We start from the raw sequence: 288358 nt of genomic DNA, 5'->3' as shown, positions 1-288358 counted from the left end.
AGCAATCCCACGAATGGGTTTACCTTTGCCCGTTACAGGAAGAATCCAGACAGTTTTTCCCAATAGATTCCTTTCATGCACCACAGGGACTTTATCTCCTTCTACTGTATGTAGAAGGTCTGACTGAGCAGGGCCAGCTCTATTGATAGAGCCCCTGGTGTTAACTAACCAGGTAGCTTGTGCCAGATGTTTATCCCAGTTTTTAAAGGTTCCACCCCCCATTGCTTTCAGGGTAGTTTTTAACAGCCCATTATACCGTTCAATTTTCCCAGAGGCTGGTGCATGATAGGGGATGTGATATACCCATTCAATGCCATGCTCTTTGGCCCAGTTGTCTATGAGACTGTTTTTGAAATGAGTCCCGTTGTCCGACTCAATTCTCTCTGGTGTGCCGTGTCGCCACAAGATTTGCTTTTCGAGGCCCAGAATAGTGTTCCGGGCAGTGGCATGGGGCACAGCGTATGTTTCCAACCATCCGGTGGTCGCCTCCACCATGGTAAGCACATAACGTTTACCCTGGCGGGTTTGAGGGAGTGTGATATAGTCAATTTGCCAGGCCTCCCCATATTTATATTTCAACCACCGCCCCCCATACCACAAAGGTTTTAACCGTTTGGCTTGCTTAATTGCGGCGCATGTTTCACAATCATGGATAACCTGTGCAATAGAGTCCATGGTTAAGTCCACCCCTCGGTCACGAGCCCATCTGTATGTTGCATCTCTTCCTTGATGACCTGAAGTGTCATGACCCCACCGAGCTAAAAATAGTTCACCTTTGTGTTCCCAGTCCAAATCTATTTGGAACACTTTAGCAGCTTGATCCGCTTGTTGGTTGTTTAGATGTTCCTCAGTTGCCCGACTTTTAGGTACGTGAGCATCTGCATGACGTACCTTCACGACTAGTTTCTCTAGCCGAGCAGCAATATCTTGCCACAATTCAGCAGCCCAAATAGGTTTCCCTTTGCACTGCCAGTTGCTTCGCTTCCACTGCTTTAACCACCCCCACAAGGCATTTGCTACCATCCATGAGTCAGTATAGAGATACAGTCTTGGCCACTTTTCTCGTTCAGCAATGTCTAAAGCCAGCTGGATGGCTTTTACCTCTGCGAATTGACTTGATTCACCTTGTCCTTCTGTGGCTTCTGTGACTCGTCGTATGGGACTCCATACAGCAGCTTTCCACTTCCGATGCTTTCCTACAAGATGGCAGGATCCATCGGTGAACAGGGCATACTGCTTCTCATCCTCTGGTAGTTCATTATATGGTGGGGCTTCTTCAGCACGTGTCACCTCCTTTTCTGGCGGCATTCCAAAGTCTTTGCCTTCTGGCCAGTCCATGATCACTTCTAAGATTCCTGGGCGATTAGAGTTTCCTATTCGAGCCCTCTGCGTAATTAATGCAATCCATTTACTCCATGTAGCATCAATTGCATGATGGGTAGTAGGAACCTTACCCTTGAACATCCAGCCTAGTACTGGTAATCGAGGTGCCAGGAGAAGTTGTGCTTCAGTACCAGTTAACTCTGAAGCAGCTCTAACTCCTTCATATGCTGCCAGTATCTCTTTTTCAGTTGGGGTGTAATTGGCCTCGGAACCCTTGTATCCTCGACTCCAAAATCCTAGGGGTCGACCTCGAGTCTCCCCTGGTACTTTCTGCCAGAGGCTCCAGGTAGGACCATTGTCCCCAGCTGAGGTGTAGAGCACATTTTTAACATCTTGTCCCGTACGGACTGGTCCAAGGGCTACTGCATGCACAATCTCTTGTTTAATCTGTTCAAAAGCCTGTCGTTGTTCAGGGCCCCACTGAAAATCATTCTTCTTTCTGGTCACTTGATAAAGAGGGCATACAATCTGGCTGTAATCTAGAATATACATTCTCCAGAAACCCACAACGCCTAAGAAGGCTTGTGTTTCCTTTTTGTTAGTTGGTGGGGACATGGCTGTTATTTTGTTGATCACCCCTATCGGGATCTGGCGACGCCCATCTTGCCATTTAATCCCTAAAAACTGGATCTCCCGGGCAGGTCCCTTGACCTTGCCCCTTTTTATGGCAAAACCAGCTTTCAGAAGAATTTGGATTATTTTCTCTCCTTTGTCAAAAACTTCTGCTGCTGTATCACCCCACACAATGATGTCATCAATGTATTGCAAATGTTCTGGAGCTCCACCCTTTTCTAGTGCAGTCTGGATCAGTCCATGGCAAATAGTAGGACTGTGTTTCCACCCCTGGGGCAGTCGATTCCAGGTGTACTGGATACCTCTCCAGGTAAAAGCAAACTCTGGCCTGCACTTTGGTGCCAAAGGAGTAGAGAAAAATGCATTAGCTATGTCTATGGTGGCATACCACTTGGCTGCCTTTGACTCCAGTTCGTATTGAAGTTCTAGCATGTCTGGCACAGCAGCACTCAGCGGTGGCGTAACTTCATTTAGGCCACGATAGTCCACAGTTAATCTCCATTCTCCATCAGGCTTTCGCACTGGCCATATAGGACTATTAAAGGGTGAGCGAGTCTTGCTAATCACTCCTTGATTTTCTAATTGTCTAATCAGTTTATGAATGGGGATCAGGGAGTCTCGATTGGTACGATATTGTCGTCGGTGCACCGTGGTAGTAGCAATTGGCACCTGTTGTTCTTCAACCTTCAGCAACCCCACAACAGAAGGATCCTCTGAGAGGCCAGGCAAGGTAGACAGCTGTTTAATGTCCTCAGTCTCTACAGCTGCTATACCAAAGGCCCATCTGTACCCTTTTGGGTCCTTAAAATACCCTCTCTTGAGGTAGTCTATGCCAAGGATGCACGGAGCATCTGGGCCAGTCACAATGGGGTGCTTTTTCCATTCATTTTTAGTTAGGCTCACTTCAGCCTCCAATACAGATAACACTTGAGATCCTCCTGTTACTCCTGAAATACTGATAGATTCTGCCCCTTTATGATCCGATGGCATTAGGGTGCACTGTGCACCAGTGTCTACCAAGGCGCGATACCTTTGTGGTTTTGATGTGCCAGGCCATCGAATCCACACAGTCCAATAAACTCGGTTGTCCCTCTCCTCCACCTGGCTGGAGGCAGGGCCCCCCTAATTAAGAAATGGATTCGTGCTGCTCACAGGGACTGGACCTTCATTTCTCCTATTCACACTTGGGAAAAAGTGATTTGAGGCCCATCTACCCTGGCTGGGGTCCTGCTCACTGGTAACTGGAGCAGCCATCCTTCTAGAAAAATTCTCTCTGGTGTTTCTTTTAGCTTGCAACTCACGTACTCGTGCCTGTAGGGTACTGGTAGGTTGTCCATGCCATCTGCTCATGTCCCATAACCACGCAGGGCAAACCACAGGATACCTCGTGATGTGTTCTGTTTCCTTTGAGCTGGTCCTTTAGGAGAGCGTTTGCTCCTAACAGCTGCAACGCGCGCCTGTGTAGGTAGAGAGTCAAGTTTATTCTCGATCCTGGACAGTTTGTCTGACAGTTGTTTAAATGAGTCCTTGTTCTCCTTAGTCAGTTTTTCCACAGCCGAGATGCGTGCCTGCAGTGGGGAAGAAATACTATCTTCATACTGTCGCATACAGTTAGCCATTTCGCCCACACTAGATCTTGCCATAGCATCTTCTCCCCATACTAATATTGACAATGTATGGGTATATGTTGGTGGAGCATTCTTCACAACCTTCCGGAACATGGATCAGTTGCATTCCACTTCATCAGGATCTACAGGATCTACAATGTCCCGTGGGTGTCTATAAATGATCTCTTGCACAGCTAGTTCTCTAAGGTAGTTAATACCTTTTTCTATAGTGGTCCATTTGCTTAGGTGGCTCATAACATCATCTTTATAGGGATACCTGCTCTTTACAGCTGACAAGAGTCGCCTCCAGAGACTGATAGTGTTTGACTTTCTTGCGAGCGCCTTATCAATACCACCATCTCTGGACAGGGATCCCAACTGTCTGGCTTCTCTGCCATCTAATTGCATGCTGTCTGCCCCATTATCCCAGCATCGGAGCAACCAGGTAATAATAGGTTCACCGTCATAACGGCTGAAATCTTTCCTTATATTTCTCAGGTCCTTCAGGGATAAAGAGTGGTAGGTTATCTCTATGTCCGAGTCCTCCTCTTGTGATAGTTCTGCTTTAGAAGGACCTTTCTTCTGTGATGGGTCTGCTTTAAAAGGACGATCGAGGAAACCCCCATCTGTGTTGGGCCCTAACTCTGCCTGAGAAGGGCCCTCACCTGGGTCATATGATGGCTCTTCCTTAGAAGGCTCTGAGTCATCATCCTTCACTTCACGAGCTGATTTCTTTTGGTATTTCTTCCTGGTTACAGGAGCAATTCGTACAGATTTGATAGATGCTGGGGTCTGAGTAGATGCAGTGGCTGTCGTGGGAGTGCTGAGAGTCTGAGTAGCTGCAGTGGCCATCTTGGGGGGTGTAGCAGCTGTGGTACAGGCTGCCGAGGCTTCAGTGGGTTTAGTGGCTGTAGTGGCAGTACACACTGTAGGATCTGAGGCGGCTGCATAACACCTACAACTGTCCCTGCACCGATATTTAATCTTATCCCACATCAGAAACACATTCAGGACAACCAAAAATAAAAACATGCCACCTAGACAGCACCATCCTAATTTCGCAAAATCTAGTGGAATCAGCTTGGCAGAAAAGGAGAAGGTACTATTTCCCAAAGTAAAACTGGAAGTGTAATCATTAACAGAATCAGCTAAAGGGCGCCTGGAGCGTGCAGATGAAGTTGCTGCTACTGATTCGCGATTAAAGCTGCCCATCATTGTGTCATAGAGATAAGAGATCGGAATATTAACTGCCCAGTTTATCACAGCATAAATCAGTATCAAACCCCATACCAAAACAATACATTTTGACCAGCGCCCACTGCTAAACTGCATGTAAACATTCATAAGAAGCAAGCAATAACACAGTGCCCACGGCAGGTAAGGCATTATTGCAATACTCAACTGTGAAAGAAACTCCATAAAAAGATGAGATAACACAGCATTCAAAAATGACATCACCATCTTCACTATCTGTTTTAACTTTCCAACCCCTTGTAAATCTCAAAGGAAGAAATCTGATATTCTCTCAGCTGAGCTCTCCAGGTCTCCTCCCACCAGAGCCAGGATTCAACTTATCAGAGCAACCTGCTGGAGCTTCTCTCGTGCCCCAAGTTGGGCGCCAATAAATCTGTCACAGTTTAAAGCTGGGCCAGCTATTAACCAGGTGGCAGATGCTCTCTGTTAACCCTCTCCCCCCCCACTAAGGGAAAGGGAAAAGGGAGAGAGACTTATGGGTTGAAAAGTTAAAACAGTTTTAATAAACTATAATAATGAAAAAGAGTATAATAACAATAATAATAGAAATAATCAAATATATACAAATATATACAAATATATACAAAGCCAAGACTGAGAGCTTGGAAATCCTCCTCAGGCAGAGTTGCTCCTCCAGCACAGGCAGAGGGGAAAATGCAGTACCTCCCCCCAGCATGGGCAGAGGGGAAAATGCAATAGCTCTCCCTGCCATCACACCTGCAGGCTTTTAACTGGAAAATTGGTAAAGCTGGTACCAATCAGTGGGAGACAGGAGGGCCCCTCCCTCCTGGGCCCCACCTCCAGGAGGCAGTGGGTTAGTGATAAATAGGAAAGTGAGAATGACGTGTGTGGGATGGAATACCTCGTTGGTCAATCTTGGGTCACCTGCCCTGTCTGCTCCCCCCTGCAGCTGCGACCCCCCTTTGGCTCTTCATTTGTAAGCAGTGAGGAATTTAGCAGTGACCTTGGTTTCTCTAAGACTAGTTGGCCTGGTTTGGGCCAAACCAGAACAGGTATGTAACATAGCATGAGACCTGCATGTGAGGGTAAGTCAGCTGCAAAGCAGCAAGCAAAGGTTCAGATGACAGGTGAGCTGTGCTAATTTACTATTGCTTGGAGTGTTGAGATAGAAAAGGCTCAGGAGAGACAGTGACACTCAAGGAAACAAGAAGAAGGAACTATGGAAAAAAGTTACTACAACGGATGTGTTTATCAAGGGACAGAAGTTTGAGAAGACTGTCAGTGGTCTTGAAAAATATTCCTGGATATGTGCCTTGCATTAAGCCCTTCCCAAGTCTGTGTGGTCCTGTTGAAAGCAATGTGCATGAATGAGTTGTTTTCTTTCCTGTTGCTAGCTGGTTTCAGTAAAGTCTACATAATGAATCAGCAGTTCTCAGCAGAGAGCGTGGCAGAATGCATAAATCAGGAGGAATGGCTATCCAGAGGCCATGGCACCGGTATCTATCAGATCGCCCTGTAAATGAGTCCAACACAACTCACCACTATACCACCAAGAGGAATCCAAGGTTGAATGAACCTCTTTACTTTGTCACTGTATTTTTTTGCAAATCCTGACATATGGATCATCATAAACTCTGTCAGGTTGAGATTTGTGACCTGGGTGGCTGGTTCTGGCTAGGGATGGGATGCAAACAGGGAAAAGCGAGGAAGTGTTGACTGGAACAGTACCAGGATGGTATAGCTTACAGACTCAGGAGGCTCTTTGCATTTCATGGACAAGTGGGAGTCCAGACCACTGCAGGATCCTCAAGTCTGAAAAGGGAATGCATGCTGTGCTTCTTAGCAGGCCAGGAATGGCTGTGTGGACTGAGGGACTGCTGTTCCTCAGGACAGGCTTTCATCTGTGGTTTCTACTTTGTGACTTTATCACTACTGAGGTTTAGATGGCTTTTGCTAGGTGTAGCAGCACTATTGTTTTGTGCAGGGTCCTTTCACATTAAAAGGAAAGAGCACTGTGTGCTGCTAGTCAAAAGTGGCTTTCTCATACATAAGAAAACAGCAAAACAAGAAAAAAACACGGGAGTATATTCCTGGGAGAGAGAGGAAGTGCAAACGCTTTGTATAAGCGTGTCCATATTTTCTCCCTTTTGGCAATACAAAAAAAGTTCTCAAAGAAAAACTGGCAGCTGAACTCTGTCAGCAAGAAAAGTGCTTATTCCCATAAAGGTGTAATGCTCAGAAAACATAAAGCCTGACAATTGCACAGACCACCCCTCCCACACCATTAGAGGTGTGTTGCTGTCGTGGTTTGGTCTCTGCTTCCAGCATATTTCCAGCTTCTCTACATACAGCTGATATTCATTCCCACTCATTAAGTGAAATTTGCTCTTGCTGTTGTGTGATTTTTCATGTTTGTTTGTGTTCACTGTAGGGCTGTGACCAATTGCATGTGTCTGAAGAGCTGCTATTGTTTATGAATAAGACACTGCATACAGTAAGCAAGGGCCAGTGGAAAGCGCAGCAATATGCAATACAGAAAATACTGGTTCATTCTTCTGCTGCTTGTTTCCAGGTTAAAAGATTTTGTTCTTCAGCATCCCACCTGTAAAAAAGGGTTATGAACTCATTAAGCTAGAGGAATATGGTACTGTTCTTTTTTTGTGTATCTCTTCCATATGCATGTTTGCTGCTGTAATGCATTGACTTGCTGAAGCATGTGCTAGATATATCTATTTCCCCACAGTTTTTCTACTCACATGACTCACCTGACACATAGCTATTTCCGGATATGTAGCCTGCTGAACATCACATGTATCACTGTTGAGCACATTAAGACTCAGGCTCATGGGCAGATCCCCCCAGTTTAGCAAGTAAGCAGAGCTGTGGTCTCTTTGTCCACACCCATAGCATGTAGTAAACACAAGGCATTGAATTTACTTAAGCTTGCACTGCAAGAGGGCTAAGTGAAAGTTGCGTTATTTTGCATTTGCTATGGGTTGAGAGCTTGTGTACAGACAGCCTCCATGGATCACCTGGTGCCTATTGATCTCATATACCTTGGTAATTTTGACCATGTCTGCACCCTCAGGCTCATGTGCATTCAGATTACAAAAAGTACATCCAAGACTATTTGGAGAGCCTCTCTGCAATATGATTTCATACTATCTAATGTTTATGCTACCCTGTTTTCCATATTCATAGAATCACAGAATCACAGAATGTTAGGGACTGGAAGGGACCTCGAAAGATCATCTAGTCCAATCCCCCTGCTGGAGCAGGATTACCTAGATCATGTCACACAGGAAAGCGTCCAGGCGGGTTTTGAATGTCTCCAGAGAAGGAGAATCCACAACCTCTCTGGGCAGCCTGTTCCAGTGCTCAGTTACCCTCACTGTAAAGAAGTTTTTCCTCATATTTATGTGGAACCTCCTGTGTTCCAGCTTGCACCCGTTGCCCCTTGTCCTGTCATATTAGCTCTGTCCTGCCCACTGTGGGACTAGCTAGCTCTTTCATGGGTTGGGAGATACCTGGTATGCAGAGAGGGGCAATTCCTGTTTTCTTTTCCTAAGTGTAAGAGCGCTTCATGCCTGTATGTCCTGTTGCTGAAAGCCTTTGATTCGCTATGGTATCTCTCTCCTCATCGTGTCACTGTCTGTGTATGTGTGTGAAGTGAGCAATTGCCTGCACAGATTACTAGCACTGCTCTCTTACTGCTGTCAATGCCTATGCAAACGCTGTCTTGAGTCTTGCTGTGATTCCAGAGAAAAGCTAGCTTGTACGTGCGTATCTTCTTCTGAAGACCCTTCTCTTTCTTCTTTCATGTAGTGGCTGCTGTATAGCAATTGCCTGAAGCAGATCCAAATTAAGACAAAACAATCCAGGATCTTGGTCTCTTTTTACCTCTCAAGGACTGAATGGGCTGAACCCCTTGGATTGCACATAAAGTCAAAACACAATTGCACGTAGAGTCAAAACACAGGGAAAGCTGGGGCTTGCTTTCTCTGTCTGATCCTCCACATGTCTCCTATGCCTCATTTCATCTCTTGTTACAGCGTGGCGTCTTCAAAATAGTGAATCAATATTTTCTGGCTTTCCCTCTCACAGTTCATTGCAAGATCTTAGTCAAACCATACCCTTCAAACAACACATGGATGGGCTCAGGATTGAATAGAACAGGCATCAATCCATTACAATATCATTTATTGTTGCTGCCCAGAGATTTGAGCTCTTCTTACCCCCTGCTATTTATAATCCTTTCATATTTGTCAAAAGAACTGTTTTATTCTGCTATTCTTTAACATCATCTGTATAACAGTACTCCTTGTAGTCTTCTGATACTTTCAACCATGCAGTTTAGGGCAGAATTCAGAGACTTTTCAGCTTTGTAGCCAGAATCATACCCTGAATGTGCCTAGTGCCTGTTAAGAGCTGGTACATTCAAAGATGCCAATGCACCTCACGTGGTGCAGGTTTAAGAGCTGGGGTAAGTTGCCCTGGACTTTGGCTGACTATCTCCCACTGTGTTCCTTGCAGGTAATTCTGCCTGAGTATACTTTTAGGTAACATCATGATACGGATATTTCCCTGCAAAAGCATCTAGGGACCAGCTACAGTAAACGTTGTGGGTTTATCTGTTTAAAAAACTGCAATTTACAACAAACAGCAGAAGTTCACTGGGAGAGGGAAGAGATAGCATGGAGTGGCAGAGGTGGACAGAGATACCGACAAGGACACATTGATACACAGTCAGTGATGGTAGCTCACATAGCTTGTCCTAGGTCCCTGGGCTCAGGTATGTTGCTGTAGCCAAGTACACACCTTGGACATATATCACTGCTGTTGCCCTGTTTGACACAGTCTAACTTCTCAAGTACCAAGCTACCAACTTAACCCCAGCCAGGTTTTGCAGCCCGTCCCTCTGCCTCTTGCCTACGTCTGGAGTTACTCTCTCTCTGCGTTCTCTTTCCTTGTAAGTGCAGGCAACACGGGTGCGTGGAGGCAGGCGATTGCACAGGCACATGAGCTCCACCATAACATGTGAGCAGGAAAAGACATGAGTGGCTGGGTGATGGTGATTAGTCCACCCCTCAACCATCTTCTGTTCCCACTTGGTCTGCCCTTCCTAAGCACCCTTTGGGTGGCTGCATCAGCATGGTTGGCAACTGGGAAAAAAACAGAAATAGAGAAAGCAACAAGCAGGGAAGCATTTGTTCAGCAGCAGCATGGCACTCTGAGGGTGGAGAAAGTCTGCCAGGGTGGTAGAGTGCAAAGATGTCTGAAATCACAGAGCAGGAAGGATCCTCTTGCTCACTGCTGCTTACGTTTGAGTGTAACTAACTGAGATGAAGGGTAGAGTGAAGGTTGCTTCAGCTCTGAGCAGATTTGGTACTTTGGCAAAGCTCTAGCTCAGGGTTGGTTTTTTTTTTCTTTTTTGACAATCACTCTTTATAAAGAACTGGTGTGTGGAGAGGCAGATAGAACAGAATCATAATTCTCCTACTCCCTGAGTCACCCCTCACAGTTTTAGCAGACACTGCAGTGAGTCAGTCTGCCTTCAGCCCTATTATGCTTTTTGAGTGCCCTAATATGATAAACAGGACATCAGTAATGATTATGCTATTAATAATCACCATTAACAGTATTTTTCACATTGTCAACACAGCTTAAGAGGTCACTGGAGGTTAATGAAAGAGCCTGGCTGGACCATTTGAAACAATCCCCCATGTAATTTTTCAGTGCAATTCCATGTGGGTAGCTGAGCATGTGATTTCAAGTCACCAAGAAGTTAAAGTAGTTCAAGCCACACTTTTTAGCACAATGGCAGAATTACTGAGTGAAGTTCTAGGGTCATTGTTCAAGTAGGTCAGAATAGATGATCTTACAGGCCTTTCCTGACATTAAAAAACTACTAATCTGTGAACAGTTCCTCTAGTCAGGTAGGAAGTAATCCACTGAGACCTTACAGAGCCATATGAATTCTTTAAGGTAATTTTAATTTAAAAGTTCTCTTTTTTGTTTTAACCAAGACAAAGCAAGCACACTCAACTCTGAAGCTGATTTGCTCAGTGAAAAAGCATTGCAGTTATACAGTCACCTATCCTGGGAAAAGTCAGCCCTCCTTAAGATGAAGACTTGTAAAGACTCATCTTCTTATGACCCTCTTCCATTTCAATTATAGTTTTCTCTTGTGAAAATACTGTTCTCAGGAAGATGGTATCCAGAGAACTGTCTGGTTGATTGGAAAGCATTCTCCACTGCTACTGACTACCAGGTTTTTGCATTTCTTCTTCTACCCATAGAATTATAGAATCATAGAATCACAGAATATCTCAAGTTGAAAGAGACTCATGAGGATCATCGAGTCCAACTCCCTGCTCCTCATGGGACTACCTAAAACAAAACCATATGACTAAGAGCATTGTCCAGATACTCCTTGAACTCTGACAGGCTTGGTTCCATGACCACTTCCCTGGGGAGCCTGTTCCAGTGACCAATCACCTTCTCAGTGAAGAAGCTTTTCCTGATGCCCAGTCTGAACTTCCCTGACACAGCTTCATTGCATTTCCTCGTGTCCTATTGCTGGCCACCAGAGAGAAGAAATCAGCACCTCCCCCTCTGCTGCCCTCCATGAGGAAGTTGTAGGCTGCAATGAGGTCACCCCTGAGCCTTCTCTTCTCCAAGCTGAGCAAACCAAGTGATGTCATCTGCTCTTTGTAAGTCTTGCCCTTGAGGCCTTTCACCATCTTGGTTGCCCTCCTCTGGACACACTCTAACAGTCTGGTGTCCCTCTTATATGGACACTACCAAAACTTCACACAGTACTCGAGGTGGGGCCGCACCAGTGCAGTGTAGAGTGGGACAATCACTTCCCTTGACCAGCCAGCTTGATACACCCCAGGACATAGTTGTTTCTTTTGGGGCTGCCAGGGCACACTGTTGACTCATATTCCACTTGCCTTCAACCCAAACCCCAGATCTCTTTGCACAGGGCTGCTCTTCAGCCTCTCATCCCCCAAGCTGTATGTATAACCAGGATTACCCTGTCCCAGATGGAGAATCCTATACTTGCTCCTGTTAAATTTCATACAGTTGGTGATTGCCCAGCTCTCTAGTCTATCCAGCTTTCTCTGTAAGGCCTCTCTATCCTCGAGGGAGTCCACAGTTCCTCCTAGTTTAGTATCATTGGCAAACATACTTAATATACATTTGATTCCTGCATCTAGATCATTTATAAGAACATTAAAGAGCACTGGCCCTGAAATCAAGCCCCGAGGGACCCCACTGGTGACTGGCCGCTAGCCTGATGTAACCCCATTTACTAAAACTCTTTGAGCCCGACCACTCAGCCAATTTCTCACCTCCAGCGTATTATGGACTTCTCTAGCTGTGTGCTGGACATTTTCTCCAGGAGGATACTGTGGGAGACAGTATAAAAAGCTTTGCTAAAATAAAAGAAAACATGCTACTGGCCTCCCTTGGTCAACTAGACGGGTGACCTTGTCATAAAAGGAAATTAAGTTTGTTAAGCAGGACTTTCCCCTTGTGAACCCATGCTGGCTGTGACCAATGACTGCATTGTCTCTCAAGTGTTTTTCAGTAACTCCCGAAATAACCTTCTCCAAAACTTTACCAGGCACTGAAGTGAGACTGACAGGCCTGTAATTACCAGAGTCTTCCTTCTTACCATCTTGAAAAATGGGACAACATTTGCCAGCTTCCAGTCGACTGGGACATCTCCAGACTCCCAAGACCATTGAAAAATAATAGAGAGAGGTCCTGCGATAACATTGGCCAGCTCTTTCAGTACCCAATGGGATGAATCCCCTTGGGCCATAGACTTATGTGCATCCAGCTGAAGCAGCAAATCTTGAACAAGTTCAGGGTTGGCTAGAATTTTATCATTCCCCCAGTCACAGTCTTCCAATAGAGGACTCTGTGTGTCCCAGGGCCCATCATCGGTGTTGAAGATAGAGACGAAGGTGGCATTTGTGAGGTGACCAACATCATCAAGTGAGGGACCAGTGTTATCTCTGATCCTCCTTTTGCTGTTAAAATATTTTTAAAAGCCCTTTTTGTTGTTCTTCATAGTGCTGACCAGCTTGAACTCTAATCAAGCTTTAGCCACACGAATTTTCTCCCTACAGTGGTGAACAATGTCTTTGTCACCCTCCCGTGTCACCTGTCCTTGTTTCCAATGTCCATACACTTTCCTTTTCTGCCTAAGTTCTAGAATAAGATCCCTGCTCAGCCAAGTCAGCCTTCTGCCCTGCGTGCTTCTGACACTTTGGAATTGCCTGCTCCTGCACTCTTAAGAGGTGGTTCTTAAAAAATGACCAGCATTCATGGACCCCAGTACCTTCAAAAGCAGATTCCCAGGGGACGGTACTAACTAGGTCCTTCACCAGCCCAAAGTCTGCTCTTCCCCATACAAGAAGATGTTATGTAATTCTTATTAATGACACTTATGAAGATAAGCAGCACACTGAATAAGGTAGCTAAGGAAAAAAAAAGCGTGGGGGGAGCCTTTTCTGATCACTTCATTTTTGTATCTAGGCTGAGAGTCTAGTAGCTCAGAACCAAGTCTTTCCTCAAAGTAAAGAACATAAATAAAGCAATTTTATTTTACCTCTTGTGTCATTACAGGCAAGTTTGAGCAGAGTGTACCAGTTGCCTGAGGCTACATTCCCAAGAATATCTAGGTCAAAGAGATTAGTCTGAGCAGAAGCGAAGCTAGCGATCTTTCTTGCTTTGCTTTGTAGTGATGTCCAAGATCTTAGTCCAGGTGCATGAGGTATTGGCATCTGACAGTCATGAAGTTCACCTCGTAGAAGCTACTGTGGTGTGGTATGAGAAATAATCTCTTGAACAGTGAGTGATAAGCCTTACTGGATGCTTCTCAGAAGTGAGACCAGGGAGCCTGACAAAAAGCAAAATGAAATGCTACAGTGGAGACTGAAAAGAGAAATATGGTTGTAGTCTAGCCTGAATCTTGATAAAGAAACGTTCAAGAATTTTTCAGTAGTAAAATGATGGCATTGCAGACTATTTTTTTTCTTATGTCTGAATTAGTTTGCTTGGGAGAAAGAAAGAGCCTTAACATTAGACATTAATTTGCATTAAGGTTGCTAACAATGGACTTGCCATGGCATGGTTTAGTGTTCAAAGCAAACTGCAAAGCAGATTGGTGTCTGTAATAAGGCACTGACAATCCCTATTAATAGGGGCCTTGCCTTTTTTGCATCAAGAAAGAGCATGGGCAGTGGAGACAAATTCATGAAGCAAAACACTCCCAAGCGCAGCTATATATGAATTGCCAATAATCCAGGCCTTAAGCAGTGTGATCTGAAGAAACCTTGACCTATTCAGTGTGACGCACTCATTAGGATGCAGCCTGAGAACAAAAGTATTGCAGAATGCTCAGCTATGATATCTTCCTGTTTGTCAAGAGCTAGTAAATATAAAAGCTACAACTGGGGGTAGGGAAAAGGGGAAAAAGAAGGGGTGATCCTCACAGCAACAGCAATTGCTTCACATGAGACACCACCAAAACAACAGTATTGGTTTTTTCAGGTGCAAGACCATGAGATTAATGACACAAGAACAGGCGCTCGAGGACAACAAAGGAAAAATACTGCTGCAGGGGCGCAGGTATACACTGTCCCACCAGCTTGTGTGAAAGAGTAGGGAGCTGTGAGTGGAAGGCAGGCCATAGGATTGCAGATGAAAGGCCTTCCAGACCAGTGAGGGTGTTGCCAAAGCTAGCAGTTTTCTAGTGCCTTGTCCCTTGCTGCACCAGCCTGGATACAGATGGAAGAATGAGCTGGTGTTAAGAAGCTGTAATTCAGGGGCTAAGAGCATGCCGGATGAGCCATCCCTTTATTGTATATATCCTCTGCTTTATAGGAGCTCTAGCTCAGCTGAAGTGCTCCCTGTGACAAGGGGAAGTAACCTGGCTTTGAGGATGCTCATTGTTACTGGAGGTGCTTGCGCCAGCTCAACCAGAGCTGAGGATGACACCTCCATCAAAACAAAGAAAAAGCATCTCTCCTGTCCTCCTAGGTACCTAGTGTGGCTTTATGCTATTAAAAATGCTCTGCCAGGGAAACAAAGTGGCTTTGTTCTGTTTGTCAGCAGCTCATGAAGAGTTTGAAGTGAAATGGCACACACCCCTCACACCCCTGCCCTTCACTTCCACTGTGTCCAGAGGAGCATGAGACCTGCGCTCCCAGAGCACAGCCAAAGCTTCAGGCACAGACTGCAACTTTCCTCAGCCTTTAACCAGATGGAGGTATTCTAACTGGGAATAAAAATGGACGAATTTTATTTGCTTAACTTTGGAAAACATTTTAAGAGCTACTGTAGTGAATTCCTACCCATTATCTGCATATCAATATTCATTACTTTTATTAAGGAAAACCAAGACATGCTATACTCATGTAGACGAAAGAAATCTGCAATGTTCTCTCTCCCCTTTCTCCCCTCCCCCACTCCTCAGGCATTTTCATTTTGAGATTATTCTTAATCCATATATACTTGAATTAGGAAAACGTATGGGTTTTTATTAGTTATAAAACTTTTGGGTTTTTTTTTTCCCTTACTGATTTTTTATAGATTTATGGATCTATAATCATTCACGTCACAGCCTGAGGGACATGAGGCTGGAACAGGATAATAGCCCTTAAATCCCCTTCTCTAAGCACTCAGATCTTCCCTGTCAGCAAGATTAAAACGGTCAACAGCAGTCTTCGTGTGTCTATATCCCACACGGAGCTTTCAGAACAACTGGAGTGGTGGCTGTCAGGGAGAAAAATGCAGAACTGCTGCTGTGCATGATACTACTGAGATAAAGAGGGAAGAAAACAGGATTGTCAGCCTCTGTAGTGTTGGAAAGGACTGGTGTTGATTCCTTGATCACGTGAATGCAAAGGGAGAAGAATAAGGAAAAATAGTATGTTGCAGTTTAACATGCGGCGACAGTTTCCTTTCCTAAGACATAAAGGCAGAGAGAGGGAAGCACCAAATGTCCTCTCGCAGCCTGACAAAGGGAAGGATAATGAAGGCATGCATGTAGACAAGCGGAGTGGCTTTTCTGCTACTGCTCCATTGAACTCCCAGCACCTACTGCTCCTGGGACCTGAGGGGAATTACAACTATTATGTGGACGATGAAGATGAGGAAGAAGATGAGAAAGAACAAGGAAAATGGCCAACCGGAGACACATTTGAGGGAGAAAACAGGCCCTCATCATCCATTCCTTGCTCCCCTGCCCTCTCCTCTGGAGCCCCAGCCACTGCTTCATCTGTGCTGAACATCAACGTTGGTGGCCAAAGCTACCGCCTCACCTACCAGGCAGTGGCCCTCTATCCCAAGACCCGCCTGGGCCGCCTGGCTACCTCCACTGACCGTCGCTGCCAGCTGGGCCTCTGTGATGACTACGCTGCCCAGGTAGATGAGTATTTCTTTGACCGGGACCCAGCTGTCTTCCAGCTGGTGTACAACTTTTATGCCTCAGGGGTGCTGCGTGTGCGGGATGAGCTGTGTCCCCGTAGCTTTCTGGAGGAGCTGAGCTACTGGGGAGTGCGGCTCAAATACACACCTCGCTGTTGCCGCATCTGCTTTGAGGAGCGCCGTGATGAGCTGAGCGAGCAGCTGAAGGTCCAGCGTGAGCTGCGCTCCCAGGCAGAGGGTCAGGAGAACGAGCAGCTCTTCCACCACATGCGCTACTATGGTGCCCAGCGGTGGCGCCTCTGGAATCTCATGGAGAAGCCCTTCTCCTCTGTCACCGCCAAGGTGATGGCCGTGGCCTCCAGCTTCTTTGTGCTCATCTCCGTGGTGGCCCTGGCGCTCAACACAGTGGAGGAGATGCATCAAGTAGACCGGAAGAACGGGGATACCCGGCCTGTCTTGGAGCACCTTGAGACCCTGTGCATCGCATTCTTCACACTGGAGTACCTGTTGCGCTTAGTCTCTACCCCAGACCTGCGCCGCTTTGCCAGCAGCGCCCTCAATGCAGTAGACCTCATTGCCATCCTGCCCCTCTATCTGCAAATGCTGCTCGAATGCTTTGCTGATGACGACCAGCCCCGAGGTCGAGGCTCTCCGCATGAGTACGATATCGAGAAGGTGGGGCGGGTGGGCAAGGTGGGACAAGTGCTTCGCATCATGCGTCTCATGCGCATCTTCCGCATCCTCAAGCTGGCCCGCCACTCCACAGGGCTGCGTGCCTTCGGCTTTACCTTGCGCCAGTGCTACCAGCAGGTGGGCTGCCTTTTGCTCTTCATTGCCATGGGCATCTTCGCCTTCTCTGCCATGGTCTACACAGTGGAGCATGATGTCTCCAGTACCAACTTTACCAGCATTCCCCATGCTTGGTGGTGGGCTGCCGTAAGTAAACACATCTCACCTTGCTGAGTAGCCAGAGATCCTCCCTCCCTTACCCTCCCCTTTCTTGCTAGTTGCTGACAGTCTTGAAAACAGCAGGTTCAGATCAGTGAACATCTGCTCTGAATTCTGAGCTTACGGGATATATGCACTCACTCACGCACACACACACATGCACTCATTCACCTCTTTTGTGGGCTTAAATCAAGTCTTAAATCAGGCAGATAGTGTTGAAATTCCCGTCTGAGCAAATGCAGACAGTACTTGCACTTTTAAAGAAGAAGCAGGCAAAGAGACAGGAAAGAAAAGTATTTCTATTTTTAATCCCATTGTCAGTGTTGCCAAAAAAAAAAAAGGCAAAAAAACAAAAGGCAAAAAAGAAGATTGCATCAGGCTAGCTGGTTGCAGGTAGACACAGGATTTTCATTTTTGTTTTTTTTGCAGATCTACTGTGACCCATCATACCACAAGATGATAAGACACAGTTTATTAACTATAGTCTGGTCACTTTAATTTGCAAAGCCAAAGCTGTCCCAGAGCTCTGGCCATTAAAAATACATTAGAACCAACAGCTGTTTTACGCAAGAGATTGCGTTCTGTTACTTAGGTGGCATGTCTAAGGTGCCTGTCTGCACACACACAAAACATTGGCAGTTATTATACTGTGACAGACTTGCAGAGGAATAAATACAAAAAAGAAGCAGAATGGCTCAAGGGGTTGATAATGGGATAAACTGCCTTCTACATCTAGGTCACTGGTTTAAATCCCACATCAGTTAGTACTGAGAGCTGGTTAATGTCACCTTGAATCTTTTTTTAGCAATCTCTGCCAGAAAGAGTGTGATTTTAGTCCCATCCCAAGCACTTGGAGTGAGGGTAACTGGTTGAGTTTCAGCTGACAAACCTCAGAAATTAAGGCAGAATGCCCTTGTTTCTAGAGACTGCCACTGTGTTAGTACTCGAAGGCATTTGGGCATGTCTCCTTGAGAGGTCTGAACTATCACTGACTTATACTATACTGTGTTATGTGGAGGGGCATTTTTGAGGCAGCATTTTCCGGACTGATGGGTTCACATCTTTCAGAGGCATGAAGATTTAGCTGGGAACACAGAGCTGTGAGAGTTTAAAGTTTTCTACCTTACTTAAATGCCTCCTGGCTCTGGCAATGTCCTGGCAGAACTGTTCCAGCATCCCAAACTCAGAATTCACCTCCAAAGGATGAGCAAGTATGACAGTTTCACAATTATCATTTTTACAGCAATGTGGTGGGGGGGGTGGGTTTATCAAGGGCATTTGGGAGAGGGGGAAGTTGATCCCTGCCTGTGCTGCTGCCTGCAGCATTTCAGAGCTGGAAAACAACAGCTCCGTTATGCTGCAGAAGACGTGCATATCTCTAGCGGCCTGGATCAAATCAGAGGGTAGCTAGACATTGCAGGTGCTGAGAGAAGGCAAAGGGCCCATGTCTTGCCTGTCCATAACTCTAAGGCTTGTTCTAGTTTGTCATCACATACATTTCATTCTGCAGCAGTTGATGCTGGCCTTCATAATCCACATTTATGGCAGGGCCCCAGGAGCACTCCTGACCCCTGGCTATGGGGCTGGCTATGTCCCAGTTGCTTCCCTGGGGAAGGAAGCCCATGCAAATGGAATGGAAAGGAGTCAGAAGATCTTCTCATGCTGGTTGATCAGCATAGGCATTGGATGCACCCAGCTGAGTATGCATCCCACAGGACAGCAACCCCAACCCATCCAAGGTCGCTTCTCCTGGCCAGCAACCCAGGGAGCCCATGGCCTGCGCTTCTGGTTCAGCAACAGCTGATGAGATGTGCTGGCTTCCCGTACATATGTTTGTAGTGATTCAGCACGTGGCAGAAAAACTGGCCCTACAGACACATGTAGACATTTATACGTGTACATGCCTATGTACCTGTGCTGAATATGCTTTAAGCTGGGTCATGGGAAGGAGGGAAATATAAGTGAACAAAGGAAGGAGTCCTTTATGTGACCTTCACAGGTTATCTTTAAGTGATATACAGAGGTTATGAAAAAATTAATGCTTTATACATTATTAGAATAAGGACATTAACCTTATATTTTGTTTTCTGAACATGCAGGCTATATGCAAAATCTTTAGGGCTTATTTCTACAAGCTGGTGACACCATAATCATTTAGATACTCCTAAGAAACCTATATGACTATAACTATGTGAAAAAGGCCTATTTAGCTGAGCAAGTGTCTCCAAAAGAGGAGCTGTAGCATGCACGTTGCAATTCCAAGACATAAAACTCTTTTTAAAGCCTATTCGTTCTTTAAGAGAGAAAATTAAGCTATATGGATCACTCAAATTTTATTAAAATCCAACAGGGTTCACAGTCTTACACACACTGGAGAAGAAGTATCCTCCCCAAACTATCACAGGCGATGTAGAAGATGTGGAACAGAACCTTATCACAGGATAATGGTTTTGTCCTGGCTGGTAGAGATAAACATCTTGCCTTCATCTCAGTATTTATTTTTGGAGATATTTATCCTGTATTATCATTCAAATCCAGTGACTTAATTTCCATTAAACCAAGTGACTAATCCTTTTTATTCCACAGGAAGCACCAGGTGCATCCTACAAATGTGCTTACCCAGTGCTGTCTCATGTACTCTAATGCTTTCTTCATTTGAAATAGCATTTTATTTAGCATGTTAGAGGGTGGCAGGCTGCACACCATGACCTTCCAAAGACTTACTTCAGTGCTAAAGCCACAAGGGCATTACAGTGAAAGTCCTACTGCCTGTGGTTTATTTCTGCCAAACTTTTAGATTATTGTTTCACAGAGACACACACTGTGTTGAGATACTGTGAAAAAAGTTAAATAAAATTCATTGGCTGAAAAAGATCCCTTGCACAGACTAGGAAATGCCCAATGGTAGAAGCCTGCAAGTTTTACGTGCCAGAGAAAAATAAGTTATATTTACTAAATGTAAAAATCATAAACAATCAAGATGTGTGCAGTGGAAGTATATAAATTAGGAGTTATTTTATGCTGTTTGGGAGTACATCATTCAAATGTAGCATCCCCAAAAGCAAACATCCATGAATTTTGGAGATTAAATTTTACAAAGAAAGTGTTGCAGTACTTGGTATAGTACTGGGTCCATATAAAATACAGTTTCTTCATACTTCCATAGGCTAAAAAGAGAAAATGCTGATGTCTGAGCAGAAAAAAAATCCGTGAAACTATGTAGACAATGTGATGGCAGAATGTACAGATCCATACAAAGCAGATATACTAAATACAATCACTCCCACAAAAAAAACATTTTCAAAAACCCCCAAACCATTCTTCAAAGGGGAATTCAGCAAAAATTTCTCACCTGTGTACCTGTGAGCTAAAACAAACAGGATTATTCCCTGCTGAAGGCACACATACACCTTACTGTTGTAAGCGCTGAGATACAACTGAGTAGAAAGATAAAGCAATTTAGCACTATAAATCTCTATGTTGTAAGCATACACTGCAAGCAAAAACTTCCAGGCAAAAGAGAAAGATCTTTTTTTTTCCACAGCTCCTTGTAGGTATGTAACCATTAAAAGGGATTTTATCTAGAAAATTCAAAGTCCTGAGTCACTTCTTCCTATAGTGCAAATGTTATAAAAATGTATTTCACAATTAGCTGAAGTTTTTCATGTGTTTTTCATTGGTTCCTAAAATATATATGACAAACAAAGGTAATACTCAAAATACAACCTACAGAATAAGTCCCAAAATACCGAGTTTTATAAGCACACTGGATTTAGACACAGGGCATCTGTGCCAAGAGACACGATGAGGGAGCAGGTCGGCAGTTATCACTGGATTTGCGCAGTCAGGGAACTATCTCTATCTGCTCACCGCAGCCGAGCAAACCCACCTTCTGGACAGGCTTCTGTGAAAATTACTTGGAAATTCCCCCTGCAGGACAAAGCTTTTAAAAATCCCCCTGAATGGTGTCAAACTGCACTGTTGTCTGTCTTTACTGCATGAGAACCATTTTTTTTAATTAGGGATTTTTGCATAAGATGGACAGCACAGAAAAAAAGGCAGCAGAGAGTATTTCAGATTTACAATGCAGAGTGCAAAACCGCTAACTTTAAAATTGTCCCTGATCCCTGAACATATCTGTTTCTATGTTTCTTCTCAGCTAATAAGCTGAATGTTGGTTTGCCTGTAGGTCAGCATCTCTACAGTGGGATATGGAGACATGTGTCCAGAAACTCACCTTGGCCGCCTATTTGCTTTCCTCTGCATTGCGTTTGGAATAATCCTGAATGGCATGCCCATCTCCATTCTCTACAACAAATTCTCAGACTATTACAGCAAGCTGAAGGCCTATGAGTACACGGCGCTCCAGAAAGAAAGGGGGAAGGTGGACTTCACACGGAGAGCCATGAAGAAAATATCTGAATGCTGTGCAGAAAGTGCAAGCCGCTCTTTGTCACAGTACTGATATAGTTTGTGCTTTGGATATTGGGAGGAAACAGATAAATCGAAGAAGGAAGAAAGGCAGATCAGCCAAGCTAATTTATGAAGATAAACTGAAAAGGCCAAAAGTAACAAAAGTAGATGATGAAATCTGTTTTGAAGGGAGTTGTTTTCAAAACAAAAAAGGCTCAGATTACAACAGAGGTGTGTTTTTTTTTTTTTGCTTTGCTAGGGTGTAAGCAGCACTTAGGTGCTCATCAACTATCTGGAATGACATTCTTCGGATTAACCACCCAGCAACTCTGAATTAGACCCACATGAAGATGTAACCCCCTGCTACTTACTAGACCCACAATAAAGCCCCACCATAATCAAACCAAAGGAAAACAAATTGCTGCCATTAAGGGTCAGCCACCTCACTGCTGTCAAGGCAGTCTCAAAAATGAAAGAAACAGAATACCCAATATACTGACTGCATTGTTGAAATTGGTTTTACACTAGCTTTCAAAACCAGGAAAACAGCCTAGAGCATTTTACCTGAATATTAGCAGCATCTATACTCCTTAAGATTTCAGCTTCTGTCTCCACTGTCAGATAGCTATGCTTCACTGTTCCAATTTTATTTTTCAAATGCAGTTCTGCAAATGATTCCCATTTTCATACCACCACCTCCATAATCATCTTTCATTACGCCAAGAACTAGTGAAGAAGTCTGGAGTCTTAGTTGATAAATATCATTCATTGATCAATTTTGAAAATATTTCCAAACCAAAACCTTCTTTAGGTATAGAATTAAGTGATAAACTAAATTTATTTTACAGCATTTAATGTATCTACTTATTGAATTGATAGAATGATAATAGGCCTGTCACAGGACATAAGTGTTAAAGCAGCATTTAAAAAAAATAAACAAATGAAACATGTAATGGATAATATCTCATAAAGACGTTTCATACAAAGGATCTTACCAGCACTTATCTCTAACCAATTTTAAAGATAAGTTAAAGTCAAGATACTTCGTCTAGTACATATAGCCATTAAGGACACAATTCTGACACCTTAGCTCAGCTCCTACCTTACTACCCAAGATTACTAAGCCTTCTTGCTGCACAGCTGGATGCAATTTCTCATGCATCAGAAACTCACCCCAAAATCTATGCAACAAATAACAACAACAACAATTAAATAGAATCAGAGTTTAATTTACTACTTCGCAGCATATCAGTATTCTTTTTCTGTAAGAGCAGTCATACCAGTTTAGAAATAGTAACCTGAATAACAAATCTGAAAGAATAGTCACTTTATCGATGCTCAGACACAAATAGCGTAAAAAAAAGGGTAACAAAAAGAAGCAATGGTAACAGTCACTGATATGACCCACGGCTGTCACTCAGCAGCATTCTTGCTGCAAAACAGCTTGATGGCAGAGATGTATCTTAAAATTCTTGAACTCTCACGTTGTGTCTGTGCTGCCCTGCTGAATGCAAATGGCTGCATTTAAGTCTCAGAGCCACACTGGAGACAATAGTGTGAAGCTCACTCTTGGGACAGCTGAGGGTGAAAAAGTTCATTAATTTTGCCACATCCATGCAAATTTTGTCAACCATAGGGACATTTCTCCTTTCAATGGTGAGAAGGTAATTAGTAACCAAGTTGTTCTGCTCTTTCTCTACCTCCAGACAAACATATCACAAGCCCATCTGTCATTTTGTTCTTTAGGAATGACAGTCAGCACATTGTGTGCTGATCAGCTCTGTTAAAAGCTAAACCATGTCTTTAAGGCACAGCTGAGCCCTGGGAGTTGAATGTGATAGATGTTTGCTGTTCTGGACTGCACACAATGCAGTAGGCACAATCCTGGCACTCACTGAGAAGAATAGCTGCTTTACTTTGGCTGTAGGGATGGTATGAATTTGCATGGCCCTTCTGCACAGCAACAACAGGGTGAGGAGCTTTCTGAAACCACAGGAAGCCTCTCTCTTAGACCCCTGCTGCAGTTCAGTGAGGTGGCAGGTTACAAGCATGCAAAAACACAATTGTGCTTTATTTCCAACATGCAGCTTGGGTTAGATCCATTAAAAGGACTTAAGTGTTGGTGATTACCCAAGTTTCCAAGATATGGGACACCCTAAATTAATTTCCTTGTCTGAAGAATCAGTACTTGCATGTACCATGCAGATGGGATGCAGGTGCTCAGCCTTGCATAGCAAGCTCAGCAGCTTCTTGCCACCTAGAGAAATGCAGAGCCTTAGCACTTTGCTAAGGCTGGACTTCCTCACAGCCTCAGACTTGACACAAATCACCAGCCTCATTTTCCACCCTACTTGCCTCACATGCAGGACCCATTCAAGTAGATGTTCTTCAAGACATGTAAAGGAATAGGCTTTCCACACAAAACATAATCAGGCGAAAAAGAACTGTTCTCTCTTTCAATCAGGAGGCAGAATTGAATGTCCTTGGTGACTGCTTTCTTATCTGTCCAGCAAGATTTTAATGCACAAGTCCCATGGTACTGCTCTGTTTCAGCTAGAGGTCTCTCCCACCCCTCTAGCTGAAGCTGTTACAGTTTGCACCAAGTAAATAATGACCCAGCAGGTGACAGTAAAAGAAAGACTGTACAGCTTGGTGTTTGCAGCACTTGGCTGGGTGAAAAGATGTGAGTCACAGGCCCTGCTTCAATAAAGAGCTATGAAAGTACCCCGATCAAGCAGTGAAATTTTCCCCCTCACTCACTCTCTCCTCTGGTCCAAGCAATCTTTGGTCGAAGGATTTAGTCTGGAAGGACTCCAGAGATAGTCCTCGCACACTGCAGCCATATAAAGGCAAAACTATTACTTAGAATACCCTACAGGCTAATGGCCACGGGCCAAACCACTTCCCGACATGAGGAGATCAATTTCTGTCCCCTCAGGAGAAGATGTTGTAACCAGTACCACCAGCTCCCATCTGGGTGCTCTAAACACCAAGGTAATCACACCTCAGGCAGCTCAGCTTACCTAGTGGCTGCCTCACTCTCTTCTTTCTCAATGCACTTTGCCATCCAGTCCCACCATCTTGCTGATGGCAGCTTTGATACCTTTTTGGTTCCTCTGTACACTGACTCAACACACCAATGTGACAGCTTAGGGGAGCAGGTTAGATTCTTGATTGGTTTGTGACCTAGCTTCATTTAGAGAGCTCTGACTAATGCTAGAGATGACACAAGATACATGGTAGAAGTGTGCAGTCAGAGGACAGACATCTGGCAACTGCCACATGCAGTATTAAGTTGAAGACTACACAAAGTTGCTGGTTTTCTGTTTTGTAATACCTTGCTTACCTGCCCTGCTGCATTCAGCAGGTGAATGGGTCCTTAGTGGAGTAAGGCATTTTCCAGCAAACTAGAAGTTAGTGTTTGGGTTATTTTTATTCAATAAAAGACTTCTTCTTTAGTGAGAATCCAGATTTTCTTCTCTGGGTTAGCTTATGCAGCTTTCTGCCTTGTGGCTTAACGAATCTCATTTTAGGGGTGACAAGCATAAGTCTGTGCATTTCAACAGTAAAGAGTATGCCTGAAGTTGAGATATCACTATACGAGCCAGACATTGCCCCAGCTGCCCAAAGCTCTGTTAGTACTAGCATTTTCTGTTGATGGCTAGTAGCAAGGTTCTCCCACAAGGTCCTCTCCCCCTGTGAGAGCCTGTCTGACGCTCATACCATACAAAGAGGACTCCAGCCAGCTCAGAGGAAGGAAGGAGTTCCTATTCCCACAGAACAAACTTCTGACAATCTGCAGAAGGCTGTGCAAACCTATTATCAGCTGGTTTTGAAATAGGATGCAGCATTTTTGCCATTTTTTTGTTGACACAATGGTTCCTTCTGAGAAGGACTCTCAGTTAATTTATTCTGCTACATCCACTAAGACTTTCAATGGCATGACCACTGTCCCTAGATTACTCAAATGAAACAGTCAAATGGTACGCCTGATGACATTCAAAAATAATGCAGGAGAGCCATGATTGTCTTGGTTACTTGAATGCCACAGGGCTTCAACAATAAAAAAAATTCAAAATAATCACATTAAGGGAAAATATGCTTAAACACAACAAAGATGGGCAATACCATCAAAGCTAAAGTAGATAGGGCTTGTTTTATGAGATATTTGGCAGAGCTAAGGTTTTGAGGAAACAGGGTGGAGGATTCTCAAATCACTGAGAAATTAGAAACCTCTCTGAATGTGGCCGTGCTAAAGTCTTCTATTTTAACTATTTGCAGATATTAATGAGCCCCAGAGGGAGAAGGAAAATATGTTCTACCATTATGTTTTCCTATAGACTTAGCAAACATGTTGTCTCTGGTAGAGAAAGAAACAGACAGTTTCTGGATGGCCTGGCTTTATTTTAGGACAACTAAGTGTGTTTCTTCTACTCATTTTATGCCTGTGAATTTAGGCCTGGAAAAGAGAAAACACAAAAAGAAGAAAAAGAAAAGAAAAAGAAAAAAGAAAAAAGAGGGAAGAGAGGGAAGAGAGGAAAGAGAGGAAAGAGAGGAAAGAGAGGAAAGAGAGGAAAGAGAGGAAAGAGAGGAAAGAGAGGAAAGAGAGGAAAGAGAGGAAAGAGAGGAAAGAGAGGAAAGAGAGGAAAAGATTAAAAAAAAAAAAGAGGTGGGGTGATAGAAATCTAAAGATTCTGTCCCTATATGAGACAGTGGAAAGAATTCCAATTAGAATATGCTTTTGCACAAATCCTTGTCTTAGAAGAACATCACTTTTTCAATGCAATTCAGCAGCTGTTTGCTTTTCTCATTCAGAAAGATAGCACTTAAAGGGGTAGCTACAGTAAGCCACAGATGAATAGGCATCTGGTGCTATTCCCAGGCTTCTAAGGCAAATAGTAATATTCAGTCCTTAAATATGTATAATTTTAAAGGTTATAAACTAGGTATACTTCAAAGTTTTTGGACAAAAATGACGACTATCTATAAGCCTAGGAAGGAAAAATCGTGTCCTTGCTTAAAAAATAGCTTCAACTGTTTAGAATGTTCTGGTTTCATGTTATGTAAAAATATTTGATTATTCTTATCTGCTATTTACAAAACCTTTATTAACTTCTTTATTCAGTAGTAGAGAAATTACATGGCATTTGACTGTAATCCAGCTCTTTATCTTGGATTGAAAAAGGGAAAGGTCAGAGGTACTAGCTTTTTATGTACTTAGGTAATTTAATGGAAATATGCTGAGAAAAATTAAAGCATTCTACAGGTAGCTCCTGAGATATAGATTATCAAGGTTTTCAAATAAAACTTGTCAGAGTCTAATTCTACACTATAAAATGACTCCGTACTGTCATTCTGAAGCACATTTGCTCCATTTATAAGCAAAAGCATTTCCCCCTTATTAATAACCAGATAAACAAGTACTAAAAATTTTGTCAGTCTTTTGCTACCACTAATAACTGTTCTTCAGTTATTGTACCCATGCAACACTGTTTCCTTCACTGGTTCTAGCAGAGGAAACTGCCTGAAAAGCACTTCCACTACCAGCTGGCAAAGAGAAGTAGAACCTGCTTTGGCTGCAGAGCTAACGTAGCTCTACATGGCTAAAACCAGCTAGCACTGTCACTGAAAATGTCTGTCTGCCAAGGAACTTTACAATACCCATATAAGAACAGCCTTGCTCAGTAGGATACTTACACTTCTTTTTTTTTCTTACTAAAACCAACGCGTGGTGGCGAAGAAATGGACTGCAGATGAATGCAAGAGCCCATCTCTGTCACAGAGAGGCTGGGCTCTGAGGTGAAGTCTTTGTGACCAAGCCCTAGTGTAAGCTGGATCTACACTGACATCAAAGGGATTCCATGCTCCTCAAGTCTGCTCCATCCAAGTCTTGAGGCTGATCTAACTTCCAAGTATCTTAACATCCAAATATTTCATTTGGGTAAAGAAAGAGAGGAAAAAAAACCAAACCCAACAAGTTCCAGAAATTCAGGAAAATTCAGGAAATCACACACAGGTTGCAACAGCATGCCCCACTGCAATGGGGGCCTGCAATGCCCTGTAAGAAAGGGCAAGGTAGCTGGGTCTCCTTGGAGAAAGTACTGTCCCTTAGATGGAAAATTGTTCACTGCTGCCGTCCAGAGGTTACAGGCTACCAGATTCCCTTTTTCCTTAAAAATATCTAGTGCCTGCTACCTGCTGTTAGCTAGCTCTGCTGCATATTTTTCAGGTACAGAGTGTACCAAAAGCCTGGAGTCCTGTCAGCAAGAGTGTCTACAATAACGTAGAATTTAATCTGTACTGCAAAATCTGTATTATCATCACTATGGATTAAATTATCTTCAATCTAATGCTGCATTAATTGCACTGGAGATTAATTTCCCCATTCCTTTTGTTTCTAAAATACAGCTCCAATGCCTAAAATGTTGCCCAAAACTCACTACAAAATAAAGAGAAGTGATTCTATGTAGATACAAATGATGACAAGATATGTTTAATACTCGGGCTGCATATTTTTAGAACAAAGTTTAAGCAAACAAAAATATCGTCACTTAACACCAGAAAATTAGTCAGGGAATGTGAAAGTTCAAGACAAAGTTACCTTAATTGTAGGTTGAATGGATTGTTTTAGACGAATAGGGTGTATTGTCCAGGCTTAAATTGCTTATGTTAAATCCTTACTGTCAGGATTTAGCATAAGCAATCAAAACACATCTCTCAACCAATTGCCGTTCCACTTCGAGGCACAGCAGGCTGAAAATAAATGCTGATTTTCTGGCTATATTTTTCCATGCAGTACAATGCATGCTCCTCTAAATCTCCATGCACTGAAGAGAGAATGGTGCCATTTTATAGACAAATTTGAAATACAAGTTTGATCATGCAGCTCAGCCAGCCTGAAAGATCGATTTCATTGCCTGCAAATGGAAGGTCGGCTCCTGGCTAATGTCAGACTTCTTGCTGCCTTCCCATGCAACACTGCTGCTTAGCTTGTGCCCTGGTGTTCAAGAGGGTTCCCCTTTGTTTAGTGAATCTTACCAGCTCACTAATAGAAATTAATTCAGCAACACCACACACAAATCTCTAACTGGTCTGTGAACTGAATCAGCTTAGTGAATAGCCTGAGAAATGCCAGAGCTGCTGTAAGGAGAGGGATGCAGCATCTTCTGTTCAGAGGCAAAAGCAAAATCACCACTGGCTCATGTTGCAGCAGGCAGGCTGCTGGATTCAAAATCACATTTATTACATCATCTGAGAGGCTGGAGGAGAAGAAAGAAAGACACTCAAGGTTTTCAGCACACTGGTCCTGCTTTACCTCTTTCCACAGGCCTCCACTACTCTTACACAGCTGTAATACCAGCATTACACTTGCATCATCCCACTGCAATTTGCTTTGGCATTGCTTTTCAAAGGCATCCTTCCTTTTGCAACGAGGTCTTTTCCCCCCATCCCTCCCCCTTCAGAATATGGTATAGCATGCGAGACCACTTCCTTACATGCCTGCCTTCTCCCTGTGTTTCCCTCTGCACAGACCATCACCTCCACTCTTCATTCAAATTCTACTACCAAATTCACCTTCTGAAGTCAGATCCACTCTCTGTGATAAAGCTCACGGTTACAGATGCAGATTCACTACGTTATTATTAACAAAATAATCTAAAAGTAAGTTTGGTGTAATGAAACTTACATTGATTATCTCATTTCATTTTCACACACACACACAAAAACTTTATACGGGAAACCAGTTAAAAGTAATAGTAACCAAAAAAAGCTTCCTAGGTATTGTGACCTGGTACAAGTTACATGTTAGACAGCAAGGCCTACACATTGCAGCGATCACAGTCTGAGCAGCATCACACTGCCTGAGAGCAGACAATGCATGCACAGATTTTCCACGTTTGTGCACCACACCAAGATTAAAGGACAAAGCATGACCAACAGCAGACACTTGAAATGCATCTGAAGCGGAAGAAAACATACAATTTGAGATGTACTGTTATGGTGCTTATTCCATTTGCTCTGTCAGTAACTCTGTTCATCTAAAGGGCTGGTTCCAGGGTGCACTTCGTTAACACCCAAGCAGCAAACCAAAGAGACAAATGCTCAGACAGTGCAAAGCTGAATCACCATCTGTGAAAGAAAAGGTCCTCCAACTTGGGCATGATGCTGTGTAAAACAACATTATGTTTGGCGTCTGTCACTGATGAGGACATTTTAAAGGGAAATCACTGGAGCTGCAATGGAGGCTGCTGAGCAGCACCGATTATGGAAGGCAGACCCCAGCAGCTCCCTCGTGCCTGGGCCTCGGCTAATAAAATACCATGAAATTTGACATGTAAAATTGCAAGTTCAACAATTCTAAATTCTTTTGAAGAGAAATCATACAGACATTTCTCAAACGTCTCCTTCTCTGGAGACATTCAAAACCCGCCTGGATGCGTTCCTGTGTGATATGATCTAGGTAATCCCGCTCCGGCAGGGGGATTGGACTAGATGATCTTTTGAGGTCCCTTCCAAGTCCTAACATTCTGTGATTCTTCTTCAAATTGGTACTGCCTGTTCTTTTCACTACCCACTATCAAAAGACTTAGAATTTGAAACAGGCTCTAAATATTTTACCTCTTCAGATAAACAGAGGAAAAACAGAAAAAAAATGCTTAAGTGGAAAACCTGGTGGCACCAATTTGTAAAACAGCCTCTGAAAGCATTTCAACCATAAGAATGATTTTGACTGCCCTGAAAACTGGTGCTATCACCACACCATGAAGATGACAATAGCAGGTGTTGTGGCACCTGATCTTCTTCATCTAACCACTCACTGGAAGCAGAAACTTTAACCAATGCAACATATTGAACCAATTCTCATATTCCCTTATCTTTTTTCCACAAAAAAAAGTTTTGTCAGTAATGGTTATTAATCAGTACATCTTTAAAATGAAAAGCCCTCTTATTTATCTTCGCTCCACAAGTATCTTGTTTGCATCTGTTTTACAAACAGAGAAAAATCTTTTGATGATTCTGAGTTCAATGCTTCTAGCACCTGTTCATATGCACCTGTATACCCAGAGCTCCTGTCAGCTCCCTCCCATATACTTTTTATGACTGTCCTACTATTCTAAGAAAAGATGTAATCCACGTAGACACACTCTAGTTAGCACAGACTGAGAAGTACAGCAATGACAGGCAGAAGCAGCTGTGCGGAAGAAAGGGCAAATTAATCTGTAAGATTTTTATATTTTGTAAAGCATAAGTGTACTTTTAAAACACATTCTGATTGAAAGAGCATAAAAATCCAACAATTAAAACCATCTTCCATGGCAGCAGATGACAAGATGACTAAACCCACTTCAATTAGTCTGGCCCTCGACAAAACTTTAAATACATGACTATTGCAAGAGAAAATCACAAAGATATATAATGTTAAATTGGGCATATGTAAGGAATTACTGCTGATAACTGAGTTTACCTGGCGTATTTTCCCGTTTTCCAGCCATTAGTGGCTTTCCCTTCCCTCAGTTCATCCCCCTAGTACAGCTTGCAAATGATACTCTACTTGCTACTCTGGATGCTACAGCAAAGTGGGTTAGGGCCCTTGCCTACACGTAAAAGAAAAAATCATATCAAGGAAAGCTTGCACTGCTGAAATTTGCAGTTACAGGGATTGGAGAAAAGGTGGAGAACACAGTACAATAAATTCATATTGCTTAAATACCATTCCTTCCCAGTAATGCCCGTTTCTCTTTACTAGACGGTTAGTACAGTGGTATCTACCATTAACAGATCTTGAAAAAGGTTACGTATCTTAAAAGTCCAGGGTCTCAAAGCAAGACACAGAAAACAAATCAAGGGTCTTTAAACAACAACAAAAAATTGTTAACAGTGAAAGAAAGTGCCACTTACAGAATGGACCATGTAAGGGAGCAACACAATACAACAGCTTTAAACCCCAAGCAGAAAACAGGGTAAAAGTGCTGGAAGAACAATATGGTTGGAGTAAATGAACTGCATTTTCACAAAGCAGCTGAGGAATGCTGTGCACAGCAGTGAGGCAAAAGGGATTCGTTTTGACAACGATCTTGAACTTGATAATGCAAACTGTTTAATGGACACTCCAGATTTCTTTCCAGGAAGTCAGAAGGAAATGTGCCTTTATTAATGCAATGAACACTTACATGAATCTGTTCTAAAGATGTAAGAAACAAAAAAACCTTACTTTTAATATTTGATTAGTACCATTTTTAACTTTTGTAGACGCACCGCAGGAACAGTGAGAACACTTACATACAAACCCTTAAGTGCCAAGTGGTGTACATATGTCGATATGGCCTTGTGTCCACTCTGACAAGTCTACAACCCAACTAGACAAGAGATGGACAGAAGAAAGAAAATCTCACAGCTTATGGGTCACAGTCTGCCTGCAATGTGTATATTGTCCCAAAACATTCTCCCTTTTTTTCCAGCTACTTCAGTCTTTCTGCATTTTCTGCTGACCTCACTTTGTCCTTGGTTCTGCACTCAGAAACAAACTCAAGAGTCACTGTGTGCATTTTCTGCTTTTGAAGAAGAGGTAAGTTGGTGGAGTCAGTGGAAAAGGGAAACACTGCTTGCGCTTGGTAGCTCCAGCTGTCAGCAGCAAAGGGGAAAGCTGGTCCTTTTGTACCTTAAATCAAGAAGTATTAAGTTGCAATAGTACCTATCTGTATACCCCTGTTTCCAAGGTAATGGGAAATACAGTATTACACACTAACATACACTATTACCAAGGTAATGGGTCCTCCAAGAACCAAAAATAAATAATCATCACCACCTTTTCTGTCCTAGAATGGCCTAGCATTCACAATGATTAACCATTGGCTGTTCACTCTCCAACTTCTGCTATGTAAAGTGAAAGAGAGAGGTGTTGGCTCTGGATGGCGAAAGGGACAGTCACTTCACCTCCAGACAACAGCTTTAAAACCAGACCCCCATAATTCCCGAAACAGCCTCTCTTCTGAGCAAGCGGCACAGACACACTTACTTGCTGCACGTGCATTTCCATTGTCTTCTTGGCAATAAAAATACTGCCAGCAATATTAAGATGCTGGCAATAATTTTAGCAGTTTGGATAATCTGAAGCAGGCAGAAGTCCTTGCCAAGCACATTTCAAACAAAAGAAAAAGGACACACTGAAAAAATACTTTTGCTTCGGAGTCTTTAACAATTTATTTCTCAGCCTTCACAGAGTCACAGAGAGACCCGCAGCAGACTGGGACAGGAATGGCACTGCATTTAACCAACTTCTTCAGTGGGAAAAATGAGTCCATTCTGTGAAGTTCCTTAAGCTACTGAAACAGTCTTTAGTAATCCCCCTAACCTCCTTTTCCTCTCCTTCCATTAGGCTATTTCAGAAATTGGTTTCAATTGACATTAAAGACATACCTTGACAGTAAAATTTATGTTCTATCCCTGGCAGGAAAATAGTGGCGTCTTTAGCATAATCTTAACTGATGTCTGCTTAATCAAGAGTGGCATTTCTCAAATTGTGGTAAGGAAAATTAGTAATTGCTACACAATTTAAAATAAATCATCGCTCCAAACTGCTACACAATTTAAAATAAATCATATACACAGTCTCAAAAATGCAAATAAACTGTCTAGTAGACATTCAGTTAACGCAACCAGAATTAAAGCACACAATCAAAGCATCAAATCAGATTCATGTAAGTAGACATTCTTACACAGCTTTTTGCTATTCATTTTATTAATATCTGTCTTCAGGTATGACTTCCTTTCACTGTCCCCCTTTAATTCTCTTGATTGGAAATATGTGTGTGCCCGTTGCTAAGCATTAGTTTATTCCCCTCAATAACCTGAAAATTGAGAAACGCTGTATCAGATTCTTTTCCCCCACTGTTTCACTCTACCATTCAGTCACAGATCTGTTGCATATTTTGTTCAGGTTGGATTTTTTGTCAGTAACTGAGACTTCTTTAGAAACAGTTCACTAAGGTTTAAATTCATTATCTGTTGCTAATTAAAATTATCTGTTTTATTGTCACAAAAGAAAATCCTGTTACAGAAACTAATGAGCTGTAACCTTCAGTAACTGAGAGGATGTGTTTACAAGCATGAACACTTACTGTCAGTGCCAATCAGGTCTAACTGAGATTAACCTTTAAGTATTTACTACTAGTCATAAGCCTAGGTGGAATTAGAGGGAAGCATAGTCAGCAAAGTATCAGTAGATCAACAGATACAAACAGAAACAATCAATGTTAGAAACACTTCTCCTAACTGTAACGTTCACGTACCGCTTAAATTAACCTACGTAAACTATGAATTACAATTGGGTTTATGATTTTTTTTTTAAAATTTGCCTATTCAGGTATCTTGTCATTTTTTTATACTAAAAAAATATTCCCCCTAGACAGGACCAGTGAGAAGCAAGGGATGACTTATTAAGATGAAACAATGTATTTCATTGCTTTGGATAAACTGTTTATACTTAAACATATACATCTAGAAAATGTATTCAACAATAGAGAACCAACGTATTTTACCTCATGCTAAGAATGCAAGTCTGAGCCTTAAACTGGGTAGTCTGATTTTCATGGGTGCTGAGCACTGCAAGTTCCTGACAGACTATAGAAGTAGCTGTGGACCATCATGACCTCTGACAATAAAGTCTGTACTTTAGGAGGTAGACTGATTTTAAGTACGTAAAATACAGAAACTTAAGGGGGTTTACTTAACAACTGGCAACCTCCAATTAGTTGCATTGCACTTTATGTCGAAGAAACTGTATCTTAGCAGAAGTAATGGCTAACTATCTGCTATTAAAAATGGAGCCACATCCTATCAGGCTTGATTTTTCTAGATCAGATTAGGGTACAGCAGAAATCAATAGGACACTTATTTGGTATCATGCAGAAGTAAATTCATGCCTTCCCTGTTACAAGCAAGACACCAAAAAAAACCCAAATCCCTCTGGTTTATTAGGGCTTAAAAGCCTGTATTTTTCAGAAGACTTAAGAAAAACAAAACCAGCCTGTGGTCCATTGAAATAATCAGCCTCTCCTTCAGGACCTTCTGCGAAAAAGTCAGAGACACTATTTTCGTTCTATTCTTGTTAGCTCCTGAAGGATGAGAGCCTCCATCACTCCTTCACAGGCTAAGAATGGGACTTGAGTTGTTTTTCTGCTTTGTTTTTTGAGGAAACCGGGAGGGAAGGGGATTAAGAACAAGTGTATTTGCCCAGTACACAAGAATATCTCCAGAACAGACGCTTCTGTTTCTATGTTAACTATGACAACATACACGCAAATTTTAACAAGACTCAAAACATTTTTGTGCAAGTTATCAGGAAAGATTTAACTTCTTGATTACATGTTCAGAAGTTTCCACTAGCTCTTCAATCTCCTTGAGATTTCAATTTCTGAGAACAACCATTTACCACACACAACAGAATGAGTACAACAGACAAACTGTTTTAGAAAGTATTTAATTTACAAATGCATACACTGCTTCTTAAAACTACCATGGTGGAAAATCTTACCAACTCTCAGTTGGCTGCATTGATGTAAATTGTCTTTTTAGCTTCGTTTACACTAGGAAGTCAATTTCTCGAGTAATGCTTCTATTCCTTTTACATTTCTATTCAGCTTCAGCTTTGGGACAAGCTTTTTCAGTCCTTTTCTCACTGTATTTGCCACCTTTTCATCAGCACTCCGGAGAAGGCTACAAGAAACAAGAAAAAAAAAAGGATGTCAAAGGTCAGCATGTAGATCACAGGAAGAGAAGTTGACCATGTAAGGAAACAATAACTATTTGGAAAGAATATAGCTCAGGGCAGATTCTATCACCTCCTGTTAGAAAAAGATGTAAAACTTTCCAAAAAGCATGAAACACCAAGTGAGAACAAAACAAACAGGATAAATCAGACTGGAAGGAACTGCAGATCCCTACTCAAAGCACGTTCAAACATTGGGTCAGAGCAGGCTGCTCAGGCTTCACCCAGTCCGGGCTTGAAATGACCCAATGCAGGAGACAGCCCAACCTCCCTGGGCCCCAGCCCCACCGCTGGCCTGACAACACCACTATTTTCAACTACTTTATTCCTAGATTTATTTCTATGACTATGACTAACAACTTCTAGCAGAAACTTCCGTTACACTTTTAGCTATGACAGTGCTATTTAATCAAGAAGCCTTCTTTAAAACTGAATTCAACACAGGTGAGGGTGATACTTTTTCAGCTTTTCTGTGAGTCGTACCCCTGATAACAGCAAGAAAGTGAAGAGTACTGACAAAGGATGTGCTGAACACGTCGGTACTTAACATGGAGAGATTCAGATGGTTCACCACTAGGGACAAAGAGCATACAAAGTATCAAGTCACTCTGGACCACATTTTATATATTTCTAAAAATTAATTTCATGTGTCAACACCTATAAATGTAAAGCTGCTTTCAAACTCTTCGTATCCCAGATATTTCAAGACACCGTATTTTTAATACAGAACATCTACATGGCTGATAATACATCCAAAAGACCAATATAGTTTGGTTTTTTTTTTTAATTATTATTCTAAAAGTTCTTCTAAGATCTGGCAAGCAGGCACCTATGTATTTTGTGGATATAAAATATAATTTTTACAGGAAATGACAAAGAAATCAGTAAGTCATGTGGTGAAGTATGCTTTTATCAATTTTCTACCCTGATGTAACACATCATTCACAAATTCAAAAATAGTGAGGAGAGGTCAGATGTAGAAACATAAACAGACCAGCAATTGTAACATTCAAGTACTTACAATGCTTTATTTACACTAAGATGGATTGTAATTTCTGCAAAGAGCCCTTTCATTACGTTAGGACTCTTCACACTTCTACTAGGTCAGAAGCATGCCCCAGGTTTTTTTATAAAGATCAAATTAAAAGCAAGTAGGGCAATGAAAGGAGAGGGTCCAGAGGATACCAGGTAACTAAGCAATCAAGCACATGCAATGAACTGCTCGTAACTGGTGAATAAGCTTAAATGACTAGGAAAGCCAAAAATCTTCAAATGGACTGACTGGGTACTTCTGCGTTTCAGATCTGCATGGTAGTGACAGACGGCTTCCGAAAGCCAACAAGAAAACAAAAATCAATCATAATTTCAGGGAGAACAGGTAGTTTCCAAAAATTACCTCTGTCTGAGGGATCTGAGCTCCTTCATGACAAAAGAAGTATCTGACTATTTTTTTTTAAATGTGAAGGTTTTTTTAAAACTCAACAATTATTTGCTGTAAAAAAATATTGAAGTTATTATTTATACCAGACTATATTAAATTTATCATTGCTGTATGATTTAGGTAACCTTTCAACTTCAATGCATGCAGTTAAACAAAGATGAGATTATTTACTACATGTTAGTGAGATAAGCAGGTGTCACATGAAATGGAACCAAAGCAGCTGGTCACATTCATGTGCTCTCAGCTGCCTGAACAAAAGGGTGTCATGCCTAAAGAGCCATCAAGAGAAGTTCAAACTACAAAGAATTCAGATTTAATTAAAATTAAAAAAAAAAAACCCTAAAACCAAAAGTCCAGCAAACAAACAAACACTCCTGCCCCATGCTTTTACCTCTCTCTCCTGTTGGGTGAGTTTCAGTATTGGTGAAAAATGTTTGACTGACAATCCGGAAGATAAGCTCCCCCCCTTGGTAACAAAGCACACTTGTTACCCTTGATGCCCCACCCTTTAGTGCCATGAGTAACAGCAGAGAGAGGGAAACTGACATTCCTCGCAGACATTTTCATAAAATACACCGCTCCTGTGCTGGCTTTTGCTAATAAGCAATTACTAGTTTCTGTTTTTTTCTATGTCTTCAAAACCTATTAAGAGACTGTTGTCACAGTGACAGCCAAAGAGCTATTAAAGTGTTATACATGGAAAAAATTCCACTAATTTACTTTGCAACTTCTTTTGGACAATCAAAATAGCTTAGTATATAACCCAGCAACACTGCATGTTAAATGAACCTCCTCAGCCTTGAGTTAGGGGAAGGACGTCCAAGCGTCAATATACTGTCAGTGAACAAGCCTTTATAACAAATCTCTACTGAATATCTGTTCACAGGATCAGATAACTTAAAGGCATTAGATGCATTTATTGAATTCTAAAGGCCTTTTATGAGAGACAAAGAAAAACTGTTATCGTTTTAGCAGGTGAACAATCTTAACAGCCAGATCCATATGACTATTATGACGTTGCATAAACTGGTTTTGTATCTGGATTGCAACTACTTCGCTACTACCAGTTCTCCTCACTAGTGCTTTGAATGATAATGACTAAACAAAGTTAGAATTAAACTCAGACTAACTAACAGAAGTCCCATTAGTGAAAACTGCTTTTGATTCACCTTGCAAAGAGCATGAACATCAAATTAGCCTTCCTTTAAAGTCATAAAGAGCAGAGATGGAAAGCAAACAGCATAGAGTCTAAAGTAACTTTAGGAGAGGGAGAAGTGGGGTGGAAAAAAGGGAGAAGAGGTTTTTATTTTTCAAAATCATGTTGTCTGTTTGAATTGTTTGCTGATTTTGGCTCAGTGCAAGTCTTTATGAGGACCCAGCAGTGCACTGCTGACGCAGAAAATCCAGACCACACACTTCAGGCTACAGACAAAACCCTGGCTTTCTATGACCTGACACTGACAGGTAGTTACAAAGTGAAAACAGCAATGATTAACACAGCTGTTTGCATTTGAGAAAACAAAAGGTTAATGTCAGTCCTGTTCCAGTGGGGTCTTTTCGATCTCAGTAGTTGCAGAGTTGACTCCTTCGAAGTTGTGAGCCAGTTAGCTCATCATAAGCCTTTGCATGGTCTATTCTTTTGTATGGTCTTTTCCAAACACTTCTACTTCAGTATGACACATACTTAGGCTCCATAATTAAGGCATTAAAACACAGCAGTTACAAAAAAAAACCCAAAACCCCCACAAGCAACCAAACTGGATTCTTGTATGCTTCTGCCAGTTACAGGTATTTCAGAGTTAATTATTTCAATGTAGCTATTTGTGGAGTGCTCTTCTGAGAATTCGGTGCTTATAAAACAAGACATGGTAGGCACAATTTTAAAAATAAATTTGATTTTCCATCTTAAGGTTTTCCAACATTGAGCTACTTCCTAGTACTGCAAAAGCCTGAGCTCAAGCAACAATCTATGGAAATACTGGTTTGAATTTTTCCAGTACCCTGTTTCCATGGCAGACTTACCAGTGGCATAACACACAGTACACATTGAGCAAAACATGGCATTTTGTTGGTAGAAATTTCAAGTGATGTTCTCTTAGCTGTTCAAGAAATTAACACTGGAACCTAATCAGAAACAGTTATGTGCTTTACGTACCAACAAAGAACAATGGCACCTCGATTTACTTCTGCCCAGGTCCTCATCTTCTCAATACCAACACGTTCCACCAATGTTCTTCCAAAGCAAACTGTAAAATTTGGGAAAAGGGTAGGGAGAAGAAAAAAATTAGTATCTTTATTCAAAGAACCCTGTTAAAAGTTCTCTGCAGTTGTGATTTAATCAAATAGGGTTTAGCCACTAAGTATTCACAAAGTTTTGCTCTCACAAAAGAACTGACTATTCAATGCAACAAATACCTTTATAGATGTTTGACTACTTCCAAGTAGTTAGACAATAACAACACTGTGTGACAGTTTACTAGTATAAAGCAGGCAAACTTGCTGTTTCTTTTTTAAAAGGGTATCAATGGCTATTCATGTCTTAAAGAAGGCATCCACTCCAAAGAATTTGGTAAGAACAACACCAACACATGAGATAATTATATGCAATATACTAATATATACACACCTCTGCTGAAAAATGCTACATTTTTAAGCATCTGACTCTACAACTGAAGAAACAGAATTTGCACAGATGAAGTTACTTAAAACTGCAGAGCTAATCCTTTATCAGTGCATGAAACCCACCAGGAACCTTGTTTCTTTCAGCTGTACTGATGCTGCAGGGCTCTTTCTTCAGTAGCTTTGAAAGCTTAAGTTGACTTGCATTACACTTCATTACACTAACAGCATATGCAAAAGAAAGAATGTGGGTTGACCTCAAGTCCCCAGCTGAATTTGAAGGACTGAACTTCAGGAAAACTGCTCTTACAACTTGTATGCTGAGCAAACTTATCAGTAAGCAACCCAAAAAAAGCCCCACCCAACCCCAACAAACTCCAACCTCCAAACAAACACTGAAGCTATTTTTCACTATCCCTTTAGATCAGAAATCCATCTGAAGAACAGGTCAGTTTTTGTTCAACATATTCCCTACCTGGTAACAATCTGGTTGTTTTTTAATGCTAATTCCATAAACTCAGAGCAACAATTCTGAATGGCATGCTCTTTGGTGGAAAATAAAGAAACCAAAGGGAACAGCTTGTTTTTAAAATGCGAACTGCACAATGTTAGCAGAAATAAATCCAGGTAACTATCACCATCTCAGTTAGGCTAGTCTCTGAAAGACACTCATATAAAACTTCCCCTTTGCACATTTTTAGTCATACACTTATTTAAAAGTAGCAAAACAGCCTCCTTTCAGAAACATTTAATAAAGCCCAACTAACTCTTGTTTAAAGGAAACAGTGGATACCTGAAAGTAGTAAAAAGAAAAATAAAAGTTTTCCAAGGTCTGATAATTCTACAAAGAAAAAAGCCGTCTACACACAGAGAAGTTCTCTCCAGATTATACTATGCCACCCCCACCTCCTTTCATTTTTTGAGGTTTTTGTATGAGAAAAAGTAATCTCTATTAGGATATGGTGATTCACACAACAAGATTTTACAGTTATGTAATAAAATAAGTTCAAAAGCTAAATTAAGATGAGAACATCTGTGACCAATCTCTGCCTTCTGGGATATGAAATAGTAAAGATGTCCTATTTTTGTGCATGAATTATTGTAGTGACAGATATATAGCACTACCCCAGCAGCACTAATGAACACAGTAAAGATTACAGTTTGGCTCACAAACACTAAATGAAACAAGTCTTCCCGTTACAAAGACTTTACTATTTCTATTATTATCTTTTAAATTGCTGCGTAATTTATCGAAGCTATTAAGACGTTTTAAGCACAGAAATTAACCCTGTCCCAAATACACGGTAAACCCCTGAAAAAAAAAAACAACTAGTACTTGCTTTGCAAAAAAAGCAAACATATCCTTGGCATTCTGTTCATGTAACAGCTCACAACACCAAAAGGCAGAAGCAATAATCTTAGAGGATATGTTAATTTTTCCATATATAAGCACATTGAAAGAAATAAATGCAGCAATCTTATTCTAGGTCAGGAAACTGATTACTCTGAAGTCATAATTTGATCAAATAAAGCTGAATTTCCAACATACCTTCTTTTCCACTCTCTCTCATTTTTTCGTCTTGCTCTATTAACCATTTCAAAACTAGATGGCCTGCAGGATGCTCTGCAATGTGAAGCTTTAAGGGGAAAAACCAAACCAAACCAAAACGAAATTATTTAATTATGATGTTTCAAAATGCAGTTACATTTCTGTCCATAAATATTCCTGCTTGATTTATCCACTCTGCCCTCAGACATCACATCACACCGATCCATTTAGTCATCACCTATGAAAATATCAACAAGTTTGATGCAAGCTATCCGAATACTTAAACTTATGGTTTTTACCACCTTCCCTGTAATATCTGACTTTCAGTAATATAAACCGTATCAACCAATGTTTCATCCACCTCTACAAGGACTTCATGCTTACTGAGCAGAATCTCTTGGTCTCGCTGCCTCTACAAGAACTTCCACACTTTTCACATTTTCACAGATGTGATAATTCACTACAGTATGGTCTACAGAAAATCACAAAAAACATTGAGTACTTTGTGTACAATTCTGTAAAATACGTACCTTAAAGAAGGGGAAAGACAGAGCAAATTCAGAACAACTATGAAAATCTGGACGGTATCTATCTTAAATACAGTGTACATAGTATTTTTCATTTTCTAGTCTACAGACACAGACTGAGCTTAACTTAACAAAACAGGGGAGGGGCACACTTTAAAGAAAAGGTATTACTGTAAAAACAAACAGCTATTACCTAAGATCTTTTCTTGCATGGAGATATGCATACCTGAAAGCTAAAAGACCCCATCACTCTCAGTGTAAACAGTCAAATTAACTATAAAAATTTACTAACTGCTTGATTGCATAGTGATAACATTAAAAGGGAGACTGTGTATCACGACTGTCAGCTACCTTCCCGCAAAGTCTTTAAAGCGGTTCTGAAGATTCAAGATCATTAATTACCTTGCTCTACAACTCAGATGAAATGCTAGCTCAAGCCTTCATCACTCCAGATGCAATAATAATAAACTATGAAAGGAAAATGTCAGAAAACAGAGACCACGTCTAATGTATGAGCGTTATCAGGGCAGTACGTTGACATCTTATGTAAAGGAAAAAGTGAGCAGACGTCATTTTAGTAACACAAAAAAAGCAAACACTCTGCAAGGTCTCAGCACTTTCTCCTCTGTTACATTACCTGTCCATCACAGCCACCTGGAACCAGCTCTTCTGCTGCTAAATTAGCAATTGCATCTAGTGCAGGCTGGATGTCACCAAGAGCTGTTCTTAAGATGTCAGCAACCAAGACAAAGGTAGCTTTGTCTATCACTACTTCTTGGGTATGTTCTTGCAAGTATTCTAGCAAAGGTGAGGAAACGGCTTCCAGGAGTTCACGGCAGCGGAGTTCAGGATTCTTCTTACTGATGAAAGAGACAGCACATCACTGTAGAAGACGTGCTCTATATGCACACCAAGCAACGAGAAATTCAGAACATACATGCTATTTGAGACAGCTATCAATTATTGGAAGACCAAAATAAAGCATTATTCTTCCCTCTGTTTCACATAAAACTAAACATATATTGCACACACATTTTAAGAACATATGGAGTGAGATAGTGTTAAAAGCTGACTGCCAGTAAACCTCAGAGTTTTTTGTTAACAATGGTAGTTTGACCTGTTTATTTTCTGTTCATTCTGTTATCTCAACTACTGAGATGTGTTTCTTAAACAGCTCACTAATAATCTAAAATTGCTCCTTCTCCAAAACCTGATAAGCATCAACGTCAATACCAGAGACTGAATTCAAATTAACGATTTGCATTTTTATTGCTCAATTTTGAGATACACTTTTATGCAACTCAAAACAACAATAAGGCATATTAAAAATTTTCTGCTACGCCAAATTTGATATATGAGTTTAAACAAAGAACACATCATAATTTTTGCCCTTTACAAAGGGGTAAACTGCAGATTACCAATACACTGCTCGTCACCAATTATCATATATGAGATTTAAACCAAAAATGCAAAAATAAGGACTATAGATTAACATATCTAATAATACTTATGTATTATTTAAATATATTTACATTACTTAGATATATTATGAAGAAAAGCTGAAATTAAATCAATCATGACAGAAAGTTGCATGAACTCTTCTGGACTCTAGGGAAAACAACTTAACCTTCATAGCTGAGTTACCTATAGGCATTTCCATCTCCCTGTTGCAGAAGTGTGATGATTTCTGGAACAAAATGTGCAGGGTCTCTCGGACTTAGCAAGTACAAGATGACCTTCTTTCCATATTTGTTGTTTATTATATTGGGCAAAGAAGCATTTATTTCCTGAAAAAGTAAATAAACAGCAACAAAACATTAATGAAACAATAGTTTTGAGCCATCACTAATTACTGATTACCTTTCAAATGCAAAGCTTAGAAAAGGAAAAAACTACATACTATGAATAAGATTCATATGCACTGCATAGTGCACACTTGTGCACTAACGTGGCTGAGGAAGAAATGCATTAAGATGCAGGGGAGTTTTCTTTCTTGTAGAAGCGTGCTGCTACATTCAGGTGGAAGCACCTATATTAGCCCATGTGTTTGCATTCAACTTTTGTCAGCTTCTCAACAAACACAGCATGCATTTTATGCAAGTTCCAAGTACCACCTGGATACTCTTGACCATTATGATAATCCATTGCTGGCAACTTTTAATATACATATAAAATTTATGATTATCAAAGCAAAGGAGGGCTGTAGACAACTCTGAGCACTTTCAGCATATTTTGCAGGCCATAGCCCTTAGAAACCCTTTTTTCTACCATTAAAATCCTTCCAGCAGCAGCTAGAAAAATATAGACAGAACAATTTAAACCAATGTTACCCTTTATTAATATGGGGCCTGGTTGGTTGTCTTTGAGGGGAAGGGAAACAGAGAAATCTGGTTGGAAGCTGGCAGGAAATGGTAAGACAACATTCTTATTTCAAAAACATTTTCCTTATATTCCTTAAGCTAAATTTTAGGATGGACAGAATGATGATTGGTATAACGTGTTTTAGAAGTCTAACTGCTCTTTGAAGATAATTTTAAGGGTTGGATTCTTTTATACAGTATGCTTCAAAAGTGCTTGATTTCCAGATGCTTCCACTTCATCCTCTGCTACTAGTTTTCATTCACAATCTGAAGAGCTGGTTTTGATCTTATCTGGTATTTTTTTCCTTTTTCTTGACATCCTTTCCCTGTTCCTGACCTCATATGAACCCAGATGGGCCAATTCTGTATGTGTGAAGGCCACTCCTCCTTATTCTCCTTTACTCTTCTGTCCATATTGATGCGGTAGGATGACCAAACAGTAAACACGCCATCTTTTATCTCAGAGGATGGAAAAACACAGATGATTCGGGAATTAAATGACACCTTGGAAGCTCAGCTAAAGCCAAACATAGCATCTGAACTAATAAACCCTCCAGAAAGCAGAGTGCTTGTAACAGTACAGGAATGTCTCACTCATCTCATACCAAGACAGCTCTGATCTGTCAGGGCTTATTTGCTTGGAACTTCCCCAGCAGTTGTTACATTGCAGACTGGATTCTGGAAACGAAACCCAGCTGTGATTACAGTTAATATACCCCAGAAACAAAAGCCATCTCCACACTGGGATGCTTTCATCTCTCCACACCCATCAAAGAGGCACAGACTTAGGGCCAAATCTCCATGCTAGGGTACAAAAACCCAATTCTCCCCTGTACAAAGTTGCTCAATGGAAGAACTGCTTATATTTTTTAAAGCAAGCCTCATCATAACCACTTTCTCCTCATATTCCTCCTCCTCCATTCCTACTCCAATGCAGAGTATTTGCCTCATCTTTACCTCCCTGCCACTGCCTCTCAACCCATCAGTCCTAAAAGCTATAGTATGAGTAACTACAACACATTACAACCTATACATCAACATTCACTACCCTGCTTGAATTAAAAGTAATTGTGCACTATGAAGTCTCTTTTATCAGTGTGAAAACATAACATCATGGTAATTTACAGATTAAAACATCTTAAGAGTGATAAAATTTGCATGTAAACGTAATCTTAAGTATAAACACTTAGTGAAACCCTATTAAATAATATTTGGAAGGAAGGAGCGGGAAATGCAGCATTCCAAAAGGAAGCAGATGCAGGCTAGATCATGCTATCCTTACTGTTCATTCTGCAATTCCATGTAGGTGAAGCAAAACAGCTAGAGTGCTTTCATGTTTCAGACATCTATCTGTATGCATTTTGGAAGCAAGACAAAAATATTACATGGATTTTATCCAGAATATTAACTGTCATTTAATTATCAACATATTAAGTAAAAATGTCAAGTTTTGAGAATTAAAGCGAGTTAATGGTTTCAGCATCCAACCAAAAGTCTCCAAGTATTTTTTCTTGTTTGAAGTCATGGTATACTATATTCAGGCCTGTTGCCATGTTCCTGAAAGTTTACTATAGTTTATCTTGAAGTATCACTTTCCAAGATGCTACTTCTGCAAAAGAAAGGAGCTAAATGTGCTAAACAACTTTATTTACAATAGTAAGTGTGCACAGTAAGGACATCCTAGGCATGGATATTCGTGACATTTTATGTTTGTCTGTAAAATGGATAAGGTGACATCGTCATTCTAAAGTTTTCCACCAGTTTAATCTCTTGAAATATCAGCAGAGCTCAAACTTCTATGACAAAGACATGGACTTTAAAGAGATCCCAGTCATCCATTAGCCAGAATGAACATGTACAAAAATGGTATTTTTCAGCAAGCACTGAAACTAGCTTAAAAACTAATTAAATAAATAACTAAAGAGAACATATGAAAGTGCACGATCATGATATGCAAATATAATGAAACAGAAAAGGTGAAAAGGAATTACATGGTTTGAAAAAATTGGATGGATTCCTACTCTCATTCTCCTATACACTGACAAACACAGTGACACTATTTAGTACACTATTTTAGGAAAAATTCAATTACTTACAGATATAATTAACTGTTTCATAAGTTTAGTATCATCAATGCAATCAAATGCGGCCAGCAAGATGAGATGAGAAAATTCACCCTGCAAAGATGAGACATCAGAAACCACATGCAGTCAAGTTCTAGGACTATACTAACTGACTTAAAACCAACATTTCTGCATTTGTCTCAAACACGACACAACATGAACCGCAAGCAAATTCTGTCTACTGTCATAGAATGAGAGAAGCCCAACATTTAGGCTCTCTCTGAAAGGTAGGCTTGTTAAGAGAAGCATGTTGTTTAAACAAAGGTAGATTAAGTTAATCTCCCATTATAAGTTTATATACTACTTCATCACATCCAAACTATTAACTTAATCCTATTGTTTAATCATAATTTGAAATCATAGGATTTGCCTTGCAGGAACACTACATACAGATTTTATTACTATGGTTGATTTGCTTAAAACTGAGATAAAGCACATACTGTATTTTTGGAGATCGTATCTCTGCAGTGAGCCATGCAGTCTTTACCGCACTGTTGGAGAGCAAGTCTCTAGCATACTCAAAAGCACACAACCCAATACACTTGTATGTCAGTGACACGCTATGTCAAAGTGAAGCCAGATGTTCAGTGCTCCAGTGTTTTAGGTATTACTTACCCACTGTCTCATATTTCTATATAATATACACTTTATAAAATATAACAACTCATTTAGTCTGGTACTAGAAAATTATGGAGAGAAACATTACTTAGACCAGTGACCTCCAAAGTGGGATGCACAAGACAATCCACTGTGGTGCAGGAATAAAATATTTTTGTGTACCATTAATAAATATATGAAAATAACCACTGGTTATCTTTATCTCATCCTTTTAAAATTTCTATTTCTGTGTTTTATAATGTATACTGGTACAGTAGTACATGTACATAATTTATACATAAATATACATATATTGGGGATGCATGCTCAGGGTTGTGTGATAAAAAAAGTTTGGAGACCACTGATTGAGACCACATCAACCATTAGTAAACAGAACAATGCAGCAACCATGAAGGGAAGATGTTTAAAAAAGCTTTTCTTCACAGTTGCAGTTTTGCCCAGCAAGATGAAATCTGGTTGCAACTGTTACTCTACTGGTGCTGCAGTCTCCAAACATACATGTTACTCAGAAAAAAACTAAATACTAAAAAATATCAGAAAAAATTAAATACTTCTTCCATTGTATGTCACTTCAGCATTAATTCATTTTGAGACTTCCTGACTTAAAAAGTTATTGAGCATCATATAAGAAATACGCATATTCAACTGGCCTTTCCAATGAAATCCCCAACACATCCTAAATTTTGTTCCTCTTCCGTATACACGTTGTTTTACTCCCAAACAAGGAGAATTAACCAACAAGCCATATGGCAATGCAATATAAAGTTGGGCTCAAAAAAAAAGATTGTAGAAAAAAAATTTAGGACTTATAATTAACTCAGCTACTTTTACAGAAGGATAGTAGTACATGTAGTGCCCACAATGAGGCTTCTCAGTATGTCTCTAAGTATTCCATAAAGTTCAATATATTTCATACTATCTAGTACATCACTATTTAAACCTAGTTTTATTAAGATCTCACAGTTGTTTCCAGTATGAAAGTGCATTCAAATTAGCCTCACAAATCACTTGTGTTTCAGAGACTATGAAATAAATGGTTAATGAACACTCACCGTTGCTATTTTTTCAATATATGTCTTCATAGTTTTCACAATTACTTTTCTGTCCTATCCAAAAGAAAACAAGAAACCAAATGAGCCTATAATGCCAGTGATTCTGAATAATCAAATTATTATTTACACCTTCAAAAAGACAACCTTCAATTTGTTTACTAAAGCAAAGGCTATTCATCAAAGCCTCACATTTGTACTATTAGTCAACACCTAGAAACAGTGTGAAGAGTTAAACCTGAACTGTGAGAAACTCAATCCCAGGGAGGTTCAGTGAAATATTTACATAAGTCCAGCCCACCAATGGGAGATGCCAAAAAGAGCAGATTGGAAAAAAAACCCAACAAAACAAACAAAACAAATCACCACGTCTGTTCACCTGTATCTTGTTCATTACTTACAGAACAAGAATGCACTTCAACTCTTCATTTGGAAAGAAACTTATTCAACAGGACCTGAAACTTTGAAGTATCAAGGACTCTAGCATGTTGCAAAACCCCTTTACTAGCAAGATTTTTTGGGCAGAAAGTTTCCTCAGACTTTGTACTTTTGGCTCTTGCAATCACTGCTCCGTCTTCTTTAGACCCATTACTACCTCTAGATCCTAGCAACTTCATAATTTTTTCTGCACTCTTTAACAAGCAGACTATTTTCATAAGTATTTTTTTTTAATACAGAAAAAGATAGGAGGCATTACAATATTTCCAAGAGATGATGGCATACTTTACACCAAAAGTATTTCAGGATACTGAATCAGCAGAAGAAACTAAAACATAGTTCCTATAACATTTTCTAAGTCTTAGCATTCCAAAGCCAAACATCGTTCCACACTATGGCTTCTTTACCGTCCTCTCCCTACTGCCAATTTCACCTGCATTAAGAAATCTATGGGATGAATGAATGGCCAATAATCTTAAAATGGAAAAGCTTTATATGCCATCTCCAAGAACTCTGCTAAAAATAAAATGAGATGCTTCCACTATAAAAGATCTAAGGAAAGCATCTGAATCATGAAAAACTCCTGCTTACATTTGCCAATAGGTAAAGTGGGGTCACTTTTTAACCTTGCTCTCAAATATTTAACTGCAACAAAATGTGCACTGGCAGAAGGAACCATGTGATCAATAATACCCACCGTCTCAGACTACACTGTTATTAAAGAAGACTGGGTAGACAGAAATCAAACAATACCTTGGGAGTACCATGCCATAAGCACTGCATCGCTACTCGGGCTCCATCATGAGTGTGCGCCAGGTAGATGACAGCCTCTCTGATAGCTTCTATCACTTCCTGGGGAAGAAACGGTGATAAAGCAAAAAGGTGAAAGAAAAGGCCTGAGAAATCTCAAGGCAGGTGGGTGAGGGCATGAAAGGATTTTTTGTCTGCCCACAACACTACAGAGAGCATCACTGGCTCTACAGAACCACTCTCATTGCCTTGACCTAGGAAAGACAGCCTCAAAAGGAGTTCAAAGGAGGCTGATGGACACAGGTTGAAGACAGGTGAAGTCAAGCAGGATACCAGCTTATACAATGTCACATCACGCAGATAGATTTAGGCCTAGTTTTTGCAAGAATGGCTGGGGTAAAAAACCTGGAATTTAATATAGACATAGTGATACAAGCCATATGCTTGGTTCAGGAGGAGGCAGAAGACAAAGTTTTGGCTGCTGACAGAAGGGCCCAATCTGATTGTATTTCGGTCAAGAGTTTTTTGGACAATTGCTAGAAGTGGTTAAGAAATGACACACTGGATAGCTGAACTACTGGAAGCGACGTCCACGGCTTTAATTATTCTCCAGCTATTGAGAAGGACCATTTATCACGGAAAGAGAAAACATCAAAGTCATTAGATTTTTTTTTTAAGTTCAAATATCACAAACACTATTGCTTTAGTGTGAAAGTTCACTGTGACTGTAAACGTCCATACAACACCACTCCCCAGTGATCTGGAATCACCAGATGTGTAAAACTCTATAAATGTAAGACGTGTATTTTAGCATAGTTACCTTACAGCACTTTCACAACAAGATCAAAAACATTCCACTGAAAGGCAAAAGAACACAAAAACCCAAACAAAACATACTTACGGATCTTTGTTTTGGAAGAGCGTAAGTGAAAAAGTCCAAAAATACTTTATGTACCAGTGAGTGCTTTATCACAGCCTCTCTGTATTTGGGAAGAGGAAAATAAGTAACAGTTTTAACATCAACTAGCAATACCTCATTTGTATTTAAAAAAAGAAAAAGTTAGGCAGTGTGGTGTGCAGAAAACACACAGTCATTCTGGATTAGATGTTTAGCATTTACAACATGTGGAAAATTCTACCAAAACTTACAAATTCTAAAACCTAGCAAAATATTTTCTCCTAAAGACCACTTGAGAAGCTTATTCAATTATACATTATGGAAGCACACTACACTGTGGGATTTCTAACTATTGTTTGACTGGGGCAGGGGACACTTTAGTTTACAGAAGTGGAGTTCAAAATTAAGATAAGATATTCATTATGACACTAGACAAAACCATAATTACTTATTATACAACACAGCAATGTTACAGCTTAAAAGAGTATTACTATCACTATCATATGAGCTTAAAAGAGTATCAATATCACTGTCTGTTTGTATGTCAGAAACAACTTGATTCATGCTAGATTGTCACACCTTAAATCAATTTTTGTCCTTACTTTTGTGCCATTGGTGTAAGAATCTGTTTCATCTCATCCAAGATGGCCTCCCTCTTTTCAGGATGAGTTTCTAACACTTTATCCAGTGTTGGGACAACTGGTGTCTGAAATGAATGCACAATTAGAGGTTTAATTGCTCCAAGTACTGGAGTTCATTGAAAATTATCATCTTTAGTCCCTTTTCAATCAAAATTCACAAACAATATCACAAACAAAATGAATTTTCTGTAAAACTAACAGTTTTTACAATTTTAAAAATAAAAATCTTATCTACTTTGTGTATGTCAAAAGCTGTATACTTAAGTTTCTACAAAATTAATATTCATCATTAGCAAACAAAAAGCTACTTCTATGGTCTGAATTGTTTTTGCCAATTATGGTCAGCTCTTCATGAGACTGTCAGATACAAGGTAAAATACACAAAATGGGCATTGTGTTAAGGGACTCTTGAGCTAAGCAGAAATCCTGCATGACAGTACGTGTACGTCAGGGGCAACACAGCAACAAGTCAATGATCTGAGAAGTTAACCAAGGCCCAGGAAATTCCAGTTCAAGAACAGCAGAGAGGAGGAATATATACTATATACCTTAAATACCGAAGTATTCTGTATATGGTATCTCATCTAAACAATTACACTGGTAACGCTTGCAAAAGAGTGTGTTGTTAGAAGAACAGTCTGACTAGACAGAAAATTAGAAGAAATGTATTTCTAACTGTCCCTGCTGGGGGGGCGGGAATGGGGAGGTGGAGAGTTTGAGGCAGTCTGTTGAGACTCAACACACTGTTGAGTCTCAGGTTTGCACCGCCGTATGCGCCGTACTTGATGCACTCATGCCAAGAATGCTAGAATGATGGAAGCTAACACTGCACTTGATTTCAGAGGCTCTTTTACTCCCAGCACAAATTACAGCCCACAAACACAGCAAACATGCCTCTCTACTACAGTGTTGCAAAATGCTTTACTAAAACTTACAATAACCTGTAAAGTAAAAATACTTTCAGTATAATACAGTTCAGAAATGAGCTGTTAATTTCTCAAACAATTTTAACAGAAATCTTGGGCAAAAGTGTGCTGTGTTGTACATTGAGATGCAAACGTCACTCTAACATAGCTAATAATTGTGTAAACAGTTTTGTACTTTACAGCAAATAAAACTATCTGTGCCTCTAATGGAAACCAACTTTCCAAGTCAGCAAGAATGAAGGAAAAATAGAAGTCGAAAGACAGGAGGCTGTACTTTTTAAAAGGTTCCCACTGCCTGGTGAGGATCTACATCTAAATGATTTCAAGAGAGTTTGGAGCAAAGTCCTACGGTCTCCATGGGAAAAGAAAACACAGCCAAAATGTAAGTCTAGATGGCATACTGTATATCAATACAGGCACATTCTGCCCACACTCAGGTGTCACGAGACATAAGGCAGCTCTAACACAAAAACCATCTACAGCATTAATAGGGAATTAAGCCTAAATCTTAATCTCAACAAGGATGACCACGCCAGGCTAGACACTATGACACTACAATAACTGCAACTATATGATACTAGACTGTCTTTGATGAGCCGAGCAAGCTCATACATGAACATACTATATTTTACATAGTTCAAACTGAAAAAACACAACAATTTTATCTAGAATATAAATGTGCAAGTAAACATGCTAAACTAGACTACATTTAGACAGCTGACAGAAAAAAATTTGATCAAAAGATATAGTAGGTAAGACAGGTAATGTATTACTAACACAGTATCTTATATGCTAAAACACCTTAGACTATAAAGTATTGAAATGTCACCTTGTAAACCTGGAAAGTGTTCCCATATAGTTCTTCTGTCAGCATATTCCTCTGCTCCAGAATGGCTTTGTCATTATATGCATATTCCACTACAGCAGATGCTTCGGCATGACGGAGCATTTTTTTCACATGGCCTCTAAAACTTTTTATTATTTCTGCAACTTGTGATTTTGTCCTGTTTCACAGGGGAAGACAGATAGCAAGAGTTAAAACTTAAGTGATAAGCTGACCTATCAATAGCTTTATTTTTGGAAGCACATTTAGGTGGTAGGTTTTAGCATAGACACCACGAAATAAATGCATCTGGATCAGCCTTATGGCATTTATGAAAATATGGCAAGAAAGTCAGGAATCTGGAGAAATCATAAGGCATTTTGGGGGAAAGAAAAGAAGCCAGCAGATAAATTCTACAGAATAAAGGATGCCTTCCTGAAACACTAAGCAGAGAAAATTTTTAAAACTCATTTTTTTGCATAAGACAAAGATCAACATTGAGCATATATTTGAGCTTTTTTTTTGGCATATGCTTTCCTCAAGGTGTATGGCTTTAGCTTTACTTTTTGCAAAAAGAAAACTGCTGTTAGCAACACCAGACACTGTCCTGTCTCGTCACTATGATAAAGATGTTTCTAGAGACATTTTTTTTATTCACGATTAATGCACTATAGATTAAGAACGGCATTCACACTGGAAATGAAACAAAGCAACACAGCTAAGCAAATTCACTTCATACTCACCCATACATAAGAAACTTCTTCACAATATTTCTGGAATATTTTGACTTGCTCAACTCTACTAGGCTATCTAAAGGAAGGGAAAAACATTCAGCTGGTTTGACTTTTCACTACATTAACTCTACAAAACAAGATGACAAATAAATAAGTTTTAAGAGCTCGCTAGGAATGATGCATCATTTCCTCAGAAAGTTAAAAATATTTAAGAGAAAATAATATGGCTTGTTTTAATGCATCCTAACAACAATACAGAAGCATACATATTGGTAAAATGTAAATGGAAAGAAAGTACCTTTCAATTCTTCAAATGTCTCTTGCCTTTGCTTCTCATTACCATACTGAATAAAGCACTGGATCACTCGAGTTGAATCATGTGCAAACGCCAGCTACAGGACAGAGATATTTCATTATCCTAAGCCATTCAAATGGCATTATGCACCAAATTTATTTTAATGCACTTGCTCTCTGATACAGTTTTATGCCACATGTAGCATTTAATGCCAATTATAAAAGTAGTTACCTGTTCATAACAAATTAAATTTTAAGGTTTTTTACTGCTTTATTAAGTACTCTGTTGAACAAAATATAGACAATATTTGCAGTTAAGGACATGCATCAATGTTTTAATCCTGAAAGAGAACCATGAAATGGTATCTGGCTTTCTCTCATGTTCTTTGTAATGTCAGAGTGAGCGTAACAATACAGTTCCACGTCGGCATGGAACACTAAGAATCACTTTAAAATCCAACATGTATTTCACTGCAAATTTACACATTTCAAAAATTAAGCAGAAAGACTGTTTAGTATAGTTAACTATCAAGACATTAACTTATCTAGAAGAAAGTTGCAAAGTAACAACTGTAATTAATCAAAACTCTGAGTGGTTGTTTTCAAACTTCAGTTAACACAGAATTTCACTGGACTAAAGCTGCTTGGCAACACAGACAGCCTTATAATAGCCAGCTGATAGAAGAAGTATCCCAGGACTACTGTCCTGAAATCCAAGTGCCAAATGCAGACTTTCAACCCAGTTTTTGCTCTTTTTTATTCACAGTTTAAAAAAAAAATCTCTGTAGTTTTTGGAAGAACAGGTTAGTACTGTATTATTAAAAGTTCACTTATATTTCACCATTCTTTAAAGAATCTTTTGTGAATTTGTGCACTATGGCATTAGTTTTTCTTACATTTTTAATTTTTCCATGAAGAAGCTTCTGTAGTTCATTCATTAGCTTTTCTCGCTTCTCCTTATCACATTTCTTCCTACAAGCAAAAGAAAGTAAAACAATCTTAACTGAGGAAGCAGCTTTTTTGTAGTAGGATTCACTTACATCCATAAATTAATAAGCAAGGCAGTACAAAATAAAATTAAGTTAGCTCTTGCTCATCCAAATTTACATTGTCATGCATTAAACCTGTAGATAGACATACTTAAGCAATTTCAGTTCCTAGGAACCAAACCAGATTTCCACACTTTAAAATTATTCTTTTCTGAGTAACAATATTATTAAAAAGATGATGAACTCAAATCTGCAGCCAGAGTTGTTTACAGATCCAAAGATCTGTAAGCATCTTACAGCCAAAACTGCAAAGCACAGACATTTAACTCCTCCTTCTGATGTGGGGCCCCAGTTCTAGAACTACACTTGCCCAGAGAAAGTATACAAATCTTCACAAAAAACTCATGCAGTGATCCCTCTGCAAGATGAGGCTGAATCAGTACATGATCTTGTGCTTCAGGATTCAAAAAACAAGACAACTCTCTAAGCATTTACTGACACATTTTAGCCTAAAATAACAGTGAGCTCAATCCAGACATTTCTAGCACCATGGGTTGCTACACTCTGCTTGCACTATCTACAGAATTGTATGTAATGTTACCATTCACCCATGAGTTTCACTGTGGAAATAGAGTTTCATATAATTAAAAGAGGAGAAGGAGAGTGCTCTTGCAAAATTATGACTAAAAGCCAACTGAATGAAAGAAAAAAATATCATTATTACCTTCTCACACTTTCCCATATTTGCTTTGATTTTACAATTATGTCATAGTTACTTTTATCATTAAGTTGTCTGGCTTGCTTTAACTCCTTCCTTTTCTTTTTGAAGTCATTCCACTTCAGCTTCTTAGAATCTGACCCTGAAGACAAAAATAAATACATTTTCTAGAGTCAATAAAAGGTATAGACTGTGGCAGGTCTGTGACTTGAATTGCTAACAATTCAGGAGCTTTGCATGCAGTTACCCAATTAGCTAATATGAAAGTGTAAATATTTAATAAATATGCTAAGCTGGTAACTTCGACTTCTACAATACTGTAAGAACAAGGCAAACAATGATTTTTCCTCAAAGCTCTGTCAAACCTCTTAATAGCTTGAAAACTGACTCAAAATGCACCTAGCAGCCTATGACTGCCCCAGCTAATTATCCCTTCTTACCTTTTCCCTCTCTCAAAAGAGGAGCCCTAACTCAAAGATACACATCTGAAATCTCAGAGAAAGGAAAAAAATTAAAGCCTTTTTACATGCTTAATCTTTTTATTCAGTCAAATTCCTTAAGCATGAGATTTACTATACAACAGCTATACACTGCCACACAAAAAACTCAGTTAAGATAACTTAATACAAAGTGCCACAAACAAATTATGGAAAAACTTCAAGTATTTGATTTTGGTTTTATTCATACCTTGACAAAAACCATCATCTTATATTACATGGTTTCACAGAAGCAAATCATGCTAACTATTACTTCTATATGGAACATTAAAGACTCAGCTTTAAATTTTTATACCTTAAAGCACCGCTTGTTGGTATTTAGCAGCATGCACTTACCCATCCAAAAACATGCTCTCTGTTCACAAAGCATAATATCAATTTTTTTCTCTCTCTCCTAAAGTAATAGTGACAAGTAAAAAAAGCAACGGTTTGCTTTGAGATTAGCACCATTGTGCAGTACACAGCAGCTTTCAGTTATTCTTATAAACAACATTTAAAGGTTTGTTTGTGGTTGCGTTTTGTTTTTTTTTAATGAAGCTTGATACGAACATTCTTTTGCTATCAATTTTTCAGACATCTAATGCACATTCCGTGTGAAGCCATTCTGCAAACATGCAACAACAGCAACAATAAAATACTCAACACCTTCTGCTGTCCTTCAAACAACTAACTTTTTTCTCCAGAACTTCAGAATCCCACATGTAAGATTCCATTTCTCATTTTACAATCCTGTTTAATTGTTGCAGTACAGCTTTGCTTCACAGCAAAGGAACAACATGAAGTTCTCGTGCACCAGAAACAAAGTTAAAAAGAAATCCATTTAAACAGTGATAAAACCAGACATTTATTTAGCCTCTCTGTATAAACACAAAAATAAGCTGTAAAATGTAAAAAGCAGTGATAACACTATGTCCTCTTTTTCTTTTTTTTTTCATTTTAGAAAAGAGGTGTCTAGATGATTTGTACCACAGAAAAAAACAATATAAAGGATAATCAACTTTGTTTCATGAATTTTTGTGTTTCAAATTTTATACCCAGTACTTTCAGAACAGAGGATTAAATTTCTAAAACGGTCTATAAAAAACTCTGTATTTTCCAAATTTGTGTGAAAACAACGAGTTTCAATCTAGCCACTTAATACTGTCATTAAAATAATCATAGCTTTATGATGGCATAAAAATTATTTAAATTTCCTACTGCATCTTTACTTCTGACTTCCAAGAAAATTCGTAACTGTTCATTCTCATGAGTTTGGGCTCAAGTTTAGTTTGGTGAAGCATATTTTTCCACAGCAAAGATTAAACATGAAGTAAACTTGGAGTCATTCAGCCAATCTGGAAAGGTGGTAACAAGGCAGGGGCAAAGAGGAAGACCTAGATGAACAGTATCTTTCCCAAAACCTAGTTTCCATTGATATACAGGCTTAAAAATCCGCTCACCTCCCTCTTCACCATCCTGGAGCTTCCTCTTCTTTGCAAGCTTCTCCAATTGCTGTTTATTCTTGAATTGTTTGACACTAGCTCTTCCAGGTCTTAACTGGCCTTTCACAAATTTATTGGAAATGGCTTTAGGCTTTCCCTCCTCATCTCCTTTGTCAAGAAGTTTCTTTGGTGGACCTGAATCTATTAACCAACGAAATAGAAACTGTTATCCTAGAGCTAGTGTTTCTTCAAAATAACAAATTATTACCGTAACAAGAATTAAGCTACTTTGTAATAACAATTATATACAACACAGTAATTCTTACATGCTTCTCAAAGCCAGTGTTTTCACCACAGTCCCTGGTGTCCCAGTATGCCCCAAGGAAGTTTTGCCCAGGTATTATTTTCTGGGCAGCAGTATAATGGCCCAGACATAAAAATCATTATTCTACATTAAGAATTTCACCATCCCTGACATCAAAGTCATCAATCCCCAAATTATCTCTTCACAGTTTATGATCAGAGCTTTTTTGACTTATCTGTTTTAAGCAGAAGACAGTAAACACTGAAATGTATCTTCTCAATCCTAACCTACAGCACTTCACACACCCTAGCTTCAACTCTCAAACAAACTTTTTCTTAATGTGGGAAAGCGAAGTCTAGAATCAGAAAGTTATCAACTTCAAATTTTTAATTAAAAGAGTATTTTAGGTCAATCAAAGAGAGCTGAAAGGTTTGCAATGCAATCCATTTAAAACATTTCAGTTTTATTTTTTCCAGGTTATTTGATCACACAGTCAGTATAGTTTTGAGTGCAAGACAGATCAGTGAATGACTGAGGTTGGAAGGGACCTCTGGGGGTCATCTGGTCCAACCTCCCTGTGCAAAACCATGTTCAGGTGGCTTTTGACTATTTCCAAGGTGGGAGACTCCATCATCTCCTGGGGCAACCTGCGCCAGTGCTTGGTCACCGTCATAGCAAAGAAGTCTTCCCTGATGTTCACAGGGAACCTCCTGTGTTTCAGTTTGTGCCCACTGCCTCTGGTCCTGTCACTGGGGACCACCGACAAGAGCCTGGCTCTGTATTTGCACCCTCCCTTCATGTATTTGTAAACATTGGCAAGATACCCCTGCGGGTTCTCTTCTCCTGGCTGAACCGTCCCAGCTCTCTCAGCCTTTCCTCATAGGGGAGATGCTCCAGTCCCTTCACCATCTTACTAGCCCTTTGCTGGGCTCTTTCTAGTATGTCCATGTCTCTCATGTACTGGGGAGCCCAGAAATGGACATAGCACTGCAGGTGTGTGCTCACCAGTGCTGAGGGCAAGGATCACTGCCCCTGACCTGCTGCCAGCGCACCTCCTATCGCAGCGCAGGAAACCATTCGCCATGTTTGCCACAAGGGCACACTCCTGGCTCATGTGCAACTTTGTGATCACCAGGAGCCCCAGAGCCTTCTCTGCAAAGCTGCTTTCCTCCAGCGTGTACCAGTGCATGGAGCTGTACCTCTCAGGTGCAGGACTTTGCAATTCTCCTTGTTGAACTTCATGAAGTTTCTGTCAGCACACTTATCCAGTCTGTCAAGGTACTTCTGGAGGGCAGCATGACCCTCTGGTGCATCAGCCACTCCTCTCAGTTCTGTGTCATCGGTAAACTTGCTGCTGATGTACTCTGCTCCATCATCCAGATCATCAAGGAAGCAGCTGAACAGGACTACAGCTAGTATTGACTCCTGGGGTACACTGCTAGTTATGGGCCCCCAACTAGACTTTGTGCCACTGATTATCACTCTCTGCACCCAGCCATTCAGTTAGTTTTCAATTCACCTCACTGTCTCCTCATTCAGTCCATGCTTCATCAGCACCTCTGCAAGGATCATACAGGAGACACTATCAAAACCCTTACTGTAGTCCATGTAGACAACATCCACAGCTCTTCACTCAGCTACCATGCTAGTAATTCCATGACGTTAAGTTTACCAAAATAAAAAATGAAGTTAGAGCATGCCTGTGCACAACAATAATCACTCAGCCAAGACTTCTATTAATGAGCCTTTGCCTTCTTACTATTACCTTGTTTAAATTTTCTTTTCCCGGGTGGCACTTTTCCACGAGGTGCTTTTCCACTCTTCCCCACGAACTTCTTTTTACCCTTGGCTTCCATTCTGGGAACACTGCAAACGGAGCAAAAGACAGCGTTACTGGACCAGACCACCGTGGCCCCCTTGCTAACGGTGTGAGGGAAGGCTAGCCTCCGCTTCCCTGAACACGGCTCAACACGCGTGACGGAGTCAAACCCTTCTCAGCGGCGGTCACCCGTCCCTAGGTGGGCGGCGCGGGCCCAGAAAAGGTCGCCCGCAGACCGGTCAGCACGGAGGCTCAGCTAGGCAAGACCGCGGTTGACAGGGCCCGGGCGGCCGAGGCCTCGGCCCCGCTCCCCAGGGAACCCCAGAGCAGGCCCATTGACAGCATCGGGAGGACGCAGCACGCCGCCGACCCGCAGCCGGGCGCGGGAGCCGCGAGGTAGGGGTGGTCCGCGAGAAACCGCGCCGCCGCCCGCAACCCCCACCGCGCACAGCCGGCCCCGCCGCTCGCCTCACACGTGCCGCCCCGGCCGCGTTTTGCGTCCCTCTCCCGCGGGCGCGGCTCCCCATTGGCCCGCCTGGCCGCTACCACGCGACAGTGCCGAAGCCGCGTGCCGTAAAGCGCGGCGCGGAAGCGGAAGGGCGTCACGCTTTTCTCTTCGCGTCCCGTCTCAGGCCCTTGGCGGCGGGTGCTGTGGCGCCGCGAAGTCTCCTCCGTCCACCTCGGGATTCGCCGTAGCAGTTTCCGTCTGTGTGGACTCACCCAAGAGCCTTGGAAAGGGCGGGCCGCTGTGAGGAAAGGCCCCGTCCCGTTCCCCGTGCTCCTGTCTTTGCCCGCTGGCGCCCCGCCGCCGGCCCTGCTCAGGCAGCAGGCCTGCCGCCATCTGCTCGAGCGCGGCGTGCCCACTGCCAGGCAGAAATAAAATCCTGGCTTAAAAATAAGGTAATGTAGCACGGTACAGATTAAGTAGCGATGATGGTGGAGAACACCAGGTGGAGCTGTTGCTTCAGAACGGTGCGGGTGTGGCCAGTCGCGACAAAAGTTTTGTCAGTGTCAAAAGTTTTTTCATGTTCGGGTGTTCAGTAAAGTAATGGCTTCCGAATGGAAAGGGGATCCGTATTCATAAATGTGGTAATTATTACACTTGCGTGATTACAGTAGCTATGGCAGGAAGTCGCAGCATAGTAGATGCTTCTGTAATATCACCCATAGTATATTTGACTAAAGAAGTGATGTAGAGATAAATTATTCGGTGGAGTAAAGCTTTTTCTTCAGTGCAGCTGGTGATAGTACTATTTTTCTTTCATTTGTCTCTTGGGAAGCATTTGGAAGTGACTTGCAAAATAGAACAGGCATTGGCAGGATTATGGTGTTAGTCTTCCCACTCCTTGAAATGTTAACATCATGCCTGTCAAAATTACATGAAAATTGTGTGTTTTAAACGGGGCAGGGGAGAAAGGGTGTGTATTTTGAAGCTTGGCTTAAGTCAAGGGGTATAATATCACAAGTTTCCATGTTCCCACAGCCCAAATGCTTTGCTTCAGTGTTTGGAACAACCTCTGTAGATCTTGAGGTAAGTCTATTCTCCACTCTAATTACATTTTCAATTTTTTCGGTGGTTTCTTTTCAAGAATTAAGACCATGATCAATTAAGACATTAGAAAATATATTGCTGTGTTCAGCTTGGTTGCTATAATACAAACATCTCACAGAGAATAAACCAATGAAATTTTCGAATATCAGCCAGAGATTTCAAGTCAACCAGCTTACAGGTTCAAGCGTCTATCTTTCATAAAAAGTAATTCAGGGTTCCTTAAAGATCTTCAGGTACCTTAAAACAGGCTGTAATTGTAGAAGATAGTTCTTGATGTAATTGCATCTCCAGGATATTCCCAAGTGTGTTCAGAGTCATGTATAAGCACAGATATTTTAATGTCTATTTTTTAATGTCTGTTTGATCTTTCTTCTGGACGCTGTTTTGATTCCATGAAGATAAAAATTATTAAAGAAACCAAAATATAAAAATTCAGAAAAGTGAGTTTGTAATTTGTGAACAAGATATGTAATGTTGAAATTCAGTATTACTGGTCTGTCTCTCTAGTGAAAGCCTCATCTCAAGATTCAGATTTACATTCAGATTCTTCTAAAATTGTGTCTTACATAATTGTACATTACTCCTTAGCATGAGGTTTCCAGCTTGGTACCCCAAGCATGTTTTTTGCATGCCCTTGAAAATGTCGTTCTGACAATGGATTGTTTGAACAAAATGAAGGATCATGCTCTTTGGACAGCAAAAAAGAACAGTAAGAATTCCAAGAGCAAGAAGCATGTTTCACTGAATAGTCATTGGCTGGATAAGATCATCACAAAGTGTCTACCACCTCTTCTTCTTTCACACAGTGCATACACATCCATTCTGATTTGTCTGTGCAATAAATATGCCATAGTAGTACTAGAAGCAGTGCTACCATACTTGCAGTTATGGCCAGTCCCTGATGTGGCACTTTTCTGGCACTGGCTTCCAGCTCAAGGAGACCTATGGTGAATTCAGTAGTGCTGAATGCCATACCATTTTATTTCTTAGCAGACTTTGAAGAAATAAGATCTGTGGTAAATATAACAGGAATTTTTAAAATGTCATGTCTCACATTTTACATAAAGATTCACAGAAGTGTGACAATACATCTGCTTATCTGTCCAAGCCAAAACAGGAATCCTGTGTCGCATCTGGAGTAAATAATTCAACAAAATTTTTAAAAACCAAAAACAAACAAACAAACAAAAAACCCACACAAAAACAGCTGGTTTTTATTCATGCATTTGTTAATAGCACATTTATCTGACCATTTTCACATCTAAAATATATTTCGGCTCTGTAACACAATAGATCTGGACTGTGTATTAAGGCAATTGTAGTGAAGACTGCAACAATGGAGTGCTATCTGCTGCCTTCGTCAGGACTGCTCTGCTCACTTCATGGAGCCTTGTTCAACAAGACATCTGAAGGTGCAAAGCTGTAAGAAAAATGGAGTGTAACCACAGCCGTAACCTGACTATTCCTACTACCAAGGCAGCAGGAGAATAACAACCACAGGAGTCAGGTAAACCTGCATCATTTCATTTTCATTTGTGAATGGTACTGAAAGTACTCTCTCAGCTTCTGAAGACAGCTATATGCACTGTGTCTAAGACTTGTTTTATAGCTTATATATTTGTGGAGAAGCAGACAGTTCTGCAGTCCTTGTAAATGGATTGAGCACCATGCCTTTCAGCTGGTGATCCTCTCTGGAGGCAGCCCCACTCTTCTACAGCCTTTCAATTCATTATCTCCCTCTACACTTCCTACAGAATAGAAAACTTAATTTTTTAATCTTTCTTGTCATCACAATGCAGACCTCTGACCTACAGACACAGCCAAAAACATCTGTGTCTCTGCTGCTCCAGTTGCAGTGTGCCAGAGACCTCTGTATTACGTTTGAGGCACTGCAGGAAAGATGGTCATTAAGTTAGTCAGCAACACGGGCTATACTTTACTCTGACTATATCCAACCCTTTCGTAATGCAAAAAAAAAAAAATCCTTTTTTTTTTTTTTTACCTTAGCTGATGTGTAGGCATAACTGAATTTTTCTTCTCAAAAGGATCCCCAAAGATCCAGATCTAAAGACAGCCTGGAACTGGTCGCTCCCGAGTGATGAGCAATGGAGAAGCCAGTTACTCCCGCTGTCATGCTGGAGTTGGAAAGGGTGGTGACAGCAGGTAATGTTTTTCTGAGTGACCATCCGTTTCCTGGACTACACCATAGCCAAGGAGGCAGCAGAGCCACAGGTATTTCACTGCACCCCACTGTATACTCTCTATTTTGCTTTTGCCTATAGCTGCCTGCAAGCTTCTTGCATCATGACTTTGCACTGAATTCTAACTCACTCAGAAAGTTAAATGTTTGTTAAAAGTCAGCTGAGTTGTAAGAGCTTGTGAGATGCAGTTTTAAAGAAACGGTGACTTCTCAGTAGCAATTCCAGCATGTTGGTCTGGGATATCTGGTTACATTGAGAACCACAAACTAATTTGCAGGTATGTTGTTTCATTTCCTCACTTAGACTGTGTGAGAGAGGACTCAACTTCTGGTCATTTTCCAAAGTATAGAGACCTGGTAGAAGTGATAGAGTGAAAGTAATTTAGCTACCTATTCAGAAAAAGAGAGGCCAGGCTTCCTGTGCATCTTGATATTGCTCACTTGCTGTTGTTTCTAGTTAAATATACGTGCTAAGAGTTTCATCCACATGACAAGTGAATTATATTTCTCTTTTTCTAAAGTAGGCTCAAAACACTCAGCTGCAGAGTCATTTGTTCTTTTTTCTCAGGTTACTATTTCGAGGGCAGATGGAGTGTGGCAAAGAACACGATTCTTAATGTGCGTGTCCTGGCATCAGTGCTCCTGGGAGAATTTCTGAGATCCTCTGAAATGGAGCATTATAGTTGAATGTTGTGAGTGAAGGCTGGCCTTTTTCGCTTGTGCCCTTTAATCTACAGGTTTGCCACACCAAGCCCTGCATTCCTAACAGATCTTGGAAGGCACTATTCACTTTGAAATTCCACCTGAATTCTAGCAAAACTGGATCCATGTTCTCGCTCTCAGTGTGCACTTACCAATTATCTCATATATTAGCAAAGGAAAACTTGTTCTGTTGGGATTTTGGGTGGTGGTGATTTACTTTAAAGAAAGTACCATGTTCAGTTCTGTGCTATTTCTTGAACTCAAGCATGTTTCTTGTTCTTTGGTACCATGCTCTTTTATTAGTGCTTATATGAGTGTTACTGGATTAATGTACATTTGAGGATCTCTGTCATGTTAGCTGTGGCACCTCAGCATAGAAAACCACCCATAAAACTAAAAACAAGTTTCTGCTTCCCCTTCCACCACTGAAGAGGTGTTAGTTAGTGAAGAAGTGTTAGACTAAAGATTGCTTGGGATTTCTTCACAGATACTCAGAAATGTTTGTTGTAGACCAAATTCAAATGAAAGGCAGTGATTTGAAGTGAACACTGAACACTGGCTGTTGTTCAGAGGCCATTAAACATAAGATTTATTATCGTAAGTTCCAGTGCTATTGAGTTGTGCTCTGTTCCCAGTAGTTTTGAATCATGATCCACTGGATATCTAACTACTGACTGACCACTTAGCTAAGGGACATCTAAAGCCTCCTGTAAATGAGGCTGAATTCCCAGCAAAATCAGACTGAAGTCTCAGTTCAGTGCTGCAAATTAGGCTGAAGTCCCAGTTGAATGTGGCAAGATGACATGCCTGACAACTGGCCAGCCTGGGAAGGGGCAGCCACTTCAAGAAAGACATTTTTATACTTCCAACTCCTTTGGTTTTCTTCACATTAGTTTCTTTTTCTTCTGTAAATATGTGCATCTGAATATCACTAAAATCAGCTCAGGTCAGATCTGGTGAGCTGAACCTGAACAGTTAATATCAGGTATTTGATACCCTCTTGGGTGCTTCCAGCAAGAAATTAATTTTTCTGCCTGCAGTCTCCTGTTCAACTGCTGTCCTCCATTGTACTGACTCTTCAGCTGCATCTTGACAGTGTATCTTTTCCCAGTTTTAGTTCTCAACTTGGAACAGTGCAGAGTTGTAAATACATGTGTTATTTATTCAAGAAGAGTGAAAACCTGTATACCACATGCCAAGGCTTAAGGAAGAATAAAACGCATACTGTCTGGAGACTTGTCCAACCTCTAAATGCCTTTTTTTCCACTCTCTTTTTTTCATCTTGAGAAAAAAGCACAACTCATAGAAACTTAGCTGAGCAAATTAACACCAATTCCATTGTGTTTCACTGCACTTAGATCCATCAAGATTGCTTTTGGATGTCATAGTTGTAATGAGTATTACAAAGAATGCTATCACAAAGTTTTCTGTGGGTCTAGTGCACACAATGTACAGTAAATCAATACTTCTCTTAGCAACCACTATAGTAGTAGTAACATTGAATTCCTATACTATTCCTAAGGACAGTATATTCTAATCATCAGTTCAGATGAGAGAACTCGTATAGATAGACATTCAAAATTAAAGTCATTACTACTGAAAATGCAAATTATTATGAATTGCTATGTATATATGACTGCTTACAAAACTTTAAATGCATCTCTCTGGGGTAAAGGTAAAAGAAAATAACCATATGCAATTGTTGAAAAATAAGCTGATAAAAGCATTTCTTACTGCTCTAATTTCTTGAAGATGAACCTTCTAAATGACCATGGATCCAATAAAGCATGAAAATTTATAGCTCTTTAATACGATATTCAGTGTCTTTCCTATTGTGCTTTTTGAGTCTATGGGATGCAAGACAATATGTCGTTTTTCAACAGGATTAATATAGTCCCTTTAACTATAAATGAGGAAATGTTGTATTTCATAATGTGGTCAAATCTGTTCAAGTCTTACATTGTAAAACTACATCATCACTGTTTGCTCCAGCATCCCCTCAGTTCTGCTTTAGTTTTCCTACATTCTCTAGCATTCGTTAATGTTGCCTTTGTAAAAAAATCAAAACAAAACACCAGCATTGGTATCAACAGTGTTTTCATTGACATGTTGTTTCAAAAATACTTTACAAATATATTTTCATGTTTATACCCAGAAAGTCTTGTAAGGTGAAAACAGTACATTGTAGTCCTTGAAGGTAGGCTCCCGTATCCTATATTCAAAATCACCAATGTTTCAAAGCAGAAAAGAAGAAAATGTTAAATGATAAGGAAATTAAGACAGTCATAGGACCTTATTTCAAACTGCAAATGATACAGTATCCAGTGTCGATCTTCTCTTCAGTTTTAGCATACAATCTGGAATAAAGTGAATTCCTGAAGTAGAGAGAAATACAAGTACCAGTCCTGGATCATCTGAATCACTGCAAAGTAGCAATCACTGTGAAATATTCTTTGTACTTTTTAGTGTGTAAGGAAACAATCTTTTCTATACATATTGAAGGTGCAATTATTAGATACATACACCTTTTGCTCTGGAATTAAATACAGATGCAAAACCTGATACTGCTGTCTGCTGCTGGGTTTTTTCCTCCCCTTTATTTACTTTCTTCCTTAAAAAGAATTGAAGTTGCCCCATGAAATTCACAATGTAAGTTTTTTTCCTATGGAAGATAGAAGTCTTTGATACACAGATACTTTTTAGAAGAGGTTTGAGACTGAAACTTGAGATACACACAGACATGCAGGTCAACAGGAGACATTACAAATCTATAAGCTGAATTCAGATTCAGATTTCGTATACTCCTTTCATAATTGCTAAGGAAAACCTGCCAAACTCTAGAAAACTCTGAACTACAGCTGCTTAGTATTTGGATTTAGACATTTCTGGATTTGTTTCCTTCTCTCATATAAACATAAAACCACCAACCACTGTACAGATTAAATTTAGGAAGAATAGATACCCAACCATCAGACATTGCATCAGAAATCTCATTACACTGCTTATACAGGTTATAATTATTATTTCTGTTATCATTCTGAGGCAGCAACTATTTTTAAATATATATTTGTGTAACAAAACAGTCTTAATTTGCAAACTACATTTTTATACTAGAAGTCTCACCTGTTGTATTAACTGCTACTGGAAATAACAAGGCAATCATTTTTTGACACTAACTTCAATGGTTTAATGGCCTCAGCCATGAAGTTATGTTACTTTTACGAATTTCACAATTTTCGGGACACCTTTCCATAATCTTATAAACTATCTTTAAATAGCTGCAAATGGCTGTTGACTTGAACTACAGCTGTTTCTTCACTGCTCCCAGCAGAGGTCCTTAGCTGGTCTTTTGATCAAATGCAGCATGTAACTTCCCAAGAGAATGGTCAGCTTTCGTGGGGCTTTTCATCCAAACCAGCCTTCCAATGGTGTGTGGAAGGCTAAAGACTGATTATAACTTGCTAGAGGTGTCACTGCAGTTATGTTTTTGGTAGTAAAATGACGTGTACATTTCTGATTTGACTCCAGCTCATTATTTCAGCCTAAGGCATATACTTTGAATGACAGAAACACATTCTATAAAAGTCACTGTGCTCTTTATGGATAACAATGTCTGGAGAGAGATCTCATTAAAATCTGTACTATAACTATAGTCTTCTTCATTTGCTTGGTACACAAGCCAAAAATACCTCTTTATATAGCTTGGACTATCAATACTACTCCCAGAGCTACAGAAAAAGTGAACGTCACACATATCCTAGCATACAGTTTTATATCACGCTATGCTGGGAGTAATTTACAAATGCGTCCTGTTACACTTCTATAAGCACAGAGAAATCTCAGAACATTTACAAAGTATATGCAAGATGACTTTAGATTCATGTCTCAAAATGAACCAAATTAATGAGTCCATTGAGATAAAATTGAAGTATTTAACACACTGCTCTGGAAGAGTTCAAGGCCAGGTTGGATGGGGCTTTGAGCAACCTGGTCTAGTGGAAAGGTGTCCCTGCCCATGGCAGGAGGGTTGGAACTAGGTGATCTTTCAAGTCCCTTCCAACCCAAACCATTCTATGATTCTGTGATTCTATGATTAACACCAAACATTGAAATATCTGGAAATAAGTGCTGAATGTTTAAAGCATGGACACTACATACTGCATAAAGATCTTTTCATGTGACACATATATAAACATGAGGTAGGTTTTGTTCAATAACCTAGAATATTGGTAAGAATATTTAAAAAAAAAAAAAGACCAGTGAACCAATGTGAGCTTACTGTAAAACAGAAATAAAAACAAACACAGAGAAATAGTTCCTGTTCTATACCAAATGAACTTTCTGGAATAAAATTGAGTCTGCTGCAATTCAAGGCTGTAAATGCTGTAAATGTGAGCACAAGCTAAATTTCAATTAAAAAAAAAGGGATGGAACCACAATATTCCCTTCTCATGTGACTTGCATACAATTACACATATGTATAGTTACAAATTGATTTTACACTAACACCAGCAGGCCTACTAAGAACTGAACTGATTTCAGTCTCACTGGTTACTCAGCTTGGTAAGAATCTCACGTCTGTTTTCAGATGCCATATTACAATATATTCTAGGCATACCTAAAAATGGATGAAAGAATAAAATAATTAAAATATACAATTCTTTGATAGCTTACAGCACTAGCTGAACTAAAGCAAACTTACATTATAATATAGTTTTTATTATACTCTGGAGTAAAAACTATTGACAGCTTTTTGATATTTAAGAAGGACTTTTATGAAATTAAAAGTGGTGTAAGCCCAACACTCAGCCAGTGTATGTCAGATAAGTCTCATTGGAACCAGGGTAGGAAATCAGTCCTCTGCGCTGGATTTAACAAATGCAGCGTGATTTCAAATATAAATTGTAAGTCTTTTCATCTAGATCTGCAGCTGTGCAAGCAAGTGTAAAATGCTACCAAATCCACTGTAGCTTTTTTTACAAAGGCAAAGGCTTTCTTTTGCTCTTATGTATAGCAGCTGAGGTCATTGCCTTCACAGAAATGAAAGGCTTCCCAGTCCAGTCTTTTATTTTTACCTTATGCTATAGAATTAGTATGGAGTTGTTTTAAATAAGCGAACAATGTTCAGAATTGCCCCTTCCCTACTATCCATCACTGTGGTACAGAGATAAGTATTTGTATCAGGGACACTATGAAGCAGTGATGTAGAAGAGAGCTAGGCTGTACGTGTTGGCATAAGGTCCCACTCTGCACAGTAATCTGCATGTCCTAGTTTAAAGTCTGGATTGTATTTTAATTTTTAAAAACCTTATGAATGCTTTGAAGGTTACCTCATGTTTATAAACAAGCTTTTTATTTTGGGAAGTCGTCTTTGCCTTTGTTTTTTCAACACTTTCAGAGTTCTCGTAATTGCTATGGGAGGGCAGGGACAGAATGGAGAAGGATCAATAAACAAAAAAAAAACTAATGGAGCCTGACAGGTGAAGCCTGTTAAGTAACGTTAGTGTGTTGTGACAGGATTTCACAACCAAGCACTCTAAGAATTAATGTATAGAAGAACAGCAGTCTAAATTATTGAACTCAACATGGTTAATTGGCTAGCAACCATGAAATCACTCAGTAACACTTTTACATTCAATTTTCAAACTAGAATACCGCTTCATATAGCTTAAAGTACTTCTACATGTAACACACAACTTGACCATTTTCCTCCCTGCTTTCTTGCAAATGAGCAATAGAATTCTGAAAGTGATTTCTATATTTTACGTATGTTAAAAACTCTTTAACAAAAGCTTCTTTTGCTTCCAGATGAGTAGACTTCTATCATATGAAAAGTCACTCACACGTACGCAATGGGTGCTGAGAGTAAGTACGGAGATTTTTAGAAGACCAATAAACTTACTTGTAATCATCCTCACAAAAAGCTTTTAGATTTGAAAACAGTATTAGCCAAACCACAGGTCAAATCTGAGGAAATTAATCTTTTCCAGTGCATGATTTTATTTATAGTTTTTGAAAGTCTTCCATGAACAGTCTTTTTTATTACAAAGGCATTTTTACAAATTTAATCAAAAGGGCCCCACTCAAAAGCCAAAATGACTGATGTGGCACCATTTGATGTACAGATGAAAATTAATTAATTTTCATCAGACACAATGGATATTTTGTTTTATAGGATTACTGTGGAATTGTCATATAGGTCTGAGTCAAAAAAATAGGAAACAGCAAACACATAATAAACGAGGGAAGCATTTTCCATGTGTACCTCTGGAAAAAATCAATTCTATCAGCTATATTTTCCTATTTTTATGCCAAATACAGCGTAAGAATGAAAACAGAACACAGCCAGCCTGTTTTTCTCAAAAATGTTTTTTTTCTTGTGGAAGAATTGATGGCTCCTTAGTCCTGCTTGTTTTGATCTGTAATTGACAGCTTTTCCAAAAATATGGTGCTGTAGCAATGCCTAATTAAGGTCCCTGCTCAGCTGTGAAGGATTGCAGCATGTAAATTTTTTTCCTTCCCTCATGTTTAATACCGAAAGGAGAGGTCCTTCATATCAAATAGTAATATCAATTTATGTACTTAGCTGAGTGCATCTTGGCATATTGCTGATTCCTTGAGTCACAATGATGTACATCACAAAACAGGAAACAGCAAAAGATTTTAAGTATACATTAGTTCAAGTAAGTAATGTCTACTATTTTGTCACAGCAAGAAATCATTACAGATCTTAAATAAAGCTCTTTTCTTTTGCTCTTTGTCACACAGCCTAAATAGAATATCAGCTTATATAAGTAACTACTGCTAATACAAAACAATGATGCCCTCATACCCGTTGGAATAAACTGTAAGAGGTCAGAAACTTGTTCTTCCACAGTTAGTGTGCTTTGCTTCCTGTCATACAAGATGTTACGACTCTACAAAGGTGTATTTTAGTCAAAAGCATTTCTTACCTAAAAAATGGATTCTTTAAATCAAGAATGTTACCAGATTTAAATCCTGTCTGGTCCACCATAGCCACAATCTGAATATCATAACTTTGTCTGCATCAGAAAGAGAAGTATGAAAAACAGGTAATGGAACTAAAACAACTATAACATCTTGTGTGAAAAATTACCAGTGTAGTTGCTGTCTGAATAATAACCACTTTGTATAACAAGCAAAGGAAATTTATTTGCAGTGGTATCAGTGCAAGGACATGATTATTTAATCATCTCTAAAGAAATAAAATTTACAAGATGCTTAAGTGATTTTAAGAGTTTGCATCTGAAAAACATCATAATTTTGCACTGATAGTATTCAATAGTGAAAGGTCAGTATTCAACAGTCAAAAGGTCTTTTTTCCCCTCTCTGACAGGAATACTATAAATTTCAACGTTAGCAAGTACAATCAGAGTATTATTTTGTGATCGAAAATATCAAAAATTACCAGAACGAGGTGTGGAAAATGACTGGACATGACCTGAGAAAACTGCTGTGTGATAGCAGAGTGGAAAGCTGACAAAAACTGCAAGTAGCACTGTGGGGGAAGGCAGGATGTGACAGGTGGTTAAGGAGAAGGTATGTGAGACGGAACATCAAGGGTAACTGGAGTGGAACATGGAGACCTTTTGGTAAGCAGAGTCTCACAAGGTCAACAGTGCCTATGTAACTATATCAGTGATACCATATAAATTGGTAATGGTACCAGAAATAACAAACGTGCGTACGAGTATCCAAAATCAGCTTGTGACTTTTGGATACCTCTAACAAGAACAACCACACTACAAAATCTGCTTGGGAAGCTTTTACACTTACTGCTTATTGGCAACAAATAAGACTTTCCCTGAGAGAGTTTCCCCCTCTTTAGCAAAGAGGGGCGTCTGAAGAAGGCAGCGCACTTGATACCAGTGAGTGAGAGGTTCTGTCGGTGCAGTAGACAACCAAAGAGTTACTCTAAAACAAACGAGAAAAACTACATAGACTTTCTGTCTTGTCTTCTCCTTTTGGAAATAATTGTAGGTTGTTAGACCTTTATGTATGTGAGGCCTCAACTGCTTATAATAAACTTTAAACTGCCTTAAAGTAAACTGGAAGAGTGATTGTACCCTACATTGGGAAATCAACACATTATGCCTCATTTCCTTTCTTTATCTATACTGTGCCTGTCACCATCAGGTCTGTGTGTTTAAAGCTAATTATGGAGATTCAAAAGAGACTCTTCAGGCTCCTGTTTTCATTCCACACTGCCAGGACAGAGAATACAAATTCCTCTCTCCTCTTACCACTCACAATTTCAATGCGAAATGAAGGTTTGTCCTGCATGTGGCAATGTGATTCTTCACAATGGTAGTTTCATGCTTAACACTCCTCAGGAAGGTCCTATGCCTGGTTTTGACTTGCAAGAGATATTTCAGTAATATATTGAAAGGAGCTGTAGGTGCAAAGAAAGGCATAACACAGGTAATAAAGCGAGCCCGATCCACTGAGATTTCAAATGCTAAGGCAAAGACCTTCCAGAGTTGTAGAAACATGAAAGAGCTGCCAATTAAGCAATTGCCCACTCCAAAATGGAGGCCTTCTCAGCGGAGGATTTCAGTCAGTTCCTACAGGTTTGCAATGTTCTCTAGTGTTTTAACTGATGTGGAGTTTCTGGTTCCTTTTTTAAGATTAAAAATTTTACTATCAGCTGTTAAAGTAAATACAAATGCATGTATGTCCATTTTCTTTTAATGGGTATACTATTCTGAATTCTTTACAGTCCTCATTTCAAAGGCTAATGAAAGGCATTTATCAACACAAATAAAGAGCAGTGCATTTTACAATTCATTGAAAAAAATCACTTAATCTAAAACTAGATCAGTTTAACTGGGAAAGCAACAAAACTTATCTAAGAGGTAAATACAAATAGCTGAAATCTATGTATTGACTACCTGATCAAGTTTATCTAATTTTCACCTACTCACTATACAAGGTGAATGTCCTCATTTTGAAATAAATCCCTGGTGCTTCAGTGAAAAGTCTACCCATGACTAGTGAAATTTTCTCCATTTTCATTTTGTCAGGAACTTGCAACCTGCTCTCCTTTTTGCCCACAAACAAGACCAGCCCAAATGGGAAAATTCATCTTATGTTCAAATACTGCTGCTTTACTCACAATGTAAAACAGAAAGTTATATAATATTACAAAGAATCAGTATTGTGTGGAAGAGTGCATTTTGACCCTCAACAGTTCCTGGATGTGGCTTCCACAGGCAATGTGCACCCCAATCAATGGGAAGCAAAATCACCACCATCTGGTCATACTGCTAGGACTAGGTTATCACATTTCTTGTTACCACTAGAAGGCATAATTTCTTTAATATGAGGAATTACATTACAAACAAAGTCAGCACCAGATAAAGGTCTAATTCCTGCACACTTTGTATGAAAAACATGATTTTTTTCCCCTGTAGTTAATATTTCATAGGAAGAAGGAAAAAGTACTTACAGTGATCCTACAAATGCCACATCAAACCAGAAGGCCAGGCCATGGATTAGTCCAGACTGCATCATTTGGAAAACAAAAGGGATTTCCACTCTGCAGAAGCAAAAACAATATGCTGCCAAAGTAATTTTGAAAAAGTACTGCAAATTACACCAGAAACCTACCTTGTATTAATTTATGTATTTCCATTCTTATTCATCAGTTTATGTCTTAATTTTCCATATATTTAAAAGGATATGCTCTTTTTCTCTGTATCAATAGAATTAACCAGAAGCACTGATTCAGGTGTTAGTTTTTTGTGTGCCTTATTCGATAGCAGAATCAAATATGCCACTACATAAGTGTTACTGCGTAATTTGTGGCAACACTCCAGACTGTTATAAATACAGGGGTTCAGTCTTCCCTGTGGAAAACTTCCTATTCCCAGTGAAGGACTTGGATTTAGTTTACTATTTTGAACAGAAAAATGTTCCACTACAAATTTGACAAAGAGAACTACTACTGGAACCAGAAGGAAAAATTGAGCTGCTTGAGCAAGACCTGTAATATTTTCCCTTCCAAAAGAATTATTACTGGCTATGTAGTTGAACCCAAATCTCATCCACTTTTGCAGAAACATACCATAAAATTAGCATTCCGGTATGAACATGTTAGTTCTGAGAATCACTGAAGGAAGTCAATGCTAGCCAGCTGAAACTGGAAAGCAATTCTCCAGCTGTTTCCCCCCTCTTAGAGCAATTCTTCTCTCTCACTAGACTGTGTCATTTATGCAATTAGTTGTGAGTCTGAACCAGGGTTGAGAGTTTCAAAGAAGTCTGTGATATTTTCCCCTTATGACAGTGTCTTGCAAGGACTTGAGGTACTCCCTCAAGTTCTCCCATATAGTACATTTTATTTCACAGAGGTACTGAGAAGGAGGCTTCTCTGCTGTCATTCTGGGACACAATGGATGCAGGTTGGTTTATAAATGACTTTCCAACTAGAGATTTGAAGGAGCTCTGGAGGGAAGAGGTACAGCTGACTCCTGTTGTTAGACTGGAAAATGTTTAAAAAAAAGAGATACATGGGAATTCAGAAAGGCAACTTGTGATGACACCATTTGACAAGGTCTTTTAGGATGTCTACACAGAAAAACAAAAATTGCCCTGTAACTAGATTTAAATGTGTCCCAACATATAATGCTAAAAAGTAAACACTGTCCTCCAGAGCCCATTTTATCCATTTCAGTAGGAAAATTTTGTGAACCGATCTCTGGTGTTTCACAGGCTCATGGACAGGCTTCTCTGTTCATACTAGACAAATCGTCAGGCAAATGAATGCTCCGGTCCATTATAAGTGGTGTACTAATCATTCTGGCATGCCACTTTCCCTCCACCACGTCCACTACCAAAGCTTCCTCTGTCTCTGAGCCACAATGATCAACAGCTCAGTTACAAAAATGAAAGATTAAGTGTAGGTTGTTGGCGTCTGCTGACCTATGCAAATCTTCCTCAGCAGCTTCCATGAAGTTAACGGTGTACTTCACTGTGTGGGCCATCAAAATTCTCACATCAAAAGTATCCTATGGTGGGGGAGAAAGAGTTGCAATTGTTATCATTCTGTCTTGTCAGTGTATAAACTTGTTTCCTGTTTAAAAAAAATGGGGAAAAGGACAAAAATCAACCTTCACCCCAATAAACTTATTTTAAATGTTTTAAATTTTTTTAGCATCCCTTAGAATACTGTTAGATTTTGCAATATTATCAGGATTTAGTATATTTGATAGCTCACATACCTATCAAAGACTGTTTTATTCAACCTAGAAACAATAAAATTTGTCCAGAAATTGATCACTTGTAAAAAAAAAATGGTGGGTTTATTTGTCTGGTTTATTTGGGGTATGTTTGTTTTTTTTTTAAACTACACACATTTTCATGTGCTCTTCTGTACTTCATAATTGAGTAAGCTGACCTAAGACAGTATGGAAATACTTGAAAATTAAATTATGAAGTACAGGAAGCAAAATTACTTCATACAGATCACCCTCTAGAAAAAAGTTAAGAGTAGTCAGTCAGCAAATGAAAATTTTTCCCTTCATTTTTCTTTTGTTAGCCACATGTACTAATCCTAATCAATCACTATTCACAAGCTCTTGCATAAGTAAAGCAAACTCTTAATGTAAAGGCTTGTATCACATCCCCCCCCAGTGAATTCATCTAAGAACTACAGAGTAAGGGGAAGCCAAGGAGATATGTGATTTTTTTAAAAGAAATAACGATTTAATGTGGCTTTTATTGGTCAATGCATTTCTCATCTTCATGGGAGGAAGAATCTCAGCTGAGAAATCAAAGCCAAACATGTACTTCATACAGGATGCAAGCATGTGCCGCAGTCCTACAGACTACTTCATTCTCCAACTCAAAGCCAAAGAGCCAGCACTGAGAATGACCGTGCTACAGTCACGGGCTACGGAGCCATGCGCTCAAGTCCTGACTTCACCACTGGCTCATTGTAGTCAAGATTTTAAAATCTGGCTCCTATATTTGGGTTCTTGATTTGTAGAGGTGGTAAGTTTAGCACCCAGCTGCCCAAGGTGTTAGGTCTTCATTCCTCACTTTCCAGACAGCTAATGTGCAAAGTAAAAGAGGTGTGGTACTGCATAACTACTTGAGGTGGTGTTATCACTTCAGATGTCTTCTGATCTGTCTTTATAAGCTAACAGTTAATTACTGAGAGTTATTCAGGAATTTAGATGTTTACATTCTCTACACCGAGTTTAAATCATAAGCAAACCACTATGCTTAGTCAGAGCTCCTCCTGAACAGACCACTGTCAGCCGGGCCCAGTATCACTTTTTGCATCTGTTAAGAAATGTTTAGTATCCCATTCATATGCTGAGAGGTTTTCATTTCATATGGCTGAAATTTATGAAGACAAATGAGAGTTTTCTCTTGTCCATTTCAAGTACTAAAAGCAGTCGAGTGCAGAAGGTCACATCAGTAGTCTTGATGGTCTTTCCAGATTTCTGGACATGTTTTAGGGTCTCCATGCGACAGCAGCTACACTGCTATCACTACCTAAACTAGTTAGCCTAAAGCTAGACAAGATTTGTCACAGTCAAATTTCTGAGAGTGAACCTTTTCATTGCACCTACACTGAAGCATTATACTGGGGTGGGGGGTGGGGGATTCTTTAGGCTTTTTCCCCAGAGAGGTGAGAAGAATTTCTCCCGCATTCTTTCTAACTAGATACCACCTAGACTTTTACTAAAATGAAAGAAGGAGAACGGCAGGTGCTAGATCCAAGTTACCAATAAAATAAGGATATTTACCTATTAAAAAAAAAGGCTGTTTCATAATACAGAACACTGTTTGCTTGGCTGCTTTCTCTTTTCCTTTTATTTGTGGATCAGACATGGGAAGGGAAAAATCAAGGTCAAGTCACTTGTTTAAGAGACTGGAAACACTGAGGGAAGCTAGTTGCCTGTTAGGAAGACAGTTGTTCACATGCTGTGGCTTCCTAATGTGTGCATATCTCTACACATCTGTTATTTGTAGCAAAATCAGGAATATTACATATTAATTATTAATTAATTATTAATTATTATTATTACATATAGTTAACCTTTAACAGCAGCTCTGTTTAAACTCGCAGATTTAGTTCCTGGCTCTCTACTCAACATCCACAGAGCTCTGTTAAACAAGGAGGCTACTGTACCTGTAGGATTTTGTGGAGGGGATGAGACAGGGAGAGGGAAAACCACAAAAAATAACCCCCAGACATACAAACCTACCACAATAGGTTGTTGGAAATACTCATCCACAGCTGCACTGTGCAGACTGGACAGGTTGACCCCATAAAAGCATTCTTGGTACCTAGAAACAGTAACACATTAACTGTTTAGGGAAAAATGTTTTTTCTGGGTTCCAGCTAGACCCGGGCACAATAACTGTAAATGGCATGTGGCTAAGTACCTCTTTCTCTTTCTTTCTCTTTCTTTCTCTTTCTCTTTCTCTTTCTTTCTCTTTCTCTTTCTCTTTCTCTCTTTCTTTCTCTTTCTCTTTCTTTCTCTTTCTCTTTCTCTTTCTCTTTCTCTTTCTCTTTCTCTTTCTCTTCTTTCTTCTTTCTCTTTCTCTTTCTTTCTCTTTCTCTTTCTCTCTTTCTCTTTCTCTTTCTCTTTCTCTTTCTCTTTCTCTTTCTCTTTCTCTTTCTCTTTCTCTTTCTCTTTCTCTTTTTCTCTTTCTCTTTCTCCTGTCTGCCAAGAGGCCAAATTGCAGCCCTCCTTAGCTTACTTTACCTTCATCACAGACATCCTATACAGCACTGAGGTGACATAATCCCTTCAAATGGACATATGGAGATATTTCACACTATGCTTCTGAGAGAATCCACACAGCAAGTAGAGAATAGGGAGAAGGGCTGAGGCACTCTTAAGCCATTTTTCTAATCTTCAGCTATGCCAGAATTGAGGGTGGACCTCGTATACGTCAAAATAGTGATGAGGATACCTGTGTTACAGGTCTGTTCCTTTTTATTGACATTAAAGAGGAAAATAAAGGTCATCCTATACTAACTGAATAGGGAAAAAAAATAGTATTTTTATCTTACCAATTTATGCAAATGTGCATTTAATGTATATTCAGACTATTTCCAGTATGAAATTTGAAATGAAAATATACGCTTCCGGTAATCTTCTATAACATAAACAAAATGGGATAGAAAGGGCAAACGGCAAGGAAGCTCACCTCCTTGTGAAGGAAGAGTCATCTAGATACAAAACCATGGTCAAGCCTTCCACGTTGTCCTGGTTTGGCCTAAACCAGGCCAATTTTCCTTTCAGTGATTTTTACTTTCAGCTAAGTCTCTTCTAAGTAACTGCACTTTCTGAAGCTAACTGCATGTTTTGCAGACAGTGTCTGCTTCCAGGACTGATAACGCTCAAAGTTTGTAGTTATTGCTGAGGCACCGGTAGGGATGTTATGCAGAAAGGCTCTTGCTGTACTTAGTCTTAGAGAAACCAAGGTCACTGCTAAATTCCTCACTGCTTATGAGTGAAGAGCCGAAGGGCGGTCGCACCTGCAGGGAGGAGCGGACAGGGCAGGTGACCCAAAATTGACCCAACGAAGGTATTCCATGCCGTCGACATCATTCTTGGTATAAAGCAGGGGGATCACGAGGGTCTCGCTCTCTTTCTGCTATGGCCGGTGTCCGAAGAGGACTCCGTCTGTTTTCCTGCTGCCCCCGATCCCGATCCGTGCATCCCTGAATCCAGCTCTCGACCGTCGCTAGGCCCAGCCTGGGCCTTCCCGGAGCCTGCCCTGCAGTGCCGGTGGTGACGTGGCTGACTTCAGGGGACCTCAATCTTGTTTTTGTATATATTTGTATATATTTGTATATATTTGATTATTCCAATATTATTATTATACTCTTTTTCATTATTATAGTTTATTAAAACTGTTTCAACTTTCCAACCCGGAAGTCTCTCTCCCTTTTCCCTTTCCCTTTCCCTTCAGGGACAGGGTGGGGAGGAGGGTTAACACAGAGCGTCTGCCACAGGTTTAATAGCCAGCCCAGCTTTAAACCGTGACACAAGTCTTCAGAAGCACTTAAAAAGGGAAACTTGAAATGTTTATCCTCATTGTTACAATATCATACAACTCCTAAACTATCATAAGTTTTTTTCAAAGTGGATGAGTTAGCCTAAAGCAATCTGGCAATATCGCTTAAATACTGATAAATTCTGCATTATTAGTTCTGTGCTAATGGCATAAAAGGAAGATGCCCAGATGACTGTATGCCTTAAAGATATCTGAGAAGATATTTTTAAGGAAAGAACTCAAATAAGCACAACAGAGGAAATCAGCTGACGCCAGTAACTGCAAGTGATCTTTTACCCTTTTCCATATGTTTGCTGTACGTATAATTGAGTTGCTTATTTATCACTGATGAGAAACACAGACAAAATACACACTATTTTTAACCACTTGCTGTATATTTATGCTTTGTATCTTTCTATCTTTGCAAGGTTTTCACCAATAAAGAGAGCAGTCTGCTCTTCTATGGTAGACTATATGTTATCACACTTTTAGGAACGATTACTGGCAAATAGAAATTAATATGCAACTCTGAAGCACAACAGTAAGCCAATCTATAGGCCTGAAGAAAAACAAAACATACTTACACAGTCTCATAATTGTTATTACTGTACAGATCCAAGACAATAATTCTAAGCGTATAAGAAACATGTAGCCTTTCCATTATACAGTAAACAGGCTATGCTAACTGCTGCATGTAATGTTAGCAAATGATTTTTGCATAGGATTTTGAAGGTTTTTTAAAGTCCTGGTGCCTTTACCAGATGAAAGCTCAAATCGCAAATATAGATATTTCTTTCAGTCTTTTGTTGTACTATCGTCCAACTGGTTCTAAAACCATATCCAATCTGTAAGACACAGGATATAGATTTAACTAAATAAGAAAGGATTTATTACACACAAAACACATCTTCTGTTACAAGTAACAAAGCTGGACAATGAATGAAAGCTGTTTCTTCAGGCCTGGAATTTGAAGCTTAATAAATCACAGGCTGTCACCAACTAGCTCCTGATGGTTTCCTTCAAATGTCCAAGAAAGCCCTGAGAAAGTGTCTGAAATAGGACTTTTATAGCTCTGGATCTATCAGGATATCCAGACCTTTTAATAGTAAGAACATGAATGTCCTAGAGTGGTGCAGAAGCAGAACTACTGCACTCTTAGTCAGAATATTTTGATCCCACATTTGGTTGAAGACATTAGAAGCACTAATTCGCTGTTCTTTAGAGCACTCAATAACCTCAGGAATATTTAATCCTCTTGCACAATCAATGTCCTGGGCATACAACCATACAAAACTACAACTATGTGGACTGATAGGAGGACTGATATTATAACCCTCTGCTAAGGGGACATCTCAAGACAGCAGTAAATTTTATTGTAAGCACACAAACTGTTTTGTCTAGGAATATGTCAAACAGAACCTGATATACAAGGAGTATCATCAAGGGTAATTGTGTGACATTTCTGTGGTTAGTTTGGTTGAAACATTCTCATAAAAAATTAAAAGGAGGTAATAAAAAGATCTGTCAAAAATGGGAGACATCCTTTTGCAAAGATGGGTGGAAGAAAGACTGCAGTATGCTGTGATTTAGATGCCATTCTGATTGCTATCATAATTACAAAGTACTGCTACAGTCTGTGATAATAATGTCAATGACAAAAACATTATTGGTGCAAAGAGAAATTAGTTATTGAAGCAGACTTGAAAAATCTGTTTTTCCCCTTTGTGCAATTCTCTGAAAGCCTTGCAGTGGCTGACAGATAATTCAGCTTATTAAATGTACGCATGTAGAATATCTGTAATAAAATCACGCCAGCTAGATATAGGTGAAATTCTCTTTTCTTTTCTTTTTTTTTTTAGAATGCAGATGGTGTAGTTGTGTTAACAAACTATAAGAAACTAATCTAGCTGGACTACTCAGTCCCAACTGTACAATTCTTAAACAACAAAAGGCAGCATTTTTTTTCACACCACCAATAACATTACCATATACATCAGTGTATGGTATGGAGATACACAATATATGGAGATACACACACATACACTGCATCTACCCCACAGGTATTCCATAGAGGTCTTACATTTATTACAAATGAAGATGAAGTATCCCAAGCAGTCTGAAATGAAATGCTTTCATATTGGCAGTAACATCCAGTCCTGTATAGACCTGGAAAAAAAAGCTATATTTCTGCTTCAAATTACTACGTATCTATTTTCTTTATTAAGTGATGAAGAATCTACATTGTGGTACAACATTGTGCTTCAGTCTTGTAATTTATAGTCTCATATATATGTTTGACATGTCATGCATATAAGCAAAAATAACAGGCACAGCTGAGATGCGAAAACTTATCAGAAGTTATTTCTACCTTCTTTTTTCAGTCTCTTAACATAGAAAAATGCTGTTGCAGTTTTTGTGATTGTAAACATACAATGCAAATATTTCATAACTGGCTGAACCTACACAGTGAGACAAAAGAACACAAACTGTCTGTATAAAGTAACATTGCCAGCAAAGGATTCAGCATGTAAATCACTCAAATTTCTCTCACTCCTTACTATAGAAATACTAAGATTTTGTCATAGCTTTACTTCAGAGACAGACAGAAGAAAACTTACAAGTATGAGCAGTTATACTGTACCCTGGGCATGGAAGAACACTTTGTCTTTAATCTAAGAAACCAACAAATAGGTTTGATGAAGACCACTTAATGTTCACATTCCACATTGCAAGCTGAAAGAACAGTTGAAGACTGCATCTATAACCTTCCAGAAGACTTAAAAATAAGTTAACCCTGGACTTCCACAGTACCTTTTATTCAAAACCTTTAAATAATACTCTATAAATGGCTAATTTATAAATTAACTGATCTGTAACATATGAAGGACTGCAGCTCTTTAAAAATAAACCTGCCTTTTGCTGAAATGGAATAATCTGAATTCCTCCTCATTAGAATATCACTGTAAATGTTACCTCCTATACAGAGCACAGCAACAGCTCAGCAGTGGATAGTAGCAGTAGGACACTCCAAAGCAAAAGGAGTACAACTTCTAGTTAAAGCTGCATGAAAAACTTAGGTGGACAGAAAGTAACTACCAAACTGGAAATTGTTCAGAATATGGGAATTAGTATTTATTCTCTGTGAAGACTGCCAAGGAATCTTTCCTGTGCTCATGCACCTGGGTCTTCAGGCAATACAATGACCACCATCCGCAGCATACTACGCTTTGGTGTAGCAAAGGAAACACTAGCACCTGATTCACTTTCAACTCTTTTTCTCGCAATAAGTGTGCCATGGAGCCAATTTCTCTTTCAAAAAGAGACCCAGTCAGCTCTAGCACTTCCTGAGACATCCTTCAGACTTGCAAAATAAACAGTACAACTGTAGGCCAGAGCAGAGGTGAACATGGAAAACATAAAAGCATGCTCTTCCAATGTTGACAGTTTATGCTGAATCAAAGAACTGACTTAATTTTTAACCTCTACTGAATCTTTGATAAAAATAAAACAACAACAATAATCATTACCAAAAATTGGCTCTGGAGAAGTGTTCCATATACAGCTGCTCATCAGAAAAAGGAGCCAAATGAATATCACTGTATGTTGGGAACATCATTCCTGGTAAACAAAAGACGATATAAAGTAGAAAGGCAAGTGTTCAAGAAGCGTTTGGACTCTTAAATACATGGTTTAATGTTAAGGTTGCCCTGTGTGGAGTAATGAATTGGACTCGATGATCCTTGTGAGTCCCTTCCAACTCAGCATATTCTGTGATTCTATAGTCCCACAGACATCTCTACAGGAATGTCTTCACTAGTGAGAAACCACCAGTTCAGAAGCAGAAACTGTCATACATTTCAGATATCTTAACATTTAGTTTCATTAACATATGGGTTACTGAAGTTGTGCTAAAGCAGTTAGTAAAAAACCCAACCCAGAACAACTTAAAAGAACAGACCAGAATACTTCATAAAGTCCTAATAATTTTATGGTCCTATAACAAATATTTGAATTATTTAGCTTCCTTCAAATGAAGTGAAATGCTAGCTATTAAATACCTTCTCAACACTCTCCAGTGGAATTACAGCACCTTCTTTGTTTATAGCTAACCTAATAATATAACACCTGTGTGAAAGATTTGCATTAAAGGTCAGACTTGATCTTGAATTAAACTGCTGGGTATGGTTTTGGTCAAATTTGGAAGAACTGCTGTTAATGAATGAAATCATTGCATGCACTTCACTCTTAAGACTTTTATCCAGGAAACTCATTGCACTTCAGCATAAATACTGAAAATTTTACAAATACAAAAATGCACATTACACCTTTTTTTTTTAACAGATGTCGAAGTTGAGAAACAGAATTTTATTTGCATGAAGTGGCAAATCAGTGACGGAAGAAGGAATGTAATCCTGATCTACTCATTTGCACAGATGCATTTTCATTAGGATCTCACACTCTAATGGCTTGGGAAACCAGAGGAATTACCTTCCATTATTTTCTGTGGACAGTGCATTAGACTGCCTAGCAGCTTAAATGAAAGCCCTGGTATTCTATTGTGCATGTGTCAATGGAAGCAGGAAACAAAGCCTGGTCATTATGAGGAGAGGCTGAGGGAGCTGGGTCTCTTTAGCTTGGAGAAGAGGAGACTGAGGGGTGACCTCATTCATGTTTATAAATATGTAAAGGGCAAGTGTCATGAGGATGGAGCCATGTGTTTAAGAAAAGACTGGACGTGGCACTTAGTGCCATGGTCTAGTTGACATGGTGGTATCAGGGCAATGGTTGGATCCGATGATCCCAGAGGTCTCTTCCAACCTGATTGATTCTGTGATTCTGTGATTTTGAACCACACTTGAGCATACTTCTTCACCCTTTTTTAATCTGGTATAAAACACAATGCATAGTTGAAGGGGAGGACGGGTAAAGGAGGGGAGGGAAAAGGAAACAGTTTTCCTTTTGTAAGTACGTCATGTAGGAAGAATCCACAGGAATTTAAATAAAGAACAACACCCACTCACAAAATAGACATGCTTTTTAAAACTGGCTGTGGGGAGAATTTGCAGAAAATTTGGGACAGAAAGTTTCCAAACCTAACTGGTATTAAATATTAGCAACTTACTCAAAATATCCCCATTTCAGCTCATTTCTTAGACAATCATTAAGTTTAATAATCCCCACGTAAGGCGATTCATCCCCACTGTACAAGTGAGCATCAGAAAGTTAGGCACACATCTTTAAAAGCATTCCCTCATTTAAAACCAAAAATGAGCTGCCTACTGATCAGTTTTCAGGAGCTCCCCTCTGAAACTGGGCCCCAAGAATCTAAACAGGAGACTTAAGATCAGTGGCTGACTTGAAAAATACTACCCAAATGTGCTTTGCAAGTTTGAAACAACTCAACAGCAGTCATTAGCTCCCTGCACTGAAGCACAGATTCAGCCCATGCTTCAGAAACTTACACACTGCAGTAATTTTACTTGAGAAAGGCCTCTTTTAAAGAAGTCTTTTAAAGAGAGACTTCATAGTTCATTTTCAGCAGTTTATGTAGAAAGATTTATCATTCAGCAATCGGATGCTCAGATTTGCCTCTCAAAGAAGATTCCCGTGAGGCCCTGGAACTTACAGATTCCCTTCAAAACTCTTCCAAACACAGACGGGATGAAATACAGACCACTGAACACTGTGAATCTCTCACGTGTCACTCAAAAGGCAACATCCAAGTATCAGAATAAGGTATTTGGGAGAAGTCCAATGAAAGGATGTCAAAACAATCTGAACTTCACAGTTTTCCCAAAGACAATACATTAGAGTTTTTCCGGAAAAATAAAGGTCATCCTATATGACTGTTCTGCTGTCATCTACGTTCCACTGTCTGGCAGTTGAGGCTAGTGTGCCATCATCTATTGTGATATATTGCAACAGAGATGCAATCGTAGTGTGTGTAGCAGCAGGTTAAGATTAAAACACAAGCAGAACTCAGCAGTGCAACAGGAGCATACTCAAAAGCTATTTCCACTGTGAAACAGCAAGAAGTCACAGCATGGTACAATAGCAATGGTGGCTGCATCATTATGTTAATTCCCCTGGGCCCCCTAATGTTGGTGGTAGAGCTAGAATGAGGGTATAAAACCAGATAATCCTGGACTACCAATTCAAGGTTTTTTTTCTTCTTTCAGAAGCTTTTTATCTTCCCTTCTCTGTGCAGGGGGTAACTGTGGTGACACACTCACCATTTGACTTCAACCATTTTTTGGAATGGAGGTAACTTTCCAACATCCTTTCATTGAACAGCATATAACCCATCGGTTCAGAAATTACCACATCAACACTCTCAGGCAGGGAGATCTCCTCAATTTTTCCAGACATAACTGTGATCTTGTCTGAAAGGTTGTTGCTTCTCACCAACAGCTGGAGGAAAAACAAAAGCACACAGAAAGTGTTGTCTCCTTTGATTAGCAGAATTTATATCAGAGATCTTTAATTAGCATTAAACCCCCTATAGTGTAAACCCACCACCTCAGTCTGTTAATCAGAATAAAATAGAAAGGTAACATATTCTTCCTTGCTACACTAAAATTTCTAAAGACTGGGGCTCACTGGAGCAAACTCAAAGAAATGCATTGTGTGGAATCAGCAAGTGACAGTACAAGTACTGTTGTCCTGTAAGAGATAACTGTAATCAATATCTACAAGAAAAAATATCTACCAGGAAAAGGTGGATATTTTAATTCAATACACAAGATTAGAGAGAAAGGGTCTTCATAATTCTCCAAATTTTTAAAAATACTTCTCTTGAGTGAATCACATAGTCAGGAAAGGATGAAGAAACTCAAGAGCTGAAAAGTTTGCAGTGAGTAATTTCTAAGCATAAATGGAGCATAGCACTATATACACATAAATGCATTCAAATGGGCCAGTACTTAGAGCCAGGATCCTGGAGATTTATCCACGTCTATGTGCAGAGTGGACCTCAGAGCAAAGCATTAATGAACAGAAGAAATGGACCTAAAATTTTATGTTCGATACAGCAAGTTATTAAAGAAAAGAACAACACAAAGATCAGCATCCTAGTTAGCTGTACTGTACTCAGACATACAGGGAACTATCTAAACCTCATATGTTTAAGTAATAAGTAGAATCTGGGTTCTTCTGACACAAACTTATAAAGAAGCAATTATTTCACACTAATCTGAGGTGTCTGCTGGGAGAGTTTATAAAATTCCTTTGCAACAGCACAGTAGGAGATTTGTATTGAAGTCCAGAGATACCAGGAAAAACAAGTATACACAATCCAGTAAATAATAGAAAACACTCCCTCACAGATGTACTTCCACTGGTATAATTGTATCATCAATAGAAGTGCACAATTACTTCAGCAAACTTTTTCCAAAACAGACTGGGCCTTAGGTAACAATGATGAAATTTATGACTCATTCTAACTGGAGAAAGAGAGGCCAATGTTGTTATTAGCCAATTCACTGAAATGTGAATATGCTGAAGCAGTTAGTAAAAAATCCAACCCAGAACAACTTAAAGAACAGAGCAGAATACTTCATAAAGTTCTAATAATTTTATGGTCCTATATCAAATATTTGAATTATTTAGCTTCCTTCAAATGAAATGAAATACTAGCTATTAAATACTGTCCTGGCTTCATTGGGATTTGGTTTCAGTTTGTGGCCAGCCATGGTGATCAAGGCCCTCAGCAGTTAAATCCAGGGCAGCTGACACTGGCTGGCCCACAGGTGTATTCTGTATCATTGACATCAAGTTCACTATAAAAGGGAGGGCTTGCTAGGGGGAGGGGAGGTTCTTTTATGCTTTCCTCTCTTCTCTCCTCCCTCTTCCTCCAGGAATAGTAGTGGTTGGGGATGAGGAGTGCTCTGTAGATAAGTATAATTTTTTGTGTTTGGTGTTGTCATTGATATCGGTTTCTTTATTTTATTAAATCTGTTTAACTTGAAACCCAAGAGTCTCCCTCCTTTTCCCAATTTCCTTCCTCAGTTGGGGAAGGGACATTGGGTGAGAGAAAAAACTATTTATTGTTTAGCCCTGGGTGTGGGCTAAATGAAGATAAATAACTTCTCAACACTCTCCAGTGGAATTACAGCACCTTCTTTGCTTATAGCTAACCTAATAAATATAACATCTGTGCAAAGGATTCGCATTAAAGCTTGTATGAGTGATACAATTAATGATTTTCAGCCACAACCTGTCAATGTAAGCTATATGCTAATATGATAATAAAACTACTAAAGAAAACAAAAATTGTTGTGCACTAACATGCTGTAAATAAGGTAAATAACATTGCTGCTGCTTTTACTGACAAGTGTTTGTATCCATTTCTAAGAACAGGTTGACAGAATTTGTTTTAAAAGTTCTTTAGACCAGAGACTATGTGAGCAGACACATGATGTGATTTCATTTTGGAAATGAAATTACCATTTTGCTCACAGGTGAATTCTGAATCTAAAAATAACTAACTGTCAAATAACAGCTCAGCAGCTGCATGGATGTACAAAGGCAAGAAGCCTAAATCATTTCAGACCCTCACAGATTGCAACAGATAACTCGTATAGTTGGCTAGAGGGCAGCAGAATATTACAATAGATCTATCACATGCAGTGGAGATGCTTATATTATGAAAATTTTTACCCTTACTGGAAATAGTAGCATGTAGACGAATAGAAAAGGTTTTTCATTGCTATTCTGTATCATTATTACCACACAACTTAAAAAAAAAAAAATCATCAATGTTTATTTGCTTTCCTACTTTTAGATACAGCAAAAACTTCAAAGAAACACTGTCAGTACTAATCTTCTCCTCTAGAGTGTAGCTATGACTTGGGAAAGCCAAAGTTCCCCTTGCTTTTGGCCTTCTGAAGCTTAACACAGATAGAAACTGCATTTTTTAAAGGAATTTAGCTGATATCAGGTTTTGGCCACAGAGTCTCAGCGAACAGAAACCTCTGCTAATTCACACAAGATACTTCTCAGTGTCCCATCAATACGCTCTGACAGTGGTCTGAAGAATTGAGGCAATTCTGCACCTGCCAAAATCTCAGTCTGTGTACTGAGATTGTCAAGAAGCCTATGAATGCCAGTTTAAGCAAGTTATTTTTACTTGCATATCTAAGACAGACTAGTTTAAGATGTTGATTTATTTCACTGAGAAGATCACTTGTCTTTTGGCAGCTATTTTTTTGGTCATTTTTACAGCTGTTTAATTAGAGTTAATTAACAGTTCATATCTAGCTGGATTGGTGGCAATGAAAAGCTAGTTCTGGAAGTTTTAAACATTTAACTTTTTTAAAGTTATTTTTTAAACACAAAGGAGATTTTCCTGCAACTGAAATTTACCATGTATTGATGAACTCCGTTTAGTGGCTCATTATCATGTGAACAGATGCAAAAATCAATTAATTGCCATCAAATATTGGAGAGCTACAGTCTCTGACAAATTTCATGCATCTCTTCTGTACAAGAGGAAGATTCTACAGAAGCAATAGAAATAATTTACAACAGATACAGAACACCAGTGTTTTATATCAAATGCACATGAAATACTGTTAACTTCTACTTCCCAGGCAATATTAGTCCATACCTGAGATTTAAAAATAAATAAATAAATAAATCTCTTTGAGGAGGCTATAAACTAACAGCTATAAACTAACTCTTTGTCCCAGCTACCTCCATCTTGTTTGAACTGACTTTATTTTTGTCAGGATTATTAAGTTAATTCACCCTCTGCAGCACCTTCATGAACTGAAGGTTTTAAACATAGAAAGTTATTTCAGCTATCACTAATATTATTTTGCTGCTCAGGCAGGAATATTGGCCGGGACGTTTAAAAGATATGCCTGAAACAAACTACTTTGTCATCTCTTATACTGAAAGCCCCAACTCACACCTTCATCTTGACAGCTTGCTCTTTTTACTAATCTAAATTGAAGCTTCTTTTTTTAAATATTAGCAATTTTTGTGACTTTCAAAAGAAGTCTTATTGGCAAATGAAGAACAAGCAGCTAAAGGTGATGGTAGCAGAGCTTTCTGATTCAGTGCCTTTGGGATTAATAGCAAACCTGTGGCAAAAGGAGAGGTGGTATATCTGAATGGGTATGTTGACAATGTTTTCATCTCCCACACAGTATTTCATAAATTCCTGCAATCACCAAACTATGGTCAGCACAATATGTTTGAACAAAAGGAGTGAAATAGTTTCAATATTTCATAGCTTTAGAGAAGGAAAAAAAAATCCAGGGGGAAAATATTTCACCCAGTATCTTATAATTTTGTCAATGACTGAAAGGAGTGTGTTGTTTTCAACAGCCACATTCTCTCATGATTCTCCTGTATTTCAGAAGACTTTGAAAGCAGGTCAAGATTACAGTGATGGAGAAAGAATAAAATTGATACCTTAAAACAAAATACAAACAGTTAAATCTGCATCTGGTACATGCTTCAAATGAGTTGCATCAGTCTGCCATCAAATGTATCCATGGTGGTATTCTGGCTGTTTTTTCCTTTACCTTTTTTTCATGCAGCATTCATGAAAATTAAATGCTCAAAAGTCTTTGGTAAAATAGTAAGGGTTTGTTTGACACAAAAAAACAGATCAAAACTGATCTCTGTAATACATACAGGTAAGCAGAAACTTCTCACACACATTTCTCCCCATGAAAGGTGCAGTTTTACATCCAGACACAGCAGTCTCTCACCCAATGAAACAGAGACACCAAAGAGGCCCAACTGTTCCATAAGCCTCATAATTGATGTCATGGATCATACAAAGTTATGAATAATTCAAGCCTTTTCCATATGACTTCCCCCCGAAATATCATGAAACACTATAAAATATCATAAAATGCTTTACATTTTGACACCAGGATCCACCGCTAATGAAAATCAAGAGTCTGTCTTCTCTGGAGACCAAACAAAACTCTGCAAAATTCCTCATGGAACAAAAACAAAACTCTGAAAACAAAAAAAATCTACTCCCAAAGTTAGCAAACAGACCAAAATATTTCACATAGATTTAAAAGATATTCTGTGCAAGCACTGTTATATGAACCCTGCCAAAAGAGTAAATAGCATGACAGCATCCTTAATATTGAAATACAGATAGTTCAATGGCTTTCTATCTAATTGTGCAACTACATACTTTTTAGAGATGCTTAAGTACTATGTGTTTGAAAGTTCTGCTGTAATTAAACTTATTAACATACTGAATGCTGGGGGATACAGAGAAAACAGAGTAACTTCTTCCCACTACATAGAAGATTCAGAGGACTCATGTAGGTGAAAACATATATGTCTTAACAACATGTCATTGTGCAACACTTCAAAAAACCCACATAGAAATAGAAAGTTAATTTGACAATTGCTCAAAGGTCTGTCCAACTTGACCTTGAGCACTTCCAAGAATGGGGCAGCCACAACTTCTCTGGGCAATCTTTTCCTGTGTATCACCACCCTAATCACAAAAACGTTCTTCCTTATGTCCAATCTAAACCTACCCTCTTTCATTTTAAAACCGTTGCTCTTTGTCCTGTCACTACAGGCTCTGATAAAAAGTCTCTCTCTTCTAAGCCCCCTTTAAGTATTGAAAGGCCACAATAAGGTCTCCCTGGAGCATTCTCTTCTCCCAGCTGAACAACCCCAACTCTCTCAGCCTTTCCTCATAGGAGAGGTGTTCCAGCTCTCTGACCATTTTTGTGGCCCTCCTCTGGACCTGCTACAACAAGTCCATGTCTCTCCTGTGCTGGGGACCCCAGAGCTGGATGCAGTACTCCAGGTGGGGTCTCACCATAGTGGAGTAGAGGGATAGAATCACCTCCCTCAACCTGCTGGTCACGCTTCGTTGTATACAGCTCAGGATACAGTTGGCTTTCTGGGCTGCAAGGACACATTGTCCAATTTTTCATACACCAGTATCCTCCAGTCCTTCTCCACAGGGCTGTTCTCAAGCACTTCATCCTCCAGTCTGTACTGATATTGAGGATTGCCCCAACCCTGGTGCAGGACCTTGCACTTGGCCTTGTTGAACCTCATGAGGTTCACATGGGCCCACTTCTCAATCTTGTCCAGGTCCCTCTGAATGGCATCTTGTCCCTCAGGCATGTCAGCTGCACCACTCAGCTTGGCGTCATCTGCAAACTTGCTGAGGGTGCATTCGATCCCACTATGTCACTGATGAAGATACTGAACTGCACTGGTCCCAGTACAGACCCTTGAGGGACATCACTCATTACTGGTTTCTATTTGGACGTTGAGCCATTGACTGTAACTCTTCAGACACGGCCACCCAGCTAATCCCCAGCTCTAACAATCCATCCATCAGACCCATATCTCTCAAATTTAGAGGTACGAATGTTGCAAGAAAGCTTGCTTTCTGGGCTGGAGAAATCTACTTGTAAAGCTCTGTAGTTCCATTATGTTGTTTCTGATGACTGTTTCACCAGATTCTCAGCTGTGTTTTTTTGAAGTGACTACCTAGCATTTACACGTCTGTATTCAGCTTAACAGCTGAAATCCACAACCCATCTTCCCTGAGAGAGAAACTGATATGCTCTCAGGTTTTTACACAGCTGCCTCTTGCAATGGCAACATATTGAAAATGTTTTGCTTTCCTTTTTTTCATAGAATCATAGTATAGTTTGGGTTGGAAGGGACCTTTAAAGGTCATCTAGTCCAACCCCCCTGCAATAGCAGGGACATCTTCAACTAGATCAGGTTGCTCAAAGCCCCATCCAGCCTGACCTTGAATGTTTCCAGGGATGGGACATCTACCACCTCTCTGGGCAAAGTGTGCCAGTGTTTCACCACCCTCACCATAAAAAAAAAGTCTTCCTTATATCTAGTCTGAATCTACCCTCCTTTAGTTTTTAGTGTGCATTTTCACCATACCATATAAACCCCACCACACAGCATCTGACATACCAGATGAGACAGCAGACAACTTACCACATAATTAAATACAGTTAAAGTCTTTTCATCTAAATAACAGAAAACACAAACAGGTGCAGTTTATTTGTTTATTGCACAGAAGATAGTAAGGTGCACACAGTATCACCTACACACGACATAGCAAATCACTGCAAACATTATGGTTCTTCAGACAGAATCTTTGCAAGAATGCCCCTAATGCATGTCAAATGCTTTTCTAAATTCCTGTATGCGTCTTGCAGGCAAACTGAGTACATAAGCACCTTCACAGGAGTCATAACACAGTGCACTCAAGGTTAATTGTCTTTCATTGAATTAATTCCCTCATGTTTGGCTATTGCAACAGATTAAACAGCAGTCTTACATGTAACAACTCACTATTCATGTCCTATATCCTGACAGACAGACAAGCATTTCACCAGAAGTAATTATTTTTACTTTTAATGATCCCACCACTAGCTGACATCCACAATACAATCACATTTTCCTTGTGCACAGTAGCTCTTTCTGTTTATCCAAGTGCTCTACATATTTGTTTTTTCCAGTCTGTTAACATTTATGTTTCCTCTTCGTCCTAGATAAGTTGCTTAGAATCACATTTCCTGTTTAGACAAACAACTACCAGCACCAGTCTGGCCTCATTTCTTCTGCTCCCCACCATTTTTTTGGCAAAGGATTTACTGCAATAGTGAAATTAACAGTTTGAGATTGCTTTAATCTCACATCTCGTGCACACACCACTGAAGAGCACTGGCTATCATTCACTCTACACAATTTCCTCCCTATTACAAACTGGTTTGTTAGGCAAGATGTTTCAGATTTCTTTCTTTACCATGGACTGCACGTGGCAGGAGCCAGCTGCCAGCAGTTGTATATCCAAAACATGGAGTCACAGAACGGAAGAAAAACTGGTGCAGAGTCATGATAAAGGTTCACAGGGTTTATCTCTCTGTTGAAGTTTTTGAAACAGGAAAAAAAGATAGTAGGTAAGCCTTGGATACACAAATGCCAGGCAGAAACTGTTGTCTGTGTTAGTGAAAAACCAATATCCAATAGGTAGACCAGACTGACACGAAAGTAAATAAAAGGTGACAATAATATTCATAATTCCTTTGAATTATTGAATTAATTAATTAATTAATTGAATTATAGTTATGAATTATTCCCTATTCTTTTCAGTGTAGGGAAACAGCAAAGTACTGGAGCGGGGAATAAATATTACAGTCCTTGGACTGTAATAATGAGTTGCATTTTAAAATTACATATATTACAAATTAATCTTGTGTTGTCATTTTCAGTTTAAATGACAATAAAACTTGTCCAATGTAAACCTGTATGAACTTCACTGGAATTATGTCAGACATACAGACAACCATAACAAAGAGGCTCAGGTCTGTCTAGCTTTTCTGAACAGCTTAATGAGGCCATGGAACAAAACAGAAATGCAAGCATACTGCAAACCAATGAAAAGAACTACTACACGGACACAGTGACACACACATGAGAGAATTTCCAGCAAATATCTAAAATAAATGAGTGACTAAGCAACAGCCAGTATGTTTCCTAATACAGCAGCTGCTATGAATTTTCCCTCCAACACACTTTTCAGATATTCTACTGCTGCACATCTGTACACAGTACACAGTTTTCAACACTGTCAATTAGACATCTGATTTCTGACAACTGCACTGTAGTGCTAAATTTTTCATACTCTTTCAAAATAAACCTCCAACCATAAACAGGAATCTACTGTAAACCCAACAAAACTCTCAGTAAAAAGTATTACAGCACTAATTTGCATTGTTCAAATTTAATTTCCCTTCAGTCAGTAGTTCATTGTATTGGTTTCAAGTGTTTTGTATTAAAATAGAAAAAAATAAAAAAGTGAACAAGACTCTCTAATCTCACATTCAACATTATCACACATATCTGAAGCGGATGAAAAATACAACAAATCCATACAGAAATGAGAGAAGAAATGGATGGAAAGTAATGCTCTTCTCATAATCCAGGTACTTGATAAACCATACTAATGAAATCCCACTGTGGAATATTAAGAGATGACAAATAGTATACCTAAGGCTAAGTATGTTTATACTGAATAAACTTAAATTCTTAAAACATATTATGCCTTAATAGATCAGATGATCCACAATACAGTTCATGAGTGAACAAGTTTTCACAAGAAGTTATGACTATAGAAGTCTATTATACTTCTTATGAAAACCAAGTCCCATCTAGGGAAGTAGAAGGAGAAGGAAACAACCAAAAATCTACGAATTATCAAACTGAGACTCCGACATTTTAGCCAGTATTCCCCAGTATCTACAGCTGCTTAAGGTTCTTTACTTCTCTTTATCAATCATAGTTTTTTAAGCAGCTTAGCATTTCACCCACCTCAGGAGAAAAGCAATTAAATTTCTAAAACCAATGGATTAGTTCTATTTCTCTACCAATAAATTGCTCACATTTACATTGCATCCAAAAATATTTGTATTTGATACACTACAGATGTAGCACATGCAGTTTCACAGCTAGTGATTATGCTTACTTCTGACTGAAGTAAAGTTCAAACCTGTAACCGAAAGGTTAAAAAACCCATATATATTATACTCACTACTACACATTATACTACTACTAGGAAAAGCAAGTTCTTTTGCTCTTTTTATTATGCTTTCATAAATAAAACTTCTGTCTATCATGAAACAAATATATTGTACAAAATTGTATCTGTTTACAAAATCCTGTGTGAAATAACAACCACCTTCCACACTTCCCTCTGAGAGATACCTTCCATATAGTAACATTTTTAATGCTTTTGATAGGTCTGACAGAACAACAGACATCAGAAAAAAATACCCTTTAATTATGAAGCATCTTTCTAATTATTCAAATTATAATAAGAAAATAGAAATGTTCTTTCAGTACATATATGCTAAGTTAGGCTAGTACATCCTCGCCAATTCCAAAAGTAACATACACATAATAAAAAAGCATTTGTCAATAGCAACACAAATAATGTAGAAGTAGAAAATGATTGCACGAAACAACACTTTTCCTCAATATGTAAGTTAATGCAAAATGTATATGGGGAGACTATGGAGTCCTGTATTTAAGCTGGAGTGAAAAATACAAAGAATTTATACATGAATAACTAATTCTATCTGGAGAGAAATAAAAACGTCTACTACCCACATTTTCTTCTTGAAGACCTAAACAGATTATCTCAATTTCCAATAGCAATGCATTTCCTTCACAGTGTTACAGCTGACATTTGGTGTTTGCCAGCATTCACCAGGAGCAAGTCTGGATTGCTGCATCAGGAGGAACTTCTACTGAACCGCTGCATGCTCATTGTGTGGACTTAAGAGAAACTATGGACTCCTGACGTGGCTTATTAACATTTGTATTCTAGATCAGTACAGCAAAAAAAAAAATATAAGATCTAGATACTGCAAAGTTTTTCTAGGTATGGATGAAAAATCCTCCACTTCACCACTTTTCACCCTCTTCCATATTAAAATTATTTTTAAAACTCAGCTAGAGGTGATCAGTGTTGACAAAAGTGAAAACAATAATGCTCACACTTCTCTCCACACATTCTGATGCTCATGTAAATAAGCAGAGACTGTGAGAAAAAACATGGAGATTTTTGCTGTTGCTGCTATTTAGGATTAGCACTTTTCAGGAAGTGAACTTATCCTAAGGCATTTAGTTACCAATACCACTTTGAGTGCTTAAATTTTTTTAATCATATTAGAATGCTTAGTAAAAACAATGCCTGAAAAATATCTTCTAAAACTAAGTGCATTGTTTGGACATGTCCTTTTTAAAGTCTAAGAACAGTTTTGCAAGAAGGCTGAAAGACCTAACTGATCACACTTAGCAGGAAACTAACTGAACTACCTGATCACACAGATGTCCAAGAGTCTTCGGAAAAAAACACCCAAACAGATGTCCAAGAGTCTTCGGAAAAAAACACCCAAATGTTTTTGCACAGAACTCGTGAAAACAACATCTGGTTTAATTTTTTTTCCCTTCTGAAAGTAAAAAGTTTAATCACAGTTATGATGGTTCACTGTTTTTCACAGAAACAACAATCATGTGGTTTGCTTATTTGACACATTAGAACATTTAGAACACCTTCAAAAATTACCTTCCAAAAAGTGTTGCCCATTAGAGACCTGACCTCTTAGAAAAATCACACTGAAGCCTTCAGCATTAGCCTTGTTGAGGCACAATTCTAGATCTCTTAACATTTTTACTCTACACCATTCTAACACTTGGCTCAGGTGAAAAACACTTACCTCCGCATATTTTGCCATTGAACTGGCTTCAACTGCATAGACTTTTCTAGCTCCAGACTGCACTGCAAAAAATGAAAGGATTCCTGATCCACAGCCAACATCTAGGACCACCTTGAAAACAAAAGGCAGACAAAAGAAACAAAATAATCAAAAAAGTCACTTCCTGACACCTCTTTTAAGTAACTTAATTTTCATGGGTGTACCCCGCATTTAGTTAGACTGGCATTATGCAAAAATACTACTAATTTCACTTGAAAACGTGAAAAGGCTTGTTAATGAAGAGTTTTCATGCCCTTAATCTTCATTTTAGCAGCAACAGCATATTTTTAAAAGACTGTGGATCATTTTCATGTGTAAATACATGGTTATGGTTTGGACGAAATAGATCTTTTGTAATGAAGCTTCTTTAGGAGAAAAAATAGAAAAACAAGCAGTCTACATACACTGGGGAGGGAGGGAAGACATGACAACAATAATTCTTTGAAGGACTACACAACTGTGTCTTTCTGAATGAAAAATCACTCTGTGATGTGGAAATACCTTGGATAAAACCAAACTATGTATCTTTGTTCAAATATTGGTTCTGCTTGCTGATGTTAAGACCTTTAATTAGACTGCTTGATGTGGTGTCTCTCAAAGGCCTGCAGTTAAACATAAATCCCAAAGCCTCATTTTCTCCATCCGTCAGGTGGCTCACTTGTTGCAAGCCAAAATGTTGACTGAAATGTTTCAAATGGTAAAAATTTTTGTTTCAATGTATAGTGTAATACAAAGCCAGTGACTGCTGCAATGGTCCAGACAAGCCTCTAGTTCCTAGCTTTGGTCTGTTGTACAGCTCACTCGACACTGCTGCAGAGGCATAAGAACACAGAAAAAGAGGCTAACTGCCAGAGAAATGGTTAAGACAATGTGACTGATGTGATCTTTGATGCAAAGCCCACTTTTATACTGCCCAATAGAATTAGGCTAATACCAGTACCTTGCTTCCCCAAAATTTTAACACCAGCTTTGAGAAAAATCGCACAGAACAGCTCACCGTTCCGGTTCCTCCCATGGGTTTCTGCTTGATTGAAAACAAGGAGTGACAGTTTTCCTGTCCCTGTGGCTGAAATTCTCATTAAATTTTGATCCAAGATATGAAATTCACAAGCCCGTTAGGTGATTTAAGCCACTTGGAAATGGAACCTCCTAAGATTTCAAAGCACTTCAACCATGAAACTGAGCTACACCCCTGATCCAATCTCAAGAGTCAAGAGCAAAGAAGCTTAAATATAACACAGATTCAGAGTAATACTGTAGCTTAGTATACCACCAGCTACACCTGTTCTTTATTGCTTCTCTGCCCCAACTTCCCATATGATGCACATTGCTTACCATCTTTTGAAAACACAAAAAGAAAATTTTGTGTATTCAAACAGAACAGTTTTGACAGAAGAAGAATAATGTCTTAGAATGAAGGGCATGTTCCACTCCCCAACTCTACGTGACATTTAGATTACGTATTAAAGAATGCAGTCTAACACACATGGCTTGAATCTGTTGCAGATAATATGAATCTACGTTACAGAAGTACTCCACTGCAAAATAAATTAACGTCGTTTCTGATATTGCACATAGTCTGAAGCCAGAACCTTGCCTTTAACAATTTTCTTTCCTAGTGCAAGATTTTAGCACAGATGACAGGCTGTTACAGATCCAGTTTTGTTTCTCTGCTTTGGCAGGTGTTAGAATATGCTCCTATGCCCAGAAGAACCAGCTCTTCAGAACAGAAGGTGAAAGTCAGTATAGGTTATGTAAGTGGGGAGAGAGACAATGACACGTCAAGGCCAATTTCATTGAAACATAGGTCTGACAGAAGGTTTGGTAGGCTATTTCTCAATACCCAATGGGACCACAAATACAATAATGCTTTCTCTCTGTATATGTGGAAAGTATAAGGAAGAGTCAACTGCTCCAGTTCAACATAAAAAAATCTAGTGGAGAAGTATGGCTTTTTGCACCAGACCTAATTCTGATGCCATTTCTTACACTGTACCTATGCCTACCTCAGCAGGTGGTACAGCTGTATTGGAACATCTTTTTTCTGGATGATTTACTAACTCTAGTCTGATTTTCTTCTAGCTTAGTCCAGTTCAGTTTCATCCAAAATTAATGCAGCTTGCTTACTCTGAGACCACTCCACAATATGAACTGAAGCAGCCTGAGTGGGCATGGTAGAAATTCACTTCAGAAGCTCACTCCTGACCCACATTAAAACTTTAATGAAGACACAAATGAGTACAGCAAACTGAAGCAGCTGACACAGAGGTAGCATTTGTCCAGTAATTAGTGAAGCAAGTGGAAAAGGGGCTCAGAAATCACAGTGTGGGAATTGCTGGAGGCTGCACAAGGCATAGGCATGCCCTGTAAAACTTGCTAGATCAACAGCCCTTGGCACACCAGAGACCTCGATCCAGGACAGAACTTGTAAGGGAGGATGTTGCTGTGTGGGTCCTGGGCTGCATGGAATGGCTGATGACTCTCCCTGAGGCTGGGATCGATTGGGACCTGTGGGGGAGGTGGGCTCTAGCTGGGGAAAGCCACCAGGTATGAAGCAATGGGTGGAGAGGAGCAGTCTGTGAACCATCTGGGAGGCTGAACAGGAGACAGTCGGGATCTTCACGGACACTTTTTAGAGGTGAAAGCCCTGAGCATCAACACCTGGCTGTGCAGCTGGTATTACAAACAGAAATTCAGCTTTTGTGAGCTCAGTAGCTTCTTGAGGATTGAAGACTGCTGGGGAGAGACAGGACCATCTAAAAAAGCGGGGCAAGAGTATCTTTGCCATCAGTTTTCCAACCTAACAAGGAGGGCTGAAAAACTAGGTACATATTGTTGGAGGTCATCATAGCCTGAAGAGAAGTGAAGGCATGAGGGGAAGTGTTCAGGAGACAGCACAATGGAGGGTCCCCAGAATGACAGGGGAGCCATCTGAGATGCATGTACACAAGCAGACATAGCATGGGAAACAAACATGAGGGATCTGAAGTCCATGAACAGATGCACAGCTTTCATCTCATAGGGATTACAGAGACATGGTGGGATAGCTTGTACAGCTAATGCTGCCATGGATGGCTACAGGCTGTCAGAAAGGATAGGCTGGGAAGGTCAGGAGAAGGGACTCTATCCAAAGAATGACTCAAGTGCATGGAGCTTTCTGAACAGGCAATGAGCTAGCTGAGTGCTTATGGGTAGGGATGAGAAGGCACAGGGTAAGGATACAGATATTATTGAGGTAGGCATCTGTTATAGACCACTTGATCAAGAAGAGGAGGGAAACTGCCTTCTGGAGGAAGCCTCATGATCATAGGCCCTATTACTTATCAGGAAATTCAACCACCCCAATTCCTACTGGAAGGGTGGTATGGTGGGGCACAACCAACCCAGGGGATTTCTGGAGTGCCTTGATAATTTCCTGATAGTAGCGATCAATAAGCTGAGCAGGGGAGTGTTTTACTGAATCTGCTGCTAACAAACATTCCCAGCCTCTAGTGAGGGGATGACTGCTAGAAAGCAGCTTTGTAAAAAAAAAAAGAGACCTAAGGGTCCTCCTGCTGGACCACAGGCTGAATCAGTCCTTGCAGCCAAGAAGGCCAACTGCATATTGGGCTGTATCAGCAAGAATGCAACCAGCAGAGGCCAGGGAAAGGCCATTTTTAAGATGACGTTTGGGGAACTCTGTCCAGTTTTGATCTCCCCAGCACAAGACAGACACTGTCCTACAAGACAGCAAGTCCCATGGAAGTCTACCAAGATAATTAGGGGGCTGGAAGACATGACATATGAAGAGAGGCTTGAGAGAAATCGGTTTGTCTAGTTTTAACACGAGGAGTCAGACTAACGGGAGAGTTTACTGCTGTCTGCCTAATGGGACTTCAGAGAAAACTGAGACAGACTCTTGAAGGCGACACACAGTGACAGAACAAGAGGCAACAGACACAAGTCATTACACAAGACATTCCAACAGATATAGTAAAACTTTTTCAACATGAGGGTTGTCAGACACTGGAACAGGTTGCCTACAGAGTCTGTGGCATTCTCCATCCTTGGATCCATCCAAAATGTAACTGGACAGACCTTAAACAACCTAGTCTAGTTGGTCCTGCTTTCAGTAGAGGTTTGGACTAGAGATGTCCAGAGGTTCCTTCTGACCTAAAATACTTTAATCCAATGAACTTGCAATAGCACACCTTGCTCACCAAGTGGCATTGCTGATATCACTGGCATCCCCTAAAGAAAACTTTGCTCCCTCTAGATAGGAAAAGCATCCTAACAGAGCTGTAAGAGCAGTCTATAAGACAAAGTGCTGTGAAATAACAATATATGGTACTAGTATGCTTCTTTCTGAAAGCAGAATTTTAAAATAAATAACAGACAGATAGTTGGGTGATGAAGATGTCATGCATATTGAGAGGAAAGGTGGTAGACTATATATGCTTCAGTATTTATTTTGAAATGTGAATGCAGCTACTTCAGCAATTATCAGAAATCAGAGTCAGGAATAACCTATACACTACTCTCCTGACCACAGTTCAGTACTGTTCCTGCTTTCACCTACACAGATAAATAGCTTTCCTAATGTGAATTTAATGCAAATTACTCACATGTGAATACATGCTTGTATGCTTGAGTACTTGCACAATTAGAGTCCTGAAAAAGCACTTTTGAATAAAAGGCGTGGGAGGCAGAGGTCAAACAAGGAAGAGCAACAACTGGGCAAACAGATAAAACTAAAGGCAAAAATGTCATATATATACAATGACATTTATCATTCAAAATTACTATATATCAGCAAGAGTATATAAAGAATTTTTTTTTTTAGCATGTGCCTTTGACTGCACAATGTGAATGTTTAATTTGTGTGATCCTTTATCCAGGATCATTGGAGATATTCTAATCCTAATTCCTTTTCTTTTAAGTAAACTATTCATAAATAGACTACAAATGAAAAAAATCAAAAGGCTCAGAACCTAAGACTTACTTTCAAAAGAAGTAGAAATGTGTCAGCCTTTACTCAGTTTGAAATAGCATTATACACTGCTACTGTAAAATTTAGTTATTAGCCTTTTTTTTTTAGTATAACCAATTAAAACACTTTGAACTCCCCCTTTTGGCTCTATAACAGTCCAAAATTTAAGATAAAGTTTTACTAAAAAAATAGTGAAAGCTGTAAGGCAACTCCTTCTAAGAGTAAATATAAAAGAGTATATGCAGGTAAGAATTACCATATTAAAGTTAAGAATCCAGCCTCAGGTTTATTAGATTCTGAATGAGTTCTCCCTATTCTTTTAATCATCAATAGACATAAATGGTCATTCCAATCACTACTCCCAGTTTGTTCTAAAGTAGCTTACCTCTGACAGACAGTGTTTGAATTTATCACCAAGAACCCTCTCAAAGGGTCCAGAATTAATTTTGTCTGCACAACTCAGATAACCTGTTGCACTTTCTCATACAGATATTTTTTCAAAAACAAACAAAGCCTAGAATAAGAAAAAAATATACTTTATCACCAGATATCCCTTTACTATAGGCAAAAAACGTTTGTATAGTAAATCACTACAGAATTTAGGGAAGGAAGCAGCAAAGGTAAAGAAATATATTGGAGGGATGCAGAGTAGGTAGAAAACAATAAGACAAATAGCAATTGAATAAAACTTTTTTCAGTAATGGAGGTATTAAAATAATTATGTCTTTTTTGCCTTTTTTAATCTCCTCACTGCCATCATTAAATGTTTCTGCCTGCCTTACATTTTCTGGATGTAGGAGAAATATAGTTGCCACATTTCCAACAGATCAAGTCTCAGCACAATGGGTTTCTGAGGTTTTCACGGGAAAGCTTTTTGCCACAAAGTAGGTAGTTCGTTTTTTTCAGCTACATTTATTCTGAAAATTGCTATATCTCAACAGAATCAGGAAAAAGAGAGATCATTTTCTAGGTGGGTGGCCAACAATACCCAGGCTAAAATAGTCTTCCTATTAGGTATGCTGAATAGAAGCCAAGGTCCTTCCAACAGTTGGGAAAATAAATCAACCAAGAGCAAAAGCAAGCAAGCTGTACTACTGCACAGCAGCAAGATTTCCTACAGAGGCAAAGAGTATGCAAAACCTGAATTTCTTACTGCAGGCACAAAAATTGAATAGAAATGTTACCTACAGAGAAAAAATCTGCCTTTTGCATTATTACACAGGAGCATTGTATTTGGGAAGAAGCCAATGGCAAATACAATCCTCTCTCTGCTGTTTCTTTCACCATATATTCAAGTAACATATTTCAGTACAAAATTTAATCCATTAATGGTACAGTAGCTCCACTTACCCAGCTGGTATCATCCAATACCACATGCTTTGGGATTTGATTCTGGTGCAGATAGCAAACTGGAGCAGCCCTGTGCATAGTGCTAGTTTACTAATCTTATTGAATTAAATAGAGGAGGAGGATTGTCTCAGGCCTGAAAGAAATTACACAGACTGAAACCTATTTGTTTCATTTCTATAAAGGTTTGTTTCATTTCTATAAAAGTAAATAGTTAAGTGTAGTTTTTAAAGAAGCACAGTTTACCTAAGTTGCATGGCAAAGAAAAATTATCAGCTGCACTTGAATGTATTACTAAACTTAATTAATAGTTAAAACATAATGATCTTAAAACAATTCAGATAAATTTCACACTTACAGCTCTCCTCCTTTTGGCCATAAATATGCTACACATTTAAAGGGAAATGCTTTGTTCAGTACTTGCTTATATGTTGTTAAAGACTCTTTCCTGTGATGTAGTAAAGACATTTGTGCTTGTGTAAGTTGAAGTCAGAGGCTCCTTTTCAAAGAAAGTGCACACAGAAAGATGAGAGAAAGGAAGGGAAAAGGAGAGAAGACAAAAATGACAAGAAGGTAAAAAAAGTAATAATTGCAGTTTCATTTTTTTCCATCATTTTTGTTTGCAGTCTGCTGCCAAAACATCATAAACAGAGCACATATGGTCTCAGATGACATTCTGAGACCTAGCAAACGTTCCTGGCTAGGCTGTTAGGCTGCTGCTTACAAACTGCCTATTTGCTTACAGAAGGTCACATGTAGTCCAATATTTTTTGCTGCTTTTTATTATTTTATTAAAAGAGGTAAGCAGTGTCATAGCAAGATACTATGATGACACAACGTCCAGTGATTAAAGAGCAGAGAGAGCTAGCGAAGGTAGGCCACTGGACAATGCACAGATAAATTAAACTCAGCACTGATTAATATAACTTTGTGGAAAATATGAACTGTTCACGTACTATCCAAGTTCTAAATGAATCATCATCATCAACAACAACAACAACAAAGAGCCTAGGGACCATTATGAATTGTTTGGTGAAGATCAGTGCTCAATGGACAGATGCAGTCCCAGGAAAAATAGTCAAGATTTATGAGAAGTACAGTAAAGAATAACTAGGAAGTCAGAATTCTGCAATATAAATCAATTGTATGGCATTGTCTACACTACTATGCATAACTCCTGCCAATCCTTCTCAAAACAGGAGCTGCAGAATTAATGGTGACACTGAGAAAGAGGGCAAGAATGGTAACAGGGCATGTGCAATTTCTTCATACAGAAAAAGACAGAGAGGACTGAGAACACTGACCTCAGAAGTAAGAGATCGTAAGAAGAGACAACAAAAATTGACACAATGGAGGAATGATATAAAGAAAATTAGAACTTCAATCCTCCTTTGCCTCACAACATAAGAGCAAAATGACAGAATTAGAAAGCTGGTAAATTAAAAATCTTGCTAAAGGAGACACTTTTCTGCACAACATGTGATTATATTATGGAATTTATGGCTATATTAAGGATGGAATCAGAGAAGAGTGTGCATCCTGGAGAGGGTCAGGAAGTCTCTAGTTAGTGTGACTAATTGCAACAGAAAAAAAAAGTTAAAAAAAATTGTAAAATATACTAGTCCTATGCTTTGCATTTCAAGGAGCCAAAAAAACTGAAATTAGAAAACGACTTAATCTGTGGTTGGGAGGCAGATGATCCTACATCTCACCAGTGTAAGTTTTCTGTCTATTGCTGAAGTATCTGGTTTGGACAATGTGAGAGGCAGAGGACTAGGTAAACAAGTAATAATCATTGTTACATTCATTACAGTAGTCTTCAAGATCTAGATACATATTTTAGAGATGAGTTTGGCAGCTGAAGTTGAAAGTTCCTGCATTGTTTCCAAATCTTTGCCTTGTACAAATGGAGTCACAGCAGCCACTTATGTGCTTGCTGTTTGTAATGACTGTGGGGTGCAAAAAACATTCAGTGTAGACCTCCATGAAAGAGACATAAACTAGAATACCTTTGCGGGTATTTGCAAGAGACTATATGGCACAATAGCAAATATACAGTCAACAGTTAAGATAAGGAAACTAATATTGTATATGAGTTCCAAGATGCCAAATAGGAATGGTAACAGCCAAAAATGTCAAGAAACATATACGCATAGGTTCCCAGATTGTCCACAGAAAACAGCAGAGGAATTCGTAGCTCATGTTTGGATCCACATTTGGTGCCATTCATCCTGAGGATGTACCATCACCATCATGCATTGTCATTCATGTTCTTGACAATAACATTAATACCATAAAGCACACATGAATTAGTATATTCATGCACAAAATCCCAGGTGAGAAAAGGCTCCAGTCTGATCAGTGTTGTTCTACAGGGCAAGCTGAAGTTCAGAGCCTAAGCCACATACTGGAACATTTAAGAGACTTAAGAGAGTTTACCTTGTCTGTAAAATCCATGTGGTTCTGTAGGATAGCTCTGTGATAAGTGGCCGTCCTCATAAAATCCTGCATCATATTCTGTTGTTGAGACAGACAGCCATAAAACTAAAAGGAAAGGAGGAGAGGAAAAACAGAAAAAAGATAAAGGTCATCTTACTTAAATTACCACGGTCCTGACCACTCTGAATAAATCTAAGCTATCTTTCTAACTGACCTGGTGACTAAGGTCAAGCAAACAACAGTAACAGATTTCACAAACTGGCACTGAAGTTTCATTACCTGAAAATACTGAGCAGCAGATGCTTCATCTGTTCGCTGACTGAACACAGAGTTTTCCATCTTTTGGCTACAGCATCTCTTCAATGCATTTGAAAGTGTGTTGTATTCTGGAAAAGAAAAATAGAAAAGACGCAAACATAGCAAAAAACCCCCAAGGATAGTAAATTAAGATAAACATCCAATGGCAAGAACACGTTCAGTCACACTTGAGAGGAATGCTTCATTTGGCTTATGGTGCTCATAAATACACAGTAAACAGTTTCAAATTCCATTAAACAGACAAGAACTGTTGCAAATATCTGGCCAGCATCAAAAGATTTTAATAAGCACCTGGCTGGATGCACGCAACAGTGTTGTCAAGGATTTTCCATTCAGGTTAGCTAACTCCTGCAAATATCTGTGATCTAACAGAGGAGTGGCTGAACGTAAGCCTCAACCTACTATTTCAGGTTAATCTACACTAACGCAAGCTCCACACAGAGGACCACCTAGGGTTATTCTGAAAGGCATGAATTTGAGTGAAGAGGTTTACAACCTAGAATAAAACACTCAAATTTAATTGGCCTAAAAAGCCAGGCTGAGGACCATGTATCTTACCTTAGAAGCAGTCTAGCTAAAAATCTCAGAGTTATAGCCCTTTGGCTTCTGTGGACAAGATCACTTCCGATATTAGGTAAGTAACAGGAAAAATCATGTGGACCTAAAAACCAAATAACCAGTTCACACAAGGGCTTTTGTCTTCATCTTTTAAGATCAAACCAACCCCCCCAAGCATAAAGTAATTCCTTGATGTTCAAAAGAAAGGCACATGCCAGTAAGTGGAGAAAGTAACTAGAAAAGGCACCGTACGGAAAGATTGTCGGGGGGAAGCACAGATGACAATAAAATCAGGGATGGAAGTCTTGCATCTTCTGTTCATACAAAGCCAAGAGAAGACAGAGAAATAATAGAATAGAATCATAAAATGGTTTGGGTTAGAAGGGACCTTAAAGATCATCTAGTTCCAACCCCCCTGACACAGGCAGGGACACCTTCCACTAGACCATTCAACCTGGCCCCATTCAACCTGGCCTTGAACACTTCCAGGGAGGGGACATCAGACCACACCACATTCATAATTTGCTAAACCAGAGAGACAGGAAACTCCTACAACAGTTCACAAATTTTCAAATACAAATAGCAATTGCCTGAAGCATGTAACTGTGCACTGGAAAGTACATGCTAAGTGCTCTAATCATTTGGAGATAATTCAATACTTTGAATGGCCTTTGAAACAAGGGGTCTGAAGATAACAGAAACAGATAATTGATAAACTCCTCAATACAGTAACCAAGGAGAATTTCCCTCATCATTTCAGGAAATTTTGAAATCCTCAAAACAGTGATTTGGTTGCACTGATCCTTTTCCACTGCAGAAAGCTGGCATATTCCAAAGGGAAGAGATGTAAAAGATAGCAAGTGACTTTCCCTTTAGCTTTGGAAATTAGGACAAGCTCAATGTCAGGCTGTTTGGGAATGAAAACAAAGGCCCTTGTTTACACAACCCAACATAAGGACAGTTGCTGGGAAGTTATCTTTAATGGGCCAAAAAAGTATTTTTGAGTAGGGTCTTGAGAGAGAGATCCTGAGTAGAAAATTTTAAATTCTTGGGAAAAGTGTATAATAAAGACAGCACAGAATTCAGCAAAAGCATCACAAATTGCTATTACAGTTATCTAACCTTTCCAGTCTTTATACGGCTAGAAATCATTAAAACTGGAGAACTGGATGGAAAAAGCTCCATCTTTGGGGCAGTCATATATTGTTTCACCTTAAGAATTTCACACCAAAAATGTGACACATGGGCCATACTTCCTCAGAGAAGTCCAAATCAGTTGAGGGCACAGCCCCTTGAACCTCTGGGCTACCCCACATAACTAAGTCCACTTGTAAGCGTCCAGAATTCAAGCCATTTCTCTCAGTGGAAATTATGAGCAGTCCAATGTAAGCAATGAAATAATTTTGTTGAAAGTCTGGAACTATAGCTCTAAGAAGCATCACAGCATTAGTTTGCTGTGAACGTACAGGTCGTTTAACCTGACTCTAGCAGAAGACTGTAAGGGTGGTAGAAATTGTAAAACACAAGTCACCAGCTTATTCAAATGCACTTCACCTGCTCAGGAAATCTGCTAGAGAGCTGATCTGTTGCCACTCTGTGGAATATTTTCATGTAATTTCCACGTGGGAGAAAGTCTCACTTTGTTACTTCTGGCTTGTCAGCTCCAGTGCGAAGAAGATTCCACATTCAACATTTGAATTTGGGGTGATATGGGGCTCTCAAAATAATTTAATTGTTCCAGAAGTAATTGTAAATTACCATGAAAATGTACAAATGCCATCAACATGCCTTTTTCACTCCCCCACAGGGGATGATGGTCAGAATGAACCAGTAAGCGATTGGATCATGACAATGAAGAGTGGCCCAAATTACAGACAATGTTTATTTTCTGCTGGAAGATGTAGAAATCAGCTTAAAACATATCAGTCCCTCCGTTCTTTCTCTGCATGAAGAGACAACACCAGAAAAAAGTCTGACACTGGACAGTGGAGACTTTTTTCCAGGCAATCACCCATTGTCTTAAGATTCTCCCATTTTTTTTGTCTATCTGAAGGTAAAAGAAGATGCTACAGATTCAGTGACATGCTTGGCTCCTTTCTTTTCTAGTCACCCTTCACACATTATTTTCATACCTCTGCAGAGACTTTTTGGTAGCTCAGAATATCTTTCGTGTTTTTGGCATCCAGGAATGAGAATGGATTTCACAACCACAACACTGTAAGAAAAACGGGAAAAACTTGCCTAGAGAGGTTATGTCGTAGAAGTTTTTATCCTTCAAAGTTTTCAAAACATAACTATACAAAGCTCTGAGCAACCTGGGGCTGAACCTGCTTTGCAAAGGAGGCTTGATCAGATGACCACATGAGTTCTCTTCCAATTGAATTATTCTTTGATTCTACGAAAAAAAGTATGATTTCCTTCTGATACAGTACTTCTTTATATACAAATAAGATGTTTGTTGCTGAAGCTCCCCAGAGTGCCAGCAAATTACAAAACTAGTACTCACTGAGTTAAAGGGTACATGAAAATATAAAGAAAGAACGAACAAGAGGTTGATTGAGTTCCTCCACAATCTTTCATAATGGACCTCAGATGCCCTTAAAGTTTTCATAAGAGTACCTGCAAGACCACAAGAGGCTCTGGCAGACCATAGGAGAAAAGTGTCTCATTTCATTCATCAACCTCAAGAAAAATACAGAATTAAAATCTTTTCTATTCGATGACAGTAAAGATTCAGCAATAAAAACAGGAACAGCATTAGATCTAATACATCTCAATGTTTTCACAAACTTTAAATCCCAACTCCACATTCAACACATTCATCAGTGGCTAACACTGTGAGAAAAAACATCAAAGCATAAAAACAGAAATACAGATTTCTATATATATTGTCCTGTTGTTCGATGGGAAGTGAAAAATACACTCTAGTGAAAAAAGCAACAGCAACCAAGAGCACTGGTTTACAACTTATCCATGAAAACTTAATGATTCCACCTTTGAGAAATCCTCATAGCCTTGTCCGATCCTACACTGACGGAATAAATATACTGCGAAAAGTCCCCTTACAGCATGAATTTGCTCCTCTTTTCTTTTTCTCATCTGTTCAGTGGATGTTAGCTTATCCTCAACATTTATAAATAAAATATTCACCAAAAATCTTTTAGTTGCTTCTACTTACTGTTTGAGGGAAATTATATCTGAATAACTACAAACTAAAGATCAGGTTGTAAGGAAGGAATTACTGTTGCAGATGTGAATTTGGGATTTTGCTTTTCTTTTGAATGCAAACAGTCAAAGGATTCTAAAGCGAAATCTCTTAGGGAATGCAAATTGCCTAGAAACTATTCATAACAATTGCTACCAGTTTCAAATATTGTCTGAGAGTTCAGATACACATTCATTTATGTGACAGGGCAAAGTGCCAAATAATAAATCTTTAGCATCTAACATAGAAAAATTGAATTATTATGAAGACTCTGCACATGACACAGACACAAGAAATAAATTCAAGAGTAAGACATGTTGAAGCTTTAAGAAATTCTCCCAAATAAGGACACGCAACTATAGTGAAGAGAAACAGGTTTGTCTTTCTTTAGCATGGACAAGGAACACCATGTTTCTTCCTTTTGTAGACTGTCCTAGAAGAAAGAGTTTATCTCAAGTCCTTTTTCTTTATCCAGAAAGTCTATTTTCTATATCCAACAACAATTTACTATACCCTGTCTTCTCTCCATTTGCTTCTGCATGCAAATAAACTAAGCTGTTTTCTTTCTATATTTTCTGTAAAGGAACTTTTCTTCTTATTAGCCAATACCTCATCCTGCTTGTGATATGAAATATGGCTTTATCTGCATATTGATCAAGGTCCTTAAAATTAATTTTGATCTTCCTAAGAATTTGGGAACTTAATCTGTCATATGTAGAAATATATCCAGAACTGATCTTGGCTTTTATGAAAACCGGATTTTCTTCTTTATTTAAAGTAACGGGACCAGAAAAGGATCTACACCAAAACCAGTTTGGCTCACTGACAGGCTAGAATACTAGTGAGTCACGTACTTTGGAACTCTTTATTTTGCAACCAGGAGTCAACCATACAGAATTGAAAGTCAGTAAAATATTTTTTCAAGAACAGCCAATGAATATTTTTTGTTAATCCTCAGCTCTATATTCTTCATTGAGGTTCTAGCACTGTATGTATCTTTTCCTTTGATGCTGTAAGGAATTTATTTTCTCATCTCAGGGAACAATCAGGTAGGCTCTTCAGATCTTCTATAATCTTTTCAAAAGCAAACTCAAGTATAATGTTTTTTTACTGAAGGGTGTTGCCTAGTAATCTGAGTGTAGTGTTTCAAATGTCACCCCTTCAAGAGTTTTCTATCCAGTCCTGAGAGATTCCTTCTATTACCTTGAACAAGTCACGAAGGCTTTCTGCCCGTTTGTTCATCTATAAAGAAAAAGGTCCTGCTTGCTTACAAAATTTTCTGGGTTATCAGGGGTTATACTTAAACAAAAATTAATCTATTCTGTAAAATCCAAAATTAATGTGCTTGGGTGGGGGAGGGAGAGCACAAGTGCTTCTTGAAGAGGTGCTTCTTTACACTATGCACAGCCATCTTCTTTCACCCTCAAAACTCTTTCTTTTGCTTTATTCTCTGCAAAAAACTGCAAATTGGGAAGATGGCCGTGACTCTCCTTGAATGGTTTTGGCTGTCTTCAGAGAAATAACTTACAGTTTTCACTGACTGAAAAACTGACTTGTGCCCCCACCGCCCCAATCACTTAAATCAATCTAAAGTTTTCCACTAGCAGGTTGAAAAAAACTCAAAACTTTAAGAGTTATAGACATGTTCCAAGAGTGGCAAATTAATGAATCAAGGCTTTAAAATGTAACTATAACAGTGTATTTACTCTTTTCCATGCATTGTAAGACCTCCAATAACTACTCCAACAAGAATGACCTGATGTTCTTGAGGACAGAGGTAGGCAGACATATTTATTGCCTTTTCATCTATACCTTTTCAGTACCTCAAAACCCTGCCCAACTCAAAACTCCCCAAAAAAACACAGGTGTTTCTCTTTCAAGGAGCCTCATCTGGATGTTGTTCAGAAATTAATGAAAAATATTGGAATGAAGACCACTATGAGTATGCAGCCTAATCTAGTTTATATTAGCTAATCCGGACACTAGTTTATTTCCAGAACAGTGGAATAGGCTGCAAAAGTTGCCCAAGTGCTGGGTGCAGCTAAAGGACCTGCAATCACTGCAGCAAGTACAACACAGCACTTACTTAAATCTGTGCAATTTACTTTCTGAAATAAACTGTTTTTAAAACACGTGTATTTTTAACTGGATCAAAAATCCTCTTTAAACTCTTCTATGTGAACTGAAGCTTGTATTCTATGGTCCATAACACAGAAAAAAATTAAATCCAGCAAGTCAAAGTGTCTCTGTTTTAAAAGTAAAAAAGAAACTTGGAAAATGATTTAAATTAATTAGGCACTCTTGCCTATGTGCAAGCTCTTACTTCACAACTAAATTTCCTTTCAGCAACGGTTATGCTTCCTAACATTTATTGTACATCATGTGATAAAAACATTCATGCAGGCAGCTACCAGGAAACAGCAAAAAAAGCCTAGTTCATATTCTAGTGTACTCCGAAATAAACACTTCTTTGGAGCAAAACTTATCTTACAGAATGAACTATTAGCTTTCAGAAGAAAAGTGTCAGTTTCTCCTTTTTTCTTAGCCATTGAGAAGGCAAGGAAAACTCCCACTCCTGTGGGCTGAAGTGCTTTCACAATGACCTTGTTAAGGAAATTAAAAAAAAAAATTCACCCACAAATAATTTCAAATAACATAAAAAATGTAACTCTCAGACATTTTCTTTGAAAGCCAAGCTTGTTAGCATTTTTATTTCTCATTTCCCACCCTTTTTTTTTCCCAATTAAAATCTGAAAACAGAAATCCATTTGGAAACTTTTACCTTGACCGAAAGCTGTATCTTGCTGAAAAACTGAGGCATTTGGCTGTAAAGTTTTGACTACCTACGCATCTCAGCTAATTAACATTTGCTGTTGGACATTAAACCCATGCTAATCAATTACACAGTTTGATAACTTGTCAGAGATATTCTGCAGATATTACTGCACTGATAGCCTAAAAACTGAACTGTGTAGAAAGTGAATAAAGGTCAGCTAAAACTGATTCCTATGATCAAAGATAACAGGAACATCCTTCCAAAGAGCCCTGCTTCTGGAGTCTCTTTTGCACTACTCCCTTCCCAACAAGGAGAGCAGAAGCCCCAGGCCCCGGTAGCACTTCCCGCAAGCACATTTATATTCCATTCCTGGTAAATTGTCACTCAAATGTTTGTACTCTGCATAAGCAGAATGGCTGTACTGATTTCTCTTTACAAAATGCTTATTCTCACAGCAGGAGACACACAAACACAAGCTACTAACAGTGCACCTCACCCATCTGTTCAAAACAGATGGAGTCTCTCACTACTGCAAAGGGGAAGAGGATGGAGAAGGAACAAAAAAAAAAAAAAAGGCTCTAGGAATAAACCTGGATGGTTGTTGGGGGAGAAAGGGAAAAAAACTCAAACAAACATACACAGAATAAGGGAAAGAAAACTCAAAATGGAATAAACCCCACAAATTCCACACAGCAGCAATCCAAAACAATGCTACTTGCAATACATCATTAAATAAATATATTTTACCAACAACTGTTAGATTTTCTGATCTAAGGGTTAGCATAACAGTCATGGAGAAGCACTACTCCCACATTATTTGCATTATCTGCTGCAGGCTACTATTAAAATGCAGTACCTACATGAAGCAGTAAATTTGCCCTATAACTGATGAGAGGCGTACAGTCATAACTTTAATCACATTTGAAAAAATTAATGGAAGTAAGTCCATAACTTATCACAAGACTACAACAAATTATCAGACAGATCAGCCTGTCTCCTGTTAACAAGTGGGACACAGTTTTCCATTTGGAACAACTGAATTGCAACATACCCAAATAACATAATGCCTACTTTGCAAAAAAGTGAAACATGCAGTAAAATATAGTAAGCTCATCAAGGCTAGATTACTATCCAAGATGTCTGAGGTTGGAGTATTATTTCCAAATGCGGAAGAAAATCTTCTTGCTTCTATTCAGTTGCAAGTATTAAGACTTCAGAAATTCACAGTGACACCTATTACAAGTACCCTAGTAAAATTCCAACAGCATTCACCACACAGTCTCAAAAGAAAAAGCTCCCAGAAATCCTTGGGTTTACACTAGTTTCACAATATTTATCCAAAATATTTTTCTCTTTATGTTCTACCTTTCAACCAATTATACAGCTTTTCATTGCCATAAACACAGCAGATCAGACTAATGGGATTCTGTTCATTTTAACAACTCATTTACTAATATATCAAGCTGCAGATCATTTTGTTGTGAACAATACTGAATATTAAATCACAATTTGCAGACTAGGTCACTTACCACCATGCTACTTTGTAAGTGAATTTCTGCAGCCTTCTTTCAAACTTTTTTAATGAGTCTGGATTTGTGCAATGGGAATTATTTTGTCCCAAACACACTAGTGGGTGAATCACTTCAAGTGTCAGCATAGAAGAACTAGATGCACTTAGAAATTCAGTCAGTAAGCACTTCATCAGCACACAGGGGACTCAATCAGTTGTGCCTTTTTACAGGAAACATGACTGATGGTCTCGTGTCATTCCACATCAGGAACTCGATGCCACATGTTCCAAATCTCATTATTAAGTTTCCTAAGTCATACTTTCCCCAAGGCAAAAACCTCTCTGTTTTTAGCACCAGTAATATATGCTTTCTTTGGTAACCAGGAAGCAAAATACTTTATCACCTCCAAGCTAAACATCCTAACTAAAATCAATTTTCTTCTACTAGAACATTCTACCCATTAGTAAGTGATTCACACTGATATAAAACAAAAATGAAGCCAAGCTGATAAAACAGTCGGTTATCATCAAGAAGAATATTAATGGACTACCTTTAATTTCAAGCTGCAACCACACTACAAAGCAATGTGAACTAGCAGATACGAAAGTTTCGCCCACTGTGTCAATCTCACACTAAAAACGTTACCAAAAGAATAGTCATAATTTGTAAAAATGACAGTATAAAGTATCTAAATATAAATGTTTCCCTTTCTTTAGAACAGCCATTAGAGTTGTATTAGACAACAGAGAGAGAAATGGGTTTTTAAGTTGTCAAATTTACATAAAGGTTGTACAAATTATTGTGATATTGCAGAACTTTTGAAGTTAAACTATACTTTGGGAACTATTAAACTAAGAAGTAATAGAACCTTTTTTTTATTCTTCCTCAAAGAATGGATGATTTTTATGTAAACAAGCTTCCTCTGAATACAAATTACACTTCAATGAAGGAAGATTATTTGGCTCAGTACCATATAATTGGATGAAATGGAAATATTGAGACAGATATGGTTGATGCAGGCGGTTCACTTGTGTCTTCTAGTTTTAAATAGCCAAAATGCTGAAAGTCTTCATACATAAAAAGTCCAGCAGCGCTTAGCAAGAGCTTCTTGTGAGCTGGTGGCCACAGATGTGCCTCACATGAAAGCACTATCCGGTAGCACTGAATTAGTGGCTATTAATTTTCAAAATACTGCCAATATTTTCTAAAACATACCTTGCCTCACTGGAATGAAGTACTGTCTATCCACCCACCCATGCTCAATCTCTTCCACTCTTACCAGAACACAAGACATTAGAACTAAATGAATTTTTAAACACTCTGAATGGTTGGACAAATTCCTAATACAAGCATGTTGCCACCTTCAACACAGAACTGCCACTGCAATATTGTAATTTACAGGCAGGCAGATGTGGCAGTACTCAGATCTAGCAGACAGGAGTAAAAAGTCTAGAAATTTAAAATCTTTCATATGGTAATTTTTTTCTAAAACTGTGGGGAAATAATGCTAAATTACTCGCCTCTAGAAGAAAAGAAAAAAAATTATCAGGACATATCTGGAAAGCCAAACACTAATACTAATTAGCAAGAAAACAGCCCAGAATAATTCCAGTAATTCCAATGAAAATACCAGAATGTTATGAGTTACTCAAGAACCGGGGAGAAGTGAATCATGTTTTTCCAATCCCCTTTATTTCATCCTCCCAGGAATCAGAATCAATCAATACTTTAAAAAACAAGTGCTAAAATAATTCCCACAGAAATGTTCAAGGAAAGCCTGGAGAAAGAAAAAGTACTGAAAATAGTGTCATAAGTGATTAGGTCTCGAGCTTCCCTTTAGATCCTACCACCCTGAACACACTCAGTGAGTCAGCTCAAAACACCACAAAACTTGTCAATGGCTGCCTCTAACTGGTTCGAGAACGCAATGGCATAGAAAACCACAGAGTGAGACAATGGCAAACCCAGAGGTTTGAACAGCGAGACTAGCTGATACAGACAAGGCAGAAGACATGGTGGGTTGCAGCCTTCTCTGTTAAAGATTTGCAAGCAGACCAGCAGTCTCCAAAATCACATCATCGATATTTGCTCTTGCACACCACAGTCCCCAGCTGCAAATACAACCTGGAGGATTAGTATCAGGCACTTAATTCCACTGAAGTTGAACAAGTCAAAGAGATTGCTGCATACTCCCAAAGTCCACCCAGTGTTTGGAACAGCCACATAAAGGAATTACCTCAAAGGAAATCACCTACAAAGCTGAGAGCCACTTTGTGGCAGTAGAGTAATTTAGAAACTGGAGTATGACACAGAACCAAGGTTTCTGCCCCAGAGGTGAGAAGTTAGGGATTACAATTGTGCACATAGTATGGCTTAAAAGGTCAAAACCTTTCTGTTTTTTTAAGCCATTCCAGTAGTAGAACCTCCTACCACTCTTTTGAGACTAGCAAATGCTGGACTTCATGATCATTGTGAATTGCAAAGGTGCATTTACAGTCAACACATTGAATAAGTTCTCTCAACAAGTTGCATCTCATTGTTTACGCAATAAAACTCTGCAAGAGTTTCAAGCTGCAAGATAAGGACATTTGTGAATTTAACTGCTTTCAAAATTAACTCAAATAAAACAAGATTCAGGCAACCAAACTCTTATTTTTTTTTCTTTTCTGAAAAACAGAATCACTACTTTAGACCGAAACTAGCAAGCAACCACAGAGTCATTTGGTCCTTTACTTCACAGAACTTATTATTTGACAAAAAGTCTTAGATTTAAACTGCTGAACAGCTCCCTTGCAACCTGTGGGTCTTAAAGCATATTGATTAGTTGTCCCCACTTACAGTGGTTTCATTTGCATGACTGAGTGATCTCAGTACACACTAACTGGAATCCTTCTGGATGAAATTAAACCAAATATGCACTCCAGGAATAAACTTCAACAATGGTCATTTAGTCTATGTGTCCAGACTAGATCTAGTTCAAAGTAAACATACCTCCATTCTTGCCTCCTTCCCAAATGAGTATAATTTGCATACCAGGGCCCCAGCACCAACTGTTCTGTTCTACAAATTTGTTCCTTCTGGACTGTGTGACTTGCTAATGGAATCATAGCTCATTAGATCCATATGCCACTACATGAAATAATAATTTTGGGAAAAAGAATCAGCGTAAGACATACCATCTTCCTTTGCTTGAATTATACCGCAGTAACTGCATGTACATATACACATATAAAATTCAATGTATGCCTTTAATATATTTCACACATATATCTCTCTCTCTACAGACACACACACTCATATGGCTCCAGCTCAGTTCTGTATGTGGAGATCCACAAGTACTATATGCTATAAATAACTGAAAACTGTAAATAACACTTTTTTTTCCCACTTGTATTGTGCTTCTATGTAAGTGGCACAGCTATTAGAGCTCGCAGACAACTTTCAAGGTGAGTTGTGCCAGTAAAACAACATCTACAGACACCAATTATTGGCATGTCCAATGCCTGGACGCACTGTGAATGTGGCTGGAGACCACGGTTATGAGGTTTGAAAGATAATAAAGGAACACGCATTCTACCACAATCCCAAAAGAACAATTCATCCTATGCTCATGAACTAATTCTGTGCTAAATTAAGCAGGCCATTTCCACCAAGGAGTAGAGAGACACACACCAAGTCTGCCACAGATGAGTTACAGACTGGTTGGTTGGTCTGTTACAGATAAATGATCTTTGTTTTTGAAAGAAAAGCCTGTAGGCTACTAACTTTCATTTTTATTGCCTACCTGATCCTACTCAGATGTTCAACATATGTTCAGCAGCAAATAAAAGATGCGGTCTATGATTTATGACTGTCTAAATGCTGGAACCAGAACAGCAATTCTCTGTGTGGGCAGAGGCAGAATTTCCCTTTCCCCCCATTCCTCACTCCTCATCTTCCTCTACCTTCCTAAAAGACAGAGAACTTAAAAAACCTAAGACTTTTATAGCGCATTTTCATAACTAAGACTTTTAACATATGAAAAAGGAGTTTTCAGTCCATTTTTTAATAACAGCATTATTTTTATTTATTATAAACACATTGTATTATTATATACATTTGCAAATACATAAAACTGAGAGTAACACCTACACTTGTACACAGCAAACAACAAAAGGTTAGCTTCTGCTCTATAGCCTTGACTTCTTTGTAAAAACACATAACTTTCTCAAGACTAGGTGGTATTTGAGACACTCAATATGTAGAAGAAGGTACCAGCAAGCTACTCCTATGGCATGGGGAAATAATATCCTACAAGTAACTTTCAGCTTAACGCAGCAACCAACACATTCCATTTGATATCAACAGGCTTGTCATATAATCTGAACAGACTTTATTTTGACCAATCCATTATATTCCTGTCATTTTATCAATGAGTTGTTGCATGAACTAACACGCCATTTCTATTTATTGTCCCTTGAGTTTTAAAGATGGAAAAAATATAGGAAACACTCAATTTTGTCATGTTAACAAGCAATCAGAAGTAATAAACTGAGAGACTTTTCTATACTGTTCTTATCTATTTCACAATATGTAGCTATATAAATAAACTAAACACAAATCACCAAAGAATATAGCTAAAGAGAGGACTGAATTTATCACTTATCTTCAAGGCACTCCTCTCAGGAAAAATACCAAACTGTACAGAAATTAGCTGGATTTTTTTCAAATATTTGTTTGTAAAGGTGGGGAAAAGCACTAAGAGAAACTTCTTTTGCCTTGGGATCCCAAACTACCAGTGCCTTTTGGAATCAGAACCTTCCTAGGTAGACAAGACATAGTAGAGACTGCAGACCAGAGAGTACCGAAAAACTTGCCTGACTCCTTGATTATTAGTTATTAATTATCTCAGCAGTGAGCTAATAAATCGCTAAACAACCTAATCTCAATTATCGCTTTAATTATGATGTGGGTCTCTGTAAGAGACAGTATTGTATTGCAGTCTCAAGAGAAATAATGGAAGCACAATACTGAATTGTAACATTCAGATACATAGATTAAAAAAACAACAGACACAGCTATTCTTAGCTTACATTCATATTGTTTTAGTAAGGTAAGAGGTTGAAAATGTGAATAGTTTTTCTTGATGGATACAGATGAAAGGCTGTAACCAGGCAGGACTTCAAAGGCCACCAAGATTTGGTACCCAACTGAAAAAATCAGGCTAGTCTAAAAACTCTATTTTCTAGTAGAGTGGGACTCAAGAGTTCATATATTGTGTCTACATGACACAGGACTAGAAACTTATTACACAAACAAACCCTTCAACATCCAAATTCTCAGCCCTTGATGCTTTGAAACATGTATGTGTCTTTAAATAAGCTGCCAAAAATAAAATCTAATTGCTCTGTGCCTCAATTTCCATGCAATATAAAATGGAAATAACTATAATGGCCTCCTGGAAATCATCAGGCCGACCAATGCAGGCTGCTATATAGGAACTTGTTACTGCTAAAGAGGAAGCTGTATGTTACCTATAGTTACACAATTTCAAAATGAGTTGTGGCCATGCTGCACACTACTCAGAATAAATAAGCAGCCTTCTGAATTTCCTTGCACAAAAACTAAGAATGCTTTTCCAAAAGCCAGTATAAGGACATGAGGATAGTACATATTAAAAAGTCTGAGCTGCTGAAGTATAAAAATACAGATCTCAACATTCTACTAAAATACAGTCATGTTTCTACAACAAAGTGAGTTTCTTTTTCAGCATCACTACACACAAAATATCCATCCTAAGAACTGCACGTGTATGTTGAACTACCTCAATTAACTATACAGACAAAAAGATCTGCAAGGCAATTTCTGAATGGGAAGCAACAAGTGGCAGATTGCCCACACAAAGCATTACATTTATCAGTTATTAGAGTTTATGAAGTTGTCATATGAATGTATTATCTGCATTTGCTTTCTTCAGAAAATTAACCTCAGTTATTTTGCAAAAATGTTATGTCCATTATGTGAATGACCCATACTCCACAAAAGGCAGCTGGAGTCGGTTAGAGGCAAATGACATTGCACAAATCATCATAACAAAATGTAATATTTAAATAGACAACATGAAACAGAGTTAGAAGACAACATACTTTAAAGCGAACTTTACCAATACAGTAGCCTGGCAGGAAGGAGAAGACACTCACAAATGCAAGATGTACTTACCAGCTTGTGACTTGAACTGGAGCAAGGCACTGTTGTATCCCAGCGTAATTAACACAGACTGTTTTCCCACGCGACAGTATTCAGTGTCTCTGTTAACCACGCATTTTAACACACAGACTCCATCAGCTGAAGGGAAAAAAATACTTTATAAAACTTTCAGCAGTTAAAAACAAAATCATATAAACAACTAGATGTTTCTTTTGATTAACAATATACATAAGCATGTATTGGAAGTATACAACTTGGCGAAAATATACTTTCTCTAACATGTTTCTTAAGCCAATTTTCCAGTGACCTACAGCTTGCATCCCACTTATGAGCCGTAGTTTCTTGAAGTTGCCCTGCCTTCAGAAGAAAGAAAGAGAGCTGCCTAAATTAATTTTTACCTGGATCCTCACAAAGTCTAAATTAACTTTTTTTTCTGCTTCTTTCGCTTCTGTAGTCCTATGTGGTGATGTCCTGATAACCTCTTGAGATGCTGCTCTGGCAAATGAAATGCCAGGGTAAAAAGTCAGGGATCAATTACATTGACTAAACAAGGACAAGTAAACTAGCTTTTTTCAGTAAACACAGAGTACATACCCACTATGTATGATGACTATCAATAAACCTACCATGTGAGAAAAAATAATGCAATTTTTCAGACAATGAAGAACACGTAAGTACTTCAGAGCTAGGAACAGGAGCAGCAGAGGGCAAGTGTGTGTACTGTGCTCCTTGGGGAGGCGGATCCAATATCAGAGGCTTAAGTGGTGCAGTACATCAGTACATGCTGTCTCACTATTATCAGCCTCGCATCTGTCAGGAGGCAACTGTGTGAGCACATCAAGCAAGACGCACATTATCACTTTCAGAAACCTGAAAGGGAACTTCATGCAAATGGCAGCTATGGACATGGGCTACAAGAGGTAAAGCTTTTAAATTATGGGGGGTTTGAGTTATATACTTAGTCATTCAAGCAGCAAAGCTCCAGGACTTAATGTCCCTGAACCATTCTTTCATGCATTTTAGTCCAATTTGCTGACAACAAGTGTTTATTATGCTTCTCCCATGCACATTTGATCCGTCTGGAGATAAATGATAAAACAAAACAAAAAAACCCCACCAGAACTAGAAAAAGTAAAAGGTTTAAGGCAAAACAGAAATAAAAAGAGAACTAAAGCAGAAGTTCACAAATTGGCAGTAACACAGAGAAGTGATACACTGCAATATACTAAAAAATGTGCAAGAAAAAAACTGAAGGAAAGCCAGAATGAAGGGGAAGAAAATACACATCTTGAAAAGCAAAAGACATAATAAATAAATCATTATTAAAAGCTCAGTAGAAAGCTAATTATACACTTCTGAGCTATGTTATTCTGCTAGCAACATTTGAAGGACCAGAGTGAGAAGGCATATATAGACACACACCATGCATCCAGGGCATTTTTTTTAAGCCGTACACTTCACAGCATCTGCTGCGAAGAGAAGTGAACAGAACAGAGAGAAAGATGATGTTCCACAGGCCAAGCAAAGTTTGATCAGGTAAAAAAAATTGTCAAGAAAGGGGATAGGTCCCACCTGGACTGGCACACTTTTACATGTGCACGCTCATTTGTGTTTGTAGCCTCTTCCATTATTTAGGCTTGTGAACAAACTGAAGGCAGACAACTGGGCTTGCTACAATCTGTCACCATTGCCTCTTTAATGGAAGGCACACTCAGCCTTCTATTCCCAGGGCTGAAAAGACCAAGCGCCTCTGCTGTGTACTCTTTTTGTACACCATGTGCTGCAGTTCCCTAACTATCTGAGCTTACTACAGTTCGTCAAAGCATTTCATAGATTTCACATGTTTATTGCCAAAAAAGCAAAAACATGAATAATGAATCTCTCTATCCAGCCATGAAGGGCTGGTATTTGGAAAGCCAAAGTTCAGCTAGACTTGAAACTAGCAAGGGATGTCAAGGATAACAGAAAGAGCTTCTGCTACTATATTATCTTTAAAAACAAAACCCTAACAACCGTTTTCTAAGAGAGCTGAGGGTAAGCCAAAAGATTGCAATTCATAAACAAAGATGAAATTCATAAACTACAATATGCATGGTTTATACCTAGGACAGTGGTACAGTGGCCCAAAATATAAGGCAGTAACACTCTATTCTTCAGTACAGCTCCTCAAAATAAGACCCCAGACCATGAATACCATGTCCCAGGATATATTTTATTTTACTTACAACACAAACCGGCTAATAGAGGAGAGTCCCAAGGACATTTCCTTTACCCTTGTTCAGCATTAAAAGTCAGCATTAAAAAAAAATTTAAATAAAATAAATAAAAATTTAAATAACTATTCTCTACTAAGCCTATGGGAACAGGCCACAAACAGCACCTTCTCTGTTGGTGAGAGAAATTAGTTCCATTCTGAAAGTCTTTATGTTTATTCAACATGTGAAAGATTTTACTAGAGGTTACTACAAGGACTCTCTTTTCGCTTCTTCCTACTATGCTGTCATGCATATAGATACAACCTTACAACTGAAATGGATTTATGAGAAATGTGTCATGAATGTATATAATCTCAAAATCTGTGGAATCATACAGGTTGTCTTAGCAGGGTTTAAGAAAGAATTTTAAAAAATTAAATGGAAAAGCAAAAACTGCTTTGCCTTCAGAAACAAAAAAACCCCACCCTTGGTACTTGTTGCCTTTTTTTTTTTTAAAAAAAAAAAGGTCCTCATAATAACTAATATTCAAACAACAGATAATAAATCCATCACAGCTTTTGCACCTTTGACTACCTAGTGTTCAAGGGCACAGATGTTTCTGAACAATTCCTCTCAAGGAAAATCAAGGTTTTCAAGTCTAAAGAACAAGCAGGCACGTCTTCTATGTCACGGTCTACTGCATACAGAACACTACAAAAAGCTTTTTAAAAAAAAACAAGAATAGCTGCCCAGAAGAAAAACAAGCATATGGCTAACATTTCATCTGATAGATACTAATAGTAAAGAGAAAATTTGTCTAAGCAAAACAGACTTAGTGAACATAGACTGAAGTGACTCCATCAAAATTTAAACACCACGAACCTAAATGACTGAAGTTTGCAAGAAATCCATTCACAAACAAGAATACAAGAGGGTGAAAGGTCAGCCGTATCTTGAGGGGCAGAGAGGAGGGCATAGAAATTGTATTCTTTCACTTAAATTTATTGACCAATGGGTACTCTGTTTAACCAATAACCAAGGAAAAGGTTTTAAATACTACAAAACTCGGATAGCGTGATGTGGCATTTTTCAAAGAATACAGCAGCATTTACTTAAATAGATTCACATCTGGCTTTCCTAGCCAGCCCCTATTCCAGTACCATTTCTGGAGACCCATGGTTTATGCAGCTGTGCTGCTCAGCAATCCCATCTCTCCTCATTTTTGAACTCTTCAGCAGATTAAAATCAAAGTTGGCCAACATGCCAAAACCATGGTGTTCCTGCAATTTGCATAAAAAGGGTGGTCAAGTAAAACATGAGAGGCCCAGTGTGCCATTCTTGCTGAAGGAAATGATGAGACATGCTTAATAGCAACATTTTCTTCTGAGCTCCTGCACGAGTCAACTCCAGTCAACTGCTGCTGGTGGTACATGAGCAGGAGATGGAGGATTCATAATCATGCATAGCAGTGGAGTAACTTCAAGCAATCATAGAAAGGGTTGGGACAGAGAGAAGGAGGAAGCTCTGAAGTGACGGTGGGAAAGGATGAGGAAGATGCTAGGATAGATGCGAACAAAGTAAAGCAGCTGAAGGAAAACCAGGCTTCGTTAGTTCTGCCGTTCATGGAATAATTTGTTTTATTTAGAGATGCCATCCAAGAGAGCGTCTCAACAGGCTTTATAATAATGCGTGAACTAAGTCTCATAGTGTTCCTCTGCATTCATTACATCAGGTGATGTTGTGCCATGAAGACAGCCTGAAATCTTCCTGCTCCCCCCTCGAAATTCTGCAACAGGACAAAGAATAGACCTAAATCACAACTAACAAATCAAAACTTCATTGCAAGAGAAAGGTATTTACATGATATCTACTTCAGTTTACTTTAAGATCACTTGCTTTACTGATTCTGAGTTTATATGTTCAGGACCCTAAATTTTCTCAAATAATGGCAAAAGAGTCTCCTGCAGAAAGCCACAAAGCCATATGCTTAAAGCCATGCAGCATGAGTCCTGCACACAGTGAGAGCTTCTTTCTCACCCACAAAACACTTTTGGAAAACAAATGCACTTACTGTAAGTTGCTTAAAAAAATGTACGGCCAAGAAATAAACTTATTACCCCCCAAAAAAGTGCTAGTTTGCTCAGAATCTAATATAGGAAACACAACAGATGCAGTGGCTGTCCATATTGCATAACCTGTTAGGCATTAGGAAAACATATTCTGAATCATTCAACCTACCCTCTTCTGGATAAAAGTACTTGCCTCCAGAGCATGTCATTACCACTACCAAAGCAGTCAATCATCACATTTAGAAGTTTATTCACACAGAGGGTGATTAGTGTACAGTAATTACAGGGCACCCTTACCAGAAACTTATGCTGACATACAACTACCTTCCTGTTATCCGGTCTTACTTCCATTTTATTTTCAGTGTAAATTGATGACTATAACTAGGCTTGTACAGCCAGTTATCAGCTACTCTGAACAGTAAATACACCATTCCAAAGTACCATAAAATCACAGAATGGTTTGGGTTGGAAGGGACCTTTAAAAATCATCTAGCTTCAACTCCCAGGCTGTGGGCAGCAATATTATTCCACTAGACCAGGTTGCTCAAAGCCCCATCCAACCTGGCCTTGGAACACTCCCAGGGAGGGGGCAGTCACAACTTGTCTCACCACCCTCACAGTAAAGAATTTCTTCCTAGTATCTAATCTAAATCTGCCCTCTTTCAGTTTAAAAAAACCATTACCCCTCATCCTGTCACTACATACCATTACAGAAAGCCCCTCTCCCACTTTCCTGTAGGCCCCCTTCAGGTACTGGAAAGCTGCTATAAGGTCTCCCCAGAGCCTTCTCTTCTCCAGGCTGAACAAGCCCAGCTCTCTCAGCCTGCCCTTATAGAAGAAGTGTTCCATTCCTCCGACCATTTTTGTGGTCCTCCTCTAGACCCACTCTAACAGATCTATGTCTTTCTGTGCTGTACTTTAACATGGAGCTGCTGTGTACTTACGGTAGCCTATTCCCCTTGGAGGTGTCATGGGAAGGGCTCACTGAAATGTTCTAACAAGTGTTCATTACAACTTGTGAAGGCTATTTTATCATTTGAAAGGGTGGTCCTTCACTTAAAAATTACCTTTTTTTTTTTTTACTGTGAGCTGTAATTCAGGAACTATCATGTAGCAAACATTTTGTCAAAAAGTTACTTAAAATATTATTTTTCCAGATCAAATTTTGGGATAAACGTTCACATTTTTCTCAAATGCAGCAATGGAGTGTAACTAGATAGGGACAGTCCAATCCCGCCTAATAAGTGACTGTGTTGTGGAAAGACTACAATCGTATTGGTCTAAAGTTCAAATCTAAGCATATCTCAAAGTAGGTACAAAAATATGTGTAGTTTTAACACTGACTAATCTTGAAGTACTACTCACAGCAGTATTAGGCAAAAAAAAATTAAGGATTACTCCAATTTTAGGTGCATGTTAAGAGAACGGAATATGGCACTCAGAAATTTTGACTTCTAGCTGTTACTTAAATATTCCTACATATCCACATTTACACTGACTGAGCTAATGGCCATTTTAGAATCAACTCAACGAACAGTTCATTCCGTCTGTCACTCATCGTGTCTTCTGCCATGTATCAGTTGCCAGTTACAATTAATATGTCATGGTTAAGCCCTAAGTATAGTGAAAACAATTGCCTGCTAACATGGAGTATTCTACATTATCACTGGAGCTCCTGTGGACATTCCCCACATATTTTCTGACCTGTAGGCAACAGAGGGCAAACACCCAGATGCTGGCATCTTTCCTCCTGACGGCATGTAAACTATATAGTACAACAGCATCAGTAAAAATGTATTTGCCATGTACAGATCTGTACAGATCTTTCTTCACCTTGACAGACAGGCAGCATAATGCTGTGTTATTTCAGAACAACAAAAGACAGAAAAGCACCAGACTCTGTACTTTGGTATCAGGACTCAAGGCAATAAAGATGGCAGCTGATGTCATACCCTGCAGAAACATTTGAAAGGCAAGGGAAATACTTTTTTTTTCCCTCAGTTAAAATGGAAAAAGAAAATAATACACTTCAAACTCAGTACACGCAATCAATACCACTTCATTTTGTTGCTTTTGCATTGCACTGAATATGACAGCTCACTGCATGGCTGCAACAGTCAACAACTACAGAAGACTTTAATAGGACTGATAGGTTGTTATTGCATTGAGGTGGACAAGGACATACTGATAGCACTGCTTTTCTACTTGGAGATGCCAGAGATTCTCTGTGATAACCTCCATTTCCTCAGCCGGACTTTTAAAATAATTTCATATCCATTTTGTGTGGAGCATGTCCTCAAGGTTTATGCACCACTGAAAAAATGAGGCCTACTTTCCCCACGGGCCCTATGTTCACTCTCTCATTTCAGGATACTCTTAGGACTGTGTGAACACTGCCTTGCAGATTGGCTAGCTGCAAGAGCCCAGGTGCCAGAACGACAAGTTTTCCCTCTTGACTCTTTCCACTTCGTTTACAGAAAGAGAAAACAGTCTAGCAGGGCAAAACGTGTAAGAACTTTTCATTACGTCAGATTTTGATTACAAGAATTTCCTTCATTTCAGTGGCATCCTCCCCTTCCCGGGCATCTCTCTTCTTATCAGCCTAGACTTTACGGTGGAAAACAAATGCGAGGCACCTAGATTTCCAAGCAAGCTCAACAGTGATATGGTAAATCAGAAACAGACAGCATTATTGTATCATCTTTTCTCACAAAAGTGTACAAAGCTCCTTCTCTCCTCTACATGGAAAGAAACTCCTTTTCTTTGTGTGATTTACGGCATTTACTGTATAAGCTTTGAAATACTATACTTGATTAAAAGCTTAAAAGTTTAAAAAGTTATTAGGTTCACATCAGGAAAAAAACCCCACACTACGGATTTCCTTTTTCTTAGACTACTATTATTTCAATGGCAAAAATCCTTCAAGACTCAGACATACGCTTGTTTAAACGAAATTACAACAGCTGAAACAATGTTCCATACAACATATAACTAATTTATTGAATTTATGAAACATAGCAAGCAAATGCAATAAAGGCTCGGGATGTAATGTGCAATATAAACATCCCCCAGTAACAGTTAACTGAAGCTGGTACACTCACACAGCAAAAGACATCTTCCCAAGACACTGACTCAAGTCTGGAAGTTATCTACAGGCAACACAGTCTTGAGTTAATATGTAACCTGACCTTTGAAGACATAGCTCGTTTTTACCGTGCACCTGTCAGGGTGCTGGTCTGTCAACCTCAAAACAGAGTTCTGCCTTTATCTGTAGTCATGCAGCTTAATGAATAAAACATGTAATCACAAGCAGATCGAGTCACCAACTGCAAGCGGTGTAAAAAGAATACTGTGGTAAAGAACAGTTAGTGCCGATTTTAAAACAGTATTCCTATTTATTTGGTCAGCCTCAAGAAGATTAAGTGTCATGTTGCAATAACAACAAGAGACTGGAACAACTTACCTCTTCTAATTACTGGTGTAACTGACACATACAAGTTTCAAAAGCATAACTCAAGTTTATAAAAAAAACCTTGAGACAGGAGGACAAGTTGGTATTTACAATCATGACCTCTAATATTTTTCTGATACACAAACCACCTCATCTGAACACCCACCTCTGCCTGTAATCTCACTAGTGATACTTCCTCTAAGTATTAACTGGCACCATTTAAAGCCTCATACATGACTAAAACTGGCACCCAGAAGGTGTAAAAATCTCTGTGACAGATTCACAATGGTGACAATTTAGGACAACTGCCCTCTTGGTATCCTGTCTGTCTTGGATGTAGTTTGTAAGGCTGTCAGACCCCAAGCAAATATTCTGAAATAACCACCTTGGGAGTGTGATTTGATGTACAGAACAGGAGATATACTTTAATCATACTACAGCAACCTTTAGAGAAATCAGATACTTTAAAAAAAAAATTTATTTAGATAGATATTAAACTAGAAGTGTTGTGAGTCTGAGAAATTTATTTCTCAATTATACATTAGTATCTCTAAAAGTATTACAGAGTCTCTTTTCTACTATAAACAGGCACAGTTTAATTAACTTCAAATCAGAGAGTATTAATCTCAGACTACTGTGGTAAGTCACTGCAGTTTAGAGACACTGCAGCAATAAAGCACTGGGCTTTGAAGTAAGATAGGATACAAAGAATACAATGGCAGTGTATGAGCTACTTCCTTGTACTTTTAGAGGACTTAGAGTAAGAAAATCAAGAACAGCATTTCATAATACCTCATACTGTTAGTCGTAAACTGATTCACACTGCTGGTGTCTACTCAGCTTGACATTTAATGAGTCAGTGCATCTCCTTCTTTATACAAAAACACCTTGGAGAGGAAGGGCCTGGTGTAAAGTTACCACATTTGCAGAAACAGAAGGCCACACTTGTATTCTCACTTTGCAACTCCTTTTCTTTTCTAATTACAGTATATATTTGCTTTTACCTTATTGTCCACACATTTCTGAGAGCATCATTACATTTCAACTATAGTTTTACATAAATAAGACTTAAAAAGAATAAGCTGCCATAAAACTATCAGGGAAAAGTTGTGATGATACATGACTTTTAACCATTTGTATCTAAACTATAACAAAAAAAATACTGAAAAGCACAATATCCTCTGCATTGAAAAGCCCAATATATTCAGCAGCAGTGTTTTTTTATAAAGAATTGGTGAGTGCAGCACAGCACAAAATGCCAGCAGCAATTAATCTGTATCACTTTGAGATACAAGCTTCTTTCATTTTGCACTGAGTACTAAACACACATGTTAAATCTAATGTCTAAATACTTAGCAGCTAATGCAAAGCACCATCAAATGTAAATTTAAAAAATAAAGTTTGTTTCCTGAAAACATAAACTTTTAATAATGAGAAAGAAAAGGAGGAGAGCAGTAAATTAAGAATCTCTTATCCATGGATATCTAAAGAAACTAGCCTTCTAAGTGACACTTTTAAAATAGGAAAATTAAGAAATTTGTAGTCACTGACCAATACATATATAAGATTTGTTACATTTTAATCAACAAGTCAGGTGTATTTTATCTTTTCAAGCAGTGGTGAGAAGGAGCAGGGAAGAAAGAATCAAAAGATGCAGACAAATCTTCAGTCATCACTAATCTTTACCACCTTACCTCAGTACCCTATAGTTAGCCACTCAGTCTGTAATTTTCAGCCATCTCCTGCTGCTGCTTCCAAAACAGCAGAAATATCTTATTTTATTAATTCATTATATTTTAATTATACCTGATATATTTGGAGTAGTTTTCCCACTTCAGGAATGCTTTTTTTTTTGCTTCACAGAAGTTTTTAACATATTTGCAAAACATTTAACCAGACAACATTCTTACTTCCTTTCTACTCAGAAATGCACAGCCACTGTGTGTGGTAGAGTGACAAACTATTAAACCCAGAACATAGTAACTAATAATAAAGATTGAAGAATTCTAGATTCAGACAAAAAAAAATGGAATGTCTTTCCTTTAACTATACCCTGCATATGTTTGCACGTTATCACTCTGTCTGAACCAACACTGCCTTGCACTTGTTTTATATCGTGCTACTTCGGAAATCAAATAAGCAGACCTGCCTTTAGGAAAACTAAGTTCCTAATACAGCATTTCTGCTACAGTTTTGGAAGCCACTGTAGGGTCCAGGGCATATTTGGAACATTCCATATGTGTGACAGTGTGAAATGAATGGAAAGCCTCTCCCTAGAGCACACTCCTTAGATGCCAGAAGAACCTGGCATACAAGTAGCTGGCACTGAAATGATCAGGCCATCACGACCTCAGTGCAGACGGTTTGCTTTCCACATGTCTATTATTAAACAGTTGCAATTTGTTTTCTTGATAAAAAGTACCTGATCCTACAAACACATGCAGATGTAATGCCACCCATGCTACTTCCAGGAATGTTGCCAACTGAAGTCAATGGCAATAAATCATAGAGGCAAAATTACTAGTACATATTTTTGCAGGATAAGGATTTGTGCCTGACTCACTCAAAATTATACAGCTAAACATAAATGGATACAAGATTTGCAAGTTACACTTTCAGATGCAGAGACCTTAATTAATTTATAGATAGCATGTAAGATTATTGAAAAGAGAAAATAATTTATGTTTTGATTTACTTACCTCCAGATTGAAATATGTTTACACACAGCTTGCGTTTCCCCTGCAGATTAAATAAATTAAAATTCACCACAGAAAATTCAAGATAGAACAGGAAAAGATCATAAAACGGACAGAGCTAGAAATGGGACTCTTACTATGTTAACACAAACATGTGCAAGTCCTGTGAGAGTAGGATTATGACACTACTACTATAAAGAAATCCTTCCATGTATTAAAAAACTAATTCAGTCATCTGTAGTACACAGAACTAAATAGTAGTGGCTTTTGGGGTACAAGAAACAGAAGTCCATTGCACTAAATACATTGCTGAGTACAACTCCTGCCAGCTACGAACACATCTGTGATCCTAGTTTTCAGTTGCCATTACCGTACATTTATCCCTTTAATTGGCTTTGGCTGGAGAAAAGGGACAGACAGGAGCTGATCCAGGCTCCTCTGAAGTCATTAAGAACCTTTCCACTAATATCAGCGGCCTTTAAATAAAACTCTCTTGGCATCTATCCACTCATTTTCTCTGTGCGTGCAAGTTAGGTAATTCAGCAAAATAATCCCACGCCCCTACAAACCTGAAAAACCTCCCTTCTCTCCCTCAAAACAACCCAAGAAAAGTAAACCTAGTTCAGAGGGCAGTACTTTCTCCTCCTTCAATTAAAAACATACAATAAACTCAATCTAAATATTTACTGTGGCACTCACTGGCTGATTCCTAGATTTAAAAACTTTCTGGTAGCGTCCTCTTCCTTTGTGATCTAAAAACCAAAGATGATGATTCTTCTTTCTTCTCTAATTCATCTCTATGCTCTAGTTAGGCTGAGAACTCCTTAAGAAACAACCGCTTTTATTAACAGTAGCTGGGCGGCACTGCAAAACATTTAAAAGCAAATACGTACAAGCTTAAGCAGGTATTTTCATTGATGTATGTTGCCTATGTAGAAAGTGAGGGGAAAAAAAAAAGAAAAAGCATATAAAAATGGAAAATCATGCATTGTTTTCCATTATACCAATTTCCATCCACAGTATCTCTTCTTGACATAAGTGCTGGATGTTCAAAGTCCTAATTTAGTTCAGATCAAGCTGCAGCAGAAGTAACAAAATCCAAAAGTATCTTTATTCAGCAAAGCATTTAATGTTTCTGGTTCATTTAGGATTCTTAATTTATTGCTGTGAAAAGAAAATGTCCAGAAGTTTCATTTTACTGGCACACATTTAGGATTGAGAATTTTTACACTCTTTCTTCAAGGCCCTTATTCAAAGTTTAAGTTCAGAAAGAGATGAAGTCATCTTATAAACTCACTCAAGAAGTCTTTAAACCTTTGCAAATCAGCCAAGGAAAATTGGCTGAAATTCTTCCTAGAAAGCTATACTACCAGTAACAGTACAAGGGCCAACAAACTTCACCTTAAAACTCCAAATTAATTAGTACAAGAGAAGGAACTGGTTCAGAGGACAAACACAGGGAAAGGATGATAAGCCCAGGCAAACCATAGAACGGTTTGGGTTGCAAGGGACCTTTAAAGGTCATCTAGTCCAAATCCCTGCAATGAGCAGGGGCATCTTCAACTAGATCGGGTTGCTCACAGCCCCATCCAATCTGAGCTTGAATGTTTCCAGGAATGGGGCATTCACAACCTCTCCGGCAACCTGTGCCAGTGTTTCACCACCCTCATCATAAAAAATATCTTCCTTCTATTTACCCTCTTTTAGTTTAAAACCATTACCTCTTGTCCTATCGCTACAGGGCCTACTAAAAAGTTTGTCCCCATCTTTCTTATGAGTCCCCTTTAAGTATTGAAAGGCTGCAATAAGGTCTCTCTGGAGCCTTCTCTTCTCCAGGGTGAACAACCCCAACTCTCTCAGCCTTTTCTCATAGGAGAGATGTTCCAGCTCTCTGACCATTTTTGTGGCCCTCCTCTGGACCCGCTCCAACAGATCCATGTCTTTCTTGTGCTGGGGACCCCAGAGCTGGATGCGGTACTCCAGGTGGGGTGTCACCAGAGTGGAGCAGAGGGACAGAATCACCTCCCTCAGCCTGCTGGCCACGCTTTGTTTTATGCAGCTCAGGATACAGTTGGCTTTCTGGGCTGCAAGCGCACATTGCCGGCTCACGTCCAGCTTTTCATCCACCAGTACCCTCAAGTCCTTCTCAATCCCTTCATCGCCCAGCTGGTATTGGTATCGGGGGTTGCCCCAACCCAGGTACAGGACCTTGCCCTTGCCTTGTTGAACCTCATGAGGATCACATGGGCCCACTTCTCAAGCTTGTCCTGGTCCCTCTGAATGGCATCCCATCCCTCAGGCATGTCAACCGCACTGCTCAGCTTGGAGTCATCTGCAAACTTGCTGAGGGTGCATTCGATCCCACTGTCTATGTCATTGATAAAGATATTAAACAGTACTCATCCCAGACAGAACCCTGAGAGACACCCCTCATCACTGGTCTCCATCCGGACATTGAGCCATTGACCACTACCCTCTGGATGCGACCATCCAACCAATTCCTTATCCACTGAATGGTCCATCCATCAAATCCCTATCTCTCCAGTTTAGAGGAAAGGATGTTGTGGGGGACCGTGTCAAAGGCCTCACAGAAGTCCATATAGATGACGTCTGTAGCTCTTCCCTTGTCCACTGATGTAGTCACTCCATCATAGAAGGCCACTAGGTTGATCAGGCAAGACTTGCCCTTGCTGAAGCCATGCTGGCTGTCTCAAATCGCCTCCCTGTCCTCGATGTGCCTTAGCATAGCTTACAGGAGGATCTGTTCCATGATCTTCCCAGGCACAGAGGTGAGGCTGACAGGTTGGTTGTCCCCAGGATCCTCCTTTCTACCTTTTTACAAAATGGGTGCAATGTTTCCCTTTTTCCAGTCACTGAGGACTTCACCTGACTGCCATGACTTTTCAAATATCAAGGACAGTGGCTTGGCAACTACATCAGCCAATTCCCTTGGGACTCTGGGATGCATCTTGCCAGGTCCCATAGACTTAGGTATGTTCAGGTTCATCAGGTGGTCTCGAACTTGATCTTCTCTTACAGTGGGAGGGACTTTGCTCCCCCAGTCCCTGCCTTGCAATCCATCCACTCGAGAGGTGTCGGAAGAGAGGCTGCTAGTGAAAACTGAGGCAAAAAAGGTGTTGAGTACCTCTGCCTTCTCTTCGTCTGTTGTTACCAGTTTGCCAGTCTTGCTCATCGTGGCGGGTACATGTTCTTTGACCTTCCTTTTCTAGCTGACATACCTGTAGAAGCCCGTCTTATTATTCTTTGCCTCCCTTGCCAAGTTCAGCTTCAGCCGTGCCTCGGCCTTCCTGACCCCATCCCTACACAACAGGGCAGCATTCCTACACGCTTCCCAGGATACTTGTCGCTGCTTCCACTGCCTGTGCATTTCCTTCTTGCCCTTTAGTTTGACCAGCAGGTCTCGACTCAGCCATGCCAGTCTCTTGCCCTGTCTGATTTCTTACACCTGGGGATCAAGAGGTCTTGCACTCTATGGAAAGCATCCTTAAAGATCTCCCCGCTCCGTTCTGTTCGCTTGTCCCTGAGGGCACTTTCCCAGGGGGTCCCATTGACTAGCTCCTTGAACAGCTGGAATTTTGCTTTCCTGAAGTTCAGGGTCCTGACTTTACTCTTTGCCTGATGCTTCCAATACCAGCAACCAGCCACTATAAAGCTATTTCAATCCATCTATAGATGGTTTCATCACAGTTTCCAAGCACCTCACAACTTTAAAATATTTAGGTTTACCATACAGCTGATGGGTCAAGAAGTGGTATCACCGCATTTTACAGAAAAATTAGTGGTATTATTGATACAGACACTTTATGGGAAAACACATAACTGAAACCAGGTCTCTCAAATCTCGTACTTGCATCCATAGCCAGAGCACCACATTTGTTACTCACTACATGCAATGCAACGGTACAATACAAGAGCACACGGTACAATATAAGAGCACAGGGAGAGTTAGATAAGATACAAGAAAGCAGAAGCAAAACCAACCAACCAACCAACCCCCTAAACCACCACCACCACAAACCAACCAAGCTATCCAGTATACACTGTCGTCTCTTTCAGGCTAGCTATTGAACTTCCTGAATCAGTCTTTAATTTATTCTCTCTCTATCATAGAATCATAGAATGGTTTGGGTTGGAAGGGACCTTAAAGATCATCTAGTTCCAACCCCCCTGCCACAGGCAGGGACACCTTTCCACTAGACCAGGTTACTCCCTCACTCACTCTAAACTATGAGGTACAGCCAATAACCCTTTCCTAAAGAGATACTGGAGATTTTGTTTTTCCTGGTAACCTCAGGTAAAACAAATTAATGAGTGAAGAGCTGATATAATATGCGCTTCTACAGAACTTGCACTTTAATGCAGAAAGACATGGATGGTGCAGCTCCTAGCTGCCAGGTTCCTGCTCTCAGCTTCAATAGCTCTAAACTTGTTTCATATTAAAAGCAACCATGACCAAGCACAATGTGCTATCTGCTTCCATAAGGTACGGGGGAGACAGATGTGTTTTTTTCTTTGGAAGCTTAAATACTGTCTGTGTTCATATCCTTGATACTTGTAATGGACAAAAAAGTACAGTAATACATCAACAGAAGGAATCAAACAAGATTTCAAGGACTTTACACCATCTTTTTACAAGTATTCAAGGAAGCTTCCTTTAATTGCCTAAAGAGCTGTCAGAAGAAGTGCAGAAAAAAATACTTCAGAGAAACAGTAGCTAATGGTCTTCCAGAGCAACTAAACAAGAACATAACAGAATTAAAGCAGAGCTGCTGTGGCTAGGAGAAACCTCCAGACACAGCCAAATTTTGAAGCCTTCAATTAGAACTTCACTGGCCTCAGTTAAGATCACCACCTGTTTACACAGCCATTTTCACAGGAAAGGGAATCCAAAAGGTCTCCCAGCCCTGGAGAAGCCACCACAGTGCTACTTTTGCATCTTATGACACTTGGCCATGTGCTCTTAAGCTTCCTTTGATCAAAGCAGGTTGAAGCTCTGGATTTTCTCTTGGTCTCCTGGGAACACTTCCTGGAAACCAATTTTCTATTTTCTTCCCAGAAGTTCGCACTATTTACACCATAACTTTTGCAATTCTGTTATGATCAATCCACAAACCAGCTATAAATTAAATCTTTAATATCCTGTCCTCCCAAAGCAATGCACTATGTCAGTCAACAGGGTTTCTTCTTCTGTTCAACACCCTCAAAAATATTTTGACCCAAGGCCAGAGTTCTCTCAGCAGCAGCAGGCTACCTTTCAAGAGTAGTTTTGCAGACTACTTTTTCATTTCCAAAGCAGTGGTGAAGAACTGTCACAGAAAATCAGCAGGACCAGGTGATCATCTATCTTATTGACAACACCTTCGCTCCACAAGAAGCATCAGTCTCCAGCTCTCCTTGGGTTCACAGCTCACCAGAAACCACTGTCTCCCTGATGGACACTTCTCTCAAACGGTTGTAGCTTCAGCTCAGCACTGGTCCCACTGCACAGCACTCAGAAGTATACTCACCTGCTGCCTTTAGCACCTGTACTTTAGAAAGTCCAGTGTTTCTTCCCACTCTACATATATTAATACTGCATTGTGGAGACTCTTGCTTTCTCCTGTCCCACAGCTGAAACAGATCCATTGCCTGATAAAGCATAATCCTTCATTCTTCCTTGTTTTAACAACCTGTATTTATTTGTCAGTTTCTGCATATCTCAGGATCATAACCAGTTGTTCCAGAGAAATTCTACTGCTTCAGGCTCCCTTCTGGGGAACAGACTGGCTGTATTGATATCCCTTGACTTTAGACACTGTATTGTCCCAATGTGCATCCACATGAAAGGGAAACATTAAGGCTTGAGCTGGTGGAATTCTTACTGACGCTGCCAGTAAGGAGTGTGAACTCCAGCAGCCGATCAACAACCGCAGAACCCACTCACACGTTTGACTTTCAAATCACTCTGAGTACCAGCAATATACTATATACTATACACTACGCTATGCAATGTAGCCTACATTCTTACTTAGCTCTATACTCAATCACCATCATTACATTCCAGACAATAACAGAAGAGGTTCAGACAAATACAGCAGTGATAGGTGAAGTATTAAAACTACAGATAAACTGAATGCTGTAACAAGGGTAAGATGCAGTCCTGATGGACAGTCTAATCACAGATCTGCAGTCAGAGTAATTTTTGACCAGTTTGACCAGGGTTATTTTGTCACTTTAAAATACACACAAAAAGTGCATGCTTCATTCTCCACGAAAATATTTTCTGACAAATATTCCCTTACCAGTGATGAAAGCAGATGGTATGCTACACTAGAACTGGAGGGTTTTTTTTTTGTTCTGGTGTTTTGTTTTTTTTTAAAACAATCGGAAAAGAAACAGCAACCCCCCCCCCCTTCAAGATGTGTTCAAAGAATCACAATAACTACAATCCAATACACAGCTTTGGGAGATGTATTCAGGCAGAAAGTTTGAAAAGAAAGTAATTTTCATCACTTCAATGTGAAGTATGGAGGAAAAAAAAAAAAAGAAGTCAACACTTCAAATTATGCCAATTGCTTTTATTGCTGAAATAACCTGTATCTCACCACCACAAACAAAAGGCCCCACAGCATGATCAATTCTATTCAAGCCTGTAAGAAAACAGTTTTTGTTTTCACAGAAAAATTGTCCATCCTAGGTGAGACAACATTAATAATAGTAAGATCATTTAAATGAGCAGATACTAATGCTAGAAAAACACATTACATTGGCAGTCCTAATAACGGGGTATGTCATCTAGCTGTTTGCAGACTTTTTCTCTCACCTAATACACAAAGTATTCAAGCATCAAGTTACTGAACTCCCAAATACCACTAAAAAAGATGTGTTATGCATAGGGTCTCATAGGGCACAGCTTGAACATCTTCACACGAAAAGAAAAAGATGAAAGAAGACAGCCTGCACCTCAAAACAGGTTTGCAAAGTTCCCCTCTTTTAGCAACAACAATATACTGATGCCGGCTGATGCACCCTTATTCATAAATTATCAAAGTCTGCAGTAAACTACACTGCAGCATTGTTGAGCATTAAAAAAAAAACAAACCCCTCTATATCTTCAAAGTTTTCAGTTGTGTCCCATGTGAGCCCTTCCAATAAAAAAACCCCAAACTGATAACTTTGAATTTCACTCTGCTTCCAGTAGGTCTTTCATTCACATGCATGCACGAATGAGTGCGTATGAAATAAAAGTCTGAGAGAACGGTAACTACAGACCAGTCTTCAAATTAATACCATGCTAGACAGAAACATGTCTCAGCTGTGATTAGTGGTCAGGTTTTGTCACTCATGCATTCTTAAATGACATGTTAAATGACTGACAGCAGAAGCAAATATCCAGTATCAACTGGCATATAAATAGATTTATTTACACTGCTGACTGAAAACCAAACATGACTGTAATCCACTTACTCCAGCAATCCTTTCAGAAGTTACTGAGATCACTTTTGAAAAAATCAAAGCCACAAGAGGTATTGTGTGTCTAGACCTGCTCAGGACTGGTCTTATTCACTCACCTCACTGAGAGCATTTCTAGTTAGTTTCTATACATACAGCAATTTCAGTTTTTTCCTAGTCTTCCTGCCACCCAGATTCAATAAGTTTGTTTTAAAATGTCAACTCTGCTACTAGCCTGTAAAGACATAAATCCGAAAGAATGATTGCTTTCAAGGAAGTCAGTAAAGCGTGTGCATGCAGACATCACCTGTGCATCTTAAGGCAGCCTATCTACAAGTAGCAGAGCCAGAGAGAATTCCTTCATGGCTAAGCGCTGCCCTTCTGGACCAGTTTTGATCTTCCCAGCTGCACAGTGTATCCCAAGACACTGCTGTGCTCCACTGCCCTCTCAGCACAGCTGCCCAACTGGCAGCAGCGGAAGAAAAACTAGCGTAGTTCTGTTGATACAGAGTGGCTTCTTTACCTCCTTGCCTTTCCGGTTTTGTTATTTTGTCTCTTCCATTTGGCTCCATTGGAAGAATTCAAGACCTTGTCCTTCAGATAGGGGGAAAAGACCTCTTCTGACCATCGACGGCTAAAGTTACAAACTCAACAACGCTCAAGAGCAGAGAGGAAAACCAGCCCTGACATGCCAGTTTGAACCTTTCCGTGACAAAGCAATTCCTTATTGCCGAGAGGCAGTTTGCTACCGTCAGTCTTGTACCAGCAGCAGGGAAAGCTGTACACGGGGCAGCGATTTGCAGGGCCGCGCAGACGAGCCCAGTTCCCGCTAGCTGCGTGCGTGACACTCGCCTGGAGTTCAGCCTCGCTCCTCACCATCGTTTCATTCCCACGTCCACCACACAGCCCGGCAAGCCCCAGAAAAGCACCTAGAGCAGCCGCCTGCTCCAGGAGCTAAACTGACCCCGACAGGGCCAGGGCTGCTGCTGCCGAGCCCCCCGCCCGATCCACACCGGAGAGACGCGGCCCCGCCGGCACCAGCTCGCACCGCGGCGGCGCCACAGCCCGGCCGCTAACGGCCCGGTACGCGCCGTCCGGCCGCCACCGGCAGCTGGCCGCGAGGGCGCGGGGAGCGCCGAAGGAAAGCGGCGGCAGCCCCCCCGCACCGCGCCGGAGTTACTTTCGGCGCTGACGGCCCGGCGCGCCACGGGGCCGCTTCCCACCCCGAGCCGCCAACGAGAAGTGCCCGGCCTCCTCCAGGGCCAGCGGTTCCCGGCAGAGGGGGAAAGCGGAGGCCTCCCTGGGCGGCGAAGTCGACGTCCCCCCCGCGCGGAGAAAGCCGAGGGGGGCGGTCGGCAGCGGCGCGGCGGCGCTCGGTACTTAACCGTCTGTTACAGTCACGTCCGCGTCCTCCTCTCCCGGCAGCACCTCCAGCTGCAGGGCTTTCTGGCTGGGGCTGGCGAGCTGCAGCCCCGCCGGCAGCTCCTCTCTGGCGAGGAGCAGCTTCACGCTGCACCGCAGCAGCTGCTGTGTCTGCGGAGACGGAGCGGCCATGATCCCACCGCCCCCCTCTGCAACTGAGCGGCTACCGCCCGACGCGTCGCGCTCCGGCGCGGTTGCTGCCGCCCCCGCCTCCTCCTGCCAGCCCGGAGGAAGGCGGATGCGGCGGAGGGAGACGTGCTGAGGGGCTTCGCTGACAGACCACTGCCACGGCTCAGACGCCTCCCGCGGCATCTGCACCGCAGCCTCACCCCCGCCTCCACAGAGCTCCTCCGCCACTCAACTGCGCCGAGCACGGTCGGGCGGCGGCGGCGCCGCCGGGCAGCGACACCTCCCGGCCGCAGCGACGCCTCCCTGGCTGCGGCAGCGGCCGTGGCGCAGCCCCGCTGCCGGGCTGGGAAGGCACAGGGGCACGCGTGGCGTGGGAGCGGTGGCGCCGTGACACCGTGACACACTCCCTGCTGCCGCCTGGCCCCTGCTCACCGCCCGCGGCGGCTGGCGGAGAGGCCCGGGGCGCTGACGCGGCTGGTGGGGAAGGGCCGTGCGCCTGTGTTTGCGTGCAGCTCTCGTGTTGGCGTCGGGACTAGAAGTTTGTAGCAGAGATTTAAGGAGAAGGTTCACTAAACCCCAGATAATTTGGCTTTTCCCTCCCTGGTGTTTCCCCCTTTGTTTTATTTTCTAAAAGCATAAGGGTGTAACTGTAATATTCAGCAGTACGCATCGCTATTTTGCTATAAAAGTTTTCCCTGGTGGTTTTAGTTAGTTGTTTTTTGTTGGGGTTAGTTTGTTTTTTTTTGCAGTCCCCCCCCCCCCCCCCCCCCCCCACCCCGTAAAAGGAAAAAAAACCCACAAAACAACACGCCGGTTACTTTTGTTTGTATGCCTCTGCATCAAAGAGACACTGTGAAGGTTAATTAATATTTGAGAAGTGCTCTGAGTTTCAAAGTACTGTATAAACAGACCTCAGCTCATTGAGCTTCCAGACGTTATTGCAGTATGTATGTCAGTAATGCTCTCTGGACTCAAATGGTGACGTGGGCTATCCTGTCTAGCTGGCTGGAAAGGAAGCGAAAGTACCCAACCCAACTGTGTTAAAAGGACTGTCTTGTACAAAGAGATGATCTCTCAGCTACACTGAGACTTGTTCCTCTGAGCCACTCAAGCCACAAAATGTACTGAAGTGGCACGCAGATTGCTGGAGCTGTGTTTGCACTACTGACCAGGACAACTTGTCTATAAAGACAACACAATTCTGTCACTGCAATAGCACAGTTCTCTGCCTGGATTTCATTACCCCTTCTGAGAACAAAAATGAGGTATCACCTCTTGATTCTCCTGTGAAGGAATTTGATTTACCCCTATATGAAGGAGGAATAAGGCAGTCTGCCATGTGCCATCACATGTTTGTGCATAGCTTACTGCACACAGTAAGTGCTTTGGCACTCAGCTGGATTGCTTATACCCAAAGCTAACTCCACAGCCACTTAACTAACCTCTAGGCCAAAGAATGGGGATTTCTGGGCTGTTAAATTCATCACTGCAGTGAAAGGCTGAAGAAATACAAGTAAGGCAAGACTGCGTTTGTTGAGCCCAGAAGAAAATATCTGTAGGTAGCTGAAATGTAGGGCAAATGCCAGTCTTAAGAGTTGTAGCAGTCCAGTGTCACACAGATAGATTCTGCCTCTCCTAGATGTGAGAGCCTGATGACACACCAGTAATAAAATGGAGCAACAGGCAGGTTGTTGCTGTTGTTCACAATGCTCTGAAAAAGAAGGTGGCAAGGGTAGTTTGGAGGGGTAATTTTTTTTCACAGAAGAGTATCTTTTTTATACCAGTATCTTTACTGGATTACTACCTCACCTCAGTAGAGGTGTGCCATTGACCACCTCAGCAGCATTACTACTTCCCACACCCATGAGGGGTAAACAGTGTCCCACAGAAGAGGCCTGTTATTGCTGCATTTACCACCTTGCTTTCAACTTGCAGCCTTGCTTCCTTTTTAGCTTCAGGCACTACCACTAAACCACTGAATAGCCACATGGCTGTGGCTCCAGTACAGTAGTTTTTGGCTGCAACAGTGAGTGCGTTGTAGCAAGGTTGCTCCCTGAACCAAATACATGTCCTTTTTTTGGGGGGGGGAGGGGTAGGGGGGCATGTGAGAAGACATCTGAGATAATTTCTGCTTTACAGCCCTTTGCCAAACATATACATGGCAAATATATTTTCTGAAGGCATAAAGTAATTTCAATTATCAAGCCCAACAACAGGACAATGTATCTGAAAAAAGCCCTGTATTCCTAAAAGTTTGAGTGATAACAGCTAGTGTGAGCTGGGACTACAGAAGACAGGGAATTTTGATTATTCCTTTTAGCCTTTAATGCACATCTTGAATTGTTATGCGAATCAGCAAAGAACAAACTTTCAACTATGTTCTGCTTTTGTACTTTCTAATCACTTTCCTATCCAGATTTCCATCAATCTCTTTAAACTATGACATTATTCAAGAATCTGAGGAAATAACTTAAAGGGTTATAGCTCAAACCATGTACTCCTATATCGCTCATGTGGTGAATTCCACCAAAATTTGACTGGGAACACTAGCCAAGATGTTGCTTGGCTGAAACTGCTCCCTCACTGTGAATGCTTTATTGTGTAGAATGCACCATTTTTGTTTCAAAGTTAATCCGTGGAAGTAATAGGAAAACAATTTTTAATCCAGTTTTGTCTTTCATTGGCTATCAACAAAGGCCACAATATCAGCAGGTATGAAATTTATGCTACCAACTAGTTCTTCACTAACAGTAAAAACACTAAGTTTTCAGTATCTCTTGCTAAAGCATGTATTTTATACTTAGAAATCTGAACCAAACATAAGTCTTGTGGTGTGACAATATATTCTATTAAATATTATTGTTAAGCTTCTCCTTTGACATTGAAGGTGAGGAACAGATGAGGGTGAAGGTGAGGAGTGGCTGACACACTGGAAGGCTGTGCTGCCATTCGGAGAGACCTAGACAGGCTGGAGAGTTGGGCGGGGAGAAATTTAATGAAATATAACAAGGGCAAGTGTAGAGTCCTTCACCTGGGCAAGAACAACCCATGTATGAGTACAAGTTGGGGACACACCTGTTGGAGAGCAGCGTAGGGGAAAGGGACCTGGGGGTCCTAGTGGACAGCAGGATGACCATGAGCTAGCAATGTGCCCTTGTGTCCAAGAAGGCCAATGGCATCCTGGGGTGTATTAGAAGGGGTGTGCTTAGTAGGTCAAGAGAGGTTCTCCTCCCCCTCTGCTCTGCCCTGGTGAGGCCGCATCTGGAATATTGTGTCCAGTTCTGGGCCCCTCAGTTCAAGAAGGACAGGGAACTGCTAGAGAGAGTCCAGCGCAGAGCCACAAAGATGATGAAGGGAGTGGAACATCTCCCTTATGAGGAGAGGCTGAGGGAGCTGGGTCTCTTTAGCTTGGAGAAGAGGAGACTGAGGGCTCCTCATTAATGGTTATAAATTAATTAACCTCATTAATGGTTATAAATATGTAAAGGGCAAGTGTCATGAGGATGGAGCCAGGCTCTTCTCAGTGACATCCATTGACAGGACAAGGGGCAACGGGTGCAAGCTGGAACACAGGAGGTTCCACATAAATATGAGGAAAAACTTCTTTACGGTGAGGGTAACTGAACACTGGAACAGGCTGCCCAGAGAGGTTGTGGAGTCTCCTTCTCTGGAGACATTCAAAACCCGCCTGGACACATTCCCGTGTGATGTGATCTAGGTAATCCTGCTCTGGCAGGGGGATTGGACTAGATGATCTTTCAAGGTCCCTTCCAATCCCTAACGTTCTGTGATTCTGTGTGATCAACCAGCATTCATTCCACAGGCATACCCTGTCCATTTGCCAGCTACATGAATTGTGATTACAAAAACCACCTCAGAATGCGACAAGTGCTGTAACACAGAACTAGGTTTGAATTTCACGGTCTTTTCCAGTTGGACTGCTGTGTCTGCAAAACCTCATTTCTTTTAAAGAGCAACTGCACTTACGATCCTCCTTAGTGGGTTTAAAGGCAGAGGATCTGGTGGTGTTGAATGAGAAAAGTTCTTTCTCTTCCAGACATTGAAATAAGCTTTGTCTATAATGGATTAGCTACTTGACCACTTTTTTTTATTTTTTAAAAAAGAAAAGTCCACCCAAACTTTCAGGAATTTTAAATCAATTAAATTTACTTTAATAGGAAAAGTATAAAAAAGCTTAACTGTGGTACATTATTCAGCATAGCTATAGTTAGATATTTTGGCAAGTTTGTCAGCAGAAACGTCCTATAACAAGACATTTTCTTGTCTACCTGTAAAACAGATGGTGTAGTAGAAGCATGAATTTGATTTGGATTTGCCAAAATAAGTGGATGGAGGAAAAGTGTACAGATAGGAGATGATGTTTTCCAAAGACAAATAAATGGACCCTCTACCAGAAGTCCACAGAAGGGAATGATACATTTTATGTGGTGATGATTAACAATATTTATGGATAAAGCATTTTTGTAGATCACACAGACAGCCAAAGTAACTTCAGAACTATTCAGCGTTTCCTTCCTGTGGAAAAAATGCACCTTTGAAAGCTTTGAGGAGAAGTATGGTCCCAAAAGCTATTGTGTGTCACATCTGTGACCATAATACTCACACACTCTCAAAGTCCTTTCAGAGAAGTCTGCCTTGACCCCATAGCAAGGAGACAGCTGTGCCTAACAAATGTGAGAGAAAGCGTCATGCAGCTCTGTCTGAGCTCTAAAACAAGCAGCGTTTGGGGACAGCTCTTTCATGCAGAGATGAGATCCACGAGCTACGTGGGAGCATTATTCCAACAGTTGAGCAACACCAAAGTGACAGCTTTTCTACTTGCTATGTCATGCTATCAACCTGAAATGGCTGATATCATGCTGGTCACTGGTGGATCTCAGACAGAAGTCTTTCTTCTGTGACCCTGAAGCCAGTGAAAAGATCCATCAAGAGCCTGGGGAGCATGCCATGCTACTTTAGCTCCAAGCCTCCCTTTGTTTGGAGAAGGTGGGCTTTCCAGGCGAGGGCTGTCCCATTTCCTTGCTATGTTACTTACTGCACCATGTGATTTTGGCTGTTTGGCTTTCTTGGGTGAAACTGGAGGAAGAACGGGAGTCTAAACTTTTCTTAGGCAGCAGAAACAGTTGAAAACCAGGGAAATAAAAGGATAAAGTGATTGCTACTTTTCTGAGCAAAAGTCACCTTGTCACTCATGTGGGCCAGTAAATTCAATGCCTGTGTTGCAACTACTAACAAAAGCTGCTTTATACACAATTCTTTGTGACCCTAACTTCAGTCAATGTGGTGTTACAGCAGCTTCTTCAGCTGTTTCTGCAGTCTTTCAGTACTGGTGGCAGATAATACAACCTCAAATTACAGCTTCTGAAAAGGACCAGTTCATGAACCAGTCTTCTAAAGGGCATACTAAAGGGTATTCAGATACTCCTGTTCACAATACTACTACCGGTAGCTCTCTTAAACTGGGCTTTAACAACTCAAGTATTTTAAATATGCTTCTGCCAGTAATACTTCGTGAATGAAAACAAAGAATCTGAGCACTCTTGTGCATTCAGGAAGTTGTCAGGGCTTTTTAACCAACAAATGTCTCCAGCAGTGGAGACATTAGTACAGACCACTTTTAGCAGCAGTTTGAGCAAAGGTGGCTAAACCACAACTGTGTCAGGACACCATTTGTGTGGCTCCATTGCAGGGAAAGGTAATACCCAGCTGCAAAGAGAGAACCGGTTGAGGCAGCAAATTTTTTATACCATTTCCAGCTATATCTCCAAAAGTATATCTGATTAACTACTAGTTACTAAATAAGTACTGACCTACTATGTCTGTTCTAAACTCTGATAATGAAAGCAGCACCAGATTTTGTGCACAGTGTGCCAGTGGAAAATGTCTGTATGCAGAGTGATGCTTACTAGAATAGTTCTGCTTATAAAATTGCTTAGAATAAACTGTCAGCAGCAGCACACTGTGGTCAATGAGGGGTTGTTTTGTTTTTTGAAAAGTCCTGCTGGTTAGGTTAATTCAGGTATTGGGGAAGAACATATACAATGGGATTTAGCAAAGTTTGGAATGAGATCAGCAGAATCAAATCAGAATAAAACTCGCTCTAGTATACTGTTAACAGTGCCAAAAATTAACATTCAGGGTCAGGTTGAATGAGCCTCTGAGCAACCTGAACTAATTGAAGGTGTCCCTGCTCACTGAAGGGGGGTTGGACTAGATGACCTTCAAAGGTCCCTTCCAACCCAAACTATTCTGTGATTCTGTGATTCTATGAAAAATGGATCAAGATTTCTTCCTTGCCTTGGTCAGATACCTTTGTGGAAAAAAAACTGGCTTATATTTCAGGTGGCTTCTGGCATAGTCCTTGACTGATGCACACTGGATTCCTATAGGCTGTGCAACATTTTACATAACTGAAGTGAATGCTTTAGATAAGTCAAATGTATTTAAAATAACTTGATATAGAATGTATCTTACTTATTTGATATCATTAACATTGTGCAGAAATGACCTTACAGAAGTAATAAAAATAAGCTTCACTTATAACCCGTCTTAACGCTCGTGTTTTCTTACAGTACCCAATATTTCCGAATTTCTCCTATATTTCAGCTATCCAGACCTCATGCTTTGAGGTCTGGATCATAGTACTTTGGGATGCTGAACTAACCTGCCACTGGTTAACTAATTAAACCACTTTAATTAACATCAACAGCAGCAGAGGTTGAATTCTGCAGGGTCCTCCTGGTAACACTGTCAGTGGAAAAGAACTGAGTAATGTAGCCTGTTGGCTCTATCAACTGTTAGTTGGTGTGAGATCCTGCTAAAGGGAGATTCCCCTCTACAGATTGTTTTCTTGTGCATGTATGCTGGAGCAAGACCTGTTTAGTCTCAGCAAGGGACCAGCTAGGAAATGAAGCCTTAGTCTTGATTAGCAAACCAATTAGGAGTATTCTGTAAACATAGGTGTGCCTGGTCACTGGTGTGGAAAATTTATAGTCTTGTTTGGTAGGATGCATTGCAGGACCAGTATTGTATTCTGCTAAGCTTTTGGTCTTTATTTGAAATTAAAGGATAGGCAATGACTGGACCATAACTTTGAGCTGAACTTCCTGAGAAAAATAAGCTTTAGGATGCAGTTTTTCTATCTTTACCACATTTTTTGCGTGAAATAGCTGTTTTAATCTTGGTATCCAATAGTCATTTTGATATTCTAGCATTTATTACTTGCTGGGTGCTCCCCAGTTAAAACAACATTCTGCATTTCTTTATATGAAAGAGTGCCCGCAACACGTACTAGAGACCTATAAGATATATGACCCAAAAAGATTAGGCCTTTGTCTATGTTTTGTGAAACTGCCAAAACATCCAATGCATTAGCATACTGCAGAATATTTAGAGCAAAATTTGCAGAAGTAGGTTCTGCTGGCAATGAGCTGACACCACTAATTCCTGGAGGCCAAAGTCTGCATGTCCCCTCACTGATAGCTGTTAACTAGCTAAATCTGTAATGGTAAATTATTGTTAATATTGAAATTAATAAGTATATTACTATCTGTATTTACTGGGAACATGACAGCTACTTAATTGAATTGACACTTCAAAATATTAGTTTCTTTTGCAGTCTGAGACACAGTTGTTACTTAGTTCTGTTGCTACTAAATAAAAAATTGAGGTCATATTTAAAAGGCATAAGTTGAAATAATTTTTCTCTCAAAATCAATAGTACCACAATCCAAAATATATAGCTATATAGAAACTGAAGCAATTCAGATATGTTTGTAACAAGAAAACAAATTTATTGATTTTAAAAGACAAGACACAATTTTGTTTTGAAAAACACAAGAAAGCTAGCCTGAGTTCAAGTCTGAAATATTCAGAAAAATCCTACTGTCTTTAGTATGTTCCAGTCATTTTTTTAAACAACACACTAAAAGTTAATATATATTTTTATAATTATAAAAGTTCCCCAGTTATTGTACAGTACACAATACAAATTGCCCACAAACTATTATTTAGCTCCTGCCAGTTTTGAGAGGACATGATATACTAAAAGATTTAGCATTTCTCACAAAAATCACATCAGGAAATACATATTTACAAAATCAAATACATTATACAAAAAAACCATCACGTTATTCTGTAAAGATGTCTTCTTTAAATAATTAAAAAGTATATTCAACTGTAGTCCAAAAACTGGAAAAGAACATTACATTATCTCGCACATACAAGCTACAAAAAGTTGCTTACCTCATTTACATAATATATTCAGTCAACTGGAAAATAAAAGTTTGAACATGTCCTAGTGTTATGATGTTTCTGTGCTGTGGGACTGAATAATGTAATCTGCCACTTACTAAGTGAAATTTAAATGATGGCACTTAAAAAAAATACAGTATAAAATAAACGCAACAAAGGAAGTTTCCTAGAAGGTAAGAAAGCCCTGAGTGATGATAAAATTACTGATTGGTAGCTCTAGAATTAACCTAATTAAAGTTTACCACCTCAGGCACAATTTTCCAAGTTTTTGAAAGGCACTCAAAGTTTCTTTAACAGCCTCATTGGTTATTAACTGTAAATCCAAATTTTCAGTGAAGATGAGTGAAGATGGGCAACTTGCTTTGGTACAAAGTGATATTTTCCTAGGATATTTTAAATTGCTTAATTGTGTTACTTTAAGATGGGTATTTAATGTTTAAATACAAGGCAATCACTTTAATATTGTATTGAAGGAATTGAAGGAAACTTTACTTGGGGAACCCTTTAAGTATTTTTTGTGTAAAAAGCTCTTGCTGGTATCAGTGAGTCAAAAAGAATTGAACTGAGTTCCTGGTAAATACCAATCCATGCGCGGTTGTTCCTCCGAAGTCTAAATTCCTCTGACAAAGACATTTATTATTTCAGAGTAAAATTCATCCAGAACTGAAAACTCCTGTAAGGTGTTTGCACCATAATCAAGAAAGTGCTTAAGAACATACAAAGAACATTTTCCTGATTTAAATTTAAATGAGGCTCATTTGATGCTCATAGGCTTGTTCTGGGCCTTCTTTTTTTACCATGAATTTCAGCCTTAACAAGCAACCTACAAGAAAAATTCTTACCAAATATTTAACTACTCAGGGCTTCCAATCCCAAAATGCTAATTTATTTTTTTCAACAGGAAAAGGAAAAAAAAATCAGAGTAAAACAAGTTAAAATGATCATTTTCAAACTAAGGCATATTTTACTTCAAACAAACACTAGGCAGTCACTTTGTAAGTGGCTTTTACTATTTCTTAGTTAAACTGATAAATTAAACTCAGGTCTACTGGCACATAAAATCACTAGCAGCAATGATCAAGGCATGCAAACTCAGAAGCATTTACAGTAAATTATGAATAAAAAAAGTTGTTAAATTAAAACCCTTTGAGTATTGCATTTATGTAATTAATTATGCATGAATTTGCATTAACTGTCTAAAAATGTTTACAACTTACTTGCACTATACTACTGACGCAATTCCATCAAATAACTTAAAATGAGAACTTTTTTTGCCCTCAGCTTGACTTAAATAAGTACAGCTGCACTTAGTGTTTTCTGACTGACTGATATTGCAAGAAATCAGTAGAAAATGTATTGTACTCTCACTTAGTAAGGTGGCATTTCTATCTGTAAATTCAAAGAATCTCTACTTGCTACTACACTTGCTCCCTTGTTCTTGTAAGCAGTATTTATAAGAACAAAGGGGCTTTTTAAAATGGCAAAAGGCTTGTGCAATTTCTAGGTTTCTTTTAAAATTCTGACATTCAGTAAGGGCCATCCAAACTGTACCCCTGTAGATGAAGATGAATAAAATACCTTCATCTTTTAGCTAGTCATTATTGCAGTGACTGAGTTTTAGAAGGAATATCAATATAATCATGCACTTTTATTCTTGTTTATCAAAAACACTGCCAAAAATTTCAATGAAAACATACCAAATATTCTGCAAAATTTATTCTTCTTCACTAAGCCTTCTTTTAATCTTAAAGATTCTCTTTTATAGTACCAGAGTATTCCAATACTAACCTACCTCAAGAGATATTCAAAATAGTCTGAATATATTTCTAAACCTTTGTCTTCTGAAGGCATCTTAAAGTAGACAGCAACTTCTTATCTGTAGAAACATCTTTGATTTTCTTTATACATTTATGCAATTATGAAAATAAGGGAGCTGAAGTACTGTTTTCTATTAGACAGTACACATGAATGGCAGTGAATATTTTACCTACAACTATTGATCCTCCTATAACAAAAGCATTCCCATATAGTATGCAAGTATTTACTTTAGAAATAATTTTAAAAAATTCTACAACACTATCAGCTATTTCAAAGTATATGCTCAATGGCCTAATTAAAGTATCTAAAAAGTTCTGTTCCCATCATGTTACTTACAATGCTCAAAGGGTTAATGCAAGGCATTATATCAAATTAATTTTCTAATATTAGAACTAAGCACTGTGTGTTCATGCTTCTATTCCGGTTTTTATTGTTTGTTTGTCTTAAATCACCAAACAAATTAGCAGAGATACTAGAATTCCATTTATTGATTTGTTTTAAACCATATACAAAGAGGATGTCCTGTTAGAGAGACAAGGGCCCAATTTTCAGAAATTCATACTGCTCTCTCACATGAATGTTTTAAACTCTGAAATTATTGTTGTATTACTAATCTATTTTTCATCAGCACTTTTATGGCTATTAATGGTTGTTTCTATTTTGTAAAAATATTCTGAACTCAATTGGATTGCAGTGCATCTCTAATGCAAATTTTTTTCTAAACAGTGCAGATGTCAGCTAGTGAGAATGACAAAGATATCAGAATATTTCTCCTAAGGAAAACAAGGTGAACAAAAGAAGTGTTAAATTAAATTTATATAGACCTACACATTCCTGAATGACAGAACATTATCTATTTTCTTATTTTTGAACTAAAGGCAGTAATGCTGTAAATTATCATTTTACAGGTAAATCATTTAAAATCTATTTTCCAAATTTTTATGGAACTTTTTTAAAACGAAAGTGCTTAGAGCATGCTACAGTACAAGATCAAAACATAGAAATAATAACTGAAAACAGGAAAAAAAAGCTTTAAAAGTGATTTACCATGAGAAAGATGAAACTGTACCAACAAATTTTAATAAATATAAAACTTTTGAAAATTGGGCCCTGTGTTTTGAAAAGGTAGTTCAACAATACCCATTCCCCCATGCTGTTTACTGTGTTATTTGTGCTCGGGGGAAAAGCCTCTAAAATAATTATTTTGGATTCCATGTCAAGATTAGATAAAACACATCAACCATATCAACTCTCCTAATGTCTACCCTGTGGATACATGCTACACCTCTCCAGAGTACTAACACTAGACTTCAGAGCTGGTATGGCAATGCAACCACATGCTACACATTATAGAATATGGACTGAGGTATTTGTATCTCTGTAGTTTAATGATTACTAAAACACAATTCTTAAATAGCAAGTGTGTGCAAAATGTTTTATCTAAGTGTTTGATTAAAATTTCCATAAATGTAAAAACAAAACAGGAGACCCCTAACCTGTAAGTATACAACGCAGCTTACAGTAACATAGATTATCTAAAAAAAATCTGGTAAAATCTTTAGAATTTAAGCATAGGAATACAGACTCCATTCAATTTTCTGAACCTGGGATAGTTCCAATTTGTCTTGATAACTCATTGTTTTTAGAAGCTATGAAATACATTCCATTTTTGTATTCAGATTTTTGTTGGGTTTTGTTTTGCACTTTGTGAACAGTGATCAGCTAAGTGGGGTGGGGAGCTAAATAATGAAAGATACTCAGGTCCCACCTCTTTTAGCAATCTAGATTAACTATTACAATCGTACTCTTTCTCAGCAACAACAAATCCAACATTAATCCAAGAAGGGACAATAATAAGAAACCATTATAGGTCCGTCAACACAAAAACTGAAACAAGTACAGTATTAAAAAAAGCTGAAAATGAAAAAAAAATGTTGAATTATTTCACTTTATTTTACTTGTAAACATCTTATAATGCACAATGAAGGGGAGTAAATATTTATCACAGCTTAGTTTTAGCATTTTTGGTGAAGGGTACAGATGTGCTGATTTCCAAGGAAAAATCAGGGCACACTGAGCGATATATGTGAGAACAAAATCTATAATGAGATTCAGTGCATTTATTAGTTTAGAAATAATGAATATAGACCTCACTTTCACTTTTTACTGAGGCAAAAGCCATCCACTGACCTTAGTAGGAATTCTGCTTACATAGAATGAGGAGGATGGGTTCACCTCCCAATTCTGAAAAGGAATTAAAATTTAATTTTGTACATCAATAATATTAGGACATTTTAGTTGATGTGCAACTGTATTTGGAGCATATGTAAACTCTAGCAACAAACTTGTTTGCTGTAAATATGCTGTTTATTTTACATGCTCTTCTCCCATTTGGTATATATGACTTTAAAGTCATTTTCAGACACACTAGATAAACCAAAATAAAAGAAGCCCTAATTTTCTTAACACAGTCTTTTCTGTAAAGTTGATCTTTTTGTGCTCTCCTTTATTTTTTGGGGGTTTTTTTGCTTATTTAATTCCACTGTTTTAGTGTAGCAAATTCATGTGTCTGCATAATGAAAGAATGTTTCATGTTTAAGAAGAAAAATTTGAGTTGTTTAACATCAACTAATATGGTCTCTATGAACTGTCATTATTTAACTGTTAAAATGTAATATCTGGTTGATACCCCACAAAATATAGAAATTGAAAACATGCACTGAATTATGTACCTGCTCATTTATTTCTTTTTATTTTTTAAAATTAAAAGTAGGCAAGGGTTTAGAAAATATATAATCATGCTTGGGACTATAGTGAATCTATTTTGACATTTGAAGTTGGTATTAAAGCTAGTTTTGAGTTCCAAATTCCCAAGCAAATTTTATTTGTAATAAAGTGAAATCCAGCTAGAAATGAGAAAAAATAGGTTTATTGTCATTCTAAGAGGGATATTAAAATCATTTAATAATAAAAAATCCTTTTATTCTTTTGAAGGCTGTGTAACCTGTCCTTACTTCTGAGGGAATTTGGAAATGACAGGCACACCTTGTTGAATTAATTTAAGAGTTAAGATTAACAAAAAGTACTAAGTCTTAGCTTCAGTTCTGTTTAAGGCACCATGTAATAGCCGAGGTACAATGATCCCTGATGTACATTCTTAAATGGCAATGGTCCGTCTAGCCACCTATTCAAATTCTACACAATTGGGAGTAAGTACAAGTGAGGTGTGCCAGTTACACTGCCTTATCTAATTTTTGTAAAAATTTAAATCCACTTTAACAACAAGGAAATATTTTTGAAAGGAAAATGATGCAGCTTGCTACATTCCTTGCATTCTATAAATCATCTTTTCTAAGAACAGCAGATTGAACCACTAGTAGGAAAAGAGCTGGAATAGAAGAAAGTCATCCAAATGGAATGTTTTCCTGTATGTCCAGTTCAGCATAAGTAGCATGTACACTTAAAATTAACAATAATCAAGTAACTTCTTTTTTAGCTTCAGTTTCTAACAACTACAGTACTACTCAACAGCCAAAAGCAGCTGTTCAGTGGCCCAACATATAGAATCAGTAGTCTTCAAAACAGAGGAACTGGTATGCAAATAATATCTGGAACTGTTGATTTTAAAGGAAGCTTGCATTGTTTACATGATGGTCAGATAATTAGGTATGTTTATGATGTTACCACCTTGTGTTACAATTCTGTCATTTAAACTCGCTTCTTTCTCACAGAAAGAAACTAGATCTTCCCAACCCTCCAGCATTATTACAAAAAATCCCCTTGAATGCTCACAATTTTATCAAAATAGTGTCTTCGAGTTGTCCAATGAAAAGCACCTTTTATAACAAATTTGATACATCTGCTGTCAAATAAGTATGCCCCCAGTGTAAATCAAAGAAAATAGTTCTTTTGATATTTCACAGAAGTGCATCTAATTAAAAACCTATGTATATGTCATCATCATAATAACTAATAATTAACATTAAAATATTTTTTTAAAACTATGAAAAAATTTAAATTATTATAAGAGGACAAAAACATTAACATTAAGCTTTGCAAAAATCTTCCTTGCATTTGATACTAAGAAAACTCTTCATATTGAGCGGTCAATGTAAAATGATTCTGTTTACAAAAAGAATCTCTTTTTTTTTTAAACAGATCTGGCAAAATACATACACCCATTCCATTTAACAACTCCAATAAAATAATGCTCAGCACAGCTAAAATTTGACAACAGTCAACCTTCAGACTTCTTATGTTTATTTTTTTTTCATAGTAAGCCAAAAGGGCTAATCTAATGGGGTGTGTGTCGGAGGGGCAGGTTTCATATTAGACTGCAGTATATGTATTTCCAGTAGCACTGCATTGTCTGATAGTCTGAGTAGTTGCAACAATGTGCTCATTATGAATGGGGTTCAGGAGGTTCTGCTGTACTCCACTCTCAAGCCCTGGCTGCATGCAGCCCACCTGGAATGCCTGGTTTAGCTCTGTTTTCTGTCTCTTGGCTTGTGGCTCACCATTTTCATCCAGCTCTTCATCTATTTCACTCTCAGCTTCGCTGCCCTCATCTGCACAAACAAACCACCATGAAACTAGCAAGAAGGGAAAAACTTCTAATTCAAGGGCCCTTATTTTGCAAATAACAGTTGAAATACAAAAATACAGGGAAGACTAGCAATCTGATAAAGCACAAAGTGAAAATTTTAGATTTTAATGGAAGAAGTCAATTATTATCTGAAATAGGTAAACAGACTCTCAGCTTTGATCACTTGAGTTACACACTGCGGACACAGCATGTGGAAAAAACAGTTGCAATCTCAAAAACAATCTCCAACAAACAATGTTAACTTCATATTGCAAAATGCCTCTCATCTCTAAGACACAATGAACAAGAGTTGTTACTCTTAGTTACAGATAGGAAAACTGAGGTGAATTCACGGTGGCTTGACCCCAAATTTTAACATACATTCTTATACTCACTAGTTGAATGATCTGGGGTCAAGTCACCCCAAATCACTCAATTAATCAGTTTAAGAGTGTATGTCAAAATATGTCATGAAGAGGTTATAAGGAACTAATTTCTTTCTGTCCTCTTGACTGACAAGCTATCTAACAACTAATTCCATGCAATTCTGCCTTCTTCACTTAGCAAAACATTTACTACAGATAAAGATACATAAGCATACTCTTGTCTTTCTTCCCACAGCTGTTACCTTCCTCTATCCCATCAGATACAACTAAATTCTGTGTAAAAATTGGAATATTTCTTGTGTCAATAATAAACATCTTTAAAATATATTCTTATTTTAAAACAAACCTACGCTATTCTAGTCACTATTATATGCTGCATATTACATAGATAGCTTATGATATCCATATAATGTATTAATGTATCCATATAACATATACATGCATTTAAAGCATGATATAGCTCTAAATTCTGTTTTACTCTTAAAACATAAGGACTTATGTTGCTCAAAGAGACACATTAACTCTATACAGAATTATACACTGGACAGATTAAAATGCTTACCTTTATCCATATTTCCAGGGGACACAGCATTTATATCACCAAACTGCAAAATAAACAATAAAAAAAATGGCCACAGTCTTAAGCAAACAGGAACTTAAGAGTATCTGTGGTGGAGCAGATCTGTGCTCCACTGGTTTGAGGCTAGCATTCAAATGCATGATTGTGGCTGCAGCCACATCCATAGTACAGCAATTCATTTTCCATTCCATCCTAGTCTTGTGCTTATTAAGACAATTATCACTAAGTAAACCCTCAAAAATTAAAATGGGGAAGTACAAACTTTTATAAGATTACTACATCAGGGCCTTTGCTGCTTGAAGTGAGCTATTTCTGTGTTGTACAAAGCCATAAATTATGATGGATATCCATTCTGAACTGCCAATATTTTAACAAAAAGCTCTTTTTAAAATTTCTGGAATAAAAATGAAGGTGTGTCACAGTGTTGCAAATCTACCTGTAACATAAATGAAAGGCACTGCTGAGAAAGGGTTTACAATCTGGTAACTGATTTACTTACATCAAAAAAAGACCTTTTCAAAAGAGTTGCTCACAAGCTCGATGTACAACCTTCCTCCCTTTCCTTCCCTGAATCCTCTAAGTTTCTCTTAAATAAGAATTGGCAGAGCAAAATGCCATCAATGAATCTCAAATGAAAGGAGTACATTATTTAGATAACTACATATTTAACCATAAATTATGATACCAGTCTTTTTCAGAAGAATTTTGCCAATACCTGTGCCCAAAGGTGGGAGAAGGGAAAGGGAAAAAAATGAGAATGTTTTTCTCAGCTGCAAGTCCAGTTTATACTGTCTTTCAGTTTTCTGTGTTCTTTCAGTGTTTTTCAGTCCAAAGAAGGGCAATGAAGCTGGTGAAGGGTCTAGAACACAAGTCTTATGAGGAGTGGCTGAGGGAACTAGTGTTGTTTAGTCTGGAGAAAAGGAGGCTGAGGGGAGACCTTACTGCTCTCTACAACTACCTGAAAGGAGGTTGTAGCGAGGTGGGTGTTGGTCTCTTCTCCCAGGTAACAAGTGATAGGATGAGAGGAAACAGCCTCAAGTTGCGCCAGGAGAGGTTTAGATTGGATATCAGGAAAAATTTCTTCATTGAAAGGGTTATCAAGCAGTGGAAGAGGCTGCCCAGGGAAGTGGTTGAGTCACCATCCCTGGAGGGATTTAAAAGATGAGTAGATGTGGTGCTTAGGGATATGGTTTAGTGGTGGACTTGGTAGTGTTAGATTTACAGTTGGACTCAATGATCTTAAAGGTCCTTTCCAACCAAAATGATTCTGTGATTCTATGATTCTATTCAGTCACAGTCATTGAATACACAGGAACATAAAAAGACACGTATTTAATGAGTATTTACTACTTCTATTCTGCCCCTCTCACCTCCAAAAGTTTTGGGTTACTTACTTCCTCATAGTATCTCCAGCTTCAGTCTACATAAACTTTTTAGAAGACCCTACACTACATTTATGTCTAACATATACAATGTCTGTTAAGAAGACAAGAATGTAGTAACTGTACACTTGTGTAGTACCTTACTGCACATATAATGCAGAGATTAAGCAAATATACTATTGGTGCGTCACTAAGCAGAAACGTTGTTATTCTGAAACATGTCACGGCACATGATATAAAATCATTTGACAAATAAAGCCGAGACATTTCCAATTTCTCTTGAAAGTATAGCATCTATTTATAGTATTTAATGAGCCTATCAACATATCTTGAGAGAAGAACGATACCTGATGCCAAATAAACTCGCAAAATGACTTGCAATTTATCAGTAACATAGAATATGATACAGTGACTTCCAAGTGTAAAAATGTTACAAATATGTCCCATTAACTCTGTAGCATATTTTCAAATATATCCATTTTCCAGCACTTTTGAAGTGCAATTCTTTGATGACAATTAATGCATTCCTTGTCATCACACGCAAAAGACAAGGTTAGATGAACTACTGGAAAAAAGAGGGATGAAAGAAACTTTGCTTTGTAGGTGCCATAGATGAGTATAAAAAACTGGTTAAGAATTGAGACTCTTGTTCTGTTTTTTTTTTAAATGAACAATCTTGGAAACACACATATGAAAATCAACTGTGTAGCAAACCTCTATGTATGTCTGCACTGGTTTTATTACATGCATGTGAACAGTACTGTACAAGCCAAAATTCTGCATGTAAGCCATCCTTCTCAAGCCAATGGGGGTACTCAGCTCACTTCTCTTAACATCTGTGTAGGAATTCAAAACGTGTGCAAATATATGTAAATAAATCCATGTAAGCAACACTTTCCTATTACTCTGTTCTTTTTTTATTTTCACATAAAATATTCAGTTCTCAAAAACTGGAAAAAGGTTGTACATTGATCAACATTTTTCAAACTGTGCACATGAATGTGTATGCAGATTTGTAAAAGAGCAAGCTCATCTGGAAATAACTGTTTGTTAGAATTCAATGTGATTTTAGTACTCTGACAATCAACCAACGAAACAAGTTTGAAACTGTTGTATGTATTTGTAACCCAATCTACTGTTACATTGCAGAACATCCTACAGCTCCACATAAATGTTTAAAAAATTTGCAGACACATACCAGAATTCATCACTAAATCTATCAGTCTAGTCTCTTACTTATTTTCTTACCTCTCCCATAACTGCAATAGGTGTCTCTCCTGTTGCCTGAGCAACGCGATGTTCTACTAAGTAAAACATGTATTCATCGTAAAGCAAGCGGATCAGATGAAAAGAGCCAAAGCTAGCAGCACTGCGCAAGGTTAAATCTCGAATCACCATTGAGCTATTCAAAAATAGAAAAATATATATATTTATGTATTATATGTCATAGTCATTTTAACACTTATCTATGTAGACATTTCACTTCAAAACCAATATTCTCAAAAGTAACGTTATCCACAAATGTCTGATTTATGGTGCCTAGAGAAAGAGATGTCCAGGAAAGGCAATCATTTGCTTCTCTCCTTTCTTTAAAGGTATTGTTGGACACCACATTATGTAAGAAATAACCTGGTTGTTTTGTTTTCAGTTTTTCTTGGTTTTGATATATGCATAACTACCAATATTGAGCATGTGTAAGACCTAACTTGAAAGAAAACTTTGTTGAAAACATAAACAACTAAAATGGTATGAAAACTACTTGGTTTTAAAGTAATGCTTAAATAAGTCTGTTGTCCACTTGCCCAGTACAGAGGTTTTAATTGCCATGATTTTAAAACTTTGAAACTTAAAGTTACAAAAAGATAGGCTTGTGTGTACATATTATATTGACAAATTCTGATATCTTCAGCAAATCATTGCTACAGTTATTTGCAAAGAAAGAGGTTTACTCTGATAACTGTTTCAATAAGCAGCTAACATGGAATGCTTGTCTTAATGTTCTTTTTACACAGTAAAAACAAGTTTTGTCTTCCTTATCTAATAAACATAGATATCACAGTGGTTTAATAAACAATATTAAAAATAGCAGCTTAAGAATTGTGTAGTTATTAATCTCAAAGAATTTCATACTGCGTTTCTAACTCAGGACAAAATTCCACCTGCATTTATTTGCACATAGCCTTTAAAACAAGAAACAAGGATCACTTAAGTTCCTGCTGATTTGCAAGTAGCCCTGAGTTCAAGGTTAACAACAACAATTTTCTGCAAAAAACCCCACATATTTTTCACAACTTAGCGAGCCACTGTTTGATATTACATCTGTCAACGTTACTACAGTGAACAATTCAGCAAATAATAGAATAGTTAGAGCGTTTTAGAAGTCTATTAAATACTACCTGTAGAAAGACCATTTTAACAGAAATTGCCGTGCTGCTTTAGGAAAGCTGGGTCTTCCTTCATATGGTTTCAATGCTTGCATCATTACATTATCAAGCCAGGCAGCCCACTGCTCCAGAGTGCTCTGCTGTTGAAGAGTCATCTTGAAATCTGTTTCTAGTCTCTGAACCATGTTGTCATCACACTGGCACACCCAGGAAGCCTGTTCCTGTTACAGCATATGGCAACTGGTTACAGCATATGGTGAAAATAGGAAAGAGACTATGAAAGTACAACAGATTAATATGTGGCTAAGAGACTGGTGCCGTAGGTGGGATTTTGGGTTTGTTGACCATGGGGCAGCTTTCATGGCACCGGGCCTGCTTATGCTGGATGGGGAACCGCTGAGTCAGAAGGGGAAAAGGGTTATGGCCCAGAAGTTGGCAGGGCTGGTTAAAAGGTCTTCAAACTAGGTTCGATGGGGGAGGGGGATAAGGCCAGGGCAGCCACAAATAAACCTAGGGGTGACAGGCCTGCGTCAGGGGCAAGGCTGCTGGCCCAGCTGAAGTGTGTTTACACCAATGCACACAGTATGGGCAACTAACAGGAAGAGCTAGAAGCCACTGCACAGCAGGAAGGTTATGATGTGGTTGCCATCACAGAAACGTGGTGGGATGACTCTCATGACTGGAGTGCAACTATGGATGGCTATAAGCTCTTTAAGAGGGACAGGCGAAGCAGGAGAGGCGGTGGGGTAGCGCTATATGTTAGGGAGTGCTTGGACTGTGTTGAAATTGAGGAAGATGGTGAGGATGACAAGGTTGAATGTTTATGGGTGAAGATCAGGGGGAAGGTCGGCAGGACGGACATTACTGTGGGAGTCTGTTATAGACCACCCAACCAGAATGAGCAGGTGTTTTACAAGCGGCTGTCAGAAGCCGCCCGGTCGCTGGCCCTTGTACTCGTGGGCGAATTCAACTTGCCGGATGTCTGCTGGAAATACAACATGGCAGAGAGGAAGCAATCTAGGAGGTTCCTAGAATGTGTGGAAGACAACTTCCTCATGCAAGTGGTAAATGAGCCCACTAGAGGAGGGGCCCTGCTTGACCTGTTGTTTGTGAACAGAGAAGGACTAGTGGGAGATGTGAGGGTCGGTGGCCGTCTTGGGAATAGCGACCACGAAATGTTAGGGTTTTCGATAGTGGGGGAAGTAAGGAGGGGCAAGAGCAGAACTTCTGCCTTAGATTTCCGGCGGGCTGACTTTAGCCTGTTTAAGAGGCTGGTAGACAGAGTCCGTTGGGAGTCGGTCCTGGAGGGCAAAGGAGTCCAGGAAGGCTGGACATGCTTCAAAAGGGAATTGCTAAATATTCAGGAGCAGGCTGTCCCAGTCTGTAGGAAGGCAAGCCGTCGGGTAAAAAGACCGGCCTGGTTTAACAGAGAACTTAGGCTAGAACTTAAGGAAAAAAAGAGAGCCTACTTGCTCTGGAAGAAGGGTCGGGTAACTTGGGAGGTCTATAGGGACGTGGCCAGGTCGTGTAGGGAGAAGATTAGAAGGGCCAAAGCTCAATTAGAGCTCGATTTGGCTGCTACAGTCAAAGACAACAAAAAAAGCTTTTACAAATACATTAACAGCAAAAGGAGGGTCAAGGAGAGCCTCCACCACTTGCTGAATGAGGAGGGTAGTGTAGTGTCAGGGGATGAGGAAAAGGCAGAGGTGCTCAATGCCTTCTTTGCCTTGGTCTTTAATGTCAAGATCGGTTGTCCTCAGGAGACTCGGCCCCCAGAGCCTGAGTTAGGGACGGGGGGGCTGTGTGAACCTCCCATGATCCAGGAGGAGACGGTTAGTGACCTGCTGTGCCAGTTGGACACCCACAAGGCTATGGGCCCGGATGGGATTCACCCCAGAGTAATGAAGGAACTGACAAATGAACTTGCCAAACCACTCTCGATTATCTACTGGCAGTCCTGGTTAACTGGAGAAGTTCCAGCTGACTGGAAATTAGCAAACGTAACGCCCATCTACAAGAAGGGTCGGAAGGACGATCCAGGGAACTACAGGCCTGTCAGCCTGACCTCAGTGACAGGCAAGGTGATGGAACAGATCATCCTGAGTGCCATTACACGGCACATGCAGGACAATCGGGGCATCGGGGCCAGCCAACATGGGTTCATGAAAGGCAGGTCCTGCTCAACCAACCTGGTCTCCTTCTATGACAAAGTGACCCGCTTAGTAGATGAGGGCAGGGCTGTGGATGTAATCTATCTACACTTCAGTAAGGCATTCGACACTGTCTCCCACAGCATCCTCCTGGACAAACTGGCTGCCCGGGGCTTGGATGGGTGGACTCTTAAATGGGTTAAAAACTGGCTGGATGGCCGAGCCCAGAGAGTGGTGGTGAATGGGGCAAAGTCCAGGTGGCGGACAGTCACTAGCGGTGTTCCCCAGGGCTCAGTTCTGGGGCCGGTGCTGTTCCATATCTTTATAGATGATCTAGACGTAGGGATTGAGTGCACCCTCAGTAAATTTGCAGATGACACCAATCTGGGTGGGAGTGTCGATCTGCTGGAGGGTAGGAAGGCCCTACAGAGGGATCTGGACAGGTTAGATAGATGGGCCGAGACCAATGGCATGAGGTTCAACAAGAACAAGTGCCGGGTCTTACACTTCGGCCACAACAACCCCATGCAGCTCTACAGGCTGGGGGAAGAGTGGTTAGAAAGCGGCCCGGTGGAAAGAGACCTGGGGGTGCTGATCGACAGCCGGCTAAACATGAGCCAGCAGTGTGCCCAGGTGGCCAAGAAGGCCAATGGCATCCTGGCCTCTATTAGGAATAGTGTAGCCGGCCGGTCTAGGGAAGTGATCGTCCCTCTGTACTCGGCACTGGTGGGGCCGCCCCTTGAATACTGTGTCCAGTTCAGGGCCCCGCACTTCAAGAAAGATGTTGAGGTGTTGGAGCGAGTCCAGTGGAGGGCGACCAAGCTGGTGAAGGGTCTGGAGGGTCTGACCTCCGAGGAACGGCTGAGGGAGCTGGGGTTGTTTAGCCTGGAGAAGAGGAGGCTCTGAGGTGACCTTAGTGCAGTCTACAACTACCTGAAGGGAGGTTGTAGTGAAGTGGGAGTTGGCCTCTTCTCCCGGGCAACTAGCGATAGGACAAGAGGACAGCCTCAAGCTTCGCCAGGGGAGGTTCAGGTTGGACATTAGGAAGAATTTCTTTTCAGAAAGGGTCATTAGACATTGGAATGGGCTGCCCAGGGAGGTGGTGGAGTCGCCATCTCTGGATGTGTTTAAGAAAAGACTGGACATGGCACTTAGTGCCATGGTCTAGTTGACAGGGTGGTGTCAGGGCAACGGTTGGACTCGATGATCCCTGAGGTCTCTTCCAACCTGGTTGATTCTGCAATTCTGTGATTCTGTGAACTCTTGAATTGACAATATATAAGCCAAAGCACAGAATGTAATTCTTTCTCAAGGATTAAGCAATTCAATGGATGAAAAGGACAAAACCCACTTACTAGACAAACTAAGAAGCGGTTTTTATTTTTATGTCTATCATAATTTTGTTGAAAGCAAATGAGTGTGAAAAGCATAACATATAAGAGCAAATAAAGAAATGAGAACAAACAATGGAAATGACACAAGTTTTCCACATTCATTTTCAAAAAAGGCTTCTACCTTCCTCATTCATCATTTTTCTTATGAAATATTTGGGATTTGTCAATTTTTTCTGAGACTACAGGCAGGGCAAGCAGGAAGAACAGTTAAATGGGGGGCTAAAGTAATAAAAGAAGTAGCAAGAAATCAAGTGCAAGGTTCCTTTCATTCTGAAGAAGTTAAGCTTAAAGATAATTTCTGTTATATCATCTTATAAAAGGAAGTTTTGTATGTAAACAAGGATTTTTTTTGTTTGCTGACTGTAGGCAGTAACAGATTACACTTTACTTAAAGTACAACATAAACTGTATGCAAACAGAGAAACATACTCTGCATACAATAATAAGCAATTTAGTCAGTGTTATCAAGTTTAAATAAGGCTAGCTGGTCAATTCAGAAACTGAGACAGAAATGAAGACTCACTAACTGCAGGCCATGTCCTTAAACTCTAGCTATCATGTACCAAGTTAACACCTCAACATTCACAGACTCTGCATCCATGTTAACCTATTACAATACTGAATATACTGTATCTTTGGTCAAGTACTCTTGACTTTTGTTAAGATTATTAACAACTCGTTCACAAGTTAAAGAGACAAATATAGAAGCTACCATTTCACTTTGCTGGGCAAAAGGAAAAAACTACTTTTCCTCAGAGGAGCAAAAGCATGTGGAGAAATTAAGCTTAGTGAAAATACAAACTTACATTCTATAGCTAACTGGAAACTAGTTCTAATCTGTACTGATACAATCAATTACTCAGGATGATACCAGACGGTTTAGTAAAAGTAGGCCCCAAAGTAGGCCCTAAAATGCCTACTTTGTGTAACCTTTAAACAGAACCAATTTTCCTTTCCGTAATTTCCCTTCCAGCTAAAATAACTGCACTTTCTGAAACTAACTGCATGTTTTGCAGACAGTGTCTGCTTCTAGGACTGATAACGCTTGAACTGTCTTATCTAGATAACGCTTATCTAGATATCTATAACGATATCTATCACTGACTCTTGCTTGTGCTTATTCTTAGAGGAACCAAGGTCCCAGTTCAATTCCTCACTAATTACAAAGAAGGGCCAAAGATAAACAAGACTGCGAACAACATCTTTGTAGTGTCTTAAATGACTCAATTCACAGCTCTGGTGCCGGGAGAAGAGAGAAATCCTGTGAGAACCAGAACAGGATCTTTTCCTTGGAGACACCTGCACGTGTCAACAGGAAGGCATCAACCATGCTTGCACAGAAGCGGGGTCATACAGCAGCCAGCATCACTATGGGGGGATTATGGCCACCCGAGACCCTTTCCCCAATTTAGTACGCATGTGCAAAGACATTTCAGAATTTATTAGCATATGCATAAGGTTTCTTGGAATAGGAGGGCTTTTCTATATTCATTTTTCTATAACGTATATAATGAGTGTGCTTCTGTCTCTCAGTGGACATGTTAGGTGGAGCAATCCCCCATGTCCCTCAGCCAAATAAAGTAATGTCTGATTGTTAATGCTAAACCCAGCATTAAGGAGTTTTATTCCCAATTTCGGTGACAAGGAGATCTTGTAAATTTAAGCATAGGCACTTAGATAAAGTATGCTAATGGTATTGGTTTTGAACTAATGAAACAGTATCTAGTAAAAGCAATGTGGTGCATTTAATAGCTTTTAGAGACATTCAGAAGCTATGCTACTATCTGAGATCTAATTCTACAGTATCATTTATACTATTGCTAAGACATCATTCATGGTACCCATTCTACAAATGTATTTGCTCTACATTTGCATAGAAGTTGGAAGAATATGTGCACTTCAAGACAGTAAATGGAAACAGATAATGGTTCTGAGCATTTACTTTCCTAAAGTGTAAGCTGTCACATTTGGACTGAATCACTGCCTATACGAATCAGCAAAATGTTCTCACTTCACTTTCTTGCCAGAATAACGACAGCCAACAACAAAGTTCAAAATCATAGAGGAAATACCAGTTTTTTTGTTTAAAAAAAAAGCCTGTTATTTAAAGCTAAATTTTACCTGAACATTGGCAAAATCAACACGGTTAAGATCACTGAGCATCTGGTTGATTTGAGAAGTATTTTGAAGTACAGCACGAGCTGCTTGAGCCAGGTGATTAAGAGATGTGTATCTTCGCAGAGTCTGGGCAAAGGCACTTACAGCGGCAACCTATGAAGAAATTAATTTATTTTAAAATATTGTACTCTATCTGTAGGTTAATTCTACAGATTGAGTCTTTACTTTCATTTTAATATTCTATATTAATGAGCCCTCATATGTGAATTATGTCCATGTAGTAAATCAAATAATGTTTTCCTTATAATTTTTTGACAAAACTAAATTATTTCCTCTCCCATTATTTGATGCAAAACATGAAATTTAGCAGCAAAGTTAAAATGCTACTGCTTTTAGATGCTACTGCCCACTTGGTTTGCCATTGCAAAAATAACATTGCAACAGTTTTGCCTACCTTGGTTTGTATCATCCTCTGTGGAATATTGTTCATGGCATTTGAAAGCCAACCTTCAAGGCTTTTTGCAAAATTGCGAATGGCTTGGGTCAAGGCACCTGTGCATTAAAGAATAAAAACAGAATGAAAAGAAAGCAATGTACCTGTCTTGAAATGTTTTTCATCTCCAGTACTTACTTGATGTTCAGGTCCACTGCTTTTACTTACTGAAAGACAAATCCAGTCTAGGTTCAAAATGCCTTGTTCAGATACAGATTATGCAATAATGGTTTTAGTTTTGGTTTAATAAGCAGTTCTGAATTCCTCACCTAAGAATCTTTCAAGAAGTTTGTAACCAACAGTATTGTTTTGGGCACTCCTATAACATCAGTAATTACAGCAGGTATTGTGATAGAAATTTCCATCACGAACTTTCAGCTTTCCATTTCATCTAAGCACTGCTTTTAAAGAGCAAAGGTCTGGAAAAAACTCCAGTTATTGGAATACTGCAGTTTCCTCAAATAAGCCATGTCATGGTGCTGCTTACTTCAATCTTAAAGAACAAAATCCAACATGCAGTGCTTAAGGATATCATCAATAAGCAAGATATAGGAGTGTGTTTCACTGACAGAAAGTGAGATTATTCAAATAGCTGTGGAATCTGTGTGCATTTTTTTTTTCTTTACTATAGCACCCACAGAACTGCTGAGTGGCTGCCAGAGATTTAGGCAGAAATTGAAGAAGCGCTTACAGCAATATGTACTACTCAAAATACAAGTTTTAATTTTTCAAAGGAGGAGGACAGGAAGTATTTTCCCAAGGAACTGTGCCTGGAAAAAAGAAAATCATATCTCCTGAGAAGTAGAAACCTCGCCTTCCTATACCTATCACTTGCTCATTGACATAATAGGATCCACTCAAATGGCTGCAGAAAAGAGGAGACAAAACAAAAAATCTACATGTGTCTAAAGACTAGTAGAGGATGAATCCAACTACAGAAGTGAAGAGGAAAAAACTAGAAAGAGGAAATCGTATTTATTTTCAAACTATTTTAGCTACATGTGAGAAGAAACAATCCAAATAAAGATTGACTGGATTCTGTTTATACGGCTGAATACTCTCGTAGAGTAAGAAATTAACATGGATAGAATTTCTCTTTGAGACATGCTCTTTTACTGTTTGCATTACTGATGATCTCTTTTTTAACACAGCTTTCTACTAGCAAAGTAAATTTACTAAAAAAAAAAAATGTATTCTTCATGACATGTTTTTCACGTCTTCAAATTTGCAGTGATAAGCAGTAGAATCCATATGAGTAATTTATGTAACTGACCACACACTTGGATGCTTAGCTGAACACAATTTGATCTTACAAAGTATCTGTATTAGCTGAGCACAATTTGATCTTACAAAGTATCTGTATTAGCTGAACACTCTATGGTAACAGGTTTTTTTCCTCCCTTGAGGTTTCCACATGAAGAACAAGCTTTTTTCTTCAATCCTGTCAATCACCTAGCTCACTTGTGCTGCTCTGCAAATTATTTCTGTGCACTTATTAATTAACTGTGTATTCACTCACATTTTCTTACCTATACAACAAGAAAATGGAAAGTGGAAGGAATAATGTAAATACTGTATGAATGACACTTAAGACATTTAAGGAAAATATTACTGCTTTTTCACTTCTAATTTGCTTATTACTCTTTTTCACCCAACCATATATTACAAAATTATTTGCATCACTGTAATGCTGATGTCCTTTAAAAATAAATATGGAAAAGCAGCTCAGGCCTTAACAAAGGCCTTTAACTAGGAAGAAAGAGGAGCAAATGAAAGGAATTCTAAGTTCTGAAGAAATAAAATAGCTAAAGTAGATAATCAGGCATCAGTATCGTATAGAACAACCACGAATTTCTAATGAGCTTTGGAGAGATCATATTAAATACAGAATTTTTCTGATACTCCATCCTTAAGTACACATCTAGCCACTACCAAAACCGTAAGTACATATATCCTCAAAGCCTTCTTTTAAGTTCATCAGGCTAACATAGAAAAACAAGAAAACCCTTTCAAAGAAAGACATGACGAGTATGGTGCAAAGTAAATGGCCTGAGTCAGTTAAATGTTACTAGACACATACTAGATGATGTTGTAACGGCAGTCACTGATAGAAAATTTGATTTGGGTAAGCACCTAAAAAGCTTGAGTTCTCAGCTGAAAACCCTCTGACGTGCAAATCTCATAAAAACAAGGCTTTACACTCTTTCCAGTACTTTCAATTTTTGTCTGCCTGGAATTGTGTAATACAGTTCTCCATCTATGATAGAAACTAACTCACAGGCAAGTTTGTTACTGGGCATTCTGTCACTTGTGAAGGTGCAAAAAAGTCCATTCTAAAACATAATAGCTCTGGTCTATTGCCAAAGACATTAGATAATTATGGTCTTTATTGCTGACTCAAATGGACAGATTTCACTTTTCTTACGAAAAGGAATTTTGCCGTTTTATACACAGCAATTCTTCATTCATTCTGTGGGTACTAAACATTTCAGCTGGCAAATTTAACACAGAGGTTAAAAATAAAACGTTTTTTTCCACAATGGTAATTTTTTTTTCTACTCCAGTAATATGTATCACACAGTTGAGTAGCACAGCAAGACGTTTCTAAAAGAAAAACACTGAAAATCCAGACATGAAAAAAGATACACCTTAAAAAATCATATGCTTACTTCAAGCACTTTCCAAATTAATATTTTTTCCTATTTAAAGCAGCTGCTGTTGATATCTTTCCATTTATTCAGAAAAAAAAATCATAAACATGCCTTTGATGAAGCATTTACAGTTCCCTTTCCTCTACAGAGTCCAAACTTTCCTATAAACTGCTATTTTCCCACAGAAGATTATGAATTTGTCTACTTCACATAGCTCCATTATTGTCATAGTCAACCATTAAGCACAACCTTAAGCCTTCCTTTTGGTCTCTTGTAATGGCTGGATATATTTCAATTCAAAAGCAGGAGTTAAAACACTAATAATATTTTAAATATTTAACAGTGAAGAGAGAATTTGGATGGAACATCATTACAGGAAAGCTGACTAGAAAAAGCCATTTAGTTAGCTGGTCCTAAAGATAAAATAAGAAAATACATTAGCTGTCTTCCAAAGGTAGCTCAGTGGATGGTCTTCTGAGCAGAAAACCACTGGACTGTTCACAAAATAGAGGCAGAATTCTCTTAGGATGAATTTGTCCTGGGATCAGATGATGTGTTTGCATCAAGAAGTCTGATAGTCAAAAAAAAAGAAAGCTGTACTCCTTGTAATGGTTGAATGGCCGGACAGTTACTGACTCTTTCATGCAGGATGTATAAAAGAAAGAACAGTAGACAGGAATAATGAACTGGACTAAAAATTTCTGAGTTAATTTTTCGTTGCCTCAACAGTCATTAAAATTGATTTCAGCAGCCACTGATAAGGAACAAAGACTAATTGTCCAAAAATGGAATCACAAAGATAATACACTTTTTTTTTTCAGACTAATCAAAGATTAATATGTAGTGTTTAAACTAAAGACTACTGAATTTAGTGGAACGACTGACTGACTGGCATAAGTGCACATTGGCTCAGGGCCACAGGACTTATGAATAAGTCTATCAGGGAGTCTAGAGCCAGGGTAAAAGGAAAACATTTTTATCTGAAAATAAAACAGACAGAGAAAGAAGTACCTTTAATATGAAAATATATCTTGAAAACTACATCTTCCGACTGCACTAAAATATTCATTTACTTCTAAAATACAAGGCATACATCAACTCTCAGCACAACTTCCTACACAACAAAATTAAGGATAAATGATATGCACTACCTTTCTAACTTTGAAATTTATTCCTAAAGCTGCTCCGTGAGGCACAAGAACACCACCACCACCATATACATATGCATGCATAAAAATTCTTATAAAATGTTTCAGGTGTTCAACTTACTAGGAATAGGTCTAAGGACATCAGGAATGAGAATCTCCACCAAAGCCTGGTACATGACATGGTCACAGTTACACATCCATTTCAGAATAGACTCATTCTTGCACAGAGTAATCAGCTTTGCTTTTGGAAGTCGACTTTCTATTTCACTCAGATTGCTGGTGTGAAAAAATGTAGCAAGCGAATAAATGATAATGTATTTACACCAGGTAAAAACCTATAATGAGTGTTAAAATGTATTATTTTATAAAGATGTAATAGATGTCTCAACTACACCCAAGAGAACTTCTTTAATTAATTAATTAAGTCTTTAATTAATTTATTTCTTTAATTAATGACTTGGATGAGGGAATAGAGTGCACTGTCAGCAAGTTTGCTGATGACACAAAACTGGGAGGAGTGGCTGACACACCGGAAGGCTGCGCAGCCATTCAGAGACACCTAGACAGGCTGGAGAGTTGGGCGGGGAGAAACTTAATGAAATATAACAAGGGCAAGTGTAGAGTCCTGCATTTGGGCAAGAACAACCCCATGTATGAGCACAAGTTGGGGGCAGACCTGTTGGAGAGCAGTGTAGGGGAAAGGGACCTGGGGGTCCTAGTGGACAGCAGGATGACCATGAGCCAGCAGTGTGCCCTTGTGTCCAAGAAGGCCAGTGGCATCCTGGGGTGTATTAGAAGGGGTGTGGTTAGCAGGTCAAGAGAGGTTCTCCTCCCCCTCTACTCTGCCCTGCTGAGGCCGCATCTGGAATATTGTGTCCAGTTCTGGGCACCTCAGTTCAAGAAGGACAGGGAACTGCTAGAGAGAGTCCAGCGCAGAGCCACAAAGATGATGAAGGGAGTGGAACATCTCCCTTATGAGGAGAGGCTGAGGGAGCTGGGTCTCTTTAGCTTAGAGAAGAGGAGACTGAGGGGTGACCTCATTAATGGTTATAAATATGTAAAGGGCAAGTGTCATGAGGATGGAGCCAGGCTCTTCTCAGTGACATCCCTTGACAGGACAAGGGGCAATGGGTGCAAGCTGGAGCACAGGAGGTTCCGCATAAACATGAGGAAAAACTTCTTTACGGTGAGGGTGACCGAACACTGGAACAGGCTGCCCCGAGAGGTTGTGGAGTCTCCTTCTCTGGAGACATTCAAAACCCGCCTGGACGCGTTCCTGTGTGATATGGTCTAGGTAATCCTGCTCTGGCAGGGGGATTGGACTAGATGATCTTTCGAGGTCCCTTCCAATCCCTAACATTCTGTGATTCTGTGATTCTTTACACATTGCGTCACATGGAAATGGATTTTAAAAATGCCTCCATAACTCTGCTACAGCCCATAAATTATGCAGAGGTATGAATGATCCTTTTGGCTTAAAAGAATTCAATAGAATACTGGGAAAATACACCTTTACTGTAGTTATCCAAGCAAAGAAAAAAATGGATGACAATAGTTTCAAGACTGCACTTTGGTATACACTCAGCCTATACTAAAATGTCAGACAACATAAATTTAATTTGAAAAATTACCATGTAAAAAAAATTATTACTCTGCGGGTAAAACCAGTAAGTTTTTTTTTTATTTGACACTTGTATTATATTATCATGAGAAGCAGTAAGCAAAGAGAAACATTTACTGACCTTGGTTCAGTAATAGTAGTGCCATCAGGTGGAGCAGAGGGAGAATAGCGCCAGAAAGTTTGCCACAATTTTTCTATCAGGCTGAACTGAAGATTCACAACCACATCCAGTATTGCCTGAGAAAATAAAACACAAGTATAGATTGTCTTCTACCCAGCATCCCCCCACTCCCAACTCCAGCTAGATCTATAGCTTTTTTCCTTCATCATGTAGTGGAAGAAAGGCAAACTGTACATTTCTCAAGTTATAAATAATATCTGTTTTAATATCTTTGATATCCATAAATGATCCAGCACTATAAACTGGTGTGCACAGACTTGAGTAAGCCCAAGTGCACATGCACGGAAGCCTGCAGAAACGAGCTTGGCCTGTGTAAACAGATCAGAGGAATTCACCCAAAGAAAATATTTAATGATACTGCAAACACAAAGGAAGCCTGCCATTTTATTCATTTTCATAATTCAGTATAGGCTTGAAAGCACCTTCAAAAATAATTTTAAAAGACATTGTTCAGTATCAAATGTGGCTTAAACATCTTGATGTTTCTTTAAAATGAGAAAAAAGTTACTACTGTAATGTAAAAAAAAATTATGATTTAATCTGATTTACATTTCCTATTGACTAAACCAAAGATCTGCATGTACAATCTGAAGTCTAGGTTCTCTAACATTCTGAAAATATACACATAACTATATTTCATTCTCAGCATCTATTATGTATTATTTTTTTCCCCTGTAAAGGGGACCCTGCAGAAAAACCTTTTTACTAATGTCCTTTCCAATGAAATAAGCAAAGTATCCTGGGGGAAAGTCAGATACCACTAACACAGCTGAAGTATATTTGGCATTACCTTCACTAGAAGTCATGAACTTGAAAAAATTAACGGTTTATAGAAAATACCTCACAGTGCTCTCGATAAAGACTCTGCAGTGATTTGATGTCCTCAAAGGTAGTACCATCTGGTAGAGAAGATATTTCAACTTCTCCAAACTCTGGAAGTACTCGAGATGCATCTGTTCCCATGACAACATAATGAAAGAGGGCTATTATGAACAGTGCCAGTTACAGCATGATTAAGAAAAAAATTAAGGATGATACAAAGAAATAAATTCCAAAAGGTCATAATGTTGAAAGAGAAGAGTCTTTCATACCTGTTGTATGTTAAATTGTAAACAAATTCAGCCAGCATTTTAATCAAAAAGAAATACAAAATTATTCTTGAAGACATTAAAAAGATGTCATGTACATACTACACCTATATAGAAAAGCTAACACATGTTTTACAGGATCAAGGAAAATATCTATGTCAGTGTATGAAAGATTAATCCTTGGATACTTTTTTTCTTGTTCAACTGAAGAGTTTCTACGCAGCCAGTATGATGGGGCTTAGTAGACTCAATATACATTTTTATTTGAAATTTACTAGACTTCCAAGTAGAGCTAATATATGCTTTTACTATTTGTTGTAAACATTTCCAAGAGACAAGCTGATGTAAGAGAAAAATGCTGGACTGAAAGGTACCTGGAAAAGAAGATCCAAAACATTTTAACGCTACCCTTATGTTCGCAATGATTTCAATAACAGTGAAATTAGGTCAAAGGATTTGGTGCTCGAAAATCCCAACCAAACAAGCTATGCCTTCTGCAATAACACAGCCAAAGAGTCTTTCTGCATAAACAAATGACTAAATTACCATTTGTTTCCATTACTGGGAATACGTGCTTCTCTGGATGAATGAATGAATCCACAACTTGAATGAATGAATCCACAACTTGGACATTTTTAAACATGAACTTTGGGGTGCTAGTTGAAACTATTTGGCTCTTTCCACTTATAATACTAGAGCACTCTTTCAAAACAGCCTACTGGATGGCTAACCTGCCACAATAATGCAGCGCCACCGCCCCTCCTTTTATAAAATAAAATGCACTGTAACGCACATGCAGGGAACAACTTTCACCGCAGAAATTTCAATATGCATTTCTAATACACCTTTGCACCGCAACTGCATTGTGATTTATATAATATTAAATGTCACACAAATACAGGATTTGCATATTTTTTCCTTTTATATTTACATGATGCACATTAAATATTACATAAAGCTCACAACACAGAACATGTAATTTAAGTGCCTTTTTGTTCTGTTGTAAGAATTTTAAAGAGGGCATGATAACTTTAGAAGCAATGTGTGTGACCTGATATTCACGGTGATAATGAAGTTCATCTTAATTATACAGCAGTACACAACTTGCTTTCATACCTAAAAACTGTTGATGATGTTGACTTTGGGCAATTACAGTTTGTTCAACAGATGTGCCTGTCTGTTGACCACTTCCTGTGAAGCCATCTGCAACTCCATCTACTTTCTGCATAGGCTTATACCTACAAATACATCAAGCACAAAATTATTCTTTCTGTTCACTTCTTCGTAAATAAGATCATACAATCTATGTTCGCTCCGATTTCTTCATCTCAAAATAAATATTTGAGAGAAAGTAACAAAAGAATTTGCACATTTTTATTTATTTTGTAAATAATAGAAGAAACAATTACTAAGGGAAGCTAGAGCATTAACAATGCATTACAGTATTCAAAAAGGTGATATTACAGCACCACTACCAATTTCTTGTGGAATATAGCTTAGGAACATCATACCATAAGACCAGCTAATTTACACCAAAAGGAATCAAATCTTTCCCTTTCCAAATAGCTTGACTTCCCAGTAATTATGTAATTCAAAAATAATGTTTCATTACGTTAAGAAAAAACAACACTACTGTCTGAGGATAGTGAAAGATTTTTCAAATCCAACAGACTTCTCTCGTAAGTGTAGGAGGCCTGAGAAAGCTACTTGGAAACCTAAACTCTTCACTAGTCAATTCTCAGAATCTTTTATAAAGTACAGAAAGGACAAATATAAAAATAAGAGTGCTGGTTTGGATGGTCAAGTGTCTTGACAATCAGTCTGACAGGCTTTATTTAATTATTTCCATTATTATTATTATTATTATACTCTTTTTCATTATTATAGTGTATTAAAAACTGTCTTAACTTTCCAATCCATAAGTCTCTCTCCCTTTTCTCTTTTCCTTCTCCTTCTGGGGAGTGGAGAGGGTTATTAGAGAGTGTCTGCCATCGGTTTAATAGCCACCCCAGCTTTAAACTACAAAAATGTTCTGGAACCATCACACTTGGCTTTAAAAATGCCTGTTTCTATTAGAAAATTTTGCAGTTTTTTGGTTTAGATAAGTACGAATAAGTAAGTCACAGTGCCTCATAAGTTTCCATTTTCAATGAAAATATCCTATATTTTGTTGGATAAATATCTTCACTCTGAAAATTTCTATATCCTGGTCAGTATTGCTAGTATGCTCGATGGTAGGCAAAGCAGAGACAATACACGTTTTTCACAGTGCAATTGTCAAAATCTGGCTAGTTAGTCCTTGATATCTGCATTTTATTAGGATGCTGGGATTTTGGAAAGACAGAAAATATTTTACTGAGATCTGTGCACCCTGAACTAAGGGAAGGAGAAAGATCCTCAGAACTACTTCGTATGAATAGTACACCAGCAGGACTATGCGAACAAGGCTTCTATTTCTAGGGTACCTAACTGGACGTCGCAAGATTTGAAAGACATCAGCCTGTCTTTTGTCTTAAAAGACAAGAAGGTAAGTAATGCAATTCCCTGAGCAAAGAGATAAAGCTTCATCTAGGAAGGTATATTGGGACAGCCACTTTTAAGGATTTAATAACAAAGCCATTGTTATTATTAAGATCTAATAACATGGTGGCCTTTTCTGCAGTCAGTATTGCAGAAAGCTGACAGGGGCTTCCACTTCTTTTCCTATCCTAAAATTTTCTGTTCAAGATAGTTTTTCTATGCATATTCACACATTCTTTCACCATCAGCATAGACCACAGGTCACTGTGCCACTGCTTTCAAATACTTCTGAGCTTTCACGTGATCCTCAGGCACAACAGATCTGAGGCAAAATACTTAAATCAACTTACAGGCAAACTATAATGGTCACATTAATTCTTCACAGCGAGAGGAAATAAACACCAAACTCAACTGAATCATAAGCTCTCTTGTAAGCAGTTTATATGCAAAATTATACAGTAATGAAAACAAACAGCAAAATTTGAAATTCAAGCTCCTACTGGTTTTCTTCAGCTTGTGGGATAAGAACTCAAGATAGTTAAGAAAAGTCTGTTCATGTCATATCTCACTTTATTATTATTACTTTTTGCAAATTTATGACAATTTCTAGATAAATATACTTTCGTGTTGACTGATACCTAATTTCAGTAACGTCAACTGGATATCTAGCAAACTTATTTTGCACAGCAGAGCAGCTGAACAAAAGATGCATTAGAATTTCAACTTCTCCATGTAAGGAAAAGTAAGGCTTTACGAACTACAAATATTATTAAGTACTCATGTTCATTTCACACTTTACCTTTGTTTCTGCTGCATGGGCTGCTGTCTCATAGCCATGTATTGCATGTCCTCTTGTAGTCGATTAAGAGGAGAGTCTGGCTTGACACGAATCCCATAGTAATGATATTTGGAGTTCCCCCTTTATGAAAGAGCAAGAATTAAATGAACAGTTACACTAGTTTTATGCATCTACATTACATTTACTTTACAATTTACACAGACTGGAAAATAATACCCACAAATCAGACCTAACTCTGCTTTCATACCTGTTTTACATGGGTATTATTTTACCACCTTTGGGAAATTAATTCACTCTCTTAAACAAATATTACCCAGCATTTTAACTTGTAATCCACTTGAGTAAGAAAAATAAAATGCAAATAAATACAACTTATCTAGTTATGGAGAAACACAATGCTTAGTGATTTCTAAACAAGCAGCTACATTTTATTTGTACTGATAAAAATCTGCAGAGTATTTATCAAAATGTAAAGACATAAACAGTCAAAAACAGGAGAAGTCAAAGTATAACATCTGGAAAAGCATGAAACTTTAACACGAAGAGACAGAACTGACAGAAAAGCACTGTAATATTTAAATATATTTTATTTATTTTTTGACTAGCAGACAAGTTTCTTGCTCATAATTATTACTTGTATTTTCTACTATAGTTCAGGATTTCATTAACACAAACCTAGTTCCAAGTCTTCTGGTCCGTAATCCCATGAAGATTGATCGTATGAGTTTTCCAAAGGAGGCAGCATTGACTGGATCCAACTTGTGTTCCTGACAATGTCGTAAGTAATGGTTGTAAAGGGTACTTCTTGGAAGGCTCACCCCTTCTGCAGTTTCATAGTTGTCTAAAAGCCATTGAAGCTATATCACATACAAAACAGAAAAAAAAAATCATTACTACTTTATTAAAAATAATCTTAGCCATTCAACATTAACTTATGACAGTTTTGAAACCACTCTTCAGGTCTATTAAAAAATGACTTCCTTCTTCAGTGATTCCTTAAATACTAACTATACCATAGTGCTTTAGGGTTTTCAAAATTACCAGGAAATAGCAGAACTCATTGCACTTGTGACCTCAGGTAAGTGTCCACTTCTTAAAAAATTTTTGATTCAGTACCACACACACACCAATACTTGATAAAGTATCTATGCTTTGGAGACAAACTGTTAGTAATGCAAAGAAATAAAGTAATCATAAATGTAATTCACATAAATTGCAGAAAAAAAATGCCTTGGACTAACAATAGTTAGCTAATGTATTTGTAAACCTGGAATATTATATTGTTTTTCTTTGCCTAATGTTAAAAAACATCATGACACTTAACTGAATAGGATATTTTTTATGCTCAGATACATTAAAAAAGAAAGCTATTGCATATAAGTCAAAGAGCAACCTAGACAGTGTTGGAAATAACTGGTACATCTATAAAGCATTAGGGGTACAATCCCTTTCAGTTGTAGCCTGTTTGCCTTTGACTTCCAGGAGGAACAGAATGAGACTCTTGGAAAAATATTAATTTTTTCATGTAATTGTGGTAGATGATTTTAGATACATGCAAGAAATGACTTTTTGTGTAACATTATTGGACTTTCCAAGTAGTGCACACTCATTAAACACCTCTAGCTGTCATTAATACACAAAAAAGTAAAAAGGTCAATTTAATACTCCTAGATTTAACATTATAGGAGAATGACAAAATAGATCAAAAATAATATAGGTTGAGGATGCATTTTACTTCCACTGTTTTAGTGTTTTGATATGCTAACATTTTCCTTATCTTTCCCCAGGACTTGCCACGGTTTCAGTTCCCTGAAATTTTCCTTCAGATATAGCTTGAATGATTTACAAATTTCATTTTCTGTTTGAATTCTATTTCTCTGTTCTCCTAAGTATTTATACCAAAAGTACAGTATGAATATTCAAGATTGCTAGGATCAGTGATCTTACCAAAACTCTGGATTTAATTTGATTGTCCAGTGAAAATGCAAATTGAGGACTTTGTCTCTTCAAGACTTGCTACAAGATTTTACTCTGATAAGCTAGATATTCACACAAATGTGTAATAATTTTCAATTTAGTCGAGCAAAACAGTAATATAGTATAACCAAATAGTATAACCAAAACACAAATTATTAAGCAACAATAAGATATACATGGTCTATGTGTTACTTATTCCTTTGCAGAAATATTTTCTGTTACAGCAGTGCACAAATTCTGTTCCATCAATGTTCAGTGTAATTTATCACGCAAAGAACATGAATATTTTAGTGTGCAACAGCCATGAAATGTTTGTCTTGACCTTCTCTTTATCAAAAGCTGTTATGTACTGAAGTACAGATAATAACAAATATATTGAATTTATACCTATGTTTTAGTCACAGTGAGAAATTCACCAATACAAATGCAAAAACATTACTACAAAATTTACTCCAGACCATTCAAACACCATTTCCATATTTGCTTTTTATTGAAAACATGCCCATAACTTTTCTGTGTTTCTTAAACACAAGCTCTAGAAAAATATACAGAAGATGTAAATGCTTCCAAGACATAAAATTTTTAGCTCAGTTTGCAGGTAATTTTGCATTTCAAATAGACAAAATGAAAAAGTACAATTCATCATCTTTATGTTGGTTATCGTATCATTATTTTAAAAAAATCTTAATATTCACAAGTGCTTCCAAATTGATCACCTGTCATATTGAAATAAAGCTGAAGAAAAAGTATTATCGTAAACTTTAACTTTTATCTGAATGTATCAAACTTATTTCACTAATGACCTGACATAAGCCTGTCTGGGCTTAGAAACACAGGTAATCATATCTTTCAACTGTTGCATTTTATCTACATTTAAAATCTATTATTACATCTATATTTATATTATATACATTTATATAATATTGGTCATATATTATTCAACCTATCATTTAATGAGAAAAGATACGGAATGTGAAGTATTTCTGTTTTCGCCAAAGGGAACAACTTTGTCAATCCCAAAAGACTGAAAACCAAAAAATAATGATTTTTCCAATTAAATTTTGTATGTAGCATTAAAGATATTTTCCTCCAGATGGCTTCTAACTTACTATGAATCACTTTAAGTGCACTTCATTAATGATATGACTTTCTAACAGATGTTGTTTCAACCATAACTTGCATTACTCAACAGCAAAAAAAACAAATCAAAAGATAAGTGCCATATAAGAATTTTTGCTCCTGGGTGGAGTTACTTAGTAGCAAAGGCTTGAAGTCATTACTTGCTAGATTATAGCCTGGAAGAAAAAGTGCAGTTAATATATGATTTTAAAAGGAAAATTATCTCCAAGCATTATAAAACTATTGTAAACAACTTTAAAATATCTTTTTTCTACCAAAATGAAATATAATTCTAAAACTGAGCTGTTCAGGTTTGAATCTTGCCTTTTTAATTTGTACCACAGATCATACTGTATGGGTAAGATGGGTAAAGGTATCAAATATTTACAGAGTCAGACCTGTTAAACTGACTGTGACTCCAATTAAGCTGCAATCTTTATAAAACATTCCACTATCAATTAATTAAATAAGTCAATCTCATGCAGAAATAGATCAGGAAAGAAAACAGAGGAGAAATTACAAAGTCCTTAAAATGAGTATACATTAATTCAGAGGAAAAAAAAAAATCCTAGAAAACCTCAAAAAGGAATCACAGGGTGACAATCCCAATCCCAAAACTAGTATTTTTCCATAAATTAATATATCATCTGCAAAATGAAAGTTAATTATTAAACCCAATTATTTTAACAAATGCCAAACCAAACCATTGTAAGTTGAAATCAAGAACAGTTTAAAGAGACAAACACTAAACGTGTACTTAAACTTCCTCCATACTGTCCTTACTTGAGTTTAAAGACAATAAGCATTGCTTTAAAAATAGGCAAAACATCCAGTAAGTTTGATCTAGATTGTTAACTTTTTCCAAAATTACCAAGGCTAGGAAAGATTAATTGCCACAAAAATATGTACAGGGATCTTTTTTTTTTTCCCACAGAGCCAAAGATATATCCCTGTCAGAATTATTCTGAAAAAGCCTTCACAGTCAAGAAAGAAATATCATGATAAGACTTAACTGTTGGACATGAATCTCATTATTAGGAACATGTTGTGAACAGCGCATTGCACCAGGAATGAGCAGAACATAGTTTACTGGGGCACAGCAGCTTATCTTGTAATTCTTCTTGTTTTACACCAAGATTCTGGATTTCATAATAGGATTAAAGACAAATTATCAACAGTTGAAGTTTTCCAAGTCTTAACACCAAATTTCTGACTCTTTGCCAAAAAAAGTTATGGTCCCTTTAAAAATGATATTTAAATAATAATTTTGATATTATCTGTCTAACACTATCTATTATTATTTAAATAATACTTTTGATGCTGTCTTGTCTTCAAAACAATTATTTTGTAAACATCCAAGGTGGAATCTAAAAGTCCTTCTGTATAACATTTTGTATAACTTTTTGTAATACAATTTTCCTCTTTCAATTTTGGCATTTTCTAAAGAAAAAAAAAGTTTGCTTAAACTGTCCAGAAAACAATTCTAGTTTTGACTTTCACATATCCAGACCCTTACAGAAAAAATTCAAAACCCAACCCCAAACCTGCTAAAACATACATTTTAAATTTGATTTCTGAGGGGCAGCCTCTACCACCATATTCTTGCATAAAAACCACAAACCAAATTGAAATTTCTTCTGTAAAAGAATAAAGGAATTTGAATTGATATAATTAGTAAAGCTGAGAAGGAAAAAGAAGTAAAAGGAATACAAAACAATCAACATGGCAAAAATACAAAATACAAAACCACAAATATCAACAGAAAAAAAAAAAACCCAACATTTCAAGAAAGACTAGCAACTAACAGAAACCTATTTATATACATTTAAAATTAACTTTGGGCCTTTTTCCTTTATTTTAAAGTTAAATATAATGGATTTATCACTATATTTGGAGATCACGTTTTTACCCAAATATCTTTTAGCTTCATACATGGCAAGTTCATAACTGTAAGATTTGCAGAGTAAGAACAAAGCATAAGGCAGTTGAATAAGACATCTTTGTGTACTTCAAATTAAGATAATGCTTTCATTTTTTTCCCAGGTCATCATAAGGATCTTTAGCATTCTTAAGTAAGTAATTCCATAATAAATTCTCTATTCAGAATAAATGAAGAAACACCTAAAAATAATCTAAAGATATTATTTAGGCATGCTGTTTGTTTCTTCTCTTCCTCTTCACGTGCCCTGAAATTAACATAGGGTACACAGACTTGCTTTGTAGACAACTTTATTTAAAATGTCAAAATCCAGCTAATTAAGAATTATTTGACCTTTATCTTAACAATTACACTATGATCCGCAAAACAGTCAAATGTGATAACTTGTCTTAACACAGGCGTAGAGCATAGGAAACAGGTAACACTCTGCAATATACCATAAAGACATTTCATCTGACAAAATAGAGCCATGGGAGATGTAGTAGAAGATCACAAGCAACTAAGATGAGAAGATTAAGAGCAAAAAGTAGTAATAAAATAAACCAAACATTTAGAGGCAGGCTAAGCATGCAGAACAAGCAAAAGGGAGTGTATGTGAAGAAGAGACAACTTACATGACTGTTGAGGAGAGAGCTTCTGTGAGTGGACAGACCATCAGACTTTTGCAGTGTCTCAATCGCCATTTCAATCTGATAATAGATGTCATTAAAAAAAGGACTCAAGACGAGATAGTAAAAAAGCCTGATCAGAGAAGTCTTGACAGATTGCTTACAGATCAATAGAAATGCCTGCTTTATTCCTGGCTAGGGCATATGTTCTACTAAAAGGCCTCATTCCAGGGTCCCAGTGAACACAAACCTCCCCAATGAGGTCAGAAAGGCATTTTGCTTGCATATATACTGCAGGATTGCAGCCTCAAAGTCCATTTTACCTTCCAACCTGCTCAGGAAATTAAATGAGTAGATTTACTGGTGAGCTGCACTGAAACAAAAATAACCCAGATTGAACAAAAATGTCATTAATAAAATAAAAAAATAAACAAATCCCTAAAGAGAATTTTAAGAAAGGCCTCCATATGTTGTCCCTCCAACTATATCAGAAAGAGACGTGCACAGCTTGCAATAAGACTTGAATTAGAAACAAAACTTTAGCTCTCTGGAATCACAGAATCAAATCCCACACCCAAATAATTTCACAGGTTTTCCACCATTAGCTTCACTGGGACAGGATATCACCCTTACTGCCGACAGCACCTTTTGAATATACCCAGCTGTCAAAGTAAATGGGAAGTCAGGTGTTCTACAGACTGCAGGATCCAGCCCTTGGAAAAGCAGATTTGTTCACAATAATTTTGCCTTTTAAAAGGAAAGGAAAACACATCACTACTAAAATACAAAGTAGTATTTCTTCAAATGCAAACATACAAATACTCTCACATACATTCCCATTCTTTTCTTTTTTAATATCAATGGATATTTTGATCAGTTCCATAACAACAGCATTAAAGAAAAAAATTAGAACCTAACTGTAATTTAACTGGGGAGCTAGAAGAGCAAAAAAACCAATGAAAATGACAGAGACAACGTGATGCACAGTAAGAAAAGGCATACAATTAATTAGCTACATTAAATGGCCAAAATGAAAGCAATGGAAACCACCTATTATACTTTTAAAAACACTTATCATTCTCTGTGTATGCATTTTTAAATGAGCCTTCTCTATCCTACTTCAAATATCACAGTACTATCCATAATTTTAGTGGCATAATTTCTTAATATTGGCTGAATTCACTCTCTGTATAGCAGAAACTTTAAAATACCACAGCTGATATTTGAATTTACTGTACATATAAAATTAGTTTCTCCCTTTTTTACAGGGCAACTGACAAGTATTTTATTGTAATAATTGTGAGGAATCAAGTCTTGTTTCTCTTACAACTATTTAATATTAGCTATGCAAGCTTTTTTATAAAAAGTACATTATTAATACTATGCAATTACTATGTAAGAAAACATACTCTTACATGGCAATAATTTTTTTTTTTAATATTCTGATTTCTTCTTCCTTCAGTGGAAAATACTATGAGATCAAAGTTTTCAATCACACAGGAAAGATCAAATTTTAAAAGCATGCTGCATGATAAAAACTACAAGCTTAAAACATCATCATAGTAAAGTCAACTTACTATATACTGTAGCCATAGAATTTCCCTTCTTAACATAATACTACAACCAAACCATGAAGACCCTACACACATTTAAATCCTAATTCTGCATCTTAGGTTAGTTGTTCCACAATGCATAGTCCACAGCAGTACTATAGCACTGAAATTACACCTCCTGCTGCTCATTCCCACTATGCACTACTCTCATTTTGTTGCTGCAACTCGTGGCCTTGTTTGTTCAGAGAAGCAACCTGTTAAAAAGTAGGAGTAATTGCACTTAAAAAGAGAAGTGGTGTTATAGATGACACTCATTCCTCGCTGTCATATTGCTTCCATGCCTTTTGGTGCTATGCAATGAGCCAAACAAAGAAACTGTTTCTTTTTTGTAATTTGGGGAATTTTTGATGTGGAGTTTCTTTTAGAAGTAGATTTCACCAGTATGGCCATTAAAGACAATGAATCTGTGTTCACTTTTACTGCATAACATAAGCCAAGCATTGTCAGTCACCACTAAAATATGTTAATTACTTCACCAAGCTCAGAAAAATATGTGATCTATATTTAAAATGAGTATTCATCGTAGTCTACTAGGGCAAGCTTCTCAAGAGAAATTGTTCTCTCTACTAATTATTTTGTTCATTATTTCTAGTCTAAATTTTGATAAAACGAACTTTCAGCTTTATCTGACAGATACATATCTCTTTAATGACAGAAACCTTCTTCCTATGTAGGCTATACAACCACTTCTTAACTATTTTTGAGCATAAAATATGTTTAATTTGAAGACAGATTTTCTAGACACAAATCATTCATCTTGCCCTTTCGGAAAATTTCTAGCTACTTCCTCTATTGGTGTTGTTCAGGGCTCAACTCTAGGGCCAGTTCCGTTCAAAATTTTTATCACTGATCTGGATGCAGGAGTTTAATGCACCATTAGCAAGTTTGCTAATGATACCAAACTGGGAGGTGCTGTTGACTCTCTTGAGGGATGAGAAGCCTTACATGGGGATTTGGATAGATTGGAGCATTGGGCAACCATCAGTGGCATGAAAAGTGACAAGTCGAAATGCCAGATTCTGCACCTGGGACAGAGTAACACCAGGCACATGTATAAATTGGGAGAGGAGTGGCTGAAGTGCAGCCCTGCAGAAAGGGATCTGGGGGTGCTGGTTGACAGGAGGCTCAATAGGAGTCAGCAATGTGCCCTGGCAGCCAAGGGGGCAAACGGCTTCCTGGGGTGTATCAACACAGAAGAACCAGCCGGTCAAGAGAGGGGATTATCCAGCTGTATTCAGCATTGGTGTGGCCTCACCGAGAGTACTGCGTGCAGTTCTGGGCCTCACAGTTTAAGAAAGATGTTCAGGTCCTTGAATGTGTCTAGAGGAGGGAAACAAAGCTGGTGAAAGGGCTGGAAGGCATGTCCTGTGAGGAGCAGCTGGGGACTTTGGGCTTGTCTAGTTTGGAGACAATGAGGCTGAGGGGCAACCTCATTGCTCTCTACTGCTTCCTGAGGAGCGGAGGTGGAGAGGGAGGTGCTGATGTCTTCTCTCTGGGATCCAGTGACAGGACACATGGGAATGGTTCAAAACTGCGCCAGGGGAGGTTTACAGACTGGACATGAGGAAACATTTCTTTACAGAGAGGGTGGTCAAACCCTGGAACAGGCTTCCTAGAGAGGTGGTCAATGCCCCAAGCCTGTCAGTGTTTAAGAGGCATTTGGACAATGCCCTTAGTAACATGCTTTTTGGTCAGCCCTGAAGTGGTCACGCAGTTGGGCTAGATGATCGCTGTAGGTCCCTTGGTCCTTTCCAACTGAAATATTCTATTTTATTCTATTCTCTTATTACAAGCTTTTGGGTTTTCAAGATGATATATGTGACACAGAGTACTGTGTATACAGGGAGTAACAGCTACCTAAGTAAAAAGTTTTTTATGTGAAGGATCTATTCCTTCAAGCTTTAAAGTTCTAAGTTTTGGCCAGGGACTTTTATTTAGGTTCTAGAAAAACTGAACATAACTTCATCTCTATTCAAAACAGCATTTAAGCACATGCACAGATTAATTACACATGTAATGCAGTGGGTTTCATTATGATATTTTGTGGAAAGAATATGAAAATAGTTTGAATGTTTAAAATTATATTCTGCATAAATACAGATGAAGACTGATACCCTTGCATTTTTAGCAATAAGTAGTGAGACATTCCAGGCACAACTAACTACATATACATCTGAAATGCTAAATTACAACAAGAATTACACATTCATTTATTTGAATATGTGACCAGTCATACCTTTCTCCTTTTCTTCTCTTAACAGTATTTACTAAAACATTCTAACTGGTAACTGAAATGTACGCTATCACTCCCACTGCAACTCCCAATTAAAGCCTGTTAAATGTTACATTACTGGTAGGAATGATAATCAGTTTGTATAGTAAAATAAACACGGGTGGACACTAAATTAGAGCATGACAGCTATGAAAACTATGATTGCAGACTTCTTCAATTTACTTTATTTACCAAATAAAATACTGCTTTATACTGTGACACAGTTGTTAATGATTGAGGGTTATTTCCTCAGGGTTAAAAAATTCAACAGTTTGATCTCAGTATATGCATCCAGAATCCTACAGTGTTCAGTCTTTATATGATCTGGAATGGAATCTGATTTGGAAGTTATTAACTGTTCTTGCTAGTTTATGTCTTAGTGTTCATTAACATGTTACTAGATAACAAAATACGCATAATAGTCTCAGATGTGTATAACAAAGGCATAGCAAATACCTATCCCAAACCCACTTTGAAAACAACTGCCTTCCTCCTAGGAAGCAGAAATAAATAGTACTTTTTCATGATTCAACTATTTAACTAATTAACATGAAGCATTTATAGTAAGTTGTTCTGAGGAGGTCAGGACATAAAGAAAACAACCCACAGAAGTTTAAGCCCTGAGGTTTTGTGATTAATCTGGACATCCTACAATTTATTTTCTTTATCTGTTTGCATCTGCAAACCACTCTCCACCAGCAGCAAAGCAGGAAACTTTAGGTGTACCTTAAAATTCAATACACTTGCATCATGTTCAAAAAAGATAGCTCCTGTCTCTGCCTCCACAGGCACCTCCCATTCACAATGCCTTTTATCCACTTCCAAAGGTTTGCCCTTTTAGACTTTAAAGGAAGTGAAATTCATCACATGCTCCATTATGAAGGAATTACTAATTCATCATATGCGTACAAAAAAGATTAATTTGGTACAGCTAGCTAAGTCCTGGGTACTTGTGACAATTGTGCCTACCTATATGTGAACACACATCATGAACTAACCTGAAGCTACAGGATAAATGGACTCAGGGCTTTTGAAAAAGTGACACTTCTACTCTTTTAGGATGCCACAAATATGCATTATTTACAGTAGCTTTCAATTCTGTTTCAGGACAGATTATTCATGTATGTCGTACTGTTTTCTGAAACTTATGCCAGAGGGTCATGTTAGGCAGCCAAGCTTGTCCAGCAAAGAAAAGCTTGAAAATGAAAATGACCTGAGAGAACTCAGGTCTAGCCTTTATAGCTGGAAGAACTAAATTTAAAAGATTTGCATTCCTCACCATAGACAAAGCTTTAGCAGCACCTGTAAATAGGTTCTATGAAATTTTGCTCAAGAGAATGAAACAGTTCTATGAAGATAAAAAGAAAGATACTTTTTAAAATGTGTTGGAATGAAAGAAATGTAAATAGGCAGAAAGAGAAGAACACAAAAAGTTGTAAAATGTGAGGTATTTTACATATGCTGACCCGAAATGAATGCTGCTAAACCTTAAAAACTTAGAAAAAAAGCTTTTTTTCCCCTTAAAATTGATTAATTTGTAAATATAACATCCAAGTTGAATATACATAACAAATAGTGGCAAATGCACACTTCCAGTAGTCTGCATGTACATAACACATGCATAAACTGACTAATGATTGTAATACGTTCTCTAGTGATTACAAAAGAATATATGGAGTCAACATAGCAGGTAAAAAGCACATCTAACATCCACAGGCTGGAAAAATAAAAAACGTTTGGAGTTTAGGTCAGATTACTTTCTCCTTCCCAAATTTGCAAATGAAACATTGCTGCCCATGTTTATCTTCCTTACTGGCAGTTCTCAAACATATGGTCAAACTGACCAATTCACCGTCTCTCCCATGGATCATCCAGTTATTTGTATACCTCATCCCATTATATACATCTTCAAACAGATTCTAACCCTTTTTTCTTTGTAGTCGTTTTCCCCATATTTGGTACAAACACTTAAAGGAAAACAAAAAAAAAAAAAAAATCCCTTGTCAAGCTGATTATAAGGACTTCTAGAACATAACATTCCACCTAACACTGGCAACACATCAGAATTACTCATACCAGAAAATCAGAATTGAAAACATTTACAGCCAGACAACCTTAGAGAGAGGTAGAGTGGCCATTTTAGAACAAATTGTATTTAATCAGAAACAAAAAAAATCTAGTCCTTCAGAAAGGTGATACCTCCATGCCACTGATAATCAGACTGTTATGAGAATATCAGTGGCTTAGGCGTTTTCAAATAAAAGGAATTAACAGAAATTCTTCTCACAGATTCAAAGATACCTATTTTTAATATCTTATGATAAAAAAACGCCATTGTGTTTCTTACAATATTTTTAATCAGTAATTGGAATACTACATTGGAATAAACTGAGCTTCCAACAACAGTACATCTCGATTTTAGGGGGGCAGAGACACATGTTATTTTGGCACATTGCCAGACTGAAACCTCTGGAAGAGAGAGGGAGAAGCCATGATGCTCCACAGCTCTGAAGGAGAAACTAAAGCAGGAGGAAAAGTCTTGGAAGCAGATGTTTATAAAGGCACAAGATCCACAAATCCTCTAAACTTCACACCCCTCCAGTTAATTTGTACCACATAAATGGTTTTTTAGCAGCAGTAGTGACTACCATTCTTATGACTCATTTAAAAGAAGAAAAAATTATTATCTGCCTTCTTGTATCTGGAAATGGGTGCATTTTTTCACAAAAGATGTCACTGTACTCAGTTGAAGAAGTCATTAAGTAAATGTCTTGCCAGTATAAGAGGTCAGACCAAATGATCTAATAATCATGTGTAACATAAAAATCTGTGCATCTTTGATTTGATCAGAAATGGTTTGGTTTATGCTAAGATGGATCCAGCAAAATAAAAATTACCAGAGAATTTGAAGAATGGAGGAGGAAGAAGTTCCTCTACCAAGAAAAAGATTTATGAATATAATCTCATCTCAAACTATTTTCAAAATGGAAACTCCTCCACCTTTAATGGACCATTTAAACATTTGTTACTTCTTGTTCTTAAAATAATTATAATACTTCCACTAAAATTATATTATCAGGATATGATATTTATACTTGGCCTTCTTACTTGTTCTTCTTGTTGTTCTGCCTCCATTAATTATGGCATATTTTGGGTAGGTACCATCCTTCCTTTAAAGTTAAGAGCAAATTTTGCACACTGTGCTTCCTACCAGAAATAATAATTTGTGGTGATGCATTATATCCATATTAATTTTGCTTTTATTTTCATGCACATTTAGATTTTCACTGAAATGGGATAAATTTCTGCAATAGCATGAGTGGAGATCTCTTATGGTGGGTGATGACTGATGAATGACAACTGTAACTGCAGGTCAGTCGTAAAGCTTGTTAGAAAACAAGACTGATAGGAGCCTCTCACTGGCTGTCAAGCATAACAACACATTTATTACTAGAAACTGTATGAATTTTTTAACCTTGTGATATTATGAAATATGATTAGATCATCCTATTTTTTCACAAGAACTGTCCTTAGACATTTACATATAGGAAAAAAACCTGGAAGGTGATTTAGATTTCATTATTAACATGGCAATCCAATTTTCTAGTTAGTCTCTTAAATATAGCTGCCCCTTCTTTAGTGATAGCTGCCAATAAACCAAACAGATGGCTCTTTCAAACAGATTTCAACATGCAAATTCACTTCAAATAGATATCCAGCTAGGGTAAATCACTTCTTGTTCAATGAAATCACTATTTATTCTTTACCAATCCACGTATATTCACATGAAAATGGTCATTTTGGAAAGCTGTTTATCTACCCAATATCTTATATAGAAGGTCTTATAATCTGAATGCCCTTCTGTTTTAGTGAAAAAAATCCTTTTTAGTAGGTAGAGAAGTAGTTTAGTAGGCCAGCAAAGGATAAAATTAGAAGAAGTAATGAAATCAGTGGAAATGAAATGAGTAAAGAAAATGCTAGCAAAGGTTCTTCATGCATACTAACATAAACTACTACTGTATATATGCTGTAATAGTTTCGATAGTGCACAATTCTTAGTATTTTGGCTATAAAACCACTGCTATTGCCTGCTACAGCCTAAGCAGGACAGCTTTCTTGTATGAATGACAGAAATTAAAATTAATTAAAATATTACAAACAAAATATTAGCCCTTTATTAAACCCAAAGCAGAACTCAGAATTACATTAAACCATAAAGACAATAAAGTGAAGATAGACTTAAAGTAAAAAGCCTCTGAGTCTCTTTTATTGAATTCTGCATAAAGTAAATAGCATACCTGGTGAAAAGTAAATTAGATTTTTAAGTTTCATTTATCTAATACACAGTTAATAAAATGGATTAATTTTATACGTTTGACTTTTAACATGAAACTTTTGTTTGTTTCTTTCTTTTAACTTAAGCTAGGTGCATCAGAAATAGATAACATGAATAATACTATTAATTTGCTTGTTACAGATGGTAATGATCTGATCAAGTGAGAGTGAATAACAACAAAATAAATGAAGTTATCAGTTGAAAAGAGTAAACAGAACTAGTACCTCTATGGCAAAAGTAAAGAGAGCTCGTCCTGCTCCGGCAGGGAGATTGGACTAGATGATCTTTCGAGGTCCCTTCCAATCCCTAACATTCTGTGATTCTGTGACTATGTGTTGGTAAGCAAATTCTTATTCATTTCTATATCCTTTGACTCCTTATGAAAATTCTCCAAACTAATTCAAAATTTGGAAATATTTTCTGAGTATACTAGCAAACCAGCTATAAAATACATGTTATTTTGATGATTTCAATACATTCTCTATACAGGAATGAAAAAAGTTATGATGGTAAAGATCAAATGAGGATCACAAGTGACACAAGCTCTACCTATCTAAGGTGCAAATGAAATATTACATTGCTCTATTTTGCACAGTTTAATTATGCCCTCTTGTAAAATTAAAACAGACTTGGTGCTTTAAAATTACAGTTTAAGCTGAACCTTTTGTGTTTCAATTGACTCTTGAATATTTCAGCTGAACCATACAACCAACAGCCTAAAATTACAAAATCTAAAATCATGTTGTGTCTCACTTCCTTAGCAAGAAATGTACTTCTAATATATTTTAATGTCTATACTATACAAAATAAACAGCACCTTAAAAAAGAGGAAAATATTTTAATGTTAAAAATGCAATTTAATAATTGTAATTTAATTAGCATTATTTTTTTCTATTCTTAAAGGCAAGTTGATGCAGCAGTATCAGAGTTACTTGGAGCAACAAAACCAGGCTGTTTTATTGACACATGAAGCAAGAGAAAGATGTTGCTGAACGTATGAACCTTAGATTTTGTTAAATGTGGCAAATTTTACTTCTAATTTTGGAAAAAAAAATCAAATCAGTTTTTAATTTGCAAAATATAGCATGGTGTTTTGTATCATTCAAATAATTCTAGGATATCCAACTTCAAAGTAAGTGTAACTACTCTTCATTTGTGTTTACTGGATGCATTTAACGCTCACTTGATTCCACATTCAGTTACGCAACTTAATTCTGTTGTTAGTGAATAAAACAAAACTTACACGACACACTAAACACAAAAATGCATTTGTTCTTATTTGATTAGGGAAAAAACTAGCATGACATCTAAAAGAGCCAATATTTGTATTCAACTGTAGAACAATTTATAACAACTAAGAAAACACAGGAATATCATTGCCATTTAAGTATTTTAATTAAACGAATCTGAAATACGAATTCTGCTTTTTTCAGAAACACTGTTTTTCTATTAGTCATGTAAAATATAGGCAAATGTTAATCTACACTCTTTTTTCTTTTGTAACTCAAATATAAAATTCTCTGTTGCTAGCTGAAAGCTCCCACTATGTTACTGATATTTATGACTCTCTACAATTTTTTTTCTCAGAAAATAATACTACACAGTTTTTGGATTAAATAATAATTTTTTACATTGTACAAAAATTTTGTATTTATGCATACCAACCACCGTAAGAATCAGAATAAGAGATTTTATCAGATCATCTAAATTATCCAATGCTATTGTAAACATTCATCATAATTCCAAATAAAGTATTAATTTTTACTCATTACATTGGTTCCTAAAAATAAAGTCCCCCTAATTTCACTGCCCTTTTGAGTACTGCTGAATATGTATTATTAATGATGCTTTATCCCCTTTACTATATTTTTCAACTCTTCCTACTCTATGTTTCACAATTCTCTTCCCCATTACTTCCAGATCTCCACATCCAGACCAGAATACGCAGAAGAATTAGGTAAAAGTATTCATTAGGACTATGCAGCAATGCTAGACTAGCTATAAACCCTTTTTCCTAATTGAAGTATGGGCTGATTGAGTAAACTCTTAAGGGAAACCTCTGTGTTTATGTTTAAGTGTCCACAATATTATCTATCACAGTTGTAACAGAATGCATCTTCCCATAGCATTGTAAGACACTTCCACAACAAGCTTTTAATCTGGAACAGACTTTGGAGACATACAATAGGTAAGTAAGAACAAAGTGTTAAAACCTAGTATCTCAGTATTCTGAACAATTGGAAATATTTTGAAATAAGCTACCAAACCTACACTAATATTGAGCAAAGAAACCAAATAAATGCAGGGAAGTTACAGATAGGTAGGTATCTGTACATTATTTAACATTTACATGTGACACAGTTATACTCAACAACATCGTGGTTTTCTTGTTTTCAGAAAAAATACAAAATGTTAAAGGAGGCTGTTTTCATTCCCAACCTAACAAATATTCAGCTTAGACAAACTATTATGTGAGCATTCCCAAAGCATTCACTGATATTACTTGAGTGCAAAAATTTAACCTATGAAATGTAAATATTTGCAAGCTGACAAGGGAAAGGTCTGCCTTCATGTTCAAGTTTTCACGGTATTCTTACTATTCTATCTTACTTTATATATATTTATTACTTATTTTACAAGTACTATTCTGACAACATAATACTGCTATACATTCTGTCACAAAATCCGTGTCTGTCTGCAAGAACATCTGAATGACTAAGAAACTAGTCTCAAAGATTTTGCATCAGTCTGAAATACTTACTGTTGCTGGGGAGGCCCGTGTTGTATGAGTCACTGAATGACCAGAATTTTCCATTGAATTGCCAATCAGATACGTCCCTCCTGAGCTGCTAATGAGTTGTCCTCCTGTGACACCCATCTGAATCCCTCCAGTGCCCACCATGCTATGAGATGAGACCACTGTTGTCACCTGTGCAGAACTTCCTTGAGTATCAAAATAATTTCCCCCAGTGTTTTGGCTGTACATCTGGGTTTCTGTGTAAGGATAAGTTGTTGACCGGCTTCAAGAAAAGAAAACAAAAGGAAAAGAAATTACTTGTATTCTTCATTTAGCTGAGGGAAATGTTATAATTCGAGAAATGTAAGTACAATAGCTCTAACCAAATTAAATAAGATTGGCAAACAATCCCTGACTCCTCAGAGAATAACATTTAATCAAGTCAAAGCACTAAATAACTAACTCAGTGACAATGTTAAACCAAGTATCCACCAAATCTTACAGAAAAATTTGTCAGTCTTACCTGAAGAGGAGAAGGGAAGTGTGACAAAAACTGAGGAGACAGGCAGAATAAGCTCATCCAATTATTAATATATTGCAAAGCAATTTATATAGCTCCATCTGTTTTAACTTGTTTTCAATTTGACAATAAAATTTTGAATTTTAGTCAGATGTTATACATTTTGCATACTGTGCATGTTGCAAAATTGCAAACAATTTATATAAATGTCAGCCAAGAGAGTCCAATGTTCAAGAATCCTGTTATGTAAAAGCACTCCTAGCTCTTTTCTTCAACAGCTGCACGTAAAGATCATCTAGGGACTAACCTCAGTGTAACTAAAGTCTTCTGGCTCTTTATGAGAACACCTTGGTGATATTCTGTGGCTTGAGATACAAGGTAGTCAACAGAATCTAATAGTTCCTCCTATCGAAACACTGTGAAATTCAGCGTTTACTAGAACGTAGCATTAGAAAGTTCATCAGAGTTACTAATAAGTTGGAAATCCAAGCAGTTAGGCTGCAGAATCCTAGCTTACAGAAGGCTGTGCAAACTAGATGATGTTTACCCTTAAAGCAAGTCACAGAAAGTCAGAAACTGAGTTAATTCAATTTAGATTAAGCAAGCCCAGAACATGCATCCAATGTTGAGATCCCACACTGGAAATTAAGGAGACCAGCATTAATTGGACTAGGATTCAAGGTACAATAGTTTAAGACATCACCTATTATGCTTTAGTATTTACACACATTTTATAGTGATTTGCAAAATATAATGCTAGAAATAAAACACATGGACTTGTGGCATAAAGTTGTTAATAAAACTACATTTTTTGGCACATGAAAACAGAAAATAACTATTTTCTAAGTTCAGTAAGCCCCAGTATTACCATGCAAATTAAGTGTAATGTCTTGCGCTATATTACAGACACTAATATGTTACTGAGCTTAACTTTTAGAGACAGTTTTGTCTTTTCAAAGAAAGGAGACAAATAAAAACAATGGCACAGAGAGAGTAAACCTTGTTGCTGTCCTCTCTTAGTTTTCAGTGTGCACATGCACACATGGGAAACCATTTATTCCCAGCTGCACCTATCTATGTAAATGTCAAGCATCTGATCTATTGACTACTATAAATCAATGTTCCTGCCATCCCATTATGTCTCAGTAACTTACATAGGCTGATCATGGCCTCAAATTTTCTTTGAGCAAGTAGCTGATAGGACAGACTTACCTTTCCCATATTTATATTTGTCTAGGAAACATCACCTACAGACTTATGCTGGTTTTATTCATGTCTTAGAAACGTCTGCCTTGTTAAAAGATTTTTTTAATCACTTTGTGTTTGAGTAAAAAAAACCTAACAGATATATTTCCTTTTCCAGGAACTGAGAAATGCAGTGTCTTTAAATAAAAATTCTCAAATCAGGTTAGAAGTCCAGACAACTTAAGTCAAGTGCAGTTTGTGTTTGTTTTAAATAGGTTTTAATTTGAAATGATATTCCAGTAACTTCTGTGTCTTGCAAAATAAGTAATTAACTACTGAATTCTTATCACTACCTGTAGGCACCGACTTGGAAAATTCAAGTCTTGGGTAAAATGCATATATATCTATTTTTTTACTTGAAGATGTCTACCTTTTATACTGTAACTTGAAATACCAGCACCCCTTCACAGTGGCTGTACAAGAACAGCATCTTAATTCAAACAAGCAAACCATTCAGTGTCAATTTTTTAATTTTTCTGTAATTCTAATTCAAATAAACGAGTAATATGATAATTATTGCCTTACTCATCAAGTAATAACTCCAGAATTACTCTTGTGGGTTTTTGTACAGATTACCTACGTAGCTTAGCAGGCAGGCATGTAAGTATATTTTCACTATCATTTCTGTAATGGAAGTTAGCCTTTTATGGTACTTAATTAACTAAGGTATTATTTCCTGGGATATAAATATGATAAACACTAGATTAAAATAAATATTTCAAGATACACTGTTACTTATATGCAGAGTACCTAATGCTCATGATAATGCTATGGTATTGCAATATGGTAGAAGAAAGTCTTTCACACCAGAACAATACCCTCAAACTCCTTTAAGATTTTAGTATAATCCTGTGGCCCTAAAGCTGATAGTGAGCTTTAAAGAAGCTAGAAAGAAACGAATCCTTCATTGAACACTGAGAGAAGGCCATATCACAGCCAATGCACTGCTGCAGCCTCTGAAGCAATGGGAAGAAGGGGATGTGCCATATACCCTAACACGGACACAACAGAACATGACACAGAAGTCGAATGATAATGGAGAGGGCTAAATCATCTGTATCACCCTGTATCATACAACCTCCTGCCTCCTCACAAAGAAGTCTGCTCCTGTAATCAGAATATTGATTCAGGGCTTTTCAATAACAGATCAAATCCCAATGAAGCAATAACCTTCTTCCACAAAAGCCTCCTCAATTGATCTAAAGACAGAGATGGAAAAACTGATAAGACAATAAGTCATCGTTTCCTTTCCCCAATCCCACTTTATCAAAAGAAACTGCTAAAACCAAAGATCAAAACCTACACTACGGAATGGCAATTAATGCATCTATAACCAGAGAACAAAAATTCAAACTAAGCAATTTCCTCTGTAATAGTGAATAGTTGACCTGCTTTATGCATATACATTTTCTCTATATGGACAACTTAAAATATATCAGCCAGAAAAAGCTTTATAAAATTTACCTAAGTATTGCATTATTCCATATAAAGAAATTCTTATTTGTCACATTCAAAAATTAAAGTAAATATGTTACTGACGGGCATTCATTATCAATAAAAAAGAATTGAGATCTTCAACACTCAATCCAAGAACTTTTTCCACACAGAAATACAGTAATAAAAGCACACACAATGCACAACTACAGGAAAACCCTGTAAACCAGGGAACGAAGTAAAAGAAAACAGAGGAGAAATCTTGTAAATTCTATTCTCAGGACCTGTAAATTAGAGAGATATAAGAAACTTAGCTACAGACCTCTAAAAATTCTGATGAAGTACTGCAGACCTATAGTCCAAGAAATATGGTATTTCCTCTGTTAGGAACATGTCACAGGGTTTCACAGAATCACAGAACATTAGGGATTGGAAGGGACCTCGAAAGATCATCTAGTCCAATCCCCCTGCCAGAGCAGGATTACCAACATCATATCACAGAGGAACGCATCCAGGCGGGTTTTGAATGTCTCCAGAGAAGGAGACTCCACAACCTCTCGGGGCAGCCTGTTCCAGTGTTCGGTCACCCTCACCGTAAAGAAGTTTTTCCTCATATTTATGCGGAACCTCCTGTGTTCCAGCTTGCACCCTTTGCCCCTTGTCCTGTCAATGGATGTCACTGAGAAGAATCACAGAATCAATCAGGTTGGAAGAGACCTCTGGGTTCATCGGGTCCAACCATTGCCCTGACACCACCATGTCAAGTAGACTATGGCACTAAGTGCCATGTCCAGTCTTTTCTTAAACACATGGCTCCATCCTCATGACACTTGCCCTTTACATATTTATAAACATGAATGAGGTCACCCCTCTTCTCCAGGCTAAAGAGACCCAGCTCCCTCAGCCTCTCCTCAGAAGGGAGATGTTCCACTCCCTTCATCATCTTCGTGGCTCTGCGCTGGACTCTCTCTAGCAGTTCCCTGTCCTTCTTGAACTGAGGGGCCCAGAACTGGACACAATATTCCACATGCGGCCTCACCAGGGCAGAGTAGAGGGGGAGGAGAACCTCTCTTGACCTGCTAACCACACCCCTTCTAATACACCCCAGGATGCCATTGGCCTTCTTGGACACAAGGGCACATTGCTGGCTCATGGTCATCCTGCTGTCCACTAGGACTCCCAGGTCCCTTTCCCCTACGCTGCTCTCCAACAGGTCTGCCCCCAACTTATACTCATACATGGGGTTGTTCTTGCCCAGATGCAGGACTCTACACTTGCCCTTGTTATATTTCATTAAATTTCTCCCCGCCCAACTCTCCAGCCTGTCCAGGTCTCTCTGAATGGCTGCGCAGCCTTCCGGTGTGTCAGCCACTCCTCCCAGTTTTGTGTCATCAGCGAACTTGCTGACAGTGCACTCTATTCCCTCATCCAAGTCATTAATGAATATATTGAATAGAACTGGTCCCAGTACCGACCCTTGAGGGACTCCACTAGATACAGGCCTCCAACTAGACTCTGTCCCATTGACCACCACTCGCTGGCTTCTTTCCTTCAGCCAGTTCACAATCCACCTCATTACCTGATCATCCAGACCACACTTTCTCAGTTTAGCTGCGAGGATGCTGTGGGAGACCGTGTCAAAAGCTTTACTGAAATCAAGATAGACCACATCCACTGCTTTACCATCATCTATCCACTGGGTTATATCCTCATAAAAGGCTATCAAGTTGGCTAAGCATGACTTCCCCTTGGTGAAGCCATGTTGAGTGCCCCTAATGATCCTCCTATCCTTGATGTGCCTAGAGACAGCACCAAGGACAAGTTGTTCCATTACCTTTCCAGGGATGGAGGTGAGGCTGACTGGTCCATAGTTACCCAGGTCCTCCTTCTTGCCCTTTTTGAAGACTGGAGTGACATTTGCTTTCCTCCAGTCCTCAGGCACCTCTCCTGTTCCCTACGACTTAGCAAAGATGACGGAGAGTGGCCTAGCAATGACTTCCGCCAGCTCCCTCAGCACCCGCAGATGCATCCCATCAGGGCCCATGGATTTATGGACGTCCATATTGCTTAATTGGTCCCTGACCCAGACCTCATCAACCAAGACAAACTCCTCCTCTATCCTTACTTCCTCTGGGGCCTCAGGGGTGCGGGGCTCCTCAGGACAGCCTCCAGCAGTATAGACAGAGGCAAAGAAGGCATTCAGTAACTCCACCTTCTTTTTATCCTCTGTCTCCAGGGCCCCCACCTCATTCATCAGTGGGCCTACATTGCCTCTAGTGTTGGTTTTACCTGCAATGTATTTGAAGAAGCCCTTTCTGTTGTCCTTGACCTCTCTTGCAAGGTTTAATTCCAAGGAGGCCTTAGCTTTCCTAGTTGCTTCCCTACATCCTCTGACAACAGACTTCCTCCCAAGTGGCCAGCCCCTCCTTCCATGATCTGTACACTCTCTTCTTCTACTTGAGTTTGCCCAGCAGTTCCCTGTTTAACCATGCAGGTCTCCTGGTACCCTTTCTTGACTTCCTACCTGTTGGGATGCTCTAATCTTGAGCTCGGAAGAAGCAGTCCTTGAATGCTAACCAACTATCTTGGGCCCCCTTACCTTCTAGTACCCTGTCCCATGGGATTTCCCCTAGCAATTGCTTGAAAAGGCCAAAGTTGGCCCTACTGAAGTCCAGGGTTGTGATTCTGCTAGCTATTCTGTTCCTGCCACATGAGATCCTGAACTCCACCATCTCATGGTCACTACAACCAAGGCTGCCCTCAACCTTCACCGCTTCAACCAGACTCTCCTTGTTAGTGAAGATAAGATCCAGCAACTCTCCTCTCCTAATTGGCTCATCCACCATTTGCTTCAGAAAGTTATCATCAATGCACTGGAGAAATCTCCTGGACTGAGGATGGCTGGCTGAGTAGGCTTTCCAGCAAATATCAGGGTAGTTGATGTCCTTCAGATTTAGTTTGTACTAAATCTGCAAGACCTCAAGTCTTCGGCTTGTCAGGCTTCCTTTGTCTAGACTTGCCTGGGCTAGCCTAGAGCTTTGTTCTAGCTTAGCTGTAACAGTAAGTGTCGAACAATCAGGCAAATACTATTTAATCTGTTTCCATTTTAGCTTAGCTTTCTACGATTGTGTGGTACAAAATCTATTGTTAAAATGCTGATGCATTGCCCTAACTAACAGACAGCAATATCAAATAGCTATTCTGTGTAGAATAAACAATCCATGACCCCAGATTAAAAATGTAACAAAGAGGATCATGAGCGTGGGATGACAGTATTCAAGAAGTATCCAGCAAATGTAAAACACACCATATATAGTAAATTCAGATGTAATATGGAAATTGAAACCAATGAAGAATGAATAAGGTGTAGACTGTGCTAGAAAACATACTAAAAATAGCTGCAAGTGGACCCAGTGTGAGTAGAGAGCCGCACCATCCATCATACTTCTCCAGGCACAACACCTGTGATGGTGGTAACCTGCTGTAACTCTTTCTCAGATGGAAGCCATTGACCTTAGTATGCAGAGGGGTAGTAAAAGGGTAAGCATAATGCCAGAGGAAAAGGGATGGATACTAGGAAGTACTAGGAAGATAACAAATTTCACTGTATTGATAATAATTCTTTGATTTGACAGTTAAGATTTCAATTAGAGTAACAGTAAATTCTTGGTTTTGCATACAAGGTGCATTGTGCTCACACAAACTATGCAAATTGTAGTACAACAAATTGGTAAAGAATGTAGTTTGGATGTAACAGCAATGGCAACTCTTGGACAATTCCAGCAATTAAAACGCTCTTTGCCACACCAGAATTATCAGCTAAATGGCTACATTTGATTAACACATTACAATTTATATAAGAAGAAAGTTCACGTTTAGTATAGGGGACTCACTTGACTTCTTAATATAGGTGCAGCCATAATATTCTTTATCTATTCTAAAATGCCAGGTAAGCCTGTACGTGTCATTGCAACAAGAATGCATTTTCGTTTCAGGATAGAGTGACATGCTTGACAAGCAAAATCGTTATTAACCAGACACAAATGTAGATAACGTAATTCAAATATTCTCATATTATACTATGTACGTGACAAGTTGTAGGTTATACCCCCTGTATTATCATTATGCCTCCAATTATAATAAAACCAAATAACTTTTAAGGGTAGGCAAATCATAATATAAAATGCGTGGGAAGAATTGTACTATAAGAAAACAACAGTTATACTTGACAAAGACTGTGAAACTTGACAAACTTCTTTCCTTTAGAATTAAAAGAATCATGTAGGTCGTCCCTCATATATATTCTTACTGCAGCATTTGTTGCTATCATAGATGGACTTAAATCAATGCTAGTTTGCAAGTGCTTTATTTTGAAAAGAATAATTCTTCTGCCAGACATGCAATAACCTTTATTCCAGAGATGCCTGTACACTGAATTAATGCCTTCATCCTAACTATGGGCTGAAGACTTCTTATTCCATTGCTAGAGCAGTACTGTCACCTGACAGATTATGGAAGCATCCTATATCTGATTTTGAGTTAGAATTTAGAATTTGATTTAGCATGGTCATAAAAGAAATCAAACATATAATCATAGGACAATAACCCAGAAGACAAACCAGTGATCACTCTACACAATTGCATCATTTACAAACCTAATCCTATTTTCTGAAAGTGAAACAGACCATTTCTGGAGTGGGAGTAACTGGACAAACTGTCTGTAACACACCTGTGAATCTGTCAGGATCCACAAGGCTCATCTTTCACAGATTTCAGTGTGAAGAATAGAAAAAGATGAACTGCAATCTGAACACTTGTCTAAATATTTTAGCACAAGAAAGGCTGGTCTCTGTGTTTTCTGTCACAGCAGAATGCAATACAGTCTATGCCAGCTTTTTTTAGGGATATGGTAAGCTTTTTGTTCACTTCCAAAAATTCTAAAATGTCACCCTCACATTGATATGACTTTGAACAAGCTAATCTAGTGGCAAAACAAGAAGAGGAGAAACAAATATATATTTTTTTAAACCATAGAACTTAGGTAATGATAAAAATAGCAAATAGAGAAACAATTCCTTAATCTCTGATGGAAGCTAGCCATCTGCAACCTAGAGCCCTGTTCTCCTTCACCTATCAAATAAACAGCATTGTAACATGTAATACATATATTCAATAACTTTAATTTACATAAATTACATTCTTCCATTCTTAATCTGGAGTGTAAAAGTATACAGGAAAATGTGTTTCACAATATATAGACTTTAAAAATTCTGAGTAGAAACACAGGCTGGTCCCATTCTCCATGAATGAAACCATAATCTTTAGAAAGGTAAGTGTTCCTAAAGGTATTGAACAACAAACTGGCTGTTCACAATGTTGTTCACAACAACATGGGTAAATTCTTCTTCTACAGGAGGGAAAGACAATCTGGATTAGGCTCACCTGCTAAGGAGAGCCTTCTTACTGTGTTAAGGAAGGCTTTTATCCCTGACAAAGGGATTCAGATATAGAAACACAATAAAATCATGGAAACCTGAAGATTAGCACTAAGCAGTCAGTAACATCTGGTTCTGTTTTTTCCAAGGACTGTAAGCAGTCATGTAGTACACATCTCATACACTGCTGAAAGTGCATGTACCAACAGCTCACATAAGAACTTACACGTTATAAATGAAAAGAGAAACTTGAATAATAGCCTATTTAAGAATGACTTCTTTTGGAGGCTAACAGTGGACTATCGTGGTCACAATGAAGTCATGCTGCCACTGAGTGCTGCTGTACAGGACATGCTAGAAGGCAGCCAAGTGGTATGCTACAATTGATATCCCTAACACATTCTTCTCCATCCCTTTGGCAGCAGAACGCAGGCCACATTTTGCTTTTACTTGGAGTGGCATCCAGTATGCCTACAATCAACTGCCCCAGGGGTGGAAACACAGCCCTAATATTTGCCATGCTCCCTTTTTTTTTGCTGTACATGTTAAAGACCAGTTTTGGCCTTTGCAGTTACAAAAATCAAGTAATGAATACTCCGAACAGGAATAAAGGGGCCCTGCCTCTGGCCACGTGGAGAAAACAGACAAATGGGTTTACTGGTCTGTGTAGGTTCGATGGTCTGGCACATCAGCCCCATAGGAGATAGCTCATTACATAGCCCTTGGGCCGGTCTGAAGAGGACAAGATGAGAAAAAATATGCTTTACACCACAGCCAGGAACCATAGTCCTATGTTGGGGGCCAAAAAGGACTGTTGTGGTTTAACTCCAGCCAGCAACTAAGCCCCACACAGCTGCTTGCTCACTCCCCGCCCTGGCAGGATTGGCGGAGGAAGAATCAGAAGGGTAAAAGTGAGAAAACTCGTGGGTTGAGATAAAGACAGTTTAATAGGTAAAGCTGCGCATGCCAGCAAAGCAAAACAATGCATTCATTCACTCCTTCCCAGTGGCAGGCAGATGTTCAGCCATCTCCAGGAAAGCAGGGCTCCATCACGTGTAACAGTTACTTGGGAAGACAAACACCATCACTTCGAACGTTTCCCCCCTTCCTTCTTCTTCCCCCAGGTTTATATGCTGAGCATGATGTCATATGGTCTGGGATATCCCTTTGGTCAGTTGGGGTCAGCTGTCCCAGCTGTGTCCCCTCCCAGCTTCTTGTGCACCCCCAGCCTTCTCGCTGGTGGGGAGGTGTGAGAAGCAGAAAAGGCCTTGACTCTGTGTAAGCACTGCTCAGCAATAACAAAAACATCCCTGTGTTATCAACACTGTTCGCAGCACAAGTCCAAAACACAGCCCCATACTAGGTACTGTGAAGAAAGGTAACACTATCCCAGCCAAAACCAGTAGAATAGGGAATTCTAATGCATATTTAAGATACCGTCTTTAGGATTTACAAGTAGAAGAAAACATAAAAGACAGTATGTGAAAACTGAATTAAGCGAAATGTGCTATTAGAGATGACCAAAGAATGCTGCCAGTGTTAACATCAGAAGTCTCTGATCCAAATAATATTGCTCTTCTGAATCACTTTTGGATTACCATCAACAAATAAGTACCTGCAGACAATAAGGAAGCTTTCTAAATTGTATTTCTTCCTAAAACCAGTAACACAGCAAAAATGGCAAAAGGTAGGTAAATTTAAAAAAGAGGTAGAGAAGCTCCTTCCCAAGCAACACAATTCTACTTTGATGTTAGAGCCAGCTTCAAAGCTAGTGCTGCTCCAAGTCAGGGATTAGACTATGTAACTGCCATATGTCCCATCAAACCTAGATTATTCTTTCTATATTTCTAAACTTGTGTATCGGAGAAAGGAACTTGATGATGGAAAAGCATGTTCAGGGAAGCAGGAAATGCACAATAATGTGCAGAAAAAAAGGCTAAAGAAGCAGCAAAAGGAGACAATGTTACTCTCCTTCCTCTGCCTCTCCTCATTCCTTTGGAAAAAAATACTCATTTTATTAAACAGAGGAATGAAATTACATTACTACTTTCTTTAAATAATAACTACAGCTGCTGCACCTTTGTATGCATTTGCCACTAGGATTGCAGCCAGGAAGACAGAAGGCCCTGCCTTCTGTCCTGAGCACAGAACTTACTCATAAACTGAAAGGTGCTTTTTCAAACAACACTATGCTGTATATGTAACTTCATGTAAGTCCAACTAAAACGATCACAAGAATTCTATTTACACAAATATTCTGCATTAATAAAAACAAACAGTGTGAATTCAGCTTTTCATCCAAAAAACTATTTTGACAATAAAAGAGTTTTGATCGAATAATTTTTCTTTCCTACTTAAAATACACTAGTTGGTAGAATCTAACCAAAAATAATTTAACTTCACATTTTAATAAACATTCAAATTCAGATCATCTGCCAACTTACATAGCTCCATTAGTGTAGACTGTGTCACTTCCCTCCACATACTGAACCTGGGCTGGGTAGACATGCTGTACCTGTTGCACAGTCTGCACTTGCTGTACCTGAAAACAAGAACACCAGAAATTTGGGATATTGTAAAGAAGGACCGATACTTCAGTGTACCTAATGGCTTCTAAACAATATGGGCTGTCTCTATTCTCATAATTACTAAAGGTAAGTCACACCAATACCAAATAAAGTTACTGTTCTTACACATTTGTGCTGTACGTCTGGTAAATGGAGCCCTAACACTGAAGATGCTTGCTCCTGGAGCATACATACCTTTAGTGCCGAAGACAGACCTCGCTAGAAAGCATAATAAGGATGAAATGAAGTGTAACTATGCTTTACACCAAGCTGAAGGATTACATTTACTACAAAAGAAAGTATCATTTAGCCACATGTATGCCTTTTATTATTCCATTTCAGTCCTGAATACTACAAGCCTTAAAATCACAGCTCAAATGTGTTGCAGTTAAATTTAGAAATAAAGGTTCACATTAAGATGGTTTAGCTCTTGTTTAACTGGAGTTAAACTACAGTGACACAAACTTTTTTCCCAATAATGCTTTGAAACAATGTACAATGATGGATCAAAACTCCTAATCTGAGTAACCCCTTTCCTAGAATATCATCAGCTATAACAATCTCTGACAAACCTGGTTTTACATCAATGAGCTAAACAACAAAAGGCAGTAAGGCATTGGTTATCTTCACGTATATTGCTGAGATGGCATGCCTGTTTTGTAAAAGCACACACAGTCACAAATCAATTCCTTTGATTCATATACTACATAGGGAAGCTCCATCGTATGCAAATTTCCTCTCCAGTCTTAACTTTTTGTCTTCTGCCACAGTAAACATTAAGAATCCAATATTTTACACCTGCCATCATTTAGTGAAGTCATATTTTGGTTCAAGAGCAGTCCAGAATCTAAAAGATGCGAAAGGACTTAGAGACTTCACAGACTGGCACAATTTTACCCAAGGAACTGAATCAAGAAAGCAACAATGCACATATTCAGTAAACAGATTTAACACAAACTACTTCTAAGTGGCTGTTTTTTTTCTCAGATATTTTGTTATGAGGCAACTTCTGCCTGATCCCGTTCGTCCTAATGTTACAAATATTTGAAATTAAAAGAAATTCAATTTAATCACAATAAGTTTATGTTCTGTATTAGAGTTTGTAAAGCTAGTTATAGGACTGTTAAGTTTGAAACAGGTAACCATAGGCACTGTTAGGTTTGAAGTAGGTAACCATAGAAACCCCACTAGATAAGTTGCTGTACTTCTTGTTAGAGACCGTCATGAACACTAGTTGAATACAATGGAGTTACTGGATGAACAAGTTGCGACATGTTAGAGACCAACTAGAACTGATCTTGAGACTTGATTGAGAGCCAAGGTACTATCACGCCTGCGCAAGAAGGAAAGGTAAAAAGTGCACAGCGAGGAAGACATATGGCCTTCATCGCGGAGACCCCGGCCCACAACCACCAGAAGAAACTGCGCGTGCTCAATCGGGAGGAGTTATAGGTGGAGACTATAGAAATGATTTCCTGGAACTCATTATAATAAAGACCACCTTTTCGGGGAAAGTTATGAATATGTATAGGCGTCCTTGGATACGTGATGAATATGTAATATTTTACTATATAAATATGAGGTGAATTATCGAGGGGGGAGCGCACGGCTTTGGAGGGGCTACCCCCCGTGCTGCCCAGTGCTGCAATAAAGATGTGCCTGCTTCTTAATGCTACATTGGTGTTAAGAGGTTTTATTCCCGATTTCGCTGACACTTAAGGATTGCAAACACCATAATTCCAGATGAATTTGGGTTTTGTGCAACTGACGGATCATGTCCAAGAACTCTTTGAGAACACCCTAGTTTAATACCTGCAGCTCTGCTGTACTTTAAAGAGTTCTGTAAAGAAGCACATTTTTCCTAGTCTTTTATAGCATTGACTCAAACTGCAAAAGAAAAATCTAGATTTTCACAGAAATCTTCCCTTAGGTTTACATTAAAACCTGAATTCCAAAAAAACCATAACACCCAAGGTTTGAATGCAGCTAATACTAGCATGATAGAAAATCAGATGTTTCTGTCCATTAACAGCAATGAGACACAACATGATTTTTAAAATACCTGTTAAAATCCAAAGTTTTCTTATTTCCCACATAAATCATTACATAAATTGACAAAGAGACCTGAAATACAATTTCTCCACTTCAAAAAATATACTTTAAAGATGTTTTCTAATTATTAAGTAAAGTACAGCTGTGTACATTTCCTCTCTTAATAATATTTAGTTATTTAACAGAAAGATTCAGTTCTAAAAGTCAACACAAAAAACTCTGATCCAAATTATGCATGCTACTAGGCTTTAGAACAAATTTTTGAAATAAAAAACATAAATAGCTGTATTGTGCAAATATCTTCTCAAAGAATTAAACTACTTCTACTTCCATCACCTTTGAATTCATAACTTAAATTAATTCAAATAATAATTTCAATTAATGGGCTTGATCCAAATCCAGTATAAGAAACTTATGCCTATAAGCTTGCTATTAATTAGTACCTCTCAATATTCAAATTTGCCAATCTGTGACAAAACCATCTACTCATGCAATAACTGGTTAAAATGTTTATGTGCTTTACTGTGAAACATGTATGCAACATATTATAATAGCTTTTAAGTTTAACTCTAAACGTATTTCTTCCTCTTGGATGACTCAAGTTCTACAACCTTTAATCAATGGGAGAAGGAGAGTCATTGTTGATCAGTCTATTACAGAGCACCAAACTGATCTACTTAACTATTCAGTGAGAAAATGTCTTGAATGCAGGCTTTCTTCTTAAAACCAGTAATTTGTCACCTGCCATGTAATGGATGTGGTCCATTTTCTGTCCCAGTAGTACAGCTGGGGAAGCACTGTGGAAATGATGCTGTTGTCAGTAAGAATTCCATGTTCATGTCCAACCTCTCCCAAAATTCACTTCGTTCCCTATTCAGACACACTGGATATGGCTTACTCCCTATTAAAAAACCCCACACTATTTTTCTATTAATAAAGGAAATGTGATTTTCTCCCTGCAACCTGTATACTGATAAAATGGAACTCAACAGTACATACAAACACAACATTAAAAAATTCCTATCAGTAAATGCAGGTCATGTTCCCATTCTATAAAAGGTATTGTATTCTCCCATTATGCTTGGATACAACCTGCTACCATTTCAAAAACAACACATTCAGCACAGTACAAGAAGTTTACCATACAACTGAGAGGGTAGTGCAGGGACAAAGTGGTATAGAGTGTATCAAAGCTCAGTGTCTATTGGACAGGAAACTGAAAAATTCCAAATTGTGCTTATTTTCTGATTTGGAACAACAACAACAAAAAATTAATTTACCAGAAACAAAAATATTAAAAAATGTTAAAATTAAAATTTTCATAAATTTCAAATTTTCACTAACTTTTACATAAATTCTTTATTAGCCTAATATGCAGTACTACGAGAAATGTCATCACTGTTTACGCAAACAAAGTAACTTATTTTTTAAATCAACATTTAAGAATGGATACACTACAGTGCTATTAAAACATCTTACCTACTTTTGTAGATCAAAATGTTTTTCCTTTAAATTTTAACAATTAAGTTCAATACAAAAGGGCCACTGGAATTAGGTTACTTTTTTCCTGAACCAGTAATAAAAATAGCAGTTTATTAAAAAAGTTTCTTTGCTTTAGCTTCTCTGCAGCTCAGTACTGCTATGGTTAAATTGATTATGGTGCCAAAGGAAGCTTTAGTCACTACATTGTATTGCAATGTACATAACAACCTTAAAGTAGAGAAAGTTAGAGGCAAATATTTTCCTGTCAAGCAATAAGTAAGTGGCCTCTAGGATGGCCTTGTATATGAAAATTCTTCCATGCTGAAAATCTTTGTTATATGATATCTCCAGTAATATTTTTATTTCCTATTTAGTTCATTTTGGGAAAAATGTTTGCATGAGAATTAAATCTAGTGTCTCTGGATTTTCCTTTTAACCTTCAATGACAGGAAGAAATAAAATGCATATATCTATTCTCTACGAGCACAAAATTATTTGAGAAGAAGCTGGTTATAAGGTAACAAAACACCACCAAAAAATATTAACATTTTTGTGTGAAATTGTAAAAAAAAAAAGAATTTCATTTTTCTCTTCTGTTTTATTATTTTCCTTGCACCTTTTATTAAGCTGTAAAGGAATTGTATCAGCTATGTTCTTTAGCTTTTGGGACAGAGCAGAAATTGGAGACCATAGAGAGGATATTCAACAAAAATCCTAAATGGCCTTCTTGTACTAAAAAAATACTCCAAGAATTAAATAATTTGGGCTGAAAATAGAAAACACAGTGAAATATTTATTAAAAGGTGACAGTACGCAAGTTCAAAAATTGTATGTTCTGGGGTGGACTGGTGAGCTAGTCACGGTAATTGTTGTTATTGTCTGGCTGGAAAAGAGAAAATTAACTAACTTGTAGAGGAAATAATTAGTTAACTAGGGTCAGACAGAATATCTTTCATTCTTGCTTCAGTGATTCTAGCCTGAAATAAATAACTGGAACAGGATTAGAAGTAAGCAGCTGAAATGTTCCAGAAAAAAAGGCGAAGGAAAACTTATTTCAATACACGTGTGTAATTATAATTACTTGTTGAAGGGGGGGAAAAAATAGAAAATAAATTACATTCTTAATTATACTACCTCAGAGGAACAAATGAGGGAGTAAGTGATATTGTATCTATGAGAGTTTGTCAACAAAAATAAAGTGCATGAAAGCATACTGAAATGCAGAAATTACACTGACACATGAAAACAAAATTTAAGAGAGAATTTTGATTTCCAGTAAGAAGCACTTATGTTCAAAATACTACTAAGCAAAGAACAGAGCAATAGGGAAAAACATAGAAGGATTTTAAACTCCATTTTAAAAAGAACATATAATTATCCACAGTGCCTACGCAAACAACTTGGATATGCATCGTTTTCTGTTCTCAGAGATAAAACAATAATTTTTGTACCTTCATTAGTCTGGATTACTTTTGGCAAGCAAAATATAAATAGCACATGCTTTAATATTCTAAGCACATTCATATTTATATAATGGCTAATGTCAGTTCATGATTATGTTTTTCATATGCTAAACATGATTTTGCATTAAGAGCAATTTTGATTAGTAGAAGTCTGCATCTCCAGTTAATGATACAATGCTTTATGAATGTGATGGCCATCGTGTATGGTGAATACGAAGAAATGCTTTGCTCAACTTCTGATGCATGGATATACTTTTATAATAGATTATATGACTACTTTTAGTTTTATTTCTCCAATCCTTCCAGATTTCATGGCATAAACTACAAAGTGAGGTTAATTTTGAATCCTTAGAAGCTCACCACACTGTGCTAAAGAGTACCTGTTGCAAAAGCAGTGATACATGAGTGAAAAATCCTCCTATCTGAGGAAACAAAAGACTAAGAAAATTCCACAGGCTATTAAAACGGAATTTAATTACACTCCCACCTTTTTGATCTTATTCTTGTTGCTTTTTGCTTACATGTGTAGATGTCTGTCCCCTTACCCCTTACCCCCTCTATCCCATTGCAATAGTGACAGCTGCTGTGCTGCATGAAACCAGCTGTCACCAGTGCCGCTTGTACCAGAGAGGAAGCCCAGGTTTTCATTAATGGTACATTTTTTTTGCTGTTTTTGGAGCATCACAGCAGACTTTCACGAGCTCCATATTTATAATAGCTATATGCAAATTAGCTATTCATTTTAGCTGAAAATAACAAAAGTTACTCTTTCGTTGTTTGCTCAAAAGACAGGATGCTTCAGTACAAACACGATCCTATCCTTAGAGTTCAATCAATTCAATGATAAGAACTACAGTGTAGAGGTTTGGTTAAGTGAGAAGGGGCACGATCTTGTGCCACTGAGCAGTCTGAGCAACCCAGGCTTTGAGCAACGGTTAAGCCCAGAGCTAGCGACCTTGGACTCCCCTTGAGCGGTGCAGGGCAGGGGGACTCCGCGGCGCCTGCTTCAGCGAGGGGGCGGTCACGGCTCTGAGTATGTAAATCTATAGACCAATCACAAGTGTGATCGGGACGCGTGATTAGCATGTACTCAGCTTACAGCCGATATATGCGCTGCGTGCTTTGCGAATAAACGGAGAACTTCCATACTCACATTGAGATTGTGTCGTTACTCTGGACCGTCGCCCAACACCTGCGAGCCGCCCCCCTGTTTTCCCCTACTTCAACTGGTAGCAGAGGATGGTTCCCTTCGGCGTGCTCTTTCCGAGACTGCGGTAAGCAGCGATCAGGAGGTGTTGGGAAAAGGACGGCTGGGAGTGGTGCTGCTCGGGTCAAATAAGGCAGAGCAGACACTGGAAGAGTTGGCCACTCAGCTCCCAGAGTAAAGGTGCTGCTCAGGTCAAAGAAGGCAGAGCAGACACTGGTTGGTGCTGCTGGGGTCAAAGAAGGCAGAGCAGACACTGGAAAAAAGGGCAGCCATGGAGATAGAGGCTGCAGCCGCGTTACTCGCAAGTATCCTCTCTAAGAGAGGGAGCGAGACAGCGGAGAAACAGCTAATTAAGCTGATAAAGTTGGGCCAGCACTGGGGACATTTTAAAGACACAGCGCTTGTATTTTCCGCGGAGGAATGGAGAGAAATGGGAGACACTATGGGGGAAAAGACTGTTGAGAGGGACTCCGAGGAAAAAGAAATTAAGGAGGTGCGTGGACTCTGGCAAAACGTGATAGAGACTTTAAAAACTATGAGGGCAGAAAGAGAGGTCGCCCGCGCGGCTGCTCAGATGCGGGCGGCACCAGAGTCCACCCCCCCCCCCCCGCCCCGCTAAAAAGGAAAAAACTTCTGGGGCTCTGGCTCGTTTCTTTGGGTTACCAGCAGTTAAGGGCATGTCGGCGCCGATACAACCGTCTGTAGCCGAAGCCCGTCGGTGGTAGAGGCGGCGGCCTCTCAGGAGCAATGGCGCAGCAAGAATTTAAAGAAGGAAGTTACAAACAAAGAGAAACGTGGCTCTCGGAGAGTCACGCGGCAAAGGAAGCGGAAACCGGAAGAGGAGGATGAGAAGGAGGAGTGGTCAGCTCCTCCCGACCCTGCCCAGCTGGTGGGAGGAGAGGGGGGCCGGCCCCTCCCCTCGGCACCGCCGGCGTACCCGCCCCTTCCTCCTTCGCCCTGTCTGTCAAGATCGACGTCATCTACCCCACCTGACCGTGGGAACCCGGAAACCAACCCCACCGGCCTTTTACAGCAGGTCTTGCGGGAATTAAAGGATTTAAAGGTACAGCGACCACAGCCAAGAGCATTCGCTCCTGGATTACAAAAAAGAGACAACTCCAGGGATGCTCCGCTTCCACCTGCACCTAGGGCACCGAGGTGGAGTGGGGTGATTCGTGATGCCATATTAGAAGGACACTGGAGTGCTGTTGAGGATCTAGGTGGAGTGGGAGCTTTTCCAGTGCTACAACAGAATGGAGTAGCTACTTGAGAACCACATGATTGGAAAATTCTTCAACAAGCAAAAGCTGCAGTTACACAGTATGGAGTAAAATCAGACGCTACGAGGAATAGTCTCCTGGATTTTTTCTGCTGATCTCTTATGCCTGCATGACTCCCGGAATCTAATGAAACTGTTGCTGACACCTACTCAATTCCTTTTGTGGGGTTCAGAATGGGCACAACGAGCAGTCAATGAAGCTGCGCGAAGAATGAACAATCCAAATGATCCTTTACATGGAATTACTATGGACATTCTCACAGGACAAGGAGCTTATTCTACGGTGCAAGCACAGTTACAGTTACCGGCATTAGTCCTACAAAAATCTGCACAGCTTGCATTTGAAGCATTCCAAGCCTTGCCTGGCTCCGCGATCCCGTCATCCGGATCGGTGGTTCAAGGAGCTACGGAGAAATATGAGAACTTTATTAATAGACTATGGGAAGCCGTAATGAATCATCCTGATCTTGACGATGATAACAGGCAGCAGATGTTAAAGATTTTGGCTTTTGATAACGCGAACAAACAAACTAAACAGTTGCTCGCTAGCTTACCTAAAGGTGCAGGAGTGGAGGAAATGGTGAAGTGAGTCGAACGTGCTGATGTGCAGAGAGCTAGCAATACCGTTGCTGCTGCCGTACAAAGTGCCGTTAAGGGAGTGGTTCAACCTTTGGCAGCGCTGGTACAACAAAGAGGGACACGACGACCAACACCAGCGGGACAATCCTTTCAAGGAAATTGCTATCGATGTGGAGAGAATGGACATGCCAGAAAAGATTGCCGAGCTGCTGTCTGGTGTGATACCTGCCAGAAGAATAGTCATACAACTAAGGCGTGTCAGGGAAACTTCCAAAGGAGCGCGGAGAGGGGCCGCATGAGGAGACAAGTCAACCCATCATACGAACCAAAGGCTTTTTACAACAACGCCAACCAGCAACCCGAGGAAGCCTGGGGTTAGACGTGGAAATCACAGTAGATGTCACCTTGCGGAGTCAAGAAGTACAGAAGGTCCCTACTAATGTGCAGGGTCCGCTAAGCGGGGATTTCGATCCCATGGGAGGACTTTTGTTAGGACGATCTTCTGCCGGTATAAAAGGACTTGTAATACTTCCAGGAGTCATAGATGCAGACTATACCGGGATTGTATATATTATGATGTATACACTTAATCCACCTATGTTTGTACCAAAAGGTAGTCGAATTGGACAAATAATCCCCCTTTCTGCCTATCAACAAGGTACTAATACGACTACCTACCGTGGAGATCATGATTTGGCTCCACAGGACCAGCGGTATGTTTTACCACGAGAATGGATGACAGACCAAATATGTCAATCACAATGTCTCAGAACAACACTTGTATAAAGGTACAGGCCTTGCTGGATACAGGTGCCGACGTCACCATTGTCAGTCGACGCGTCTGGCCAAGGAATTGGACACTAGAAACACCTGATTCACATATTGCTGGCGTTGGCGGGAATTCTGTGACAGCTGTTAGTCATCACCCTGTGACCTTACACTTTCCAGAGGGACAGCGTGTAACTTTGAAAGTTTATGTCTTGTCCTTACCTGGGGTTTTGGAAGCACTCATAGGGTGAGATGTCTTGAGTCAGATTGGTGCGGTTCTTACAACCACCCATTTTTGATAATGGCCGCTGGAGAGCAGTCGCCCAGTCCACCTTTGACTTGGTTATCAGATGAGCCTGTGTGGGTTGACCAGTGGCCTATGACTGAAGAGCGACTGCAGATTACTAAGGGACTAGTAGAGGAACAGTTAAAAGCAGGACATATCAAACCCTCAGTTAGTCCTTGGAATACACCCATTTTTGTCATCCCTAAGAAAAGTGGAAAGTGGAGATTATTACATGATTTACGGAAAATTAATGAGCAAATGCAAGCAATGGGAGCATTGCAACCAGGTATTCCGTCACCTAACATGTTACCAGCAGGATGGCATATATTGATTGTAGACTTGAAGGACTGTTTTTTCACCATATCTTTACATCCTCAGGACACCATGAGGTTTGCCTTTTCTGTTCCTGTTATCAACAAAGCGGAACCAGCTCAGCGGTATGAATGGGTAGTTCTACCACAGGGCATGAAAAATTCACCTACGTGATGTCAGCTCTATGTAGCATGGGCGCTGAAACCATTGCGCCAGCTATGGTCACAGACTATCATCTATCATTATATGGATGATATTTTGTTATGCCAGGCCGATCCTTTTTCAGAAGAACGTCTGCACAAACTAACAACAACGTTGGCGGAGAAAGGTCTCGTGATTGCACCAGAAAAGATTCAACGAACTGATCCCTGGAAATACTTAGGATGGACAATTTCGGCTGCTCAAATCCGACCTCAAAAGGTGGAGCTACATACAGATTTGAAAAACCTGAAGGATGTACAAACACTTCTTGGAGATATTCAGTGGGTCCGTAACTGTGTCGGTATCTCGAATACCGAGATTGCCCCCCTCACTGAACTGCTGCGACGATCACACCCTGCTGACTCCATACAGCTGTCTGAGACTCAACAAAGCGCGTTGCGGTCAATCATCGTCAAATTACAAACTGCATGGTCATCGCGACGCATTCGTGAACTACCTGTGTCTCTGCTTGTAATTAACAGTGAAAATATGGTTTGTGGTGTCATTTGTCAGTGGCAAAACAAAAAGGGGGAACTCCCCCAGGGCTACAACCAATGCCGCTACAAATGCCACGATAAAGATGAAGATTTTTGGGTGTTGGAATGGGTATTCCTTAGTGTACAACCGAAGACAAGCATACAGACTAGACCAGAAGCCATAGGGGAACTAGTGAAAAAGGGTAGATCTAGGATTATAGAATTAACAGGACTGGATCCAGACGATATTAGTATTCCTGTTAATGCTGCAGACCTAGAATGGTGGTTCCGCAATTCTCGACCCATTCAGGAGGCGTTTTTGGGGTACGAAGGAAGAGTCCATTCACAGCAACCGAAAGGCAAATTATGGCAGATATTACAGAAAAATCAATGGACAGAAAAATCTAAAGTACAGAAAACACCAATAGTGGAAGGGTTAACAGTCTATACAGATGCGGGAAAGAAACAGCACAAAGCGGTGTGCGTGTGGCAGGAAAAGGGATTGGGTACACCACATGCTGTATGGTCAGACCGATGATACCTTACAGACTCTGGAACTATCTGCTGTAGGCTGGGCCTTGACAAATTGGCTGGATGGGGCTATAAATATAGTCACAGATTCTATGTACGTAGCAGGTGTCATCCCACGCTTGGAGGAGGCATTGCTCCGAGACACACAAAATCCCCGCCTTGGGCAGTTATTCTTGCAATTACGGTCTATTATGCGACAATGCAGTGCGCCTTGTTGCATAATACATGTGCGGAGTCATCAATGGGATCTTGGTTTGGGGAAGGGCAATCAGGTGGCAGACTCCCTGGTTAGTCCTGCTTGCCATATTCCTCCTTTAGACAAATTTCAACAAGCCAGACAAAGCCATGAGCATTTCCATCAAAATGCAAAAGGAATACAGAGACAATTTGGAATAACAGAAAATGAAGCAAAATCTATTGTTCAAGCATGTCCGAGGTGTGGGGCTCAGGGACCAGGCATTGGTATTGGTGTAAACCCGAAGGGTTTGGCAGCACTTGAGCTATGGCAGATGGATGTAACACATATTCCAGAGTTTGGGAGACAAAAATATGTACATGTCACCATAGACACCTTTTCGAAGTTAATCTGGGCATCCGCGATGTCCGGAGAAAAGGCGCAACAGGTTTGTAAACATTTGTTGGCGTGTTTTGCCCTTATGGGGGTGCCAGAACAGATCAAAACAGATAATGGACCAGCATACACCAGCCAAAAGTTTCGTGTATTTTTGACACGCTGAGGAGTGAAACATGTTACTGGTATACCACACTCCCCGACAGGTCAAGGGATCATCGAACGTACCCATAGAACCTTAAAGGAATATCTGAGGAGACAGAAGGAAGTAGATACTGATCCAACATCGCGGTTGCATAAAGTGTTGTTTACTCTGAATTTTCTGTGTTTGACAGGGGACCGAGAAGAACCATCGGTTGTAGTACATCACCAGCAGTTGAAATTTAATAATAACACCATTATACCTCAGTTACAGGTGATTTATCGGGAACCTGCTACAGGGGAGTGGAAAGGACCAGTGCCAGTGATCCTTAGTGGACGGGGATATATGTGTGTGGCCACCGACCAGGGACCACTTTGGGTGCCGAGCCGATCAGTAAAACCACACCTCCCTGAGAAATCGGAGGGGCGAGGAAAAGCAACAGATGTAAATGACTGCCCATGAATGAGCCAATTATTGGTGACGGGGCATGTCACGTTTGATGAGGAGTGTGAGGATGAGGTAGAACTATGGTCAAAAACTGAGACAATCTTCGCATCTATCTTTGCCCCCGGGGTTGCTTCGGCACATGCTATCTCGCAGATGCAAAGGTTGGCCTGCCGGAGTGGAAAAAGGGTCAATAAAACATCCCGGGTATTAGAAGCTTTACCAAATGATGTAGATAGTGTTAGGCATGCAACTTTGCAAAATAGAGCTGCTATAGATTTTTTGCTTATGCACGGACATGGGTGCCAAGACTTTGATGGGATGTGTTGTATGGATTTAAACGATTCTTCTCAGTCTATTCATAAGCAGGTCCAGGATTTGATAAAATCCACAAACCGGTTACGTGAACACCATGGATTCCTGGATGACTGGCTTGGAGACCTGGGAATTGGCGGATGGGTGATGGAACTGGCACAAATGGTTCTCACGGGAGTTTTTGTGATTGCAGTTATCTTGTTAGTGTTACCATGTTTATTTTCTTGCCTGCAGAAAGCTTTAATGAAACTTGCAAATCAGGCCTGGCTTGCTCACAAACAAGAAGGGGGAATTGTAGAGGTTCGGTTAAGTGAGAAGGGGCACGATCTTGTGCCACTGAGCAGTCTGAGCAACCCAGGCTTTGAGCAACGGTTAAGCCCAGAGCTAGCGACCTTGGACTCCCCTTGAGCGGTGCAGGGCAGGAGGCTCCGCGGCGCCTGCTTCAGCGAGGGGGCGGTCACGGCTCTGAGTATGTAAATCTATAGACCAATCACAAGTGTGATCGGGACGCGTGATTAGCATGTACTCAGCTTACAGCCGATATATGCGCTGCATGCTTTGCGAATAAACGGAGAACTTCCATACTCACATTGAGATTGTGTCGTTACTCTGGACCGTCGCCCAATACCTGCGAGCGCGCCCCCGTTTTCCCCTCCTTCACTACAGTACTATAAAAAATCCTATATGCCACTAACTGGTTACCAATCTTCAATCCCTCACACTGATCAGCACTTCACATGGATAAAATTCAGTATGTATTTGACCATTGTATGTATATCCTATTTGCTTAAAACAAGCAACAAGGAATAACAAAGAACAAATCACAGAAACTACATCTATTAAGCAAATGTCATCATGAAAGAACATAAAAATCAGACAAATTATCTAGATCACATTTCATAGAGAAAAAGTCTTGCACTTCACAAACCTTACAAAAGAGTTAACCAGACAAAATCTCCTGCAAAAGTTAGCTAAGTTCAAGCATCATGGAAGCTTCTATTAAAATCTAACACAGTATTCAAAAGCCTCTATCCTAATCAACATTCAAGTAAAGAGAGAGAGAGCTATTTAACAGTCCAAACTCGGGAGAAAATATTTCAAACAATTCTTGATTCACTAGTGGTAAATTATGAGCAGATACACAAAGACAAGCATTTAAATAAAATTTTATAAGTCCAAATCTAATGCTTTTCTGAATAATTTTTTTTAAACACAAGCTTACATCCTAAAAGATACATGAAGATATAAGCAGAAATTAGTAATGGAACTATGAGGCGTTATAAATTGAGTCTGTACATCAGAAAAAAAAGGTTAATGAAATGTATGAGACTGTGGAACACATACACAAAAATGCACCACCTGGAATTTTAGAACTAAACTTACCAAATGCTGAAGAATTTAATTTAGGGAAAAGCGCTCCACTGGCACAGGAACAAATTACACTATTTAATAAACTATGTCCAGTTCTCATATTATCGATTCTGAAACTGTGAAGTCAGTTTTTGATGAAAAACAACATCAGATGTCACCCAGAGTACCTGTCACATGGACAGCTAATTTCTCTGTATTCCAGACAAGTCTTGGACAGCTGTCACGCCTTTCACATTCAGTCCCTGTTTTCTACCTCCATACTTTTCCTTTTTCGCTCCCCGTTTTCTTCAGCCACCACTCCTTCCAAAGCTTGTGTGTGCTGCATAGGTGAGTGACCGTCTCATGTAACAGAGGTGTGCACTGTGCTGTCTGCTACAAAGGTCTTCTTACTTCCCTGGCAAATGCACATCATGAATTACCTACTGTCATACCACAAATACTTTCATGACATTGTGCAAAGATCTGCAGGGAGTCAAGGCTAGAGATGCAAAGGACAATGCTTTTCATTTTTACATTTGTATTGCACTTACTTGGACATCCAAATGAAAGGAGAAATTATATGGCCAATAATATCAGAAACATATTCATTATTATTTAAAGTAAAAAATGTAAACATTCAGTTACATAGAGTAAATTTCTATGAGCTATTACATGAATTCCATAATAACCTACAGTTAGAATCAGGTATGTGTATTGCTGGTGCTTGTCAGATGCTCTAGGTAAGGAAGAGATCCTGAAAACAGCTTGCCTTTCTCTAGCTATTTTCATTCCAGCAAAATAAAATCGATAAAAGCAAAGCAAAAGAGATCATTTAGCAGCCTTGTACAAAAACAAGTTGTTCACTACATTGTGAAGAACTATCCTTCCCGATTTTTTTTTTTGATCTTCCAAAAAACTAACAGCCACCTACCTGTTGCTGAACTGGTACTTGCTGTACTACCTGTGTGGGCACTGCTGCCTGGCCAGCCACAGATGTCTGTAAAGTCACCGTCGAACCTGTGTCCGACCCAGTCTCTGATGTCTGCATCGTGATCTCTGAATAAAATTAAGACGTAAAATTAAAAGGTTAGTGCATTAGGATTTTTTATTTTGTCTCTTATATGAACACACTAATTTGTTGCTTATCTCTATTTAGATCTTAAAATTAGCTAATACCAATCTTGGTATGAGCCAAAAGGTTTTTCCCCTACTAGCATATGAGTTAGTACAAATGGGTTTTTATCTTACTTATATTCAAAATATCTTTTATTTACATGTGCAAAAACATATATCACTTCTCTGAGTTTTGTCACTTTAGGAGTAACTCAGAAAAATCAGCAGCAAATCTTCTCTCAGCTTGTAAATAACTGGTCATCATTCAAAACTGTTTTTTCTCTCTGGCTTACGGAAATACACTAAAAATTCTGATAGAATACAGAAATCATCTGAGAATCAAGGAAAATGATTTACAAAGAAAACTTATCAGAAAGACAACCGAGGATGACTTATGCCTTCATAGGAAACATAGACTGGGAACTATGGCATTTCTCAATTTTCACATCAGAAATGACAATACAATTGACAGGGTGACAAACCAAAATTAATTCAAAATCAGACATTAGGGGTTCTTTTGTTTTAATTTCTTTTAAGCAGTGGATGACTAACCGGTGAAGATAACCACCAGATGAGGCAGCTTCTTCTTCACCTGATATCTTCAAAACAGAAGACTGTATGCTTCTGTGAAGAACTACAGTAAACAAATACAAATTATTAGTCTGCAAAGCAAATGTTCTGTGATCTAAAAATTTTACTGCCCTTAAACTCTATTGATATATATCAGCTACAGAATACTTTGGCAACCTGAGGCCCAATGTCACTAGAAATGAGTAGCATTATCATGCACAATAAAAGAGGTTTATATGAAAAAAATCTACAAATACTTAGAATGCCCTGTCCAGGTGATTTTTAGTTTAACTGAACAGACCCAGATGGCTGACAGAAAGGAAACTAGGCTTCAATCCCCCCCACCCCCAAACAACCTCCCCCCCCAAAAAAGCCTACAACGTTTTTTGAGACAAAACCATAATAAAAAATGCATCTATTCAGGGGCATACCAATGTATAGCCGGAGGAATTCATTACTGTACCAAAAAAACCCTCAGAGCCTCTCAGAAAATTCAATGTTCTCCTTGCTTGACAACTGAACCAGCTGCAACAACAGACCTTCCTTTCAAGGCTGGGTTCCACAGCACTTTAAGCTGATTTAAAGGTGTGTTTCTGCAGTCCCTCCCTCCAACTACCTCTGACTTACTCAGCATTCAAATGTAGTCAGTGCAAAGCAGGAAACAGGTACATAAATTTGGGATGGGGGCAGGGGATAGGGGCAGGACCTTGCCACCTGGGATCATGTTGGTTTAAACTCCATGGAACCATGCCTATGGCACCTGACAGATTTAACTGCTTCTTCTGAAATATTCAGAAAGACTGATGAATTGTTGATCAACCTGATCTGAGATTAATCAATAGACTCTCAAGAGTTATCATGTTGACTAAACCCTCTACTACTTTCCAGCACGCCTGACAAAAATCAGGATACAAAATGAAAAGAAAAAAGGAATAGAACTTCACAGATGACTACTGAAATGTTAAAAATCCTAACAATGAAAATGGACGTCCACAGGATAAACAAAGAGGAGTTGGAAGCCACCATGCTGCTGGAAAGCTACGACCTAGTTGCCACTACGGAAAGTTGGTGGGATGAATCCCATGACTGGAGTGTGACTATCGATGGCTACAGGCTGTTCAGAAGGTACAGGCGAAGAAGGAGGGGGAGAGGGGTTGCCCTCTACATCAAGAAACGGAGAGAGTGCGAAGAGCTGTCTCTGAAGCATAGCCACGAGCAGGCTAAAATCTTATGGGTAAGAACTAGAGACCACGGCAACAAAGGGAATCTTATGGCTGGTGTTTAGTACAGGCTGCCTGATCAAGGGGAGCATAGTGACAAAGCCTTCTTACTCCAGCTACAGGAGGCACTGTGATCGCAGGCTCTTGTCCTGCTGGGGGACTTCAACCACCCCAACATCAGCTGGAAAAGTAGCACAGTGAGCTGCAGGCAATCCAGGAGGCTCCTGGAGTGCATTGAGGATAACTTCTTAAGCCAGGTAACAGACAGTCCTACCAGAGGGGATGCGATGCTGGACCAGATAACCACCAACGCAAGTGAGCTAATTGGTGACATCACAATTGGAGGCAGCCTGGGCTGCAGTGATCATGCACTGGTGGAGTTCACACTCCTGAGGGATATGGGTCAGGCAAAGAGTAAAGTCAGGACCCTGAACTTCAGGAAAGCAAAATTCCAGCTGTTCAAGGAGCTAGTCAATGGGACCCCCTGGGAAAGTGCCCTCAGGGACAAGCGAACAGAACGGAGCTGGGAGATCTTTAAGGATGCTTTCCATAGAGTGCAAGAGCTCTCGATCCCCAGGTGTAAGAAACCTGGAGAGGAAGGCAAGAGACTGGCATGGATGACTCAAGACCTGCTGGTCAAACTAAAGGGCAAGAAGGAAATGCACAGGCAGTGGAAGCAGCGACAAGTATCCTGGGAAGAGTATACGGACGCTGCCACATTGTGCAGGGATGGGGTCAGGAAGGCCAAGGCACAGCTGGAGCTGAACTTGGCAAGGGCGGCAAAGAATAATAAGACTGGCTTCTACAGGTATGTCAGCCAGAAAAGGAAGGTCAAAGAACATGTACCCACCATGATGAGCAGGACTGGCAAACTGGTAACAACAGACGAAGAGAAGGCTGAGGTACTCAACAACTTTTTTGCCTCAGTTTTTACCAGCAGCCTCTATTCCCACATCTCTCGAGTGGATGGACCACAAGGCAGGGACAGGGGGAGCAAAGTCCCTCCCCCTGTAAGAGAATCACAGAATCAGCTAGGTTGGAAGAGACCTCTGGGATCATCAAGTCCAACCTTTGACCTAACACCACCGTGTCAACTAGACCATGGCACTAAGTGCCTCATCTAGTCTTTTCTTAAACACCTCCAGGGATGGTGACTCCACCACCTCCCTGGGTAGACCATTCCAATGCCTAATAACCCTTTCTGTGAGGAAATTTTTCCTAATGTCTAATCTGAACCTCCCCTGGTGCAGCTTGAGGCTATGCCCTCTAGTCATGTTGCTAGTTGCCTGGGAGAAAAGGCCAACCCCCGCCTCACTACAATCTCCTTTCAGGTAGTTGTAGAGAACGACAAGGTCTCCTCTCAGCCTCCTTTTCTCCAGGCTAAACAATCCCAGTTCCCTCAGCCGCTCATCATAGGACTTGTGCTCTAGACCCTTCATCAGCTTTGCTGCCCTCCTCTGGACTTGCTTCAGCACCTCAATGTCTTTCTTGAAGTGAGGGGCCCAGAACTGGACACAGTACTCAAGGTGCAGCCTCCCCAGTGCCAAGTACAGGGGGACGATCACTTCCCTAGTCCTACTGGCCAAACTATTCCTGATACACGTCAGGATGCTGCTGGCCTTCTTGGCCAGCTGGGCACACTGCTGGCTCATGTTCAGCCAGCTGTCCACCAATACCCCCAGGTCCTTTTCCACTAGCCCGCTTTCCAACCACTCTTCCCCCAGCCTGTAGCACTGTATGGGGTTGTTGTGGCCAAAGCGTAGGACCTGGCACTTGGCCTTGTTGAACTTCATGCCGTTGGTCTCAGCTGATCTATCTCACCTGTCCAGATCCCTCTGCATCTCTGAAGATCAGGTCTGAGACCACCTGATGAACTGAACATACCTAAGTCTATGGGACCCGGTGAGATGCATCCCAGAGTCCCGAGGGAATTGGCTGATGTGATTGCCAAGCCACTGTCCTTGATATTTGAAAAGTCATGGCAGTCAGGTGAAGTCCCCAGTGACTAGAAAAAGGGAAACATTGCACCCATTTTGTAAAAAGGTAGAAAGGAGGATCCTGGGGACAACCAACCTGTCAGCCTCACCTCTGTGCCTGGGAAGATCATCGAACAGATCCTCCTATAAGCTATGCTAAGGCACACCGAGGACAGGGAGGTGATTTGAGACAGCCAGCATAGCTTCACCAAGGGCAGGGCTTGCCTGATCAACATAGTGGCCTTCTACAATGGAATGACTACATCAGTGGACAAGGGAAGAGCTACAGACGTCATCTATATGGACTTCTGTAAGGCCTTTGACACGGTCCCCCACAACATCCTTCCCTCTAAACTGGAGAGATAGGGATTTGATGGATGGACCATTTAGTGGATAAAAAATTGGTTGGACGGCCACATCCAGACGGTAGTGGTCAATGGCTCAATGTCCGGATGGAGACCAGTGATGAGGGGTGTCTCTCAGGGGTCTGTCTGGGACAAGTACTGTTTTAATATCTTTATCAATGACATAGACAGTGGGATCGAATGCACCCTCAGCAAGTTTGCAGACAACAGCAAGCTGAGCAGTGCGGTTGACATGCCTCAGGGATGGGATGCCATTCAGAGGGATCTGGACAAGATTAAGAAGTGGGCCCATGTGAACCTCATGAGGTTCAACAAGGCCAAGTGCAAGTTCCTGCACTTGGGTTGGGACAACCCCTGGTATCAATACTTGCTGGGGGATGAAGGGATTGCGAGCATCCCTGCAGAGAAGGACTTGGGTGTACTGGTGGATGAAAAGCTGGACATAAATCGGTAATACGCACTTTCATCCCAGAAAGCCAATCATGTCCTGGGCTGCATCAAAAGCGTGGCCAGCAGGTCAAGGGAGGTGATTCTGCCCCTTTACCCGGCTCTGGTGAAACCCTACCTGGAGTACTGCGTCCAGCTCTGGAGTCCTCAGTAGAGGAAAGACATGGACCTGTTGGAGGGGGTCCAGAGGAGGGCCACAAAAATGATCAGAGGAATGGAACACCTCTCCTATGAAGAAAGGCGGAGAGAGTTGGGGTGGTTCAGCCTGGAGAAGAGAAGGCTCCAGGGAGACCTTATTGTGGCCTTTCAATACCTAAAGGGGGCTTATAAGAAAGATGGGGACAAACTTTTTAGTAGGACCTGTAGCGATAGGACAAGGGGTAATGGTTTTAAACTAAAAGAGCGTAGATTCAGACTAGATAGAAGGAAGACGTTTTTTTACAATGAGGGTGGTGAAACACTAGAATAGGTTGCCCAGAGAGATGGTAGATGCCCCATCCCTGGAAACACTGCAAGGTCAGGTTGAGCGGGGCTCTGAGCAACCTGATATAATTGAAGATGTCCCTGCTCATTGCAGGGAGGTTGCATTAGATGACTTTTAAAGGTCCCTTCCAACCCCAACTGTTCTATGCTTTTGTCATTATGTAGACATATTAACAAGTCATTGTGCCATATAAGACATCGTTAAGTGCACTAGACGAAACTCATCCACAATGTAGACGTATGAGATTAAATAAACTGAGTCAGAATTTAGAAAACTATTTTTTGCAAGCAGAGGCAAAAAAGTTACTTCTGCTTTTATATACATAAGCCTAAACATATGTACGGAAATAATAACCATAGCAGTGATTATTATACCTTTTGAAGAGAGTCACAGCACAGCACAACAGAATGCCAATTACTTTCTGGAGTTTCCAAAACATAGCAAATAAGATAGACAATGGCAACATTCCTAATGGAATACTAATAAGTTGAGTATTTTAGTTTTATACTTAAGCATTGTAACTATTTTCTAAATTTGAGCAATTCATGTTTTACTCAGTCCTTGTGCAGCATGACATTACTGCTAACAAAAAAGAACCTAAGCTGTAAAAAGATCAACATTGTAAAAGGAAGAAATGCAATGAAATTGGTTTTTAAGGGAAACTATGAACTTCAAACTACATTTAACTGACTTGTAAATGATCTTTCACTTATTTCAATAATCGCAGAGATTTTAATTAATAAATATTCTTCCTATTTGGAAAGCAAAGCCAACTATTTAACAAAGGCTAATTTCTTTATATTGAAATTATTTAGAAAACAATCTCTTTTTGTAACTGCTACTTTACACAATCATACCTAAAAGTCATTGAGCAATGTTTTATGCATAAATATTGAAAAATATTTATTATGTCTAGTGCAGACAGAGTGCTGTGTGGTCAAAACAACAGTTCTGCTAATTAAGAATTGAAAATTTTTCAAAAGCATCAGAAAAATCATACGGATATGTCTACTCAGAGATATACCTTCACCTTAACTCAGTAATCACCTGTATTTTTTTTCTCAGCCCACTACCTTTGACTTGGAAAATTCCTTCAAAATTGAAGTTAAAAAGAGCCAGCTTGTCGAGCAAGCCTGCACTCGCTCTTATATGTAGCCCAGACAAAAACATTGGCAAGCTGGCAGAATAGTGGAAATCAAAAGCTAAATACTGAGTAACTTCCTAAACCACATCTCTGCTACAAAAGCACTTCCAGTCAGTTTTAGAGCACAATTAAACAGGTCAGTTTAAGCCAATTCCAACAAATGATCATTTAAGATACTGCAGCTCCAATAGGAAACAAAAGTGAACACTTGAAACTAATTAAAAGGCATTATTTTATACCAGCCCTTAGCTTTACTTGACTATATGTTGGTTTTGCGGTTACAGTGTACAAACATGTCAATCACTGCAAGGGAGGAGGAATGCTACTACAGTCAAATACAGTTTTGACTGGTGAGAGACTGTTCCGTATTGCCATATATCTGTTAATTGCTATGTCACATCTCAGTCAGTACTTTATCATTACAGCTGCAATTCAAGATGCTCAAGAAACCAGAGCTAGGTACTCTCATCTAAGTGAGGAACATAATGTTTTCATTTCCTTGCAGCAGTTGTCATGGATTGAGCCTGGCTGACATTAGCATTAGCCCTTTAGGGAAAAGGAGCAGCTTCATTATAAGAACAGAGGATACTTTGGTGGTAAACCAGCTGTCAGTCACTGCAGAGAAGCTTTGAGATGGGCAGACTGCAAATGCCAGTGCCAGGTGACAGTCTGCTGTCAGGTGGTCAGGGATGCTGAGCTGGGATAGTTGAGAATGGGGTATTCTCTGCCCAGCCCTGGAAGTGATGATGTCCAGAGACATATCAGGACACAGGAGAGAGAACCCAGGGTTAGGTGGGAGAGAACCCCCAAAGAAAACTGGAGAGACCCCAGAGGACCCCATGGCCCAGCCTAGGACTACCCACTGTAGAGCTGCACTGCTACACTGACCTACCAAATTTCAGGCTGTCACCCCATCCACAGGATGGGGAAGCCGTGTAATTTGTAAACTGCACGTATATTTTTGATTAAAGTGTTTTGGTGACTAAGTCCATTTTATCTCCACACTGTCAATTTGGTGACAGCCCTATATTTAAGCACACAATCTGATGTGCTTCTCTCAAAACTGTAACACACTGTTATTAATAATCTGATAGGTTAACTTGTTGCTCTATAGACTGATTTATCAGTAGGTAAACTGCAATAGCTAAAGCATGGTTGTGGAATATAAATTTTGCCATCAGTTTTGCCTAATCAGAAATAAAACTAATGACTTAATATCAATTTATTCAAAAGTGTTCAGGTAGCTTCTATTATTCGGCTCTAAGTCTCTATCCTAAATGAAATTCTTTACTATAGCTCACTACACAGTATGGATTTTTCCTTGTAGATGCCATACAATATGTTTGACAGTCAACCTTTATCACCTTCCTATTCACCGCAAGTTTTTCTAGCACCATGTTAGTGAGGTAGGTGATGTAATTCTTTTCCATTGCACCAATACTGAGCAGCTACACGAACACTTTTTTATAATCTAAACGAAGTCTCTCCATGTTTCACTGATACTGCATGTAAGTAAAGGAACTGCATCTTACAGCATAAAAAAGTCATCCTTGCCTAATGGGACTATCAGGTGTATCACAAGCCACAGATGAATGTTTGACAAAGATACTTTTTATTCTGGCTAATTAAGCAGTTGGACACACCCACCTGTTAATGGTTTTGCTTTGTATAGCCAGTGCTTGTTGCATCATGTGAATGTACGCTAAACAGGCCACATTCTGAAAGAAAAATCATTAACCTCTCCAAGTGGGAAAAATTTATTGCCCAAGCCCAGCTGCTGAATATGACAAGATTAGTATTTCTTCAGTCCAACGGACAAAACTCAGGCAAAGCTGCTATGCTGAAAATCACCCCTTTCCTCTATATTCTGTGCAATTTCATGTTGTCTGTTAAGTTCCCTAAAGATTTTTTAATACACTCAAATTCTCAGTTGGAATCCTTCTGTTTCCTAGACTTGAAACATCAAGACTGAATGGTTTAAGAGTCTAATTCGATCAATTATATATCAACTGAGATTGTTAAAATGTGTCAAATTAATGATTACTGTTTATTTTGTTCCTGGACTACCTCACCTTGAACTAATTTAGTTTAAGCTACTGGAGTTTGCAAAGTTTTGTTCAGCTACATATGCTTTATTGTCTAGATTAAATAATGTAGCAAGCTTTAATTCAATGCAGAAAATGGAAGCCTGTAACTGACTTCCAAGTGAAGCAGGAAATTTCTTTTTTCTCCTCCAGGAGGCTAAATAAAACATCACAGAAGGTAAAGTGAACTAGATCTCGTAATTACATGCAGTAATGGCAGGCTTTTAATGTTCAGAATAAAGTCTAATCTTAACAACTTATCTGTTTATAATGATGAATCACCAATACACTCATTAAGAATTTCTGGCAACATAATATGTTCCACAACAAAGGAAAACTTCTCAGAACATCAAGTTGCAACAAGTAATACAGAATGCTTGGTTCCTGAACAATAGTATAAATGGAGACAAGTTTCAATAATACCCTACAGTTTTAGATAAACATTCCTTTTCAATTTTAGTGTAAACAAAAATTTTATGAATAATTGCCTTCAAACAAGAGATATTATGCATTTCAAGGAACCATTTATATGTGTTAGCAGTAAAGCAGAAGGCAGTTTATACATGCTACTCACAGGAAAAAAAAAAGAACACTATAAATAATTTTTAGATACAAATGTATTTTCACGTTAGAACACCAGTTTCTTATTAAACACTATTTGATGGTTTCTCCTCTCCCAAGGGCCTTAGGGATACCAAAGCAGGCAGCTGCACTCTGCTGATACAAGGACAAGTTGCTAAATATTTTAGTTAGCAACATGAATTTCATGACTTTTTTTTCGCTTTTTCACGGGTTTATGGGAGGAATAATAGTTATCTGAATGGCACAGAATGAAGTATATAAGCTGATTCGCTGGGTTCACATATAATTTCCAGTAGCAAAACCCTACAATAGCAGAATAACAGAAGGGTGCAGTACAGAGAGATACACACTGGAAGGGACCAATGCAAGTGGTTAACTCTTGATAACTCCTTCAAAGAAAGTTCGCAAGATCAAAAAACAGTGTCTTGACAATCAGATTATTAAGCACCTAAGGACAGTACTAGTAACAACTGTCATAATGAAATTCTGTATTTCCAGCAGATCACAGGCAGCACATGGATGCTTAGGCTGAATGACTACCTCATGACTCTCTCACTTTGACCTACCCACTAATTTTACCTGCAAAAACTTCAAAATCGTATTTACTCTTGGTGGACAATATATCAGTATAACACATCAGCCCTACTCATCAACACACATCAGCAACAAGATTACATTCACAAACAACAGGACAAAACAAAACTTCTGAAGAGTTTTTGTTGTGACAAGACTAGCAAGTACAACTGTTACAAGAAACAAAGCTAGCAAATCATCAAACAATTGTATTTATGCTATTCTAATGCATTAGTTTGTTCACTGTAGATTGTATGAGTGGAAAAGCCCAGGTGATGTTCTCCTTCATCCTGGGTTAAACGGTGTGAGGAGGAGGGCACTGATACAATTGGTTGTAGAACTGGCGCTGGCAACAGGGCTTTGGTTTCTCTGACCATAGGACCCTCTTTGAAGATAATGTCTGCTTAGGAGAGATGGGATCCACCTCACTAAGTGGGGAAGATTTATCTTTGCCAGCAGAACGGCTGACCTGGTAAGAAGGGACTTAAACCAGGAACAATGTGGGAAGGGGAAGTTACAAGCAGCCCTGTGGAGTGGTGGACAGGATTGACAAACAAAGGGCCTGGGGTGATGTGAATGAAAAGGAACATATAATCAACAAAATGAGGCTTAAGCAGGGTCACCTCAAGCATTTGCATGTAAGCAAGGAAGTGGCTACAAGGCATCTTTAGGAGAACACCACTCAGACCCTCTCTGGGAAATCAGTATGCAGAGGCACCTCTCCGAAGTGCTCTACAGTAAGGGTGTAGAGGTGCCTCTACAAAGCACTCACACACAGCATGGTGAATTAGAGATCTGGGTGCATTTTCGGGGCTATAATCTTGTTGTGATCACAGAGATGTGGTGGGATGGCTCACATGACTGGATTGCAGCAATGGAGGGACACAAGCCATCTGACTTTATAGTTTGTTTCTTTTAGAAACGAAAATGTCTGTAGGTAACAATCTTCACCAGAATGAAGTTCATGGCAACTTCCTTGTTGGGATGGGTATTTTGTGTTGTTTAACCAGACACAAGTTTTGACAAAAGACTTAAATAAATTACAGATCATTTCTGTAAGTTCAGTGTGCTTTCTAAGTTAATGTTTACACTTCTAAGTCAAGTGTACTATGGCTTTTAAGTCACAGTTAGTCAAGTGTTATCTACTTTAAATAGCATTCAAGTACTTTTCCTATGCTGAGGCAACTGTCTTTTAATATATTAACACAACTTCCATGGGCTACGATAAGCATGTTCACAATCTCCCAAAAATACCTCTATGCAGAACAACAGTTACAATATCAAATGGAATTTCTAGCTTGAGACAATAGTAGCAATAATGATACTTCACACAATCACAGAATGGTTAGGGTTGGAAGGGATCTCTGGAGATCATCTAGTCCAACCCCCTGCCAAAGCAGTTTCGCCTAGAGCACGTTGCACAGGGTCACGTCCAGGCGGGTTTTGACTATCTCCAGAGAAAGATACTCCACAACCCACCTGGGCAGCCTGTTCCAATGCTCTGTCACCCTCAAATTAAAGAAGTTTTTCCTCATATTCAGATGGATGTTCCCATGTTTCAGTTTGTGCCCGTTGCCCCTTGTCCTGTAGCTGGGCACCACTGAGAAGAGTCTGGCCCCATCCTCTTGACACCCGCCACCAAGGTATTTGGAAGTATTGATAAGATCCCCCCCCTCAGTCTTCTCTTCTCCAGGCTAAACAGACCCAGTTCCCTCAGCCTGTCCTCATAAGAGGGATGCTCCAGTCCTCTGATCATCTTTGTAGTCCTCTGCTGGACTCTCTCCAGTAGTTCCTGGTCTTTCTTGAACTGGGGGGTGCAGAACTGGACATAGTACTCCAGTACTTCTCCATACCTTTCACAATACTTGACAATAAAATTTAGTTTTATGAAATTTCATCCTTGTTTTTCCCTGTTGGTCCAAAGCAGGGTGGGAACAGGACATAATGTAGTACCTCAAGCACTGATGGTCACCACTCAAGGCACTTTGCCTATCAGCCAGTACATTCTGAGGAAGAATGGAAACGTAAGAGCACCACCTGTACAAAACAGTTTCTGTCACTTCTGCAGCAATCATACAGTTCTGAAAGTAGATTCAGATTTTGCTTCAGAAGTGAGTTCTAGGTTGGTTTTTTTTTTTCCCCTAATATGATATTGTGCTGCAGTCCTTTTATCAAAAGAGTGTGAACATGATACTAATGAAACAAAGTGAGAAAAATTGATGTGAAAATGCAGGTGGTATTTGTTTTCATCACTCAATAGATCAAAACATAAAATGACAAAGTCAAAACCTTATAGCCAGACACATCTACTTTATTACAGAATGAGCAATATTTATAGGAAATAGCTTCTGTCCTCTGTGTGTCACTTCTGTGTTACAAATTTTCTGTTTGCGATGGTTCCCATGTTACTTTTACTGAATCACAGTATGGCCCCAGAGGCTGGAAGGAACTAGCTCAAGCAAGGCCACCTACAGCCTTCTGTCCAGGACCACATCCAGATAGCTTTTGAATATAGCCAAGAACTGTGACTCCACAACCTCTCTGGATCACCTGTGCCTATCTTCAGTCACTCTCACAATACAAAAGGTTTTGCTCATGTTCAGAGGGAACCTCCTGTGTTTCAGTGTGAGCTTGTTGTCTCTTGTCCTGTCACTGGACAAGAGTCAGCCCAGCTGTAGCCCACGTCATAACTAACCTGCAGATATACTATGGCAGTATATTATATATATATTATAAATAATATAAATGGCAGTTTATTATTGATTACTTATATTGTGATTACCCCTAAAGGTCACTTAACACTTCATGCTTAAAAGTTATTAAATTAGTAATGTACTATGACATCTTCCAAATCCTTCACTTAGCTGTTTCCTCTACGCATGCCTGCATTATTGCCCCAATGACTGTGGTGTTAACTCTCTTCCTTTCCCCATCACCCTAGAAGTAGTACAAAAACAAATAATGGGGCAGGCGACAATCCAGGGTTTCCCTATGAGTATGGATGCGGGAAATCAAAATGGTACAAGTAGATAGAGAAACATGGGTGTCACCCGCTAGCGACCTCACCATACCAGATTCAGGTTCCCACCAATACCATTTGCTAAACTAGAATTCATAATCACTGGATAGTAAAGAGGGCTTAGAAGGATAAAATCTGACGAAAGCTCTTAAAGGGCTATAAGCACAGCTGTTTAGAGCTTTCAAGAGTCTAAAAGTGGTCCAATATTAAAACATTTCCTTTAAATTTAGGAACATCTACAGACTGAAAGGCTAAACAGATAAAAGTAAAAAACATCATGGTCCTGCTATGCCACATCAAATTAAAGAACAACAGTTCTAATAAGAAATTCTGCACCTGAGGGAAAAAGGAAGAGACACCTTTCCCTTTGTTCTGAACTACACAAAGATTACCTCAAAGTCCATCCATCATAAAACGATCAGATTCCAAATGGCTAAAGCTTTGGGTTGTTCTATTTAGCGATGCACAAATCTCAATACTTCTTAATAGTCTGAGAAGTTGAAGCAGTTCAAAACATTGGAATTAGGCATTACAGGCTCACACATCGTTCACATGATTTTCAGGCAGACAGCATTGATATTGATATTATAATCCTAATCCATACAACATTTAATTGAAGTACCTAGTGTATGTACTACAGTAACTAGATAACTATGTGATGGTACCCTATGTGTGCAATACCTTCAGAGTGAAAATCTGTATCCCATTTTTGCCATCTTTGCTGGAAGAACTGCATTATAGTACAATGGAAATTTTATATTCTTAAAAAAATTAGTGGTTTGGTAGTTCATAGCAACCAATAAAACTAAGTCTGAGCTAGAAAATTTTACTAATATGTCTATGTCAAACAGGAGTGTTTAAAGAAAAAAAAGTATCACACCTTCTGACATTATAATACCAGCTTCTGGAGACTTACTCTCCACTGATCCTACTTCTGCTACATGATACTCTTTTCCTGACTTACCAAGATATAGAATACGGCTCTGAGATTTGAGAATCTCAGTTAAAAACATTGTTCATAGAATGGTTTCGGTTGGAAGGGACCTTAAAGATCATCTAGCTTCAACCCCCCTGCCACAGGCAGGGACACCTTCCACTAGACCAGGTTGCTCAAAGCCTCATCCAGCCTGGCCTTAAACACTGCCAGAGAGGGGGCATCCACAACTTCTCTGGGCAACCTGTTCCAGTGTCTCACTACCCTCACAGTAAAGAATTTCTTCCTGAGATCTAATGAAATCTACCCTCTTTCAGTTTAAAACCATTACCCCTCGCCCTATCACTACACACCCTTGTGGAAAGTCCCTCTCCTGCTTTCCTGTAGGCCCCCTTCAGGTACTGGAAGGTGTTGACACACTGGAAGTTATTTGGAGAAGAATGTTCTAAACATATCAGGCTTAGGGCCTGGAAAACATATAACAGAAAAGATCATAGAATCATAGAATGGTTTCAGTTGGAAAGGATCACCTAGTTCCAACCCCCCTGCCACAGGCAGGGACACCTTTCCACTAGACCAGGTTGCTCAGAGCCCCATCCAACCTGGCCTTGAACACATCCAGGGAGGGGGCACCCACAACTTCTCTGGGCAACCTGTTCCAGTGTCTCACCACCCTCACAGTATAGAATCTCTTCCTAATATCTAATCTAAATCTACCCTCTTTCAGTTTAAAACCATTACCCCTTGTTATTATGCTAAATCCATTCAGTTACTGAATACAGAAGTTACAGTTGTCTTTTATCTATGAAAATATCAAGGAAGGAGATTTTAACAAGAATGCTGTAACATTGGCACCAGTAAATAAAAATATTGGCTTAAAACAAACAAGCAAGCTAAAGCAAATCCTTCCCCTATTGAACTGGGAGACATGCAAATAGGCTTACAACTGGGATATCTGTAGACTTACTGCAGGGGTAACTATACATAATCTGCTTAAACAATGAATGCACTGGATAAAAGCTCACCAGTTTCTCCCATTCCTATCTTCCTTAATATGAGATGTTATTTTGCAAGAGAAGGATGTATGTCATGCAGGTGAGCAGATGAGTTAGTGATTACTTTACCCTGCTAAAGACAGAGAGACTGGATGTAACTTTCACTGGAGCTTTCCTTCCCCGTAAGGTGAAGGCCCGTTTGTGAAATATATCCTTTTATTCTTGCTCCCAGACATAACACTGCTTGCTTTAAAACAGAAAAATGAAAAAAATCTTGTTTGCCTTATACCCAGACACCTAAAAAGACTGTTTGAATTAGAATAGGAAGTACAGTATTTTGTCATATTTGTTTGCCTGGCATAGTCTGCAACTATTTGAAGGAAACGGATGACTGGAAAGCAGTCTGCAAATAGGTAATACCCATCTGAAGAAACCAGAACAGACCAACACCCACGAGGTTGCCTTCAGACCAGATTGGTCCTGGCCCACAGAGACGTGTTTAAATGCCAGTGACACCCAGTGGAGCCTGGGGAAAGAGAAAAAAAAGCGCAGTTTCATTCCATCTTCCCATGTCAAAGAGCTCACAAGCCTGGTCATCTTGACCTTAGAGACTAAAAACTGCCAAAGAGTATAGCCATCAAGAGCCAACAATAATCATCAGAGTTATGGTACTGTAAACCTATGGCTTAACTAATGTATTTGATTAATGCTTGATTCTTAGCTTTTAACGGACTAATTGGCTAGTAGTTGAGCATAAATAAATGCTTGCCTAAAATTTGGAGATTTGGCTGGTGTCTCTCAGAATATTCTCATTACAGCACTCTGCAATTACCCAGCATTAATAGCTGCAACAATTCACACCATAGCTGCACCTGGAAATCTGCTTGGTAAGGTGCCAATTCACTGCAAAATGGAGAGGAAAGCACTGGGAATGCAAGATAATTCTGAACTACAATGCAACTAAAACAGATTTAAGATGTCAATAGGGAGGGAGTGTGGAAGGGGACAAAGACACGTAGTTGTGTCCAGATGCAACTTCATCATACTCCTCTCCATCTTCTGTAATTCTGCACCTGGCAGCAGTCTAGCCAAACCAGCCTTGTGTATCCTTATACCTTCCTCCCAGCTTACCCTTATATCCTAACTTACCCTTACCCTTGCTTATGTTTCTGCTGAAAGGGCACATAAAAAAAATAAGGTTAAAGTTACGTAACACTTAAAACTAAAAAATATTCCAAAGGGTAGAAGTGCATTCTGCTCAGAAGCTCTGCTAAAAAGAATAAAAAGCACCAGAAACAAGGTAGAAATTATCTTGGATGAGGTACAGAATGAGCCAAAGTTTTGCGAATTGAAATCACTCCAGTGCAAAGCTTCTTTACTGATCACATTCAGATATGAATTATCTGGAATGCTCTGGGCAGGGTATGGGAGCTCCTCCTTGGCACCAGCGTAATTAACTCGGCCTTGAAGCTTCAGTCAGCCCTGAACACTGGCATAGTTTGCTCATCTTTGTCTGTGCTGTATCATGTAGATGTATCCTCTGAATTACTATTACTGAAAATAATTTTTTGAATTATTTCAAGGAAATGAAAACTTTCTGGTGTAAAGAGCTGACCAAATAATTCACATGAAGGTCTGGAACCTGAAAGTATGGGACCTACAAGAGAATTTTTAAAAATTAGTATTTTAAATAACTTCAGGTCCTAAACCAACCACAAATTGGTGGCTTAGGACTTCTCACTTATCAGAAGACTTGTATGTTTTTAAGCCATAATCTGATATACTTTGTGTACCAATGGACAGCGTCCCTCTCTCTTCTTAAGAGAATTTAAGACTGTCCCTGGCTTAACAGCATTTGCTATAGCAGAACATATGTCTCTTGAGATACCTTGAAAGCTTTATTCTATATTGCAAAGAGAATTTGCAAGGACTGAATTGCTTAATGGATTGACAGGATGGAATATCTATTAATTTATTTATGTGAAATTTAAAAGGTACAAATCTCAGCATATTATGTACTGTCCATTCTAATGAAAATAATAGAAAAAAAGATTCTCTCACGCTTTATTTGTGCTGGTAGCTGTAATTAGGCACGACATTAACTTGCTTCACTGATACACATACATGTTGAAGTCTTTCTGATCTCCCTAAACAACCTCATTGTAACATTTATTAAGTGTTCACATGTTAAAAACTACTAAGTATTTAGTCACAACTGGCACTCTGTAAAGAAAATGGAAAGTTAAAAGATAGATATATCCTTGCAGCAAAGAAGACCAGCAGCAGCCTTGACTGTATTAGGAAGGGTATAGACAGCAAATGCCTCAGTTCTGTACTTGAAACCGCATCTGGAATGCTCTGTCCAGTTTGGACTCCCCAACAAAAAGAAAAAAAAAGCAATGAAGTCTAGCTGAGGGTCACCAAGATGGTCAGGGGCCAAGAGTATTTGATGTGGGAGGAAAGGTTGACCAAAGTTCAGTCTTGAGGAAAGAAGCCTACATATATACAATTTCCTGAAGAAAAGATGGACAGGTAAACTGCTTGCCTCCTAAATTTCATTACATACCTTTATAACTTCAGAAAAGGTGCATCAAAGTACTTTTAGTGGAAAATAAGATTATTTTCTGGTTACCAGAGCTTCTCTGAGACAGACTCCCCACATACTCAGTATTAAAAGGTATCAAGTTCCAGATGACATGTATTCTAAGTGCTAAAGATGATGCTTATGCTGTAGCACAGTGACTCTAATTCTCAAATACATCAGTAATCCAGTAATCTGTTTTGCTAAAACAGCCTAGACCTTGATTGAAAAAAGGCAGAGACACTTAAGCAGAGTGCCTAGATTTCTTAATCCAACCTAAAAAATGCTAACAACATTCTATCCATAACTTGTTTCTCTCTGCTTAACTCATCTAACATCCTGGGGAAAAAACAGGTAAATCAATAGCTACTGAATAATACATTAACCCATATACAGGTTAACTAGCCACTCTGATGCTTAGCCATTGCTGTTTTCTACGCATCAAAACAGTGGGGATTTTATCAGAAAATCTGGAATGTCTTAGTTTCTTACAGATAACTTCACTTATATTTAAGAAGTCCATACACGGAAAGTGAAAAAACATACTGACTGGCTGCAGCAGCTGGCAAGATTGGTTAAGGAGAGAATGCACTCAAAAATCAAACTAAGAGAAGTTACTGACGGTTTGGTTCCAGATTCTACTGGACTTTAAGAGTGAAAACAGTTTATCTGCACGTGATGCACTGTGGTTGTACACAAAATAATAGCAGGACACAAAAATAATGCAAGTAGACTGGAAGGTTAAGTTTGAAACACTACATGTAAGAAGAAAAAGATTTAAGTTCTTAAGGTAAGAAAATTTCCAATAAAAAGTGACTTTGGATCTGTACATCATTGTGACAAATAAAAGATGAAAAGAAGGCTCTTTTGAGACAGAAAGATGTCTCAAATTTCTCCACCATCTGGCAGGTGGAAATAATGAGAGCTAGTTCAAAATAGCTGATAAGGTGTAAGAAATAACTCACTATACTTCCCAGTTCATGTAACTTTGCCTTATTATTCACCATCCATTACATTTTCATTCACCTTGCTTGGATTATAGCATACTTTCCCATCTCCAGCTAAAAGAGACACAAGAATTACTTGTTCTTTCACTGCTCAGAACCTTGCAGCATTACAGCAGCAGGCCTGCTGTCCTTGCTGAACACAACTGATTCCTACTGCAATGTCTCTCACAGCTTTTGTTCCATAAAAAGGCTTCATCCCTTATTTTGAGTCTTCCTTACTTTCCAAAAATGACACTGATGCTACTACACTGATTTCTTTTCACACAGAAAGACAGCAAACAGCCTGATGCCAACATTTGAAACTTGTACTGTATAAATGAATGCAAATGGAGTTTCAGTACAAAAAATAGTTTTATTGTTATAGAGCTAATATGACAAGTCTCCAATTTCTCCCCTATTTCCTTTCCTTTCCTAGAGATAGCAAATAGTTCTTAATTTACCTGCAACACAAATCGATATAGGATTTTTTCGTAACTTTAGGAGGATAACTGTAACTGAAGAGCTGAAAGCCCCAGCTGCTCTCAACTATTCATTCATTTAGCATAGAGAGAGAAAAAGACTACAGGCAGTTCTACTAAGGTTCAACAAAGCATGCAAAAACTATCATTCATTATATGGGAATTCCTTGACGGCAAAAGAAAACTTGCCTGTCAGACCCCACATGATTAGCTATATGTTTTAAACAAGTTTGCTAAAGTGTTACTGCTCACAGCATATACACCAATGCAGCTATTGTATTTACATTTTAATATTCAAGATCAATTGGCAGGTAGCACACTGACTACATCATGCCTAGAAAAGTGCTGACTTCTTATTTCTGGTGAAGAGCAGCTTTCCTTCAATTCTGTAGATTGTGATTCAAGTTTCTACTACAAAGTAGAATAAAGTGCCAAGATACTGCAAGATTTATTTTCAGCTTAAGTGAGTCAGCATCGATTTGCTATGTTGCATTGTGTTATTCTAAAGGAAACAATACTACCCCCATAACAAATACTTATTTTTGCTTCATTCCAATTTTCCAAGTGAAAAACTAAACAGTTGCCTGTATTATGGTAACGTCAAGAAAACAGAATTCCCTTTCTATTCCAAGAAAAAAAAAAAAAAAAAAAATCACAGAACTCTGCAACCATAATTAAAATACTTACAGTCAGTTAAAATGTCAGAATCTAGTTATGTTCCCAAGTGATTCTCCATTTTTGGTGAGTGAAGATAATGACACAACTACCTCCATTGCCTTGAGAAGGCAGGAGAAAGAAATGTAGTTCAACTGACACCAAATATAAAATAAGGTCAGTGACAATATTTACAGAAGTTTAAAAATATTTACAGAATTTTAAAAATATTTACAGAATTTTAAAAATGGACAGATTCATGCTTTGGTTCCTGTTGCATCCATTATATTTTCATTATGAGCATGTTTGCAAATAAGCCAAATCTAAATAGTTTATTCACATTTGAAATGTCAGGGTTGCTTATTAATCAAAGAAGCAGCCAGTCATATTTGCTACTTTTTCAATTACTGTATTTAAGCACTTCAGGCAAAACAGAAATTTCCTTATTGAGTGCAAATTAGATGAATCTAGAACACCAGGACGAACTGCACACTTACCACACACTGCAAGAAAATACACTAACAAAATACTAATGAAATTTTCTTCCCTTCTTTTAATTTATTTACTAGGAGAAATATGGAGCATCTCCTAGTATAAGAGAAAGCCACAATAATATCCTTACGTGAGCTTTGTGATATTTACAAGAATCACCTTCCCAAGATTCTCAAGTTCCTGGAAATTTTTCTACCCTGCAGAAGACTACCACTCCTGTCTAACTCAAATCTTTAAAAATACAGCAGTTTTGCACCTTGAAAAAAATCCGTTGTATATTTTCCCTCTTGGTATCTAAAATGTGTCTGAAATGTGCAACGTTTTACAGCAACACAGATAATTCAGCATTTGTATGGCCTCCGCTTACAGATGGTGAACACAAAGAAACTATTATGCAATTATCACCTAACCAGATACAGCACATTAAGATGAAAGAAGGTGTCTGAAGTACTCAGTGCAAGGTGTATGTGACTAAGTTAAAATCTTTCTCTCAGGCTTTGCTCTAGGACCAGAAATTTGCTTTAAAATATAAATAAATTGCATCTATTTTACATATCATAAATATAATCAGTTGTTACACAGAATGCTGCATATTAAGAAACAACATGAAGTTCTGTGCAGAAATAATAAAAATATGTTCCTGAACTATAGGATAGAAAAAATTATAAATTATATACATGTTACCACATAACTTTATAAATTTTTTTTTAGGTTATTCTAAAAGTTGCCTCCAACTAAGTTTAAACAAATTCTAAAATAATCCAGATATTCCCAATAGAACCATCTCCATCTATGGAACACCGAATATTTAAACTTAACATTGGTAGAGTTGGCTGCCACATAACCTGTCTCTTAGTGTGCAAAGAGTTTAATAGTTTAAACTTCCATGTTTAAACTATTGACATGCATATGCACCACAGATTCCACCCTGAATTTACAAAACACCTCCAGTGCAAGCTCTCTTGAAAGAAACTAGCTTGTATCTTGTAACAAAAATCCTCAGCCCTCTGCTCAGCACTGGTGAGGCCACACTTTGAGTGCTGTGTCCAGTTCTGGGCTTCTGTATTGGGTTTACATGGTAGGTTTTGGCTACAGGGCTGGCCTGTGAGAAGATCCCCAAAGCTGCCCCCATGTCAGACAGAGCCACTTCCAGCTGGCTCCAAGACGGACCCATCGCTGGCCAAAGCTGAGCTAATCAGCAATGGTGGTAGCACCTCTGCGATAACATACTCAAGAAAGGGTAAAAAAGCTATGCAACAGCAGCTGAGCGAAGAGTGAGAAAGTGTGAGACACACAACTCTGCAGACAAGGTCAGTGAAAAAGGAGGGGGAGGAGGTGCTCCAGGCACCAGAGCAGATATTCCCCTGGAGACCGTGGTGAAGACCGTGGTGACAAAGTTTGTCTCCCTGCAGCCCATGGAGGTTCACGGCAGAGCACAAATCCGTTCTGCAGCCCATGACTGAAACACAGGAGGTACTCTGTGCTACCTCGATTCATGCTGTATGTCTGGGGAGGAGTGAAGGAGGTGGAGGGTGCTGGAATGGAAGAGCAGCATGCTTGTGGGGAGACAAAGGGGACAGGCACATGCGGAGGGGAGCCCATGGGGCTCACTGGCCATTTTCCAGCCTGCAAGAAGAGCCTTCGGGTGGCACTTACTTCCCCTTTCCCACCACCTTCTAGGGCTTTATTGCATTCCTGGCACCAGAAAAGCTCAAGCACTTTGCACACCTCTTGGCAGGACATGGTGTCGGGCACCAAGGAGGCTCTGCAAGGACAGTGGCTCTGCCACAACGTCCAGCACAAGTCAGCTGCAGCAGGCAGAGAGGCAGGAGACAGTGCAGACGGCCTGTGCCCCATCTGCCTAGACAACATGGACAACAGAGCCTACGTCAACGTCTGCTTCCACCCCTTCTTCTTTGACTGCATCTAGTGGCGGGCTGCCATGAGAGCTGCGTGCCTGCTCTGCAGGTGGCCTTTCAACCACGTCCTGCACATGATGAGGGTGGATGACAACTACCAGGAGTATGTGGTTGGCTCGTCCGCCCACCGGCAGAGGACCGCGGCCAGGGAGTGGGTGCAGAGCAGATCCCCACAGCAGCACTACCACCTGTGCCCAAGGCCCACCAACAACGAGCCCGCTGCTGGGAGAAGGGGGCTTGTGGGAAGGCACCGAGCAGCATGGGGGGATGCAGCTCCAAGGACCTCCGATACCTCTGCCCGTCAGGCTGCAGGGGAGCACCTGGCCAGACTCGCCAATGGACCTGTTCTTGGCTTTGATGTTCTGGTGCTGCAAGCTCACATTATTGGCTTTGTGGACACTAAATAAAGATCCAGAAGCTTTTCAGACTGTGTGTCTTTCAAAACCACTTTGTACTCTGTATGGGAACACACTAAAGTGGTTGTGGGGGGAGAGGTAATTTTATCTCCTCCTCTAAAGATAACAGTTGGATTTGCACTATGTAAACCATTACATAAACAAAAGCTGTCATTTACTACACCAAGAGATACAGACTGTAAAAAAATTCACCTTATGCGGTGTAACTCTGCACCTTTTAAAATGAGTCATGAAGACCAGAATCAACACATGCAACAGTCCTTATGCTTGTAACACAGCAACCTGCTGAGAACCAGTACACTTCACAAACTCCATACACTTTATTGCTTACACTTGCTATTCTGAATAGGAAGTTTACAACAAAGTATATATGTAAATTAAAGCAGGCTTACAAATATACCCATTTTGTCAGTGAAATTAGTTCTTGCAATGATCCATGAAAGCCACTGGCTCACAGTGGCAGCATGCAATGAACTACCTTTGAATCAATAAACAGCCTGCCTTCTGCATACTGCAGCCATGTGGGCAGGAAAGGCAAGACAACAAGACCCCCTTCAGTGGGTCAGCAAAGCACAACTCCAGAACGTGGTACCCAAAGAACAAGCACGACAGCCAGCACCATGCAGTGTTCTGAAAGCTCAGGAAAGGAAAAGAATGCAGGTGGGTTGGAGAGTCGTACACAAGGAGTAAAAGGACGGCACTCATCCTGGATCAGACGCACTGCTCCTCAGCATCCAAAGGGAGATCTGCTCCCTCCACCTGTCACTGCCACCACCACTTGCCCCAAACACCCTCACCCTCTGTCCACGTCACCGGTTTGCCCCCCTCCATCCTCTCTTTTTTGGCCCCTAGGAGCCACCCTTTTGTCATCACTGTCTCCCTGCACGTGTACAGAGTGCCCTGGGAGCGAGTGAAGTAGCTGTCCCCAACAGTTTGCCCAAACTCCCTTTAAGCTTAAGAATACCTAAAGATTGGAATGCTTTTACCAATACCCTGGCTGTGGTGAATGCCGCATCTTCTGCCACAGATAACACAGCAAATCAGGATCTCTTGGAACAATTAACAGTGAATGAGGAGAACTGAGAAGCACCACACACACCATGTTAGAAAAGAAAGAATCATAGAATCGTTTTGGTTGGAAAGGACCTTTAAGAGCATCAAGTCCAACCGTTAACCTAGCACTGCCAAGTCCACCACTGTGATATGGTCTGCCTTTTGAGCAAGGATACACATTCTTTAAATTTAAATCAGTCCTTGGATTTGATTTTCCAAACCCTCACGGAGTTTAAAGGGATCACCTCCACAGGCGTGGCTCTGATAGCTCTGTGGAAACTATGATAATTATAGTTCTTTATAAAACTTGGTAACACATCAATGTAGCAAAAAGCGTTGCACACTAACATATCTCCACATCTTCATTTTAAGCAACTTGTTAAAACACTCTGCAGTGGAGGCTTTTGCTTCATTGCTAGTAACAAGATGGCGAACATTAAACACGCTGTTAAAGCAGTATAAAGGCTGGTGCAAAAAAATCTTTTCCCCACCAGGCTGTAATTTCTGACGTGTGCACCGCATGCTAAAAACTGCTTTAAAAGCCCCAGCTACATCAGAACCCATTTTGCCTTTTAGATCAATGGCAGACATGCTTGTCTGATACGTCTAGCATCGTACTTAAGCTGTACTTAACAGCAGTGTTGTGTTTGGAAAACTACTGCCCATCCACCAAGTCTGCTGATATCAAGCATTCACCTCTATCACAAACACTTTGTTTGTCTTTAAGGGCTTTCTTGGTGGCTTGCATAAGGTCCAGGTTTGCAAACCAAGTTGCCACTTGGATCCAGTTCATATCAACAGTCATGCTTTTAGCAGCTTCTAAAAAGGGATTTATATCCCCCAAGTTCCCACCTCCCCAGGAGCATAGCAAATGACTTTAAAGAGAAGTGGCAGCATGGACGTCTCTATTGGCATGCCATTACTACGCACATTTAAGAAAAGAAACACTTCACCATGATTTAATTCATGCACAGAGATACTTATTAACTGGTTTTGATGGGTATCAGTCATTGGTCAGGCTTTTCCAAGGTCTTATTGGGGTGTTTTTTCACTCTTCCGTGAAAGCTACTGTCCTTTCTCTGCTCATTCTTTAACTGCTGTAGGCCCAGATAGGAACACCTCTGTCTTCTGTCTCTTCAGCTAGTCAGCAACAGCTTTTAAAAATGTTCTATAAGTATATCAACATTAAGGATAAGGAAACAGATATAGCATAAGCCTGTACATCACAGTGATGTTAAAAGGAACTGCAAGGTTCCCCCAAAGCAGTGGGCAAAGGCAGCTCCCACCAGCACTTGCCCTTTGTCTGTGAAACTTACCTGAACATTGTTTCCTGATTCACAGGCCTGTTAGATGGCTCCTCTGCTTCACGTGGTCTTTTTTTGGGAGTCCTGCTGGGCTTATCCTTATTGTCTCCACACCCTTGTTCTTCTGAAGTTGGCGTTTTGTTCTGGATTTACACTTTCGTAGACAGCGATGCCTGTGTCTTGCGACAGCACAAAGCCTCAAAGCTGCCCCAATAATAAACAGTGCATGGCCATCCTGGCAGGCACTTTGGTGCCAGATGTGGGGCTCCCGGATTGGGCTCCTCTTTGCACATGGTAGAGGATGCACCGGGGCCCCTTGGTGGGCCATCTCTGAGGACAGGCCAGTAGCCCCTTGGCATGTTCCCACTTGATCATTCCTGTCTCACTACCCTGCCCTCCTCATACTCCCACATCGTCCTCTTGTACATCCCTCCAACCCAAATATTCCAGGATTTGTCCATTGGACTTGTAAAGTGGGCAGCCCCAACCTGCTTTATGCTGTTATTTAATCACTTTCCATTCACACTTAAACTTTAATTAATTAATTTCATTAGCTCTTTCTAACAAATGTTTTTACACATTTTATGCACACACTTTTACGTAGAGAGATATATCTATTTAATTTATATAACTTTACACTATATAAAGTATATATATATTGTATATAATACTTCTACAAAGCTATATATCAGGTACATTAAAGTATAAGTAAAATATGTATTTTTACATCTTTGTAAAGCATTTTATATCTAGATTCACTATGAATATACATACATATAAATGGACATATATTTATATCTGGGAACTTTCTGGTCCAAAGGAAATAAGCAGCCAATGAGAGAGTGTGCTGAGGTCACATGCCTTTGATGCTGTCAGTGCTGGCAGCCAGCTGCAGGGCAGTATGCAAGCATGTGGGTTACGAGGTCGTCAGACATGATGGCTATCTGCCATGAGACGATGGCAGAAGCAAAGTGGTGGCCCCAACTCTGGAGCAGGAGGGGACCTCCAGTTCCACCTTGCTTTGGGGAAATCACTGGGGGCGGCTGCTCCAGCCAGTCCCAGGGTGCTCTATGCACATGTGGGGAGACAGCGATGACAAAATGGTGGCTCCCAGGGGCAACAAAGGAGGGGTGGGTTAAAACAGTATGATAATTTTTAGGGGGCATATTAACCTTTGGTAAGAATTTCAGTATGTTTTCTGAAAAGAACTTCCTACGGACTCCAGATACTGAAACAACTTGCACTTAAATGACAATAAGTTTTTTTAACATAAATGTTCCTTGCCTTGTATTAGACTAGTGTATCCAGATAAATTGCACAGTTTAAAAAGAAGTCAGACGATTTTGTTGTCTTCTGTTTTAGCAAGTTTCCAACAAAAGCTAACAAGTTTCTAGGTACATCTAAGCAAGGAGATTAGAACAAAAAAAGAGAAATCGGTGAGGAAGTGGGTAATTTTAACAGGAAGTACACAAGTAGTATACAAAATGCAAAAGTAGAATCTGACCTCAAGCAAATAGGGGTATACTTCCTTTAGCAAGCTATCATAAATTAAATGGTTACTGTTATTGCTCTCTGCAATAAACGTCAGATAAAAATACATTCTGGAGTTAATATATTACATCAAAGTCACAATATATTAACATTCTATCATTTCAATTTTTCAGAGTTATTGTTTAACTTTTGTATGAAGATTGATGTATCTTTATGATAATCAAATTATTAAAAACTTCTGTTGTATATTAGTTTATGATAAGCAATACATTATTTGAAGCATTACCGTATTAGAGACAGAAAGCAGACTGAGAAAATGGAAGAGGGTGAATAACTAACAACAAACAGACTCTGAAACTGTCAAGGAGCAACTGTATCCTCTGCAGTGTGTCTCATGTACTAAAGAACATGAAGTGAACTTCACTCAGATTCTTCCACCTTGTACAGGAAGAACAAAAGCACAATAAAATATAATAGCTTAAGCGCTGATTCTATAATCAAGTTTCTAGTATGTTCAGTCACTACCAGCAATTCAGTGAGACTGGGCTCTTCTCAAAGCTTAGATCCCATCTGAATTTGCAACTGAAGTGAAGGGAAAAACACTACTACTCATGAAAGCATAAGCAAAGTTAATGAAAGGATTGCGTCTAATCTGATTAGGAAATCGATTTGCATGATTACAATCTTGTGTGTCAAAAAATCAAAGACTTAGGACCCTCACCTCCTTCCCTGACCAAAAAAGAAAATAGAGTTACTTTGGTGAAACACCTGAAACTTGGTACCACCATGTAATCAGAAACACAGTAGCATAGCCATCATTTCAGGAAAAGAAAAAAGTGCTAAAATATGAGACTTGCGAAAAGAAAGCAATAAAGATTATAAAGCTTTTTCAACAATTGTGTTGCATAGATAAAAGAAAATGTGTTCGGATAAAAAGTATGACCCGTTAAGAACTGGTATGAATAAACAAATCTGTGGCATTTAAGAGAGACAAATATTACTGGAGAAGTTTATGAGAAGAGGAGACTAATTTTTGAGTTGTAGCTCAGGAACTTCCGTTACAAATTACATGTAAGGTTCAGATATTCATGGATATCATAATTGCCATGTTTCTTTACTAAGTAGTCCTAAATCTGCTTGAAGCATCTCATGCTACAGTCCCTAGCAGTTGTGCGGTATATTGTTTTATGCCACTGGAGGCTAAAAGGATTTCGTTAGCAGAATCGGCCTAACACATGCTGTATGAATTTGACAGAAATGCCTGTCACACAATCCTTATGAACCAGTCCCTGAACCAGGGTATACACACCTTCAGGTATGTCCTGTGAGTGACAGTATTTTGTATAAGCACATAGGTGCAACAGTAAGGCCCAAGAGAGAATCCTGAACTACTAATGACCTCTTACGACTGGAAAGTGTGCATCTTCAACTCTGAAAAGTTCTGAAAGATTTATTTGGTGGTACATATATTTCAAAAGAAGAGCTCTGAATTGATGTTAACAAGAAGAGAGGGTAATCATCAGCAGCGTGAAGTTCAGCTGGAGGCCAGTCATTAGTTGAGTACCTGCAAGGACTGATACTGGGTACAGTACTGTTTAACATCTTCATTAATGACCTAGACGGCAGAACAGAGTGCACCTCAGCAAGCTTGTGGAGAGACAAGACTGAGAGGACTGGTTTATAGATAGTGGTTGATAGTGACTAAAAGCCATGCTACAATCAGTCTGTTTTTGAATGACTTATAAAATGTACATTCCTGCATTGACAAACAATGATAAGGATCAATCTCTGTGAAATAAATGGATAAGATTAAAAAAACCACTGATACTCGAGTTCCAAAATATTTCTTGGAGACTGATACATGCTAAACAATTTTAGCCCTCAATTTAGCCTCATTTCTTCTCTCTTGATTAGGGTATTGTCAATTTTGTACCAATATATTATTTTCCTCAAATGGAAGCTCTTCAATCTGATTGGGAAAAAAACCCATGGAGTAAGTACTGAAGAAAGAAAAGATGGTGAGCCAAGACTCCTCTATTTCATAAATCCCAGCCATTTCCTTCTAAATTCTGCAACATATGTGAGATGCTAAATCACAATACAAAATTATGTCAAGTGTACTGGCAAACCTAGAAAACCCCCACAGTTCTGAAAAAAAAATAATTAAACTAATCCTTAAAAACTCTGAGTAAGGATTAGCTAAGAGGAATTAGATTTCTAAAAACCTTTGGGTACAGAGGCCTAAACAATTTGTTCTGGACAATATGTAGAGAATCAGCAATACGGGGAACAGACTGCAAATTTCTAGACTAACACCCTTATTTCTGGATCTTCTTTTGTCTTCAACTAGACATGACACATACTAGAGCTAAGCTTACAATTTACAAAAATACATTAATGTAAATCATAACAGTCTGTCACAAAATAAGACCACAAGTCCTAAATTATTTCATATCAAAACAGTATGTTTTTAATAAATCAGTTTATGTCCCTGTGCCTTGCAGAGTACATACTTGAATTAGTTTTGACATTGTTATGTGGTTTCTTTCAAATGGGGTAAAAATGTTATTTCAGCATGTAAGATACATATTCTTTTCTCTGTAATTTCCATTACTGGTAGTGCTGACAAATTTCTAAAAAGAACTCATTTTCAAAGTAATATTTTAACCATTGTTGTTTCCATACTAAAAGCAACCAAAGTGGTAATCACTTTTCAAAACTAACTTCTGAAGTCTGAAGTGTTAAGGATTATACATTTAGGACATTTTTCAGACTTTGCAACACAGCTTTTTCTTACAGAGAGGAATGTAGCTGTCAATCGTTCCTTCTCTTGAAACACAAATATGCTTTGCAGCTTTTACTTGTCATTCCCATTACATGTAATGTAGACAGCTTAGTACTAAAACAATTTAAGAAACTGCAGAAGTTAAATACATAAATAATTATTATGCCAACAGAAAAGGTAATGAACGTCTTGCAGCTCCATTTGCTTTCTTTGTTACGGAAGAAAAAGCTAATTATCTGCAGCTGTCAACCATGAAGATCTAGACCTATTTAAGTTAACATAAGCCTTGGACAAACTAAAATATTTTTCACATTTAAACTCCATTTTTTTTACCCCTTTCTGGAAAGCAGGATTTTAGAATAAAACAATAAGTATCTACACAAGAGTGAACAAAGACACATCAGGCATAAAAACTCTAAGAACTTCATTTTTTGCAAACAATTTCCTGTATTATTTTGAAGATGCACATGCCATATAGAATGAGAATATTCATTTTTTCATTATCACATCTAGAATTTTGACAGTTGTAAAGAATCTCTATGTATAAAAAAATTTTAGTCTAAAAATCACAGAAAGTTGTAGTTGCAAATTTGAACTTTATGTGGCACTGTTCAATTTTTAGATTAGAAAGGTTGGGTATCTCACAAAAATGGAAAACATTACAATTTCTATTTCAATTCAGACTTCAAATAGAAACCTAAAGTCTTGTTAAACTATGAAATGCATGCAGAATACTTCTTTTACAAAGTTTTAAGGACACTCACCCAAGATGTGAGCTTTTAAAACTCTCTTCTTTTACTGTCTTCGTCTATCACAATTTCTCATTCAGCAAAGTATAAGAAAGGGAAAAAAGCAGGAAAAGTGGAGAAAGGAAGGGGGGAAGAAGGAAAGGAGGGAAGAGAAAAGGACAAAAAGTGTACCTTCTATCCTCACTTTTCTAACTGGTTAAACTACAGAAGTTGCTTCATCTAAAGCTTTCAGGGAACCTTACTTATTTCTTTCTACATATTTGTCAAAAACAAAGAATTCCTATATCTTTTAAGAATCCATCTACGCTACAACAGTTCTCAAACGTTTCCTTCCCTACTCTTACACTTAATGTCTTGATCCTTTCCTACTTTCACGTATATAGCACATACTTATCAAAACATGCTTTCTCAATTCTCCATGCTATATTCAATGTCTGACCAATTGGCCTCACCTTCTCTCATGTATGCTTCCACAAACCCATTGATTCCCCTGTATGAAACTTGATTTTCCAACAAGAACTTCCCTTTTCAAACCGCTGTCACAGTCAGCCAACTATCCATAGAGGAAGTTGTCCAAGTATAGGACAACAAATGAACAGACCGTTTTGTCAGATAATCTTCTGAAAATTCAAACACTTGGCCGCTTTTAAACCTTCATTCTTAAAGTGACACTATTTGCTACTAATTTAGCTGAAGAAAAAACACATTGCTAGAATCCTTTGACATTCCAGCCATTGACACTTTCCTATTATTCCAGATGTAGGCAAACATGGCACAAATAAAAAAAATACAGCAAACTTCCTCAATTCCATCTTTAAAATGACCCCTTCTGGCAATCATGTGTCTTACCACAGTCACGGAATGTTGACTAAAGGTCTTTTGCGTGACACTTCTGTGCTAAAATATTCATCATTTACTTCTATACATTTTTGCAGCCAGCTCATCAGCAACACAGTCCAGAAACCTCACAGTCAGATTACAGTGAGCTGTCCTTCCAATGGCATAAAACACATTTAGACATAAAATTCAAAGATATTTTGAACACCAAGTATGTGAAGAATTCTTAAATTCTGAATTCCGTAAATGGAGAAAGTTAATTAAAATCCTGACATATCCAGTGGAAAAAGAAAAATGAGGATCTAAAATTAACAACTAGATGATTATTAAATATATCGTAGATTAGTTTACGTCAGTAGATAGAGAGCAGTTTAAATTGCATCAAATGCAAACGTAATAGAGTTGGGAGTCCCAGTGGAACATATACTGAAATAAAACTTCCATGGTTTTGCAGGACAATAACTTGATTCCAGGACAGACAGCTGAAAATAAACACCCATGTATGTGATTTTAGAAGGTGAAAAAACATGCTTTAAACTGACTGGATTAATTCCTGCTGGAACACTTAGTCCTCTTGGGAATCAAGAGGAACACATACTAAAATGTTTAATTGTACAGGGGATGAAGGGAGGAAAATAGTATAAGCAAGCTAAGCTTTTTTTCTTATCCAAGAATTTTATGACTACAGAATATTTCCAGTCAGAAGTCAAAATGCATTCCTGCATTACGTCTACATATTCTTTTGGTAAAACTTGTATATCTTATTCCAAGATTTCTGCTTGGTTTGCTTTATGAGAAGAAGTAACATTATTATTATAAATTAAATTGAACTACATACATTCTGCTATATTGTAAGAACAGTAATTAAAAATTACATCTTTTTCTCTTGTTGATCTGCTTAAAAAAGTTCAGAAAAAAAAAGATAGAGATGAGACCATTAACAGAAATTGAACTGGTCAGCTTCACAAGATGGTTAATGCAAGATTTAAAATACTAGGAGGGGTTTTGCTAAACTTTCTGCAAACAGAAATGAATAGAAAATAGCTTCAGAAAAATCCATGTAAGAAAAAACATAACTATTCTTTTCCAGGAAATAGAGGAATAATTCATTCTAGAAATTAAAAATAAACTGGCCCACAGGGTGGCAGAAAAGAGAAACACACACACACACACACACACACACACAAAAACAAACCAAACCAAACCAAAAAAACAAGAAAAATTTCTGAAGTGTATTTGAAGAAAAATATCTAGCTTTAGTAGCACTTCATCTAGTAGCCTGACAAAAAAAAAAGATGGCTAGGGATAAAAATGAGATAAAGTACCAATGTATTCATATGGCTTACTTACACATGCATTATAGCCTGGAAAACTAGGCAGGCAGTATATTATAACGTAGTACCCACAAAACTTAAGAATACTTTCTATACAGTTTCTACACAGAGTAGTATCTAGACATGCAGTTTAGTAAGCACAGCTGTTTCTAGAAGTGTGTTCTGTCTTACCCTTAGAATAAAAACACTCATTCCTAAACTCTAGGTTTTCTGATAAATCTTCATTACAGTGAATGCTGTACAGTTTTAGTTTTAGTTCTAGTTTTAGCAATGGTATAGTGGTATTCCAGTTCAGCCTAAAAAAAGTATTCAGGACTGGCATCTAAACGTTTTCAAGCTAAGTCAAAAAAAAACAAAGAAAGCAAACCAGTTATTCAGACAAGTATCCCTGAACAGTTTATGGTATAAAAGCTCAAAAGAAGTCTTTAAACACCCTGAAACCTTAAATACCAAGTGCACAAAAATAGGCTAGTGGAGAGATACTTCACTTGGGAATAGGCTGATACACCAATCGTTATTTCTAAGATCAGCACCTGTTAGATGTACTACACATAACTAGTAGTTTTTAAAACCAAATGCATGCCTGTATGAAATCTACCAAACATCTCATTTCTTTCCCACCTTCCTATGATTACTGATAGAAACAGATTGATACCCACACAGAATTTGAAGCCATATAACACATATTTATTTAACTTGGATTGTTTCATTGATTGTTCTTGTGGCAATATGCAGAAATTTCTTTAAAACACAAAATATTTGATATTAATGAAATATGATGGAAGATTAATTAAAAATAATAATAACTGTTATGCTTTTTCTTACCTGCTTATAATTTTAAATGCTTTTGAGTAGCTATCTCTCTCAGACTATATCACACTGATAAATCAGTTATCTGGCTATCAGGAAAAACTACTACATTAAATGTTCCCCTACAGTGACTAAGCATGTGAAACTTTTTTCTTATAAAGCAGTTAATGAAGATGTTAATAAATCAACTCCAACAGTACCACTGAAGACAAGCTGATAAACCTATGTAGCTCTTCCTAGATTAAGTTACAATCACAAAGACAAATTTCAAAAATTTCATTAATTACATTAGCTTCTGAAATTTAATTATGAACATGTGAATTACACAGACGTAAATACACTAAGAATGTAGCTAAGCTGCAGCCAATCCTGGAAGTTCTAGTCCATGGAAACTGTATTTTGGCTGCTTACTGACTTCATTTTAGGACAAGCTGTGGTGGCTTATTAGGCTCTTTGAGTAATCTGCTCATTTAGACAACTGCTAGATCATTACAAAAGGGGTGCACTGTGCAACATGATATAAATAGCTAACACATTAATAAAGATTTAGATTATTTTAATCAATTTATTTAGAATGCAACTGGTGTACTAACCCAACTGCTTTTCTCATCACTTTTCACAAAGTCACTTTTTAGAAAGTTTAAAATTCAACCCTCTGATGGGTGATACAAAAGACACTAGATTCATCTTACTAGAGGGTCACATTCTGAACTAATAGCAGAAAGGAGTCCCTTCAGCTCTAGACTCTAATAATATCCACAATGACCATCTATCCCCATGAATCATTTAATGTTTTACATAATGTTATACATTTCACTGACTTTAGGGTAGAAAAGGAATTCTAAACATATCCAGTAGACAACATATTTCATTCTCTATATAGCTTCTAGACTAGAAAGACCAAAATAACTGTCAGGAGAGTCCTGGTCCATGCAGTGAAGATCTTTGCCTAAGAGCTGGGATCATTAAATTCAGTACCCTGCTTTCCCACATTCCTTTTCATGATCTTTGGTATGTCACTTTGCCTGCCTGAGTTTCAACCTTCCTATCTCTGAAATGGAGACAGCTGTATTTCTCTGTCTCACAGACATGCCAGAAGAGGAGATACACTGACATCTCCAGTCCACTGAGATCCAGTAGTAAAGAAATGGTGGAATACAGCACAAAGTAGATTATTCTCAGATTTCTAGGACTGAAACTGCTGACTGGAAAAATTGAGTCCTGACAGATATTTCCTATTGAAATATGATCTGGTCAAAGCTTATGACCAATAAATCAATTCCCAAGCATGTTGTCATTTAAATTCAAATAGCCCCAGATGGATACAAGACACTGACAGCAATTATATAATCTGTAAAACTTCTATTTCCAATGTAAAAGCAAATCAGCAAGAGGAATAAGCTCATTGCTGAACAGTAGATCACTCAGTAAGATATGCAGTGACAAAGCCTCAAGTATATTGACAAGTTCAGTGATCTTTTTTCATCAAAACAACACAAATGAAAAGCAAGGAACTTTTCTACTAACTGACTTTTATCCAGATTATCACTGTGCACTGCTTTGACTCTGGCATTTAACCAGAGTCAGCTCAACAGGTTTTAAAATTGATTAAGTTATTTAACGGACTAAATTCATGAAACCCAACCCACTGTGGACAATTCTATTCCTTCATTTACTTCCTTATATTAGTCTTGCACTAGCAGAGTCTAAACTATCATAAAACAGCTTTAATAAACCAGAACCAAATAGTAAAATAGCTTCAAAAGCATTCTAACTAAATCATATGTTGCATTCTTAATGAACCTCAATTTTCTGAAACTCTGATAACTGAATAACTCAATTATCCAATGCTAGAACAGTATGGAAGAAAATGAAACATGAGAAACAGTCAAGATTACCAGTACTTCTCTTCAGTCAGTATGGTACCAAAAAAGTAAATATGATCCTAAGCAAAAGTGAACACTAGATAGTTATCTATTAATTGGGAAAAAAAGTTTAATAAAATGGAGTAAGACATGTGGAAGAAGGTGTTGAAGAAGGTGTAGTTATTTTTAATAAGAATATACACAAAACAATTACGTCTCTGTGATACAGAGACGTATCTGAATACAAACAGCAGCATGGATCAAAAATGCAGTTAACACCCATATCCATCCCCATCCCCACACTGCACGTTTGTGAACTGACCAAAACCTGAAGATACAGACAAAATGGTAAGTTAGTGTTTTATACCAACTGCAACTGTTTAACATTTTATACCTAAATCAATCACTTAGGCAGGACTCTTACATTCACTAGAGAGTATGCTCCAAAACTACAGTTTTCATTTATAAAAATATCTTCTAGTTTTCGACATTATGAAGGTAATTTTGCAATGTAAAAAACTGTAAATTAATCAAAGAAATGACATTCAGAGTTTGACACAGATCTGATCCTTGATCCACCTTCCCACTGGTCTCATGTATCGGCAACTCCTGAAGGCAGGTCTTACAAATAAAGACCAAGGTGAAGAATGCATTGGGTACTTTGGCCTTTTCCATGTCCTTTTCCACAAGATCTGCCCCAAATTGCAGCCACAGAACTTATCTTCATTTACTGCCTGGTCATTTCATTCCCTCTTCTCTCTTCCACACATTTCAATATTTAAGTAGTCCCTGAAGAGAGTGTTTAAAGCAACTTATTTCTTGTAATGATCTGTTGTTCCCTTGTGATCAAACTCATTGCAGGGTACGCAGGATTGTGACATCACAACTGTTTTAGCCATACAGCTACAGTTTGAATGTTATTTTGCTTATTCAACTCAAAACTAAACAACTCACTTTACCCACTACCATGTAAATAACTGTAAGGTAGTATCACTGTTATTGTCATACACGTAGAATTGAACGGCATATTTTCTCAAGGCATTAATAACTTTGTGTTACCGAATGTGATTTTGGCTTGGTACTCGCATTCCATGATCAATCTAGAGAAAATGAAAATAAAGTTTACCTTATAGATCAGTAACTTCGATCACTACAACAGAAAATTTCTGTGCTTCTAAAAAGATCTACAAATTATTCAAGTTCCAAAAGCAGGACTTTTTGTTGTACTATGCTTCAAAAATCAAATCCTGAGAGACAGCAATTCAAACACTATATCTGGAAAACTCTTGAACGAGAACTCCTTAACAACAACTTTCTCATCAATAAACTAATATGAAATAGGTAGCAGCAAAAATTACTTTGTTACATTTAACATTGTATCATCATGGTCAGCATTTTCTGAATAGTCAAGAATTCTATTTAAAAAATATCAATAAAATGAAACACAGTGAATTAGTACAAGAAGGTATGACTGGGAAGCTATATGAAATATTTTGTGATATTATTTAGATATCCTCCTATTTATTACAGTATTCTTTCACCATTTTGCTTTCCAATGTCTTCAATATTTTCCTTCTCTGAAGTCTAAAGAAATCTGAGTGATTCTCAATTGCCAAAAATATAGGAAAACATCAAAGAAAATCTGTAAAGCTTGGGCAACTCAGAATTTTCCAGTACTGAAAACCCTTCTAATAAAAGCAAAACATGCACATTCTGAAGAATTACTTTCCAGAAATCCCACGGTTATGCCTTTCAATACACAGGAATTTAAGGGAAAGGAATCCAAAAACAATAATTTAATATGAGCAGTAGATCACATACTAGCTCATTGGGGAGCGCTGCCAAAAGTACCTGAATGATGAGTGAGCAGAGAGCAGGAAAGAATGAGCACAAGCACACGTGCACATAAACGCAGATACCCTCAGCACAAAAACTCAAGGAAACAGTTGGATTAGGGTGGCAACTACTCCTTTAAAGCAGCTGCTCTCATCTGCTTTTACACTTACACTGTCAAAGGCCTAAACAAGGACTACTCATCTGACAAAAGCCACAACTCCTTCCTGTAACTGCAATGCACACCATGAAGGTTAGTATATCCAGTCAGGCATTGCACAACGGACCACCCAGTTTTTGGTGTCCAGAAGAAACTTGGTCAGGATTTAAGTTTTTGTTGGCTTCCAGTACAATATACACACCTAACACTGTTTTCAAAAAAAGTTTAAATGTCTGAATAAATAGCACTCACTATCGAACTTTACAACACTTACTTAAAGTTGAACATAGGTTCCTCAACCTAAAGTCAAGTCAAAGGAAAGCCTATAACTTTTGGGTACATGTGGATCTTCACTTACACCTTTCAAGTCTCATCCACGTCTACTCTAATTTCTACTTGTGCACACAGTCAAATCCTTGTGAGGCCACTATTGTAATTACTATTTCTCTTTCAGATAATAAAAATGACATACAAAACTGCCAGATCCCCTTTCAAGGTCAGTACTATAAATACACGATGTTAAAAATTAACCCACATTATACTTGAAGATTCTTTATACTTTTTTATGAATATCATAATCCAACAGAAGTTTTCGTCTTCATTAGTCTTTAAAATATATGGTCACTTCTTAGCAACTGAGAAGCTAGAAACATTAAGATGATTGTTTTCCAGACAACTGGAAAGCAGACACACAAACATACTTAAGCGTTCTTGCAAATAAATACAAGTTACTTTTCTAATCAGAAAGTCCTGTCCTGGACTTGAACAATGACCTGGGGCTTCACCCATAGTAGAGAAAACATATGTGCTCACCTAATGCTCACATTTCGTTAAGTCAAGAGAGATACACCCATACAATAGAAAGGAGTTTTCTTCTCTGAAGTGTAAAAAGTAAAACTAAAATAACTTCACAAATAATTTTTCGAATAGTTCTCTAGTTGCACAAATGTCCAATGGTGTTCTGAAGATTCTGCATCCTTTCTGTACTTTTTCCAGGTTCACAAGGGAACTCAATTTGTTCTGCCCATTTCCTGAAACATTATCTATCGTTTTTGAACAGACATAAATCTACCAGCTTGAAAATTCCATCTACCTCTTCAAAAGGTCATCAGCAAAGATTATTTTTGTACACCTTTGTCCTCAGCAAGGCTGATTCACAATACTACTGCACTGTAGCTTCTTACACCTACCTTTCCCACACAAGTCACTTTAAAATCTTCAAGGGCATATCAAGAAGTGAGATACTGACATACACAAATATAGTTTCAATGCACAAACAGCATTCTGTACTTAAATCTGATTAAATATATGTTTATGTGATGTAGGCCCATTAAGTTGGTTCTTAAGTATTTAAGCAGAAAAACAGCTGATTTACGTTCTTCACTCTTCTTGGCAGATAATTGTGACATAAATACACTATATGATCCCACAGTGAATACTGTATATTGGTAAATTCATTCAAGAAAAATATCATACATGCTGTAGTAGCCTATAAATAGCAGTTGGGTCCCAGAAATTTTTACTTGAAAATGTTCACTACTTAAAACACTTCCTTGACCCATAAAAAACCCTGTATTTTTAAACATTTTGTAATTTTACACAGCATTTCACTAACTACATAAACTAACATTATTGCTTGTATTTGTTATTTTAGTCATGGTTAGTGTATTGAAGAAAGGAAGACATCACTACAAAAATTAAACCGAAAGCAGATGAAAAGTTTGTTTCAGAGTTGGTGTCTGGCCAATTATTTCAAGCTATGCTTTTCAACATACAGAAATTAAATAAAAAAAGGTAAATAATTGTTTCAACTTCAATACAATTATTTTTCACTAAATCAATACGAGAATAAAACATGTTTACATGAAATGGAAAATTCTGGAAATAAATTTGCATATCAACAGCAGTAATTAAAAAAGAAATTAGGACTAAGCACATAATGTGATGCCACAACACAAACTGCATGGAAATTCAGTTGGAGGGAGAGATGCACAAGCAAACAGACTACACAGATTTTTTGCCAAACCTCTTGGTTTGTATTGTCGTTCGAACTTGAATGGTCTACTTCCTCCCAGCCTATTTTTCTACATTTCCAAACACTTAAATGAATTTCCAAAACTTACATATTGTTATATTTAAAAATAAATAAGTAACTGAAATCAGGAATAAGCCTATTTTATTTTCTCTTTTGCTTACCTTCCTTTTTGTCCCTCAGACCCAAGATTTTCCATTGTTACAGAATAACAGAATGTTAGGGATTGGAAGGGACCTTGAAAGATCATCTAGTCCAATCCACCTGCCGGAGCAGGATTGCCTAGACCATATCACACAGGAACGCGTCCAGGCGGGTTTTGAATGTCTCCAGAGAAGGAGACTCCACAACCTCTCTGGGCAGCCTGTTCCAGTGTTCGGTCACCCTCACCGTAAAGAAGTTTTTCCTCATATTTATGTGGAACCTCCTGTGTTCCAGCTTGCACCCATTGCCCCTTGTCCTGTCAAGGGATGTCACTGAGAAGAGCCTGGCTCCATCCTCATGACACTTGCCCTTTACATATTTATAACCATTAATGAGGTCACCCCTCAGTCTCCTCTTCTCTAAGCTAAAGAGACCCAGCTCCCTCAGCCTCTCCTCAGAAGGGAGATGTTCCACTCCCTTCATCATCTTCGTGGCTCTGCGCTGGACTCTCTCTAGCAGTTCCCTGTCCTTCTTGAACTGAGGGGCCCAGAACTGGACACAATATTCCACATGCGGCCTCACCAGGGCAGAGTAGAGGGGGAGGAGAACCTCTCTTGACCTGCTAACCACACCCCTTCTAATACACCCCAGGATGCCATTGGCCTTCTTGGACACAAGGGCACATTGCTGGCTCATGGTCATCCTGTTGTCCACTAGGACCCCCAGGTCCCTTTCCCCTACGCTGCTCTCCAACAGGTCTGCCCCCAACTTGTACTGGTACATGGGGTTGTTCTTGCCCAGATGCAGGACTCTACACTTGCCCTTGTTATATTTCATTAAATTTCTCCCCGCCCAACTCTCCAGCCTGTCCAGGTCTCTCTGAATGGCTGCGCAGCCTTCCGGTGTGTCAGCCACTCCTCCCAGTTTTGTGTCATCAGCGAACTTGCTGACAGCGCACTCTAATCCCTCATCCAAGTCATTAATGAATATATTGAATAGAACTGGTCCCAGTACCGACCCTTGAGGAACTCCACTAGATACAGGCCTCCAACTGGACTCTGTCCCATTGACCACCACTCTCTGGCTTCTTTCCTTCAGCCAGTTCACAATCCACCTCATTACCCGATCATCCAGACCACGCTTCCTCAGTTTAGCTGCGAGGATGCTGTGGGAGACCGTGTCAAAAGCTTTACTGAAATCAAGATAGACCACATCCACAGCTTTACCATCATCTATCCACTGGGTTACGTCCTCATAAAAGGCTATCAAGTTGGTTAAGCATGACTTCCCCTTGGTGAAGCCATGTTGAGTGCCCCTAATGATCCCCCTATCCTTGATGTGCCTAGAGACAGCACCAAGAACAAGTTGTTCCATCACCTTTCCGGGGATGGAGGTGAGGCTGACAGGTCTATAGTTACCCAGGTCCTCCTTCTTGCCCTTTTTGAAGACTGGAGTGACATTCGCTTTCCTCCAGTCCTCAGGCACCTCTCCCATTGCCCACGACTTAGTAAAGATGATGGAGAGTGGCCTAGCAATGACTTCCGCCAGCTCCCTCAGCACCCGCGGGTGCATCCCATCAGGGCCCATGGATTTATGGACATCCAGGTTGCTTAATTGGTCCCTGACCCAGCCCTCATCTACCAAGACAGATTCCTCCTCTATCCTGACTTCCTCTGGGGCCGCAGGGGTCTGGGGCTCCTCAGGACAGCCTCCAACAGTATAGACAGAGGGAAAGAAGGCATTCAGTAACTCCACCTTCTTTTTATCCTCTGTCTCCAGGGCCCCCACCTCATTCATCAGTGGGCCTACATTGCCTCTAGTGTTGGCTTTACCTGCAATGTATTTGAAGAAGCCCTTTCTGTTGTCCTTGACCTCTCTTGCAAGGTTTAATTCCAAGGAGGCCTTAGCTTTCCTAGTTGCTTCCCTACATCCTCTGACAACAGACTTATATTCCTCCCAAGTGGCCAGCCCCTCCTTCCATGATCTATACACCCTCTTCTTCCACTTGAGTTTGCCCAGCAGTTCCCTGTTTAACCATGCAGGTCTCCTGGTACCCTTCCTTGACTTCCTACCTGCTGGGATGCTCTGATCTTGAGCTCGGAAGAAGCAGTCCTTGAATGCTAACCAACTATCTTGGGCCCCCTTACCTTCTAGTACCCTGTCCCATGGGATTTCCCCTAGCAATTGCTTGAAAAGGCCAAAGTTGGCCCTCCTGAAGTCCAGGGTTGTGATTTGCTAGCTATTCTGGTCCTGCCACATGAGATCCTGAACTCTACCATCTCGTGGTCACTACAACCAAGGCTGCCCTCAACCTTCACCTCTTCAACCAGACCCTCCTTGTTAGTAAGGATAAGATCCAGCAGCGCTCCTCTCCTAGTTGGCTCATCCACCATTTGCATCAGAAAGTTATCATCAATGCACTGGAGGAACCTCCTGGACTGAGGATGGCTGGCTGAGTAGGCCTCCCAGCAAATATCAGGGTAGTTGAAATCCCCCATGACAACCAGGTCCTGTAATTGCGAGACTGCTCTCAGCTGCCTGTAGAAGGCCTCATCACCCTCCTCATCCTGATCCGGTGGCCTGTAATAGACACCCACAACACTATCACCCCTGCCAGCCTGCCCCTTAATTCGCACCCACAAACTCTCAACTCGCTCCTGATCCACCCCTGGACAGAACTCAATACATTCTAGCTGCTCACTCACATAAAGAGCAACTCCACCACCTCTCCTTACTGGCCTGTCTTTCCTGAACAGGACATAGCCATCCATGACCACATTCCAGTCATGCGAGGCGTCCCACCAAGTCTCTGTGATTGCCACTAAATCATAGCCCCCCGACCGAACACGGATTTCCAACTCCTCCTGTTTATTCCCCATGCTTCACGCATTGGTGTACAGGCATTTCAGGAAGCGAGCTGAGCACACCGATTTCACCCCAGGGGGATGGGAGGCCTCCTGGTCTACCTCAACACTAGAGCGTTGCCTCAGTGGTGCAAGCCCAGCTACTACCCCATCCCCCTTCGCATCTAGTTTAAAGCTCTCCGAATGAGCCCTGCTAATTCCTGTCCCAGAACCTGTATTACCGTCACGCCTGGTGTCTTATAAAACCAGCCATTATCAAAGAAGCCAAAGCCCTGCCTGTAGCACCAGTCTCGTAGCCAGGCATTAATAGAGAGAATCCTACTATTCCATCCCACGTCATCACCTGAAAATGGAAGGAGGGAGGAGAAAACAACTTGTGCCCCAGACTCTTTCACCAACCGTCCTAGGGCCTTGTAGTCTTTCTTCATCCCCCTCAGACTACGCGATGCAGCTTCTTCCCCACCTGTCTGGAAGATCAGCAGGGGGTAGTAGTCTGTGGCCTTCACCAGGTTGGGGAGTTTCCTGGTGATATCCCTGATTCGGGCTCCAGGCAGTCTGCAGACCTCCCTGTGATGGGGGTCAGCTCTGCATATTGGGCCCTCAGATCCCTTTAGGAAGGAGTCTCCAGCCACTAAAACTCTTCTCTTCTTCCTTGTGGAGGAGGTAGCTATACGCCTGTCAGGTTTTTCTGACTGTGGTGGGACCTCTGATATAGGTTGCCTCTCCACCACATCCCCATTGGACCGGCTGTATTCCACTAGGGCTTCATATCTATTGCTCAGAGGCACCTGTGGAGGCAAAGTAGGCAAGGAGGGCACTCGCCTTTTGCCATGGCCATAGACTTGCCTCCACTCACTCCTCTCCTCTAAGTTATTGTTTTCCACCTGAGAGGGGCAGAGTACAGGTGTCCCTCAATCCTGGGAGCTCTCCGGCAGGTGCTCCCATTTTTGTTGCAGGGAGGGCAAAGCCTGGCTCCACCAGTCTATCTCCATTTCAGCCTCCCGAATGCTCCTAAGCCTTTCTACTTTGGCTTGAAGCCTTTCAACCTGGCTTTGCAGCTGTGCCGCTCAGCCGAGCAGATCATCTACCTGCTCACAGCGCACACAGCCCCCTGACACCACAGAGACGCTGTAGCATTCCCTGCAGCCGGCAACCTGCACCATCGCCTCCCTCCGTGGGAACTCTGTCTGGGTTCCCACATCCATTTTGGTCTTCTTCCACCGGGTAGATACCATTGTTCTTTCACTGAGCTGGGAAATACCTGTTGGTGACACCCCTGGTTCACAGCTCCTTGGCACCTTCCTCACCTTGTGCACTGGGAGGGAGTCAGCGCCCTCCCCAACGAGCTGCAAACTGCTGCGGCCTCCCCCGCCCTGGGACACACCCAGTCACTGCTGACTCACACAGTGACTGCTGACTCTCCCTCTCCCCTCTGGCCAGGGACTAGTCCCTGCCCTCCAGGAGGCTTTTTATCATCCAATCAATCACCACCCCCAATCAACAGGGGAAGGTGCGTTTAAATCGCCCGCAGTGCCTCCGGCTACGCCCCCTCCTCTCCTGATTCGTTGCCGGGAACCTCCGGGTCCGGGTTAGGGGGGAAGCAGCTCGGGGCTGCTGCTCCAGGGGGGTCACAAGTACGAAAACCGCTCGGTTACAGCCCGATGCCGCCCTCGCCCCTGCACTAACCTTAAGTCGCTGTCGCTGCTGCTGCCGCTGTCAGCTGCGTTATGTGCTACAACACTCTACACAATTGATTTTCTGGCCTCTCAGTTGTTAGTTATTATCTTAAATACTGTTTTTTTAAATTTCACTTTTATAAAAATAGTAAAGTTCTAAGAAATGCAAAGTATCCTTTCAGATGCAATTTTCACTTGAACTCCACTCAAAACATAGGAAGTAATGAAACACTCATTAGTATCATATTTGGCACAGTGCATTATCTAACCTCTGCTTTTTTGTTTTGAATGGGAAGGTGTTTAGTTTTGTTTTTAAATCATGAAGCAAGCAGTCCAATAGGTTATGTCTAGATGCAACAGAAGCACTAACTTGCAAATCCAGTTATTCAGGTTTGTCCAATAAGAAATATATTAGGAAGTAACTATTCTAAGCAACATCATCTGGTCTAGAAATAAAGATAAGAACCAGTACAATATATAGAAATCCAGCTATTTGGGAGAAGGGGCATGGGGACTTGAACAAAGATAATGACTGCAGTTCTGGAAAGTAAATTACATCCTTACAGAAATTTGGAAAGTAATCTACATGACTTGGGAATATGTATTTGCCATAATAAATACTGGATAGTATTTCTTATAATGTAAAGTTAAAATGCTAAAGGCTCCTCTGAAAATGTCACAATTGTACTATATAAAACAACTCTTAGTAAAAACACCTTTAAAAGGGTATCATCTATGAATCTGAACACTGTAAAAGGTATGTTCATGGGGTTTTAAATTTCTGCTTTCTATATACTAGCTAAAATTTCATGATCAGATTTTAACCTCTTTCTAAATTATACATCTATTGTTTTCCTAAAGATTTGAAACTCTTCTAGCTCTCCAGCGGTGACAGAACTAGTTACTTTACCACATAAATACCTCTGTAATGCACAAAATTAGTTAGCAATCCACAAATGCTACTCAAACGCTTTTGAGTAGATATCATACTCAGATTAGATCACACTGCTAAATTATTTTATAATTTTAAAATTCCAGAGTTTAAATGAGTTGATACTCCATATTACAAACATCGTATGAATTCAGAATGTTGTTTGGACTAGCACTTAACTTACATTTAAACTAACAGAACTCACATACCTGAAACTTAGCACCATCGGAGCAGTTTGCCTAAAGACTGCTCAGATCAAACTACCTTTTTACGATATTTTTCTAGGTTTGGATTTATACATGACAGATTTTGATACAATTTTCAAATATAATCATATAAAATCATCTTGTTTCATTGAATATATCCAAAATATATCTGTCACCATACTAATATCCTCTGCAGTGAGGATTCCAGTGTTAAATGATGCAGAGGAAGAACATTCTGAGATTAACAGTTAAACTGGAGGATACTACTGCACAGTCAGACCCAAGAGGTCCATTTAAAAGAAAAGCTTTTTTCATAATTCCATTTTTTAAATTCCTGTGATAAAAGAAAACACTATTGATCAACATCTGAATCTACTGAAACAGTGGAATCCAGTGAAACATCACAAGTCAAGTCTGTAACATCTAGGTGTTTACATTTTGTAATTTTCTTCTTCTACACTGTGTAGCCCCTAGAGTTACCACTTTTATCAGTAACTAAAGATGTAAGTTTTATACTCATAGAACAGCTCTCTCCTATTCAGAAAAAAATTGTGCATCTTAATGGAATATAACACATTACAAGTAACTTAACTTGGGTTTTCTGTTAAAGTAGCTGGCCTTTACCACAGTGACACTTCAGCCATCATTCTCAAAAGTAGACACAGGAACTGAAAATAGGTGTTTACCTAGTGTAGATCTACATCTTTACTCAGCAACCAGTGTTTCAATTTTCAACTCAGTTAGCCAGGTCAAAACATTTAAACTCAAATGTAATCATGCAGAATTACATCTATTGCTATTTTGTGTGACAATTTCTGTCTCTCATCTCAAGTCACCTGCTTGCCCATATACTTCTACCTTTCACACATAACAGGTCTTGAAAACATGAAATACTGATAGATTGGTATGACATAAAATAAACTTGTCTGGCAGTTACTCAGTTTTATTCACTACCCCTTTTTACAGTATCTTCACAAGACATTTCCAAACTTTTCTAAATAACGTTAGAATTCTAATGATTTAAAATAACCTATTTTATTGTGCATCTTACAAAACAAGATCTTTGTATATGTTTTTTTATATCAACATGTGCCTCCAAAAAATGAGAACTGCTGCATAGTATCTGATAGCTGAATCAAGAGAAGATAACAGAGCAAATACTAACTTCATAAAAGCCTGACTAGCAACCACTCTCCAGCAGTAGCTGACACCACATGCTCCAAAGATAGACACTGCAAATCCAAACAGTAGGCAGTTACAGAATAACCTCTGTCGGGGAAGTCTCTTTTCAGCTTCATTAATTCAAGTGTGACTGACTATAATTCTTCCATAATATGCATCCACCTGTATAACTAGGGACTTCAATGAAGTCCCAGTACAGATCAATTTATAAAAGAAGTTGAGATTTACAAGCCACTTAAAGTGGGTATTAAACACCCTCTTTCCTTGATAACTCATGCAATGTTTCTTTGTTTTCTCTTATGTTTTAAATTACTCGACTTCAAAGTCACTCATTCTAAGCAGCTTTGTCAGGGTTTTGGTACCACAACTTCGCAAAACGAAGGTACTTTTGAAAAGAGGTTCACCACTTTGAGGAACAGAATCTCCCTAAATTCAGACTAGTTTATTATAAAAAGAAAACCATGACAACTGTTTGTACTCTTGCTTTATTATTACATCCGGCCTGGTCACTACTGGAAATTCAATCTATTATTGTTGCTAGGAGCCTGTTGCTATGCAACCTAAAAGGGTTATGCAGCACTTCCAGGCTGAGAAGTATTGAAAACACTGCAGGCCACCTCCTATAGCTCTAACCAGTTTATTTAAACAGATTAACACTCTCCTCAGTCAACTCCCAACTCCAGGCATACCCTTAAGAAAAAGTTAGAATGACAGATCTGAACAATGTAAACAAACACGAAAACAGAAAAATTACATAAAAGCAATATGTCTGATCTCTACCACATGCTATAGCAAAGTAAACAGCAATATTTCCTCTATCAACGTTTAAGTTAGGAAAGTTAAAATCCGTAAACTTCAAAACTCTTCGAAGTCTAACTTTCAGCAGCTAGTATAATGGAGTCGCACAACATGCTCTGCACAAATATAATAAACTTTGACATAACAATACATTAAGTTTCATACTCTGGATGATAAAGCAGGACTTCACCAAAAAAAAAAGCCCTGAAAATAACTTTAAAATGGTAGAATAATACTTAGTATTTATTCTCTATATCAAAAGATGTCCAACAGGCCTGTAAATTGGTTTTAAGACTGTGCAGTCAAACTGAGTTCTGCCTTTGTGTGTCTGTCACCTTTACAGATTATGCAAGCCAAATCAGACATCTACGTACATCTCTGCAAATTCATTTATTTCGACAATATTTTTGCAAATCTGCTGGAGAATGGCTAAGAAATTATATGTAGAAGAGCTTAACACTATGGCTTTTCTGTACTCTTTCTAATAATCTGGGGCTATTCCAGCCTGCACCAAAGAACAAGTTGTTCTACAGCACCAGAATTAAGAAAGACGTGTTTCCTCCAGCTTGGTCCTTTACATGGATCCCTACTACAACACAGTAGCACAAGTTGTGTTTGCTGACTGACTCAACGGGATGCTGGGACTGTAAAAGGAGTTGTAACTGCCTTTTCTTTAGTGGTAGTGTGCATTTTTGATTACCTTCCCAAACTAATTATTTTGTTGGTATCTGTTTTTCTGAAACTTCTAGCACTCTTTTGAATAAGATGGACTGCCATATCAGAAAAAAACTGTTACCTTAAGAGCACAAATCTAAGAAACAAACACACCATCCCAAGAGTTATTGGAAATGCTAAGATTAATTGCCTGCACAATAGCCATAACAGCCAGCACCACAAAATGGATTCCAGAAGTCAGATGAGGAAATGCTAGGGTTTGTCCTTCCCAAAATGCTTCATGCTACTTAGTGGCTGAGGTTTTCTAGAGGAACCTTGAAAGCAATAACAAACATGAAGACTGTTCTGAAGACAAAAATCTCAGAGGGCTGGGGGTAACAGAGCAAACATCATCAGAATGCATTCATGCATGCGAAGTCTTCTAACTAGAACTTTGCTGCTTCTCCAGAATTTTTAAGCTTGCAGAAACTTTTTCTAAAGCAAAGCCAAACTTCTCATCTATGTTAGGGTAAGACTCAAACCACAAAGAAGCTGCCTTATCCCCTATGCTTGGGGGATTTCGCCTAGCTAAGTTGACAGTCACTAGTCTAGTAGAGTCCACAACCAAATACATTCCATCAACTTCTACAGCCAAAACCATATATCTAAAGACTTAATTGCTACCATTGCTAGTTTAGTTTTTATGATTTTGTAAAGAAAAGATCAGTGTAATGTTAAGTTGCCCTAGTGGTCGTGACCTCAAAGATGACAGACAGCTTGGTATAGACAGAACATCTAAGCATGTTATTCTGTAAAATTACCTACTGGTTTGTAATTAAAAACAAGATATTGATTACATGAACTAAGTTTTACAGTCAATATTTTCTTAGAGCTTGTTAAGTGTTTCTGTCTTGCCCAAGGATTTATTAGAGACAAGAGCGGCTTTGACAAAGAGAGCAGAGATGCAAAGCCATATCCATCTACCATTTTTCCTTAAATGACCTTTCGTAAGTATGATATTCCCTTCAATGTCACTGAAGCAAATGAAGCTTGCAGACATCAAGGTTTTGTTCACCCAAAACAGAATAGGGCCTTGATTTATTAAATCTGGTGAGACACCCCAGCTGTCTTCATTGACAGCTCAATAAAAGAAATTTGACCAGAATCTGGCCATAATGAGCTTAAGGCCTAGCCTAGCATTCCTCCATCCTTTATTACAGAAGATAGCTCACCTGTAGGACAGAATCACAGAATCAACCAGGTTGGAAGAGACCTCAGGGACCATCGAGTCCAACCGTTGCCCTGACACCACCATGTCAACTAGACCATGGCACTAAGTACCATGTCCAGTCTTTTCTTAAACACATCCAGAGATGGTGACTCCACCACCTCCCTGGGCAGCCCATTCCAATGTCTAATGACCCTTTCTGAAAAGAAATTCTTCCTAATGTCCAACCTGAACCTCACCTGGTGAAGCTTGAGGCTATGTCCTCTTGTCCTATCATTAGTTGCCTGGGAGAAGAGGCCAACTCCCACTTCACTACAAACTCCCTTCAGGTAGTTGTAGACTGCAATAAGGTCACCTCGGAGCCTCCTCTTCTCCAGGCTAAACAACCCCAGCTCCCTCAGCCGTTCCTCATAGGTCAGACCCTCCAGACCCTTCACCAGCTTGGTCGCCCTCCTCTGGACTCGCTCCAACACCTCAACATCTTTCTTGAAGTGCGGGGCCCAGAACTGGACACAGTATTCAAGGCGCGGCCTCACCAGTGCCGAGTACAGAGGGACGATCACTTCCCTAGACCAGCTGGCTACACTATTCCTAATAGAGGCCAGGATGCCATTGGCCTTCTTGGCCACCTGGGCACACTGCTGGCTCATGTTTAGCCAGCTGTCGATCAGCACCCCCAAGTCTCTTTCTGCCGGGCCGCTTTCTAACCACTCTTCCCCCAGCCTGTAGCGCTGCATGGGGTTGTTGTGGCCGAAGTGTAAGACCCGGCACTTGTTCTTGTTGAACCTCATGCTGTTGGTCTCGGCCCATTTATCTAACCTGTCCAGATCCCTCTGTAGGGCCTTCCTACCCTCCAGCAGATCGACACTCCCACCCAGACTGGTGTCATCTGCAAATTTGCTGAGGGTGCATTCAATCCCTATGTCTAGATCATCTATAAAGATATGGAACAGCACCGGCCCCAGAACTGAGCCCTGGGGAACACCGCTAGTGACTGTCCGCCACTTGGACTTTGCCCCATTCACCACCACTCTCTGGGCTCGGCCATCCAGCCAGTTTTTAACCCATTTAAGAGTCCACCCATCCAAGCCCCAGGCAGCCAGTTTGTCTAAGAGGATGCTGTGGGAGACAGTGTCGAATGCCTTACTGAAGTCTAGATAGACTACATCCACAGCCCTGACCTCATCTACTGAGCGGGTCACTTGGTCATAGAAGGAGACCAGGTTGGTCAAGCAGGACCTGCCTTTCATGAATCATGTTGGCTGGCCCCGATGCCCCGATTGTCCTGCATGTGCCGTGTGTAATGGCACTCAGGATGATCTGTTCCATCACCTTGCCTGGCACCGAGGTCAGGCTGACAGGCCTATAGTTCCCTGGATCGTCCTTCCGGCCCTTCTTGTAGATGGGCGTTACATTTGCTAGTTTCCAGTCAGCTGGAACTTTTCCAGTTAACCAGGACTGCCGGTAGATAATCGAGAGTGGTTTGGCAAGTTCATTTGCCAGTTCCATCATTACTCTGGGGTGAATCCCATCCGGGCCCATAGCCTTGTGGGTGTCCAACTGGCACAGCAGGTCACTAACCGCCTCCTCCTGGATTACGGGAGGTTCACACAGCCCCCTGCACCTGACTTCAGGCTCTGGGGGCCACTACCCTCCTCATTCAGCAAGTGGTGGAGGCTCTCCTTGACCCTCCTTTTGCTGTTGATGTATTTGTAAAAGCTTTTTTTGTTATCTTTGACTGTAGCAACCAAATCGAGCTCTAATTGAGCTTTGGCCCTTCTAATCTTCTCCCTACACGACCTGGCCACGTCCCTATAGACCTCCCAAGTTACCCGACCCTTCTTCCAGAGCAAGTAGGCTCTCTTTTTTTCCTTAAGTTCTAGCCTAAGTTCTCTGTTGAACCAGGCCGGTCTTTTTCCCCGACGGCTTGTCTTCCTACACACCGGGACAGCCTGCTCCTGAATATTTAGCAATTCCCTTTTGAAGCATGTCCAGCCTTCCCAGACTCCTTTGCCCTTCAGGACCGACTCCCAAGGGACTCAGTCCACCAGCCTCTTAAACAGGCTAAAGTCAGCCCGCCGGAAATCTAAGGCAGAAGTTCTGCTCTTGCCAATGACGGGCCATTCACTGAAGCTGTGCATGCTGAATGTTCCCTCAGCAAGTAGGAAACTAGCTCTAGAAGACAGTTTCACATTACCAAGCTGATTTAAGAAGTTAACATTGTCTCCCATGACTCTAGAACCCCTATTTTTAGCATATAATTCATTACCACCAGAATTATACCAGAGATAATGCACATAGAACTGCTCCCCTATGTTTTCTGTTCAGAAGAAAAAAAAATTAATGAATGACATGAAGTTGATAAGCTGTGGCTACCACTACAAGCAAAAAAACTGAATCACTTAAGATGCTTAGAAAGGTTTATTTCAGCCTTCAGAATCAGTACATGGGGGCAGGGATCCTGCAAAGTCTTTTCCACTAGTTTCTTCTAGATGTCGAATCACTTAATGTAGATGGACTACACTTGGGTCTACATACTCTCTATATACATAAAGAAGAGATATATACATACACACTGTCACTCTGCATACACGTATACTGTACATGTAAATATATATACAAAAACATACACATATCTACACATACAAAACAGGTGCTTCATGCATATATAATACACATACATCCAGCCATGCAAACTAACTGGCATACATGTTGTTACTCATACTTCACATTTTTGAACATTTTCCATTATACTATTATTTTCATTTCATTGTATCTTTTAAAAAAATTAACACATAGTCCCTTTCACCCACAAGTAGTTTCAGAAGATTAAATTTCTCAGCAATGCTGAGAATAGGATATAGGAAAAAAAGTTATTTGCCTGTATGTATTTAAATACATACAGATTTTATGATACTTAAAAGCCAGCTACTTCAATACTAAGTTTTAGTAAGCACACAAATTCCAATAGTAATTTAAATGTGGCATAGCTATGAAACTTCATTACCAGAAACTGGCAATATCAGGCTTTTAGCTGTGACTCAACCAAACTGCTAAATTTCTCTGGAGATACTGTTTACCAATGCACACATTGCTCACATAATCATCTTCCACATACAGACTACTGACACCATACCCCCAGATCAGTAAACAAGCCACTAGCTGAAGCTCTGATTTTCTCCCAAACTGCTTTCCTACTAATTTATTAAGGTGTTTAGCCCTAAAGTCAATGAGTGAGAAATTGTTGTTCCTGTATTCTCAACATTCCCACAGCTGATACAGAAGCAGCATGAAAGAAAGGTGGAAGACAAAAAACAAAGGCAGGATGAGTAATTGTAAAAGGCCAAGCACATACAAGAGTGATCAGGAGAAGAGATGGAAAGTATATGCAGAGGAACAGCCATTAGTTAAGATGCAAGTGAAAGCTAGTAGTGAAAAGCAGGGAAGATAGTTGGTATGAATGCATATAAATTGATGGTTCTCAGCTTCCTGAAAATCTCACCTTTCCTTATTTAAAGCTAAAAAGAAGCAAAAACACTTTTAAAGACACTGTCCATATATCCTCAGAATGATTGTAAAATTGGTGCACTGTCCACAAGAAAAAAAGCAGACACATTGCAGGCACAAGTTTGATTATCCCTAATACAGAGAATACAATGACCATACACAGAGGTCAGAGGTGTACGAACTTTACAATAATAAAACAATATTTCACTTAAAAATAAACAAGACTAGTTATGTTTCAGTAAGCTGTTTATAATTCTTACTGAAATGTAATATATTCTTAATACCTTCATTTATCAAAACTGCATTATTGTGTTCAGTCACATCACTTACCATTTGCAATAGATATTAAATTTTCAGCACCACAAGAGCTAAAAATTTCATATTCAGAAGTAACAGACTTAGGAGGATATAAGACCAAGTGCTACAGTAACAGTGACCACAGTGAAATAAAAACTACACCCTTTTCACTTTGTACATACCTGGGCTGTAAAAATAATGTATTTGTATGTTACTAAAAATTTTGGAAAAATTTAAATTACAAAGGTTTTTCATTATAATCAGTTATTTGAAAGGAGATGGTATTCTTTTCACATATTCAAACATAAAAGGATGGCCTTAAATAAGGCTTGCATATGTTGTAAACAATCACAAAGAAAGCTAATTTTACTATAGTTCCACTGAAAACTTGAAGTTGTCACTACAATAATGAAAGTCATAGTCTAAATTATCAACATAACATTATCAAAATAATATACTCTGATGTGATATACTCTGATGTGAAATTAAAATGATGATTGTAAATTATAAAAGAAATGTTTATACCTCTGTATATGGATAATGCACTCAATTATGGAAACACAGATTAAAATTTATCACATATAAAGGATATAAAGGATTATGAATATGTATATGACTATATGAATATAAAGCATTTGGAGAATTCAGAACAACTCTTAAAGAAACCTGGCACTCTAAACACACGTAGCTTCTCATCCCATTATAAGAGAGCTCCAAACTGAAACAGAATTACCCAATATGAACCTTTCAAATCTAAAGCTCAGTTTTTCCTGAACTAAGCAACACTGAGCTAGTACCTTAAAGCTGATCAATATAGTTAGACTTACTTAAATATTTAAAAACTACTGTGGATCAACTGTTCAAAACTTTGACCAAGAAAGAACAATGTGTGGAAAGAAGTGTAGAAAATTATAGCTGTAAAGAGTATAATAAATGATGATAGATGATATCTTGGGATAAGTCACACAAATTTTTCAAAAGTTAGCTTCTAATTGCCTTGGAGGATTGTACACATTTTCCAGGACAGATTCTGACAAACCAAAGCAAGCAGCAGCAGCAGCTTTGCAGTCAGCCCTACCAAGTGTGGAAGCTTGGCTTTGTCATTCCACAATGGTGGCCGGTATCAGTATTAATAGGCTCTGCAGAAAATCTTAGTAGGTATCAAGTGAGCACACTTTTATAAGTTCAAAGTGATTTAAAAACAAAACTAAACAAACCAAAAAAAAACAACCCAAACAACTCAAGATCTTATTTTAAGATATCCTCAGAGCTTCCCGCTTCCCTCAATATGATTTTTTTCCTCAAAGTCTGGAGATTTTACCTATTCCCATGTTGCTGGTAAAAGAAACAGATTCTGAACTTCTCAATACATGCTCTTTTCAATTATATAAAATTGGCTAAAAGAATGTTACTCAGAATATATTTTTTAAGTGTCAGTTTTGTATATATTGACACGAAGCAAGCTAAAGCACCCCGAGATAAAGCCAGAGATTAGCAAACAAGAAAGTAAAGTGGCTACTGGCAAAGAAAGAATCACGCAGTGGAAGCAGAGATTAGTAGCTGTAGGCTATCCCTACAACCCAGACGGATATATGTCAGCAATGCGTGATGCTTAACAGCCTTGTCACACTCCACTATCTCAGGTAAACTGTTAAATATTAAACCCCATGCAAGCCAGGCATCCAACAAAGAACAGGAAAAAACAGTGGACACTGAACTGCAGAGCCTGATAACTAAAAATAAGTGCCAAAAATACTGAAAGTATAATTGTACTTACAAAATATACATAAACAGATATCACTGCCATCAATTAAAATATAATAAGGCAGCAAAAAAGGACTAAATCATAAACTGCAAAGGAAGAAAAAAATGTTGACATGAAGGAAGATTTAAAGAGTGGTATATACTTTAATTTACTATCTAGGAAAAAAAGAAAGAGAAAGAAAGAAAAGAAAATGAACCATCAATCTTTAAGTTTATATATGAAAAAACTCAAACAAGTATTCACAGAAAAATTACAAAATTGGGTACACATTTAGAAAAACCTACCTTATTTTACAATATTGCCTTATGCCCTAAAGATATCCTTCACCCTGCTCCATCATCTGAATTTTAAGTACCTCTTTAAAAATTTACCACTTTGCTTTGTATCCATATATTTAAAGTACAGTAATTGTAAAATTAAACTATCATTTTCCTAATACTGTATTAAAGTTAGCTCAAAAGGAAAATAATCAATCTCATTCTGCTTTGGTGAAAGAATATGAAAAAAAAACAAAAACAGATGGTAACTGATGAAAAAAGTATCCATGTCCTTTGCCATCTGAGTATAGTTGTATGAGGCAACTAATATTTCAGTGTTTATCATGTTCTTTCTTTTTTTTTTCAAGAAATACATATTCAAGGAAAGACCAAATCCAGCAACAGCAATTCTACAGGATATACATAAGAAATGTGTGATGTTGGAAGCAATAGCAAAGAAATACTCTTACTGTAAGAATATTACTTTACCAAAAATGCTTGAAATTCAGTATCACACTGGACATTTCAAATATTCATTTTAACCTTGCCTGCTTTCTCATGTGCCTTTTCCCAATATGTTAGCTTTCACAAGCACATATTTATTCACAAGACACTCTTATTACCATAAATGTTTCAAAACTAAAACTTTATATTGGTGTCTCATGAAATGATGAAATATTTTTAACGTAAAAATATACACAAATTCATACACACAGAAATAAACCAAAAAACTCCATAAGCCAAACAGGCCAAAAAACTCCCACGTGGCTTTTTGTCCACCTTGCAGTAAAGGACACTCCTCCGTTCCAAACAGTCCGTTCAGTTCTGCTTTTCCAACTGTCCTGGTTTGGCCTAAACCAGGCCGATTTTCCTTTCAGTGATTTTTACTTTCAGCTAAGTCTCCTCTAAGTAACTGCACTTTCTGAAACTAACTGCATGTTTTGCAGACAGTGTCTGCTTCCAGGACTGATAACGCTCGAAGTTTGTAGTTATCGCTGAGGCACCGGTAGGGATGTTGTGCAGTAAGGCTCTTGCTGTACTTTTTCTTAGAGAAACCAAGGTCACCGCTGAATTCCTCACTGCTTATGAGTGAAAAGCTGAAGGGGGGGGTCGCAGCTGCAGGGGGGAGCAGACAGGGCAGGTGACCCAAAATTGACCAACGAGGGTATTCCATCCCATACACGTCATTCTCGGTATAAAGCGGGGGGATCACGAGGGTCTCGCTCTTGCTCGCTCTTGCTCTTCTGCTATGGCCGGTGTCCAAGGAGGACTCCGACTGTTTTCCTGCTGCCCCCGATCCCGATCTGTGCATCCCTGAATCCAGCTCTCGACCGTCGCTAGGCCCAGCCTGGGCCTTCCCGGAGCCTGCCCTGCAGTGCCGGTGGTGACGTTGCCGACATCGGGGGAGCTCGATCTTGGTTTTGTATATATATTTGTATATATTTGATTATTCCAATATTATTATTATACTCTTTTTCATTATTATAGGTTTATTAAAACTGTTTTAACTTTCCAACCCGTAAGTCTCTCTCCCTTTTCGCTTTCCCTTTCCCTTCGGGTGGGGGGGGAGGGTTAACAGAGAGCGTCTGCTGCAGGTTTAATCGCCAGCCCAGCTTTAAACCGTGACACCAACCTAACAGTGCTCAGCACCTTAAAAGATAGTGATTTGAACAAGTCTCAGCTTGTATTTCCTGGATAGATATTAATACTCTTATTTTTGTTCCATGTCTGACCATGAACCAACCACTTCAAAATTTGTTTTTAGATAACAGGCATATAGTTATGAATAATATTCTAAAATTATTAAATCCTCCTTCTTTATCACTGCACTTCTCTCAGAAAAACAGTTCTCTAAGCTCTTCGCTAAGATTGACTCTAGAAAGCATGTGAAAACATGAAATTGTGGAAAAAAACCATGCATAATGGTTCTTATTAGCTAGGATTATGTAGCATGGCTTTTTTACCTCAAAAGAAAAATCACAGAGATACTAAAAATAGGAAGTACAGTGTAAAACCCAAATGAAGTAATGAATACTGAACAATATGCCGTCACACAGAAATTAAAAAAAAATATTTTTATATATAAATAAAAATATATTTTTATATATAAAAAGAATTATAAAAAAAGAAAAGAATGTCATTAATTAAGCTAGTACTGTACAACAGTGAATAGTTATCAAATCTCTGTGCTTACAGTAATTGTACTTACAATACAAATGGCATATCGAGAATTGCACAATTGGATCCACAGCACGTTTGTTTGTTTTCTGGTTTAAGGCTACAGCACATTCCTAACAGAAATTTTCTTATTTTCTGACAAAAAGCTTGATGCTTGGGTAACATAAATACTATTACTTTCAAAAGACGGTTTAATGAAAGGTAATGTTAACTGATTTTTATAATTGTTTAGTAAGATTTGTTTTACTAGGCTCCATCCTACTGCACATACAAAGAATCAGAAAGCAATTCAAATCTAAAGAACATTCAGTGACCATATTTATTAAAGGTGTATGTCATGAACAGCAGAAATGGAATTTGATTTCTAAGTCTTAAAATAAAGACATAAGACTATGTAACATATCATTTCATTGTTTTTCATAATGGCCAAGTAACAGTAAAATAACATTATCAAATAGATACCACTAGCTAGCTCATTTATAATATGGGAACATAAAAATCTGAACTATAACACATACAGCACCAACACTGAACACTACTTATATAATTTTTGAGATGTGTTAAAGATTATTCGATTTGGTCTTTCTTATCGAAGTTCTTTGTTTTGCTTAGCAAGATTTATATCAATTTTCTTGGTATTCATTTTAATCACTGACTTGTGAAAGTCAGACATGTAACTTTACTTGACAGGAATGTTCTTAAAGACAAACACAGTAGACTAGAGGTAGTTGAAAAAAAAGTACTGGCTATTTTATGGTGTTAGATCTTTTAGGACATTTCAAGTTTCACTGCGCATTCAGTTACCTAGTTCAACTGGAAAAAGGATTTTTTCCAGGAAAAAAATGTACTGCAAACACTTCATGGAAACCTTACATCCCTCTTCCACTGAAATTCTTGAATTTGAGGGAGGCAAGTTCAACAACTTATGAATAAAATCAAAATGCAGATTCTGAATAATGTATTTGCTTGTTTATGCCTTAATCATTGAATTTGATTCATCTAACGATGAAACATCTCCATTTAAATAAAGGGATTACTTTCTAATACTGCTTTGATTATCAAGACTATTTATCACAATTAGTAATATGTATATATGTCTTTGCTTATCCCTCAAGCAGTGCTGAAGAAGAGTTAAGAGATACATTAATTTTGCTATGACCTTCAGCATCTGAATGCCCCACAGTGATCAAACCCCAGCCAAAACAAACAAAACCAAACAGAACCACTTCAATCAACAGAAGCACTGATTCCCAAACGATTTTTCTGATTTCACCAATAGTAGTTACTGTCATACACACTTCCTTAGACCACTGCTCTTCATCTCCATCATTGCTATTCATTTTATATTTGTAGCTATATGATAAATCAAACATTTTTTCTAAACACCTCTTTACATGCACTCAGAAATCATCCTCACTTCCCAAATCCTTTTTTGGACACAACAGGAATACAGGCAAGTTACAGGAAAATATTTTAGATATCCTCATTACAAAAAAAAACCCATCTTCAGATTCCTGGCCATTATGTTGTTGAATACTATCTACAAATCACCAGGCAGTTAGCCAAATATAGAATTTTTCATCAGTGCCCCTAAACTGGTCTCAACAAAGCAAGGTAATGATCGAATTTATTTTAAAATTTTAAATAATTTCCAATAAAAATTTTAAGTTTGCTGGTTTTCCTCTTTTGTTTTTCTCTTTCACTGCAACAAAAGAATTAAGAACTGCAAATTAAGACCCTAATAAATACACACAAATAAAAGTCCACAGAAATCAACAACTGGGGTTCAGTCTTGCCAGGTATTCAACCAAGGTCTTTACTTCTTGTTTTTTAAATCCCTTTGTTCATAGTTGCCTTCTCCTGAAGGGACCTAGCAAATTTGTTTTCCTCTATCACAGTTTTCTCAGCTGCTGTTATTTTTGCCTCTGCAGGGCTCCTGTGAAAATTCTCAAGGTTTCATTGTAAAATATTTTATAAATAAATGCATGGAATCCAGCCTATGTCCAGTCCTAAGTTTGTGAAATCCAGAGAATAAAGCATTGGACCAAAATAACATTACCGTAGTAATGCACTGAAGGAAAAAGGAACACAAGAGTTCTGTGTTGTTAGGCAGATCGTCTCTTGGGCACCCGAACTATGTCTTTGTGATATATCTCAAGACAACTCTTTTGTGATTTTACCTCTTGACACTATCCCTCCTCTTTTACCTCCAGATTTGAAGATTCAATTGCAGTCCTAAAAAATGCAACTGGCCAACAAGAAAAAAGAAGACAAACTAGATCACAGTCTAGGAACGTCTGCTGCAGAGCAAGAATCACAAGTAAAACCATAGTATAGCTCAAGCTGCCAGGGATTTCAGGAGCTCTCAAGTCCAACCTCCTTCCCAAAGCAGGCTTAGACTTGGCATCAGACCAGCTCCTCAGGGCTTGAAAATCTCCAAGGACAGAGATGGCAAAACCTTGCTTGGCCCCAGCTGCATTGCTGGACTGTCCTCATGAGGAAAAAGATTTTCCTTATCTCCAGTCTAAACCTCTCTTTTCAACTTATGAACCTTGTCTTTCACCCTTCCACCATGCACTGCTGTGAAAAGCCTGCGCTCCATCTTCTTGATAACCTCCTTGTACGTATTAGGGAAGGCTGCTGTTAGGACCTCTGAAACTACCTCTTCCCCAGACTGAACAAGCCCAGGTCCCTCAGTGTCTCCTCACAGATGCGTGTGCTCCAGCTCCTGACTGTCCTAGTGGCCCTCTGCTGAACTCACTCCAGTTTACCAACATCTTTCCCATAATGACAGGAAGGTGACGGCAAAACTAGGCATGAATATATAACTTGCCTAATAAGTGCAGAGAACGGTGGAATAATCATTTTCCTCAATTTCCTGCCTATACTCTTGTTCATACAGACCAAGAGACACTGTTGATCTTCCCTACTGTCAAGGCACACTGCTGGCTCGTGTTCAGCTCACTGCCAACCAGGGACCCCAGGGCCTCCTCCACAGTGCTGCTTCCCAGCCACTCTGTCCCCAGCCCATAGTCTACAGACCATTGGCTGAGGGTCTGTGAAGACCTAGACAGCTGCATAGGACTGGTATACCTCTCTCTTTTGGCCAGTATATTACTGTAGAAGTAGATTAAAAGGGAGTCTTCTTTTCAGTGACCACTTTTGTACTAGATTCCACTAAGTAGCACAAAAATACCATGTTCATAACATAAACGTATTTGTTCTTACAACAAATACGTTTGTTGTAAGAAAAGATGCACTCTGTGAAGGATAGTTAAGAGATTATTTGAGAAAATATATTTAATACAGAAACAGCATGGTAACAGTCAGTGATGTGAAAATCACCAGTTTTACCCATTGCCATAAGGCAAGTAACTCCATTTGACAAGGCTGGACCACCTACATTAAAAAGTGATGCCCTGATAAATGATTCTAATTCCTACGAAATTATCTGCCACATTTCTTTTGCTCTTCAAGGAAAAAAAAAAAACAAAACAAACAGGACACCACTGGGCACCATAAGCATCTTCTGTTTCTTTGGTTTTATGGCAAAATTAACCACTTCCATACTAGCAGGTTAAATGCTGTAACTAGAGTATGTAAAAAGCTTTTGTATCAGTACATGAAAGACAGAATTACTTCATGTAGAATAAACATATTTTTAAAACCAAAATATAAATATTAGCCAATTGGGAGTTCAGAAGCACAGCTATAAAACAAAGTTACACTTGTGATCAGGCAGCTTGGTTTACGGAGATGACACAGCTGATTTTATTAGAGGACTTAACATATTATCAATCAACACCTCAATCTCCATTATTGAACACCCAATTACATCTTCAAGCCATTTTTAATGGCCAAACCCTGCTATGTTGCCCCTCCTATATGACCAACTTTGGAACAAGTACTTCAGCATTTCTGATCAAAACTTCCCCTGCACACACACCCCTTCCTTTTATCACAGATGACCAAAACGTAACTTCCAATCTCCTATCTGCCAGATACATCTGTTTTTCTACCCTGGACATTATAACTTTTGTCCTATTATAAAATGCGGGAAAAAAATCATACTTCATTAAAAACATTAGTTATTTTCAATACAGGGAAAAAAAAATGAACTGCTGGCTCCAGCTTAACCTTGTTTCAGTAGGCTACAGATGGTCAGCCTGTTGATGTTGAACCTTTCAAGAAGTTCATCTGTGTCAGAAGAGTTACCATCCTTGGATCATAACATGTAACCAACAACACAACTATGCTGACACAAGAACTTTTGAGTATCCCAAACTTACGACTGTGCTGAGGACACAAGCCATTAATAGCTGCTGAGATTTACAGCACTGAGTTGTTCCAGGTCCCAACCATATAATTTAGCATGTCATCCTGAAATCAAGCAGTGGGAACCTTTAAAAGGCAGTCTTCCATATGAAAAGTAATCCTAAAACTCCCCTTCATCTCAGTTGCCTGCAGTATGTTTGTGATACATAACTTGTTACTGAAGGCCACGAAGAATGTGTCTTCATTAGGTCATGAAAGTTGGTCACTGCACCGAAGTAATGATCCTGTGTCTAGCTCTTCCCTTAAGTCAAGAAATGTCAGTTTCTTCAGAATTTGATCAGGAAAAATGTATACTAAAGTAAGGACAAGCAGTGAAGATACTGAACACCTTCAAGTCCCATTAAAGACAGGAAACTTGACTCAGTGGCTCCTATCAGGATCACGGCAGGCAATTTTGGTGTCTGAAATGTAAATCTTAGTAAGACCTGACTCACAAACTGATACCAGACGTTTTAGTAAAAGTAGGCCTTAAAATAGGCCCTAAAAGGCCTACTTTGTGTAACCTTTAAACAGAACCAATTTTCCTTTCCGTAATTTCCCTTCCAGCTAAAATAACTGCACTTTCTGAAACTAACTGCATGTTTTGCAGACAGTGTCTGCTTCTAGGACTGATACTGCTTAAAGTTATATCTATCACTGACTCTTGCTTGTGCTTATTCTTAGAGGATTCAAGGTCCCGGTTCAATTCCTCACTCATTACAAAGAAGGGCCAAAGATAAACAAGACTGCAAACAACATCTTTGTAGTGTCTTAAGTGACTCAATTCACAGCTCTGGCACCAGGAGAAAAGATAAATCCTGTGAGAACCAGAACAGGATCTTTTCCTTGGAGCCACCTGCACGTGTCAACAGGAAGGCATCAACCACGCTTGCACAGAAGCGGGGTCATACAGCAGCCAGCATCACTATGGGGGATCACGGCCACCAGAGACCACCCGAGACCCCTTCCCCAATTTAGTACGCATGTGCAAAGACATTTCAGAATGTATTAGCATACGCATAAGGTTTCTTGGAATAGGTGGGCTTTTCTCGGGAATTGTATGAATATTCATTTTTCTATAATGTATATAACGAGTGTGCTTCTGTCTCTCAGTGGACATGTTAGGTGGAGCAATTCCCGACGTCCCTCAGCCGAATAAAGTAATGCCTGCTCGTTAATGCTAAAACCTGGCGTTAAGGAGTTTTATTCCCAATTTCGGAGAGAAAACAACTATTGATATGAGATGGTAACTGAATCTGAATATCCCAGACCGCACAAGTTCATAAGGTTGCGCTGTTTGACAACTGACCACCTGGATAACTTGATACAGCAGCATTAAAAAAAAACACACCAAACAGCTGCAACTGAACAAGCATAAAAACACAACCTTTAAAATACTAGGAGAAGCTCCGTTCCATAAACCAGAATCACTACTTGCATGATAAATTATGCTATTGCTTTGTAAGACTAACTCTAATTCTCAGTCTATTGCAAATAAACCTTCCCTTCATTTGACTTAAGTTTGCTAGTGAAGTGTACTTCAATCACAAAACCCAAATTCTGTGAACCAGCCTGAGCTTTGGAAAATCCTAAGCCTCTCTCATCTCCACATAACTACAGACCCAGTGCACCAAAACCTCTAAAAATTTGCCTGCCCACTACTGTTCTTTGAAACATCCTGTCAGGACTATGCTCCTTATAGTACAAAGGAGTTTCAGTCAGGACAACCTGCAGTCAGAAAGCACCTGGAAAGCTGGAAAGAGACAATACCATGAAGAGTTGTGCTTTCATCTTAGCTCATTCACACTTGCCTCACTTCAAAACCCAGAATCTGAGCGAAAAAGGATTTCCATAGAATAAGGGAATGGAGCCATGTTTCTGTGCTACATACCTCCATTCTAAAGCTAAGCATGTTTCACTCCCTAAAACAACCGTAAGGATGGTATAGCTCACAGAAGAGCTTTCCTGCCTTTCAGAAAGTCCAAAGAATAATCTTCCTAGAAGTTACAGGGAGTTACTATTACACAGAATCAACTCTGAGTAGTTAAAAACTTTCCAGATTCTACATTTTTCCATTTACTAGATATGAGAGAACACAATAAAATGAATATGGAAAAGTTATTTATCAGCTCTTCGCAAACTGCAACTCAGCTGAAGTGGTTTAACACAGAATGGACCAAATAAAATAGGAGTGAACTAAATACTAAACAAAAACCTGCATGTTGACATGACCATGCATACCACATTCTGAAAAACTAGTATGTCAATTTCACCTCATGGCTAACAGTTGATTTGATAAGTCAGCTACTATGCAGGTAATTCAACTGCTCCTCACTAGCCAAGGCTAATGTAACTTTGAATACAGACAGACCTTTCTGCAGAAGCTAAATAGTTTTCATAAATCACATATTAATTTTATAAATAGGTGTAATAGTCTGTAGAGCTATAGATATTTAAACATCAACTTTCTATAACTCAACTAACTGTAAAGTGTGTATTGCATTATTTTAGATTTTTTTAATCAGAAATTTTGAGTAATTTTTAAAATGTTCATTACAGAAACAACTCTTTTCCTAAAAAAGCACTTTGAAAAGCAAGCATAGGTTTTTAATTAAGGCAAGTAGTTTTAAGGCAAGTTTTTTTCCTTACTGTATCTTTCCAAATTCTCCAACAGACCCAAAGCAATTAACATTGAGCCCAATAATAAAAGTAAGTACGTAAAAACTTAACTAGAAAAACAAATTAACAATCTTTTGTGTACAGTCACATGTCCTTCCTAATGGAAGAACTACAACGTACATCTCATCAACAAGAATGTGGAGTAGGAAACATTCTTCCTTCACTAAATCTGTAATTCTTGTCTCTCCTGTTTATGTTAAGCTACAGAACAATAAAGAGGTAAAAATACAGCACACATAGGGAAAAGGCAGTTAGGGCTCTTGACGGTGAATTCTGAAAACTTTCTGCAGCAGTTAAACATAAGTTGAATCTTCATATTTATGAGACATTTAACATAAGACAGAAATCCTGACATTCACCACTCCTTCCAATTGCAAGAGAACTACAATTATTTTGTTATTTTTGCTTTCACCTACCTAATAACGAGTAGACTTAGTCCTCCATAGTAAATACTAGTTACTTTTTGTAGTTCAAGTCATCTAAGACTTGCACTGTCAAACTGCACTCTCGGCTGTTCACAGTGCAGAACACTACCAAGAGATAAGGAAGAAAAAGCTCAGGTGATAGTATCTCATTTTGGTTAGATGAGGCTACAGAGACCAATAGCAACTTTTGTAAATGCTTTGTGGATAATGTGCAACAGGTCACACCAAAAGACATTAGCTCAAATTCACAATCCTGGTCATCTAATCCACTAGCAAGTAAACCCTTCAAATAGCCTATAAACATCCGATATCATTGTCAGATTAAGGCAGCTACACAAGCAAGACTGCTCTCCCTTCTCCCCCGCCAAGATTTAGGTACAGTTGCAGGGGGGAAAGAAAATCAGACCAAAGGTACTCCAGAAACAACATACAATGCATCACCTGAAAATTCAGCAGACATTAACTAGCTCCTTGGAGGTAAAAATATATTTTCAAATTTTAGCTCCACAGAAGCATAATAAATAGCTATCTATAACCTTAATAACTGTGTTCTAAGTAGTTCTGGCTCAGAATTCTACTGCACTTTTTCAATTCTTTGTAATGAAGTATAGTTAACACCACAGAAAAATAAATAGTCACACAAGAAAACAGAACACGTTAACTGAAGTAGAATAAACTGACTCAATGGCACCTCTAAAGTGATATAACTTTTAAGAGATTTGCTTGTTTCTATTTCTACTTTTCAATGTTGCATGATTTAACTACATTGAGTTTAAGTGTTTAGAAAACACCCCTGAGGTGGTATGTAAGAGAAAACACAGAATATTTATTATGAAGTAATAAAACAGAAGAGAGAAGCCATTTACTTGGCAGATAAACAGTAAACATGGCTTTGAGTCATTAGTTGTAGTGGCAGCATCCAAAGTGTGAACAAAATCTAAAGACAGTTCTTGCCTTAAAGATTGGATATTAGGGAAAAACTTCTTCACCGAAATTGTTGTCAAACATTGGAACATGCTGCCCAAGGAAGTGGTGGAGCCACCATCCCTGGAGGTATTTAAAAGACATGTAGATGTGGTGCTTAAGGCCATGGTTTAGTGGTGGACTTGGCAGTCCTAGGTTAATGGTTGGACTTGATGATCTTAAAGGTCCTTTCCAACCAAAACGATCCTATGATTCTAAGATCTTATAAACTTATTTGAAATAAGACTTCAATACGAAGAAAATTAAAGAACTAAAGAAATTGTTTACTCAGAGAAGGTCTAAGAAGCTGAAATATACTCAGTGTACTGGGTCCATGGGTGGATGAAATGACCTTTAAAAGTAGTGTTAGATATTCTTTTCCACTCATTAATGAATGAATGAATAAAAGTCACAAAAGTTAAAAGCACACCCAAATTTAGTGATTAATATACCATCTTCGGTGTTCCCATACCATTGCCATGGATGTCATGTAAGAACTTAAACAAGTAAGACAGGTTAGAAGTTAGGAATTTACAGGGGAAGTCTGAATTACTAGAACTTAAACTTCCAAGCCTCATTAAAATTTATATTGTAAAATGGGAAATTTCTTTATGAAATACAACTTAACAATATAGTCCATCCACCACCTCTTGATTTTAGGCCACTAAATCTGATGTTAGGTGACCAAAGACAAACAATTTACCATGGTGAAACAGGAAAAACAACTAAAGGTATCATGCAAAACCGAACAATTTAAGGTGTACTATCCCAGCTCTGGCCTGCACCTTTTCACATGCTTCCAAAGGGAAATTACACTGAACTAGTCACCATTATCCATCCACACGCACAGAAAAGTATTGCCTTATTAATCTTACAGTGTATGGAAAAACAATGTATATTATTAAACTACCGAAGTTACAAAAATGAAATTCTAATCTGTCAGGTTCATATATCCATTGAGAAATTTTTGAAATGAAACATAGTGTTACTCAAAAATATGTAGAGGATACTACTTTTAGACTGTTCGGGTTTTTTTTGTTTTGAGGGGTTTGGGGTTGGGTTTTTTTTTTTTAGGGTGGGTTTTTTTTCTTTCCAGAACTAATGACTGATGGAGAAAGACACCTATCCTAACCAATTAAAGCTCCTGTCTCTTTTGCAATTCAGAAGTCAACAGGTAAGCTTCAACCTCTGTTTCATCCAGGAAGAGTTTCAGTGAGAAAGAAAAAAAAAATCTATATGCAGCAATGCATTTTTAAAAAATAATTCAGCTATAAATGAATAAGTTACATAAAAAGTGAATATAGACTTATAAATGAAAAATATACAATAAACGTCACTCCAAAATGCATGCGTCTCTCAGGTAAGTTCATCTAGCTTCACAGATGAGAAATAATTTGCTTCAATAAGTATAAACTGTTTCAGCTATACGCTATACAGACATAATTTACATATAAATATTTGTTATCTTTCAATGGACAAAGATTGTATTTTTTTATATATAGATATGTAGACACAGAGACATACTCAGATATAGAACAGTCAATTTCTTCCACGATTTTTATCATAATATTGCCAAAACAGTTTGCTATATTGCAACGCACAGAAGAAAGCAGAAAAATTTCAGTAAGATTTATTAAAATCTCATACACATTTTCAGTGTATTTCAATGAAAGAATTTTTAGAATTTTCTTTTCTTTTCTTTTTGTATTTCGAATAGCATAGCACCCTCTGGTGCATCTACCAGAAAGAAAATAACTAAGAATAAACACCAGTCATTGTTATAAAACAGACATTAAAAAAAGAAAAAAAAGGAACCTTTAGAAACAAAAAATGCCTTAGAATTGTTACGGATCAAATTTCAATTTCATTCTTTCCTATTAAAATCTTCTATGACTGAGGAAATTATAACTGTTGAAAAATAAAATCAAATAAAAGAAAGAAAACTGCAGGTGTGTTAATACAAAAGGATATTAGGAAAAAAAAAGAATTTTGAAACTAATCCTGTGTTCTTAGTAATAGGGCATTTTTATTAAAAAATACTCAAGTGATATATTCTTTAAGAAAAAAAAAAGTAAAGGTAAGTAATTCAGTGAAACAAAACATTACATCAAGCAATATATCTGCTCTTGGTCTTACAAGAATTAAAATTATTAGGACTACAGCTATCCACACAGTCATAAACCACTAAATTTCACACCCAAATAGTCACATTTACTTTAAAAGTCCAATGAGAAAAGAATTAAAGAATAACATGTCTGTACTATATGAAACAGTTCAAATTCTCATATGGCATGTTAACTATTAAAACATACCTAGTCACTGGGAAAATAATTTCCTACAAAAGTACGTTTTGCTCATCACAAATGTGGAGATCACAACCTGCTCCAGGCAGCTCTTTTGTCAGCCTCTGGAAGTCTCAACACAATGCACAAGAAACGAAAGTGACACCTGTTTAAATCAGCCATCTGTCCCTAACAAACTAGATTTAGCCAAATACAGTATATGTACTGCTCCTTAAATTTCCAAAACACAGGTATACATAGCATCTGTGGGAAAAGAGAAGTATTGTTATGATTGACAACCAACTTTACCAGAAATATGTAAATAATAAACTTGTGGCTAACAGGAAAGTATCATCTTAAACATTAGCCCATTCATTTTAGACGTCTCATTAATTTTTTGGCCCTCATTCTTAGTAAAAAAATAAGTAGTTTCACCTATAATTTAATAACATACTGGTTTTGGTAGTCTAATACATTCATTTGACAAAGAGTTTGATTCTGAAATGGAACTCCAACCACAACGACACCACAGTACCACTGAAAGCTTATTTTTTATTGTCTGTATTTGTGATGCATTCACAATATGTTGTTTCAACTGAAAATAATTTTTTAAAATTACTTTAAGAGTCATATATCTTATATTTTTAAAAGCCCATTCATTTTTTAAGTATTCCACACAACAACACCTGCAGTTGGAAAGTTTTTGCAGACTGCAGGTAAAAATACAACTATGGAATATTTTAAGAAGGAAGGAAGCCTTTCATAAGAGGACAAAGTAAAAGCACGAAAACCAGAAAACTAGCTAGAACACCAAAAGGAACTGCAATGACAAAAGATAATTGCATTTCAGATACTTGCTTACATTTCAAGTAAAAAGAGAAAAAAACAGTAACAGCCTTCCCTCTCAATGTAAAGTTTAGTAAAAGAAAAGAAACAGCAACATTTACTTCTGTAGACAGTTTTGTGACTAACGAACTACTGCATCAGGTGGGAACAAGAAATGCTATAGTGCTAACAAAGTCGAACCTAATCATCAAATAAAGCACCCTGCCTTTAAACTCTTTAACAGCATTGTACCTTTGATTCCCATTTTATTTACCTACACTACATTGCTGAAAGGGCTTCTCCACAGTAGCACAATGTAGGTTAGTTCACTAACAACACAATAGAGCATATGATCCAGATAGGCTCACTAGGATATGCTGAAACACAATTAGATAGTTACACAGTCTAACTTCTGAAAACCAGTTAATAAAAAAAAATCACAAGCCACCGCATTTTCAGCCACTGGTTAGCATCACAAACGCCAACTAGTTTGATAGCTGCGGGCATTAAGGAATCAGAATGAATAATGCAGATCTCATCTGTGATCATTACAGTACTTCAGAGGGAACAGAGTCAATACTTTCCTCAATAAAACCCGTAATATTAAGAGAGCTGATTACAGCTGCATTATTATTTTCCAAATTGCAGTCACTGCCTAAAGAAAATGTGGCTAAATAGTACTAAAAATCTTTGTTTTTAGACAAGATCAGGCACTTTTAATCTGATTTTTAAGAAGCATCTGTACGTCTCCTCACAGAGTTAAAACAGAAAGTTCGTCTCATAGCCTATGCATGCACTTTGCTACCACGGGTCTGGATACACATTCTGCAAAGACAGATTTCAACACCCAGGAAGGACTCCATCCCAAGCAGTCCTCTGTCCTGCTGTAAGAAGGCTACTCCAGAAAGGTGTGGTGCAGAACTGACATCTTCTTTTCAACAACAGCAGATGTCAGGAATGATTTCATAACCCATGAAGCAAATAAACTACCTAATAAAACTAATAACAAATACATTAAGATTTAAATGTGCCATATAACTGATACAGTGTTACAACTCACACTGAAAACTCTTAATGTCTTTAGAACTTATTTGACAGCAGGACGTAGAAAATTAGCACTCAGTGGTTTCATCTTGAGTAAAATCATAAAAAGATGGCAAGGTAGAGACCTTTGGTCATTCCTCAAAATAATATATTTTCTAAGTTCTTGTTGGCCCATGAAATAAACATTAAAAAAAAAAAGACAGATCCAATATGCCTTAGCTCAAGAAATATTAATACCAATAATGCACCAACTACTTAGCACATTTTGTAGCTGACAGCCACTTGGAAAAATTGCCCCATCACATTCGTTGGTAGTTCCAATGTGAGACAAACAAATATATTGTTGTTGAAAATGTAATGAGAAACCCTGCATTTTACACAGAGTTCTACAGATATAAAACCAGAAGAAGTGTATATACAATTAAAATGGAGGTTTTAGATTGAAAACAAGAACAGCTTTTTTCCTAACTATTTTACTAAATAAAGCAATAAGGAAATAAATAAATCATCACTTCAAAAAAAAAAAGCTTGCCACAACGACATTTGATTCGACAAGTCAAAGGGGAGAGTGCAACTGGATATGGAGATGTTAAAAGAGAACTTCATTGCCATAATAGATGCCAAAAATTCACTTTATCCAAAAGAACTAAAAAAGTATAGAAAGTATGTTTTGACTCCACCGACAACACAAAGCTTTAGATCATAACATGCGATCACAAAAAGAATGAAGAAAACTAGCATTTGGGGAAAAAAAAGCGGAACATCCTCACTAATGACATAATTTCTACTACAGCTCCTTGAGAGGTAAAAAGCTGCCTCTTCCCTCTTTCCCATAGTCATGAAATGCAGTAGTAATTACAAAATCATAAATACTTTTTTCTTTTTAATACTATTTCTTGTTTTCTCCTTTCTTTGCTGCTCAGCACACAAACTCGCAGTCAGTATCTTGAATTTTTTTCATTGTGGAGAGTTCAAGGAAACCGAAATGGATTCTCTCCACATGAACATAATTCACCGTGCATAAACTAGATCTACACATGCACTGTTCCATACTACACTGGCAGTATGAAAGCATCATTTAAAAAATAATCCTCTGCAGAAGGAGTGCAAAAAGAAAAAAGAACCCGCTACTTTGTGTGTGTATGGGTGGGGGTACTGACTAAACAAAAAAACCACTTCACAATGCAAAGAAAATACAGCTTGCTCTAAAATAAGCAGCCACATTAATTATGAATAAAATAAAAAATTACAAAGCCACATAAAGCACAGAAAAGTTATTTATATGATCGATACCATGGTATATCATTAAAAGAGCAAGTTCACAAAAATCTGCAACATTTAGCAGTCACAGAAAATCAGAACAAGGCCTTTATAAGTGAAAGGGGAAAAAGAACCTCTGCTCTTGATGTGCTACAGAATCCGTCCCTGGCTGCATCGTTCCTCTCAGCCCCACGTTTTTTTTGGATTTAAAGTAACCTTAGACTGTGGCCGGAGCCTTGTTCCCCCATTTCTACAGTCCCTCATCCGTGCAAACGAGAGACCAAGAAAGATGCATACCCACCGCATCCAAGCGATTGTCCTGGAGGTCCCAGAAGCGTGCCTCCGTCCCCACCATCGCCAAGTCTCTCTTCCTCCTCACTTCGCACCGCGGCCAGCTCCCCTCCCCGCCCAACAGTCACCCCCATCCCGACCGCCCCTCTCAAGAACCCGTTCCCCACCCAACCGCAAAGTATACCCAGGGGCAGCGGGGACGGGAAGGCGTGGGAGCGAGGGGGGAGAAGGACGGAGAAGAGGGACAGGGAGGGGGAGGCGGCGGGGGAAAGCGGGGTAGCCGGGAGGGCGACCCAGGTCCCCCTCGCTGCATCGCAACCAACCGCGCAGCCCAAGAGAGCAGCCACAGCCCGGATGCTGCGAGGAGGGGGGAGGCAGCGGCTGAGGGAGGGAGAGCGGAGGGAGGGCCGTCGTGCGCCCGACAAGCATATTCACCTGGGCTGAGGCGGGCTGTGGTGGTGTTCCCGCTGTCGTTAGTGCTGGAGGTGGCTGTTGTTGTTGTTGTTGTTGTTGTTGTGGGTGACGATGAGGAAGGGGGTGAGGAGCAGCGGCAGGAGGAGGAGCAGGCGAGGAGCGGTTGTTGTTGATGGGTAACAGTCGCCAGGACTACGGTGACTATGGCGCTTGATTCACAAGGCAACGGTTGCTATAACTCACAAAAGGGAGAGCGAGCGAGGGAGGCGGAGGCGGCGGCCCAGACGGAGCGGCCCGGAAGAGGCGGGGCCTGCCCTAACGGACGGCGCCGGGGACGGCGGGGACGGCTACTTCAGCCACACCGGGCACTGCCTCGGCTCTCGTGCCGCACCGGGGCTGCCGGCGCAGGCGGGCGCAGGGCGGGGCAGCGGGTCAGCGGAGTGCCGGCGGAGCTGCCGGCGGAGCGGCGCGGGGCCCGCAGCAAGGGGCGTGGCCGCGCAACTGCCGCCTGGGCCGGGCCCGCGGCCGCCTGACGCCACTTCCGGCGGGCAGGGAGGAGGGTCCGGGTCGCGGCGCGCAGCCCCTGCGGGGGTCGCGCTGCTTCCGCCGAGGGACGAAGGAGGTGCTGCCAGGCGGGACGGGACGAGCAGGAAGTTAGGCCCGGTGGCTGCTGCCCTCCCCCTCCCACCGCCGCCCGTCACAGGCGCCCCACGCCTCTTTCCCTCGGAAAATGGCAGCGAGGAGCCGCTGAAAGTGGGGGAGCTGCCCGCCTGCCGCCATTTTAAGGCGGCCCGCAGTCCTCTGGCTCCGCGGTGGCCCAGCCTGCCCTGGGCTCTTCCGGTGGGGAGGCGCAAGGCCACGCTGTGGCCGAGCCAAGGCCGTGGGGCGCCCAGTGGCCGCCCCGGGTCTACTTGGACTTGCCGCGCCGACGGGCCTTGATCCCTGTGCAGGCGGTGGGGCCGTGGAGGCCGTGGGTGCGGTGCTAACACACGGCTGTGAGAACCGACTGCTCTTCTGATAGTTGTGTTGCTGTTTTAGGTCTGTACTTGGGGGACAGGTGATGTGGAGGTGTTGGTGGTTTTCGGGCTGTGTGCAATGCCCACACATCTAATGGCCACTACAGGGTATCTTCTCTAGGCCCAGTGCATCCCCATCTGCAGTTCAACTAACCTGCAGCTGTATACACAGCTGCTGCTGTCTATGTAGGCAGTAATGGTTGCCTGTAATCTATGTAAACCATGTAATTCGCTCATGACTGTTTACTATGTGCTGGTCTGCATCCTCACATGTTCTGTTACCATCATAGTTTAACAATCTGGACCTCTTTCTCACACCTGTCACTAAGCACCTCACATTTGCCTGACATGCCCTACAACCACTTCACTACACCTGTCCCTATAGGGACAGATTGAAATTGCTCTTGGATACCACAGAAGCATTTTCAAAACACTACTAGATTCACTGTGATTTTCAGGGCCCCATGTAACCGTCATAACCATAACAACTATTTACAAAAAAAATACTGAAAAATCTGTAAGTATATAAAAGTAAAACCTTAGCTGACAGAGCTTTAAATCTATAACAGAACAATCTTAAATTGATAAAACTGTACACTGGAACCTAATCTTCCTGAGATGCTAAACTAGTTAC

At 39.1% G+C, this 288358-nt stretch overlaps 4 protein-coding genes and 1 long non-coding RNA gene across 9 annotated transcripts; 2 read left to right on the top strand and 3 right to left on the bottom strand.

The window, feature by feature from the left end:
• Positions 1–15728: 15728 nt before the first annotated feature.
• On the top strand, positions 15729–21639 carry KCNV2 (potassium voltage-gated channel modifier subfamily V member 2). The gene is made up of 2 exons (XM_068422916.1): positions 15729–17162; positions 21364–21639. Exons 1-2 carry the CDS (start codon positions 15729–15731, stop codon positions 21637–21639), a joined length of 1710 nt encoding a protein of 569 aa, XP_068279017.1.
• Positions 21640–35051: 13412 nt separating this feature from the next.
• On the bottom strand, positions 35052–59748 carry PUM3 (pumilio RNA binding family member 3). 5 transcript variants are annotated; one of them, XM_068422865.1, is made up of 18 exons: positions 59614–59748; positions 58840–58940; positions 56789–56971; positions 54859–54994; positions 54042–54117; positions 53150–53243; positions 52861–52927; positions 52124–52298; positions 50330–50433; positions 49731–49809; positions 48833–48931; positions 47645–47698; positions 45948–46028; positions 43136–43278; positions 42129–42351; positions 40965–41052; positions 38952–39042; positions 35052–35303 (listed from the first exon to the last, which is right to left on the bottom strand). In XM_068422865.1, the coding sequence occupies exons 2-18, from the start codon at positions 58928–58930 to the stop codon at positions 35174–35176; spliced, it is 1914 nt and encodes a 637-aa protein (XP_068278966.1). In that variant the 5' UTR covers positions 58931–58940; positions 59614–59748; the 3' UTR covers positions 35052–35173. The 5 variants fall into 5 exon arrangements, with proteins under 5 accessions (XP_068278966.1, XP_068278965.1, XP_068278969.1 ...); XM_068422864.1 differs by lacking the exon at positions 59614–59748 and adding an exon at positions 59362–59462; XM_068422868.1 differs by lacking the exon at positions 59614–59748 and adding an exon at positions 59367–59453.
• LOC137676208 (uncharacterized) lies at positions 59488–65156 on the top strand. The gene is made up of 5 exons (XR_011050063.1): positions 59488–59793; positions 60377–60424; positions 61739–61952; positions 62491–62677; positions 63214–65156. It is a non-coding gene; the product is annotated as an uncharacterized lncRNA (long non-coding RNA).
• A 5086-nt stretch (positions 65157–70242) lies between these two features.
• CARM1 (coactivator associated arginine methyltransferase 1) lies at positions 70243–138617 on the bottom strand. The gene is made up of 12 exons (XM_068422870.1): positions 138241–138617; positions 119005–119130; positions 104718–104824; positions 104439–104543; positions 95645–95755; positions 84623–84800; positions 81917–82007; positions 76586–76667; positions 74289–74374; positions 72817–72906; positions 71145–71282; positions 70243–70390 (listed from the first exon to the last, which is right to left on the bottom strand). The coding sequence occupies exons 1-12, from the start codon at positions 138587–138589 to the stop codon at positions 70297–70299; spliced, it is 1557 nt and encodes a 518-aa protein (XP_068278971.1). The 5' UTR covers positions 138590–138617; the 3' UTR covers positions 70243–70296.
• A 14080-nt stretch (positions 138618–152697) lies between these two features.
• Positions 152698–286979, bottom strand: RFX3 (regulatory factor X3). Its single transcript, XM_068422365.1, has 17 exons — positions 286730–286979; positions 216170–216294; positions 201658–201755; positions 190604–190862; positions 179628–179702; positions 174654–174835; positions 173979–174098; positions 171776–171897; positions 170412–170524; positions 169512–169627; positions 167891–168045; positions 163932–164029; positions 163481–163630; positions 157828–158036; positions 156680–156833; positions 154032–154074; positions 152698–153066 (listed from the first exon to the last, which is right to left on the bottom strand). The coding sequence occupies exons 2-17, from the start codon at positions 216284–216286 to the stop codon at positions 152828–152830; spliced, it is 2250 nt and encodes a 749-aa protein (XP_068278466.1). The 5' UTR covers positions 216287–216294; positions 286730–286979; the 3' UTR covers positions 152698–152827.
• Between the last annotated feature and the right edge of the window lie 1379 nt (positions 286980–288358).

This window comes from Nyctibius grandis, chromosome Z (genome assembly GCF_013368605.1).
Source record: "Nyctibius grandis isolate bNycGra1 chromosome Z, bNycGra1.pri, whole genome shotgun sequence".
NCBI lineage: Eukaryota > Metazoa > Chordata > Aves > Nyctibiiformes > Nyctibiidae > Nyctibius > Nyctibius grandis.
Note: the sequence above shows the minus strand (reverse complement) of the source record. Positions and strands in the feature narration are given on the sequence as shown.

Excerpts from the sequence above, each read along its gene's own strand:
- KCNV2 (XM_068422916.1), top strand. The coding sequence starts at position 15,729 with ATGTTGCAGTTTAACATGCGGCGACAGTTTCCTTTCCTAAGACATAAA. Across the intron at positions 17,163-21,363 it reads ATGCTTGGTGGTGGGCTGCC|GTCAGCATCTCTACAGTGGG; the intron begins GTAAGTAAACAC and ends GTTTGCCTGTAG.
- PUM3 (XM_068422864.1), bottom strand. The coding sequence starts at position 59,420 with ATGGGGAGCCGCGCCCGCGGGAGAGGGACGCAAAACGCGGCCGGGGCG. Across the intron at positions 56,972-58,839 it reads GAAAAGAAAATTTAAACAAG|ATTCAGGTCCACCAAAGAAA; the intron begins GTAATAGTAAGA and ends GTTGGTTAATAG. Across the intron at positions 46,029-47,644 it reads ATATTGAAAAAATAGCAACG|GGTGAATTTTCTCATCTCAT; the intron begins GTGAGTGTTCAT and ends TCATCTTTGCAG.
- CARM1 (XM_068422870.1), bottom strand. The coding sequence starts at position 138,589 with ATGCCGCGGGAGGCGTCTGAGCCGTGGCAGTGGTCTGTCAGCGAAGCC. Across the intron at positions 82,008-84,622 it reads AAAATGGTTGAAGTCAAATG|GAATGATGTTCCCAACATAC; the intron begins GTGAGTGTGTCA and ends TTTGTTTACCAG. Across the intron at positions 74,375-76,585 it reads ATTTCCAACAACCTATTGTG|GATACTTTTGATGTGAGAAT; the intron begins GTAGGTTTGTAT and ends CCCCCACCATAG.
- RFX3 (XM_068422365.1), bottom strand. The coding sequence starts at position 216,286 with ATGCAGACATCAGAGACTGGGTCGGACACAGGTTCGACGGTGACTTTA. Across the intron at positions 174,836-179,627 it reads GCTCTCTCCTCAACAGTCAT|CTTCAATGGCTTTTAGACAA; the intron begins GTAAGTTGTCTC and ends TATGTGATATAG. Across the intron at positions 156,834-157,827 it reads TTAAAATGGTCTTTCTACAG|CTCAATGGTGATTCGAGATT; the intron begins GTAGTATTTAAT and ends ATTTTTGAATAG.